At 40.9% G+C, this 288,358-nt stretch overlaps 10 protein-coding genes and 1 pseudogene across 18 annotated transcripts; 5 read left to right on the forward strand and 6 right to left on the reverse strand.

Annotated features, from left to right (window-relative positions):
* The first annotated feature begins 15,831 nt into the window (after positions 1-15,831).
* Positions 15,832-20,780, forward strand: LOC117522505 (annotated as a pseudogene).
* Positions 20,781-25,721: 4,941 nt separating this feature from the next.
* On the reverse strand, positions 25,722-39,959 carry LOC117522539 (UMP-CMP kinase-like). Its single transcript, XM_034183987.1, is given in 5 exon segments — positions 25,722-26,379; positions 39,180-39,276; positions 39,626-39,702; positions 39,811-39,923; positions 39,926-39,959. Coding segments are annotated over 5 exon segments (363 nt in total). The 3' UTR covers positions 25,722-26,337.
* Positions 39,960-45,034: 5,075 nt separating this feature from the next.
* Positions 45,035-57,483, forward strand: LOC117522499 (B-cell lymphoma 6 protein homolog). Of its 4 annotated transcripts, none has more exons than XM_034183925.1 (9): positions 45,035-45,128; positions 51,323-51,494; positions 51,720-51,941; positions 52,029-52,844; positions 52,931-53,058; positions 53,153-53,311; positions 55,706-55,836; positions 55,928-56,065; positions 56,270-57,483. In XM_034183925.1, exons 2-9 carry the CDS (start codon positions 51,334-51,336, stop codon positions 56,399-56,401), a joined length of 1,887 nt encoding a protein of 628 aa, XP_034039816.1. In that variant the 5' UTR covers positions 45,035-45,128; positions 51,323-51,333; the 3' UTR covers positions 56,402-57,483. The 4 variants fall into 4 exon arrangements, with proteins under 4 accessions (XP_034039816.1, XP_034039818.1, XP_034039819.1 ...); XM_034183927.1 differs by having other exon boundaries at positions 52,937-53,058; XM_034183928.1 differs by having other exon boundaries at positions 52,940-53,058.
* Positions 57,484-61,696: 4,213 nt separating this feature from the next.
* Positions 61,697-97,586, reverse strand: cmpk (cytidylate kinase). The gene is made up of 6 exons (XM_034183983.1): positions 97,338-97,586; positions 86,597-86,743; positions 75,859-76,011; positions 75,673-75,749; positions 75,222-75,318; positions 61,697-62,384 (listed from the first exon to the last, which is right to left on the reverse strand). The coding sequence occupies exons 1-6, from the start codon at positions 97,467-97,469 to the stop codon at positions 62,343-62,345; spliced, it is 648 nt and encodes a 215-aa protein (XP_034039874.1). The 5' UTR covers positions 97,470-97,586; the 3' UTR covers positions 61,697-62,342.
* Positions 94,866-108,031, forward strand: fam78ba (family with sequence similarity 78 member Ba). 2 transcript variants are annotated; one of them, XM_034183974.1, is made up of 4 exons: positions 94,866-94,877; positions 98,018-98,759; positions 99,164-99,443; positions 107,503-108,031. In XM_034183974.1, the coding sequence occupies exons 2-4, from the start codon at positions 98,428-98,430 to the stop codon at positions 107,743-107,745; spliced, it is 855 nt and encodes a 284-aa protein (XP_034039865.1). In that variant the 5' UTR covers positions 94,866-94,877; positions 98,018-98,427; the 3' UTR covers positions 107,746-108,031. The 2 variants fall into 2 exon arrangements, with proteins under 2 accessions (XP_034039865.1, XP_034039866.1); XM_034183975.1 differs by lacking the exon at positions 94,866-94,877 and having other exon boundaries at positions 98,011-98,759.
* Positions 108,032-115,844: 7,813 nt separating this feature from the next.
* On the reverse strand, positions 115,845-165,468 carry LOC117522524 (UDP-N-acetylglucosamine transporter-like). 5 transcript variants are annotated; one of them, XM_034183968.1, is made up of 10 exons: positions 165,219-165,468; positions 155,179-155,281; positions 154,980-155,081; positions 140,065-140,305; positions 139,839-139,993; positions 136,669-136,791; positions 131,802-131,976; positions 126,724-126,842; positions 126,483-126,616; positions 115,845-117,157 (listed from the first exon to the last, which is right to left on the reverse strand). In XM_034183968.1, the coding sequence occupies exons 3-10, from the start codon at positions 154,986-154,988 to the stop codon at positions 117,070-117,072; spliced, it is 1,044 nt and encodes a 347-aa protein (XP_034039859.1). In that variant the 5' UTR covers positions 154,989-155,081; positions 155,179-155,281; positions 165,219-165,468; the 3' UTR covers positions 115,845-117,069. The 5 variants fall into 5 exon arrangements, with proteins under 5 accessions (XP_034039859.1, XP_034039858.1, XP_034039860.1 ...); XM_034183967.1 differs by lacking the exon at positions 155,179-155,281; XM_034183969.1 differs by lacking the exons at positions 154,980-155,081; positions 155,179-155,281 and having other exon boundaries at positions 165,219-165,467.
* Positions 165,469-168,551: 3,083 nt separating this feature from the next.
* imp3 (IMP U3 small nucleolar ribonucleoprotein 3) lies at positions 168,552-185,542 on the forward strand. Its single transcript, XM_034183854.1, has 7 exons — positions 168,552-168,730; positions 174,297-174,404; positions 174,593-174,667; positions 174,768-174,847; positions 181,164-181,215; positions 181,339-181,411; positions 184,921-185,542. The coding sequence occupies exons 1-7, from the start codon at positions 168,594-168,596 to the stop codon at positions 184,945-184,947; spliced, it is 552 nt and encodes a 183-aa protein (XP_034039745.1). The 5' UTR covers positions 168,552-168,593; the 3' UTR covers positions 184,948-185,542.
* Positions 185,543-190,196: 4,654 nt separating this feature from the next.
* On the reverse strand, positions 190,197-208,490 carry sec22ba (SEC22 homolog B, vesicle trafficking protein a). The gene is made up of 5 exons (XM_034182887.1): positions 208,360-208,490; positions 203,205-203,314; positions 202,198-202,358; positions 201,952-202,098; positions 190,197-191,188 (listed from the first exon to the last, which is right to left on the reverse strand). Exons 1-5 carry the CDS (start codon positions 208,432-208,434, stop codon positions 191,034-191,036), a joined length of 648 nt encoding a protein of 215 aa, XP_034038778.1. The 5' UTR covers positions 208,435-208,490; the 3' UTR covers positions 190,197-191,033.
* A 148-nt stretch (positions 208,491-208,638) lies between these two features.
* Positions 208,639-222,318, forward strand: LOC117521561 (uncharacterized protein C1orf21 homolog). Its single transcript, XM_034182889.1, has 6 exons — positions 208,639-208,825; positions 212,767-212,905; positions 215,251-215,330; positions 219,269-219,339; positions 219,459-219,522; positions 221,533-222,318. Exons 2-6 carry the CDS (start codon positions 212,815-212,817, stop codon positions 221,569-221,571), a joined length of 345 nt encoding a protein of 114 aa, XP_034038780.1. The 5' UTR covers positions 208,639-208,825; positions 212,767-212,814; the 3' UTR covers positions 221,572-222,318.
* A 13,043-nt stretch (positions 222,319-235,361) lies between these two features.
* tsen15 (TSEN15 tRNA splicing endonuclease subunit) lies at positions 235,362-241,098 on the reverse strand. The gene is made up of 4 exons (XM_034183851.1): positions 240,969-241,098; positions 240,813-240,894; positions 235,888-236,023; positions 235,362-235,810 (listed from the first exon to the last, which is right to left on the reverse strand). Exons 1-4 carry the CDS (start codon positions 241,035-241,037, stop codon positions 235,639-235,641), a joined length of 459 nt encoding a protein of 152 aa, XP_034039742.1. The 5' UTR covers positions 241,038-241,098; the 3' UTR covers positions 235,362-235,638.
* A 7,178-nt stretch (positions 241,099-248,276) lies between these two features.
* Positions 248,277-268,435, reverse strand: zgc:153115 (uncharacterized protein LOC768186 homolog). The gene is made up of 2 exons (XM_034183056.1): positions 267,041-268,435; positions 248,277-249,738 (listed from the first exon to the last, which is right to left on the reverse strand). Exons 1-2 carry the CDS (start codon positions 267,528-267,530, stop codon positions 249,494-249,496), a joined length of 735 nt encoding a protein of 244 aa, XP_034038947.1. The 5' UTR covers positions 267,531-268,435; the 3' UTR covers positions 248,277-249,493.
* Positions 268,436-288,358: the final 19,923 nt, after the last annotated feature.

Genomic DNA, 288,358 nt, shown 5'->3' on the forward strand with positions numbered 1-288,358 from the left:
AGCCTATGTTGGCTTTCTGCTCTGATACGGCCTCCTTCAAATCATTATTTGCTTCCCTAATCTTGACAGATCAGATGAATAACCTCGTGCACAGTAAGTTTTGCTGTCATAACCACAGTCTCTGGAATGGCAGCTGTGGTAACTTTATAATCTTATGACCCCACCATCCCTTCTTTTGATATGAGTTAGGAGTCAATTTTTTTTTTTCAATTATTTTGTGTTGTGCCGGTGCGTGCAGGTGCAGATCTCATGTCTCATTTATGTGCATCATATATGATCACTCCTGTGCCATTCTCCTATTTCACTGTTCCAAGATTCCCTCCCTGAGCCTTCAAAGAACAGCAGGTGCCTGTCTCGGGGCAAATGTGGTGAGGACACAGACAGTTCTTGTGACAGTGTCAAGGTCCCCCTTGAACTCTGTCACCGCTGTCCCATAAAAAATACACCCAGACATGGCATGTACAGTTTCACAGTTTCAAGATTCCTAAACCACCATTTTCCTTGATTTGGCCCACATTTGATCTAAAAACAATCTCAATAGATACCGGTCTGAACAACCTCAATGTACAATAAATAAATCACTAAATAAAAATAATAAAATTGCAGTACCTGTACACACATCTAAAATTTCATTTTTGTATATTTTGCATCACTTTTTATCACCAGTTATCAAATTTCAGGTTTTAAAAAAAAGACATTTAAGATATTTTTAGTGCTATCACATGTCAAAACTGGTCATATTTCACCTGAATAGTATGTAGCTAAGGGTTAATGGTTTAGCAGACTAAAACCTACGTCAGAAGAAAGCATAAGTGAGGAAAATGAAACCGGAACATTGTGTTGTTTTGATTATTTTGACAGATATCCTGTGCACATTTGTTTCACAGCAGCACTAACTTCTTGCTTTTGCCCTGCAGCGAATGTTTGGGTTTAAGATGCTGCAGTGACACCACAAAGGAAAAAGAGCCAACTGATCAAATCTATACATCCTCTCTGCAAATAAACATCTAATTGAGCCCATCATGTTTCATGCTGTCAACACTTTAACACTACAAGATTTCTGTCTTTCCAAGTGCATCAGAAAACGCATCTTCAGAAGGCCTTGATGAAGAATAACAACAACACAAAAGACACTCAGGGAACTAAAGATAACCACCGGGGAAAGACATTTAGAGTGAAATCATGAACTACGAATAGATCTCTTTGTTGCCATAGTCACCTGAACAACTGTAATTTAGATCTGTGGAGCTGCAGTGCATACTTAGATTTTCTACAAGATACTTCATTTGTATTTCTGAACGAGAACCGCAATGAACAGTGATAATTTAATAACACAATAATCGTGCGAGAAAGTAAAATAATTTTTACCGTAATTAACCTATAAATTAATGTCACTTCAACGTGTTGCTTAGATGTCATTAGATAGTAAAAATAAGACCCTTCAGCTGCTCCCTTGTTTGCACTCGGGGTCGCCACAGCAAATCCGAGGTGTATCTGCATGTTGAATTGGCACAAGTTTTACACTGGATGCCCTTCCTGACGCAACTCCACATTACAAGGAGAAATGTGGCAGGGGTTTCTTTGAATCAGGTACCTTCCATACTGAAACTAAGCGCACTAACCACTTGGTCACCACCCCTGCCTTAGAAGTCATTAGATGCACATTGGAATTTTTAATAAATATGTCAATATTTGATTTTTTTCAACTGCTTCCACACATCAACAGAAACTCAAAGCAGAAATATCCAAACATTTTTATTCAAACTAAAATAAAGTGTAGGAATGAATCAATTATCAAGTTGCAAACTTCACAAAAAATGAATAAATAACTTTTTTAACTGCCTGCAAGAATAATGTCTGGTAGATGACAAACACAAAGACATATACAGATGATCACTCAATAATAAGAATAAATGTAAAACTCTGATTGAAGGCATTCAGATTTTATTTACTTAGAACTTGCAGGACACCTCAAAGAAATGATGTGATTTTTGAATTTAAAAAGTATTTTTAGTGTAAAGTAGTCACTCATTTCACTTACATATATTTAGAAATATTAAATGTGCATTTAAACATGACTACAACTTTTACACAGCAATGTAACTTAAAATATCATAAGTACTTGAAAATTGTGCATTCATGTATAAGATCATAACTAATGCAAACAAAGGAGTGTACAAAATATTGCATCTGGGGCTGGAGTTAAAGAGTATATAACAATGTTTTAAATAGTCTATTGATTATTTTCTGATTAGTCGATTTTCCTTTGGCTAATTTTCCAGTAAATCATAACCATAAATTCTACCAATAACTTTTAACTTTGTATTCAAATACAGAAAAAATATTTCTCTTACAATTTTTTATTTATTTATTGTTAAGGCCAACATAAAAATGCTATAAAGTGCCAAAAATTAGATATTCATGGAAAAAATATGGAAGAAAACCTTGCACACAGCTTTGTTGCTTCCTGACACACGAAAAAACCCCAAAATAGAATCCTAACATAAAAGATTCACAAGTGTTTCATATGGTTTCCTTCCATGTTCAGTACAGTGTCTGTGTGGTGCAGCAGTGAAAACTAACACCGCTAAAAAGTAACTCTATACACCTCAACACAAGATGCCGAAAATATCTTCTGGCATGAGTTTTCAGAAGTGTGATCTATGAGTTTTTATTAGAACAAAACGAACAGTAAAGATGTAAAATGGATTCACGCCTACACAACACAACAACAAACAAACATGCTTTTAAATGACTTGTTTCAAGAGAAAAGTGATTTTAAAGCAAAAAAGCTCTGATGAGTAATATTTTAGAATTTGCAGAGGTGAACAAGTATAAGACTAGTGAGTGATGTGTAAGCAGTAAGATGGTATGTGATGTTCAGCAGCTGATTCAGTCAGAAATGATTCATTCAGCCAGTGGTCAGTGTGCAAACTCTGGATAATATCACTGTGACCAAGACACCCCTCTTCATTCAGGTACTACCTGTTATTGTTACAGTTAGTTCCTAATCTCTACTCTGACAGTTTGGGATTTTTTTTTTTTTGATTCAGTGATGATGAGACAACAAATGATACTTCTTTTGTTTGTTATGTGCGAGTGTACCTTGGAAAACTGAGAACTTTACTTGCATTAGCTAAAAAAGCTATGTTTTTATTAATTAATTATTTTTATTTTCTTGTTAATTTAAAAAAACAGGGATTCAGAAATTTGTGGATTTCTGAATTAACAAGAAAACTCAAGTTCCTGTAAGAAGCTCACAGCTGTGTGGTGTCGCCAGCTTGAATGCATTTCAGATGCATCATTTTCTGTCTGATAAGTAAGCCATCCATACGCATTCAACTGATCCTGGACAAACTCTGCAGTGACCAATATATATCAGAATGTTCTTTTTGTTATAACAACCACAAAATCCTGAGGTGCCTTGTCCTACGGGTGTAGCAGTGCATCGTGAATCATGATAATCGCATCGTCAAACCTGTATTGAATCCTGTTTTTTAAATAAGTATTGTGACACCATAAAAAGCCAACTACTCCACAGAAGAAATAATGATGTCTTGCCCAAGAATCATAAAGTATCTATAAAATATACAAATAAGAAATGGATAAGAGCCCCTTCACACATAACATGACTGAAGCCGACTTAGTGCAGCAGCTAAGAGAATATTTAGAGCAAAATCATGCAAATGGTGATACAAGCACCAAAATTGGCACAAATACTCCTTAGATATTCCTCTTTTGAACAAACCAACTGGCCACTTGAATTTTCAATAGGCGGCCAGGTAGGGGTCAATTAAAGAATTACACAGGGGTCAAAATTATAAATGCTCAAATCATTTTGAAAACTACAACACATTATTTGTCTGATCATAAAGATTCCAAAAAGGTATAGTTTGGACTATACCTCATTATCCTTCATTTGTTTGGTTTGGCATTTTTTGTTTTGAAAATTTAGCAGGTGAACACTGGGTGTGTTTAAAACAATATTGTGGGTGCTCTTAATTCACAATGTGAAGTAAAACAGAGCATGCCATGTAAAAGAAACAGTTTTATTTTTGCTTAATAAACTGTACTATGTGGTCAAGACTATTTATATTTAGTTTCTTTTGTCTGTATTAGCATATTTGATATTGGAGTAATCCAGAAGTAATTGAAAGTAATCAAATTACATTACTTTAATATTATGGTACTTGGATTACATTACTGATTACATTTTTCAACAGGTAACTAGTAACTGTATTGGAATACATTTTTAAAGTAACCCTCCCAACCCTGTATATATATATATATATATATATATATATATATATATATATATATATATATATATATATATATATATATATATATATAAAAACAAAAGTCACATTAAAGCCAAATATCTGTGATGAATAAATCTGAACAAATAGTTTTGGTCTTTGGTGGGTTGTACTGTGACCCATCTCATATGTTACATATTAAGTAACATTTACCCACTTTCAGTTAACTCTATGAGAAATATTTTAGGTTGTTTTAAAAATCAATCATGTTGGTTATTTTAGTAAAAACATTTTTTAATCACACTGATGCTGTTATGGAATGACTTCTGTGAAGAATTAAAGATGCTTTTAAGAAATATGTCAAACAATTATGTGTCAACTTTTAGTCACTGATCAGGTCCATTTTATGCATTATCTATCATTTTGTTAGACTTTTTTCTACGTGACTTTACGCGTAAGGATTAAACAACGAGAAGCCGTGCATTATACGGTTTGAATGCACGACGCGGAGTCTCACGTCGTGGTGTTACTCGTTGCTATGGTGATGACCAGAGCGGAGTGATTATAACAGTGACTTAACTTGCCGAACTACGTGTGGGTATACACGAAAATAATGCACGCCAGTTAGACATGGAATTCTCACAGACCATGCCATAATCTGTATTATTTTGCACAGTTTTGTTTATGTTAAGGGTCTTCTAAATCTACTCAATCTTTTCAATCCTTTTGGCTGGTTTGATTTTTCTCTGAGGACTACAATGGAATAGGTTTTATGCTTTCTTGTGTTATTCCCTGCAATTTTTGTTTTAGATGATGTTTTATGTATGTGTTTTTTTTTTGTTTTTTTTTTTTTATTGTCAAATAAAATACAGTACAATACAGCCACTTACCCCTTGTTTCTGAATCCAAAGGGTACTTTGGCAGGTCAGAACGTTCCTTCTGTGTTGCAATCTGTGACTGTGAAAACTGAGTATGATGTAATTCATTGGCATATGATTGGCATTCTCTCTTGATTTCAAGAGAGAACAGTTGTTGAGTGTGCGCTGGTGTTCATTGTGACTCATTTGACAACTATTCCTTGCACTGGTAACAGTGTAGCAAAAATTTAGATGAGTGGATGAGTGAGTGAATTAGTCCATATCAGCCAGCTTAGACAATACCTAAAAATATACTCAACAAAAATATAAACGCAACACTTTTGGTTTTGCTCCCATTTTGTATGAGATTAACTCAACGATCTAAAACTTTTTCCACATACACAATATCACCATTTCCCTCAAATACTGTGCACAAACCAGTCTAAATCTGTGATATTGAGCACTTCTCCTTTGCTGAGATAATCCATCCCACCTCACAGGTGTGCCATATCAAGATGCTGATTAGACACCATGATTAGTGCACAGGTGTGCCTTAGACTGCCCACAATAAAAGGCCACTCTGAAAGGTGCAGTTTTGTTTTATTGGGGGGGATACCAGTCAGTATCTGGTGTGACCACCATTTGCCTCATGCAGTGCAACACATCTCCTTCGCATCATCCGTGAAGAGAACACCTCTCCAACGTACCAAACGGCAGCAAATGTGAGCATTTGCCCACTCAAATCGGTTACAACGACGAACTGGAGTCAGGTCGAGACCCCGATGAGGACGACGAGCATGCAGATGAACTTCCCTGAGACAGTTTCAGACAGTTTGTGCAGAAATTCTTTGGTTATGCAAACCGATTGTTCCAGTAGCTGTCCGAGTGGATGGTCTAAGATGATCTTGGAGGTGAACATGCTGGATGTGGAGGTCCTGGGCTGGTGTAGTTACACGTGGTCTGCGGTTGTGAGGCTGGTTGGATGTACTGCCAAATTCTCTGAAACGCCTTTGGAGACGGCTTATGGTAGAGAAATGAACATTCAATACACGAGCAACAGTTCTGGTTGACATTCCTGCTGTCAGCATGCCAATTGCACGCTCCCTCAAATCTTGCGACATCTGTGGCATTGTGCTGTGTGCGAGATACGTCTCGTTTTGGAGAGACACCCCGTGCTCCTCCCTGGACATTCATCCAGGAGCACTTCAGAGAAAAATTCGCAGTTTGTGTTTGATTACAGTGCGTTATCATCGGCTAACCTTAGCCCACTTTTCTTACTGTGAGGGACTGGAAATACGGATGTATACATATAAAACAATTTAGACACCTGGCTCGCTGCACTTCACTGCACTGGCTACCGGTTGCTTTGAGAATAGATTTTAAAATTTTAATATTTGTTTTTAAAGCTCTTAATGGTTTAGACCCACAGGATCTAACTGAACTCCTGTGTGCTTACACCCCTGTAAGAGCTCTGACATCTGCAAATCAATTATTACTGGTTACCCCAAAAATGAGGTTGAAAACTAAAGGTGACAAAGCCTTTATGGCAGCAGCCCCTAGGCTCTGGTACAGCTTGCTCTGGCAGATTCACTGTCTGGGAAGACACACCTCTTCTCCCTGGCTTTTAATCAATTTTAAGTGGACTGTAAATTTAATTAATTTATTTTATTATTTTATTCATTTTATAGTATTGAGTTATGTGGCTTAGTTTTATTGTAATTGCTGCATTTTTATTATTGTTTTAAATGTGTTTCATAAATAAAGTGTGAGATGAGTTTAGTTAAGTGTCATGTTGCCTTTACCATGAGTGAGAAGGATTGTACATTTGATGTCTTCCACCACTGCATCTGTTTGTGGGTGTGTAAAAACAAAAGCATGCGTGCGTACATGCAATTTCAACCATAGACAAACTGGGGGGAGCTGACATTTGCTGTTTTCAATCCTTATGTGTTCTGGGTCAAGGATGAACGCTGCCAAAACAGAACGTTGATAGGAGTAATATTTTTAGAGAAACTATGGATATTGCCTAATAAAACTGAACAATGGACGTTGATATTTACATTCTGGACTCACACGCCAATCCAGCAGGGATGGTAAATCATCTATATATTAAAAGTGTGCGTGCGTGCATGCGTTTTTTTTAGTAAGTTCGATGGAAGTACATGTAGGGGTGGTAGCCAAGTGGTTAGTGCACTTGGTTTCAGTGCGGAAGGTTCCCAGTTCAAACCCCACCCTCACCATATTTCTCCATGTAATGTGGAGTTGCGTAAAACTTGTGCCAATTCAACATGCAGATTCACCTCGGATTTGCTGTGGTGACCCCGAGTGGAAACAAGGGAGCAGCCGAAGGGACTAATGTAAGTGCATAATATAATTGTAAATACGGTAAAAATACATGTATGCACAAGAAAGCGAACACTTATTTCAATTGTGGTACATTTAAAAATCAAATGACAAAATAGAAGTAAAAATAAAATAATAATAATGATAATAGTGTGTATAAGATGACAAGAACCTAAACAATTGAAACAATTGAACAACTGAATTGAAATAAGACAATAATTATTGTTGTTTATCTGTGGTGCCAAATAAATAAATTAATTCATTCATTATGTAATTTTATTTATTTATTACATAATTAACAGGAAATAAAAGGGTTGAGTTCTTCAAAAACTGTTGAGGTCTAAGGTCTAAGGTTCTAAAAACATTCTGGACTCACACACCATTCCAGCTCATTATAGAAACTTTGCATAATTTATTGGCCGTGGCTATGGGTATGGACCCGTATCTACAGAGACCATTCTAAAGATACGGAGGGTATTCCCCGGTGTACGTATGCTTAGCCACTTTGTTAAAGTATTAACTTCTGACACAAAAACACCTAAAGTCAACATGACAACAAACGTTTACATCTAATTTAGTGCCATAAAACAAATGAGATTATTGAATATTATCGCACCCATGATACGCATGCGCAAGCGGTCAGGGTTAGGGGAAATCGCTTGGCCATAATTCTCCTCGGTCCGTACCTTTCGCAGTCCCGCAAAAGATACGGATGTACGTATCCTTAACCACTTCGTAATTTATTCCCACCCTTGAAAAATGTCTGCTACCTATTTTATAAACACTACCCAATGTAAAGCCCATGGATCCCCACATGTAAAGTGCTAGTTTGTTATTGTTTTTGTTTCATGTATGGACTACAATGGAAATGGAATGGTCTTTTTCACTTTATTATAATCCACGTATTATTTTATGCATATATTTTGGTATATGCATTGAACTGTACTAAATAAATGTAATCAATCAATACCCAAAACTTTAAAAGACTGGCTCTAATACTTCTTGATATAAATGGTAGTCCGGGGTCATTGCTCAGGTATTTATATCGAAAAATGCATAACTTAATGTCCTCCAAAATATATTCCAGTTAAAGGACACGTGAACTTTGTCAACGTTTTTATATGACGTAAACAAAAAAGTGAACAAAATAGGCGGATTCATCCTTTAAACAGTCGGCTTTACAAATATAATTAAACGCACACAAAGTACAATTAGGCAGCAACTTGAAAACGCCAAGACGCATGTGTTGATAAAACGCTAACCATAAATTAAAATCGTGAAGTTTCAAATCCGGACCACGACACCAGCTCTCACCTTGTTCAGAGAACCACCAACTCGTCAGCACAGCAGACCTTGTGTTTGGAAGCGTCCACTCCGCAGGGACATTTCCACTCTCCAAAGTCAAACATCTATCAATGAAAACATCAGACAACATCTTGAATAAAGTCAAACGTGTATATTTTACATTCAGTCCGTACTGCATAGCGACGTGTCGCGGTGTTAACACACACAGGACTGAAGAAGGGCGGCCGCTGTTGGTTTCGTCCCCTCTTGGGGGGAAATGGTTCAGTCCACTGTTAAAATTCCGAGAATTACGCTGCTGTGTTTCTTAGAAGCGGATTCTCTGAAGTGGCGATGCGCAGTTTCGTGGAAACTTGTACAAGGTGACTTTTTTTTCCTTCCTATTTCTCAGTACCGAGTTAGAGGTCTCTGCAGTAGTAACGCGGCTGCTTCTGGAACGCAGTTTTTGTTTTGTTTTTTCGTTAAAGAAATCAGTGTTTTTGTGTCTCGTGCATCAGAGTTCACACTTTTCTTTTCTACTCGTTAAAGTTGATTTTGGCAGCTTGGCGGTTGTTTTTTGTTTTGTTTTTTTTTTGTCTTGTTTTGTTGGTGTTTTTTGTGTTCACTTTGACAGCCGGGGTTCGCACCGTTGAGTTGTGTTTAGTTGTGTGTAATGTCCGGGCTGGTTTGGCGGCGACCTGCGGTTTGTTGTTCGCGCAGAAGCGGCGCAGGACCGGTCGGTCGGTCCGGCGTTAAATCATTTTTCACTAAAACCACCTCATGATGTTTGGAACAAAACTGTGAGAAACGTGACGCTATTTAGCGACTTTTTGGACTGTTCGGTCACCGAAAAGCCGAAATTACGCAGCAAAAAAAAAAAAATGGCCTCTACTTTAAATCAAACACTATTCGGTCTGATATTTAACTCTTGTAATTAACTGCGGCTGTTTTTTTAACGGACCGCTGAGCGTTAAGGGGTTAATGATTTCTACTTCTATCATGGAACAGGAAACATAATCTGAACAGGACGGAATGTACTCGACCAAACACGTTTACAACGTGAACGCTCAATAAAGTCTGAACTGTTTACAAACTCGCGGTTAGTTATTAAAATAAATATAGCTGCGTCTCATTAACACGCACAGTTAATTTCAGTGCGTCATCCTGCTATTAAAGATACACCGTCTTTATTATGAGTATCAAAAAAAAAATCGTATTTTATATTCTTGTTTACAGCTTCATTTATTAGCAATTCAAAAAAGACGTCTGCAGCTTTTAAAACATTAATAGGTTTTAGCGGTTATTTTGCGGTCAAACTGATCAGCAGTTGTTTGAGGCAATTATATGCTCGTGTTTTGTACTTGTAAACAAGTTACAATGTGAACTAATGGGTGTATTTATACTGGTGTTATTAAAAGCAGTTTTCTGCTATTTCCTCTGCAACGGCGACCCCTGTTGATGAAATACTGTAATGACAGCAGGAGGTCCAAAGGTAAATTTGGATCATGAAGCATGTGGTTTTTGTTAGGTAAGAAAATAAGCCAAAAAGTGATGATATCATGAAGTATCAGAACATTTATTGGACAGAATTTTGATAGTGAAAACACGCGCACAATAACTGACTGTATATCTAGATTTCACTTATTTCTTTAAACAGTTAATTTTCTGGGGCAGATTTCCCCCCCCCCCCACATCCTGCATTGTTAAGCAGAAGAATTAGAAGTAGAATGTGGGCTTAGTGGTTAGCCACTGTTGCCTCACAGCGAGGAGGTCATGGGAGTGATTCCCACCTGTGGAGTTTGCATGTTCTCCCCATGTTTCTGTGTAGGCTCTCAGTTGTCCAGGTGGTTTCCATAGTAGAGAAGCTTGAATCTTCGACTGGACTGGGTTGCTTGACGTGAGGACGTTTCGCTTCAAATCACAGAAGCTTCCTCAGCTAAAATTCTTGCTCTGGTAGTCTGACTTCTGTCTTGACTCTTGTAGAGAAGAATAAACAGAAGCCAACAAAGGCTGGAGTTTTAAACCTAACCAGACCCCTCCTACCGAGAGGCCCGACTGCTATAGGCTAGTGACTAACAATAGCTCTAATTAGCACCTATTGTGCTCTAGTTAGCACTCTCCTAATGATGGGATAGAAGCCTCCCCTGATGGCTCCCTGATGACTCTCCTGATGACGTGAATGACTCATTATCATGAACAAAAGACAAACTGCTTTGACCTGAGTACCCCATTGTAAATAGGGGACAAAGCGTGTCTGAGACCCGCCCCCTGGTTAAGGCTGGGTTTCAACTGTTTTACAAAGAATGCTTCCTTGACCCCTCTCTCAAACCATTTCTTCTCTCTGGCTAAGATTTTAACTTCCTTGTCCTCAAACGTGTGGTTAGTGTCTTTCAGGTGGAGATGAACTGCAGACTGAGGTCTACTGGCACCCTCTCTGCAGTGCTGGTATAGCCTCTTGTTTAAAGGTTGCTTAGTCTCACCTATGTAGTGTTCATTACAGTTGTCCTGACATCTGATATAATACACTACATTGCTGTGTTTGTAACTAGGGATCCTGTCCTTAGGGTGAACTAATTTATGTCTCAAGGTGTTAACCGGTCTAAAGTAAACTGGGATTTTGTGCTGTCTGACGATCCTCTGTAGTTTTTCCCCCTACTCCTGCTAAATAAGGGAGAGACACTCCTCTTCTTGTCTCCGTCTCCTGTCTGTCTGGTCTCTTTGTTTTCTGGGACTTCTGCACTTTGTCCAGGGACCATCATGGGTACCCACATACTGTGAGGGCTTTCCGTACAAGTTGTTGTTCTTTAGCCCTTCCCTCTGCAGTTGTGGGCACCTGTAGGGCTCTGTGTTGAAGAGTCCTGATCACCCCGAGCTTGTGTTCAAGGGGGTGGTTTGAGCCAAAGAGCAGATATTGGTCAGGGTGAGTGGGTTTTCTGTAAACCCCTGTCTGGAGCTGCCTGTTCTCTCCAATCGTAACATCACAGTCCAAGAAGGCTAAATGGTTTTCTGGCATCCTCATGTGTGAACTTGATATTGGAATCCACTGAATTGATGTGTTCTGTAAAGTTCTCGACCTCCTGTTGCTTGATTTTACCCCATGTGTCATTGACATATCTGAACCAGTGACTGGGAGAGATGCCCGTGAACGACGTCAAGGTTGTCTTCTCCACCCGCTCCATGTACAGATTGGCCACAATGGGGGATACCGGAGACCCCATCTACAACCATGGATCTGCCTGTAGTAATTCCCCCTAAACAGGAAATACGTGGTGTTAAGACAGATCTCCAAGAGTTGGCAGATGTGGTCTGGTGTGAGTTTGGTCCTTTCAGGTAGAGACATATCCTCCAGCAGTCTCTGCCTCACAGCTGAGATGGCCTCAGCGGTGGGGATGCAGGTGAACAACGAAGTCACATCAAATGACACCATAGTTTCATCTGCCTCCTGGAGGCAGATGAAACTATGGTGTTACGATTGGAGAGAACAGGCAGCTCCAGACAGAGGTTTACAGAAAACCCACTGACACTGACCAATATCTGCTCTTTGGCTCAAACCACCCCCTTGAACACAAGCTCGGGGTGATCAGGACTCCAACACAGAGCCCTACAGGTGCCCACAACTGCAGAGGGAAAAGGGCTAAAGAACAACTTGTACGGAAAGCCCTCACAGTATGTGGGTACCCACGATGGTCCCTGGACAAAGTGCAGACGTCCCAGAAAACAAAGAGACCAGATAGACGGAGACAAGAAGAAGAGTGTCTCTCCCTTATTTAGCAGGAGTAGGGGAAAAACTACAGAGGATTGTCAGACAGCACAAATCCCAGTTTACTTTAAACCGGTTAACACCTTGAGACAGAAATTAGTTCACCCTAAGGACAGGTTCCCTAGTTACAAACAGAGCAATGTAGTGTATTATATCAGATGTCAGGAAAACTGTAATGAACACTACATAGGTGAGACTAAGCAACCTTTTAACAAGAGGCTATACCAGCACCGCAGAGAGGTCACCAGTGGACCTCAGTCTGCAGTTAATCTCCACCTGAAAGACACTCACCACACGTTTGAGGACAAGGAAGTCAAAATCTTAGCCAGAGAGAAGAAATGGTTTGAGAGAGGTGTCAAGGAAGTATTCTTTGTAAAACAGTTGAACCCAGCCTAACCAGGGGTGGGTCTCAGACACACTTTGTCCCCTGTTTACAATGGGGTACTCGGGTCAAAGCAGTTTGTCTTTTGTTTGTGGTAATGAGTCATTCACGTCGTCAGGAGAGTCGTCAAGGGAGCCATCAGGGGAGGCTTCCATCCCATCATTAGGAGAGTGCTAACTAGAGCACAATAGGTGCTAATTAGAGCTATTGTTTAGTCACTAGCCTATAGCCGTCGGCCTCTTGGTAGGAGGGGTCTGGTTAGGTTAAAAAAAACTCTAGCTTTTGTTTGCTTCTGGTTTATTCTTCTCTACAAGAGTCAAGACAGAAGTCAGACTACCAGAGCAAGAATTTTAGCTGAGGAAGCTTCTGTGATTTGAAGCAAACGTCTGCACGTCAAGCAACCCAGTCCAGTCGAAGATTCAAGCTTCTCTACTATGTTCTCCCCACGTTTGCGTGGATTCCCTCAGGGTGCTCTGGCTTCCTCCCACATCCAAAGACATGCAGGTTAGGTGATTTGGAAACTTTAAATTGTCCGTAGGTGTGCGTACGGGGTGAATTTGTTTGTCTATATGTGGCTAATCCCGTATCTCATGTTTGCACATTTATTTACTGTAGAATATTGGTAACTGTATGCACATATTGTTAATTTTTTTTGTGCTGTTTGTAACACTTGCTTTGACACTTTAAACGTGTTCCCATATCAATAATCTTTCAAAATTCCATTGAAATGAGACAGATGGGGAGAGAGCCAGAGAGAGCTGTCTTTTCTCTATAAAATCTATGCTTTTTTCCCAGACCTGCCATTTTTCGTCAATCAAGATTTGATTGTTTTAATTTTTTTTCACAGGAGCGCCCCAAAAATTGCATACAAGTACATGTGCCATTTTGAAGGAGTGCATTTCCAAATGCCACAAGAAACCACCACCAAAAAAAAAAGTACTGAATTCTTTGACCAAAACCTAGCCTTGCATCCTTTTGTAGCTGAACTTTCAGCTCTTCTTTTTAAGAAAATCCTGCTGTATACCACTTCATCATGAAGCTGTATAACTGGGGATACAAAATGTCCTCATAAAATCAACAATAATGATAATATTAAAACAAACAAAGCTCTGGTATCAAGATAGTATCTGCACATATCCAAATTCAGGTATCAGGATTGGAGCGGAAGTGAAAAAATGTGGATCGGTGCATCTCTAGCTGTGATAGGCTCCAGCCCCCCGCGACCCAATCTTGGATAAGCAGTTGAAGATGTGAGTGTGAGAGAGAGAGAGTAGAATTTGGTGCAGACGTTGTATATGGGAGATGGGAATGGTGTGCAGTTTTTTTGATGGACGAAGGAAACCACCGTAAGAGGGAAAACGTCCAAACTCCACACAAAAACAAACCGCATGTCTGGGTTTATTATTTATTTTATTTTAATCATTTTATGTCATGACCTATGATTGTCATTCTACAGCAGCCTTGCAGCACAGTGCACACCTGATCCCGTGACATCTCAGAAGTTAAGTAGAATAGGTCCTGATTAGTACTTGCCTAGGAGACTGCTCCGGAGCTTGTTTTCTCCACATAGAACTGGAATAGACACTGCCCCAGGTAAAAATCTGCATGTCAGTGCATTCTGGGAAAAAGGTCAACATGCCCCTGTTATGTGATTGCAGCACTCTGCAATTTTATCTGGTGTGTGTTTAAGGTGATTTACTGGTGTTAATGGTTCCCAGATAGCATGGTTTCCTGCAGAATGTGCATCTTATACAAGCAAACTGGGAAAAAAAACTGGCTATTTACTCGTGGATGTCAAGTGTCTGCTTCTCCGTTTATGTCCAGACTCCTCATAATCACACTCCCCAAGACCCACATATCTGCCCCTCTGCCTGCTCTATGAATGCTATGAACTCTTTCTTGTTTTTGTTGTGTGCATGTAGTCCTTTCCGAGATAACATTTCTTGCAGTTGTTTCCTGGTTAACTTTGATAGCGGTACATCGGAAGCTATGTTGGATTCTGTGTGTCAACGAGTTGCACAGATGAGGCACAAATTTTTACCCATAGGCGGCCAGCACACGTAACTCAGGCAGCCTCCATTGTCAGGACGGGCATGTCGTATAAAACATACCCCAAAGTGGATCTGCTGTTGTGATCAGGGCCAGCAAAAAAAAAAAAAAGTCAGGTGTTACACTAAATGTGAGGATTTGTTGCTGTCTTTTGCGTTTGAAAACAGTTTGTCAACCAAAAAATGCTTCCTTCCAAATAATTTTTAAAAATAAAGAAAATCAACAATAAAATCAGTAGTTGGAGCGTTAATTTTTAATTCATTCGATATATGTAACACTATTTTTCCCACTTTTTTAAGCCACAGTTGCACCATTCTCACCTTATTTATAAGTGCGATTGTTATTTAACCTCAGATGATTAAATTATTGAATCTTTCTGTCCTGACTCAGACTGTGACAGGATGACCATGAGTACAGATGGCTGTATTAATTTCACACGCCATGCAGGTGATGTTCTGCCTCAACTTCAACCGCCTACGCAGCAGAACATCCTGACAGATGTCACCGTTCAGGTGGTACGGACAACATTTCCATGCTCACAAGACCATTCTGGTGGCCTGCAGGTATGATGATGATGCTTGACAGGACATCTGCAGGGCTAGCACATACTGTTGTTTGTGTGGTGGTGTTGTTTAATTCTCATAAGTGTTATGAATGGATGGTTGTACTGGTGCCCTGCCATACCCCCTCTTACATATGAAAGTTATCTTAGACTGTCTTTGGATGACGTGATTATTGTCCCTAATAAATAATTTGAAACACTTCCTCTATTTTTACTCTTCTTTTTAGTGGCTTCTTTTATTCTGATTCATGAACCAGAGAATCTGAACCTCTGTACCATCAAATTAGATGACAAAGTGGACCCAGTGGGTTTCTCCATCCTCCTGGATTTATGTAACCTCCTGTCTGAACCTTGATGACCGTGTGATACTGGCCACACTGAACACGGCGTTTTTTCCTTCAGATGGAGCACATTGTCAACACCTGCCATCGGTTCATCAAATTAAGGTAAATAAAGATGAGAAAAGGCAGTATTATCTAAGTAAATCTAGATGGTTTCTGAGTAGGAGTTTTTCTGCTACTTCATGTTTTTACAGGAATCAGAGTCCACAGATTGAAGTTGTGCATAACAACACGTCGTATCTGGATGAGGAATTGCCTGCTGATGGAAAGGAAGCAGTCTTGATGCACAACTGTAGGTTGAGTGCACCTCCTCTGCAGGAATGCAGAGAGTACATCCCCAGTTTATTCAGCGATATCACACCTCCGGCTCCTGTCAGATCTACAGGAACTCAACATCTCTGAGAAGCTGGATAGTTCCCATAAATCCAGCTTGAGTGGAGAGGCTTTACCTCAGAAACCATGTTCACAGGTTCCCAGCACCTGCTTGGCTCACAGTGAGTCTGCCACCATCACCTCCCACCCAATGGCATCTCATCTCAGGCTCCCCACCATCACCGGAAGTACCAGAAAGCCACAGCTCCCTTCAAAGAACAGAGGAAGATGGCGTTTCAACACCCACAAACAAGCTGCATAAGGTTGTCCTCAGGACTTGGTAAAGGTGTTATTTGTAGTCCTCAAAGCCCCTTTAGATCTGACTGCCAACCCAAACTCTCCCACTGAGTCAAGCAGCAGCAAAAATGCCAACCTGATACTGACACAGCCTTCTGAGTGCTCCAAAGATGCCAGGGCTCGCAACTGGAAGAAGTACAAATTCATCGTTATGAACCAAACTAATGACAAACTAGAGGAGGAGGATCAGGGAGGCCCATGCTGAAGCTAGAGTGTCACCTCCTGTGAGCCCGTGCAGGACAGGTGAAGCAGGCAATGTGGACCAAGAGGGAGAGGGAGCAAGGTGAACAGAGAGAGGAAGTTCTCACATCTGTGACTGTGGACTGTAACGGCAATGGTATCAGGTGAAAACAAATCAGAGATTTATGGTGAAACTGTCTTAGATTTTAATTAAAGATGATTGTAATACGGTGTTCTTTGCTTTACATAGCCATAGCAGCAGCTCCTCGTGTGGCTGTGATAGTCCTCAGTGCCTGGAGGTGGGTCACCTTTCTCCTGACTCTTACTGCAGAGATGATACAACCAACCTCCACTCGCACTGTTCCACCTCCGGCTGTGGTGGGTTTCCTCCATGCACATTGCATTTCCAGAAAATGTTCTTATCAGGAAAATGCACAGTCTCTCAATTTACACAGATTTTACTGTTCCTTTAGAAAACACCTACTTCTGCAGTGGCTCCAAATTCCAGAGGAAGACTTGCAGAAATCTCACGTGGACCATGTTCACAGTGATAAGCCCTATAAGTGTGACTGCTGTCAGGCTGCTTTCCGCTACAAGGGAAACTTGGCGAGCCACAAGACTGTTCATACAGGTGAAAATTTATATCTTATCAGGGGTGTAACAAAAGAGTCAGTGCACAGTGTAACGTGATACATGAAACACATCTCTGGGTTTGATACACTTGTAGTATTTTGGGTTTAGGAATAGAGCTGTGTCTTTTGAATTCCATAAAAACAGTCTGCTGTGGTAGTTGACAATATAGTGTTTATGATCATCTACTTTACTGTATGATCAAAAAAAAAAAGCTGAGACCTTCAATTCCAGAGTCAAACAAGGATGTCATCACCCCAATACGTATTGCTTTCTTCACTTCGGCCATCATGTACACCATTAAACTGGCAATCACTCGAAGTGAAGGGCAGATACTCACCTGTTTAAGCTCAGTTGTCTTATAGTACAGCATCAAATGTGACTCCCCTCTATTATCCCTTAGCAAAGAAGTCCTTCAGTCCATTGTCTACACATTTAGAGAAAATTGGCATCTCCATTATCCTGAACAAAACTAAGATACATCACCCGTTACAAAGCCAGGTACTCAAATTGTACAGATTTGGCTATTGGAGGTTATTTCTCCACTACTGCTGCTGACATTAATGGTGAAATACATTGTCTTAAATGTGTGACTGCTGCTTTAGGATGCCTAAGATTACAAGTTTTTCAGAATGGACCTTTATATAGTTTGGAACCCTGGATCATGTACAGTTGACACCTTAGTAAGTCCTACCTAGCTTTTGAGGCTCGTTGATGTCTGGGCAAATCCCCAGAGACTGTAGCATGAAGCAAATGAGAATGGGACACCAGTCCATCACAGGTTATTTCCCAGATTAAGGCCAGTACCTACAGTGCATTCGGAAAGTACTCACAGCACTTCACTTTTCCCACATTTTGTTACATTACAGCCTTATTCCAAAATGGAGTAAATGTTTTTTTTCCTCAAAATTCTACTCATTACACCAGAGATGTTCAATGGGATTCAGGTCTGGTCTCTGGCTGGGCCACTCAAGGACATTCACAGAGTTCTCCTGAAGCCACTCCTTTGATATCTTGGCTGTGTGCTTTGGGTCATTGTCCTGCTGAAAGATGAACCGTCACCCCAGTCTGAGCTCAAGAGCGCTCTGGAGCAGGTTTTCATCCAGTATGTCTCTGTACATTCCTGCATTCATCTTTGCCTCAATCCTGACTAGTCTCCCAGTTCCTGCTGCTGAAAAACATCCCCACAGCATGATGCCGCCACCATGCTTCACTGTAGGGATGGTGCCTGGTTTCCTTTAAACATGACGCCTGGCATTCACACCAAAGAGTTCAGTCTTTGTCTCATCAGACCAGAGAATTTTGTTTCTCATGGTCTGAGAGTCCTTCAGGTGTCTTTTGGCAAACTCCAGGCGGACTGCTATGTGCCTTTTACAAAGGAGTGGCTTCTGTCTGGCCACTCTACCATACAGGCCTGATTGGTGGATTGTTGCAGAGATGGTTGTTCTCCTCTCTCCACAGAGGAATACTGGAGCTCTGACAGAGTGGCCATCAGGTTCTTAGTCATCTCCCTGACTAAGGCTCTTCTCCCCCAGTCATTCAGTTTAGACAGGCAGCCAGCTGTAGAAAGATTGGTGGATACCATCTTCTTCCATTTATGGATGATGGAGGCCACTGTGCTCATTGGGACCTTCAAAGCAGCAGAAATGTTTCTGTACCCTTTCCCAGATTTATGCCTCAAGGCAATCCTGTCTTGGAGGTCTACAGATAATTACTTAGACTTCATGCTTGGTTTGTGCTCTGACATGCACTGTCAACTGTGGGACCTTATATGTAGACAGGTGTGTGCCTTTCCCAAATCATGTCCAATCAACTGAATTTACTCCAGATGACTCAAATTAGGCTGTAGAAACGTATCAGGAGATCAGTGGAAACAGGATGCACCTGAGCTCAATTTTGAGCTTCAAGGCTGCAAATACTTATGTACATATGATTTCTTAGGGTTTTTTATTTTTAATAAATTTGTTAAAATTGGGAAAAAAAAAACTTTGCTCAGTAAAGCGCTGTGAATACTTTCTGGATGCACTGTATTTACAATTGGGTGTGGACTGGGACAGCGCAGAAGTACTGTCTGTCCAAGGACACAGGTAGCACAGTTGAGAATCAAATCCAGGTCTCCATATTGGTAGCCCAATCCCAGGTGGTTAAAGTTGTCAGTGATCATCCATGCGAGTAGCCTTTCACTGATAGGATACCTTCTTCAAATGGATAGCCAGCACCACTTACGTGTTGCCATAAATGGCTTCATTTACAATCACCTCAAGGAAAGAAAACTTTCGAAAGGGAGACGAACGACATGCCATGTTGTTACATTTTGTCATACGTAGTAGTTTAAGTAGTTCGTCTCTTTGACTTCTCAGATGTGGCTGCTTCATTTTTACCGCTTCTCTGTTTCCAGGGGCAAAACCATACCACTGTACCATCTGTGGTGCTCAGTTCAACCGACCAGCCAACCTCAAGACTCACATCCGCATCCACTCAGGAGAGAAGCCGTACAAGTGTGAGGCTTGTGGTTCCAGATTTGTGCAGGTGATGAAGCTGAACTGTACAAAGCTGTGTAATCTATACGCTGACTGGCCAAAGATGGGTTGGCATATATTATCTTTTCAATTCTTCTAGGTGGCCCATCTGCGTGCACACATGTTAATACACACGGGGGAAAAGCCGTACCCTTGTGAGGTCTGTGGAACACACTTTCGCCACCTGCAGGACACTTAAGAGTCACATGCGCATCCACACCGGAGAGAAGCCTTATCATGTAAGCACAGTTGTCCCTTTGCGCTCCTGATTTAGTCTGTTGGCTGAATGAGGGTAATCCCTTTATCACTGTGGTCCAAGGGCCTATCAATAGTTATAAGTAACTAAGTTTTAATCCTAGAGAGCTGTAAACCGCGGCTTAGCGGCAAGGCAGTGTGAGCCATCTGTTAACAGTGGCTCTAAATAAATATTTTTCTTTTTCCAGTGTGAAAAATGTGACCTCCACTCAGACACAAGAGTCAGCTACGTCTCCATCTCCGACAGAAACACGGCACAGTCACCAACACCAAGGCTCAGTATCACAGGACTTGCAAAAACCTCATCCACCAGCTTTTTAAACTCAGACTGAGCTACAGCCCTTTTATGATTTTCTTTTTAAACACCTGTCTCTGTTCTCAAAACATTTTGAAATGTAGAAATCAAAACATGAATCTCTTACACCTCTGTTCTCTAAGCATTTGCAGATGATGCACATTACTTTATGTAAGATCTGTGGTATGTCAAATTGAAAAGGTTTGTGTTTTTGTTGTAAAATGTGTATCAACAGAATGTATATTCTGAATGTGAATTGAGGCAGGTATTTCTCTTGGGTTTCAATTACATTAACAGAATGCCTGCACTGAAGGAAATTCTCATTCTGATTGAGAATTAACTTTCTACTTTGCGTGATGGATACTAATATGAATTGGCCAGTATTGTGGGTGATTATGTAATAATTTTAACACTTTGTTATTGTAAATAAGATTTTTAGCTCACCATGTGCTTGTAGAGACTTAACATATTTACCCTAAATGTCTTACATCTGGTATTCTTAACCAATGTAAATGACAGGCTTTTGGGGTGGGGGGAATCTATGTGAAATGTTGTGGTACATGTTGTATATATTTTCAGTTGTTTTTGTAAAGAACGTCCATGTACAGCTATGCTCAGACTCAAATATTTTTAAATTGTTGAGGTGCTGGGATGACACCCAGCACTTGCTGGATTTATTTTCTTTTTCTTTGCTGTGTTCTGTTATGGTTTGGTGCCGCAGATGACTCAAGGGGTTGTCAAGATGGATTGTATTGTATCGATCTGTATGTATTACTAACACACCTACAAAAGCAGCGTATTCACAGTGCCTTACACTATTCCATTGGCTTTCTTCTTATACTGCGTATGTGTGACAGTACTTAACAATCTACGCAAGAGATACTTTCACCGTGTTGTATATTGCTACATTGTCGTGTGTACGCGTGTCAGGTACTAATGTTGAAGCTGATTATCTGTTCAGCTTTTAAAATATGAATTGATCAGGCATCAAGCTAAATGCAAGAAAATGCTCAGGCATATTAGTAACATGCAATTGTCTTTGTAATTGCAGAGTGTGTGTGTATAGTATATGTAAGAAATATATACATGTAAATTTTCATCTTTGAGAAGGTTTGAGACACATTCTTGATGTCTGATATGAGGTCTCTTTTTTAATGCATGGGTACTACTGCAATGACTGTCCCAAATGAATGGGAGACTAAGTTAAGGAGTATCACTTGCATCATGACGGAGCGTCAGCTTTGATATTTTGGCCACGTGTCGCATTTCTGTGGGTGTGATCCAGCACACAGGTACCTTAGTGCTGAGGACCGCTGTGGCTGGATATGACCAAGGGGATGCCCGTTTCATCTACGTAGCTCCAACAGATGGTCATACTTACAGACCTAACATGAGGTTTAAGCAATGGCCTTGTTCAACCTAGCATCATTTTAATTGCATTTATAGTATGCACAAGAAGCTGCAGTTGAATTAACAAATGCAGATACAGGATTTTCATAAAAACATCAAATCTAGGCTCGAGTCTTCTGGCAACCTGAAACTTCATGCCTTCTTTTGAACAAACTCCTTCTTTCCCACCACAAAGCTACAAATTCATGGTGAAGCCTCGATGCGAGACAAAAGTTGCACTATATGATGTGGTTCCTTCAACGACAGCTGGAGAAACCTCTAGCACCTTCAGAGTAGTCATGAGTGTCTAGCTGGCTTCCCTCTCCTCCTTGCACAACTGGCTTTTGAAAAGTGTTCAGCCCATGCGTCGACCATACTTTGTATTTAATGACTGATGTTCATGTTCAGACATGTTCAGTGGCTTGCAAATGATCATGCATCAATTTTCTGACCTGTCTAAAGAAAATTGGCTGTAAAAGTGATCCTTATATTCAATTTGACCAGTTACCAGTTAAAATAAAATATGCCTGTAATATCTAAATGTATTTTTGTTGGCCCCTTTAAATTGAAAGCTGAAAGTCTGCACTGCAAGCATGTAGCTCAGCTGACTCAGATCAATTGTGCTGGAGTAAAGAAGCAAAGTTACACACACACACCAAATAAATCATCACTTTCCAAACATTTATGGGGTTGACGTTCAGACTGGTTTTCATCCTCATGAAGGCTGATTCATTCTCCATCGCTGGGTAGGCAAAGATTGGTTTTGTTTTATTGCTCTGAATTTAAATGGAAATAAAAGAACAATGAAATTCGACTAAATTGACAGATTTGTCCAGGACTTATTAAAGGCTGCCCCCTGCTTGCAATTTTCATTAAGAGAGCCCCCTAGATAAACCAAAAGTTTAGGTGGGGAACACGCATAAGTACTGTATTCTAGTAAAATACAGTGCATATTCAGAAAGTATTCATAGCGTTATGGTCTTATGCCAAAACGGATGAAATTCATTTTTTCCTCAAAATTTTACACACAATACCCCATAATGATAATGTGGAGAAAAAGTTTATTTTGAGATTTTTGCAATTTTATTTAAAAAAAAAAAAATCACGTACATTAGTATTCACAGCATTTGCAGTGTTTCCACTGATCATCCCTGAGATGTTTCTACAGCTTAATTGGAGTCCTCCTGGGGTAAATTCAGCTGATTAGACATGATTTGTAAAGGCACAGACCTGTCTACATATAAGGTCCCACAGTTGACAGTGCATGTCAGAGCACAAAGTAAGCATGATTTAATTTAACCATGTTAGTCCTACTGAGATCAAAATCTCTTTTGGAAGGGAGACCTGGACAATTATAAAGTTTCCGATTCACCTAACCTACATGTTTTTGAATGTGGGAGGAAACCGGAGTACTCAGAGGAAACCTACACAAACAAGGGGAGAACATACAAACTCGACACAGAAAGGCCACATGTGGGAATCAATCCCATGACTTATTTGCTGTGAGGCAGCAGTGTATCCACTAACCCACCATGCTGCCAAAGATGTCAAAGTAATTGTCTTTAGCCTTCTGAGACAGGATTGTCTTGAAGCACAAATCTGTGAAAGAAAACAGAAACATTTCTGCTGCTTTGAAGGTCCCAATGAGCACAGTGTCCTCCATCATCCATAAATAGAATAAGTTTGGATTCACCAGGACTCTTCCTAGAGCTGGCCATCCATCTAAACTGAGTGATCTGGGGAGAAGGGCCTTAGTGTCTTTTTGGCACCTGAAGGACTCTCAGACCATGAGAAACAAAATTCTCTTGTCTGATGAGACAAAGATTGAACTCTTTGATGTGAATGCCAGGTGTCATGTTTGGAAGAAACCAGGCACCATCCCTACAGTGAAGCATGGTGGTGGCAGCATCATGCTGTGGGGATGTTTTTCCAGTGGCAGGAACTGGGAGACGGATTGAGGGAAAGATGAATGCAGCAATGTACAGAGACATCCTGGATGAAAACCTGCTCCAGAGCGCTCTTGACCTCAGACTGGGGTGACGGTTCATCTTTCAGCAGGACAATGACCCTAAGCACACAGGCAAGATATCAAAGGACTGGCTTCAGGACAACTCTGTGAATGTCCTTGAGTGGCCCAGCCAGAGCCCAGACCTGAACATCTCTGGAGAGATCTGAAAATGTCTGTGCACCGATGCTCCCCATCCAACTTGTTGGAGCTTGAAAGGTGCTGCAAAGAGGAATGGACAAAACTGCCAAAAGATAAGTGCACCAAGCCTGTGTCATCATATTCAACAAAGGCTGTAACTGCTGCTAAAGGTGCATCAAAGTATTGAGAAAAAGGTGTGAATACTTACGTACATGTGATTTCTTAGTTTTTAAATAAAAAAAATTAATTTACTCCATTAAGTGAAGTGCTGTGAACGCTTTCCAAATGCACTGTAAATTCAAGAATGATGAATGTGTACTTCTCTTTAAAACAACAAAAAAAAACTACACATGCAGACCATTTTGCAAAGGCACCCCAGGTGCACACGTTTGTCAAATGATTTTAACTTGAAATCAGGAAAGTCGTCTTAACATCATTCTTGGTGTCCATCATAATCAGTCACTGAAAGTGTACTGTGAGGACCAGATCTGTACAACCTGCTCAATCCAATCTGCACATGCACACAATTATTGTATAAGCATGAAAGATTTGACAGCAGTTTACAGTGAGTCTGATGTCAAGAAATATTAAGACCACTTAGTACTAGTTATTGCTGATCCAAAACCATCTGTCTGCGCACACACAGAGCAAATCTGGTACTGACAGGTACAGCTAACTAGTGCTCATCCCTATGTTCTACACATTAATGTGGTAGATAATGGGGCAATGGCAAAGGCTCCTATGTCCCCTGCTCTATAATGCACATAATGTGTACCTGGAAAAGGTAAAAGTCCTCTACCGTGGGAGAAAAAAACAAGACCAAAACCACACCTCCTGCCCCTTACTCCTGTACCCCAGAGGTATGGGAACCGTGCATACAGAAGTTACATGATGAGTTGGGTCCCCTTTCGCGTCATTTAGTGACATGCAGGGTAACCCTAATCCTAACCCAGTCAACTGTTCCGTTCTGTCGAGCAGCACCATGGCTTCGTGCTTAACACTGTTGCCTCACAGCAAGAAGGTCATGGGATCACTTCCCACATGGTGCCTTTCTGTGTGGAGTTTGTGTATGAGGGCGAATGGAAACTGTTGGTGGGTGATTCGTAGACTACGGGCACTTTTATGTCCCTTGATCATATTTTATGAAAAAAAGGGGAAATTTCACACTTTTATAGTTATCTTTACAATGAAAGTGTTTTAAGAAATTTGTCCTAGTAGTCTATGATGACTTTTTCACCTTTTTTCAGCATCATTCTATGCAAATATTGCTGTTTGTGCTTGTCCCACACCCAGACTTATGATCTTCACATGACAAAAATGAATAGTAAACGTTTTTTCTACGTTTAAAATATCTCTGAATAAAATATCAGTAAAATAATCAAAACATAATTGGGGTATTCAATGTCATACAACTGTGTGATTTTTTAAACAAAATGTAGTTGTCCCACACTATTGCCGTAATTTCCACCACAACAATAATGCCCTTTAAAAAGTTTGTATGAAAGGTTGCGTGGGTAGTTTCTATGGAGATAACATAACATCAGAGCACATGTATTAGCGCCAAATCACAACAACAGTTGCCCCAAGGCGCTTTATATTGTAAGCAATGGTGTGGTGGAAATTACATTACAAGGCCATAGTGCCCGTAGTTAAAGAATCACCCTGGTGTCTGTGTGAATGTGTTTGTATGTGGCTCTGTGATAGACGGGGATCTGGTCCTGGGTGTACCTGCCTCATACCCTACACTCCTGGGATAGGTGCACCCCTGTGGCCTTTAATTGGAGTACGCAGGTATAGAAATGGATGGAAAACTTGAAATGTGTCCTGACCAGAATGTAACAGGAAGATTAATGTGTGTTAACAGGACAACTGGAGATCCTGGACTCTGGGAACATAGGTTCATTCCCCCACTGCTGCTCATTGTTATTAGTTGTGAAACCTTACTGTCCACACAGTGCAAACCAAAGGTGGACTGGAAGGAGGTGTGAGGTACAAACACAAACACGTGAGACATTTTCTGCATTTTATTTGCCAGTGTCTGCTGGCTGTTCTGTCAAAGTCTGACATGGAACCCAAGTGAAGGAAAAGCTCAGCCACATGACCACTTCGTCTCACAACATATTCTGTAAATACTTGTGATATATAACTTTGTGGTATTCCTGCATGACTGCTATGATTTACTGACAGTACTAAACACCTACATTTGTATTTACTGGTCTTATACTGACAGCACTGATGAGCTGTGAGCCGTTCTACTGAGCATTCATAAAACATCATAGGACACACACTCTCAAACAAATAATGCATTTACAAAACATGGAAAAGTAAAACACCATATGAACAGACATCAATTTATTACAATGTAAACGCTGGTGATAAAAAGGAAGCTAAAAGAGAATGCTGTCAGCAGCCAGGGAAAGTCATCCTTCCTTATCCAGGATAGCCTTCACGTCAGCAAATACCTAAAAGAAAACAAAAAGAACATTTTTCAACATATATTCAGGTACTGGTACTGAATATTCATCAATATTCAGTACCAAAGTGTGTCCAAACCTTTGACTGGTACTGTGTACACAATCAATGGACATAAGGGTCTTCACAAGATTAAGCTTTTAATAAATTCCATAACTATTCTATATCATTTTATAAAATGCATTGATAGAGCAAGTCCCTTCAGGTACTCCTTTGTTTTCACTCTGGGTCGCCACAGCAGATCTAGCGAGTTATATGCACGTTGATTTGGCACAAGTTTTACGCTGGACGCCCTTTCTGATGCCACTACACGTTACACGGAGAAAATGGGCAGGGGTGGGGTTTGAACCTGGAACCTTCCTCACTGAAACCAAGCGCACAAACCACTTGGGCTTCACCCCTGCATAAAATGTACTGATGAGTAGTACAAAATGCCAATACAGTATTAAATATAATGATTGCATGTGATGGTCTAGTGGTTAAGGCATTGGCCTTGAGACCAGAAGATCCTCTGTTCAAATCCCAGCCTGACTCGAAAATCACTAAGGGCCCTTGGGCAAGGTCTTTAACCCCCTACTGCTCCAAGTGTGTAGTGAGCGCCTTGTATGGCAGCACCCTGAATGTGAAGCATTATTTGTAAAGCACTTTGAGCATCTGATGCAGATGGAAAAGCACAGCATAGATGCAGTCCATTTACCATTTATCGATTAAAAAAAATGGTTTTTGGGCCCATTGCAGTATCAAAATTAGAGGTGGACACACTTCAACAAACCTAACAGCTAATTACCGAAGCTAACATTTGTGTTAGTGAATTAGCATTTCAGCTAACTTAACCCTAATAAGCACACCTGGAGTCCGTGTGGACCACGGAGGGGTAAACGCTATAAAAAAAAAAAAAAATGCATTTTTAATTGGTCTCCAGCCAAATCCTTTAAAGTATTCCTCACACTACATGTCCACTTTGTGAATCCATTATGTTTTTGGAAAACTATCAAGGAATATTTTTGAAAAATTAAGGTTTCCTTTTGGGGTCCACACAGACGGACCCCTGGATTATTTGATACTTGACCATAAGTAAATGTGTTTTGAGATGTGTATGAGTGTGTATCATGTTCCATGTAAGTATTTCTTCTTTGCAACATTCAAACATTGTTATTCCTTACCTATATTTACAGGTTAGCATGGAAAAAAATTGCGAGAGAAAATAAAATGGCAAGATACACAGCTATAGAAGCCCTAAAATTAATCCTAGAGTCCTCACGTGATGACGATGATGATGGGCATAATGAAAATGACTCTGTTTGGTACTGAATCAGTTTCTGAAGAGAAGACTCACCTCTCAGAGGCTGCATCTTGTGACCAAGAGAAACTGACAAGAAAATACACTTCATGTGTGCAAAACTCACTCAACACCAAGCATCATGTGTGATGAGTGCATGTAAATAGAGTGAGAGAGAGGAGTGAATAATTCTTTTCTTGTACATGTGTACATGTGTGCTATAAGGACATTTTTATTAGCATGATCCAGAAGTAATTGCATTATTACATGAGCTTGTATTGATGAAAGTAAGGTTCACTGTTTTGTAATCAGGTTGCATGTGTGCTGTGAGGGCATTTAATTGACTTTTTTTTTTTAGATGCAACTGCCATATAATTGATCTTCTATGGGTTAAGGTTTAGATTAGATCATGATTAGCAGAAAATGTTGACACGAGCCTTAATTTGTCTGATGTTGGATTTAATTATTGTTTCTTAAAGCATATTCTCCAAGAGTTATACTTAATTTCAAAGTCCGTGAATGTAGTAAGAAAGTCTTCAACATAAAAGTAAATAAAAGTTAGTTCAGTCATATTTTAATGCAATATTCCTGTATTTTCTCTTAGGCATCCGCATGGACCCCAGGTTGCCTGGAACATCGGTGCGGATGAGGGTTAAAAACCATTAAACTAATTAGCTTCCACTAAATTAGTTCCACCAACCTGAAGTCAGCTATATTTTATGTTTTAAATGAAACAGTCAAAAATGTTGTAAACCTTAATTATGTTGTTCCCATTGGAGCTTATACACCAATTTAAGACGTGAAACGGACAAATCACAGAAGTGGAGATGAGGAGCAGGAGGTCAAACCAGCGTATATGAAATATTAAAATCATTTTCTTGCATATTTTTTATTTCTCAAAATATCTTCTTTCATATAGTCTATTAATAAACTATGTTGATGGAAAATTTTATTTTCATTTCTCAATTATTATTAACGCACATTTTGATAATCTGATTTTGGCATACCAAACCCATTCTGGAATCTTCCATGTTTATGCTACAACATTGTTTATTTTTTAAATGGTTTAGAGTCAAAAACAAAGACAAAGCTAAATTCATATTACAAAACCTAGTGATCAACACTTTAGGACATTTATTGGTTTAGCGTTAATCACAGTTAACTTTTCAGTTAGCATATTAGCGGTTATCAAAGCTAAATTTAGTTTAACTTTTGGGTTTTGTAAATTATAGTTTGTTTAAAATATGTTTCTACTATTTGCATTCCATGGTTGTAAGCAATAATTTAATGTACGTTTATAGAATGTGAATAAACAGTGAGCACACAATTGTCTATATCTAAAATATCAACCATTATATGACACCTAAATAGATACTTGTTACGGACTGGTGGATTGTACGTCATGTGACATTCATTAATTGCCCCACTGTATGAGCAGCATCATGTATTGTACATTTAGTTCCATTTACTGTTTTTTATTTGTACTCTAATTTTGCTCTCTTGAATGCCCCATTAGCTTTTTATTATAATGCGTCCATGATATGAGGAAGCTAACTGCAGTAGCCGCAGTGTTCATGAGGGCATCTTTATCAGCCATACAAGCACTTTTTCCCACTGGCTGATGAAAACAGATTGTGTTTCCACACAGGTGCAAAGCTAACCTTAGCGGTGTGTTGGTGAGTAACCTGTGGGGCAGAGTTAACTGATGGGTGGAAACACAAACGGCTCTGTGCTCCAGTGTAGTCCGCTTCCTGCACAGCACCTCTTTAATTTAATAATAAAAACCCCTTTAATTTGAAGTAAATATCAAATGGCACAGATCTATTTCAGTGTCATACAGGTGTGTTCAAAATAAGTGTGTTTTAAAAAAATTGAGTAAAGCTCAAAATCCTTAAAATACCTTTAATTTCATACACACACACACAATTGAATTGAGAACACCGCACATTCAATTGCAAAAGAAAACGGTGAAAAATTTGTAAAATTTGTTATTGCTTCGCAGAAAGTGAATAAAGCTTTACTCTTTTTTTTTAAACACTGCTATTCTTCTTAACAGAGGTGCAATGGAAAAGTATTCTCATTAATTGAAAGAATGAATGCACAGACACCTCTGAAATGATCTTCCAGCTTTCAAGACGTGCAAATATTCTTACCATTGCACTCAAAAACCTGTTGGCCATTATATTTAACAAAATATTAGCACTTGCTCCTTTTTATGTTGGGATGTCATGTCTGCCACATGTCCCAACTGCTGTTCTTGAAGTTATTTTCAGAATTTGCCACATTTTGAACATAGAAGTCCATGTTTTTTTGTCTTTTATATGAACTTACATCTTTGTACACACACACACTTTCTTTCTTCCTTTTATTTATGGTTTGGCTTTGAGGATTTGAGCCTCAACTACAAAACTGGAATCTGCATCTGGAGCGACTGCTCTCGTTTGCGTGTCTGTACGACTTCTGAATGGGTGCGTGTGGTGGTTTATATGGTACATTGACCGCATTTATAGCGGTTTAGTCATTACTGTGGAGCCCTTGAAGCATCTGGTTTCAGAGACACTGATTCAGTCCAATTAAAAATAGAATTCCACTTCAGATGAAGTGGAATAGAGCTCTTTTTTCAGACAACAATCATCTCTACTGACCATAACTTTACAAAAACAAAGACTACAATAAAAATCCACCTTACTTTGACAGAAGCATATTAAACCTGTTTGCAGACCTGCCAACATAAAAACTTTCACATAAGATGTATACATATACACTAGCGTGTTGCCCATAGGGATCCACGGATTCTATAGATTGAGTAGTGTTCATAAATGAGGGTGGTTTCAGGGTGGTAAATTGTGCAAATTTTCTATAATGATTGTAGCTGAAAGTGTAGGAAATTAAAATGAGAAAGTTTTGTGAACAACTGTATTTATTATTTGGCACATTTAGTTAATGTCATGTTTTACAACTGGCAAGGTTGAGATATTCCTTTTTTCAGCGCTTGTGTGGTTACCAGGGACTGATTAATGGTAAAATCAACATCCATTGTTCAATGTTGTTACCCAGTATCCCTAATTTCTCCAAAAATATTAGTCCTATCAAATTTCCAATTACACGGTATTCATCCTTGATCCAAAATACATAAGCATACCAAACGTAAATGTCAGCTCTCCCCAGTTTCCTGCGCCACTTGGCTTTATACAGATGATTTATCGCCCCCTGCGGGGATGGCGTGAGTCCAGAATTTAATTATCAACATCCATTGTTCATTGTTGTTACCTAATATCCCGACAAAAATATTAGTTCTATCAACTTTACGTTTTCACTGCATTCATCCTTGACCCAAAAATACATGAGCATACCAAACAGCAAATGTCTACACAAAGACCCCTTTCTCTCTGTAATGGCATGCTGACTTCAGGATTGTCCACCGGAGCTGTTGCCCGTAAATTGAATGTTCATTTCTCTACCACAAGCTGTCTATTTGGCAGTACATCAACAGGCCTCACAAGCACAGACCGCGTGTAACCACACCAGCCCAGGACCTCCACATACAGCATGTTCACCTCCAAGATCATCTGAGACCAGCCAGACGGACAGCTGCTGTAACAATTGGTTTGCAGACCCAAAGAATTTCTGCACAAACCATCTCAGGGAAGCTCATCTGCATGCTCATTGTCCTCATCGGGGTCTCGACCTGACTGCAATTCATCATCGTAACTAACTTGAGTGGGCAATGGTCACATTCAATGGCGTCTGGCTATTGAACAACTCTGTGAAGGAGATGTGTTGAACTGCAAGAGGCAAATGGTGGTCACAGTAGATACTTACTGGTTTTCAGACCCCCCCCCACCCCAAGTCCCTCCAATAAAGCAAGGCTGCACATTTCAGAATGGCCTTTGATTGTGGCCAGCCTAAGGCACACCTGTGCAATAATCATGCTGTCTAATCAGCACTTGGTATGCCACACCTGTGAGGTGGGATGGATCATCTCAGCAAAGGAGAAGTGCTCACTAACACAAATTTAGACAGATTTGTGAACAATATTTGAGAGAATACGTCTTTTGTGTATGGGTGATTCTTAGACTACGGGCACTTATGTCCTTTGATCATATTGTATGAAAAACAGAAAAAAGGTGAAATTTCACACTTTTCTAGTTATCTTTACAATGAAGTGTGTTAAGAAATTTGTTCTAGTAGTCTATGATTAATTTTTTCACCTGTTTTCAGCATCAGTATATGCAAATATTGCAGTTTGTGCTTGTCCCACACCCCAGACTTTTGATCTTCAATGATAAAAATGAATGGTAAAGAAACGTTTTCTAATCTTTTAAAATATCTCTGAATAAAATATCAGTAAAATAATCAAAACATAATTGGGGTATTCAATGTCAGAACTGTTGTGATTTTTTTTTAAAACAAAATGTAGTTGTCCCACACTATTGCGTAATTTCCACCACAACACTGTAATGTCCCTTTAAACAGTTTGTATGAAAGATTGTTTGGGTAGTTTCTATGGAGATAAACAGTGACATCAGAGCACAATATAATAGCGCCAATCACAACAAACAGTTGCCCCAAGGTGCTTTATATTGTAAGGCAATGGTGTGTGGAAATTACATTTACAAGGCCAATAGTGCCCGTGTTTAAAGAATCACCCGTATATAGAAAAAGTTTTAGATCTTTGAGTTCAGCTCATGAAAAACGGGGAGCAAAAAACAAAAGTGTTGTTTATATTTTTGTTCGTGTAGAGAGCGACAGAACTAACAAGTGCTCAGTTAACAGAGGCATTGATGATTAGAGCTCAGTTTATTTTCCCATTCTGCTGTGTACCACATGTCAGAACACCTCTTCAATTCTTTTCTCATAGATGTAACTGGCTATAGTCATTTTCACACAAAGACATAACTGTCTGTTGTGTGTCTACTGTGTGAACCATAAGCTCAGCAAACACTTCAAGCTTCAAACAGTGTTCATTCAGCTCAATTGTTTCAGGTTCTTATTGTAATAATTTACTTTTCAGTGTCAAATGGCATGTTTAAGAACAAATAATGAAAACATAAGTTTTGTTTTAGTTGCTCAGTGGTTCCTGGAAATTCTGACTGCCGCGTAAGATTTTCAAGTTAGGAGCCAGCTGACCCCTCACCAAAAGTCTATAAATCAAATAACCCATGGACTGTATTTTAAAAAGGTATATTTAATTTCTATTCCAGTGGGGGAAATGCTAAGTAAATCAAACTGGGTCTTTTCATCTCTCAAGCTGTAACGCAAAAGAAAATAATGCCATGACACATCTCTTCTAAACACAAAACAAGAAAAGGACAAAGCTACTTAATACTGATCACATTTGTTTTTCTGTCTTATCTTTGAGCTCCAGGGGACAATAAGTCATGCTTTTACTTGCCTGTCTGGGTCCCACAACTTCTATTTGTAAGCAGCTTGCGAGGTCAAAACAAGAAAATTGCATTATCATGTACAAGCCACATGATGGCAGTGTCTACATGATAAACAGGCTGCTTCTGTGTGTTGATCTGAATGAGGCACTGCACGAGCTGCACTCCAGACCAGATGGTGGTGGTACTAGCACCATTAAGCTGGAAGCCAACCACTACAATAAACCAAGAACATGATGACAATGATTTGAATGAGGAGGAAGTGCTGAAGGCTGACATGAACAAAATTATGCTCAAGCTAAGAGATGACACTCTTGAATAAAGAGAGGGAATAACCTTCATATGACTGGGCACATCCAGTTGTTTAGTTTGTTTTTTTGTTTTTTTTTTTGACAGAACTTCAGCCAAGAGAACAGCTCAAAAAAAAAAAAGAAAAAAAAAGCATGCTAATTAGTTACAGATGCACTGAGGATTCCTTCTTTCAAATGTGCAAAATAATGTGTATTGTTCATTTGGCATGTTTGGCATGCTGTTCCAACACAGAGGCTGCACAGAATTTACAAAAAACAACAACATGTCTACATGTGTTTTGTGGACTTGGAGAAGGTGTATGATCAGGACCAGGAGATACTGGGGAGGTGATGCGGGAGTATGGAGTGAGGGGGTCCCTTCTGAGGGCCATTCAATCTCTGTATTCACAAAGCAAGAGCTGTGTTCGGGTGCTCGGCAGTAAGTCAGACTCATTTTAGGTGGAAGTTGGTCCTTGTCACCAATCCTGTTGTGATATTCATGGACAGGATATTGAGACGTAGTCGGAGGCAAGAGAGTTTTCAGTTTGGTGGGCTCAGGGTCTCGTTGCTGCTTTTTGCAGATGATGTGGTCCTGTTGGCTTCATCGGCCTGTGACCTCCAACACTCACTGGATCGGTCACAGTCAAGTGTGGAGTGGCTGGAAAGAGGATCAGCACATCTAAATCTGGAGCCATGGCTCTCAGCAGGAAACTGATGGATTGCCTACTCCGGTAGGGAATGAGGTCTTGCCCCAAGTGAAGAAGTTAAAGTTCCTCTGGGTCTTGTTCACAAGTGAGGGGACAATGCAGCATGCGATTGGCTGGAGAATCGGTACAGCAGGGGCAGTACTGCATTCACTCTACTGTACTGTTGTGACCCCTGCCCACTGTTCATGTAGTGTGGAGCTGTATCAGCAAAGGTAGCTGGTGTAAAATTTGTTCCAAATCAACATGGCGATCCACCTCAGATTGCTTTGGTGATCCCAAGTGGAAAACAAGGGAGAAGCTGAAGGGGCTTACTTTAAACATTAAGAGAGTGATCCTTTAGCCACCTGCATTAGTCAAGCTAGCAAACCTATCATTCTGACCACTCGGTCTGTAAGGTGAAATCGAGAAGAAGAAAACAAAATGCAGTATTTACATGTGCCGAACCCTGGGCTAAGTTGTTGTTGTTGTTGGCCTTGCAGCTGCTTCTGTTTTGTTCAGGATCACCACAGTGGATCCAGCACAGATCACAGATCATTCTGGATTTGATACCAGATGCTCTTCCTGAAGCAACTCCCAGCAGAAACACACAGCCTCTGGTCATCCAAGTAATTAACCAGGACTCACTCTGCTTGGTGTCTGAGATCTGACAGGAGATCAGGCCTACACAGAGAAGACTGGCTGCACCAAAACGTGCCCAATGTAATGTTTAGAAATAAAATAAAATGATTTAATAATCACATCATATTTGATTAAAGCATGTCACACATGGGTTTTTCCATAAAGGTAGACTGGCAAGGGGCCTTCTTATTTTCGGTGTGCATCCTCTTTCTACCAAAATGCAAATTTAATGACAAAAGTCAAATTAAAAAGGGCTTATTATAAATTCTGTACATGTCAAATATTTTAGATTTGTACCAAGTGAATTTCTGAGTGTTTATTTAAGCCACACTAGATTAAATTGACAGTGTTCATATATTGCTCAATTTGGCATTCAAATTTGAAAATTATAAAAGACATTTAATGTCATCAACCTTCATGTATTTTTTTTTTTTTTTTTAAACAGTATCAGTTCTGAGCCAGAAGGCATGACACTTGATTTACCAGCTGATTTACTCTCCTATCATCTATGGTCATGAACTTTGGGTAATGCCTGAAAGAACAAGGTCATCGATACAAGCTGCAAAACGGAGATTCCTCTGTCGGGTATCTGGGCTTCCACTCCAGAACAGCATGAAAAATTCCAATTTCCAAAAGAGACTCAGAGTAGAGCCGCTACTTTTTTTGCATGGAAAGGAGACAGCTGAGGTACCCCCTGGTCGTCTCCCTATGGAATATCTTCCAGTCATGTCCAACTAGACATGCTGGAGGGATTATATCTCCCAGATAGCTTGGAAATGCCTTGGGATGAGCTCCTTTATCTACTGCTACCACAGCCTGAACCCGGATAAGCGGCAGGAAATGGATCAATCAGTTCAGACATGGTTTAGACACCAGTGCAGTTTTAAAAAGCCCAGTATCAGACACACACACACAAAATGATACCAGACATCTGAGCAATATTATGGAAGCATTCCAGCCAAGTGTAGCTTTGACTGCTGTTCCAGGAGCCATTTTTATGCAGATGATTTGATCTCCATGAGTATGCTCTTAGAGGGGCCGTGCCTTTTGATTCCTGCCTTGGCTATCACATTATTTAGTCATACAAAAAAAGTCTGAGTTCCAACTAAAAGTGTAGTAAATAGCCAAGTTTATCTCTGCATTTTAGTTGTGCTCACCTTTACCACATTATTACAGTGGCACTGCTGCACAATCTGACCACTGACCAACAATCCTCTTCTTTCTGTTTTTTAATATCATTGGCACACTTAAAAAAGTTTTTGACATGCAAGTTCTCAAAACCTGTCGATAAAGTCTGTTTTTTGGAGCAATGTTAACAACATTAGCTTAGCTCAGTTAACCTGCCAACACTAGACGGGGAAACACAGCATGCTTTCCCAGTGAAGCTCTTTACAGTCTCTAACTGTGCAGCCACCACTGCTTCAATGTCAAAAACTGTTCGCTTTTTTACATTTAAGGAAAACATGTAATTAGTAGATTTACACATTACGTTTGTGGCAAAGCTCTGCGTCTTCTTGGTTATTTTTGTCCAATTTGATTGCTTCAGGAAAGGTTCAAAGTCCAATTTTGTAACACACAGTTGTGTAAAATACACAATGAATACATAAAATAGTTGGCAGGTCTGTTTTGTGTTTGGAATACTGCGGCACTCCTTGCCTCCTGTCAAATGCTGGCATCCGGAATACCAAGTGTACAAAGAAGACAAAATGGGTTGTGACAGTTCCTTAACACACACACACTACAATAAATTGAGTTTTCTGACAACTTCTGTAGTTTTTTCAGTTGTTTTTTTAACGTGCTGTTGCATCAAATAGATGTCATTGCCATGAGACTACCACTTATAAAATAACATGCAGGAATCTATAAATTATTAACGAATCAAAAAATAATAATTCCCCTTGCAAAACAAAAGCTTTGGCATTATTTTCTTGGCAGTTTCTATCTCCTAAAAGACTGGTGCACATTGATTATACCATCACAGGTAAGATGCAGAAACAATGAGGAAAATGTCATGAAAACAAGTTTTTTTGTTGTTTTTTTTACAATGCGTTTGGGTTAGGTTTAGTTATTTTAGATTATTATCACTGTGAGCAAATGGGATGAGTTCATCAGTGAAATCACCTGCTGGAGTCAGTGGCTGCAAAGAAAACCTGCACCCTCTTGGCCCTTTCTAGAATGTCTTTGGGCACCACTGATGTAGATGTTGACATGCACATCATTGAGTGCATGTAAGCTGTCGCAAGGCCTCTCTACTCCACACAGAGGCCAAACAGAGAAATTGAGCATTTTTTTTTTATTTCATTTCATTTTTGTCTTGGTGGATCATGGGATTTATTTTCATCGCATGCAGAATGTCAAAGAATCGACTGATGCCTGTGATGAAGGCTGACGTGAATGAATGAGGCGATGAGAGTTTTCAGCTTTTAAAATAGCTTAATTTTCTCACTGTGGCACAAAGCGCTGCCGTTCTCGGGTTCAGGCTGAGAAACGCGCCAAGAGCAGACAAACCACTGAGGGACTTCTTTAAAAACACTACGTTTCTTCAGCTACTAAAAGAAACTACAGTATTTTCAGATGTCGTTTATGTGGATAAGTTTTCGTCAGGCTGTGAATGATCAACCTGACTGAAATGAACAGGTAAGATTAAGACTTTATATTTACTCGGTGTGTAAATGGTTTTAGTATTGTAACAGTCTGAACTCTTCGCATGAGGACTGCAGCTTTCAGTTGTTGAGCCAATCAATGTACAGCATCAGACGTATTTCGACTGATGAATAAGTTATAAAAAACACATGCCAACAATCATAACTTACCTACAGTTTATGGCCCGCATATGTGGGATGTACGAGTCATATGCTGGCATGCGTCAAAAAAATATTGTGCATGCACAATATTTTTTGACATACTCGCCGTGCCATATACCAGCATGCTTCAATGTACATTTAACTTACACAAAACCTACCTATATCTTAGACGTATGCCAGCGTATTCGGTGTATTTTTCACAAGTTGGCATACACAGGCTAAATCATCAAAGTGTGACAGGGCTATCATGCTTTAAAACCAGTCAGCCTGGACAGGGAGTGGATTTTATAATCGCCCAGTGAGCAGTCTGCATTCTTACAAACTACAGTGCAGCACTTAAGTCCTCACAAGATGAGGACAGTTATTTTGATTGCCACCTTTACTCTCTCGCATTGTCTCAATCACACAGCTGACAGAAACGGGGAACACGCAACATCCAGAAAAAATCCACTAAATAGTCTCAGGAGCCGTAATGCTTGGCGTAATAAACCAGGAGAGAAACATTGCCAACCAAACAAAAACACAGTAGAAAAACCAAGAGCGGAAGGCTTCCTAAACACACCTACACCATCTTGGTACATGCTTAATCTGTAATAGAAACCCAGCTATTTATGTCATAATATGACACCCTTTAATCATGCAAAAAATTCTACCAATATCATGGATATACAATGGCCATTTTGTTGTATGGCAAAGCCCTACAAATCCCAAATAACCATCATGTGTACCTGACCCTTTTAAACAGTTGCTATCCATTCGTACCCTGCCCCACAGGTCTATCAGCAATTTAAACACACCCTTAGGTGCAAACAGCATTGCGTGTGGTAACCAAGAAAAACTGTGGCAACTCCCAGATGGTTGTCAACAGTGACCCTGATTAAACTATGCTCATACTAGCAATGTTTGTACATCCAATCCACCTTTTGTCAGGTTCACCATGTTCAGGTACTAGATTTTTTTAGGAATTTTGTAGAGATTTGCAAAACTATACATTTCTGAAAAGTGCATACAACAGCCAATCAGAAAATGGGATGGTGTCATTTTCCCAGAAGCCATCATGGCAGCCATTGTGGATTTGTAAACATGACATCTCATCTCTGCTTTCAGATGACGTAGGATCTTGACCCACAGTTGCTACATATACATTTTCACGGCAAAGGAATCTAAGGGCACAAATTACAAAAATGTATATGTGGGCAAATCATAGCTATGGGCATCCATCTTGGATTTTCAAGTGTTAATGACTACAATCATCTTTCTTTCAGTATCTCAGGCTTCGATGTTAACTAGGATTCTAATTCTAGAACCAGGAATTAAACAGCACAGATGCTGTATAAGTTCAATATGTCATTTTCTACTACCATAGTAAGGGCAGTTCCCTAATTGTTTCCTCTTTCGCTAATGTGTATTTTCTCTTTGCTTCACATCTGCAGGTACTACAACAACAACAACCAAGATATGACATCTCACCACTGGATTCATTGTCCCTGGATATTTGTATTATTCACTAGAAACAAGACTGTAGGTTTAAAATTCCCATTTTAAACAGTCATTTCTACAAATCCAAGATGGTTGCCACAATGGCTTCCTATTTTCTGATTGGCCATTCCATGCACTTTCCAAAAATGTGTAGTTTTACTAATTACCACAAAATTCCAATTCAATTATGTAAAAACCTATTTAGTTGGCACCTGTGCCCTTTACTCACCTCATCCACAGTACGAGAGGCATCTATAGTACGCACTTTGCCCTCTTTCTCATACTGTTCAATAATTGGCCGTGTAGACCGTAGGTAAGTTTGGATTCTACAAAAAAAATAAATAAATAAGGCCTGGTTATTGGGGTCAGACAACACCAAGGACTCAGAGGAGGAACAAATGGTCAAAAACATACAGGCTTGCAACAGTCAACTAAATGGGGTCAAGGAAACCTGCACTGATCACATACACTGGTTATACTCAGACAAAAATCAAATCCATCCTAAGTTCATATTTATGTACACATAAAAACAAAAGAAAACAATTCAGCTCAACAGTGAGATGCTCTAACTCATAGAAATGAATTACAATTTGGTTGATTTGATAAAAAATAAGTGGAGGATTACATTTTTCAAATGGTGAAGTCAGATATTTTGCTTATGTTGAAAGACGGTACCTTTTCTGCAAGCTTTCTTTATTGTCATCGGTGCGTCCACTGTCCTTTCCTCTTTCTAAACATCTTTCGATGCAAACCTGTGGATTTGGGGGGGGGGGCAGATCATTTTTTGTCACTGACAAAGGGATTGTGAAAGCACACCTGTATACAATAAATAAGGTTTTGCTTCCTCATTCAAAACTTGCCTCATTTTCACAATCAAAGAAAAGCACAAATTTGACATCTGCTTTCCCATCCATGACTCTGTTCCACCCCTGAAGGTTGTCTTCATTGCGGGGGAAACCATCTATGAGGAACGGAACATCTTCTCATCTAGCTTCATGGTCTCTTCCATGGCCTTAAAGAATGAAAAAAAATAAAAAAATACAGTGGAACATTAAGAAATGTATTTGAAAGAAAAGCATGACTGAGAATTTATCATATTTGCCCATTTCCTTATCCACTGAGTTACCTGCTCTACTGTTGTGTACAAGTCAAGACTGGGTGCATGCACCAGTGTGCTGCATCCACAATACCACAAACCCGCCTCTAGTCCTGGATGGCAACCACCCAAACAAACAACTGGTCCATCCCCACATCTCTAAAATAATCTATCTGCTGCAGCCAGGTGAAGCATGGGCATCCTGTTGGCCTTCTCCAGCCACTGGGTCCTCAACACTCAAGCACCTCCAGGCTGGATCATGCACAGAAAAATGCACCACATAGCCAAAATATTGCAGCTCCACATCATCACAATGCAAGTGATACTTTGCACTTTGTCAAACGAGTGGTTATTTCGGGAGACTGTCATTCCAGCAGGGCTCAAAAGATCATCCGAACAGATCTAGGAGCAAGATAGAGTTGTCATTTTAGGATACAGGTTAGGGTCCAAGTCAGCATTTTCCCCACAATTTGTTTCAGGCCGGTGGTACTCACCAAAAAGAATGTAAATCACTAAAAGCATAGAGCAGAAAATGCATGGCACTAAGAAACACAAAAGCAAGCAAAAAAAAAAAAAAAAAAAAAAAAAAACTTCACTCATTTAAATAAACTATTGTGAAAATATTTTATTGTATAACAAACTGTAAAACTAAGAACTTGGCCAAAACAGCACATTATGAACACAGAGAGCATTATACTTGCTGCACTTAAACTGACGTAAATGTTATCATTTAATAAAAACTGTTATTTCAACATTGTTACAGACCAAAAAAAAATTTAATACAACAGTATGCTAGAATTGAGAACAAATTGAAATTTACAATAACTATTATTTGGTATTCTTCAACCACTCTGCTTCACAGCCAGATTGACTGCGTTTGCCTTTATTTGAAGGCCTGCACTCATGTTTCCTTCTCCTCACTCCCCTGTCCTCTTCTTTCTCATCTGCCACTTTCACCTCCACTGTTGCCTCCTTTTTTCCCCCCCCCTCACCTGTGTTTCTTGACTCTGGAGTTTTTGAGAAAAATGAATGTCCCACACATTACATCTTTTTCACTTTTTAGGCATCACCATGCTTACATTAGCCAACGAGTGTTCAGGTCCATGAAAGAAAGCGATTTCAATTTTCAAGGGCTCACATGGCATCAAAGACACAGAGGTGGACTCACGTTTATGAGCAATGTGACAGTGCTGTTCAGAGTTCTGCAGATGCACCTAAAATTAATGGCTATTCAGTGTTGATATTCTTTATTTCACCTGCGTTATTCTTATAATTTGGTGCCATAAAAAAAAAAAATAAATAAAAGTCTGGCATGTCAGGGGTGATTGTTAGCCTGGCAGCCCACCAGACTGTTGTCATGTCATTCCCTCCAGGTTGAGGATGAAGTTTTTGTAATCCAATGTAGGCACACGGATGAAAAATCTCTTTCCATTCCAGTAAAGTTGCTCCCATTTTGTATGAGATTAACTCAACGATCTAAAACTTTTTCCACATACACAATATCACCATTTCCCTCAAATACTGTGCACAAACCAGTCTAAATCTGTGATATTGAGCACTTCTCCTTTGCTGAGATAATCCATCCCACCTCACAGGTGTGCCATATCAAGATGCTGATTAGACACCATGATTAGTGCACAGGTGTGCCTTAGACTGCCCACAATAAAAGGCCACTCTGAAAGGTGCAGTTTTTGTTTTATTGGGGGGGATACCAGTCAGTATCTGGTGTGACCACCATTTGCCTCATGCAGTGCAACACATCTCCTTCGCATCATCCGTGAAGAGAACACCTCTCCAACGTACCAAACGGCAGCAAATGTGAGCATTTGCCCACTCAAATCGGTTACAACGACGAACTGGAGTCAGGTCGAGACCCCGATGAGGACGACGAGCATGCAGATGAACTTCCCTGAGACAGTTTCAGACAGTTTGTGCAGAAATTCTTTGGTTATGCAAACCGATTGTTCCAGTAGCTGTCCGAGTGGATGGTCTAAGATGATCTTGGAGGTGAACATGCTGGATGTGGAGGTCCTGGGCTGGTGTAGTTACACGTGGTCTGCGGTTGTGAGGCTGGTTGGATGTACTGCCAAATTCTCTGAAACGCCTTTGGAGACGGCTTATGGTAGAGAAATGAACATTCAATACACGAGCAACAGTTCTGGTTGACATTCCTGCTGTCAGCATGCCAATTGCACGCTCCCTCAAATCTTGCGACATCTGTGGCATTGTGCTGTGTGCGAGATACGTCTCGTTTTGGAGAGACACCCCGTGCTCCTCCCTGGACATTCATCCAGGAGCACTTCAGAGAAAAATTCGCAGTTTGTGTTTGATTACAGTGCGTTATCATCGGCTAACCTTAGCCCACTTTTCTTACTGTGAGGGACTGGAAATACGGATGTATACATATAAAACAATTTAGACACCTGGCTCGCTGCACTTCACTGCACTGGCTACCGGTTGCTTTGAGAATAGATTTTAAAATTTTAATATTTGTTTTTAAAGCTCTTAATGGTTTAGACCCACAGGATCTAACTGAACTCCTGTGTGCTTACACCCCTGTAAGAGCTCTGACATCTGCAAATCAATTATTACTGGTTACCCCAAAAATGAGGTTGAAAACTAAAGGTGACAAAGCCTTTATGGCAGCAGCCCCTAGGCTCTGGTACAGCTTGCTCTGGCAGATTCACTGTCTGGGAAGACACACCTCTTCTCCCTGGCTTTTAATCAATTTTAAGTGGACTGTAAATTTAATTAATTTATTTTATTATTTTATTCATTTTATAGTATTGAGTTATGTGGCTTAGTTTTTTGTAATTGCTGCATTTTTATTATTGTTTTAAATGTGTTTCATAAATAAAGTGTGAGATGAGTTTAGTTAAGTGTCATGTTGCCTTTACCATGAGTGAGAAGGATTGTACATTTGATGTCTTCCACCACTGCATCTGTTTGTGGGTGTGTAAAAACAAAAGCATGCGTGCGTACATGCAATTTCAACCATAGACAAACTGGGGGGAGCTGACATTTGCTGTTTTCAATCCTTATGTGTTCTGGGTCAAGGATGAACGCTGCCAAAACAGAACGTTGATAGGAGTAATATTTTTAGAAAACTATGGATATTGCCTAATAAAACTGAACAATGGACGTTGATATTTACATTCTGGACTCACACGCCAATCCAGCAGGGATGGTAAATCATCTATATATTAAAAGTGTGCGTGCGTGCATGCGTTTTTTTTTGTAAGTTCGATGGAAGTACATGTAGGGGTGGTAGCCAAGTGGTTAGTGCACTTGGTTTCAGTGCGGAAGGTTCCCAGTTCAAACCCCACCCTCACCATATTTCTCCATGTAATGTGGAGTTGCGTAAAACTTGTGCCAATTCAACATGCAGATTCACCTCGGATTTGCTGTGGTGACCCGAGTGGAAACAAGGGAGCAGCCGAAGGGACTAATGTAAGTGCATAATATAATTGTAAATACGGTAAAAACATGTATGCACAAGAAAGCGAACACTTATTTCAATTGTGGTACATTTAAAAATCAAATGACAAAATAAGTAAAAATAAAATAATAATAATAATAGTGTGTATAAGATGACAAGAACCTAAACAATTGAAACAATTGAACAACTGAATTGAAATAAGACAATAATTATTGTTGTTTATCTGTGGTGCCAAATAATAAATTAATTCATTCATTATGTAATTATTTATTTATTACATAATTAACAGGAAATAAAAGGGTTGAGTTCTTCAAAAACTGTTGAGGTCTAAGGTCTAAGGTTCTAAAAACATTCTGGACTCACACACCATTCCAGCTCATTATAGAAACTTTGCATAATTTATTGGCCGTGGCTATGGGTATGGACCCGTATCTACAGAGACCATTCTAAAGATACGGAGGGTATTCCCCGGTGTACGTATGCTTAGCCACTTTGTTAAAGTATTAACTTCTGACACAAAAACACCTAAAGTCAACATGACAACAAACGTTTACATCTAATTAGTGCCATAAAACAAATGAGATTATTGAATATTATCGCACCCATGATACGCATGCGCAAGCGGTCAGGGTTAGGGGAAATCGCTTGGCCATAATTCTCCTCGGTCCGTACCTTTCGCAGTCCCGCAAAAGATACGGATGTACGTATCCTTAACCACTTCGTAATTTATTCCCACCCTTGAAAAATGTCTGCTACCTATTTTATAAACACTACCCAATGTAAAGCCCATGGATCCCCACATGTAAAGTGCTAGTTTGTTATTGTTTTTGTTTCATGTATGGACTACAATGGAAATGGAATGGTCTTTTTCACTTTATTATAATCCACGTATTATTTTATGCATATATTTGGTATATGCATTGAACTGTACTAAATAAATGTAATCAATCAATACCCAAAACTTTAAAAGACTGGCTCTAATACTTCTTGATATAAATGGTAGTCCGGGGTCATTGCTCAGGTATTTATATCGAAAAATGCATAACTTAATGTCCTCCAAAATATATTCCAGTTAAAGGACACGTGAACTTTGTCAACGTTTTTATATGACGTAAACAAAAAGTGAACAAAATAGGCGGATTCATCCTTTAAACAGTCGGCTTTACAAATATAATTAAACGCACACAAAGTACAATTAGGCAGCAACTTGAAAACGCCAAGACGCATGTGTTGATAAAACGCTAACCATAAATTAAAATCGTGAAGTTTCAAATCCGGACCACGACACCAGCTCTCACCTTGTTCAGAGAACCACCAACTCGTCAGCACAGCAGACCTTGTGTTTGGAAGCGTCCACTCCGCAGGGACATTTCCACTCTCCAAAGTCAAACATCTATCAATGAAAACATCAGACAACATCTTGAATAAAGTCAAACGTGTATATTTTACATTCAGTCCGTACTGCATAGCGACGTGTCGCGGTGTTAACACACAGGACTGAAGAAGGGCGGCCTGTTGGTTTCGTCCCCTCTTGGGGGAAATGGTTCAGTCCACTGTTAAAATTCCGAGAATTACGCTGCTGTGTTTCTTAGAAGCGGATTCTCTGAAGTGGCGATGCGCAGTTTCGTGGAAACTTGTACAAGGTGACTTTTTTTTCCTTCCTATTTCTCAGTACCGAGTTAGAGGTCTCTGCAGTAGTAACGCGGCTGCTTCTGGAACGCAGTTTTTGTTTTGTTTTTTCGTTAAAGAAATCAGTGTTTTTGTGTCTCGTGCATCAGAGTTCACACTTTTCTTTTCTACTCGTTAAAGTTGATTTTGGCAGCTTGGCGGTTGTTTTTTGTTTTGTTTTTTTTTTTGTCTTGTTTTGTTGGTGTTTTTTGTGTTCACTTTGACAGCCGGGGTTCGCACCGTTGAGTTGTTTTAGTTGTGTAATGTCCGGGCTGGTTTGGCGGCGACCTGCGGTTTGTTGTTCGCGCAGAAGCGGCGCAGGACCGGTCGGTCGGTCCGGCGTTAAATCATTTTTCACTAAAACCACCTCATGATGTTTGGAACAAAACTGTGAGAAACGTGACGCTATTTAGCGACTTTTTGGACTGTTCGGTCACCGAAAAGCCGAAATTACGCAGCAAAAAAAAAAAATGGCCTCTACTTTAAATCAAACACTATTCGGTCTGATATTTAACTCTTGTAATTAACTGCGGCTGTTTTTTTAACGGACCGCTGAGCGTTAAGGGGTTAATGATTTCTACTTCTATCATGGAACAGGAAACATAATCTGAACAGGACGGAATGTACTCGACCAAACACGTTTACAACGTGAACGCTCAATAAAGTCTGAACTGTTTACAAACTCGCGGTTAGTTATTAAAATAAATATAGCTGCGTCTCATTAACACGCACAGTTAATTTCAGTGCGTCATCCTGCTATTAAAGATACACCGTCTTTATTATGAGTATCAAAAAAAAATCGTATTTTATATTCTTGTTTACAGCTTCATTTATTAGCAATTCAAAAAAGACGTCTGCAGCTTTTAAAACATTAATAGGTTTTAGCGGTTATTTTGCGGTCAAACTGATCAGCAGTTGTTTGAGGCAATTATATGCTCGTGTTTTTGTACTTGTAAACAAGTTACAATGTGAACTAATGGGTGTATTTATACTGGTGTTATTAAAAGCAGTTTTCTGCTATTTCCTCTGCAACGGCGACCCCTGTTGATGAAATACTGTAATGACAGCAGGAGGTCCAAAGGTAAATTTGGATCATGAAGCATGTGGTTTTTGTTAGGTAAGAAAATAAGCCAAAAAGTGATGATATCATGAAGTATCAGAACATTTATTGGACAGAATTTTGATAGTGAAAACACGCGCACAATAACTGACTGTATATCTAGATTTCACTTATTTCTTTTAAACAGTTAATTTTCTGGGGCAGATTTCCCCCCCCCCCCACATCCTGCATTGTTAAGCAGAAGAATTAGAAGTAGAATGTGGGCTTAGTGGTTAGCACTGTTGCCTCACAGCGAGGAGGTCATGGGAGTGATTCCCACCTGTGGAGTTTGCATGTTCTCCCCATGTTTCTGTGTAGGCTCTCAGTTGTCCAGGTGGTTTCCATAGTAGAGAAGCTTGAATCTTCGACTGGACTGGGTTGCTTGACGTGAGGACGTTTCGCTTCAAATCACAGAAGCTTCCTCAGCTAAAATTCTTGCTCTGGTAGTCTGACTTCTGTCTTGACTCTTGTAGAGAAGAATAAACAGAAGCCAACAAAGGCTGGAGTTTTAAACCTAACCAGACCCCTCCTACCGAGAGGCCGACTGCTATAGGCTAGTGACTAAACAATAGCTCTAATTAGCACCTATTGTGCTCTAGTTAGCACTCTCCTAATGATGGGATAGAAGCCTCCCCTGATGGCTCCCTTGATGACTCTCCTGATGACGTGAATGACTCATTATCATGAACAAAAGACAAACTGCTTTGACCTGAGTACCCCATTGTAAATAGGGGACAAAGCGTGTCTGAGACCCGCCCCCTGGTTAAGGCTGGGTTTCAACTGTTTTACAAAGAATGCTTCCTTGACCCCTCTCTCAAACCATTTCTTCTCTCTGGCTAAGATTTTAACTTCCTTGTCCTCAAACGTGTGGTTAGTGTCTTTCAGGTGGAGATGAACTGCAGACTGAGGTCTACTGGCACCCTCTCTGCAGTGCTGGTATAGCCTCTTGTTTAAAGGTTGCTTAGTCTCACCTATGTAGTGTTCATTACAGTTGTCCTGACATCTGATATAATACACTACATTGCTGTGTTTGTAACTAGGGATCCTGTCCTTAGGGTGAACTAATTTATGTCTCAAGGTGTTAACCGGTCTAAAGTAAACTGGGATTTTGTGCTGTCTGACGATCCTCTGTAGTTTTTCCCCTACTCCTGCTAAATAAGGGAGAGACACTCCTCTTCTTGTCTCCGTCTCCTGTCTGTCTGGTCTCTTTGTTTTCTGGGACTTCTGCACTTTGTCCAGGGACCATCATGGGTACCCACATACTGTGAGGGCTTTCCGTACAAGTTGTTGTTCTTTAGCCCTTCCCTCTGCAGTTGTGGGCACCTGTAGGGCTCTGTGTTGAAGAGTCCTGATCACCCCGAGCTTGTGTTCAAGGGGTGGTTTGAGCCAAAGAGCAGATATTGGTCAGGGTGAGTGGGTTTTCTGTAAACCCCTGTCTGGAGCTGCCTGTTCTCTCCAATCGTAACATCACAGTCCAAGAAGGCTAAATGGTTTTCTGGCATCCTCATGTGTGAACTTGATATTGGAATCCACTGAATTGATGTGTTCTGTAAAGTTCTCTCCTCCTTTGCTTGATTTTACCCCATGTGTCATTGACATATCTGAACCAGTGACTGGGAGAGATGCCCGTGAACGACGTCAAGGTTGTCTTCTCCACCCGCTCCATGTACAGATTGGCCACAATGGGGGATACCGGAGACCCCATCTACAACCATGGATCTGCCTGTAGTAATTCCCCCTAAACAGGAAATACGTGGTGTTAAGACAGATCTCCAAGAGTTGGCAGATGTGGTCTGGTGTGAGTTTGGTCCTTTCAGGTAGAGACATATCCTCCAGCAGTCTCTGCCTCACAGCTGAGATGGCCTCAGCGGTGGGGATGCAGGTGCAACGAAGTCACATCAAATGACACCATAGTTTCATCTGCCTCCTGGAGGCAGATGAAACTATGGTGTTACGATTGGAGAGAACAGGCAGCTCCAGACAGAGGTTTACAGAAAACCCACTGACACTGACCAATATCTGCTCTTTGGCTCAAACCACCCCCTTGAACACAAGCTCGGGTGATCAGGACTCCAACACAGAGCCCTACAGGTGCCCACAACTGCAGAGGGAAAAGGGCTAAAGAACAACTTGTACGGAAAGCCCTCACAGTATGTGGGTACCCACGATGGTCCCTGGACAAAGTGCAGACGTCCCAGAAAACAAAGAGACCAGATAGACGGAGACAAGAAGAAGAGTGTCTCTCCCTTATTTAGCAGGAGTAGGGGAAAAACTACAGAGGATTGTCAGACAGCACAAAATCCCAGTTTACTTTAAACCGGTTAACACCTTGAGACAGAAATTAGTTCACCCTAAGGACAGGTTCCCTAGTTACAAACAGAGCAATGTAGTGTATTATATCAGATGTCAGGAAAACTGTAATGAACACTACATAGGTGAGACTAAGCAACCTTTTAACAAGAGGCTATACCAGCACCGCAGAGAGGTCACCAGTGGACCTCAGTCTGCAGTTAATCTCCACCTGAAAGACACTCACCACACGTTTGAGGACAAGGAAGTCAAAATCTTAGCCAGAGAGAAGAAATGGTTTGAGAGAGGTGTCAAGGAAGTATTCTTTGTAAAACAGTTGAAACCCAGCCTTAACCAGGGGGTGGGTCTCAGACACACTTTGTCCCCTGTTTACAATGGGGTACTCGGGTCAAAGCAGTTTGTCTTTTGTTTGTGGTAATGAGTCATTCACGTCGTCAGGAGAGTCGTCAAGGGAGCCATCAGGGGAGGCTTCCATCCCATCATTAGGAGAGTGCTAACTAGAGCACAATAGGTGCTAATTAGAGCTATTGTTTAGTCACTAGCCTATAGCCGTCGGCCTCTTGGTAGGAGGGGTCTGGTTAGGTTAAAAAAAACTCTAGCTTTTGTTGCTTCTGGTTTATTCTTCTCTACAAGAGTCAAGACAGAAGTCAGACTACCAGAGCAAGAATTTTAGCTGAGGAAGCTTCTGTGATTTGAAGCAAAACGTCTGCACGTCAAGCAACCCAGTCCAGTCGAAGATTCAAGCTTCTCTACTATGTTCTCCCCACGTTTGCGTGGATTCCCTCAGGGTGCTCTGGCTTCCTCCCACATCCAAAGACATGCAGGTTAGGTGATTTGGAAACTTTAAATTGTCCGTAGGTGTGCGTACGGGGTGAATTTGTTTGTCTATATGTGGCTAATCCCGTATCTCATGTTTGCACATTTATTTACTGTAGAATATTGGTAACTGTATGCACATATTGTTAATTTTTTTTGTGCTGTTTGTAACACTTGCTTTGACACTTTAAACGTGTTTCCCATATCAATAATCTTTCAAAATTCCATTGAAATGAGACAGATGGGGAGAGAGCCAGAGAGAGCTGTCTTTTCTCTATAAAATCTATGCTTTTTTCCCAGACCTGCCATTTTTCGTCAATCAAGATTTGATTGTTTTAATTTTTTTTCACAGGAGCGCCCCAAAAATTGCATACAAGTACATGTGCCATTTTGAAGGAGTGCATTTCCAAATGCCACAAGAAACCACCACCAAAAAAAAAGTACTGAATTCTTTGACCAAACCTAGCCTTGCATCCTTTTGTAGCTGAACTTTCAGCTCTTCTTTTTAAGAAAATCCTGCTGTATACCACTTCATCATGAAGCTGTATAACTGGGGATACAAAATGTCCTCATAAAATCAACAATAATGATAATATTAAAACAAACAAAGCTCTGGTATCAAGATAGTATCTGCACATATCCAAATTCAGGTATCAGGATTGGAGCGGAAGTGAAAAAATGTGGATCGGTGCATCTCTAGCTGTGATAGGCTCCAGCCCCCCGCACCCAATCTTGGATAAGCAGTTGAAGATGTGAGTGTGAGAGAGAGAGAGTAGAATTTGGTGCAGACGTTGTATATGGGAGATGGGAATGGTGTGCAGTTTTTTTGATGGACGAAGGAAACCACCGTAAGAGGGAAAACGTCCAAACTCCACACAAAAACAAACCGCATGTCTGGGTTTATTATTTATTTTATTTTAATCATTTTATGTCATGACCTATGATTGTCATTCTACAGCAGCCTTGCAGCACAGTGCACACCTGATCCCGTGACATCTCAGAAGTTAAGTAGAATAGGTCCTGATTAGTACTTGCCTAGGAGACTGCTCCGGAGCTTGTTTTCTCCACATAGAACTGGAATAGACACTGCCCCAGGTAAAAATCTGCATGTCAGTGCATTCTGGGAAAAAGGTCAACATGCCCCTGTTATGTGATTGCAGCACTCTGCAATTTTATCTGGTGTGTGTTTAAGGTGATTTACTGGTGTTAATGGTTCCCAGATAGCATGGTTTCCTGCAGAATGTGCATCTTATACAAGCAAACTGGAAAAAAAAAACTGGCTGTTTACTCGTGGATGTCAAGTGTCTGCTTCTCCGTTTATGTCCAGACTCCTCATAATCACACTCCCCAAGACCCACATATCTGCCCCTCTGCCTGCTCTATGAATGCTATGAACTCTTTCTTGTTTTTGTTGTGTGCATGTAGTCCTTTCCGAGATAACATTTCTTGCAGTTGTTTCCTGGTTAACTTTGATAGCGGTACATCGGAAGCTATGTTGGATTCTGTGTGTCAACGAGTTGCACAGATGAGGCACAAATTTTTACCCATTAGGCGGCAGCACACGTAACTCAGGCAGCCTCCATTGTCAGGACGGGCATGTCGTATAAAACATACCCCAAAGTGGATCTGCTGTTGTGATCAGGGCCAGCAAAAAAAAAAAAAAAGTCAGGTGTTACACTAAATGTGAGGATTTGTTGCTGTCTTTTGCGTTTGAAAACAGTTTGTCAACCAAAAAATGCTTCCTTCCAAATAATTTTTAAAAATAAAGAAAATCAACAATAAAATCAGTAGTTGGAGCGTTAATTTTTAATTCATTCGATATATGTAACACTATTTTTCCCACTTTTTTAAGCCACAGTTGCACCATTCTCACCTTATTTATAAGTGCGATTGTTTATTTAACCTCAGATGATTAAATTATTGAATCTTTCTGTCCTGACTCAGACTGTGACAGGATGACCATGAGTACAGATGGCTGTATTAATTTCACACGCCATGCAGGTGATGTTCTGCTCAACTTCAACCGCCTCCGCAGCAGAAACATCCTGACAGATGTCACCGTTCAGGTGGACGGACAACATTTCCATGCTCACAAGACCATTCTGGTGGCCTGCAGGTATGATGATGATGCTTGACAGGACATCTGCAGGGCTAGCACATACTGTTGTTTGTGTGGTGGTGTTGTTTTAATTCTCATAAGTGTTATGAATGGATGGTTGTACTGGTGCCCTGCCATACCCACTCTTACATATGAAAAGTTATCTTAGACTGTCTTTGGATGACGTGATTATTGTCCCTAATAAATAATTTGAAACATTCCTCTATTTTTACTCTCTTTTAGTGGCTTCTTTTATTCTGTATTCATGAACCCAGAGAATCTGAACCTCTGTACCATCAAATTAGATGACAAAGTGGACCCAGTGGGTTTCTCCATCCTCCTGGATTTTATGTACACCTCCTGTCTGAACCTTGATGACCGTGTGATACTGGCCACAATGAACACGGCGTTTTTCCTTCAGATGGAGCACATTGTCAACACCTGCCATCGGTTCATCAAATTAAGGTAAAAAAATGAGAAAAGGCAGTATTATCTAAGTAAATCTAGATGGTTTCTGAGTAGGAGTTTTTCTGCTACTTAATGTTTTTACAGGAATCAGAGTCCACAGATTGAAGTTGTGCAGAACAACACGTCGTATCTGTATGAGGAAATGCCTGCTGATGGAAAGGAAGCAGTCTTGATGCACAACTGTAGGTTGAGTGCACCTCCTCTGCAGGAATGCAGAGAGTACATCCCCAGTTTATTCAGCGATATCAACACCTCCGGCTCCTGTCAGATCTACAGGAACTTCAACATCTCTGAGAAGCTGGATAGTTCCCATAAATCCAGCTTGAGTGGAGAGGCTTTACCTCAGAAACCATGTTCACAGGTTCCCAGCACCTGCTTGGCTCACAGTGAGTCTGCCACCATCACCTCCCACCCAATGGCATCTCATCTCAGGCTCCCCACCATCAACGGAGTACCAGAAAGCCACAGCTCCCTTCAAAGAACAGAGGAAGATGGCGTTCAACACCCACAAACAAGCTGCATAAGGTTGTCCTCAGGACTTGGTAAAGGTGTTATTTGTAGTCCTCAAAGCCCCTTTAGATCTGACTGCCAACCCAACTCTCCCACTGAGTCAAGCAGCAGCAAAAATGCCAACCTGATACTGACACAGCCTTCTGAGTGCTCCAAAGATGCCAGGGCTCGCAACTGGAAGAAGTACAAATTCATCGTTATGAACCAAACTAATGACAAACTAGAGGAGGAGGATCAGGGAGGCCATGCTGAAGCTAGAGTGTCACCTCCTGTGAGCCCGTGCAGGACAGGTGAAGCAGGCAATGTGGACCAAGAGGGAGAGGGAGCAAGTGAACAGAGAGAGGAAGTTCTCACATCTGTGACTGTGGACTGTAACGGCAATGGTATCAGGTGAAAACAAATCAGAGATTTATGGTGAAACTGTCTTAGATTTTAATTAAAGATGATTGTAATACGGTGTTCTTTGCTTTACATAGCCATAGCAGCAGCTCCTCGTGTGGCTGTGATAGTCCTCAGTGCCTGGAGGTGGGTCACCTTTCTCCTGACTCTTACTGCAGAGATGATACAACCAACCTCCACTCGCACTGTTCCACCTCCGGCTGTGGTGGGTTTCCTCCATGCACATTGCATTTCCAGAAAATGTTCTTATCAGGAAAATGCACAGTCTCTCAATTTACACAGATTTTACTGTTCTTTAGAAAACACCTACTTCTGCAGTGGCTCCAAATTCCCAGAGGAAGACTTGCAGAAATCTCACGTGGACCATGTTCACAGTGATAAGCCCTATAAGTGTGACTGCTGTCAGGCTGCTTTCCGCTACAAGGGAAACTTGGCGAGCCACAAGACTGTTCATACAGGTGAAAATTTATATCTTATCAGGGGTGTAACAAAAGAGTCAGTGCACAGTGTAACGTGATACATGAAACACATCTCTGGGTTTGATACACTTGTAGTATTTTGGGTTTAGGAATAGAGCTGTGTCTTTTGAATTCCATAAAAAACAGTCTGCTGTGGTAGTTGACAATATAGTGTTTATGATCATCTACTTTACTGTATGATCAAAAAAAAAAAGCTGAGACCTTCAATTCCAGAGTCAAACAAGGATGTCATCACCCCAATACGTATTGCTTTCTTCACTTCGGCCATCATGTACACCATTAAACTGGCAATCACTCGAAGTGAAGGGCAGATACTCACCTGTTTAAGCTCAGTTGTCTTATAGTACAGCATCAAATGTGACTCCCCTCTATTATCCCTTAGCAAAGAAGTCCTTCAGTCCATTGTCTACACATTTAGAGAAAATTGGCATCTCCATTATCCTGAACAAAACTAAGATACATCACCCGTTACAAAGCCAGGTACTCAAATTTGTACAGATTTGGCTATTTGGAGGTTATTTCTCCACTACTGCTGCTGACATTAATGGTGAAATACATTGTCTTAAATGTGTGACTGCTGCTTTAGGATGCCTAAGATTACAAGTTTTTCAGAATGGACCTTTATATAGTTTGGAACCCTGGATCATGTACAGTTGACACCTTAGTAAGTCCTACCTAGCTTTTGAGGCTCGTTGATGTCTGGGCAAATCCCCAGAGACTGTAGCATGAAGCAAATGAGAATGGGACACCAGTCCATCACAGGTTATTTCCCAGATTAAGGCCAGTACCTACAGTGCATTCGGAAAGTACTCACAGCACTTCACTTTTCCCACATTTTGTTACATTACAGCCTTATTCCAAAATGGAGTAAATGTTTTTTTTCCTCAAAATTCTACTCATTACACCAGAGATGTTCAATGGGATTCAGGTCTGGTCTCTGGCTGGGCCACTCAAGGACATTCACAGAGTTCTCCTGAAGCCACTCCTTTGATATCTTGGCTGTGTGCTTTGGGTCATTGTCCTGCTGAAAGATGAACCGTCACCCCAGTCTGAGCTCAAGAGCGCTCTGGAGCAGGTTTTCATCCAGTATGTCTCTGTACATTCCTGCATTCATCTTTGCCTCAATCCTGACTAGTCTCCCAGTTCCTGCTGCTGAAAAACATCCCCACAGCATGATGCCGCCACCATGCTTCACTGTAGGGATGGTGCCTGGTTTCCTTTAAACATGACGCCTGGCATTCACACCAAAGAGTTCAGTCTTTGTCTCATCAGACCAGAGAATTTTGTTTCTCATGGTCTGAGAGTCCTTCAGGTGTCTTTTGGCAAACTCCAGGCGGACTGCTATGTGCCTTTTACAAAGGAGTGGCTTCTGTCTGGCCACTCTACCATACAGGCCTGATTGGTGGATTGTTGCAGAGATGGTTGTTCTCCTCTCTCCACAGAGGAATACTGGAGCTCTGACAGAGTGGCCATCAGGTTCTTAGTCATCTCCCTGACTAAGGCTCTTCTCCCCAGTCATTCAGTTTAGACAGGCAGCCAGCTGTAGAAAGATTGGTGGATACCATCTTCTTCCATTTATGGATGATGGAGGCCACTGTGCTCATTGGGACCTTCAAAGCAGCAGAAATGTTTCTGTACCCTTTCCCAGATTTATGCCTCAAGGCAATCCTGTCTTGGAGGTCTACAGATAATTACTTAGACTTCATGCTTGGTTTGTGCTCTGACATGCACTGTCAACTGTGGGACCTTATATGTAGACAGGTGTGTGCCTTTCCAAATCATGTCCAATCAACTGAATTTACTCCAGATGACTCAAATTAGGCTGTAGAAACGTATCAAGGATGATCAGTGGAAACAGGATGCACCTGAGCTCAATTTTGAGCTTCAAGGCTGCAAATACTTATGTACATATGATTTCTTAGGGTTTTTTATTTTAATAAATTTGTTAAAATTGGGAAAAAAAACTTTGCTCAGTAAAGCGCTGTGAATACTTTCTGGATGCACTGTATTTACAATTGGGTGGACTGGGACAGCGCAGAAGTACTGTCTGTCCAAGGACACAGGTAGCACAGTTGAGAATCAAATCCAGGTCTCCATATTGGTAGCCCAATCCCAGGTGGTTAAAGTGTCAGTGATCATCCATGCGAGTAGCCTTTCACTGATAGGATACCTTCTTCAAATGGATAGCCAGCACCACTTACGTGTTGCCATAAAATGGCTCATTTACAATCACCTCAAGGAAAGAAAACTTTCGAAAGGGAGACGAACGACATGCCATGTTGTTACATTTTGTCATACGTAGTAGTTTAAGTAGTTCGTCTCTTTGACTTCTCAGATGTGGCTGCTTCATTTTTACCGCTTCTCTGTTTCCAGGGGCAAAACCATACCACTGTACCATCTGTGGTGCTCAGTTCAACCGACCAGCCAACCTCAAGACTCACATCCGCATCCACTCAGGAGAGAAGCCGTACAAGTGTGAGGCTTGTGGTTCCAGATTTGTGCAGGTGAGAAGCTGAACTGTACAAAGCTGTGTAAATCTATACGCTGACTGGCCAAAGATGGGTTGGCATATTATTATCTTTTCAATTCTTCTAGGTGGCCCATCTGCGTGCACACATGTTAATACACACGGGGGAAAAGCCGTACCCTTGTGAGGTCTGTGGAACACACTTTCGCCACCTGCAGACACTTAAGAGTCACATGCGCATCCACACCGGAGAGAAGCCTTATCATGTAAGCACAGTTGTCCCTTTGCGCTCCTGATTTAGTCTGTTGGCTGAATGAGGGTAATCCCTTTATCACTGTGGTCCAAGGGCCTATCAATAGTTATAAGTAACTAAGTTTTAATCCTAGAGAGCTGTAAACCGCGGCTTAGCGGCAAGGCAGTGTGAGCCATCTGTTAACAGTGGCTCTAAATAAATATTTTTCTTTTTCCAGTGTGAAAAATGTGACCTCCACTTCAGACACAAGAGTCAGCTACGTCTCCATCTCCGACAGAAACACGGCACAGTCACCAACACCAAGGCTCAGTATCACAGGACTTGCAAAAACCTCATCACCAGCTTTTAAACTCAGACTGAGCTACAGCCCTTTTATGATTTTCTTTTTAAACACCTGTCTCTGTTCTCAAAACATTTTGAAATGTAGAAATCAAAACATGAATCTCTTACACCTCTGTTCTCTAAGCATTTGCAGATGATGCACATTACTTTATGTAAGATCTGTGGTATGTCAAATTGAAAAGGTTTGTGTTTTTGTTGTAAAATGTGTATCAACAGAATGTATATTCTGAATGTGAATTGAGGCAGGTATTTCTCTTGGGTTTCAATTACATTAACAGAATGCCTGCACTGAAGGAAATTCTCATTCTGATTGAGAATTAACTTTCTACTTTGCGTGATGGATACTAATATGAATCTGGCCAGTATTGTGGGTGATTATGTAATAATTTTTAACACTTTGTTATTGTAAATAAGATTTTTAGCTCACCATGTGCTTGTAGAGACTTAAACATATTTACCTAAATGTCTTACATCTGGTATTCTTAACCAAATGTAAATGACAGGCTTTTGGGGTGGGGGGAATCTATGTGAAATGTTGTGGTACATGTTGTATATATTTTCAGTTGTTTTTGTAAAGAACGTCCATGTACAGCTATGCTCAGACTCAAATATTTTTAAATTGTTGAGGTGCTGGGATGACACCCAGCACTTGCTGGATTTATTTTCTTTTTCTTTGCTGTGTTCTGTTATGGTTTGGTGCCGCAGATGACTCAAGGGGTTGTCAAAGATGGATTGTATTGTATCGATCTGTATGTATTACTAACACACCTACAAAAGCAGCGTATTCACAGTGCCTTACACTATTCCATTGGCTTTCTTCTTATACTGCGTATGTGTGACAGTACTTAACAATCTACGCAAGAGATACTTTCACCGTGTTGTATATTGCTACATTGTCGTGTGTACGCGTGTCAGGTACTAATGTTGAAGCTGATTATCTGTTCAGCTTTTAAAATATGAATTGATCAGGCATCAAGCTAAATGCAAGAAAATGCTCAGGCATATTAGTAACATGCAAATTGTCTTGTAATTGCAGAGTGTGTGTGTATAGTATATGTAAGAAATATACATGTAAATTTTCATCTTTGAGAAGGTTTGAGACACATTCTTGATGTCTGATAGGTCTCTTTTTTAATGCATGGGTACTACTGCAATGACTGTCCCAAATGAATGGGAGACTAAGTTAAGGAGTATCACTTGCATCATGACGGAGCGTCAGCTTTGATATTTTGGCCACGTGTCGCATTTCTGTGGGTGTGATCCAGCACACAGGTACCTTAGTGCTGAGGACCGCTGTGGCTGGATATGACCAAGGGGATGCCCGTTTCATCTACGTAGCTCCAACAGATGGTCATACTTACAGACCTAACATGAGGTTTAAGCAATGGCCTTGTTCAACCTAGCATCATTTTAATTGCATTTATAGTATGCACAAGAAGCTGCAGTTGAATTAACAAATGCAGATACAGGATTTTCATAAAAACATCAAATCTAGGCTCGAGTCTTCTGGCAACCTGAAACTTCATGCCTTCTTTTGAACAAACTCCTTCTTTCCCACCACAAAGCTACAAATTCATGGTGAAGCCTCGATGCGAGACAAAAGTTGCACTATATGATGTGGTTCCTTCAACGACAGCTGGAGAAACCTCTAGCACCTTCAGAGTAGTCATGAGTGTCTAGCTGGCTTCCCTCTCCTCCTTGCACAACTGGCTTTTGAAAAGTGTTCAGCCCATGCGTCGACCATACTTTGTATTTAATGACTGATGTTCATGTTCAGACATGTTCAGTGACTTGCAAATGATCATGCATCAATTTTCTGACCTGTCTAAAGAAAATTGGCTGTAAAAGTGATCCTTATATTCAATTTGACCAGTTACCAGTTAAAATAAAATATGCCTGTAATATCTAAATGTATTTTTGTTGGCCCCTTTAAATTGAAAGCTGAAAGTCTGCACTGCAAGCATGTAGCTCAGCTGACTCAGATCAATTGTGCTGGAGTAAAGAAGCAAAGTTACACACACACACCAAATAAATCATCACTTTCCAAACATTTATGGGGTTGACGTTCAGACTGGTTTTCATCCTCATGAAGGCTGATTCATTCTCCATCGCTGGGTAGGCAAAGATTGTTTTGTTTTATTGCTCTGAATTTAAATGGAAATAAAAGAACAATGAAATTCGACTAAATTGACAGATTTGTCCAGGACTTATTAAAGGCTGCCCCCTGCTTGCAATTTTCATTAAGAGAGCCCCCTAGATAAACCAAAAGTTTAGGTGGGGAACACGCATAAGTACTGTATTCTAGTAAAATACAGTGCATATTCAGAAAGTATTCATAGCGTTATGGTCTTATGCCAAAACGGATGAAATTCATTTTTTCCTCAAAATTTTACACACAATACCCCATAATGATATGTGGAGAAAAAGTTTATTTTGAGATTTTTGCAATTTTATTTAAAAAAAAAAAAATCACGTACATTAGTATTCACAGCATTTGCAGTGTTTCCACTGATCATCCCTGAGATGTTTCTACAGCTTAATTGGAGTCCTCCTGGGGTAAATTCAGCTGATTAGACATGATTGTAAAGGCACAGACCTGTCTACATATAAGGTCCCACAGTTGACAGTGCATGTCAGAGCACAAAAGTAAGCATGATTTAATTTAACCATGTTAGTCCTACTGAGATCAAAATCTCTTTTGGAAGGGAGACCTGGACAATTATAAAGTTTCCGATTCACCTAACCTACATGTTTTTGAATGTGGGAGGAAACCGGAGTACTCAGAGGAAACCTACACAAACAAGGGGAGAACATACAAACTCGACACAGAAAGGCCACATGTGGGAATCAATCCCATGACTTATTTGCTGTGAGGCAGCAGTGTATCCACTAACCCACCATGCTGCCAAAGATGTCAAAGTAATTGTCTTTAGCCTTCTGAGACAGGATTGTCTTGAAGCACAAATCTGTGAAAGAAAACAGAAACATTTCTGCTGCTTTGAAGGTCCCAATGAGCACAGTGTCCCTCCATCATCCATAATAGAATAAGTTTGGATTCACCAGGACTCTTCCTAGAGCTGGCCATCCATCTAAACTGAGTGATCTGGGGAGAAGGGCCTTAGTGTCTTTTTGGCACCTGAAGGACTCTCAGACCATGAGAAACAAAATTCTCTTGTCTGATGAGACAAAGATTGAACTCTTTGATGTGAATGCCAGGTGTCATGTTTGGAAGAAACCAGGCACCATCCCTACAGTGAAGCATGGTGGTGGCAGCATCATGCTGTGGGGATGTTTTTCCAGTGGCAGGAACTGGGAGACGGATTGAGGGAAAGATGAATGCAGCAATGTACAGAGACATCCTGGATGAAAACCTGCTCCAGAGCGCTCTTGACCTCAGACTGGGGTGACGGTTCATCTTTCAGCAGGACAATGACCCTAAGCACACAGGCAAGATATCAAAGGACTGGCTTCAGGACAACTCTGTGAATGTCCTTGAGTGGCCCAGCCAGAGCCCAGACCTGAACATCTCTGGAGAGATCTGAAAATGTCTGTGCACCGATGCTCCCCATCCAACTTGTTGGAGCTTGAAAGGTGCTGCAAAGAGGAATGGACAAAACTGCCAAAAGATAAGTGCACCAAGCCTGTGTCATCATATTCAACAAAGGCTGTAACTGCTGCTAAAGGTGCATCAAAGTATTGAGAAAAAGGTGTGAATACTTACGTACATGTGATTTCTTAGTTTTTAAATAAAAAAAATTAATTTACTCCATTAAGTGAAGTGCTGTGAACGCTTTCCAAATGCACTGTAAATTCAAGAATGATGAATGTGTACTTCTCTTTAAAACAACAAAAAAAACTACACATGCAGACCATTTGCAAAGGCACCCCAGGTGCACACGTTTGTCAAATGATTTTAACTTGAAATCAGGAAAGTCGTCTTAACATCATTCTTGGTGTCCATCATAATCAGTCACTGAAAGTGTACTGTGAGGACCAGATCTGTACAACCTGCTCAATCCAATCTGCACATGCACACAATTATTGTATAAGCATGAAAGATTTGACAGCAGTTTACAGTGAGTCTGATGTCAAGAAATATTAAGACCACTTAGTACTAGTTATTGCTGATCCAAAACCATCTGTCTGCGCACACACAGAGCAAATCTGGTACTGACAGGTACAGCTAACTAGTGCTCATCCCTATGTTCTACACATTAATGTGGTAGATAATGGGGCAATGGCAAAGGCTCCTATGTCCCCCTGCTCTATAATGCACATAATGTGTACCTGGAAAAGGTAAAAGTCCTCTACCGTGGGAGAAAAAAACAAGACCAAAACCACACCTCCTGCCCCTTACTCCTGTACCCCAGAGGTATGGGAACCGTGCATACAGAAGTTACATGATGAGTTGGGTCCCCTTTCGCGTCATTTAGTGACATGCAGGGTAACCCTAATCCTAACCCAGTCAACTGTTCCGTTCTGTCGAGCAGCACCATGGCTTCGTGCTTAACACTGTTGCCTCACAGCAAGAAGGTCATGGGATCACTTCCCACATGGTGCCTTTCTGTGTGGAGTTTGTGTATGAGGGCGAATGGAAACTGTTGGTGGGTGATTCGTAGACTACGGGCACTTTTATGTCCCTTGATCATATTTTATGAAAAAAAGGGGAAATTTCACACTTTTATAGTTATCTTTACAATGAAAGTGTTTTAAGAAATTTGTCCTAGTAGTCTATGATGACTTTTTCACCTTTTTTCAGCATCATTATATGCAAATATTGCTGTTTTGTGCTTGTCCCACACCCAGACTTATGATCTTCAATGACAAAAATGAATAGTAAACGTTTTTTCTAACGTTTTAAAATATCTCTGAATAAAATATCAGTAAAATAATCAAAACATAATTGGGGTATTCAATGTCATACAACTGTTGTGATTTTTTTAAACAAAATGTAGTTGTCCCACACTATTGCCGTAATTTCCACCACAACAATAATGTCCCTTTAAAAAGTTTGTATGAAAGGTTGCGTGGGTAGTTTCTATGGAGATAAACAGTAACATCAGAGCACATGTATATAGCGCCAAATCACAACAAACAGTTGCCCCAAGGCGCTTTATATTGTAAGGCAATGGTGTGGTGGAAATTACATTTACAAGGCCAATAGTGCCCGTAGTTAAAGAATCACCCTGGTGTCTGTGTGAATGTGTTTGTATGTGGCTCTGTGATAGACTGGGATCTGGTCCTGGGTGTACCCTGCCTCATACCCTACAACTCCTGGGATAGGTGCCACCCCTGTGGCCTTTAATTGGAGTAAGCAGGTATAGAAAATGGATGGAAAACTTGAAATGTGTCCTGACCAGAATGTAACAGGAAGATTAATGTGTGTTAACAGGACAACTGGAGATCCTGGACTCTGGGAACATAGGTTCATTCCCCCACTGCTGCTCATTGTTATTAGTTGTGAAACCTTACTGTCCACACAGTGCAAACCAAAGGTGGACTGGAAGGAGGTGTGAGGTACAAACACAAACACGTGAGACATTTTCTGCATTTTATTTGCCAGTGTCTGCTGGCTGTTCTGTCAAAGTCTGACATGGAACCCAAGTGAAGGAAAAGCTCAGCCACATGACCACTTCGTCTCACAACATATTCTGTAAATACTTGTGATATATAACTTTGTGGTATTCCTGCATGACTGCTATGATTTACTGACAGTACTAAACACCTACATTTGTATTTACTGGTCTTATACTGACAGCACTGATGAGCTGTGAGCCGTTCTACTGAGCATTCATAAAACATCATAGGACACACACTCTCAAACAAATAATGCATTTACAAAACATGGAAAAGTAAAACACCATATGAACAGACATCAATTTATTACAATGTAAACGCTGGTGATAAAAAGGAAGCTAAAAGAGAATGCTGTCAGCAGCCAGGGAAAGTCATCCTTCCTTATCCAGGATAGCCTTCACGTCAGCAAATACCTAAAAGAAAACAAAAAGAACATTTTTCAACATATATTCAGGTACTGGTACTGAATATTCATCAATATTCAGTACCAAAGTGTGTCCAAACCTTTGACTGGTACTGTGTACACAATCAATGGACATAAGGGTCTTCACAAGATTAAGCTTTTAATAAATTCCATAACTATTCTATATCATTTTATAAAATGCATTGATAGAGCAAGTCCCTTCAGGTACTCCTTTGTTTTCACTCTGGGTCGCCACAGCAGATCTAGCGAGTTATATGCACGTTGATTTGGCACAAGTTTTACGCTGGACGCCCTTTCTGATGCCACTACACGTTACACGGAGAAAATGGGCAGGGGTGGGGTTTGAACCTGGAACCTTCCTCACTGAAACCAAGCGCACAAACCACTTGGGCTTCACCCCTGCATAAAATGTACTGATGAGTAGTACAAAATGCACAATACATGTATTAAATATAATGATTGCATGTGATGGTCTAGTGGTTAAGGCATTGGGCTTGAGACCAGAAGATCCTCTGTTCAAATCCCAGCCTGACTCGAAAATCACTAAGGGCCCTTGGGCAAGGTCTTTAACCCCCTACTGCTCCAAGTGTGTAGTGAGCGCCTTGTATGGCAGCACCCTGAATGTGAAGCATTATTTGTAAAGCACTTTGAGCATCTGATGCAGATGGAAAAGCACAGCATAGATGCAGTCCATTTACCATTTATCGATTAAAAAAAATGGTTTTTGGGCCCATTGCAGTATCAAAATTAGAGGTGGACACACTTCAACAAACCTAACAGCTAATTACCGAAGCTAACATTTGTGTTAGTGAATTAGCATTTCAGCTAACTTAACCCTAATAAGCACACCTGGAGTCCGTGTGGACCACGGAGGGGTAAACGCTATAAAAAAAAAAAAAAAAATGCATTTTTAATTGGTCTCCAGCCAAATCCTTTAAAGTATTCCTCACACTACATGTCCACTTTGTGAATCCATTATGTTTTTGGAAAACTATCAAGGAATATTTTTGAAAAATTAAGGTTTCCTTTTGGGGTCCACACAGACGGACCCCTGGATTATTTGATACTTGACCATAAGTAAATGTGTTTTGAAGATGTGTATCATGTTCCATGTAAGTATTTCTTCTTTGCAACATTCAAACATTGTTATTCCTTACCTATATTTACAGGTTAGCATGGAAAAAAATTGCGAGAGAAAATAAAATGGCAAGATACACAGCTATAGAAGCCCTAAAATTAATCCTAGAGTCCTCACGTGATGACGATGATGATGGGCATAATGAAAATGACTCTGTTTGGTACTGAATCAGTTTCTGAAGAGAAGACTCACCTCTCAGAGGCTGCATCTTGTGACCAAGAGAAACTGACAAGAAAATACACTTCATGTGTGCAAAACTCACTCAACACCAAGCATCATGTGTGATGAGTGCATGTAAATAGAGTGAGAGAGAGGAAGTGAATAATTCTTTTCTTGTACATGTGGTACATGTGTGCTATAAGGACATTTTTATTAGCATGATCCAGAAGTAATTGCATTATTACATGAGCTTGTATTGATGAAAGTAAGGTTCACTGTTTTGTAATCAGGTTGCATGTGTGCTGTGAGGGCATTTTAATTGACTTTTTTTTTTTAGATGCAACTGCCATATAATTGATCTTCTATGGGTTAAGGTTTAGATTAAGATCATGATTAGCAGAAAATGTTGACACGAGCCTTAATTTTTCTGATGTTGGATTTAATTATTGTTTCTTAAAGCATATTCTCCAAGAGTTATACTTAATTTCAAAGTCCGTGAATGTATGTAAGAAAGTCTTCAACATAAAAGTAAATAAAAGTTAGTTCAGTCATATTTTAATGCAATATTCCTGTATTTTTCTCTTAGGCATCCGCATGGACCCCAGGTTGCCTGGAACATCGGTGCTGATGAGGGTTAAAAACCATTAAACTAATTAGCTTCCACTAAATTTAGTTCCACCAACCTGAAGTCAGCTATATTTTATGTTTTAAATGAAACAGTCAAAAATGTTTGTAAACCTTAATTATGTTTGTTCCCATTGGAGCTTATACACCAATTTAAGACGTGAAACTGACAAATCACAGAAGTGGAGATGAGGAGCAGGAGGTCAAACCAGCGTATATGAATTATTAAAATCATTTTCTTTGCATATTTTTTATTTCTCAAAATATCTTCTTTCATATAGTCTATTAATAAACTATGTTTGATGGAAAATTTTATTTTCATTTTCTCAATTAGTTATTAACGCACATTTTGATAATCTGATTTTGGCATACCAAACCCATTCTGGAATCTTCCATGTTTATGCTACAACATTGTTTTATTTTTTAAATGGTTTTAGAGTCAAAAAACAAAGACAAAGCTAAATTCATATTACAAAACCTAGTGATCAACACTTTAGACATTTATTGGTTTAGCGTTAATCACAGTTAACTTTTCAGTTAGCATATTAGCGGTTATCAAAGCTAAATTTAGTTTAACTTTTGGGTTTTGTAAATTATAGTTTGTTTAAAATATGTTTCTACTATTTGCATTCCATGGTTGTAAGCAATAATTTAATGTACGTTTATAGAATGTGAATAAACAGTGAGCACACAATTTGTCTATATCTAAAATATCAACCATTATATGACACCTAAATAGATACTTGTTACTGGACTGGTGGATTGTACGTCATGTGACATTCATTAATTGCCCCACTGTATGAGCAGCATCATGTATTGTACATTTTAGTTCCATTTACTGTTTTTTATTTGTACTCTAAATTTTGCTCTCTTGAATGCCCCATTAGCTTTTTATATAATGCGTCCATGATATGAGGAAGCTAACTGCAGTAGCCGCAGTGTTCATGAGGGCATCTTTATCAGCCATACAAGCACTTTTTCCCCACTGGCTGATGAAAACAGATGTGTGTTTCCACACAGGTGCAAAGCTAACCTTAGCGGTGTGTTGGTGAGTAACCTGTGGGGCAGAGTTAACTGATGGGTGGAAACACAAACGGCTCTGTGCTCCAGTGTAGTCCGCTTCCTGCACAGCACCTCTTTAATTTAATAATAAAAACCCCTTTAATTTGAAGTAAAATATCAAATGGCACAGATCTATTTCAGTGTCATACAGGTGTGTTCAAAATAAGTGTGTTTTAAAAAAATTGAGTAAAGCTCAAAATCCTTAAAATACCTTTAAATTTCATACACACACACACAATTGAATTGAGAACACCGCACATTCAATTGCAAAAGAAAACGGTGAAAAATTTGTAAAATTTGTTATTGCTTCGCAGAAAGTGAATAAAGCTTTACTCTTTTTTTTTTAAACACTGCTATTCTTCTTAACAGAGGTGCAATGGAAAGTATTCTCATTAATTGAAAGAATGAATGCACAGACACCTCTGAAAATGATCTTCCAGCTTTCAAGACGTGCAAATATTCTTACCATTGCACTCAAAAACCTGTTGGCCATTATATTTAACAAAATATTAGCACTTGCTCCTTTTTTATGTTGGGATGTCATGTCTGCCACATGTCCCAACTGCTGTTCTTGAAGTTATTTTCAGAATTTGCCACATTTTGAACATAGAAGTCCATGTTTTTTTTGTCTTTTATATGAACTTACATCTTTGTACACACACACACTTTCTTTTCTTCCTTTTATTTATGGTTTGGCTTTGAGGATTTGAGCCTCAACTACAAAACTGGAATCTGCATCTGAGCGACTGCTCTCGTTTGCGTGTCTGTACGACTTCTGAATGGGTGCGTGTGGTGGTTTATATGGTACATTGACCGCATTTATAGCGGTTTAGTCATTACTGTGGAGCCCTTGAAGCATCTGGTTTCAGAGACACTGATTCAGTCCAATTAAAAATAGAATTCCACTTCAGATGAAGTGGAATAGAGCTCTTTTTTTCAGACAACAATCATCTCTACTGACCATAACTTTACAAAAACAAAGACTACAATAAAAATCCACCTTACTTTGACAGAAGCATATTAAACCTGTTTGCAGACCTGCCAACATAAAAACTTTCACATAAGATGTATACATATACACTAGCGTGTTGCCCATAGGGATCCACGGATTCTATAGATTGAGTAGTGTTCATAAAATGAGGGTGGTTTTCAAGGGTGGTAAATTGTGCAAATTTTCTATAATGATTGTAGCTGAAAGTGTAGGAAATTAAAATGAGAAAGTTTTGTGAACAACTGTATTTATTATTTGGCACATTTAGTTAATGTCATGTTTTACAACTGGCAAGGTTGAGATATTTCCTTTTTTCAGCGCTTGTGTGGTTACCAGGGACTGATTAATGGTAAAATCAACATCCATTGTTCAATGTTGTTACCCAGTATCCCTAATTTCTCCAAAAATATTAGTCCTATCAAATTTCCAATTACACGGTATTCATCCTTGATCCAAAATACATAAGCATACCAAACGGTAAATGTCAGCTCTCCCCAGTTTCTGCGCCACTTGGCTTTTATACAGATGATTTATCGCCCCCTGCTGGGATGGCGTGAGTCCAGAATTTAATTATCAACATCCATTGTTCATTGTTGTTACCTAATATCCCGACAAAAATATTAGTTCTATCAACTTTACGTTTTCACTGCATTCATCCTTGACCCAAAATACATGAGCATACCAAACAGCAAATGTCTACACAAAAGACCCCTTTCTCTCTGTAATTGGCATGCTGACTTCAGGATTGTCCACCGGAGCTGTTGCCCGTAAATTGAATGTTCATTTCTCTACCACAAGCTGTCTATTTGGCAGTACATCAACAGGCCTCACAAGCACAGACCGCGTGTAACCACACCAGCCCAGGACCTCCACATACAGCATGTTCACCTCCAAGATCATCTGAGACCAGCCAGACGGACAGCTGCTGTAACAATTGGTTTGCAGACCCAAAGAATTTCTGCACAAACCATCTCAGGGAAGCTCATCTGCATGCTCATTGTCCTCATCGGGGTCTCGACCTGACTGCAATTCATCATCGTAACTAACTTGAGTGGGCAAATGGTCACATTCAATGGCGTCTGGCTATTGAACAACTCTGTGAAGGAGATGTGTTGAACTGCAAGAGGCAAATGGTGGTCACAGTAGATACTTACTGGTTTTCAGACCCCCCCCACCCCAAGTCCCTCCAATAAAGCAAGGCTGCACATTTCAGAATGGCCTTTGATTGTGGCCAGCCTAAGGCACACCTGTGCAATAATCATGCTGTCTAATCAGCACTTTGGTATGCCACACCTGTGAGGTGGGATGGATCATCTCAGCAAAGGAGAAGTGCTCACTAACACAAATTTAGACAGATTTGTGAACAATATTTGAGAGAAATACGTCTTTTGTGTATGGGTGATTCTTAGACTACGGGCACTTATGTCCTTTGATCATATTGTATGAAGAACAGAAAAAAAGGTGAAATTTCACACTTTTATAGTTATCTTTACAATGAAAGTGTGTTAAGAAATTTGTTCTAGTAGTCTATGATTAATTTTTCACCTGTTTTCAGCATCATTATATGCAAATATTGCAGTTTTGTGCTTGTCCCACACCCAGACTTTTGATCTTCAATGATAAAAATGAATGGTAAAGAAACGTTTTCTAATGTTTTAAAATATCTCTGAATAAAATATCAGTAAAATAATCAAAACATAATTGGGGTATTCAATGTCAGAACTGTTGTGATTTTTTTTAAAACAAAATGTAGTTGTCCCACACTATTGCCGTAATTTCCACCACAACACTGTAATGTCCCTTTAAACAGTTTGTATGAAAGATTGTTTGGGTAGTTTCTATGGAGATAAACAGTGACATCAGAGCACATGTATATAGCGCCAAATCACAACAAACAGTTGCCCCAAGGTGCTTTATATTGTAAGGCAATGGTGTGGTGGAAATTACATTTACAAGGCCAATAGTGCCCGTGGTTAAAGAATCACCCGTATATAGAAAAAGTTTTAGATCTTTGAGTTCAGCTCATGAAAAACGGGAGCAAAAACAAAAGTGTTGTTTATATTTTTGTTCAGTGTAGAGAGCGACAGAACTAACAAGTGCTCAGATTAACAGAGGCATTGATGATTAGAGCTCAGTTTATTTTCCCATTCTGCTGTGTACCACATGTCAGAACACCTCTTCAATTCTTTTCTCATAGATGTAACTGGCTATAGTCATTTTCACACAAAGACATAACTGTCTGTTGTGTGTCTACTGTGTGAACCATAAGCTCAGCAAACACTTCAAGCTTCAAACAGTGTTCATTCAGCTCAATTGTTTCAGGTTCTTTATTGTAATAATTTACTTTTCAGTGTCAAATGGCATGTTTAAGAACAAATAATGAAAACATAAGTTTTTGTTTTAGTTGCTCAGTGGTTCCTGGAAATTCTGACTGCCGCGTAAGATTTTCAAGTTAGGAGCCAGCTGACCCCTCACCAAAAGTCTATAAATCAAATAACCCATGGACTGTATTTTAAAAAGGTATATTTAATTTCTATTCCAGTGGGGGAAATGCTAAGTAAATCAAACTGGGTCTTTTCATCTCTCAAGCTGTAACGCAAAAGAAAATAATGCCATGACACATCTCTTCTAAACACAAAACAAGAAAAGGACAAAGCTACTTAATACTGATCACATTTGTTTTTCTGTCTTATCTTTGAGCTCCAGGGGACAATAAGTCATGCTTTTTACTTGCCTGTCTGGTCCCACAACTTCTATTTGTAAGCAGCTTGCGAGTCAAAACAAGAAAATTGCATTATCATGTACAGCCACATGATGGCAGTGTCTACATGATAAACAGGCTGCTTCTGTGTGTTGATCTGAATGAGGCACTGCACGAGCTGCACTCCAGACCAGATGGTGGTGGTACTGCACCATTAAGCTGGAAGCCAACCACTACAATAAACCAAGAACATGATGACAATGATTTGAATGAGGAGGAAGTGCTGAAGGCTGACATGAACAAATTATGCTCAAGCTAAGAGATGACACTCTTGAATAAAGAGAGGGAATAACCTTCATATGACTGGGCACTCCAGTTGTTTAGTTTGTTTTTTTGTTTTTTTTTTTGACAGAACTTCAGCCAAGAGAACAGCTCAAAAAAAAAGAAAGAAAAAAAAAGCATGCTAATTTAGTTACAGATGCACTGAGGATTCCTTCTTTCAAATGTGCAAAATAATGTGTATTGTTCATTTGGCATGTTTGGCATGCTGTTCCAACACAGAGGCTGCACAGAATTTACAAAAACAACAACATGTCTACATGTGTTTTGTGGACTTGGAGAAGGTGTATGATCAGGACCAGGAGATACTGTGGGAGGTGATGCGGGAGTATGGAGTGAGGGGGTCCCTTCTGAGGGCCATTCAATCTCTGTATTCACAAAGCAAGAGCTGTGTTCGGGTTCTCGGCAGTAAGTCAGACTCATTTTAGGTGGAAGTTGGTCCTTGTCACCAATCCTGTTTGTGATATTCATGGACAGGATATTGAGACGTAGTCGGAGGCAAGAGAGTTTTCAGTTTGGTGGGCTCAGGGTCTCGTTGCTGCTTTTTGCAGATGATGTGGTCCTGTTGGCTTCATCGGCCTGTGACCTCCAACACTCACTGGATCGGTTCACAGTCAAGTGTGGAGTGGCTGGAAAGAGGATCAGCACATCTAAATCTGGAGCCATGGCTCTCAGCAGGAAACTGATGGATTGCCTACTCCGGGTAGGGAATGAGGTCTTGCCCCAAGTGAAGAAGTTCAAGTTCCTCTGGGTCTTGTTCACAAGTGAGGGGACAATGCAGCATGCGATTGGCTGGAGAATCGGTACAGCAGGGGCAGTACTGCATTCACTCTACTGTACTGTTGTGACCCCTGCCCACTGTTCATGTAGTGTGGAGCTGTATCAGCAAAGGTAGCTGGTGTAAAATTTGTTCCAAATCAACATGGCGATCCACCTCAGATTTGCTTTGGTGATCCCAAGTGGAAAACAAGGGAGAAGCTGAAGGGGCTTACTTTAAACATTAAGAGAGTGATCCTTTAGCCACCTGCATTAGTCAAGCTAGCAAACCTATCATTCTGACCACTCGGTCTGTAAGGTGAAATCGAGAAGAAGAAAACAAAATGCAGTATTTTACATGTGCCGAACCCTGGGCTAAGTTGTTGTTGTTGTTGGCCTTGCAGCTGCTTCTGTTTTGTTCAGGATCACCACAGTGGATCCAGCACAGATCACAGATCATTCTGGATTTGATACCAGATGCTCTTCCTGAAGCAACTCCCAGCAGAAACACACAGCCTCTGGTCATCCAAGTATTAACCAGGACTCACTCTGCTTGGTGTCTGAGATCTGACAGGATCAGGCCTACACAGAGAAGACTGGCTGCACCAAAACGTGCCCAATGTAATGTTTAGAAATAAAATAAAATGATTTAATAATCACATCATATTTGATTAAAGCATGTCACACATGGGTTTTTCCATAAAGGTAGACTGGCAAGGGGCCTTCTTATTTTCGGTGTGCATCCTCTTTTACCAAAATGCAAATTTAATGACAAAAGTCAAATTAAAAAGGGCTTATTATAAATTCTGTACATGTCAAATATTTTAGATTTGTACCAAGTGAATTTCTGAGTGTTTATTTAAGCCACACTAGATTAAATTGACAGTGTTCATATATTGCTCAATTTGGCATTCAAATTTGAAAATTATAAAAGACATTTAATGTCATCAACCTTCATGTATTTTTTATTTTTTTTTTTAAACAGTATCAGTTCTGAGCCAGAAGGCATGACACTTGATTTACCAGCTGATTTACTCTCCTATCATCTATGGTCATGAACTTTGGGTAATGCCTGAAAGAACAAGGTCATCGATACAAGCTGCAAAACGGAGATTCCTCTGTCGGGTATCTGGGCTTCCACTCCAGAACAGCATGAAAAATTCCAATTTCCAAAAGAGACTCAGAGTAGAGCCGCTACTTTTTTTGCATGGAAAGGAGACAGCTGAGGTACCCCCTGGTCGTCTCCCTATGGAATATCTTCCAGTCATGTCCAACTAGACATGCTGGAGGGATTATATCTCCCAGATAGCTTGGAAATGCCTTGGGATGAGCTCCTTTATCTACTGCTACCACAGCCTGAACCCGGATAAGCGGCAGGAAATGGATCAATCAGTTCAGACATGGTTTAGACACCAGTGCAGTTTAAAAAGCCCAGTATCAGACACACACACACAAAATGATACCAGACATCTGAGCAATATTATGGAAGCATTCCAGCCAAGTGTAGCTTTGACTGCTGTTCCAGGAGCCATTTTTATGCAGATGATTTGATCTCCATGAGTATGCTCTTAGAGGGGCCGTGCCTTTTGATTCCTGCCTTGGCTATCACATTATTTAGTCATACAAAAAAGTCTGAGTTCCAACTAAAAGTGTAGTAAATAGCCAAGTTTATCTCTGCATTTTAGTTGTGCTCACCTTTACCACATTATTACAGTGGCACTGCTGCACAATCTGACCACTGACCAACAATCCTCTTCTTTCTGTTTTTTAATATCATTTGGCACACTTAAAAAAGTTTTTGACATGCAAGTTCTCAAAACCTGTCGATAAAGTCTGTTTTTTGGAGCAATGTTAACAACATTAGCTTAGCTCAGTTAACCTGCCAACACTAGACGGGGAAACACAGCATGCTTTCCCAGTGAAGCTCTTTACAGTCTCTAACTGTGCAGCCACCACTGCTTCAATGTCAAAAACTGTTCGCTTTTTTACATTTAAGGAAAACATGTAATTAGTAGATTTACACATTACGTTTGTGGCAAAGCTCTGCTTCTTCTGGTTATTTTTGTCCAATTTGATTGCTTCAGGAAAGGTTCAAAGTCCAATTTTGTAACACACAGTTGTGTAAAATACACAATGAATACATAAAATAGTTGGCAGGTCTGTTTGTGTTTGGAATACTGCGGCACTCCTTGCCTCCTGTCAAATGCTGGCATCCGGAATACCAAGTGTACAAAGAAGACAAAATGGGTTGTGACAGTTCCTTAACACACACACACTACAATAAATTGAGTTTTCTGACAACTTCTGTAGTTTTTTCAGTTGTTTTTTAACGTGCTGTTGCATCAAATAGATGTCATTGCCATGAGACTACCACTTATAAAATAACATGCAGGAATCTATAAATTATTAACGAATCAAAAAATAATAATTCCCCTTGCAAAACAAAAGCTTTGGCATTATTTTCTTGGCAGTTTCTATCTCCTAAAAGACTGGTGCACATTGATTATACCATCACAGGTAAGATGCAGAAACAATGAGGAAAATGTCATGAAAACAAGTTTTTTTGTTGTTTTTTTTACAATGCGTTTGGGTTAGGTTTAGTTATTTTAGATTATTATCACTGTGAGCAAATGGGATGAGTTCATCAGTGAAATCACCTGCTGGAGTCAGTGGCTGCAAAGAAAACCTGCACCCTCTTGGCCCTTTCTAGAATGTCTTTGGGCACCACTGATGTAGATGTTGACATGCACATCATTGAGTGCATGTAAGCTGTCGCAAGGCCTCTCTACTCCACACAGAGGCCAAACAGAGAAATTGAGCATTTTTTTTTTATTTCATTTCATTTTTGTCTTGGTGGATCATGGGATTTATTTTCATCGCATGCAGAATGTCAAAGAATCGACTGATGCCTGTGATGAAGGCTGACGTGAATGAATGAGGCGATGAGAGTTTTTCAGCTTTTAAAATAGCTTAATTTTCTCACTGTGGCACAAAGCGCTGCCGTTCTCGGGTTCAGGCTGAGAAACGCGCCAAGAGCAGACAAACCACTGAGGGACTTCTTTAAAAACACTACGTTTCTTCAGCTACTAAAAGAAACTACAGTATTTTCAGATGTCGTTTATGTGGATAAGTTTTCGTCAGGCTGTGATGATCAACCTGACTGAAATGAACAGGTAAGATTAAGACTTTATATTTACTCGGTGTGTAAATGGTTTTAGTATTTGTAACAGTCTGAACTCTTCGCATGAGGACTGCAGCTTTCAGTTGTTGAGCCAATCAATGTACAGCATCAGACGTATTTCGACTGATGAATAAGTTATAAAAAACACATGCCAACAATCATAACTTACCTACAGTTTATGGCCCGCATATGTGGGATGTACGAGTCATATGCTGGCATGCGTCAAAAAAATATTGTGCATGCACAATAGTTTTTGACATACTCGCCGTGCCATATACCAGCATGCTTCAATGTACATTTAACTTACACAAAACCTACCTATATCTTAGACGTATGCCAGCGTATTCGGTGTATTTTTCACAAGTTGGCATACACAGGCTAAATCATCAAAGTGTGACAGGGCTATCATGCTTTAAAACCAGTCAGCCTGGACAGGGAGTGGATTTTATAATCGCCCAGTGAGCAGTCTGCATTCTTACAAACTACAGTGCAGCACTTAAGTCCTCACAAGATGAGGACAGTTATTTTGATTGCCACCTTTACTCTCTCGCATTGTCTCAATCACACAGCTGACAGAAACGGGGAACACGCAACATCCAGAAAAAAATCCACTAAATAGTCTCAGGAGCCGTAATGCTTGGCGTAATAAACCAGGAGAGAAACATTGCCAACCAAACAAAAACACAGTAGAAAAACCAAGAGCGGAAGGCTTCCTAAACACACCTACACCATCTTGGTACTGCTTTAATCTGTAATAGAAACCCAGCTATTTATGTCATAATATGACACCCTTTAATCATGCAAAAAATTCTAACCAATATCATGGATATACAATGGCCATTTTGTTGTATGGCAAAGCCCTACAAATCCCAAATAACCATCATGTGTACCTGACCCTTTTTAAACAGTTGCTATCCATTCGTACCCTGCCCCACAGGTCTATCAGCAATTTAAACACACCCTTAGGTGCAAACAGCATTGCGTGTGGTAACCAAGAAAAACTGTGGCAACTCCCAGATGGTTGTCAACAGTGACCCTGATTAAACTATGCTCATACTAGCAATGTTTGTACATCCAATCCACCTTTTTGTCAGGTTCACCATGTTCAGGTACTAGATTTTTTTTAGGAATTTTGTAGAGATTTGCAAAACTATACATTTCTGAAAAGTGCATACAACAGCCAATCAGAAAATGGATGGTGTCATTTTCCCAGAAGCCATCATGGCAGCCATTGTGGATTTGTAAACATGACATCTCATCTCTGCTTTCAGATGACGTAGGATCTTGACCCACAGTTGCTACATATACATTTTCACGGCAAAGGAATCTAAGGGCACAAATTACAAAAATGTATATGTGGGCAAATCATAGCTATGGGCATCCATCTTGGATTTTCAAGTGTTAATGACTACAATCATCTTTCTTTCAGTATCTCAGGCTTCGATGTTAACTAGGATTCTAATTCTAGAACCAGGAATTAAACAGCACAGATGCTGTATAAGTTCAATATGTCATCATTTTCTACTACCATAGTAAGGGCAGTTCCCTAATTGTTTCCTCTTTCGCTAATGTGTATTTTCTCTTTGCTTCACATCTGCAGGTACTACAACAACAACAACCAAGATATGACATCTCACCACTGGATTCATTGTCCCTGGATATTTGTATTATTCACTAGAAACAAGACTGTAGGTTTAAAATTCCCATTTTAAACAGTCATTTCTACAAATCCAAGATGGTTGCCACAATGGCTTCCTATTTTCTGATTGGCCATTCCATGCACTTTCCAAAAATGTGTAGTTTTACTAATTACCACAAAATTCCAATTCAATTATGTAAAAACCTATTTAGTTGGCACCTGTGCCCTTTACTCACCTCATCCACAGTACGAGAGGCATCTATAGTACGCACTTTGCCCTCTTTCTCATACTGTTCAATAATTGGCCGTGTAGACCGTAGGTAAGTTTGGATTCTACAAAAAAAAATAAATAAATAAGGCCTGGTTATTGGGGTCAGACAACACCAAGGACTCAGAGGAGGAACAAATTAGGTCAAAAACATACAGGCTTGCAACAGTCAACTAAATGGGGTCAAGGAAACCTGCACTGATCACATACACTGGTTATACTCAGACAAAAATCAAATCCATCCTAAGTTCATATTTATGTACACATAAAAACAAAAGAAAACAATTCAGCTCAACAGTGAGATGGCTCTAACTCATAGAAATGAATTACAATTTGGTTGATTTGATAAAAAATAAAGTGGAGGATTACATTTTTCAAATGGTGAAGTCAGATATTTTGCTTATGTTGAAAGACGGTACCTTTTCTGCAAGCTTTCTTTATTGTCATCGGTGCGTCCACTGTCCTTTCCTCTTTCTAAACATCTTTCGATGCAAACCTGTGGATTTGGGGGGGGGGGGGCAGATCAGTTTTGTCACTGACAAAGGGATTGTGAAAGCACACCTGTATACAATAAATAAGGTTTTGCTTCCTCATTCAAAACTTGCCTCATTTTCACAATCAAAGAAAAGCACAAATTTGACATCTGCTTTCCCATCCATGACTCTGTTCCACCCCTGAAGGTTGTCTTCATTGCGGGGGAAACCATCTATGAGGAAACGGAACATCTTCTCATCTAGCTTCATGGTCTCTTCCATGGCCTTAAAGAATGAAAAAAAAATAAAATAAATACAGTGGAACATTAAAGAAATGTATTTGAAAGAAAAGCATGACTGAGAATTTATCATATTTGCCCATTTCCTTATCCACTGAGTTACCTGCTCTACTGTTGTGTACAAGTCAAGACTGGGTGCATGCACCAGTGTGCTGCATCCACAATACCACAAACCCGCCTCTAGTCCTGGATGGCAACCACCCAAACAAACAACTGGTCCATCCCCACATCTCTAAAATAATCATCTATCTGCTGCAGCCAGGTGAAGCATGGGCATCCTGTTGGCCTTCTCCAGCCACTGGGGTCCTCAACACTCAAGCACCTCCATGCTGGATCATGCACAGAAAAATGCACCACATAGCCAAAATATTGCAGCTCCACATCATCACAATGCAAGTGATACTTTGCACTTTGTCAAACGAGTGGTTATTTCGGGAGACTGTCATTCCAGCAGGGCTCAAAAGATCATCCGAACAGATCTAGGAGCAAAGATAGAGTTGTCATTTTAGGATACAGGTTAGGGTCCAAGTCAGCATTTTCCCCACAATTTGTTTCAGGCCGGTGGTACTCACCAAAAAGAATGTAAATCACTAAAAGCATAGAGCAGAAAATGCATGGCACTAAGAAACACAAAAGCAGCAAGCAAAAAAAAAAAAAAAAAAAAAAAAAAAAAACTTCACTCATTTAAATAAACTATTGTGAAAATATTTTATTGTATAACAAACTGTAAAACTAAGAACTTGGCCAAAACAGCACATTATGAACACAGAGAGCATTATACTTTGCTGCACTTAAACTGACGTAAATGTTATATCATTTAATAAAAACTGTTATTTCAACATTGTTACAGACCAAAAATAAAATTTAATACAACAGTATGCTAGAATTGAGAACAAATTGAAATTTACAATAACTATTATATTTGGTATTCTTCAACCACTCTGCTTCACAGCCAGATTGACTGCGTTTGCCTTTATTTTGAAGGCCTGCACTCATGTTTCCTTCTCCTCACTCCCCTGTCCATCTTCTTTCTCATCTGCCACTTTCACCTCCACTGTTGCCTCCTTTTTTCCCCCTCACCTGTGTTTCTTGACTCTGGAGTTTTTGAGAAAAATGAATGTCCCACACATTACATCTTTTTCACTTTTTAGGCATCACCATGCTTACATTAGCCAACGAGTGTTCAGGTCCATGAAACGCAAGCGATTTCAATTTTCAAGGGCTCACATGGCATCAAAGACACAGAGGTGGACTCACGTTTATGAGCAATGTGACAGTGCTGTTCAGAGTTCTGCAGATGCACCTAAAATTAATGGCTATTCAGTGTTGATATTCTTTATTTCACCTGCGTTATTCTTATAATTTGGTGCCATAAAAAAAAAAAATAAATAAAAGTCTGGCATGTCAGGGGTGATTGTTAGCCTGGCAGCCCACCAGACTGTTGTCATGTCATTCCCTCCAGGTTGAGGATGAAGGTTTTTGTAATCCAAATGTAGGCACATGGATGAAAAATCTCTTTCCATTCCAGTAAAGCAGGTCCAAATGAGGTTTACACTAAAATTTTGTTAAACATATACAAAAGCACATTTCACAGAGTTCAAGTAAAAAAAAAAAAAAAAAAAAAAAAAAAAAAAAAAAAATCTATACAGTAGCAAGACATTAAAAAAAAAATTTTTTTATAATTTTTTCAATAAGAGGAACCCCATGTGATCCATCTGAACCAATCACTGCTCAGCTTTCACATCCTAGCAGTGTGTAAACAACATGGCGTCCTTGGCTGCGAGTGCCGGCTCGCTGGCTAGAGAAACGGAAATTAAATGCTTTTTCCACCTTAAACCCATAAATAATGAGAAATCCACCCCAATGACAGCACCAAGGTGGATTAAGGTTGTCGACTGCTGTAAAAAAGTTAGACAGACAAAGCCAAGAAACTGCCAAGGACATAGAAGCTCAAGACATGCTTGATAGAGGGAAGTCCTTTCATGATGCTGCAGAACACCCTAACTTCAGGCTTCATCCGACGTGTTATTGTTGATTCACTGACTTAAATTTGACCACCAAGGTACATTAAGAGAATATTTTGTAATATGTTTGGGCAAATTTCCCACATTGTTGACAGAGTACTCAAAACGCCCCATTTACCTGTTTCAAGTGTTTTTCCTTTACATATACATGGATGCTTGTGGTCACTGTACACAGCAGACAACATACATACATAAATGTACATTTAGTATGCTTTTAATTGAATACATTTATACCCAGTAATTAAATGTGATCCTCCTCACTCCTCAGGCTGAAAAGTGTGTAGCATTGAAGATTGCCAAAGATCAAGATGCTGCTCCATTGAATGAACCACCAGCCAAAAACCGCACTTGTTAAGAAGTGGCAGCACCAGCCTGGTTCAGAAGTCAATTATTTTGCCAGCATCCTGTATCGTATGCAGTAAACTGGTATTACTGTATGTACCTTAGTTGTTTGTGTTTAATGGAAAGATATGGGGATTTTTTTTTTAACGTGGTTCTGGTTATGAAGCAGGACTGTACATGCCTTGATTTTCAAGTGTGCAGAGTGCATGAACATGCACGTTTGTATATATAACTGTGGTTATAGAATTGCTGGAAAAAAGCAGTACGAACAAAATAAAATGCAGGACTGATTGTTCTTAATTTGGTGAAACATGGCAGTATTTAATCTATGCTTGCAGTTTTTACGTTCCACGATTTGGCCATGGACAGTATACGTGTATTGATACGGTTGTATTTGTTACAGTTCATGAATTGCATGTATTTCCTAAGTTTGTCTTGATAAGAGTTTGGCATACCCAGTGCCTAAACTGAGCCTGTTACCTTATTAACATCAAATATGTTTGAAGCTTACGTGTAAAATCAAAACACTCTGCAAGCTTTTATTTCTAACTTCTGCAAGTCGTGCCAGGAAAACTTTTCAACTGCAACAAATTTGCTTGATGTCATGTTTGTATGCTAGTACATGAATGATCATAAAAGGCACAATTATTTTGCAGCCGCCAGTTTCTCGACATTATGACATCTCTTTGTATTTTTCCAAGGATTCTGACATTGAAAGCTGTCCCTTTTTAGTTTGCAGGTTTTCCTAAATTCCAAGCAAATTGTTGTTCTTCTACAGCATAAGAGAACATGTTTAAAGTCTTTTTGGGGTGATTTAGTTGTGTTGGTGAGCTCCATCTAATCATTAATGTTCTCATCGGAGTAAGGAGTAATAAGTAATAAGGAGTAATGGAAGCTGGCAGGGCAGCAACGGATGGACAACATGCATGGAGACATCTTATTTTAAATTGTGTGTTCTACACCTGCCCTATAGACAAGAAAAGCATGGAGAGCTTGATGATTATTATTATTGCTTTGAGTGCTTGCTGTAACAGAAGAAAAGGAAAAACAGGAATTTAGAAATGAATGAATTGCAATAAAATTTATGACGTAATATAGTTTCTGAGGAGGTATTCTATCAACATGTATAAAGTTCTAATTCTAAGGGTTTTTTTTTTTTTTTTTAAATGAACAGTCATAAGTGTTAAGCTACAGTCTACACAGAGTCTAACATGTCTAAAAACGTGCAAGGGGAAAAAAAAACAAAAAAAAACTTACTAGACAAGATCCAGATTATCAACAATAATTTACAATGGATCAACAATATTCTTGTGCTTGTTTTTGAGTCGAACACATACTTGTAATTGTTATGGCCAGGGCATGTGAGGCTGTGGTAAATCCCAACGACAATGCAGGAAGCCAGTCTATCTCTGCAGATACTCAAGTTGGAGAGATAAGATAAGATAAACTTTACTGATCTCACAGAGAAATTCACATGTTACATCAGCTCTTAAGAGAACACACAGGGTGGGTGCAAGTAGAGAAAATGTTCATCAAACTGTGTGCAAGATAAGCAATACTAATAATAGTTGTAACAGTACAAGACATAAGAAATGAGGTAGACATAATATACACACACACACACGCACACACGTATACATACACGCACGCACGCACACACGGTAACCGAAAGGCAGGCTGATAATACACATCAATGTATATGAAATGGCACGTCTAATATGACACCACATGTGCAGCCATTTTCGTTGATTTCTCACCGGAAATTTTCCAACTTCCATTCCAGATTTCTCCCATTTGTGCAGCTAAAATGTGTTGAACTTTTCAAATTTGATATGTTCGTATTTTAATATACAAACTGTTATTTTCAACTAGACCGAATCAACTGGAATGGGAATTTGCTTCTGGGAGTATTCTCGCATTGAATCAATTGCCTAATGTTATTTTGCAGTTAGTTGTGAGTTTTCAGTTGGCTGATAAGTCCGGTTCTTGAAACATTTTGGTTTCAGTGACGGTTCTTGAACTGAAGTTTTGGTTGCAGTGAGACATAGTCGGCCTGGGTTGTACTTCTTCCTCCTTTCTTCTTCACTGCTTCTGTTCCAGCTCCTCCCATCGTTTGACTTTGAACGTCTCTACCCCTTGTTTGTTGTGGTTCTCCAAAGTGGCCTGTCTCTCGCGACATCCTCCAAGTTTTTAGGATCCATGTTGTATTTCTTCATGTTGGCTTTCAGAATGTCTTTACAGCACTTCTGTCTGCCTCTGCTCTGTTTGCCTTCTTTGAGTTGGGAGTAAGACACTTGCTTCGGTAGATGATGGTCACTCATCCTGACAACATGGCCACACCATCTGAGTTGGTTCTTGATGATGCAAGTTTCTATGCTGGTCGAGTTGGTTTCTTGCAGGACACTGACATGGGTTTTTTGATCTTCCCAAATGGTTTTGAGGATTCTGCAGACAACGTTGGTGGAATTTTCGAGTGTCTTGAGATGGTGATGGTATGGAGTCCATGTCTCCGACGCATACAAAAGGGTTGAAACTATGAATGCCTTGTCGACCATTGACTTGGTGTCAGTTCTGATGTCCAATCTTGGAAGATTCTCACTGCCAGCACATTTCAGGTGATGTTGAATTTCGGCATTGAGATAGATGCCAGCAGAAAGATGACTTAGCAGAAGTGGTCCACATTTTCAAGAGTTATTTCATCAAGTTGGAACAAGGGCAGATTGCAAGCTCCTTCATTTGGAGGTGGCTGGTGATATGGCTTTGGTTTTATTGATGTTCAGTCCCAGCATCGTGTATGCACAGTGGAAGAAGGTCAAGATTTGCTGGACATGGTTTTTGTCAAAGGCTGCGATGCTGCTGCCATCTGCATATTGGAACTCAATGAGGCTGCGTGTTGATATTTTGCGCTTACTTTTCAGACAGGCTCGATTGAACAGCACGGTAAAGAGTGAGCACGATGACACAGCCTTGCTTCACTGGTGAAGTCACAGTGGATATGCTGTAGTAACCCAGGATGAAGTGTTAAAATCATCAGCATTACCACTGCATTTTTCAGAACAAGCTGCAGAAACAGCTCCGTTAACAGAAGCACAGGAAAAGACAAAGTGATAAATGTACACAGACAGTCAGCATGTGTTTTCAACCTTACACGTGTTTGCACAACAGTGGAAAAATTGGGAATGATAACATCAATTAGCAAACCTATCACTCATAAGGATTTGATACTGCACCTGCTTGATGCTGTTCTGTCGCCCAGACAGATGACTGTCTGCAAATGTGCAACCCACACAACAGGGACTGATATAGTTTCACTGAGCAAGAGAAAAGTTGACATGGAAGCACAACGTGCCACAAGATTACCCATACAGTGTGATGACATTTATGCAACTGATGTCGGAACTACACAAATCGACATTTTTCTCTGTCTCTGGTACATTATTTTGCATGTCTCTTAAAATGTTGATCTGTTGAGAGACATGCAAAATAATGCACAAGAGACTGAGAAAGTTCTATGCCAAAACAAACATCTAAAGGTATGTAAAGGTGACCTCAAGATAAACCAATACTACCTCTTTTCAGATTTGCAGCAACTTTGAGTCATGGCTATTCCCATGACTCAACAGGTAGGAATATCTGTAATATCCAGATACTTCACAATATATGGGATCCAAAATTATACAAAGAATTTTTGTGCTTCTTGTCTGATATGTTCAAAACTCAGACCAAATGGAGGGGCCTTCCCAATAGCTGAATATCCATTCCAGACAATATGCAGGGATTTTTTCAAACTAAGCAAATGTGAGAGTAAAAAATATTGCTTGGTTTTCAAAATGGGTTGAAATTATACTAACAGTGGCTAATGATGCTTTAACGGTAGCTAAAGCACTAGCAACTGTGCTAGCATCAAGATTTGGGTTCCCTGCACACATTTATTACCTCTGCCAAGGAGGTTATGTTTTCGATCACGTCCGTTTGTCCGTTTGGTTGGTTGGTTGGTTTTTAGCAGGATTACTCAAAAAATCCTCAACAGATTTCAATGAAATTTTTACCAGGGGTGTATCTTGGCCTAACTTAGAAGTCATGAAATTTTGGTAATGATCCCGAACACGATCCGGATCCAGTAATTTTTTTTAAGGATTCTTTATCATTGCAGGATAGGGCCAATTTCAACATTTTTGCATCTAACTCCATGAAGACAGGTCACAAAGGCTGAACAAAAATTAAGTTACGACAACAATAATTTAGCATTTGTTTCTCCTCATTGAATAAACTTGTTATTAGAAAACAAAAAAACTTGTGTAGTTCATGCAGTTTCTCTTTATAAATACATCTGCTGAAGATCTAAGGGTTTAACCCTCTGGGGCCGATGCCGTCGTATACAGTGGCTGAGACCAAGCTTTACTAAATTATAAATAACTTTTTAATGATATGAAATAGAAACACACTTTTTTTTGCTGAAAAGTTAACTCCGCAGGCGTTCAAGCCACGTCCACCATCTTTGTACTCCTCATAGAAGCTGTGTGATGACGTAATCAATTTGAGTGTCCAATCAGAATTGGTTCACGTCACATGGTTTTCCAAAATTCAATTGTAGTCAGATTCACCTCACGTGACGCACCAACGATTGTTTTTAGGAGTGATGTGTTACTAGTTTAATATAGTATGCTGTGTGTTTTGAATAAATGTGTGTGGAAAGTTATGTTCTGCTTTACTTTTCCTTTCTTACACTTAAACACAACTATAGCATATATATTTTGAAAGTACAGGTTATTCTGAAGAAAAAGACATAAAACTTGATTGTGGGATGCAGGGAGATCTGTTAACAGCAATAATAAAACATTTATGCCAGGTGAGTGAACTGTCCAAAAAATGCCCTCAGACTCCAGAGGGTTAACCACTGAATCTGAAACATGAAGGTAGATGCGTGAAACGACGTGGAATAAGTCTCTTTGCCAAAGGGTATTCCATGTGACGTCAGTGACCCTATGGCCTTGGCGGAGGTTTGCGCTCTCTGAGTGCTTCTAGTTGTGATAATAGTCCACATTTCAGAAACCAAGTGATGAAAGAACGCTCACAGTTGTTCAGTATGCAAAAGAGATTTCACTGCAGTTGCCATTCGCAGTCAGCAGGACTAGTGGAAAAAACTAAGAGACAACAGTGGACTACATGTAAAAAATTATGAAATCAAAGCTGTTACATCCAAAGAATCTCCTCCAACAGAGCCTGCCTGCCTGCCTAGGGAACAGGCCTGTGAAGCCCGGTGATTGGGTGTTCATCAAGGTGCTGAAAAGGAAGACCTGGTCCTTTCCGCGCTGGGAGGGGCCCTATCCAGTACTACTGTCAACACCCACTGCTGTCCGCATCGCTGAGACAAACGCAGATTCATCTTACACACTGCAAAAAGGCAGGCACGGACATCAAGGACACAGACTGATAAGTAAAAAGGAACCACGCCATGACAGAAGGATGTAGGCCATAGCACCCCTTCAGACAACAGATTGGGGCTGAGAGGATCATTGTGTGCCCTGATAGCAATAACCTTGATAATTGTGTTATGGGTTTTTGGAAAACAAACATTAATACCTCATAATGTAACCACACCCACCCTCTTGCTCACTGCCACGGAGAAAGATCCACCAACTGACCAGACAGGACGGTGGAATAGTTTAACTTGCATTGAAGTCCCCAAGCAGCATGATCTTGTCATCCTTTGAGATGGCAGACAGGACACTATGGAGTTGGGCAAAGAATCTCATCTTCATCACAGTGTTGGCATGTATGCACTGATGATGATAGCATGTTGGTTTTTGACTAGTTGAATTCTAAGCATCATAAGGTGCCCACTGATTCCACATGAAAGCTCTGACAGCTTAGGTAATTGGGCATTTTAGAAGTCAAAAAAGACTCCATGTATCCTTGATTGCTCTGCCTGAAGTCCTTTCCAGAAGAATGTGTACTGGCCCGGTTCTTCTCCAAGGTGGCCTTTTGCAACTCTCCGGGTTTCGCTGAAAGCAACAATGTTGAAGCCGAATTTGCCAAGTTCTCGGGCAACAATGGCGGTACACCATTCTGGTCTCTCTATATTTGGAATATCCATCAGAATTTGGATGTTCCAGCTCCAAACTTGATTTAATGTCTTGTTGGTTTTCTTGTACGCAATGACAGTGATCCTTCTGGACGTGGATTTCCAGACAGAGTCGGTGAAACAGACTATGTTTGGGGTGCTTTTTCTAACCCTCTCCCATTTCAGAGTGAGCAGAGTGGATGTTGAAAAGGACTGCTCAGTCACGGCTACCGCTGCCAAACAGCTTTTCAGTACAAAAGCTGAATGACTGAATCGAATAACCACCACTTCCATGCCGATTCTTGACTAAGAACTTCCAACTAGCATGAGCCTGCTCCCATCAACCTTCCTCGATCACCAGAAGACTTGCTTTGGGTATCTGGTGTAAACAAAAATGCCTGTGCATGTTTATTTTTTTAAGCATGTACTTGATGCTGCACTAGTCAGGAAGCACATGGTCTTCATAAGCCCCTAACTAAGTCCAATGGCAGGGAAAACAGACGATTGGAGTTAAGAGACTTGTTACAACCTTCGTCAACCTTTATAGCCGTTGAGCTATCCGAAGTAGCTTCATTCACCATTGATTTGAGGTTTCGATCATTTTTCGTCTGGGCCCTCATCTTCAACCTTACTGCCATGGGTGCCCCTACCTGAAGCCGCAGCTTCAGACAGCATCACTCTTGGAGTCCTTGGGCCATGCATGCCTCCCCACCACAGCAAGATGATGATCCATCGGAGAGGCCGCCAGGCTTGTAGTACTACAACGTAAATGCTGCAAGTCTCACAATAATATAAGACAGGAAGCACCGGGATCCTTAAGACTTGGACCTTGGTTTTACTACAAAGAGCATTGCCAAACACCTCTGTCCAGTGACCTCATGACACCATAAGCTCTTCCCAGACAGCTCTCGATCTCAAAGGTCAAGGACCCTGAGACAGGAATGTCACTGTCGAGATAATTGAATTTCTCTCAAGTTCAACACTTTCACCACAAACAGATACATCTGACTGAGTCCAGGACATCATTAAAAGTCTGGATCTTAAGTCTTAATACAGAACAATTGCAAACCTAGACACTCAGATTTCTCACTCAGCTTCTTAAGTGCTTAACAAAGATCAAAGCATCACTCACAAAGTCAACATCAGTACAGCCTTTCTTGCACACAAAAACACTGACGTCACTGGTGGTTTCCACAAGATATCTCAAAAAGTAACTAATTGATTTCAACAAACATTTCCTCTGGGTCAGGGTACAACTTGCTTAAAATTTAACAATAATTTAAACAGAATTACTTTGAAATTCTAGGTTGATTAACCAATGAAGTCCCTCTGGGAAGCTGCAACGCCAGGACCTCACCAATTAATTATACATACATGAATATATGAGAACAAGAACGAAAGATATTTTGGTTGAATTATTTGGTGAATTAATAGCTGAATTCCTTGTATCACAACTTCCTGAAGGGATTGCCTTTTACTTTTTAAGATCCCACCATATGATCTAAAGATCTATACATATCCTGCTCACAGACACACTTGAGCATTGGTTGAGGCATGCATTCTGTCAGTGCCATTTCAGTTTATTTTATGAATGTTTAGTCTACTGATGATGCAATCAAGTGTCAAAAATAGTCAAAATATGAATCACAAGTTAAGAAATTAAAACTCGGCCATATCTTAAAAAGAGTTAACTATGCATAGTCAAAAGTCAAAAATACTTAAAATGTACACTAAGATGAGCATAAGTAAACCCACATAAGAAAGTGTAGAAAGTTTCCCACATTCTTTCAGCTAAAACTAAGCCAGACCTGTACAGCAGCATCTACCAATAGACCAGGGTTCAATTTCCATTCATGCTACCTGTCTGTGTGGTTGGACAACACAATCTGCTGTAAATGAATATCAGACTTGACTGGGGAAGTAACCCAAGTTGAACTGGTGTCCCGTCCAGAGGGAGTAGCGGATGCTCACCGTCTTCACACTATGGAATATTGAGATAAGCACCAACAGGCCTCTTACTTCTACTTCTTTTAGCCAGAAGTAACACTGATGATGACACTGAACATGACCTCAAGGTAAAATGACCCAAGTTTGACTGATATCCAGACAAATCTGATTTCCAGCCTGTGGTTGGTACACACCATGCGAAGTAAGCTGACGGTGATCTCTACGGGGACAATTTTGCCCTCCTTGATGTAGCTGGCAATGAGCTGTCCGTACTCTGACCCCTCTCTGGCTCGTTCTGCTCTCAGTAAATCCCCAGCTGACAAATGGGTGTAGCTGTAACTCTGCAAGACAGAAATGATAATGTGACTTTAAAAAAAATAAATAAATAAAAAAGGTTGTAACTCAAATGAAACAAACTCCGTTGTGTGGAATCTCAAAAATCCATCTGATCACCGTGGAAGGAGTAGGAGACCACACCTTGTATGCTGAATGGAGGTCATCTCTGGGTGATTCTTAGACTACGGGCACTTATTATGTCCTTTGATCATATTGTATGAAAAACAGAAAAAAGGGGAAATTTCACACTTTTATAGTTATCTTTACAATGAAAGTGTGTTAAGAAATTTGTTCTAGTAGTCTGATGACTTTTTCATCTTTTTTCAGCATCATTATATGCAAATATTGCCGTTTTGTGCTTGTCCCACACCCAGACTTTTGATCTTCAATGATAAAAATGAATGGTAAAGAGACGTTTTCTAATGTTTTAAAATATCTCTGAATAAAATATCAGTAAAATAATCAAAACATAACTGGGGTATTCAATGTCATACAACTGTTGTGATTTTTTTAAACAAAATGTAGTTGTCCCACACTATTGCCATAATTTCCACCACAACACTGTAATGTCCCTTTAAACAGTTTGTATGAAAGATTGTTTGGGTAGTTTCTATGTAGATAAAACAGTGACATCAGAGCACATGTATATAGCGCCAAATCACAACAAACAGTTGCCCCAAGGCGCTTTATATTGTAAGGCAATGGTGTGGTGGAAATTACATTTACAAGGCCAATAGTGCCCGTAGTTAAAGAATCACCCCTCTATGTATAGTGGAGCCTGACTGATATGAATTTTTGGGGGGCCAATACCAATGCTAGGGAGTAAAAAAAAAAAAAAATGAAATTTATGATACGGATGTATACACAAGAAATGGCAATGAGTCATAACTTTTGTGATGAAAACTTAATGGCAAAGAAATGCAATGGAGACTTGATGTTTTACAGTTTAAACATCATTATAAAACACTTCTGAATATAATCAACAGACAACCAATGTACTTCATGTCGTCCTCACTCGGATTAGCAGTCACCATGTCGCATCGCCCAGCATATGCATAAAACAGACTTCTCATCTATTTTGGCCCCACCTAAAACAAATCTATAAAATGGGATTTTTATATACCATAATTACTCATCGGAGGGCCCAGGGCCAAGCATCGGGCCTCCTTCTTTAATGAAGAAAGTTGGTTAAACGTGCATCTGAATTTAAATTAAATTACTGTACAAGAAATACATTTGATGAATGAGAAAAGGACAAAAATGGACAAAATCAGGTGAGTTATTTGTGATGAAATTTGACCTTTTACTGAAACTGACATTCCGATGTACATGATACTGGCCATGCTCATGCATCAGTTTTGCATTGAGAGTCCTCGGCCCTCTGATGGGAGAATGTATAGAATATATATGCACCACTATATATGCACCAGCCATGACCTTAACGTTGGTGCCCATATGCAAAACCCCATCTAAGATATATCTAAGAATACAACCTAATCCATAAATAATTAGACAAAAAACAATTTATCGGCAAGATAATTAGGCCGATATCGGACCTGATCTTCCCCTTCCGACAATCTTAAGGACGCACCGACAACTGTGATGATGCTAAATATAATCTTATCAGATATTCCTGCCACGTGTGGTGTGTTAAGAGCACTCTGATCTGCTCGGAAGGATGTGAGGAGCTACATGTGACATGCAGCCAATCAGAAAGTGAGGTGTTTGACCTGGGAATGTTCGTGTGTGAAATCTGTTTGTGTGTGTTTTTACCGTGTGGCTGACACCACACACTGTACAACTAAATCTGTCAGTTCTATGATTTTTTTTTTTTTATCTCCACGTTTGTGATCTCTCAGGTTTTGGAAACCTACAGATAATTTAAAAACCTGCGGTCGACAACACTGTAATATAACCGGTCGCCAGTAGATGGCAGTGTTCTATGCATTTTGACGCCAGTTATATCACAAGGCCTGAATCACAATTTAACAGACTTTTTGGCTTTGCATTGCAAATGTTTTTTTTTATACACACACATGAAAAAAAATGACATTTTACAAAAGCACATTTATTTGTAAACACCAACACACGTTACATTGATTCACTTGTGTTAGTTTTTAAACAGAATGAATTAGTCAACCAATCAGTATGAGCGGAAGCTAAGTTTACCCATAATCCCTTTGGGCACCTGTGTGTTAACGTTCAAATCTTTAGAATGAGTGCATTATTTTAAAATTAACAGATGTGTGTTATATATCCACTTTGTACATTTTAAGAGTTTACATTAATGTAGTTATTCTATCCAGAGTAAGTTGATTTATAAATCAAAACCATAAGTCAAACCTGCTTCCCATTTCAAGACGTCTGCCTCATCGCTGAACCACTGTATGGGGTTAATAATAAGGTCAATAAGGGGGTTCCAAAAATGAATGGATGAAAGTACTGACTTTGTTCATGGAAGACCATACATGTGTAACTGGACTGAGCCAAGTTGATTTCACAATGTCACGTTACCCATAGCAAACACATGGCAGCTACAAGGCTGTGTATAAACAAAGCAAATGTGATAAATATATAGCCCAACCAATATATCAGTTGCCCGATAATATCGGGCAACTGCATAACTGCCTGCATAACTATCTGCATTACTTTTGCCGATGCATACAAAAACTTTTATTTTACTGAATAACCAATGTAGAAAAACACTTTGGCTTTTGGAAATGGAGTCACTGCATGGCATTTTGTATGATTTTTTTGGGGCAAATTACACTCAAACAAAGGAGAATGCAAAGAAAAGGTGACGATGGGATAGGAAAGTGGACATGTGTTGCAGTTTGTTTATGACCCGGTGTCACCGACCGAACAGTCCCCCTTAAAAATCCCTGCCTTCACTGCGCATGCATCATCAGCCATGGTTCACCCATAATCATGTCTTTTTTTCAAAAATGTACGTGTCAAAAATGTACGCGTGAAGGTAGAACTTGCCGACCAGTTAGTCGCTACATGTAGCACTGAAAAATAAATAAATAAATAAATAAATAAATAAATATAAAATCGGCATATCAGCCATTATAAATGGCTGAAATGGATATTTGCAAAAATGCTGAATACTGGCAGCCGATAATCGGCTGCAAAGCCTTCTGGGTGATCCTCAATTATACCCCCGACACACGAGGCTGAATGAGGCTGAAGGAAAGTTCGGCCCACATTCCAGAAGTGTGGAGGTGCATTCGTAGATGTCAGACAGCGTTCTGAGAGCAGCCTAAACAGTCGGGCAGATTCCTGTGACGCCCAAATGTTTTTCACAGGTCATAAACAAACCGCAACACATCCACTTTCCACTGCATCGTCACATTTTCTTCACTTTTTCCACTTTGTTTGCCATGTAATTTGCCCAAAAACTCTTAAGAGGGTTGTCCCCGGATGTAGGATTATTGCGTCATATATGTTGTATTTTAACACTTTACCACCCACCCACAAACGAGACTATGCTGCTCAATTATGGCTTGTTTGACACTTCACCTGGGTTGGGTTGATTCTTGCTAAGTGTGACGGGGCTCTTAGGTTATGCAGAACTACTTGCCATAAATTGTGTCTACTTGCCTGTATAAAAATACTGGCTCCAGAAAATTATCTTCAGTGGCTAGAAACAACTTTATTATCAAACACCAGGTGAGTGTCTGTGATGTTTGTATTCTACTATAAAAATAGATATTATAATAATAACAACAACGACCACAAGCCATGTCTTATGTCACCGACCAAACGGTCCCCCCTTAAAAATCGGTCCGCCCTGCGTCATTAGCCACAGTTGACGGATTATCACCTTGTTTCTGCTTCAAACTGCACTCCAGTCATCTATCTCAGCAACAGATATCTGAAGCTTTTGTACAACAATCATTTCCACATAAACTTAGCATTATTTCATAATAAAAAACCGAGGTAGGGATCAGAGCGTAGCAGCTACACGAGCTGCTAGCTGATGCATTTACTGCGCGTCGGTCATTTCTTAGCGTCACAGATTATTGCCTCATTTCTGCTTAAAACGGCCTAGTTTCTGCTTAAAACTGACTTCAGAATGATTTAAGAGGTTTTACCTTTGTCATCTGATGGTTAATAATCCCATTAATCCATTTGATCGCTTTGGGTGAACAGACTGTCTCAAGCAAGCGGCTGAGCTCTGAAATGGTGCACGTGCAGTGGAGGGAGGGCAGACCAAATTTAGGGGGGAGCTGTTCCATCTGCGACACTAGCAATGGCTGTTTTGTTTTCCTCTTTTGGCAAACAAATACAACAATGTGCTCAAACTGTAGACTCCCATTGTGACTCACTTTTGTTGGTCTGTTGCATTTGTCCGAGTTCTTTGCCTAGTCTTTTGAATGTACCAAAAAGTGCAACATTTAAAACGTACTGAATCATGTGTTCTACAACACTGAAAATGTCCAGGAATGTTTTTAGCATGACTGTGAATGTTCAGAATATCGAAATGGTTGCTTCTCAAAACAAGTGATATTCCATCATTTTAATTTTGTGTGTCTTTTCTTGTATACCTGGATGAACAAAGCTGACACGAACATCTTCTGATTTGAGCGGTACTCTGACCTTGAAACCATGATTCATGATGGTGTTGGTCAATGTGTTTTCAGAGGTCCAAGCAGCCGTCGAGGACCAGGAAGTTGTAGAGCACTTCATGCTTCCTGCTGCTGACCAACTTTATGCAGATTTCATTTTCCAACAGGACTTGGCACCTGCACACAGTGCCAACGCTACCAGCACCTGGTTTAAGGACCATGGTATCCCTGTTCTTAACTGGCCAGCAAACTGACCTGATCTTAACCCCATAGAAAAGCTATGGGGTATTGTGAAGAGGAAGATATGACACGCCAGACCCAACAATGCAGGAGAGCTAAAGGCCACTATCAGAGAAACCTGGGCTCTCATACCACCTGAGCAGTGCCACAGACTGATCGACTCCATTCCACGCCGCACTGCTGCAGTAATTCAGGCAAAAAGAGCCCCAACTACATATTGAGTGCTGTACATGCTCATACTTTTTATGTTCATACATTTCAGTTGGCCAGCATTTCTAAAAATCCTTTTTTCGTATTGGTCTTAATATTCTAATTTTCTGAGATACTGAATTTGGGATTTTCATTAGTTGTCAGTTATAATCATCAAAATTAAAAGAAATAAACATCTGAAATATATCAGTCTGTGTGTAATGAATGAATATACATATACAAGTTTCACTTTTTGAATGGAAATACTGAAATAAATAAACTTTTTCATGATATTCTAATTATATGACCAGCACCTGTATGTGTGTGTGGCATACACACACACAACACAGTTCCTGCTTGGGACAGTGATGGGTCCATATGTGTGTACAAAAGCTGAAAAACCATTTGCACCTGCATGGGGTGACCATGGTTAAAGATTATCACTTGAAAAATATCTGCATACCATATGCTCAAAGATTGAGTAGGCAAGTGCACTACAAACTTTCACTGGCCCTCACATAACCCTGTGTCCACAGAAAAGTCAACATGGAGCAAATGTCAACAGGATCTCTGCCACAGGCTGTGTTTGCATTGTGCAGCTAATAACATAACTGCTTCAGTATAAGTATGTATTGTTGTGGTGACAGTAGTTAAGAGTCTTAAGAGTTGAATTCCATCACAGCAAAAAGTATTAAGTGATAAGTTTTATTTTCATTGTCATCCTTTGGTTAATCTTCAAAGTGGACAAATGTTTATTTACAGTGGAAAGCATGAAAAATGTATCACTAAGTGTTGTGATGCAACAGTCTGATCATCACTGGGAAGCTGAACATTCAGTGTTTCAACGTTTCCCCATAATGCCCCTGGCGGCCGACTGCGCTTCCCAGAATGCACCGCGGCGCCAGCAGAGTTCCACTGTCTCACAGCGCATGTAAACAACGGCAAAGCGAGGTTGTTAATTTAGCAAGTTCACGGGCGATTATGATGATTAGAGGAGGTGTAGCACCTGTGATGGACTTCTGTTGTCGTATTGTCCATACTTCACGAGATGCGTTTACACTGTGAGTGCTAAGCTCCTGACACCAGAACTTTGCTGAAACCGACCTCTCGCGTGAGCCGTGGACCGCCAGAGGGCGCGAGATTCAATACTGCGAAACACCGAATTGAAGAAAAATATCTAACAAAACCTAACAATATTTGTTAAGTTACAAAGATATTGTTTTTGAAATGTGAATACACTAGAGGTTTGGAGTGTCTGGTTTTATACTGTTTGTTTGTTTTAATTTGTGGTGTTTTGATGTAAGTAAGCTTTATTTATATAGCACTTTTCACAGACCAAGGTCACAAAGTGCTTCACATGATATAAACAGACAATAAAAACAACACATACAAATATAGAACAATAAAATAAATTGACACTAAAATGCCAGTTTAAAAAAATGTGTCTTTAGTTGCTGTCTAAAAACATCCACAGAATCCAGTGAGCGAAGAGAACAGGGAAGCTCATTCCAGAGGCGAGGTGCCACAGCTTTAAAAGATCTGTCCCCTCGAGTTTTAAAACAAGTTCGGGGAACCATCAGCAGGTTCTGATTGGAAGACCTCAAACTCCTGCTGGAAACATAAGTCTGGATCAGGCCCTTAATGTATTCCGGTGCCTGCCCATGTAGAGCTCTAAAGGTCAGCACGAGGATTTTGTAATTTATCCTGTAAAAAACAGGGAGCCAATGTAAAGACTTGAGGACAGGAGTAATATGCATTCTCCTGTGGGCGTGGGTAAGAAGTCGTGCAGCAGAATTTTGCACTACCTGCAGGCGGGTCAGCTCTTTCTTACTGAGGCATGTAAAGAGACTGTTACAATAATCAAGTTGTGACGAAACAAATGCATGCACAATCATCTCTAGCTCATTAAAAGCCACCATTTTGCGTAATTTGGAAATGTTTCGAATTTGAAAAAAAAAAACAGTTCTTAACGAGCTGCCTGGTGTGATGTTCCAAAGACATCCCTCCATCCAAAATGACACCCAGGTTACGCAGGCTGCCTTTAACAGAGCTGCTCAGATTACCAAGGTGATTCTTAATGACAGACATAGCACTATCTGGAGCTACAATCAATGTCTCAGTCTTATTAGAATTCAACTGCAGGCTGTTTTCAGTAAGCCATTCTGTAATTTTAGTGAGGCAACTAATGAGAGAACAAATTTTCTGTGCTTCAGTTGTCTTAAAAGAACAGTACAGCTGCAAGTCATCGGCATGCAAATGGTAGGGCACATCGCAGAACTGCTGGATCAGCTTACCAAGAGGAAGGATATACAGCAGGAACAAAATCGGACCCAGGACTGAGCCCTGCGGGACACCCCACAAAAGATCAGCAGATTCAGACATCACATTGTTCACAGAAACACTAAAAGTTCTACCAACCAAGTAAGAGTTAAACCACTCTAATACAGGACCTGACATGCCAACCATATCCCGCAATCTATTAATCAAAATGCCATGGTCAACGGTATCGAATGCAGATGACAGATCCAATAAAACCAGCACAGAACATTTACCACTATCAGCGGCCATCATAATGTCACTAGCCACCTTCAACAGGGCAGTTTCAGTGGAATGAAACTCACGGTACCCGGACTGAAATGTGTCATACATGTTGTTAGTCTGCAAAAATGATTTAAGTTGGACACAGACCACCTTTTCCAAGACTTTAGCCAAAAAGGGGGTCTTTGATATTGGCCTAAAGTTCTTCAGTTCCATAGAGTCCAATCCTGCTTTCTTTAGCCGTGGTTCCACAACAGCATGTTTAAAAGAACAAGGAAACACACCAGTCGACAAAGACATATTGAAAATTTTAACAATACAAGGCCCAATAGAGTCAAAAACATTCCTAACAATCTAAAAGGAACTACATCCAAAATACCAGAGGTTGGTTTCATTATGTTGATGACAGATAGAATGTCCTCAATTGTAACAAGCTTAAAAGAGGTCCAGCATTGAGTGGGAGGTCCCAAATACTGGGAATCACAACAAGAGGGCAATGAGAGCGGCAAACTATCTTTTATGACTCTGACTTTGTCAATGAAGAAATTAAGGAACTCATCAGTACTTGTTTTAGGAAGAACAGGAGTTACAGCAGCAGCAGGTGACACAATAGAGGTGATTGTGTCAAAGAGCACTTTGGGATTTCTCTTATTTGAGGCAATCAGCCGATAAAAATAGCTTTCCCTGGCCTCCTCTAACATCTTATTTAAGGAGGATATGATAGGATGTGAATTTGTAAATGTGAACCACTAAAATGTACGGCCTATAAGTAATACAAGTGAGCCCCATTAACTCGTACGAATTATGGTCCACAAAATCAGACTGCAAGTTATCTGAAACCGCGAGTTAATGAAGTTGACCAAAAAAAAAAAAAAAAAAAAAAAAACTTAGCTTATCTTCCCACCTTGTAATAGTTTTAACCATTTGAAGCATGATTCCTTCCTGGATGGTGATGATTTCTTCATCTGGAGTGGGTTCCGGATCTTTTTCTTCCTCCTCTGGCTGCTGTGGGTCAGTAATGAGGGCTTCGTCAGTGCGGACAATTCCGGACTAATCAAAGTTTTTGCACACACGTGAGACAGGCACATGTATAAATTCCGGCCCAATCTGATTCGGCAGTAAGGATCTAAAGAGTCACATCCAAAAACTTTGAATCGTCAGGAACTGTCCGCCCTCATCACTGACATCCAGCAGTCGGAGGAGGAAGAAGAATTCATTATCCAGAATCATCCGCACTGATGATCCCTGCCAAAAACAGTCAAATCAAAGTTGACTTTTATACGTAATCTAACTTTACAAGGTTCACAACTTGACCATGAGTAAAGCTAAATCATGACTTACACGTGCATGAGTTTATGGGGCTCACCTGTATATTAAACCTCCCAGTGTGAATACATTACAATACAGCTAAATGTAAATAATTTTGCGTGACAGGTGCATTGATGTGCAACTACAGTGTACCATTCTTCTGATGTGAAACCAGTGAATGAGTAGATTGAGTGCTTAGTCTTCTAGTCTCAGAGCAATAATTCTAGACTGTTATCAGGTTTCTGACAATGTCTTTGGCTCCAGTAATAAGTATAATAATTCTACTAGTGTCTTCAGTCATTTGTACTTTACTTCAAGTAAATGGTAAATGGACTGCATTTATGTAGCACTTTTCCATCTGCATCAGACACTCAAAGCGTTTTACACATCAATGCCTCACATTCACCCTAATGTCAGGCTGCTGCCACGTAAAGCACCCACTACACACCAGGAGCAACTAGGGGATTAAGGGCTTTGCCCAAGGGCCCTTAGTGATTTTCCAGTCAGGCTGGGATTTGAACAGAGGATCCTCTGGTCTCAAGCCCAACACTTTAACCACTAGACCACCACCTCCCCAAGTGCAATGAGAAAATAAATAAAGACTGATACTTCATTTTGTAGTAGCGTAGTGTTTTATAATACTTTTACCCTTTAATGATTAACAGATTATGTATTTGTCGCTGACCAACTTTCGCAATTTCAGGTACAAACTTTTCCTCATTTTGCCCTTTCTGAAAGCTAGCTGGAACACTGATTTTTACACACACACACACACACACACACACACAATTTTGCCTGTCCAGAATGTACCCCTCCTCTCAATGACCACTGGGATAGAATTAAATAGAATTTTTTGTTTGTTTTTTCAGATATGGGATCAGACTGCCCAACAAGTGAAAAGCTCAAGAGGATTGTAGAAATCTTAAAAAAAAAAAAAAAAAAAAAAACCTCTCTCGACATAAGAAGCACCTGTGTGTCTTGAAGCACAGTGACTTCTGTCATCTTGACCTAAGACCAGAACAAACAGGTGAAACCACCTCAAATGGGTGATCTAAATTTTAGACCTTTGGACTAGTTTTAGAAGAGACTACCTTGCCTCACTTTTTTCCCCATTGCACCACCACTTTTAACGTTTTGACTAAAGTTTGAGTACTTTAAGCCTCAAGTCTCAGTCTGTCTCCCTTCGTACTGCTTCATAAAACTGGACCCTAGTGATTTAGGCCAACAAATTACTAAAAAAATAAAATAAAAATAAGATGCATAATGTGACCCCTTTTAAAGTATATGGCTAAACATTTTTCTTTGCAAACAAAAGATCAAATATGTGGACTAGAAAGAAAGAGAAGACAGATTGTTCACTGTGATAGACGAAGCTCTTTCAAACTAACTTTGACTTTAATGTCAGCAGACTGGAAATACATCTGAAACTGCTTTTAATCTCTTTTTCGGCGATGTGGATTGGAAACGTGTATTCCACGTATATATTTCTAACTTTAACTCAAAATGACGATTATATTCCTATAAGAAGTCGAATACTAGCCTCAACAAAGGCAGCTTACGTGGCTAAGTAGCTAGCTAGGTTGATGTTTGGGGACAAGCGGAAGTTCGCGTATTCTACCGATAACCTCACAAAAACCGCGTGGTTTAATAAGCGTCCCTGCCCTGACACACGATAAAAAAAAAGTGTTTCTGCGTTTTCCTGTCCGTCACAGCGGCCACTTTTCATTGTCTTTTCTCCAAACATCTCTCCTACCTCGATGATTTTAGTGCACTGGGTCCCTTTGCCGGCGCCAGGCCCGCCCAGCACGAACACAACCTGCGGCTTCATCACCGAACACAGGCTGGACAACTTCTGAAAACTCTTCCCGAACAACCGGAACAGCATACACCACGAAAACCACCCGACACCGCCGACCGAAGGGGTGAATCACAGCCAGCCGGTCACCGACGAGCGGAGAGATGACTGAATGCGTGTCAGACCAACTTCCGCTATGGCCCTCAACCACCAATAGGATTCCGTGATGCACACCCGTGGTCACGCCCACTCGCTCTCTTTCCCCACGCCCCTCCTCGCTCTCCTCCCGCCTCCGGCGCAGAGGTCGGGTGACGCCCCTCCCCTGCTCCTCCAGCATCAGCACCTCCTGACGGAGCGACGAGCCCCGCGGCTGAAAAGATGCTCTCCGCTCCGTGAAGCTGAGGAGGACGCGAGGAGGAGTCCGAGCGCGGCCGGTGAGCGGCCGGTGAGCGGCGCTCTGCCGCCTCCTGCACCGAATGGAGCGGCGCTGCCTGCGATGAGAAGATGAAAACAGTCCGCCGCCGCCGCGCCTCCTTTGTAAGCCGGAGCTCCTTTTGATGTAGGTCACAGTGATGGAGAGCCGCTTTTTTCTCCTTTGAGGACGACGCGCACATGTAAGGCAAACAAAAGGCATCCAGCAGCCCTCTGACGCACCTGCTGTCCGCGCTCCTCCTGACATGACGGCGCGGCGCCGGCAGCGCAGCAGCAGCAGCACGATCAGCCGGACGCGTGGAGCCGATCAGGACCAGAGGAGGAGCCTCCGGACGCGCTGCGGGCGCGGAGGCAGCAGCTCAGGGGAGGCCGGATTGCAGTTTCTGGGGACGAGCTCCAAGGGCAGTGCGGCAGTCAGCAGGCAGACCGGGGGGGAGGAGGCTGCGGAGGTCTCTGGTCCTTCCCCCAGAGTCCCCACTGCGCTGGTGTCATCCCTAAAACATGATGGTGCGTCGTTTTGCGTTTCAACTGCGCAGCTTCCCATCTTTGCACTCCCGATGAGCATTTTAAGAGAGTAATCTGCTCTTCAGGCAAGGGTGGAACCCGCCGGGGACTGATGTGCAAACTGGCCAGGTACCATTTGCTCCCTTCTCTGGTTTTGCTCATTTTGCTGCTCCCCTGCACTATGGGCTGTATTCAGAGCATCGCGTGCAAGCCCCGCATCAGGCGGGAGAACATCGTGGTATACGAGGTGTCAGCCTCTATCGATCAGTGCCCTACTATCATCGAGGAGAACTCACCCATTGTGCTCCGCTACAAGACGCCTTACTTCAGAGCCTCCGCCGGTGTTGTGATGCCACCAGTGCCCCGTAACGAAACCTGGGTGGTGGGTTGGATCCAGGCTTGTACCCAGATGGAGTTCTACAACACTTACGGTGACATTGGCATGTAAGCGTGTGGCAGACTTTTGGTTTTGTGTTTATGTGCGCAATCATGTATCCACCTTCTGCCCCATGTTGTAGTACTCGAATCCTTCTCAACCCCTCTAAAATCCCAAAGGCCTGGTCTTAACTTTGGGATTTTGGCAGAGGTGGGAGTAAGTCACCATCAAGTCATGAATCAGTAAGTCCCAAGTCAAGTCTCAAGTCACGATGACCACCATGTGTTGACAACTGACTTGAGACTTGACTTGGGACTTGCTGATTCATGACTCGATGGTTACTCCCACCTATGGATTTTGGAGGGATCAAGACCAAGTCTGGACTCAAGTACTATAACACTACCTCTGCCTGATGCTTCTATTTTTCTCTCCCTATACACCCTCTCTCTCTGTCCTTGGTCCACTGTTCCAGGTCCAGTTGGGAACTACCAGAGCTCCGTGAAGGCTGTGTCAAGGCCATCAGTGACTCGGATGGTGTCAGCTATCCCTGGTACGGCAACACCACTGAGACAGTCACACTGACCGGTCCTACATCCAAACCATCTCGCCTAACGGTCAGCATGAATGACAATTTCTACCCCAGCGTGACCTGGGCAGTGCCCATCAGCAATAGCAACACACCCATGCTGACCCACATCACCAGAGACCAGAGCTTCATCACCTGGTTGGTGGCCATGAACTCTGTCACCAAGGTAGAACAACCACAGACCCCAACGCCTCGTTCAACATCTGTCAAGTTAGTCACGATAATAGGGCCGATTAAAACACAATATTATTATTATAATTAATGTTTATTATATCTAAAGAACATGGATACTGAGATGTTTTCCCAACATAGACTGAAAAACATCTAAGTATCTTATCCCATGATGGGTCACTGGGAGCCCATCCCAGCATTCGTTAGGTGTGTGACTGTTTGGAGTCCTGCATGTTCCTTTTCATGCAAAGAGGCATCTCAAACATATTCACAATAAGGGCCATTAGTGCAGCAGATAACTGAAACAATCCTTCAAATGGTGATACAAGCATCAAATCTGGCACAAATACACCTTAGAAATTACTGAAAAAACCGATTGGCAACTTGAATAGGCTGACAGGTAGGGGTCAATTGAAGAATTACACAGGGGTCAAATATTAAAAATGCTCCAATCAAATTGAAAACTACACCACATTATTTGTCTAATCATAAAGATTCCAAAAAGGTATAGTTTGGGCAATCAGTGACTGAGTTATGGGCTGAAAACTGCAAGAATGGCGACAAAGGTCAATTTCAGTTTGTACATTTTTCAGTTCAATTTATTTTCATTTATATAGCGCCAAATCACAACAGAGTTGCCTCAAGGCGCTTTCACAGGGGTCAAAAGTTAAAGTTGTGATACACATATATAAATTAGAATTAAGTTGAAATTTAAAAAGCTGGTAATCAAGTGTATAGTGAATATATTCCTCTGTCAGTGTTTCACACCTTGTGTGACTTTTCACTAACTCTGATGTGGGGAGGCCGACAGACTTGCATGCACAACGCAGCTTCTCACTTGAACTTGGACTTTATTTCCAAACTTCAGCAACACAGACACTCCACAGCTTCAGTCTGATAACTAGCTGTAACTTTTCGAGGCAAGTAAACACTCGTACAACTGACTGCTGCAGGCTGGACATGCTCATGCATCGCTGATGCCGAAAAACACCTGCCGCTCCGGTCCCGCTCATAACACACACATCAAAAGAAAAGCCGACCCCATACACACACACACACTGCTTTATTGTCAACTCTCTTTATCGTTACACTCCTAGAGACATGCATTGAACGTACTCCCTCCCTCCTCTTGCTACTGCCTCCGTACGTTTTCACAAAAATGTTGTGACCGGCGCTTTATTGGTTGAGCTAAAATAATTAATAAATAGAACAGTTTTGACTGTATTGAATGCTTGGTCTCCAAAGTAAAGATCAAACAAAGTTGACGTCCATTGGTTTCTATGACATGTGACATATGTTACCCTGTAACGTGATAACTAAGCATGATACGAGGTCTGTTAGAAAAGTATCCGACCTTATTATTTTTTTCAAAAACCATATGGATTTGAATCACGTGTGATTACATCAGACATGCTTGAACCCTCGTGGGCATGCGAGAGTTTTTCACGCCTGTTGGTTACGTCATTCGCCTGTGGGCAGTCTTTGAGTGAGGAGTGGCCCACCCTCTCGTCGTTTTTTTCATTGTTTAGGAATGGCTCAGAGACTGCTGCTTTGTTTGATCAAAATTTTTTCAAAAACTGTAAGGCACAACTGAGTGGACACCATTCAATAAATTCAGCTGGTTTTCGGTGAAAATTTTAACGGCTGATGAGAGATTTTGGTCTGTAAGTGTCGCTTTAAGGACGGCGATCTGCGCTCCGAGGCGGCGTCGTCTCGCTGTTTCAAGCTGAAAACTTCCACATTTCAGGCTCTGTTCACCCAGGTCGTCGTCAGAGAACAGAGAAGTTTCAGAAGAGGTTGGCATGAGGAGTTTATGCGGACATTCCACTGTTAAAGGAGATTTTGTAATGAAAGAACGTGCGGGCAGATTCGCATGTCGGGCTGGACCCGACCGCGGGGGGTCGCGACAGGAAAAACACCTCCATTGGAACATGCCCAGCTGTTAAACAAATTCTCAGATACTCACTTGTTGAAAGCCATCAAAAGCCGCCTGAATTTTACAAATGGTTTTCAACACGGAGGTGTTTTTCCTGTCGTGGTGCAGACGGATTTGCGTCGTCGTCACAGAACCGACTCGGCGAATTTGCCCGCACGTTCTTTCATTACAAAATCTCTGTTGTGTGGGCCGCTGAAGATGAGGTACTGCTGGCCCACCACCACCAGATGGCGCCCTGCTTGAAGTGCGGGCTTCAAGCACGAGAGGGCGTCGGAGCAACCGGGAGTGACAGCTGTCACTCATCATCAGCACCAGCTGTCACTCATCCACGACTCATCACCACCACCATAAAGGCCGGACTGCAACTCCACCTCCCCGCCGAGAAATCAGCTACCATAGAGGTAATTTCTCTGTGGAATCTAAACTGAGTCATAGTCTGATCTCTTTTGCAGCCGTTTTCCTGTGGTGTTTCCTTGTCTGCTGGATTGGCGTTTGGTGTGAATAGCGACGGCTTCGCCTCACACCCCAACCAGATAAGTGGTTAAACAGGAGCTGCACGAGTGTGTTACTGGAGGTGGAGGTTCTCCCTCCCTAAGGAACACAGACTGAGGCATTACTGAGTGTGCGTACTCACACTCATCTGTACTGTTTCTGTTCTCTGCCAGCAGTACCTGGTCTGACAGCTGAAGATGGTGGCCACCTGGGGACCCAGGACTTGGCGGCTCCGGTGTTCTTCAGATCCGTTGGCGGTGGAAGCCGTGTGGGATCCGGCTCGTTTCTGGACGGACGTCTCCTATCCTCGAGCCTGCCCACACGCCACTCAACGTATAATTGACTGTATTTCCAAACCGGTTATTGTCTGTATTCCGTTGTGCACGTCATAACATTAAATTGTTACTGTTTTGGCTTATCCATTGCCCATTCATTTACGCCCCCTGTTGTGGGTCCGTGTTCCTACACTTTCACAACAATCTCCTTTAACAGTGGAATGTCCGCATAAACTCCTCATGCCGACTTCTTCTGAAACTTCTCTGTTGTCTGACAAGGACCTGGGTGAACAGAGCCTGAAATGTGGAAGTTTTCAGCTTGAAACAGCCAGACGGACGCCACCTCCGACCGCGCCGCGCCGATCCGCTTTGTGAGCTGTCCTTAAAGCGAAAGAAACTCCACAATCTCTCATCAGCCGTTAAACTTTTCACCGAGAACCAGCTGAATTTCTCGAATAGTGTCCAATCGGATATCCCTCACAGGTCCTGAAAAAATTTTGATAAAGCAACGCGCGCCGTCTCCAGCAGCGTCTCAGACAAAGGATTTCAGCCGAGAGGGCTGGACCAGTGCTCACTTAAAGCCTGCCCACAGGTGAATGACGTCACCGAAACGCGTGAAAAAACTCACGCATGCGCACGAGGGTTCAAGCATGTCTGGTGTAATCGCACGTGATTCAAATCCATATAGTTTTTTTTTTTTAATAAAACTGCCGGTTAGTTTTCTAATAGACCTCGTACATGTCCAAACTATTCCTTTTTAAAACCCTATTAACTCAACCAATAACTTGCATCACTTTTTACCAAAATTGGAGCAACTTTAACTTTTGACCCCTGTACATACTGAAACTGGCCTTTGTCACCATTCTTGCTGTTTATTCCCATAACTCCATAGAATTCAGTCACAGATTGTCCAAAACTATACCTTTTTAGAATATTTATGACTGGGCAAATGTGGTATAGTTTTCAATATGACTGGAGCATCTTTTAATTTTGACCCCTGTGTAATTCTTAAATTGACCCATACCTGACCGCAGATTGAAAATTCAAGTGAATGTGCATCTGAGTGCGGGGATTCAACAGAGATTCTCCATAGTAAAAGCACCACAACTAATGACAGTTTGAGACGGGTGTATAAGTGACAGGCTGGTGACTGCACAGGTTAAGAGCTAAAGGAGTAAATTGCTTGAAGAGTGAAGGCATTTTTGTTTGACATTTCCTTAAAGGAAAATAAATCATTATCGGTTTGAGTGTTTTCGTGTTTGGCAGCTTAGATAACCACATCTTTCACCTGCATCCAGGCCAGCCCCGTAGATCCCACATTAAGGGTGTTGTGATGGAAAAGGTTTGTTTTAGAATTCAGTTTTTCACTTAAAACCTCAGCAGAATTCACCTTTTCTTATTTGTATTAATCACACAAGTCCCCCCAGCTTCACCACAACAGTTCGAAAGTGGATCTGCATGTTGATATGGCACAAGTTTTACACCAGATGCCCTTCCTGACACAACTCCACATTATATACAGAATGGGCAGAGGTGGTCTTGAACCCAAACCAACCCTTTCATACTAGAAACAAGTGCACTTAACCACTTAGTAACACCACAGCTGCTTTATTTTTCATTCATGCATTTGGGTTATTTATGCCTCAGTACTTCCTGAAGGAAAGATATGTTCAATTCACATGCCATGTTTTTTTTTCCCATTAAACTGATGCAGTGCATCATTTTTTTTTTTCAAAATTCAGAAAACCTCTTTGTTTATTCTGTTAACAGAACTGTTTATTTAGTTCTTCTGCTGTCTGATGGTTAGATCCATTATATGGTCATATGTCATATCTGCCTTCTTGCAGTCAGTGAATGCACAGGAAGTCACATTGACACAAAGCAGTGTCCAAGCATCGTCCCACAGAAGCCACACTGACAAGCTCACTCACTTGTCAGATGTAATTGCAGATCTTTTTATAAATGGCAACACACGTGGGTCTGTGGGATATGAGTTGAACCGCTATACCAGTATAAACGGGTTATGGATTTGAGGTATGTGCTTCAGGCTACTTAACTTTATCTGCATTGTCCTTGTGTATTCAGCTCAAAATGGGGACAAATCTTGGCTTGGGGAATTAACCTGAAATGGACTGGCATTCAATTTAGGGGGAGTGATGGATTATCATCTACTTCACGCTATTCTATCCGGGGATAAGCACTGGTCCAGTGGATCTCAGGGCCTGTGAGGAACTTACTTATTTGTAAGCACAGACTTTGGCCAAGGCCAATCATCTTCTAAAGATTTGATTAGCCTGATTAATCAGTCCACTATTAATCACCAAATTTGTTGCCTTCAGAGATCTATTATGTCCTTCCAGATAAAGATCATCATAAAATCCTGTGTTTAATGACACTACTCTAGAGTTTATTTAATTTGCACCTGCTCCGAGTTAAAGATACGTTTTTGACTGTTAAAAGTTTATCAATTTAATAGTGCAAAAACTTTGACTTTCAAAGTGTTGTGTTATGTTGTCAGAAATGAAAGCTTATTTTAAACACTGCAGAGTGTAATTTAACACAGTTTGAATATCAACTGTTTGGGCATTAGTTATAGGAAAAAGCACAGACAATAGACCTGTTCATAATGTCAAATGTTACAAAATCTTTGGGCCACATGTTGTTCTTGTTCCACTAATAAAATAAAAAGGTCTGCACCAATTTTTATTGTAATCTGACATGTTTAGGGCTCCCCACAAAGCAACAACTTTCCCCAAACAACAGTGTAGTAATCCAGTAATTCCAGTAATGTTTTCCTCTGGGTGACCAATCAACCACCACTTTTTGCAATTAAAGGGGAGGTGATGGTCTAGTGGTTAAGGTGTTGGGCTTGAGTCCAGAAGCTCATGGGTTCAAATCCCCGCCTGACTGGAAAATCACTAAGGGCCCTTGGGCAAGGCCTTAATCCCCTATTGCTCCCGGTGTGTAGTGAGCGCCTTGTATGGCAGCACCCTGACATCGGGGTGAATGTGAGGCATAATTGTAAAGCGCTTTGAGCGTCTGATACAGATGGAAAAGTGCTATATAAATGCAGTCCATTTTGCAATTAGAAGCCATCACATGTACCTGGAAAAATAATGGCATCAGAGTCTTCTCCCGTTAGGGTGATGCTGCCTTGCCAGCGGAGGGAGAGGAAAATGTGTCACTCTGTGGAACCTCTAATCTTGAGTTCAAATTTGGTCTGCACCTAGAAACGCCAAGTGGAACAAAACAACATGTGGCTCGAAGTCTCCTCTTTTTTCACTATATAACATGAACAGCCCTAATCCACATCCTTCTGTTTAAGAGGCATTATCACCGTTAAATAAGTAAGTATCGGTATCATTTTGTTAGACTTTTTCTATGTGATTTTACACGTAAAGGATTAAACAACGAGAAGCCGTGCATTATATGGTTTGAATGCACTTTGTGGAGTAACACCACGACGCGAAGCGGAGTGGTGTTACTCCGCGTCATGCTTTCAAACCATATAATGCACGGCTTCTCGTTGTTGTTTAACTTTTAACTTGATAAAAATGTGTAAGTATTTGGGACTATTTTATGCCAGTCTCAAGATATTTTCATCCTTGGCAATCGTTCTCTTCTTCTTTCCCGTCTTCAATCTTGTCCAGTTCATCCGATGTTAAATCTTTACGCCGTTGCTTTTGCTGTTCTTCTCATCTGCTCTCCTCCTCTTCCCATTCCTCAAATGTTTTATTTTGGCCAAAAATATTAAAATTAACTTGGAAATCCATGTTTTATCATGTTTCTGTCATTCACCTGTCAAAACACAGCTCATCTGCACCAACTGATTTGCGCGTTGCTATGGTGACGACCAGAGCAGAGTGATATTACAGTGACTTAACTCGTCGAACTACATGTGCGTATACACGAAAATAATGCATGTTAGACATGGAATTCTCACTGACCATGGTATAAAACAATGAAAAACACGCAGCATGTGCCTCAATTACTCTAAAATTACACATGCAGAGAGTGAAATTATACTTGGATGCAGCCATATCAACCCTGATGTGATCAGGCCTGAGAAATAAGTCCAAGACATCAACATCCATCTGCTATGGTCAGGGGAAGCGTGGGCAAGGGGACGCCCACACTTCCCCTGACCATAGCAGATGGATGATTACTTTCGAGAGGTAGGTATAGATCGATTGTCTGTCTGGGTGGTTGTCATCCAGGAGACAAAGCAGTTCTGTGGTGTGGCACCAGACTTCACTTGAGTTCAAATGAACTCTGAAATATTTTGACTCTTAGAATTTAATATGCTAGTATTTGTTCAGCAGTGGCAATCCTGTCTCTGGGCCCTTTGCCTTTGAGATTGGGAGATTCCTTGAAGGTTTTACGGAGTCTTCTTGAAGTCACTGGACAGAGGTATTTGGCAATGTGGATATCTTATTAGGAGAACACATGGCCCAGTCTTTGAGGTCCTGGTGCTTTCTGTCTTGCTGCATGGTTATGAGAGTTGGATGTTATGTGACTAAAGGCACTGTTTCCCAAACCCGGTCCTCAGGTCCCAACGTGCTGCACATTTTCCAATTGTCCATGCACTAATCAGAGTAGATCAGCTCAGTCAGGTATGGTCCATTGCTGAGTCTGCTGTAATTGAGCTGAACACTGAAATTGATCTGCTTTGATTACTTCCAGGACAAATGGAAAACGTGGAGTACATTGGGTCACGAGGACGAGGATTGGGAAACCCTAACTTAAGGCAAGAACTGGATGTCTTTGGTGCTAGGTTTGGAGGATGCTTGGGCTCTGTTGAAATGACTATGTGCCAAATGAGCAGTTATTTATGGAGATAAGATGGGGAGTATTACTGGTATTGTGAGGGAAGTCAGCTGTGACATCTTGAACATGTGGCTCATTTCTCTGGTAATGACCCAACGAGCAGGTGCCTCAGGTCTGAGGACCCCTGTGGCTGAAGAAGGGTTAGGGGATGCAAACCTTTCACCTGGCTGGAGCAGATAGGTGGTCAGTTTCGATAGGTGGGGATGGACCAGTTGTCTGCCTGGGTTATTGCCTGGTGGTAAATGCAGTCGTGCTCACCACTGCATGTTCCCAGACCTGACTTGATATGTTACGGTAATTTGTAGCTTAATCCATTAGGAATGGAAGTAAAATATTGCCAAATAAAATAATCTTGATAAGAATTTGACAAACATCAGTCATTTTAACTCTGCTTCTTTTCCTAACCTTAAATCTGCTGAATTTTGTTCTGTTCTGTAAATTCAGCCTAAACAGGTAGTGATTTATTGTAATGGACACTTTAATCACCTGCAGTCTCTGAATGTTGTGCTTCCATCCTTGTCTAGGAGCGTATCGTGTTGCAGACGGTGCGGTGGCGGATGCGGGTGGATATCACTGTTGACCCTGATATGCCTTTGGGCTCACGAGCCTCTCTGGTAGGTCGCCCGTACCAGGAGCAACCACACATCCTCAACTACCAGGAGCCAATTCCTCCTAACGCACTGGGGAGGCCCAATGCCAATGACGCCCAAGTGTTAATGTGGAGGCCGCGGAGAGGAGCGCCGCTCGTGGTCATACCGCCAAAATAATAGGCACATTCAAAAAGTGCCTGTGTAGTGTCTACTCTTTTTTTCTGCAGAAAGAGAGAAATGTAATGTGACGTGAAGGTATTGAAGCAAAGAAGCCTGTCGGAGAAACGAACCGATGTTACCCTTCGATCAACATGGCACTGGCTCATTGTCGTAGAAAGATTTACTCTTAGCGGACCCGGATAACAAGCCGGAGTGAATGTTCCATCTCGGCTCTGACACCACACGGTGCCAAGATGAAAGTCTGCAAAGAACTGGTTTGTCCCAGATAAAGTTTTGGACTGCTTTATAGAGTTCTGCTTGCCTTTAGCAAAGAGCGAACACTGTTTTTAGCGTACCACAGAGGTATTAGCCCACAAAGAGAACCGCATTCCCGCATCCTTATGTAGATCTCATTGCATGAGAGAGTGAGAGAGACAAAAACTGTCCTTGAGAAGTGTAATAACAGCATTTTGGAATTTGGGGTTTATAGATATATGTATAAATACATATATCTATATATAGATATATCTATATAAATATATTTATATAACTGCTGAGTGGATCCTTGTCATTTGATTGGTGCTTTGTATGTCACCTGACATGGATTATTCATCCCATTTGTGTTGCATTGCATTTAGAGTGCAATTTGGTTCCATTTAGAGTGCAATTTGGTTCCATACATTTGGTACCATTGCACTCTGCACACACATGCTCTCACACACACACACACACAACAAATCCACTGCACTGTAAGCTGTCTATTGTGATTTTTTTCGCTGCACTGAGGAATACACAGTCTTTTTTTTGGTAGTACACACGCGGACAAACACCGCACCGCTTATGTGAGTGCTCACTGCCTGCACGCTCACACAAGCATGACGGCCCTTAGCTTTAACCCTATTCAGGACTTTAGTGAGCACAATATGGAGAAAGCAATTGCCATGGGCTCCGATGGACCCCAAAGTCCTGAATAGGGTCAAAACAAACATGGCGGAGTTTGTTTTGCTGACGGACGACGATTTGATGCACGGCATGGCGAACTTCATCGTCAGAATTAATTTTGGACTCCTTTTTAAAGTTCGTGTTGGATTGTTGATGTCAAAGCAGCAGTGACGTACCAAAGCTGGATTAATTTCTGGCGTGATTTTTTTATTTTTTTTTCGCTGCACTGAGGAGGTACCAAAATGTATGTCCCTTTTCTGTTGTTTGTAAATGAATATAATATAAAATGACAAGGATCTATTTTAGCCGCTATATAAAACAAATAATAAATGTTTTTACATTCTTTCAATGGAACGAATATTTAATTCGCTGAAAGATGGAACAAACCAGAGTTGAATGGTTTGTTCCACCTTTCACCGAATTAAATATTCGTACCACTGTACTCATTCATTATTTGTATACTATCTATCTATATATATATATATATATCTTTAGATATCTATAGATATATAGATCTATAGATAGATAAAGATCTATATATAATGACATGTTGATTGAGAATCAAGTCACATCGGCCAAAAAAAAAAGAAAGAAAAACCTACAGGGAGGTGAAACCTCATCAATGCCAACGGAAGCCTTCATCACACACAGAACCAGAGTTACAGGATGTTCTCAGAATATTTCAAAGAGATTAAAAGATCCTTTGTAGGTTAAACTCATTCATCAGTCAGATTGTATTGCGAGCAGCCACATGAGATAAGGTCTTGGAAGTAAAGTTATTTGCTCTGGTCTTCACTTCAGTACACTGAATATATATACACCACCACATTTTGTGCTGAGACGCCAGCAGACAGGTGTCAAACTGCCAGAGAGGACAAGGAGCTGGCACCAGACAGCAAAAATGTTGGAAGCTTTCAATAAGCGTAAATCACTTGGAAGAGAGCCATACAACAACTTTAAAACAGGGTGATTGTAATCAGGGGAATGTAATATGTTATATTTGGAATGCAGCCGAGTCGAGACGGAGTGTTTGCTGTGAAGTTTTCTCGTAATACTGACTTAAATTTACTCAATGAATCTTCAGGCAATCAGGAAATCCAAATGTGTTCTTACAACTTTCCTTGTTGTGGAATTGCGCCATTGAATAAGTGATTTTTTTTTTTTAATTGCTGGTTGTATATGGGTTCATTTCTTCTCTTATCAATAAGGAGGTTGGATCATAAATATTTGGACATTGGCCTTTTTTAATCTCCACAAAGGAGGTAATGTTTACAGTTCTGTTTGTCTGCTATTTATCAGGACAATGTGAAAACTACAATATGATTTTCATGAAACTTGGTGAAAAGGTGGGGAATTGGCCAAAGAAGAAACCTCTATATTTTGGATGCATTCTAAGGGTGCAGATCTAGGAATGCCCCCCCCACACACACTTTCTTTAAAATTGCTGTTTCTTTCACAAAATCCCTGGATGTGGATAGTTTTTCCCTTATGTTGGCTGTTTAGGGCAGCATATGGAAGTTTAATGCAAATAATGACAATGAGCTCAGATGGGCAGTTTTATGATGTAAAGTAGCCATTTCTAAACTTAAGAACACCACGCCTCACTTTGAAATCAGAAAATCATTTGGTGGCTCGCTCAATAATCACAATTTTGAAAGAGACATGCAACAAGGAGGAAGTATTTCAATATATACAATATGTTAAACTAGATCAGATAAATGAAGAGTAACATACTTTCAGACCCATGGCTTTGTTTTATTACTTCCGATTACAATCTTAAAATAGTAATAAAATTGTTTTTTAACGTAATTTTAAATTTTATTATAAAATTTGACAATAAAACACATTATTATTATTACTATTATGACCTCTCATCATCCATCTGTGGTACCTTCATGGCAACTCATCTTTAGGGAACTAAGTAATAACATCCGCCTGAGTTCTAACTGCATAAATAATGAAGGAATTCTAGCATTTTTTAAAGTTTGGACCCCTACTTTAAAGGGACCAAAAGTAACTGGACAGTTGGCCGCTGAGATGTTTTATGTGCATTGGCGTTATTATTTGGTAGATTGCACTTGTATTGTAAACGAAAATCAGCAATGACATTTTAGCCCTGTCCTCCCTGTCTTGGTATGATCCATTGTGCAGGTATTTCTGGCTGTGGCAGATGGATGGCTGCTTTTGGGTGGTGGGGATGGACTGAATGTCTGTCAAAAGGGTTACCATCCAGGATCCAAGGTGGCACCATAGTGTGGAGAGCCTGACCCAGTTTTATTCCCTGATTATTTTGCTGATAAATGAAAGATCTGGCCTTGAGTTCACATGTTATTCATCTCTTGCAGTTTAGTTAAACCAGAATATGGCGCATACGTCTGACTACAACAGAGCGGCACGGTGGTGTAGTGGTTAGAACTGTTGCCTCACAGCAAAAAGGTCCTGGGATTGCTTCCTGCCTGGTCCTTTCTGTGTGGAGTTTGCATGTTCTAACCATGTTTGTGTGGGTTCCCTGCAGGTGCTCCGTCTTCCTCCCACATCCAAAGACATGCAGGTTAGGTGAACTGGAAACTTTAAATTGACCTTAGGTGTGAATGTGTCTGTGTATAGGTGCCCTTGTGATAGGCTCCAGGCCCTCAGTGACCCTTGACTGGAGTAAGCTGGTAAATATAGATACATGATGTCAGATGATGACATGTAGGGTGCTGATTTGTGCACCAGGTGCAGTTTTGCGAATGAGAACTTCAGTCAACAAAGGTGATAACTGTGAGGTTAAAATAAGTACTCTGCTTTATATTATCTCACTCAGATTGCGTCCGTTGAATTTCTAATGGTGCACTCTCAAAAGCCACTTCATTAAATAACATTTACACAGCTAAAACGCTTGATGAGACCAAATTTACTTCACAGTCACATACGAAGGTTCTCTGCGCTCTGGTCACATCATCGGTATGTTGTGGTCTCCGCTATCGTAGTTATTTTTTCATCTTATTTTGGGGTTTTTCAGTTTTTCGCTGCTCTCTCTGATATTAACAATAACGTGAGGAATTAGACACTTTTCTTCGGCTTTTTGGAAAACTGGAAGTCTGTTGGCTGTATCAAAGCAACAGTAACGCAAACACTATCTTGTAACACAATGTGTGCATTTTGCACAAGAGGAAGAAACAACACTGACATTGTTTTTCCCTGTTGCTTTTGACATAGAAGGTGCAAACAGATTTTGACAGGATTGTGTGCTGCTCATTTATTACGGTCACACATTTCCTCAGAGCTCAGAGATCACAGTGGAACTACACCCACATTACAAACTGCCAGGCATGTGGGGAAAATGTTACAACCCCAAATCAGAAAACGTCGGGATGATATGGAAAATCTCCGCCAACACTAGTTTCCAATTCCAAAAAATTTTTACTTTGGAAAAAAATTTTCAAGGTCAAAGTCCTGTTGGAAGCTTTTCATAAGATAGATGTGATCAAATGTCAGGAGTATGCATTTAGTTTATGTGCTTGAATCCAAGCTTTTTTTTTTTCTTTTTTTTTGTGGTGTTGTCAGGTTGTTTTTAACTTTCGGTTTCTGAATTCTTTTTCAGATCATTTTCACATAACATTGGTTATCTCTGCTCTGCACACTTTCTCATTGTTTTTGGCACTTGGTTTCTGACTGATAACTGGAAGATAAACAGTCATAAAATTGGAACCTCCATCGAATTTTGGTGTTGTAGATAAATCCATAATCCATAAAAGAAAAATGAGAGTGATTGAGGCATTTTTCATTGAGATATAATGCAAAATGTACACTGAATGCACTGAAAAAAATTTGGAGTGATATTGATAAAACCTAGGGAAAAAAAAAAAACTTGAAAAAACCTAGGAAAGTTTTTTCTCAGAAATTCCAAGTAAATTTTACAAGGAGAATTCTTAAGTACATTTTACTTGCATATACTAGTTTTTCTAAGAGAATATCTCAAGTAACATTTACTAGCAATTATCAACTGAATATTTTCATTGAATTTTACTCTGTCTTTATTCATAAAAAGTAAAACTTTTCAGCTGTTCCCTTGTTTTCATAGCAGATCCATTTTGGATCTGCATGTTGATTTGGCACAAATTCTGCACTGGATGCCCTTCCTGACAGACCTCCACATTACATGGAGAAATGCAGCAGGGGTGGGGTTTGAACCGGGAACCTTTTGCACTGAAACCAAATTTTTTTCAGTGTGGGCTTTCCAATATTAAATTCAAATGTGTACAAAATCCACAATCCGGATCAGATCAAACTTTGTCAGGTGATAGTGAGTTCCAGTCTGCACCTCACTTTCAAATATGAGAGTGATTGGGGCACATTTGATTAAGATATAATGTAAAAATACATTAAATAGGGTTTTCAATGTTAAATTTAAATGGTCACAAAATCTGTAATCTGGATGAGATCCAGATCATACTTTGTCAGTCGATAAAGGATACCTCTCAAATATGAAATTATTATTATTATTATTTATCTTTTTTGACAGGTTAGGAATTTTGGAAATTCATTCAATGTTAAATATAGGGATTTTTCCAATCTTCCAAGATTTTTCCTGACTTTGACCTTTGACATATGACAATGAAAATTGAATAAATATGAATAAAATTAAATAAAATCAGTTCTTGCCTATCAGAATATGAATCTTCAGTAAAAATTTCATATATTTCTGTGAAGGTTCTCAGTTGTCCAGGTGATTTACATACTGTAGTAGAGAAGCTTGAATCTTCGAATGGACTGGGTTGCTTGCTCCTCATTCTTCTCTACGAGAGTCTAGACAGAAGTCAGACTACCAGAGCAAGAAATTTAGCTGAGGAATCTTCTGCAATTACAAGCGAAACATCCTCGCGTCAAGCAACCCAGTCCAGTCGAAGATTCAAGCTTCTCTACTATAACAGTATATGAAAAACTGTGGGCTCCAGGCTGTTCACAAACAAACAGTGTCGAAAACATAAACTCCTCCAACTTCATTGGTGGAGGTGTTAAAAAACACCAATAATCCTTTACATTTATTTTGACTTCTATTTCACTGCAGACAGTATGAACCAGGTATTTCATGTTTTGTGTGGTAAACTTCATTTCATTTGTAATATAGAGTCCCATTCAAAATGTTGCACAAACTTTCCCATTCATTTTAATGGGAAAAGTATCTTCAAACATTTGACTGGTAGCGTACATACATTCCTGCATTTAAGGCCTGCAACAAAATCCATAAAAAGTGAGATGGTGCAACGTATTCTAAATAGAAGGATCAAATCATCACTTTCTTTCTTTCTTGAAACAAGTCAGGGGACGGATACATGAACATTTCCAAGTCCCTGAATATGTCTTGGATTTCATTTACATCAGTCATTAACAAATAAACAACATGGTACTGTATGGTAAATCTGTTCGGAAGGAGTTATCTGTGATTGTGGTTGGAGAAACTGCACAGTGCAACAGCATCACAGTTACACAGTTTCATGATGATATACAGCTTCATCTTTCTTTTAAAGAACATGCAACAGACAAATGTTGCACCAGACCCACTTTCTCCACTCACATCCACACAGCGCTGTCATGGTTGTCTTGGAGGCTTCCTTCACTAGTCTCCTTACAGCATAGTCACTCAGTTATTGAGAACAGTACCATGCTGTCTGTATTTCTTAATACTAAGTCCCTTCAGCTGCTCCCTTGTTTTCACTCTGGGTCACCACAGCAAATCCAAGGTGGATCTGCATATTGATTTTGGCACAAGTTTTATGCCGGTTGCCATTCTTGACGCAACCCCATGTCAGGAAGGGCACGGAGAAATGTGCCAAGGGTAGGATATGAACCCAGAACCTTCTGCACTGAAACCAAGTACACTAACCACTTGGCCACCACCCTTGCACCTGTTTGCATTTCTTAATGATTGATGTAAATGAAGTCCATGACAAGTTCATTGACTTGGAAATGTTCATGTGTCCATCCCCTGATATGGCTCAAGAAAACTGGCTAGAAAAATTTGAATAAATTGCCCTCGTTCCACGTTTTTGGAATTTGGTGCAGGCCTGAAATGCAGGAACGGATGTATATTAACAAATGAAATGACATTAGCCTTACAAAGCATGAAATATCTTGGGTTCATGTGCTCTGCAATAAAAAAAGTAAACGTAAATGTACAGATCACTGTGTTTTGCTTTGTTTGTTTCTTGTTTTGGATGTTCTACATCGTTCCAACATTTGATTCTGATTTGGGGTTGTACATGGCTTCTAAATAGACAAGTTCACTCACCATGAAAGGCATCAGATGGCTGTTGCATGCCCTGTGCTTAAGGTATTTTATTTCACTACATGACTTCATCATGACGTTACTTGTACCACTTGATCACAAAAAGTGCACTGATCAATGTAAGCTTTGGATAAAATTTTTTTGCTACATTGGCAGCATAGATAATGTGCTAAACATGTTTTTGGAGGATATTTTCTTTTGACATTGACGTGCCGTTTGACTGATCTCTACCAAAAGTTAATCATCTGGAGACAGTATCTCAAGTAATATTCCCAGCAAGTTTGGTGAAATCTGTCCAGCTGTTTTGTTTTTTTTTAGTTATTTTATTCACACACAAACACACACAAATGATTACAATACCCTCTTTGTTGCATTCAGGGTGATAAAATATCTGAACTTATTTCCATGAAAGCAGCCATTTTCCTACATATTATTATGGGGCAAAAAATTTGACCTTGATCTTTGACTGATCCTAACCAAAATCAAATCACTTTTTCCCTTCTATAGACTTAATGTACCTGCCAAGTTTTGTCAAAATCAGATTTGACATTCTTAAAGTAGCTTGATAAAATTCATATGTACAAGCATAAGAGACCAAGGCGATCACAACTTCAGGACAGAATAACACACACGGTCAAAGATCAACAGAGAAATGTCCGATTATTTTTGTTTTCTTAATTCCTACACAGTAATTACTCAGACAGTCTGCACTTTGAGCTCATATTCATTAGTTGTTAACACTAAAATGAAAATGTGGCTTGTGTCCAAATATATATGGCCCTAACTGTGTAGTGTTCAGCAAGTTTCTGCAGATGAAGGCATTGCTGTATGTGTGTGTGTGTGTGTGTGTGTGTGTGTGTGTGTGTGTGTGTCAGACAGGGTCCTTTTCTGGTCGCTGCCTTCACACACACCGGTCACATGACTCATCCTCCATCTGCGCCTCTCTCCAGGTTAACGCTTCACCTTCCGTCTGCCTGCTGTTTCTCCCGTCTGCACACTTCATCACAAACACTGTCTGCATCTCAAAATGCTCATTTTCTCCACAACTATGCAAAAATTGACTGTGACTCTGCGAGCAAAAACCAGAAGGCAAAGCGGCAAAATGACACCAGTTATTTTTTTTTTTTTGTTGATGTTGGTTTATTTTTTGTTTTTGTTTTTTTATTTCTGTCTTTTTCATATTTCAGTGATCTGACTGAAACCTGTCGTGTGGGGGTCAGTGATGAATGCAAATGGCTCTTAATATCATTTGGAATTTGCAGCAAGGAGAAAATAAGGTTTTATTAATTCACCCAGCCCATTCTGATATCTGTTGCTATGGTGACCAGGTTTGGTTGCATTTCAAATTGAAGTGGGGGAAGAAAAAAAAAAAATACAAGACAACAATGTTCAAAACATTCATGCGTGTGCTGAGCGATGTTTATGTGAGCATGCACACAATTACAGCTCCAATTTATCTGTTGATTTGTGAAAATGAAGGCAGTTTTTATTTAATGCCTTAATTTATTTATTGCTTCTTAGAAAAAGAAGAAGAAGAAAACATCTTTTGTATTCAGGTAACAGTGGAATAAGCAGTTTTGCTGTTAACACTCACACTGTGAGCAGCAAGGTGACAGCATCCATACCTCTTTTTCATTTTTTAAGGGGTATTCAGCATCTCTGAACAGCAGTAACCCCTCCTCTTTGCAGCACCGTGACATGGACGCTCGATCACAGATAAAGCAGACATTCTCAGCATCATTACCCTATTGTGTTGTAAATGCACCTATTTCCCCTTATTCCTGGGTACAGAATTCCACCTTTGTAATATTAAAACAGAGAATACCCATTATGTCAGTAATGCATTGATTCATCGACAGTCTCCCCCTGCTCCCTTTTATGCTTTAAATACATTCCTATTGTTTTTTACTGCAATGTGTCTCCTCACTTCTAACCTCTGTTTTGTGTGCAGAGGAGTGACATTTTCACAGATGTGCAAAAAGCACACGTTTATGCAATTCTCCTGAGTTCATCACTTCTGCGTTTTCTTGCAGTCTTGGCTTCTTGGTGACAAATCCTTCTCGCATATGCTCCCGCTGCTCTGTCCTTTTTATCCCTTCAGGTAGCCCCATTAACTCAAGGCCTCTCATCTATACTTTGCTGCTTGTGTCAGATTTGCCCTTGAAGCTGTAAAGAAACGTGGCAGCAATGACCAGCACCGCCCCGAGGAAAAACAGACTGAGGACGACAGGAAATATAAAAGCATGTTATTATTATTATTTTTTAAAAAGTGACACATACATTTCTCCTGAATAATTACACTGGTCAATAACATGTTTTTTTTTTTTGGTTTGTTTTTTCTTTCTTGCATGGACTTGGAGAACTGATTTGGGGTCATTTTGGGGTGCTGAATCTGAGCTCAGATTTCCTCTATCACATCACATTTTTTTTGCAACCTGCATGTTCCCTGTTGATGGATTATGCAAAGTTGCTCATTCAATCATAAGTTTGACACCACTAATCATGCACAAAAGCAGCTTTAAAAGCAGGGGAAACCGGGGCACAGTGGATCAGAAATGTTTTGTGGCAGCATAAACACATTATGCATAGGTTTAGGTCATATTGTGGATTTAATACAGCAAGTTATTGTTTATAAGGCTGTGTTATTTATTTCTCCCCAAGTGTAATTTACAGGTGTTTAAATTGATTTAAAATTTTTTGATTCACTGTGCCCTGGACACTAATTCATGGGGCACAGTGAATTAGTGTCCGGAGCACAGTGAATCAACTTAGAATGTAATGAAAAAACACGATTATAAAGATTTCTTCAAAATTATTAAATATATGCTGATGCATATACAAACTATAATCCAGCAAACTTGCTATGTAATGTGTGAGTGTCTTATATAGTGATATAAGTCCTTTAGAAACTCTTATAAATACCACTGTCACAATTTCTGTTCAAATGTGAAAACAGTTGTTTATATTGATGTTAAATTATAGAAATAATTCATGGAAAAATAAATGTATAAGCTTCAACAAGTAATATTTGTCATCCACTTGATACTGGGGCTTAGTAAATCACTTTCTAGACTGATTCACTGTGCCCCAATTCACTGTGCCCTGGGTGCATGTGACACACGAGTCATGTTATCAAATAGCTGATAGTCTGGAGAAGATATAACACATGCTCATCAGTTGGACGGGGTAGTCTTCTAACTAATAACAATTTTTTGGGCCACCTTTCTTCTGTTGTGAGAAATAAATACAAAGACACTGACATCCACAAAATTTACTTTTGATAGGAAAAAACTGACTTCAGTTGCCACTTAGTGTTGTGAAAGTGTAGTGACCCACAACAGGGGGCACAAATGAACGGTCAATAGATGAGCCAAAAAAGTAACAATTTAATGTTGTGAAGGTGCACAACGAATACACAGACAATCTCAGAATCTGAGAACAGTCAATCCACAAAGGTGACGTGTGGGCAGGCTCGAGGATAGAAGACGTCTGTCCTGAGAAGAGCCGGAACCACACGATTTCCGCCGCCACCGAACCTGGTGAATACTGGAGCCGCCAAGTCCCGAATTCCCAGGTGATCACCGTCCCCGACTGTCGGATCTGGTACTGCTGGCGAAGAGTAAAGACAGTCAAGTGTGGGTGTTTGTACACCCCGTAACAACAACGGTGGGAATGCCACCTCCACCTTTAACACACACTCGTGCAGCGTCTGTTTAACCACTTATCTGACGGGACGTAGGACGAAACAGTCACGACCCACGCCGGTCCTCTGGTTGACGGCTGCAACACAACAGCACTTGGAATCACTTAATGCTGGCAGAGAAAGTTACCTCCATAGAAGTACGATATCTCGGCGATGAGGTGGAGATGACGTCTGGTTTTATGGAGTGAGATGATGAAGAATGAGTGACAGCTGTCAGGAAATAATGAGTGACAGCTGTCACTCCCGGCTGTGTCCGTGGCGGCAGCGCCCTCTCGTGCCTGAAGCCCGCACTTCAGGCAGGGCACCCTCTGGTGGTGGGCCAGCAGTACCTCCTCTTCTGGCGGCCCACACAACAGGACCCCCCCCTCAACGGGCGCCTCCTGGCGCCCGACCAGGCTTATCGGGGTGTCGACGGTAGAAATCGGCCTTGAGGGCCGGATCCAGGATGAAGCTCCTCTTCACCCAGGAGCGTTCTTCGGGTCCATACCCCTCCCAGTCCACCAGATATTGGAACCCCTGGCCCATTCGACGGACATCCAGGAGCCGGCGCACTGTCCAAACCGGCTCCCCGTCAATGATCCGAGCAGGAGGCGGCGCCGGACCGGGAGCACAGAGGGGTGAGGTGTGGTACGGTTTGATTCTGGAGATGTGGAACACCGGGTGGATCCGCAGTGAAGCTGGGAGCTGGAGCTTCACTGCGGCAGGGCTAAGGACCTTGAGAATGCGAAATGGTCCGATGAACCTGTCCATCAGTTTCGGTGACTGTACCTGCAGTGGGATGTCCTTCGTTGACAACCACACCTCCTGCCTGGGCTGGTATGCAGGGGCCGGGGACCGCCGGCGGTCTGCATGGGTCTTGGCCCTCGTCCGGGCCTTCAACAAGGCAGAACGGGCGGATGCGCCACACCCGACAGCACTTCCGAAGGTGGGCCCGGACCGAGGGCACACCACGGGAAATAATGGGGGCTGGTACCCCAAACACACCTCAAATGGAGACAGGCCGGTAGCAGAAGACACCTGGCTGTTATGCGCATACTCGATCCAGGCCAGGTGGTTGCTCCAGGCCGTCGGGTGCGCGGATGTCACACAGCGGAGGGTCTGTTCCAGCTCCTGGTTGGCCCGCTCTGCCTGTCCGTTCGTCTGTGGATGGTACCCGGACGAGAGGCTCATGGTGGCCCCAAGTTCCCTGCAGAAACTCCTCCAGACGTGAGAGGAAAACTGGGGACCATGATCCGAGACTACGTCAGTGGGGATCCCATGCAGTACGGACGATGTGGTGGACCAGGAGGTCCGCTGTCTCCTGGGCCGTAGGGAGCTCGCGAAGGGCCAGGAAGTGGGCCACCTTGGAGAATCAGTCCACTATCGTGAGGATGGTGGTGTTGCCTGGGACGGGGGAGACCCATGACAAAATCCAGGGCCGATGTGGGACCAGGGGCGATTGAGGCACAGGAAGGCGGTTGGAGTAGACCTTGGGACTTCCTGTGGTCAGCCTTGCCCCTGGCACAGGTGGTGCAGGCCTGGATGTACTCCCGGACGTCGGCCTCCATAGACGCCCACCAGAAGCGCTGCCGGACAACTGCCACGGTCCTTCGCACCCCCGGATGACAGGCGAGCTTGGAACCGTGACAGAAGTCCAGGACCACAGCCCTGGCCTCTGGTGGACGTATAGTTTGTTTCTTGGTCCAGTTCCCAGGTCCGGGCCTTCGTGCCAGGGCCTCCCGGACGATCTTCTCCACGTCCCAGGTGAGGGTGGCCACGATAGTGGACTCAGGCAGGATGGGCTCCGTTGGATCCGACAGTGCAGTTTTGACCTCCTCGTCGTGTACCCGGGACAAGGCATCCGACCTCTGGTTCTTGGTCCCGGAAGTCAAAACGCCCGAAGAACAGTGACCAGCGGGCTTGCCTGGGGTTTAGCCGCTTGGCGGTCCTGATATACTCAGGTTCTGATGGTCAGTGAAAACCGTGAACTGGCACAGACGCTCCCTCCAACAGGTGTCTCCACTCCTCAAGAGCCTCTTTCACCGCAAGGAATTCTCGATTGCCGACGTCATAGTTCCGTTCAGCCGGGGTCAACCTGCGAGAAAAGTAGGCACACGGGTGAAGGACCTTATCGGTCTCATCCGCTCTGGGATTAGCACGGCTCCTATCCCTGAGTCAGAGGTGTCCACTTCAACCACGAACTGGCGGCTAGGGTCGGGCTGCACCAAAACTGGCGCAGTAGAGAACCGTCGTTTCAACTCCTTGAACGCGGCTTCGCACCGATCCGACCAGGTGAAGGGGACTTTTGGAGAGGTCAGGGCTGTCAGGGGGCTAACTACCTGACTGTAGCCCTTAATGAACCTCCTATAGAAATTAGCGAAGCCGAGGAACTGTTGCAGCTTCCTACGGCTTGTTGGTTGGGGCCAATCTCTCACCGCCGCAACCTTGGCCGGATCAGGGGCGACGGAGTTAGAGGAGATGATAAACCCCAGGAAGGACAAAGACGTGCGGTGAACTCGCACTTCTCGCCCTTCACAAACAGTCGGTTCTCTAACAACCGCTGCAGGACCTGACGTACATGCTGGACATGGGTCTCAGGATCCGGAGAAAAGATGAGAATATCGTCCAGATATACGAAGACGAATCGGTGCAGGAAGTCCCGCAAGATGTCGTTTACCAAGGCTTGGAACGTCGCGGGGGCGTTGGTGAGGCCGAACGGCATGACCAGGTACTCAAAGTGACCTAACGGGGTGTTAAATGCCGTCTTCCATTCGTCTCCCTTCCGGATCCGAACCAGGTGATACGCATTTCTAAGATCCAGCTTAGTAAAGATTTTGGCTCCATGCAGGGGGGTGAACACGGAATCCAACAATGGCAACGGGTATCGGTTTGCAAACCGTAATCTCATTCAGCCCCCTGTAATCAATGCATGGACGGAGTCCGCCATCTTTCTTGCCCACAAAAAGAAACCTGCACCCATCGGAGAGGTGGAGTTCCGGATCAGCCCGGCCTCTAATGAGTCCCGGATGTAGGTCTCCATGATTCGCGCTCAGGTCGTGAGAAGGTTGTACAGCTGCTGGACGGGAACTCAACGCCTGGAACCAAATCAATGGCACAATCGTACGGACGGTGCGGGGGAAGGGTGAGTGCCAGATCCTTGCTGAAGACGTCAGCAAGATCGTGGTACTCAACCGGCACTGCCGTCAGATTGGGAGGGACTTTGGACCTCCTCCTTAGCATGTAAAACCGGGAGGAACCGAGGATCCTAAAGGACACCCGATGGCAGGTTTCGCTCCACTGAAACCACTACCCCAGACGGCCAATCAATCCGGGGGATTGGTGTTTCAACATCCATGGGAAGCCCAAAATCACGCGGGAGGTAGAAGGAGTTACAAAAAACTCAATCTCCTCCCGATGGTTTCCAGACACCACCAGAGTTACTGGTTGTGTCTTGTGTGTGATTAAAGGGAGGAGGGTGCCATCTAGTGCCCGCACCTGCAATGGCGAAGGAAGCGCCACCAGAGGGAGCCCTACCTCCCTTGCCCATCTGCTGTCTAGCAAATTCCCTTCTGACCCCGTGTCCACCAGTGCTGGGGCTTGAAGGGTTAAATCCCCGCTCAGGATTGTAACTGGGAGTCGTGTGGCAATCTGTGTGTGTCCCGCGTGAATGTTATGACCCCCCCTTAGCCCAGTCTCTAAGGCCGGTTGTTGTCGTTGTGGCCGTTTGGGGCAGTTTTTCTGTATGTGCGCCTTTGAGCTGCAGAGAAAACACTCCCCGCGGACCAGCCTCCTCATTCTGTCATCAGTTCTCGGTTTGGCCCTGTGCGTTTCCCTAGCAACGTCAGCAGGGGGAGCTGTTGCCCCACGGAGCGCTGCGGCTGTGGAGCGTGGGGAGGGCGGCCCCTTTTCGAACCCGGAAGGGAGAGGGACGGCGCATACCCAGCCACGTCCTTCGCCTCGCTCCCGACGGCGTTCCTCCAACCAATTGTCTAACCGTATAACGAGATCGATAAGCCCATCTAAATCCCGCGGTTCTTCCTTAGCTACCAGATGCTCCTTCAGGACCGATGACAGTCCGTTTATGAAGGCGGCGCGGAGCGCAACGTTATTCCAGCCGGACCTCGCAGCCGTGATGCGGAAGTCGACTGCATATTCAGCTGCGCACCGACGCCCGTCGCATTGACAGCAGCATTGTTGAAGCGGTCTCTCCTCTGTTAGGGTGATCAAACACTGTTCTGAACTCCCCCACAAACCCAGTGTATGCTGATAACAACCGTGAGTTCTGTTCGCAGAGCGCCGTAGTCCAGGCGCGTGCCTTACCCGAAGCAAGTTAATAACATAAGCCACCTTGCTGGCTTCAGATGCGTACATCACGGGTCGTTGTGCAAAGACGAGCGAACACTGCATCAGAAAGTCCGCGCACGTCTCCACACAACCCCCGTACGGCTCTGGGGGACTTATGTATGCTTCAGGGGATGGTGGGGGGGTTCGTTGAACGACCAGTGGAATGTTAATATCCGGCACCGGGTCGGCAGGAGGAGGAGCCGCAGCAGTGCTCTGATCGCGCGCTTCCACCTGTGCGGTGAGAGCCTCCATCCTGCAATTAAGGATGACGTTTTGCTCGGACATCAAATCCAGCCGAGCGGTAAAGGCGGTGAGGATTTGCTGCAACTCACCGAGCATGCCTCCTGCAGACGCCTGTGCACCCTGCTCTTCCATTGGCTGTCCAACAGATGGGTGACGCCCCTCGGGATCCATGACGCTGGCCGAGATATCCTGTTGTGAAAGTGTAGTGACACGGACCCACAACAGGGGGCGCAAATGAACGGTCAATAGATGAGCCAAAAAAGTAACAATTTAATGTTGTGAAGGTGCACAACGAATATACAGACAATCTCAGAATCTGATAACAGTCAATCCACAAAGGTGACGTGTGGGCAGGCTCGAGGATAGAAGACGTCTGTCCTGAGAAGAGCCGGAACCACACAATTTCCGCCGCCACCGAACCTGGTGAATACTGGAGCCGCCAAGTCCCGAATTCCCAGGTGATCACTGTCCAAGACTGTCGGATCTGGTACTGCTGGCGAAGAGCAAAGACAGTCAAGTGTGGGTGTGTGTACACCCCGTAACAACAACGGTGGGAATGCCACCTCCACCTTTAACACACACTCGTGCAGCGTCTGTTTAACCACTTATCTGACGGGACGTAGGACGAAACAGTTGCGACCCACGCCGGTCCTCTGGTTGACGGCTGCAACACAATAGCACTTGGAATCACTTAATGCTGGCAGAGAAAGTTACCTCCATAGAAGTACGATATCTCGGCGATGAGGTGGAGATGACGTCTGGGTTTTATGGAGTGAGATGATGAAGAATGAGTGACAGCTGTCAGGAAATAATGAGTGACAGCTGTCACTCCCGGCTGTGTCCGTGGCGGCAGCGCCCTCTCGTGCCTGAAGCCCGCACTTCAGGCAGGGCGCCCTCTGGTGGTGGGCCAGCAGTACCTCCTCTTCTGGCGGCCCACACAACACTTAGTTTTTTGCTTAATGTAAATGTAAATGTAAATTTAATGTAAATTTACGTATCCAAAACAAAACACTAATTTATAAGGGGGATGTCTTCATGCATAAATATATAGCATAACTGCTGCAAATATATGTGTACGAGGTCTGTTAGAAAAGTAACGGACCTTTTTATTTTTTGCAAAAACTATATGGATTTGAATCATGTGTGATTGCATCAGCCAAGCTTGAACCCTCATGCGCATGCGTGAGTTTTTTCACACCTGTCGGTTGCGTCATTCGCCTGTGAGCACGCCTTGTGGGAGGAGTGGTCCAGCCCCCTCGTCGGATTTTCATTGTCAGGAAATTGGCTGATCGACTGCTGCTTTGCTTCATCAAAACTTTTTCAGAAAGTGTGAGAGACAGCCAAGTGGAAACCATTTGGAAAATTCAGATGGCTTTCAGTGAAGATCTAATGGGGATCACACAGATTAAGGACAATTACAACTGGATTAAAGACGGCCCACAGCGGCAGATGGCGCGCTGCGCACCAAGCGGCGATCGACAGGCTCAAAAAACCAGATCATTTCCAAAGTGAACACTTTGTTGATCCGGGACGTCGTCTGACTACCAGAGAAATGACAAGACAGCTGGACATAGCACTTTTTCGGCACATTCCACTGTTACAGGAGTTTTTATAATGGAAAGAGGAGAGGAGAAATTCACCACGGAGCCGCTCATGGCACAGGACGAAAGCACCTCCGTGTTGGTCTCACAGGACAAGCCCTAACAGCTCTTGCACCATTCGGAAGATTCAGACGGCTTTCGGTGGCTTTTCAGTCGTGTGACTATCCGAGAAATTGTGGACGAGCTGGACATGCCACAACATGTCCTGTGAGGCTTCATCACGGCGTTGCTTTTTGTTGTGTGCCCTGCGCCTCCGTCCTGACGCGTGAAGTCCTCCGCACGTCTTTTCATGACAAAAAACTCCTGTAACAGTGGAATGTGCCGTTCATTTCCAAAGTAAACGCTTTGTTGATCTGGGACGTCGTCTGACTACCACAGAAATGGCAGAAGAGTTTGACATCAGCACTTTTTCGGCATGAAAAGACGTGTGGAGGAATTCGTGCGTCGGGACGGAGGCGCAGGGCACACAACAAAAAGCAACGCCGTGATGAAGCCTCACAGGACATGTTGTGGCATGTCCAGGTCGTCCACAATTTCTCGGATAGTCACACGACTGAAAAGCCACTGAAAGCCGTCTGAATCTTCCGAATGGTGCAAGAGGTGGGCATGTTAGGGCTTGTCCTGTGAGACCAACACGGAGGTGCTTTCATCCCGCACCATGAGCGGCTCCGTGGCGAATTTCTCCACGCCTCTTTCCATTACAAAAACTCCACTGTAACAGTGGAATGTGCCAAAAAAGTGCTATGTCCAGCTGTCCTGCCAATTCTCTGGTAGTCAGACGACGTCCCGGATCAACAAAGCGTTCACTTTGGAAATGATCTGGTCTTTTGAGCCTGTTGATCGCCGCTCGGTGCGCGGCGCGCCATCCGCCGCTGTGGGCCGTCTTTAATCCAGTTGTAATTGTCCTTAATCTCTGTGATCCCCATTAGATCTTCACCGAAAGCCATCTGAATTTTCCATATGGTTTCCACTTGGCTGTCTCTCACACTTTCTGAAAAAATTTTGATGAAGCAAAGCGGCAGTTGATCAGCCAATTTCCTGACAATGAAAATCCGACGAGGGGGCTGGACCACTCCTCCCACAAGGCGTGCTCACAGGCGAATGACGCAACCGACAGGCGTGAAAAAACTCACGCATGCGCACGAAGGTTCAAGCTTGGCTGATGCAATCACACGATTCAAATCCATATAGTTTTTGCAAAAAATAAAAAGGTCCGTTACTTTTCTAACAGACCTCGTGTGTATATATATATATATATATATATATATATATATATGTGTGTGTGTGTGTGTGTGTGTGTGTGTGTGTGTGTGTGTGTGTGTAGTTTTGCAGATATAGCTACTGATTCACTGTGCCCCGTGATTCACTGTGCACCGGTTTCCACTATAGTTTTTTTAACGAGGTTCGCGAAATGTGAACAAGAGCTGTAATATCGTTTATGGCTCTGAATGGATGTGCAAGACTGCAGCTTTTATTTCAATGCTTGATACAAGAAATATGTTTTCATATCTCAAAAAATGTGATGTGATTGGCAAAAACTAACACCAGATTCGTATTCAGCGCCCCCAAATGACCCAAAATCTGTTGGAAAAACTCCATGCAAGAACAATTGTGCTGACCAGTGTTATTTGCAAACCTGTGAAGTGAGCGTGCAGTGTGTGCATAAATGTACCTCGTGGGTTCAAAGTCCTCCAACAGAAAATATGAGATGAGGGTCGACATGATGATAGACAAAGAGGTGGCAAATCCTTTGAGGATGTTGTCTGCATATTTAATGACTATTGCTATGACCAAACCGCCTCCAGCCTGCACACAGACAACACACAGTGTCTGAAGGCAATCTGCACGAACACAGGCCACGATAACACGTTCATTAAAAAAAATGTCAAGTGATGGAGAGAAGTGTGTCAAACCTGCAAGACAACAACAATCCAGGTGATACTGCTGTAGCCCTGAAACATTCCAGAAGTCATCACCTTCTGGCCGTCATATACTATCATACCTATAAGGCCAAAAATAAAGCCAAAGCCACCTGGAAGAGAGAGACACACAAACAGATGTGCATGGGTCATTTTCATTTGGGTTATAAACACACACACACATATATATATTCATTCATTCCTTTTCTATACTCGCTTACCCCAATTAAGGGTTGTGGGACCCTATCAGTCATCAGACCCTAGCAGTCATTGGGCGAGACGCGGGGTACACCCTGGACAGGACGCCATGCTGGCTTTCAACAAAAGGAGTATTTTGTAGTGCAGCAGCGCACTAACCACTAGAGGTCACTGTGAGTCAGGCTAAAGCCTCAATTTCAACACTAAAGCTCTGAAGGTTTTCTTCTTGTGCTTGAGGTGATGGTCTAGTGGTTAAGCGTTAAGCTTCAGATCAGAGGATCCTCAGTTCAAAACCCAACCAGACCAGAAAATCACTAAGGGCCATTGGGCAAGGTCCTTAATCTCCAAGTTGCTCCTGGTGTGTAGTGAGTGCCTTGCATGGTAACACCCTGACATCAGTGTGTGATTGTATACGGGTGAATGTGAGGCATAATTTTGCAAAGCGCTTTGAGCGTTTGATGCAGATGGAAAAGGGCTATATAAATGCAGTCCATTTACCATTTTCCCTAATATCAATTTTTTACCACACCACAACTTTAAGCAAATTGAGTATATATGTGCCTTGTCCATTTCCTGCAATAGACTTGCAAGGGTTTACCCCACCTCTCACCCAATGACCGCTGGGATAGGTGTAACGGAGGCCAGCAGGTATCGCTGTGCATATGTGTCGTTAGTAAACCTCACTCCCATCAGCTCAAAAGGATTCTCTGTTCACAAGGCCAGAGCCCAGGGTTTTAGCCTTCTGGTTAGAGAGTTCGACTCCCATGCTGGAGATCGTGAGTTTGCGTCCCGAGGGAAGCAAATGGGAAGAATTATTTGGTTAGTACCAGATCCTGCTGTCCACTGTAAAGGATTTTTACATTATAAAAAGGAACAAAAAATCTTTCTGAATGTTTATGTTATTTTCACCCAAGCCAATTATTTAATGCAAAAAAAAAAAAAAAAAAAAAAATTGTAAGATTTATTTTTCTGGGTCTGAATGAGGTACTGAGTGAATCACATGCTGGACACCAATTGCCATAAAACAAGAAGAAGAAGATCTGAACCATGACATACTGGGTCTTAAGCCTGATTTATGTTTCTACAACTCCATAACTCTGTGGACATGCAATGATGTCAACGTGAGCGCGACCCTTTTGAAGTTCTCTGTTGCGTTGGTGGGTGTCCTAATGCAATTTGCCGCCGGAATAGTAGGGGACGCAACGTGAACAACAACGCAGGGACTTTCTTTCCGCCTGCACAGCCACTGTTCCTGGTCTTTTTCCTTTTTCTGGACTACGTAATTTATCCCTCAACAACCTCCACTTCTTTATACAATCATCAACCTGCAAATGTTACATGCAATTTCCCTCCACAAATTGTGGGTCATTTCAGCATTTTTGTAGTTTTTTTATTCTGTGTTGTAAATTTGGCTATATGTGTGGACTTTCCTGCCAGACGTTGCTCTGTTTGGTCCATGATTGCAAAAACATTTAAATCTGATGGGAGAGGAAGGAGTGAAACCGGAAAAGGGACCAATCACACACAGTGCTGTCTCCATCAATGACGTGTAGTTTTAATTTTTGAGAGGTGCACGTCAGGCTACAGACAGGGGCTCTGAGAGAATAAACAGTAATGCAGAGGGTGCTGCATTGCTAGAGAGATGCTGAGATACAGAAGCACAAATCAGGCTTCAGAGAATGAGCAAAATTAATAAATTATGCTCTCAAACTTAAAGACCAGGCTCTTGAATAAAGAGAGAGAATAATCTTCAGACAACAACAAGGGTGGACAGGCTAAGGTAAGGGCAACTGTAATGTTTTAAAAATTTAGAACTAAATTAAGTCGTAATTTTATGAGAAAAAAACTCATAATATTACGAGAATAAAGTCATAATATTACGAGAATAAAGTCATAATATTACAAGAATAAAGTCATAATATTACGAGAATAAAGTCATAATATTATGAGAATAAAGTCATAATTTTATGAGAATTTTCTTTTTTATTGTTGTTTATGCTCCAATGGCACCAGAACAGTTTCCTTGTATGTGAGAACTTAATAGGCAATAAATTTGATTCTGATTCTGATTTTCTAATGTAAACCACATTATATTTTTGTGGTGTACAGAACTTAAAGAAACCCACAATCAAATTCCAATTAATTAATTTTGCACTCATCCTGTGTCATGCTTTGTCCACAACACATACACACAAACACACACAGAAACATGTAGAAGTCTGTGGGATGATCACGGAGGACGTGATCTGTTCTCTGTGCATTGTGTGGACGGTTTTCTATGCGTTGCACTTGCAGAACGCAATTATCCACCACTTTGCTTAAATACAGTCAGTGGAACAATGATTAAATGTCTGAAATTGCAGATTTTGTGTGCATGTGTGTGTTATTAATTGCCAGCGCATGAACACCATAACAGTCTATGATGAACACATTCAGTTATGTAGCAGAGATTGTGCATAATGGAGCAAAATTTATTTCATTTTGCACTTTTGGTCACGAGCACATATAAAATCCTCATTTACATACTGCTGTCTATTTTACATTACCACCTGCTGTCATTTGCACATTTATTCTTAGTAAATCACCCACAAAATGTTCTCAACCCAACGTGCAAAAGTTTGGGAAGTCCAAGCAATTCAGCACTCGTTATTTGGGATCTTAGTAAATCAGGCCCTAAGTCGTAGGATTTAAAACAATGTAGAACTGTGCCAGAAAGCCCAGCCCAGTTCTCTTGTCAAAAACTATGCCACAGTTGACGCTGTTTAATCAGTATGAAGGTCAGGCAGCACAACTGCACCATAACAACAGATTAAAAAAAATCCACTGATATATCACAGATTGCTGTTGTTGGGTTTTTTTTTTGGGGGGGGGGGGGGGGTGCAGACTGTTTCAAATGTGAAATATATTTAAGAGTCTTCATGAAAGTGGTTTGGTTCAGAAATACCAGTTGAAACTGTTCTGAGGCTGCGAGAGACAGAGGACTGACTGAGGCACCTTTGAATTAAATGACATGGAAATATCATTTGCAGGTATGACATCAAAATGATCTATATTATGTAGATATGTACTGGTGGACATTGCATCAAAGCAATTACCCTGTATTTGACACTTTGGAGAATTTCATTACTATACTGAATAATTATACAAGTGTTTTGTGAAGAAGTACTTCTGACTGTCATTTATTTGCTCAGGATTGAGAAGTATTTATTAACCTATGTTAAATAACTGCATGAATATCACCCAATCAGTCAAGGTAGGAGAGAAAAGAAAAGAGGACAAACTAAATAAAAGCACATGAGCAAGCACACAGGCGACAGTGGTAAGAAAAACTCCCTCTAGCGTTTTTGAGGAAGAAACCTCAAGCAGACCAGACTCACCAGCAGGGGTGACCCACTGCTAACAGTTACAAGGTTTTAACAAAAGATGAAGAAAGAAAAAACACAGAGCCATTTAAGATACAAATGGTCCATCTTGGCGCAGATTCTGTAGCTTCAGCTCTTGAATACTTCCGATAGCAGACATCATATGCCAGTGACAGATTAATCTGGTCCTCTGGAAGCAGCGCCGGTGTTATTGTGATACATTCAAAATCAACTACTCTTTGGAATCAACTGTGATTTCATAAAAATGTGCAAATGATAAACAGATAACATCTAATATCGCAAATTATAGTTCAAAGGCATTTATTATAATATTACACATTTACTCCTATTTCATTATTGTGAACAGGGCTGTACTAAAATTATGCATTGTGATACATACTGACTCATGCAACTACTGTATAATGACAGCCCTACTAAAAACATATTATATGTTTAGCTTTTAGTTCTAAACTCACAGTACAAGAAACCCTTAATTTATCTCTAGATATTTGGATGGACAGATGGATGAACGTGCAAATAGGCAGACAGGCAAAATAAATAGAGACAGACAGACAGATAGGTTAACGTGACAGGCAGACAGACAGATAGATGGATAGTAGGGCTGGGTATTAATTCAAATTTTAAGAATTGATTCGATTCAGATTCTTAAGATTCAGAATCGATTATTTTGATTCAATCCGATATCGATTTGGCTTATTGTTATTAAAACCGTTTTTTGAGCTGTTACCTGATTGTCTAGTTAGGCAACATATTAATACTACTTCACAAAATTTGACCCTGAAAATGCAGGCAATAGTGTTTCAGAGAGTTATAAATTAAAACATTTTCAGGGGGAAAATGGCCCCGGTCTCCCCTACTAAACTGTCACCTGCAGCGCTCGCTGCACAGCATGCTGTAGGAGAAGAACACAGCTGTAGGAAAAGTTCTGCGACAGTCCTTCATGCACTGTCCCACAGAAATGACACATTATGACGAACGAAAAATAAAACAATCCACTGTGTGAATTACACGGCGGACAACTCTTTTCTTGCCTGCAGCAACAGAGTTGTGGTCATCATGACTGACATTTTTAAATGGCTTTGACTGAGCTTGATGAATAAATTGTGGACAGGCTGCTTCGAAATCAGATCCAGCGTGTCCACAATCAATGTAGAGAAATGATCATTTTTCCATTACACACCGTCAGAAACAGCTTAATGGCCCAACTGCAGCGTAATTTTTTCAGGCACGCTGTTATAGCGCTGGTGAAAAGTGCATACATATATGTATATATATATTTTTAAAAAATCTATCTTTGGATGTATGAATCGATCTGTAGGAATTAAAATGAGAATCAATTTAAAATCGGCAGATCGATCTTTTCAACCCAGCTCTAATGACAGTGAAGTGGGAGGTGCTACCGTGAAAATAACTTGGGTATCTGTCAAATTTGGCGGGATATGGGTAAATGTCTTACATAATGTGGTTCAAGACCACCTCACAACAACTCACCCAGCTGAATGTTACGGAGCCACACACTTTGTTTAGTCCCTTTGAGGATCTTCTCAAAGTAAACTCCAGCAAAGCCGCTCGACACACAAGCCATCAGCACAGCCATCAGCCCCATAAACTGGGATCCTGCAGACAGAACCTTCTCCTGAGATGCACTTCCAGAATCTGTGGGCCACTGTGTAGGTGAAAGAACTGATGACCAGATGCAAGAGACATACTCCAAATGTTGAATTCTGCATATGTAACATCTCCCAAAGTGACAAGCGAATTATTTCTTCAGCCAGGCTCCCTTTGCCAATATCTGGCTCCGAACTCTGTAGTTTTTGGTGCAAAACAAAAACTTCTATACCCAGTGGTGGCCTAAAAATGGGTGCCGTCTGTGGTAAATGTAGTATTGTAGAACACTGAGCAATCGGAAAGTTTTAAACATGTTTAAAATATTTGTGATATTGGGACACATTGTGATCCACAAACAATGAATGGAATTTATGCAGATCAGCTCACAGGGGTCGTGGCCAAGTGGTTAGTGCGCTTCGTTTAAGAGCAGAAGGTCCCTGGTTAGAACAATTTTATGTAATTTTATGTAAATAAGCCCTTGGAGCAGAGATTCCCCACAACGTCACATCAGACAACATGAACACAGAAAATAAATTATACTACTGATGACGGGAAATTATGTGGAGACACGCAGGGACAGTTTATTCGGTACGCTGTTAAACGGATTAATCATGAAACTACAAAAATGTTTGTGGGAGCTACAGAGTGTGTGTGTGTGTGTGTGTGTGTGTGTGTGTGTGTGTGTGTGTGTGTGTGTGTGTGTGTGAGGCCGACACGCAAAACAGCACGCTGACGTTAAAAAGGTGAGGCGCGCCTCTGCTGACAGTGTGGCATTCACAATTTACACACGTTTATTGACAAATACGGAACACAGGAAGCCTGTTAAGAAGCTCTTCAGCTCTCAATATCAAGCAAAAAAGAAAAAAAAAAGACATTAATAATAACTAAAAACATATCTGAATGTCCACAAGCCCAAATGTGGCTGCGCTGGTTTATTTTCGGATAAATTACACAAATACACTATTTACACAGCAAGCAGCTACTTAATTGCCCCTTGCAGGATTAATAAAGTTGTTTGTTTGATTAAGCAGCTGCCATCGCGCACTGTGCCAAAAACCAGCCTGATGCGCATTTGCACAGCGCATATGTTGTGAACATGTGTGCAGTCAATAGCTCAGATTATATGGAAACCAGCTCTCACTGCAAATGGTGCTTTAATATTGGAATGGGATGTACCTGATGACTTTCGGATGATTGCGTTCCACACAGCTGGCATGGCTCGGCTCAAGGCTGACTGGCACACTCCTGACTGATCGGCCAGCTCACACTGAAATCCCCCTGTTTCCATGAAACCCAGTGTGGACAGCATCTGTGTGGACACAGACACCCACCTGGCTCCTCACCGTATTGCATTCTGAGCCGGCTGCAGTTCTGCGTGCAACTCCAGTATCAGTGGCCTTGATAATCAAAATCAGTTTATGAGCCAATCATTGTCATTTGCAAGTAAATCCTCGCGTTCCCTGAACACACGCTCACGTCAGATTGCACCATTTGCAAGGTCCTCTGACGCTAACACAGCAACTGCTAGTGCCATTTTACGCATCACTTTGTGCATGGTTTTATATCCATCCATATAATTCCAAACACGTGGGTGTGTTAACTGTTCATCAGTGTGTCTCTGATGTGCACATCACTCTGATGACTTCTTGTTTTCACACTATTAACGGTTCCCAGCATCGCCTTTCCATGTCTGCAGTGGAACAATAGCTGTAGAAACGTGTGTACGCCAGTCAGGATTTTTGCGTGACTCATCGCACATTTCCACGGTCATTTCACCGTTGATACATCTGAACGTTGGCTTGGAGACAGGCATACGCCACATTTTTTGGTGCGTAAGCACGCTTTGTACATGAACCCCCAGGAAGTGTTTGAGCTGTCACTTGAGAAAGCATCAAAAGACATGAGTGTAAATTTTGAGAAAAAGAATTTGTATTTGCAGTTTTTGCCTCCCATTGGTGAAGAAATTGGGTGTCTTCTCTTGACAACAGCAATGCACAGCTGCTTGCACTTCTGCATCATTAGTGTAACAGTGTCCCTTCAGGTGTTCTTTCAGCTTCAAAAAAAGAAAAATGCCACAGGGAGTGGTAAGAGCTTGTAAAATTTGAGCAGTGAAAATGCATCCTGTGTTTGTTGACGTGTGTGTGGAAATTCCTCAGCATGATGAACGTGCTTCAAGCGTGCGCACAGCTTTTGCAAAGTGTCCACATATTGGTCAGCTTTGACAGTGTTGCCATGTTCCAATAATAATACTACTACTACTAATAATAATAAGGCCATTTGACACATGACTACAACTAATACCCCATCACACATACTCCGATTGAGGCCGAATGGCATCAGAATGACACAATACGGTCTGAAGACCAACGGACAGCAGTCTGTGAGCATCTACATTTTTGCTCCCATTTGCCCCGGCTGTCCTGAGTGTGTTGCACATGTTCAAAACAATCTTGGTGCCATCAAGATGGGAGGCAAATCTGACGGTGGTCTATATGCAGTTTTTGCGTCATCTGATCGCAGTCTACATATTCTGATGGCATCAAAACAGCATCTGAAACGATCTGATCGCGGTTGATTGAGCTCTGAGATGGATCGGTCACAGCAAAGCCTGCCAGCATGTTGTGCCATGGATGTCCACCTCCACTGGACCTCGGCCAGGGAGGGCAAATTAAATGTTGATATGTAATGACATGTATGTGGCACACATTCATCTTGTACAGTGGGTGTGAACAGCACATAATCAAACCAAAAGTACCATGTGCCACTGCGCCTCTCCGTGGTCTCATGCGCAATAATGCGTCATATAGTGCACGTCAGACACAGAGCTGAATGGATCTCACCATTGTAATATACATATTATTACTTGATCACCATCTAAACTCTGTAGGAGGTGTGTGTTGTGCTCCTGAAGTGAGCAAAAAAGAAAAGGTTAGCTGGAAAGGCTGCGTCTGACGCATGGTGTGACTGCTTGTCCCTCTGCCATCAAACTTTCAGCAAAGGTGTCCAGTGGCACGCACGCACGCTTAGTGGCTCATGCAGCCATTATGAACACACACACACACACGCACAGACACACAGCTGAGTGATCATTTCAACCCTGCCTGTGCATGTGAGGAACACAGCGCTCCCACCCACTCCAGTCCTGTGTTTGCCATCCAGACGTTTGGACATCGTGCAGTCTTTAGCGTCTTTTATGGCCATCTGACAGCAGTCTGTGTCATCTACCTGTTGTCTACATACGTTTTGGATGCCATCGTGCAGGTGTGGACGAGGTAGTCTGGCTGCATTCTGACACGGCTGACCATGCCTCTTTCCCTCCCGACTGGGTCCAATTATGGCAATATTTGTCATTTCAACCTGGTTCCTGCACATTCTTGCTATGTGTGATGGGGGCTTAAGACTAAATTAAATAGGTGACAAAATTAATACTAGAGTGGAGTTTTCACATTTTCCCACATCCAAAGACGTGCAGGTTAGGTGGACTGGGGAAATTTTAAATTGTACATAGATGTGCATGCGGTTGTGAATGTGTTTGTGTATATGTGGCCCTGTGACAGACTGGGGTCCTGTTCAGCTCGTACCCTGCCTCACACCCTATGACTGCTGGGATAGGCTCCAGCCCCCCATGACCCTTAATTGGAGTAAGCGGGTATAGAATATGGATGGATGGATATTTTCTGTTTTGGAGTGAGCATTGACTGATTTTACTGGAGCAGGGTGAATGCTGACCAGAGCAGACAATTATCAAAAGGTGTTCTTTCAGTTTTCTGCTGTAACCGTGCATGGGGGGGCGGGGGACAGCTTCATGAATGCACAGCTTCGTGAGCAATGAGCAGAGGGGTGCAATCACTCTGACAAATGCATAGATATCATACACGTGTATTATATCTATATGGTAAAAGTAGGTGATTATGGACATGTGGTTACAACTGTTCTGTCCGCAGAAGTCTCCTGATTCTACTGTGCAACAAAAATCAATAGCATAAATTCCATGAAAAGAATGACACACTCTTCAACAGAAGACAGTTTTGAGATACTAACATAGATTTTTAGCTCTGTGGGAAAATGCGGTAATAACTGTAGGTTTAAGGAAAATGGATTGCATTTATATAGCGATTTTCCATCTATATCAGAAGCGCAAAGCATTTACAACAATGCCTTGCATTCACCCAGACACACAGTGATGTCAGGGTGCTGCCATGCAAGGCGCTCACTATACAACTTGGAGCAACTTGAGGATTAAGGACCTTGCCCAAGGGTCCGTAGTGATTGCCCAAAAAGACTAGGGTTTGAACCAAGGATCCTCTGGTCTGAAGCCCACCCCTTACCAAAAAATAGTACTGATAAGTATATAAAAAGTAAACTGGACGTATACTTGAAACATACTTGCATGTACTACTTTTTGGTAAGGGACTGCTTAACCACTAAACCATCAACTCCATACAGTCTATGCCACAGACTATATGGAGTATTATTATGTGGCACAAGCGCACTGGCACTCATGTCACAGGATTCATCCGTGTAGTCAGCAATAATCGGAGGAAACACAAACTCTGTCTCCTTTATTAAAATAAATTTGCCCTGATTTCCTCACTTTTGTTATCGGGAGGCAAACTGGTCCCCAATATCTGCATTGGGAGCCTGGCTTTACATTCATCCCACTTCTCAGAAACCTAACACAATGTTTCATAGAACACAGTAGTTGTGTGCTTACAAAGTGCACAGGGGCTTTGATTGACATGCTGATTACCTGCACCACAGTCACTCCAGCCATGAGTAAGAGCAGCGACACCCACTGATTCCAATTCAGACTTCTCCCCAACATGCAGACAGTGAACAGTGCTGTGGTGAGGATCTTCAGCTGATATGTCACCTGTATGGAGCAAAGCACACAAACCACTGAAACCAGAAATATACATTATCTATCTCTATCTACCTACCTACAAGCTCAATTCCAATGAAGTTGGGACGTTGTTTAAAATGTAAATAAAAACAGAATACAATGATTTGCAAATCCTCTTCAACCTATATTCAATTGAACACACCACAAAGACAAGATATTTAATGTTCAAACTGATAAACTTTATTGTTTTTGTGCAAACATTTGCTCATTTTGAAATGGATGCCTGCAACACATTTCAAAAAAAGATGGGTCCGTGGTATGTTTACCACTGTGTTACATCACCTTTCCTTCTAACAACACTCAATAAACATTTGGGAACTGAGGACACTAATTGTTGAAGCTTTGTAGGTGGAATTCTTTTCCATTCTTGCTTGATGTATGACTTCATTTGTTCAACAGTCTCAGTTGTTATATTTTGCGCTTCATAATGTGCCACACATTTTCAATGGGCGATAGGTCTGGACTGCAGGCAGGCCAGTCTAGTACCCGCACTCTTTTACTACGAAGCCACAATGTTGTAACACGTGCAGAATGTGGCTTGGCATTGTCATGCTGAAATAAGCAGGGACGTCCCTGAAAAAGATGTTGCTTGGATGGCAGCATGTGTTGCTCCAAAACCTGGATGTACCTTTCAGCATTAATGGTGCCACAGATGTGTAAGTTGTCCATGCCATGTGCACTAACACACCCCCATACCATCACAGATGCTGGCTTTTGAACTTTGCGCTGGGAACACCTGGATGATCTTTTTCCTCTTTTGTCCGGAGGACACGATGTCCATGAGTTCCAAAAACAATTTGAAATGTGGACTCATCAGACCACAGCACACTTTTCCACTTTGCGTCTGTCCATTTCAAATGAGCTCAGGCCCAGAGAAGGCGGAGGCATTTCTGGATGTTGTTGATGTATGGCTTTCACTTTGGATGGTAGAGTTTTAACTTGCACTTGTAGATGTAGCGACGAACTGTGTTAACTGACAATGGTTTTCTGAAGTGTTCCTGAGCCCACACGGTAAGATCCTTTACACAATGATGTCAGTTTTTGATGCATTGCTACCTGAGGGATTGAAGGTCACGGGCATTCAATGTTGGTTTTCAGCCTTGCCACTTTCGTGTAGAAAATTCTCCAGATTCTCTGAATCTTCTGATTATATTATGGACTGTAGATGATGGAATCCCTAAATTCCTTGCAGTTGATCATTGAGAAACATTGGTGTTAAACTGTTGGACTATTTTTCATGCAGTTTTCACAAATTGGTTATCCTCGCCCCATCTTTGCTTGTAAACAACTGAGCCTTTTGGGGATGCTCCTTTTATACCCAGTCATGACACTCACAATTAGTGTCCTCAGTTCTGAAACGCTTATTGAGTGTTGTTAGAAGGAAAGGTGATGTAACACAGTAGTAAACATACCACTGTCCCAGCTTTTTGAAACGTGTTGCAGGCATCCATGTCAATGTCCCAACTTCACTGGAATTGGGGTTGTACAACCCCAATTCCAATTGTGAACAATTCCAACCCAAATTGTGCAAATATATGCTCATTTTGAAATGGATTCACGTTTCAAAAAAGTTGGGACAGGACAACAAAAGACTTGAAAAGTTGATGAATGCTCAAAGAAGACCTAATTGGAATTTGATATTTCACACTTTTTAATTTGTTTATGCCATTTCCAATACAAAAACTACAACAAATAAAAAAATTCTAAAATCATGGTCCTTAAACTCAAACTGAAAGCAAATCTCTACAATTGAATATGAATTTATCTAATATGCTGTATAAGGCTGACCGTGTGTGTGTGTGTGTGTGTGTGTGTGTGCGTGTGTGCGTGCATGCGTGCGTGTGTGTGTGTGTGTGTGTGCTTGCTAAGCAGAGCCACAGTAATTAAGTAATTCACACCAAACTCACTATGGTGACTGGGGGCACCAAGGGGGAGGTCACTGGGGCCCTAAGGCTGAAAGCGTATGTACACACACACACACACACACACACACACACACACACATACACACACACACACACACACACACACACACACACACACGGTCAGCCTTATATATTAGCTCACGACCCACTCACTGGAGCCCTTATTTTCACAGTTCAAGTCAGGTAGCAAGCATCACACTTAACTTACTATGTAGTAGCGGGTGGCTAGGGTGCACTTTAATTACAATCCGAACGGGACAGCACACACCGCGTGCGACTTAAAGTGCACATTTTTTTCAATTAAAATGTACCTGCTGTGTGTGGCATGCCAGAGCATTGCAGTGATATGACATGCTATCACCTTTTTATCAACATTCATTTGAGTCTCATGAATGTCAAAAACTGCTCTGTGAAAATTAATGGTGACAACATACGAGTACAGACAATGAAATGCAACTTACTACACCTTAACTAAAGTGACATGAAATATCCAATGACATGGCTAAAATTCTTCTCTATTACCCGTGCGTAGAACGGGTAACTCAACTAGTTAAAAATGTAAAAGCCGAGAAGATGGGTTTCATAAGTAATGGGCCACTTTGGTTTAAAACCTGTAAATAATCATTTTTATTGCCAGTTTTCTTCAGACGAGTCAGGGGATGGATACATGAACACTTCTATTTCCAACATTTCCACTGAATATGTCTTGGATTTTATTTACATCAGCGATCAAGAAATACAAACAGTATGACACTCTATGGTAAATCTGCCTGAAGTAGACAGTTCTCAAAAACTGACTGTGCAAGAAGAAGAGTGAGGAAAGACACCAAGACAACCCAGAAGAAGTCATAGGCTTCTGAGGCTGTGACTGGAGAAATTGTGCACAGTGCATGTTTTGCATTTTGTATCACCAGTTCTACAGATTCATGATGAAGTGGTGTATAGGAGGCTTTTCTTAAAAAGAAGACCTGAAACTTCAGCTACAATTTGCCAAAGAAGGTACATCTGAGATGCAAGCCTAGAATTGATGTTCTGGTGAAAGAAAACCCTCCTCATGCAGACAACACGTCTACCAGCACATTTAAATGTCACCTGATAAGTGGCTGCGTCCAGGTTGGATAAGGCAACATAAAGCAGGTTGTTCTGCAGCGTGTAGATCCCTGCAGGTACGGCTAACTTCATAGTGTCAAAACGGTTGTCCACAATCTCCTCCTTCAGCAGATAGATTGTTGCCCAAACACTGAAATCTGGTAAGAACAGTGTATCATGAAATGCATCAGTACATTGCGCTGTCTTGCTCAGTAGTAGTGTTACTCACTGCTGTCTCTGAAGACCAGCAGGGTGCAAATGAGAATCTTCAACACCTCAGCTGAGACCACAGCAGACGAGGCCAGGTAACGAGGACCCTCTTCCTTGATGGTACGGGAGTAACGCATTGTGAGGACCAGTGAGGTAGTTTGCAACACCAGAACCCCCAGAGACACATACTTCATCTTGAGGCTGTATGACGAAGACATCGGAGAGGAATTTGCCTGATAGTCAACTCTCCCAGGAGGAGCCTTCAGGACAGACAGAAGGAAAAAACAGACACATGGTCCAGTCAAAAATGAACAGAAATGTCCCTTTTCAAGCTTCTACTAACATATCAGGTGTATTTTTGTCCCCCCCCCACTAGTTTTTACTTTTATTTCATTGTAAAGTTTTGGTTTCATTCTCAAGATACAGTTGTGTTGATTTCCTAATGTGTATCAGCAAAACTGAAAACAAGATAAACTAATTAAAAAAAACTTTTAGAACACTGGTTTGTAACATATTTTTACGCTGGTTTTCTTCATCGGGGTAGACAACACCAAAACAAGGCTGGCAAAATAGAATTAACAGAAGTATTAAGAACAAGCTCACACAGTGACATGTTGCTTGTAGCTTGCAGCACTGTTAGCGATATGGCAAAAACTAGTAGGAACTAGTAAGTTCTGAAGTTCCACTAATCCGCTAACTAGTGACACTGACTTTTTCAGTAGCAGATTAGCTAACTTTGAAAATCTTTATAAAACCAATTAACTTCTGCAAAATTTAGTTCAGCTAACTTTAGGTCTGCCAACCTTTTTTTTTTTTTTAAATAAAGTTTAACAGTCAAAAATGCATGTAAACCCTAAAATCACACACTCTTGTTCCTGTTGGAGCTCATGGATCATTTACACTAACATTACATGATGCAATTTATTGATAAATATTGCAATGTGAGAAAACAGTATTTACCTCTAACATTTATTTTTGTCCAACAGTTACTTTTTTGTAAATACTCGTATATAAAATTGTCCATTGCTCTTATTGGTGTTCTTTCCTGCTATAGCGTTAGCTGCGTGTCCTGCAGTGCTAACTCATTAGCCTCTGCCAGCATTCTAATCATTTACTATTCATAACAAAACAGTAACCAGTAACATGGGTGAGGGTTTAATAAAAAAAAAAACAAAAAAAACATGGGTGTACAGATATTCATCAAATTTTTGGGAATATGACTTGAGTTGGTGTCTTCAGATGCTTTTGGAACATAATATTGGTCAGAGTTCAAGCACAACAAAGCCCAAAAACCCATTTAACACAGTATCTTCACAACAAATGTGTCATCTTTTTTTTTTTTACTTTTGACCCCTGTATAAACTAAAACTGAGCTTTGTTACCATTTTTGCTGTTTTTACCCCATAACTCCAGAACATTCAGGCATAGATAGTCAAAACTATACCTTTTTGGGATCGTTATGATCAGACAAATAATGTGGTATCATTTTCAACATGACTGGAGCAGAACATTTTGACCTCTGTGTAATTCTTTACTGACCCCTGCCTGGCTACAGCTGCCACCCTGGGATGGCTGTACTTCAATTTTGTGTAGGCCATGGTACCCTGAGGCTGGATTGTAAGTGGTGTTTCGTCACCTTAAGTGGTACTGAAATCCTGCTTGGCCCATGAACTACATCACGCCCCCAGTGTATAAATAAATTGAATATGGCACCACTGTCTCATTTGAAACCTGCGTGACATCGCGGGATTTGATCACTTATTAGGGGGACCTCCGCTGCCGTTGTGCAATATATACACAGCATAAAGCCCTGCATAAAGCCCACCGAATAATGAAGGATGAATAATGACCCATGTAGCAAGGTTTTTTGTTTTTTGTTTTTGGTACGTGTCCAGTTATTCAACAATTGTGGGAGAATAGTGGCTCTGAGAGGCAGAATATTTGGCAAATGAGGCTCATCTCTGAGCGTGGCGCTAATTTCAAGAAGTTCAAAATTTAGCAACAACAGCGTGGGATAGTTTGTGTACGAGGTACTACAAGGACAAATGAGGATTTTAGAGGCACGCTTGTGATGAGGATGAGGCTGTTAAAAGCCCATTATCTAAGCACCTAGTGGCTACGAGAACTGAACTGGCTATTTTGGACAGGCTCAGCCCTCTTGCGCACTACAATCCCACCTGCTTTGTGCGCCAGACGCTGTATATAAAATAATTATTTTGTAGCGGACTAATCATTTTCTGTCAGAGCTTGGATGTTGAAAACACCTCTAATCGCTTCTGGAATCATACAGGACATTTGCAGCTTTTTCCTCTCTCTGTCTCGTGCACTGAGGAGGAGAACATATTTGGAACAGCTTAAAAGGTAATTATTTGTAATGTTTATATTGTAATAGCTTGGTAACAGTTGCATGTTCTTTATAAGCTGCTGTAAAAGTATGTTTATGATAGATTTAACAACTTGTTTTAATGTATCAGATGAGCTCCGCTGTGTGTGCGCAATGACACGACTTCCACTCAAGAAGAGCATTTACGCAAAACCCCAGCTCGTAAAAGAGTGATTGTGCAGACAATAACAGACAAACACACAGTTAAAAATTGGATCACGGTGTCAAAATGACTGTGTGTTTAAAGCCTTGGAAGAAATAACCCAGCGAAGCCACGGAAGAAATAAATCCAGTGAGAAGGCGTGCAGAGGCGACTGTCCAGGAACCCGCATTTCGGTTCGAACTGGTCTGGTGCATTTAATGACTCTGGAACACAGGTGAACTGCAGCCTGACGCAGGGATGTGCACACTGGCCAGACTGTACTGGAGCGTCTTTTTTTGGACTGCATTTAAAAATGTGACAACATCTTGTATGGATGCTATGAATTCAAAACCCACACTTTAAAGGGACCAAGTGTGGGAGGGCTGGAGGTTTGGACCAAATCCATACTTAAATGTGCACCAACGTCACGTTACATGGTGCTACATGGATCATATGCAGCTTGACATGGATCATATGCGGCGACACGAGCCACTCGAGGCTGGACGGGGCTCAAATGACAGGTCGGTCCTGGCTCACTAGAGGCTGATACCTGGCACATGTGAGGTACAGAGAGGCACATAGAGGCGCCTTAGTAGTGGATACGTGACGGTGTAAAATGTGGACCATTCTTTGAATAATCACTGACACACCCATGCGTGGTTCATTATTCATGGCTTATTATTCAGTGCAACCAAGGCTTAACTTCACACGGATAAATGGTATACTGTTTTGTTTTCGGCTGCAATCACCGAAGCAGTCGCGAAAAGTGTTTTTTTTTTTTTTTGGTCCCCATAAACAAACCGCAACACATGTCCACTTTCCCATGGCATCGTCACTTTTTCTTTGCATTTTCACTTTGTTTGCGTGTAACTTTCTCAAAAACCCATTGAAAATGCAATGGGTTTTTTCCCCCAGAAGTAGAGAAATTATGTCATATTTTACCCCTTTAGTGCCCGCCCTCAAACGAGCCTGCAGTGCCCTATTGACTCTGACAAACCAGATATGCACCTTATGGAAGCCAACATGCTGAACACACGGTCTCTTTGTGTTAAAATAGCCCCATGGGAATTAAACATACACTGTATATTTACTGGACAAACCCTCTGTCACCCATAGATCTTCTGAAGAGTGGTTTTGAAACTGAAATGAAGCACCAGCATTTGACTCCCAGCTGACCAATAAATGGGTAGAGGTGGAGTGTGGGGAAGACCAGTGTGACCAGGGCAAAAACCTGAATTCCCCTACCCCCACCCACTCCAACATGGAGTTGCAAAACAAGCTAAAGCAAACAGGCTACCCTTGGTGTTTTATTTTGGTGACCAAACGTCCTCTTTTCCTAGGACATGTCCTGTTTTCACATCCTGTCCTGGCCACCCTGGGATTTTTTTAGAATGTGATGACAATGTCCTTCATTGTTTTTCATTGGGCCAATAAATTGAATGGCATTCAGGGAGCTACTAATCATCAGTGTCGCCAACTGAACGGTCCCCTCAAAAAATCGGTTTGCCCTGCCTTCACTGCGCATGCTTCATTTATGAGCGTCGGCCGTGGTGCACCGATTATCACGTTGTTTCTGCTTCAAACTGCACTCCAGTCATCATCTATCTCAGCAACAGATATCTGAAGCGTTTGTACAACAATCATTTCCACATGAATTCAGCATTATTTCATCATAAAAGATGGAGGACCGATCACAGCGCCACAGCTGACGTGCTACTGTTGCTGCGACTACGTCATTTCAGAGCGTCAGCCGTGGTTCACCAATTAGCGCCTCGTTTCTGCTTAAAACGGCCTCGTTTCTGCTTAAAACTGACTTTATAATTATTTAAGAGGTTTTACTTTGTCATCTGATGGTTAATAATCACTTTATTCCCTTTGATGGCTTTGGGTGTGGAGAGTCAGACTCAGATGTGCTGCTGTGATCCGAAATGACCGGACCAATTTTTAGGGGGCACAATTCGGTCGGTGTCACTGGAACTATAGGTGAAATGGAACCAGAATATCTGGTAACTGGCGGAATCAGGTCTCACCATTAAAATAATCAAGTTATTTAGCCACTATATAAGGCTATAGGTCAGCATTAGATGCCCCAAACTCTTGACAGAACAGCGACGGAATGGCAGAACGGGAGCTTGTGTGGTGCCATCTAGTGTTAGTGAGGGTAAATTTTCCAATATGGAGATCTGCTATTCTGACGATTAGTGCTAACTGGGATGGAAAAGAGATAAGTTTGTGCTTTGAACATGACAGGGGGACATTATCTTGAGAGTAGGGGGCATAGTAAGGTGCTGTTCTGTCAATCATACAACCCCTGGCAAAAATTATGGAATCACCGGCCTCGGAGGATGTTCATTCAGTTGTTTAATTTTGTAGAAAAAAAGCAGATCACAGACATGACACAAAACTAAATTCATTTCAAATGGCAACTTTCTGGCTTTAAGAAACACTATAAAAAATCAGGAAAAAAAAAACTGTGGCACTCAGTAACGGTTACTTTTTTAGACCAAGCAGAGGGAAAAAAATATGGAATCACTTAATTCTGAGGAAAAAATTATGGAATCATGAAAAACAAAAGAACGCTACAACACATCACTAGTATCTTGTTGCACCACCTCTGGCTTTTATAACAGCTTGCAGTCTCTGAGGCATGGACTTAATGAGTGACAAACAGTACTCTTCATCAATCTGGCTCCAACTTTCTCTGATTGCTGTTGCCAGATCAGCTTTGCAGGTTGGAGCCTTGTCATGGACCATTTTCTTCAACTTCCACCAAAGATTTTCAATTGGATTAAGATCCGGACTATTTGCAGGCCATGACATTGACCCTATGTGTCTTTTTGCAAGCAATGTTTTCACAGTTTTTGCTCTATGGCAAGATGCATTATCATCTTGAAAAATGATTTCATCATCCCCAAACATCCTTTCAATTGATGGGATAAGAAAAGTGTCCAAAATATCAACGTAAAATTGTGCATTTATTGATGATGTAATGACAGCCATCTCCCCAGTGCCTTTACCTGACATGCAGCCCCATATCATCAATGACTGTGGGAATTTACATGTTCTCTTCAGGCAGTCATCTTTATAAATCTCATTGGAACAGCACCAAACAAAAGTTCCAGCATCATCACCTTGCCCAATGCAGATTCGAGACTCATCACTGAATATGACTTTCATCCAGTCATCCACAGTCCACGATTGCTTTTCCTTAGCCCATTGTAACCTTGTTTTTTTCTGTTTAGGTGTTAATGATGGCTTTCGTTTAGCTTTTCTGTATGTAAATCCCATTTCCTTTAGGCGGTTTCTTACAGTTCGGTCACAGACGTTGACTCCAGTTTCCTCCCATTCGTTCCTCATTGTTTTGTTGTGCATTTTCAATTTTTGAGACATATTGCTTTAAGTTTTCTGTCTTGACGCTTTGATGTCTTCCTTGGTCTACCAGTATGTTTGCCTTTAACAACCTTCCCATGTTGTTTGTATTTGGTCCAGAGTTTAGACACAGCTGACTGTGAACAACCAACATCTTTTGCAACATTGCGTAATGATTTACCCTCTTTTAAGAGTTTGATAATCCTCTCCTTTGTTTCAATTGACATCTCTCGCGTTGGAGCCATGATTCATGTCAGTCCACTTGGTGCAACAGCTCTCCAAGGTGTGATCACTCCTTTTTAGATGCAGACTAACAAGCAGATCTGATTTGATGCAGGTGTTAGTTTTGGGGATGAAAATTTACAGGGTGATTCCATAATTTATTCCTCAGAATTGAGTGAGTCCATATTTTTTTCCCTCTGCTTGGTCTAAAAAAGTAACCATTACTGACTGCCACAATTTTTTTCTTGATTTCTTATAGTGTTTCTTAAAGCCAGAAAGTTGCCATTTGAAATGACTTTAGTTTTTTTCTACAAAATTAAACAACTGAATGAACATCCTCCGAGGCCGGTGATTCCATAATTTTTGCCAGGGGTTGTATTATCATTCCGGTTCCGCTTATTAGTATCTGCTGCCAACCGAAAGGTAATACTGGAGCAGAGACTTCGAAGATGACCCATTAGTACAATTAACTGCACCACAAGCCATATTATCTCAGATATTTGTAATAAAATGCTCAAAAATGACAAACACGGGACAGTCCATAGTAGCTAGCAGTGCCTATACTCGTGGGGTTTTGGACACGGCTCATTGGCACATAGTAGCACTCAGAGTGACCACACCTCTAACAATTCATAATTATTCATAACTTTATGACTTAGCATCGCTTCAAAAAATGAGCTATTTAAAAAAAATCACTACGTGTTGCTCGTGAGGATCCACAAGCTATAGATTGGGTACTGTTAGATACAACCTCAATTCCAATTAAGTTGGGACATTGTGTAAAATGTAAATAAAAACAGAATACAATGATTTGCAAATCCGCTTCCACCTATATTCAATTGAATGCACCACAAAGACAAGATCTGTAATGTTCAAACTGATAAAACTTTTTGAAATGGATGAATGCAACACGTTTCAAAAAAGCTGGGACAGTGGTATGTTTGGGAACTGTGGACACCATTTGTTGAAACGTTGTAGGTGGAATTCTTTCCCATTCTTGCTTGATGTACGACATCAGTTGCTCAACAGTCCGGGGTCTCCATTGTCGTATTTTGTGCTTCATAATGCGCCACATATTTTCAATGGGCGACAGGTCTGGACTGCAGGCAGGCCAGTCTAGTATCCACACTCTTTTACTACGAAGCCACGCTGTTGTAACACGTGCAGAATGTGGCTTGGCATTGTCTTGCTGAAATAAGCAGGGACGTCCCTAAAAAAGACGTTTCTTGGATGGCAGCATGTCTTGTTCCAAAACCTGGATGTACCTTTCAGCATTGATGGTGTCACAGATGTGTAAGTTGCCCATGCCATGGGCACTGACACACCCTCATACCATCACAGATGCTGGCTTTTGAACTTTGCACTGGTAACAATCTGGATGGTCTTTTTCATCTTTTGTCCGGAGGACACGACGTCCATGATTTCCAAAAACAATTTGAAATGTGGACTCATCAGACCACAGTACACTTTTCCACTTTGCATCTGTCCATTTCAAATGAGCTCGGGCCCAGAGAAGGCGGCAGCGTTTCTGGATGTTGTTGATGTATGGCTTTTGCTTTGCATGGTAGAGTTTTAACTTGCACTTGTAGATGTAGCGACGAACTGTGTTAACTGACAATGGTTTTCTGAAGTGTTCCTGAGCCCATGCGGTAAGATCCTTTACACAATGATGTCGGTTTTTAATGTGGTGCCACCTGAGGGATTGAAGGTCACAGGCATTCAGTGTTGGTTTTCGGCCTTGCTGCTTATGTGTAGAAAGTTCTCCAGATTCTCTGAATCTTCTGACTATATTATGGACTGTAGATGATGGAATCCCTAAATTTATTGCAATTGAACGTTGAGAAACATTGTTCTTAAACTGTTGGACTATTTTTTCACGCAGTTGTTCACAAAGTGGTGATCCTTGCCCCATCTTTGCTTGTGAATGGCTAAGCCTTTTGGGGATGCCCCTTTATACCCAATCATGACACTCACCTGTTTCCAATTAACCTGTTCACCCGTGAAATGTTCCAAACAGGTGTTCTTTGAGCATTCATCAACTTTCCATCCATCCATTTCAAAATGAGCAAATATCTGCACAAAAACAAAAAAGTCAGTTTGAACATTAAATATCTTGTCTTTGTGGTGTAATTGAATATAGGTTGAAGAGGATTTGCAAATCATTGTATTCTGTTTTTATTTACATTTCACATAACATCCCAACTTCATTGGAATTGGGGTTGTATATATTAGTGTGTTTATCTGTTATTTTGTTTTTGTTTGTTTTTTTTTTTTGCTGTTTGTTTTGGTATTAAGTAATTATTTTACTTAAATGATTATATTCTCAGTCTGATATACTTTTTAGTCTGTTATTTGTTTGAATGTGCATGTCGAACTGGGTTGAACCGGTTTCACCACTCAGGACAAAGATATTCAGGTTACAATATAAATCATATGCCTCGTTATCGCGTGGGTTATGTGCAGGGGTGCTGGACCTCCCTGAATGCCCACAGGGACCAATAAGGCAAGGATTTTGAAAATAAGGTCCACCTTTGTTATGCCCATGTTGTGCTTTATAAAAACGTTTTCCATTGTTCGTGGTTCTGCGTGAGAGAGGTTCTTCATGATCCAGCCCTGCTTTTCCACTGTGACTTTGAATAATTTAAAAGTGTGAAATAGTTTGACTTTGTTATGTTGCAGCCAAAGCTACCAACGTTCCGTTTTAGCAGCATTCACCCTTGACCAGTGGTGGGCACAGTTCCGCTAATCGCTAATTATCGAAGATAATGCTTTCATTATCGGATTAGCTTTTCAGATAACTTTGAAAACCATCATCAGCCCAATTATCTTGCGATAAATTTTGGTCCGATAATTTTTAAATCGCTAACATTTTTGCAGGTGAAGTAAATAAAGCTTTAACAGATAAAAACCTTTCTTAAATCTGATAAAGATTTTAGTGCTTAAACAGCTCTGTTCTTTGTAAACAGAGGAAAGCTGATTTGGAGAGAAACCCCTCTATTCTCTGCAGTCAGAGGCGAACTGATCACGAGATCATTGCTCCTGACACCACACTAATTCACCGGCAACGTCACCCAAATCATCCAGAGGCAAACAGTTTTAACTTATGGTTAAAATTCTAACCAAACTAATTTTGGAGACATGTTATTTAAGTTAACGTCACTTCTGAAGTTTTATAACGTGAAAATATCAGCTATATGTTTTAGTTTTAAAGTACTACAGTAATTTTGAAGGTTTTAGTGTGGACATGCTCTGCTGCCCAGTGCATTATAGGTACAGTCACAACAGGAGAAATGCATTTGAGACGCTCTGATCAGGCTCCACACGGACAACAGCATTAAAGTCTTTGTATATTGTGCCTAAAAACTGTTATGAATATATTCTCTGGGTTTATAGACATTGTTACTTGTTATTGTGTTTGTTTTAAATGTCAGAAGAAGCTCAGGTTGCTTTTCCAATATTTTCCTGTTTGCCCTACGGTCTCTACTGCCATCTACTGGCCAGTAGTGTTCATGGCAGTATTTGCCCTAATTTGAGATATCCCATAAATTATCATTCTTAAAAATAAATAAATAAATTATAATTCTAAAAATAAGGATGAGGTTGGGCTTAAGCAGTTAGCTTGCACGTCCTCACTGTGCTAAATTCTGTGACAACAAATGCAAGTTGATGTTGAAAGCCATGACAGGGAATGTTTTCTGTCCAGTTTTTCCTGTTCGGTGATTTCACAGTTCCCCAACCCAGAGGTAAAAAGACACTGAGCCGTGTCATGGTCATATACAGTGCATCCGGATGTATTCACAGTGCTTCACTTTTTCCATATTTCCTACATTGTGAAAGCTTTTCATCCATCTGTCTGTTTGTCTGTCTGTCTGTGCTCAGCATAAGTCCAGTTCTATCACTGCCAGACCTGAAATTCACAGGGAACATTCTTGGGACACAGACTTTGGACAAGTTCAAAGATGGCTAACCTTGATGTATTTTAAGAGGTAGTTAAAGAGTTCAAAAAGTCACATTATGTTTCAGTTTTATCCGTTTTGTTTTTGAGTGCTGCGGTTGACAGCCAATCAGAGTAGAGCTACACCATGACGTCAGTCGTTGATCTCTTCAAAACCGCTTTGTTTTGTGTGCTTATATATGTTTCTCATATATTATGTAAAAGCTAGTGAGAAATAAACACTGTTTCTGCAACCTAGAAACACCTCTGAACATATATACAAGACATTTCGCAGAGGTTAGCATGACGTCACTCCCTGGTGTAGCTACTTGCTAACAGCTTCATTTCTGGTATATTATGTAAAAGCTAGTGAGAAATAAACTCTTCTAAAACTGAAAATGCTGTTTTTGTAACTTGATAACACCTCTGGAGTCATTTAGAAGACATTTTGCAAACGTTAGGTTGTACACTAATTTTCGCTAACTCAAACCTAACTTTCTATGGAGTTAAATTTATCTCATTAATAACTGCAAATGCACAGAGAGGGGGATCTACAAATATCCCTTGATTTGCACAATATGAACAAATAATGATTTAATATGAACATGTACAAATTGTACCTAAGACAATAGGATCCTAATAATTAATTAAACTGCAAATTATAAAGAACACAATGCTCATATGGCCGAGAGTGTTTTACATTGCATTATATTTTTATATTACAGCCTTGTTCCAAAATGGACGAAATTCATTTTTTCCTCAAAATTCTATATACGGGCATCTTTTCCGGATGCCCCCTGGACGCCTCGCTGGAGAGGTGTTCCGGGCACGTCCCATTGGGAGGAGGCCCCGGGGAAGACCCAGGATATGCTGGAGGGACTACATCTCTCGGCTGGCTTGGGAACGCCTTTGGGTTCCCCAGGAGGAGCTGGGGGAGGTGTGTGTGGATCGGGAGGTCTGGGCGGCTTTGCTTAAGCTGCTGCCCCCGCGACCCGACTCCGGATAAAGCGGAAGAACATGGATGGATGGATGGGATTCTACATACAATATCATAAGGACAATGAGAAAAAGGTATTTGTGAGATTTCTTTGCAAATTTATTAAAAATCAGAAAACTAAGAAATTGCATGTGCATAAGTTTTCACAGCCTTTGCCATGAAGTTCAAAGTCGAGCTCAGGTGCATCCTGTTTCCAGTGATCATCCTTGAGAAGTTTCTACAGCTTAATTGGAGTCCACCTGGAGTAAATTCAGTTGATTGGATATGATTTGGAAAGACACACCCCTGTCTACATATAAGGTCCCACAGTTGACAGTGCAGGTCAGAGCACAAACCAAGCATGAAGTCAAAGGAATTGTCTGTAGACCTCCAAGACAGGATTGTCTCGAGGCACAAATCTGGGTAAGGGTACAGAAACATTTCTGCTGCTTTGAAATTCCCAATGAGCACAGTGGCCTCCATCATCTGTAAATGGAAGAGGTTCAGGTTCACCAAGACTCCTCCTGGAGCTGGCTGCTCGTCTAAACTGAACGATCGGGGGAGAAGGGCCTTAGTCAGGGAGGTGACAAAGAATCCGATGGTCACTCTGTCAGATCTCCAGCATTCCTCTGTGGAGAGAGGAGAACCTTCCAAAAAGACAACCATCTCTGCAACAATCCACCAATCAGGCCTGTATGGTAGAGTGACCAGATGGAAGCCACTCCTTAGTAAAAGGCTCAGACCACAAGAAACAAAATTCTCTGGTCTGAAATATTTGAACTCTTTGGTGTGAATGCCAGGTATCATGTTTGGAGAAAGTCAGGCACCATCCCTACAATGAAGCATGGTGGTGGCAGCATCATGCTGTGGGGATGTTTTCAGTGGCAGGAATGGGCGACTAGTCAGGATTGAGGGAAAGATGAATGCAGCAATGTCCTTGAGTGGCCCAGCCAGAGCCCAGACCTGAATCCGGTTGAACATCTCTGGAGAGGTCGGAAAACGGCTGTGCACCGACGCTCCCCATCCAACCTGATGGAGCTTGAGAGGTTCTGCAAAGTGGAATGGGCAAAACTGCCCAAAGATAGGTGCCCCAAGCTTGTGGCATTGTATTCAAGAAGCATTGAGGTTGTAATTGCTGCCAAGGGTGCATCAACAAAGTATTGAGCAAAGGGTGTGAATACTTATGTACATGCGATTTCTTAGTTTGTTTTGTTCATAAATCTGCCAAAAATTTCAAAGAGCTTTTTTTCATGTTGTCATTATTGGGTATTGTGAGCAGAATTTTGAGGGGGGGGAAATGTATTTACTCCATTTCGGAATAAGGCTGCAACATAAAAAATGTGGAAAAACTGAAGCATTATGAATACGTTCAGGATGCACTGTAAGTACAAACGGATGGGGGAAGCACTATATGTCCTGCTTGCTTGTACCAGTTGGTAGAGAGGAAAAAAACAGGGATGGACTGAGCATTAAGAGTAATGAAAACTCAGATTGCAAAAATTTGGTTGTTAGCTTGAGTCTTTAGCCGTGTAAGTTTTTTCCAAGTGTTCACTGTGATCAAAGAATGTTGACAATTTGAACGTTCTAATGTCATATCAAGACCTTCCAGGTTATAAATGTCACCACACCTGTGTGGCTGACATATATAATACACCCAAGAAATGCATCAAAGTTAAATTGCTAGTGCTAAAGCATTTCATATATAAAGTGTTTTTAACTTACACCAGTATGGTATAAAGCACAGTATTATTTAAACTCTATAAAACTGTTATTTCTGTCTAGGCTATGACTGTCACTGGCATCCAATTTTTTATATCGATATATCACAGTATTTGCTGTGTATTCGCTATAATCAAGTAATGTACTTCGGGGACATTCTGAATGTTACTCTTTATGTTCATTTTCATTCATTCATTCATCTTCAACTGCTTATCCAGGGAGCACGAAAAAAAAAAAAACATGAGACTGGGCTGATTTTTTAGGTCCAGGAATGCAATCAAACCACTTCCAAATTTCTGACTCCAGAATTTAATTAATTCTAAATGTCAGCAATAATTAAGGAATTTCTATATATACATAGTCTAATAGACATGTAACATTGATACACTCCTGATGAAAAAGGGCCGAGAACGATGTGTTCTCAGATTGTCTACCAAAGAACTTTAAAAAAAAAAAAACAGCATTAGGACGAGTCTCCCATCACCCTGCTGGGAGAACATTTTCAGTGACTTTTCGGAGTGACGCCGAGTCGAGGGAGGACTGATGAGTTGGTGGGATCAATCGAACCACGACAATGTGCAGAGCCACATGGAGCAGCCGGAGTTCAGGCCTCATTCCTGGGCAGAGTGAGACAGGCAGCTGGGGTGATGGAGCAAACCCACTCAATCCGAAATTCCTCACTTTTGGATATATACAAACACTTAGTTTGACCAACGGAGCTTAGTTGTCTGAGGTGAGAATAATTACAAAATAAAACATGACGTTACTGCACTGCTGAAGGTTTAATGCTCGGTTAATATTAGCTTAGCCTTTTAGCTGCAGAATCACAGTCGCGCTGAGTGAACGTTTTAATTTGTAAATGGTTCAGTCTATTTTTATTTTTACCAAATAAAGCTACAGCTTTTCTTTTTTGTTGTTGTTGTTACTTCTGAGACCACAAAAAACCCAACTTTAAATAACTTTGATTTTTTTCGGGGGTTTTCCCCAGTAGTGTTTGTTATATTTAAAAAAAAAATTTTTGGCCCACAATCAGCAATATTTGCTGTGCAGACAACCTAAATACAGATGCACTTCCAGTGATGAGCTGAACAGCAAAACCTGAAGTCCAGCTGGAAGAAAACATCTCTGCTCCTCAAACTGGGAGAAAAGTGTCTTCAAAAAGTGTACCGGAGGTCAGAGCTGCAGAGGAGTCTTTCATCTGGTGAAATGTCCAGAGAGTCCAGCAAACCAACACTTGCCTCTACGCTTCTAAATAAAATGAAGGCTCTTTAAACAGCAACTATTTCATTATTTTTAAAATCTGTTTCATTTTATATTTTAACATTAAATGAATGGATCATTAAACATGTCCATGAAGTCAAAGTTCAGTCAAAAGACATTTGCACACATAGAAGCCCTACCCCTATTGTGCATAATTTTAAAACATTCACAATTACTAGTAAATTCATATTTTAGAAATTACTCTGTCCTGATCACAATATTAAAGGCAATCACATATTCTGAGGTAATTACAAGTTGAAATGACTCAATTAAAAAAATGATTTCATCATGTGGTTTATGTCACATTAATAAATCCTGATTTGCACTGCAGACACTGCAATCACTGTTAAATCATCTCCTGTTGCATTTATAATGTGTTTTTATTAATTTACAGTGTCTCTTTTTCTGGTTGAAATGCAAATATTAATAATCTACCAAACTTAAAAATGTACACATTCATTTCCATGCTATTTTATTTGTCTAAAAATAAATGTCCAAGGGAAACGTGAAGGGCTGTGAATACTTTCCAGATGCACCGTTAGTCAGTGGTCACAACAGCTGTCGCCTCTTCCACTTTTGGTTTGTGTAAAAGCAAGGGGTCAACATTGTTCAATCATTCACAAAGCTGAAAGAGTAAATGGAACGATTCAAAGAAAAACCACACAGCGCGCTCCCTCAGGTTGTTCTGTCTGACTGATCGTTTCTTCCCTCAGGCAGACTCACAGGTTGACCTGTTTATTATATTTTAATTTTGTGTACTTTTGTGTACTGTTGTTTATATATTGAAACCTTCGCTTATGTAAATTTTTCTGGGTAACACGCTGTGCAACTGTTACTGACTATATCGTTACATACTCACTTCCACAAAGACAGACGTTATATATTAACTGGTAGTATGAATCATTTATGAGTAATAAAATAAGTCTTACCAACTGCATGAGTTCAGTACACAGAACGCTTGAAGGACACGTCTGTCATTTGTCTACTTTAGTAATCCAGGTTATCCTCATGCCATTGTCTCACCGTTGCCTCTGCTCCAAAAAAAACAAAAAACAAAAACACTTATAGTAACACCACCAATGGCATCAGAAAGTCGTGCTTTTCTCCTCTGTCAAACCAGCGACACACCTTATGGAAGCCAGTGTGTTGAACTCACTATCCCTCTGTTTTCCAGTATCACCATGTGAGTTAAACCGTGGGCTTGTATTGGTCATTGTGCATAATTCTGTCACTGCACACACACACACACACACACACACAAACAAACACCAGCTGATGTTGGAAGTCATGACAGGGAACGGCGTCCGTCTAGTTTTTTCCAGTTTTGTAGTTTCACACTTGCCTAACCCGGAGGTTAAAAACGCACTGACCTGTGTCATAAAAGTGTAAGCAAATCCATCCATCTTCTAAACCCGCTTATTCCAGTTTATGGTCATGGTGGTGGTGGTGGTGGTGGGGGGGGGGGGGGGAGGTTGTATAAGCAAATATTCTACATGAACAAAGATGTGATGTATGCAAGCGGGACAGGACAGGTAGTCATGATAAAACGACACGTGGCATGCACCTGGCACACTGGACACCTTATGTGGTGCACAACCGCACAGTGTTCGCCTGTTCATTTATTTGCATAATATCCTCGAAAGTCACAGGCAATAAAAACAGGTTGAGTTCCTGTTCACACATCTAAAACTTTCTGGCAGACACACACAGTGCCAAAGAAATACACACGCTCTGATTTAATTAAAACATAAAACTATGGATTCTGTATAAGTGCAGTGCATCTGCAAAGTATTCACAGAATATCACTTTTTCCACATTTTGTTATGTGGAAAAATTTGTTTTGTGACATGTTGGTAATGTAGCTGCATTTCCGCTGGCTTAAAAGCAGGTGAAAAAACGTTCAGATTGATATCACCCAGTTTTCATTCAAAAATCAACATTGAAATTACAACTTGTGCTCACTGGGATGAGATGGTGATTGTATGATTTGTAACAACTACAGGAGTACCACACTACAACGAGCAGTGTGATACATGGATATGACAGTACATGTGCTCTGATTGGCTGATTTCTGGTCTGTTATTTTCTCATATATGACTGTTACCATGACAGCTGGTCCGGATCAGGTATCAGATTTGCATCTTTGCTTACAATTTTCACAGCACAAAATAAAACAAAACAAAAAGCGAACAAAGAAATTATGAGCGGCGAAGAGGACCATTCTCCAAGCGAATTTTATTACACTGACGAGTTTGAATTGGAGGCATTAACAGCAAACAAGCTTGAAATGGACATGCAAAATGAAGATGAAACAAGATGAAAACACAGCTCCGAACAGCCATATAATAAATGAATTATTAACCTCGCCTGCTCGGTCTGTACGGGAATACCAGACTGAGGTCTTGACAGTATGGACCCAGCACAGATGGTGGTGAGTTGACAGCTCTGCCCCTCTCTTCACCCAAGTGTCCAGAACATGGGGCCTCAGATCACTTGATACGGTCACAAAATCGATGATCGATCTTCGGTCTAGGGTGCTCTGGTACTATGTATACTTATGAGCATCCTTATGTTCTAACATGGTGTTTGTTATGGACAGTCCGTGACTAGCACAGAAGTCCAATAACAAACAACCGCTCAGGTTTAGATCGGGGAAGCCGTTCCTCCCAATCACGCCTCTCCAGATGTCTCTGTCACTGCCCACATGTGAGTTGAAATCCCCCAGCAGAACAATGGAGTCCCTGGCTGGAGTCCCATGCAGGACTCCAAGAAGGCTGCTGTTCGGTGCATACGCACAAACAACAGTCAGAGCTCATACAGATACGAGGAGCATGATGCAGGGCGTGATACATCAACAGTCATGTAATCAGATATTTATCACATATTACAACAAAATAAAGAACAATAATCATACACATGAATCATGTAGAATGAATAACACAGGTAAATCATTACTGAATTTTCATGTGATGTCTCACAATGTCAGTATGAGACTCAAATTGTAGAATTCTCCCTGCTAGGGAGGCTAAAACCAGTGGTGGTTCGACACTGAATTACTCCACGACCACGGGGGACACTCCCTCCGAGCGACACCCCCCCCCCCCCCCCCCACCACCACCACCTAAAAAAACAGGCAAAATTTTTATTATTTTATTATTAATGTTTTAGAAGTGCCCCTGAAACTGCAATTGAAATTGACATCAAAAGACCGCAGGCTAAAATATAACAAAGCATCCGTAAATTGCAAGTTTGATTCAACACACCCTTACATGCTAAACGTCTGTCATTAGATGCTTTATTCTGTCTTTCAGGGAGGAACAATTAGCTCTTTTTTGTTAGGGTGCATATTTGTCTCAACATTTAGCTAAATATTTAGCTTGATGTTTGTACATATTAGGCTAAATGTGTAAATATTTAACATTAACTGATCTGCAAAAGTTTTAGGTTTGACAGAAACTTGACAATATAGTATTTGCCTTTTTTTCTCCATAATTTTTGGTCTTCATCTGTGAATCAAAAGAAAAACTAAACTGAAATGTTACTAGCATTCCCATGCCAATGAAATCAAATGTGACTGTTTTTCTCCACTAAATAAACCAGTTAATTATATAAAATAAGCAAGACTGCCTGGAGCTGCCTGCAGGGGGTGCCAATTTGCCAATTCTACACACACTGACAAGAAAACCATATTGTGGTGGAGATGTTTTTTTTGTTTTTAAGTGTTCATCCTCACGGTGCCGCCCCCCCCATAAATGCCGCCCCGGGCGATGGCCCGCATTGCTCGCATCAAAAACTGCCACTGGCTAAAACTCTCTCACCTTGATCAGACATCTTGGTTGAATGAAATGATCTGGATCCTGAATCCGGATTCTGCACTTGTCACCATGGTAGCACAAAACAGGGGTGTGTTTCTCGGTGGGGCCGAGAAATGTGGGCTCCTGATTGGATAAAAAGTGGGTCGATACAAAGCCTGGCATTTTCCCTGTATTTTTTTTATATCGCCCTGTTTGTAGATTTGTATCGACCTGATTTTATTGCCACAGTTGACAGGAAAAGTGTATGATTTATCAACCCTATTTTTTCTTGTATCTCATGAGTTCTGATTTACGAGTATAGGGCAGATTTTTGTGGTAATATATATATATATATATATATATATATATATATATATATATATATATATGGGTGATTCTTTAACTACGGGCACTATTGGCCTTGTAAATGTAATTTCCACCACACCATTGCCTTACAATATAAAGCGCCTTGGGGCAACTGTTTGTTGTGATTTGGCGCTATATACATGTGCTCTGATGTCACTGTTTATCTCCATAGAAACTGCCCAAACAATCTTTCATACAAACTGTTTAGGGACATTACAGTGTTATGGTGGAAATTACGGCAATAGTGTGGGACAACTACATTTTGTTTAAAAAAAAATCACAACAGTTGTATGACACTGAATACCCCAATTATGTTTTGATTATTTTACTGATATTTTATTCAGAGATATTTTAAAATATTAGAAAAAATGTTTCTTTACCATTCATTTTTATCATTGAAGATCAAAAGTCTGGGTGTGGGACAAGCACAAAACGGCAATATTTGCATATAATGATGCTGACAAAAGGTGAAAAAGTCATCATAGACTACTACAACAAATTTCTTAACACACTTTCATTGTAAAGATAACTATAAAAGTGTGAAATTTCCCCTTTTTTTCTGTTTTTCATACAATATGATCAAAGGACATAAGAAGTGCCCGTAGTCTAAGAATCACCCTTATATATATATATATATATATGAGGAGTTCAGGCGCAAAACCTCTTAAATGCCACGCCCTCGGAAAATGAGATAACCATTGCAAGTAAAAGCTTACCGAGGCTCGTATCCGATAACAAAATCAATTCTGCTGCAACCCCCCACAAATCCTATGGTAAATGCAAGTCAAGATGCGGTTTGTATGCAGAAACTCGTAAGCGCCATCCCAGTTTGTGTGCAAAACCACAACGTGAACAACTCACTGGCATATATCTCGGTCATGTGACGCAAAGATTGGAGTGCCCACGAGAGCTTCTCTGATGCTGCGTTTACACATAACGATGGCACGTCACGAATGCCACGAAGTATACATTCTTGGCTGCTGATCACGAATGTGATGATTTGAGGCAAAGGCGTCAGGTGTCCTCAGGAACTGCTGCAACCTGTTACCACGCATTATGATTAATGGAACGTGTTGCTGGAGAATTATCAGAAACCATTATGCATGGTCAAGAATAATGTTCCACGCTGTTGCGCACTATTCCGCATAATAGCACATCGTTAAGTTCTGTCACATTGTGAATTAGGCGATCTGTCTCCACACACACACTCACTCATATTCATCCATCAGCTGATGAACAATTCAGATTGCTCCAGTTTACTCCTTTAAATCCACAGCAGAAGATCTTTGTGATTGCATGCTTAGTTGGGCTCTGTGCTGTGGAGTGGCGCAGAGAGGAGGAGGAGACGGAGAGAGCCAGATGTGTGGCTCCACGCGACTCTCGTCTCGCTCGTTTTTCCAAATATCAGGCAGCAGCAGGTGGAACACCTGCAGGAGCGCGCTGATGAGCATTGGAACGAAACTTTTAGCGGACTTGGCGTCTCTGTCCTTCTTCAGCATACTGCAGCAATGAAACTGAATGCCGTGCAGCAGGGTTTAATTGTGCACATGTCAGAGAAGAACACTGTCACACTCCATCAAGGATCACCACTAATCAAGACGGATCAACACGCTCAGTTGCGACCTCCACGACATGAGCTGAAATGAGGGTGGTGCGTGACATTCGTGGAAGATTTTTTGACGGCCAAACACATGCTCCACGGAAATCACGAATATCACGCACCAACATGCACTATTAAGAAACTATTAAGACTGACTATTAAGAAACATATTCTGATGAGTTAAGTCACATTAAGAATGTCAGGAATGTGCCAAGAATGACGCAACTATGACATTCGTAATGCGTACTGCCTATGTTTAATTGCAGCATTAGCATACATTAAAGTGATGGACTTACTGAGTTTTGCAAACAAACTGAAGGTGGAGATACCAGGTTTTGCAGCCAAATATATTAAAGATTGCAAATTAACACATTTCTGAATAAAGGTTGATTTTTGAGATTCTACTATTTTGTTCAGTGCACCATTTCATAACAAGAAAGAATGATTCATGGAGATGTATAACTTCCCTCAGGTAAATATCCTTATTTAAAATAAGAGTGGTCTAGAGATACAGGGTTTTGCACCTGAACTCTTCATATATACTCAACAAAAATATAAACGCAACACTTTTGGTTTTGCTCCCATTTTGTATGAGATTAACTCAACGATCTAAAACTTTTTCCACATACACAATATCACCATTTCCCTCAAATACTGTGCACAAACCAGTCTAAATCTGTGATAGTGAGCACTTCTCCTTTGCTGAGATAATCCATCCCACCTCACAGGTGTGCCATATCAAGATGCTGATTAGACACCATGATTAGTGCACAGGTGTGCCTTAGACTGCCCACAATAAAAGGCCACTCTGAAAGGTGCAGTTTTGTTTTATTGGGGGGGGATACCAGTCAGTATCTGGTGTGACCACCATTTGCATCATGCAGTGCAACACATCTCCTTCGCATAGAGTTGATCAGGTTGTCAATTGTGGCCTGTGGAATGTTGGTCCACTCCTCTTCAATGCCTGTGCGAAGTTGCTGGATATTGGCAGGAACTGGTACACGCTGTCGTATACGCCGGTCCAGAGCATCCCAAACATGCTCAATGGGTGACATGTCCAGTGAGTATGCCGGCCATGCAAGAACTGGGACATTTTCAGCTTCCAAGAATTGTGTACAGATCCTTGCAACATGGGGCCGTGCATTATCCTGCTGCAACATGAGGTGATGTTCTTGGATTGGCACAACAATGGGCCTCAGGATCTCGTCACGGTATCTCTGTGCATTCAAAATGCCATCAATAAAATGCACCTGTGTTCTTCGTCCATAACAGACGCCTGCCCATACCATAACCCCACCGCCACCATGGACCACTCGATCCACAACATTGACATCAGAAAACCGCTCACCCACACGACGCCACACACATGCTGTCTGCCATCTGCCCTGGACAGTGTGAACCGGGATTCATCCGTGAAGAGAACACCTCTCCAACGTGCCAAACGCCAGTGAATGTGAGCATTTGCCCACTCAAGTCGGTTACGACGACGAACTGGAGTCAGGTCGAGACCCCGATGAGGACGACGAGCATGCAGATGAGCTTCCCTGAGACGGTTTCTGACAGTTTGTGCAGAAATTCTTTGGTTATGCAAACCGATTGTTTCAGCAGCTGTCCGAGTGGCTGGTCTCAGATGATCTTGGAGGTGAACATGCTGGATGTGGAGGTCCTGGGCTGGTGTGGTTACACGTGGTCTGCGGTTGTGAGGCTGGTTGGATGTACTGCCAAATTCTCTGAAACGCCTTTGGAGACGGCTTATGGTAGAGAAATGAACATTCAATACACTAGCAACAACTCTGGTTGACATTCCTGCTGTCAGCATGCACGCTCCCTCAAATCTTGCGACATCTGTGGCATTGTGCTGTGTGATAAAACTGCACCTTTCAGAGTGGCCTTTTATTGTGGGCAGTCTAAGGCACACCTGTGCAGTAATCATGGTGTCTAATCAGCATCTTGGTATGGCACACCTGTGAGGTGGGATGGATTATCTCAGCAAAGGAGAAGTGCTCACTATCACAGATTTAGACTGGTTTGTGAACAATATTTGAGGGAAATGGTGATATTGGGTATGTGGAAAAAGTTTTAGATCTTTGAGTTCATCTCATACAAAATGGGAGCAAAACCAAAAGTGTTGCGTTTATATTTGTGTTGAGTATATCCTTTAAAGACATCACTGTTAAAATATAAGTTTTAAAATAAATGCAATAATGCAGGATGTTTTGAAAGTTAACGAGTAATCATGTTAAATAATTGTGATTTCAATTTTGGTCGAAACAGTCATGATTATGATGTTTGCCAAAGTTGAGCAGCTTTAGTAATGTGCTGATAACTGTGTCCATTCCAGGCTTCTCTGGTTTCTGGTACTGGCATGTACCAGTGATGAGGGACAACTGTAAAGGTGAACAACTGTACAACCTTCTCCACAAGATCGCTGAGTCTGGCCTATCCACACTGATTCAGCCACATCTACATGACCTAAAAAAGGCCTTAAACCAAAACCTCAGTCAGTGTGTTAGATTAGATTAGACAGGACTTTACTGATCCCTTGGGAAGACTCCCTCAGGGACATTGTGGTTCCAGCAGCATTGTATAGCAGCACACAGAAGCACACAGCGTAGCAAAAGTTAAAGTAAAAAAGAAAAAGTTTGCAATATAAATAAAAAAATACCAATATAATATACTACCATACCATAATATAATATCAATATATAATATATAATACCAATATCATAAAATTCTCCAAAAATAGTTGTTGCAAATGATGAAAAGCCCCCAAATTGTCATCAAACCAATACCCAGCAACCAGACAGTCAGTGAACACATCATAAGCAAACTGACAGGAAACCACAAAACCTGTGAACGTGCACAGCAGTCTGGGAGGGCTGCTTACCTGCCAAGCTGCACATTTCTACCTCAGATACCTCAGTTTGACTCAACCTGTCCTCAGCAGCCAAGAGCAAAGGCCAGACAGTCTCTAAACTTAACAGACTACCTGACAGATCAAACATGTTGTAGTACTGTCTTCATTTGTGCACATCTCCAGCCAAGGAAGAAGATCAACATGAATAAATGGATAGAAACCAGCTCAACTTTCACTGTCTTCACAACTAGTTTCTGAGGTTTAAGGTATTTAATAAACCCATATTATGTTTCTCCTTACAAAACGGGGCCAAATGCCACAGCACAAAGAGAGAAGGATCACTGGCTCCTGCTTTGTCAAAGCAGGTGGAACGTGATAAACCAGAAAAGTGAGCATGAGGCCTCCAGCCTGGTCCAACTGTGGGATATTTGGGGCAGTTCTCCACCTGACTGCAACACGGGGATGTAAAGGAGTTCCTTGTGTGCTGTGAAAGATGCTGTGCTGACACTTTGGGTCTGTGCCAGGAAGACAAACGAGCTCGGCGCTGAGTCAAAGAGCAGGCGGTGCACGGAGTGACTCCAGTGGCTCCAACGCACACCGCCTGCAGCCGTCATCAGCGGGAACCTTTGTTTTACTGGGAGGTGACCTGAGCAAATATTGAACTACTTGTAAATATCACCAGGATGTGGAGCTGAGAACAGGACCGTGACTGACTGACTGAGGGATTATTTAAGAGACTAAATGAGTGATTGTCAAAGTGAGTGAGTTAGTCAGTCAGTGATTGACTGAGTGTGAGTCAGTTAGTTAATGAATGAATCAGTGACTGAGCAAGTGAGTGAGCGAGTCAGTCAGTCAGTCAGTCAGTGATTGACTGTGAGTCAGTGAGTTAGAGTGAATCAATGACTGAGCAAGTGAGTCAGTCAGACAGTCAGTCATTCAGTCAGTGACTGACTGAATGTGAGTCAGTGAGTTAATGAGTGAATCAGTGACTGAGCAAGTGAATGAATGAGTGAGTGAGTCAGTCAGTCAGTCTGTGACTGATTGTGAGTCAGTGAATTAATGGGTTAATGAGTGAATCAGTGACTGAGCAAGTGCATGAATGAGTGAGTCAGTCAGTCAGTCAGTGATTGACTGAGTGTGAGTCAGCAACTAAATGAGTGAAACAGTGACTGAGCAAGCGAGTGAGTGAGTGAGTCAGTCAGTCAGTCATTCAGTCAGTGATTGACTGAATGTGAGTCAGTGAGTTAATGAGTGAATCAGTGACTGAGCAAGTGAATGAATGAGTGAGTGAGTGAGTCAGTCAGTCTGTGACTGAGTGTGAGTCAGTGAATTAATGGGTTAATGAGTGAATCAGTGACTGGGCAAGTGAGTGAGTGAGTGAGTCAGTCAGTCAGTGATGGGCTGAGTGTGGTACAGCGAGTTAATGACTGAATCAGTGACTGAGCAAGTGAGTGATTGAGTGAGTGAGTGAGTGAGTGAGTGCGTCAGTCAGTCAGTGATTGACTGAGTGTGATTCAGTGAGTTAATGAGTGAATCAGTGACTGAGCAAGTGAATGAGTGAGTGAGCCAGTCAGTCAGTCAGTGATTGACTGAGTGTGAGTCAGTGAGTTAATGAGTGAATCAGTGACTGAGCAAGTGAGTCAGTCAGTCAGTCAGTGACTGAGTGAGTGTGAGTTAGCGAGTTAATGAATGAATCAGTGACTGAGACAGTGAGTGAGTGAGTGAGTGAGTGAGTGAGTGAGTGAGTGAGTGAGTGAGTGAGTGAGTGAGTGAGTACATCAGTGATTGACTAATCAGTCCTAATGAATGAGTGGCTGAGTGAATGTGGGAGTGACTGAGTACAAGAGTGAATGAGTGAAACAATCAGTGACTGAGTTTGTGACTAAGTGATTGACCTAAACAAGTGAGTGAGCGAGTCAGTTAGTCAGTCAGTCAGTGAGAAAATGGGGGGGGGGGGGGGAGCACCACACCACAATATAAATGTAGAAGTAAATATGAATTTGAGTGTCATGGTGTTTTTTGACTATGTATGACTTCCTTCATGTGACATCATTATAACGTCACTCATACCAATCAATCACAAATATTTTGCTGCTCAGCATTACTGTTACTTATTATTGCTTTAAAATGTTCAGTGATTGACATCTTGACAGTTATTATTTAATCAGAGAGACATTAAATTATACATTAACATTTTTGTGATCTTAAAACTGTATAAACCATTCCTGTCGTTTTCAGTGGCACTACAATGATACTAACATTTATTAGAGCACTGTACATTAAAACAACCAAATGAAATACAAATAAATAAGAAATTATTAATGTTTTTTACGTTGTTGCTATGTAAAAGAGAAAAGAGATTAATTTGTATTGTATATTTTTCTTTTTATAAAGGTGCCCCAAGACAAAGCTTCCTTGCCCCCTTTAGAAATCATAGCTACGCCCTTGCTTTGACTAAACTGCTAACTTGATATTTAACGTAATAAATAAATAAATAAATAAATAAAGTCTTTAAGAACAAAATGTGATAATGTTTTGGTGTTTTTCTTACCGTAATTTTGATATCTGCTGCTCTTTAATTAAGCTGGTTTACCCGTGGAGAGCTCCGCTGATGACGTGGTTACTGATCTGAAGTCAGTCGGTTGGTTCCGTTTTCTTCCTGAAACTCGTTTAGTTAAGTGTGTTCTCAAATCAATCTCAAGTCAAACTGCGGCTCAGAAAAAGAAAGTCGGCCACACGCTGCTTCACTGTGAAGGGAGAAGGCGAAAGAAATTACAAAAAGTTGGAGCACAAACTCACCAGTCCGACAGAATGAATCACGGACACGTTTGGCACAGATTTGGTGACACCTGCTGGACAAAAGCGGTTACGCACACATTTTTGAAGCGTACCGAAGGCATTTTTTTTTTTTTTCGGTTCGATTCATTTTCTGTACCCCAATGAAGTGGGGACGGAGTGGGGGGCTATGGTCAATTTCACAAATTTTGACAGAATTTAAGTTTTACAGAATGAGTGAGATAAACAAAAACGTACCCAGAAGTTCTGAGGGTCCCAGGAGCTGTGAGCTTCCAACCAGCAATCTGGTGTCCCAGCAAGCTGACATCAAGGAGGAACCCTGAACAGTGGGCAGGCATTTAAATTTATACCCTAAGCTACTACAACGTCTGGCTGCTAATCTCGTGCGTTGTCCTTCATCTGGGTGGTCTTGATCCCTCTTTTTCGTGGCATGGTCCTGCCCACACACGCGCTGTGAAGTCTTCTGATAAGGTTTTCAGGCAACAACTACTAACTGAAAAACTGTCAGCAAGTTACATCACAAGAATGTTTGCACATTTCAAAAACAGCATTCAAACATATAACCCAAGAGTATTTGAATATATAGATATCATGTAATTAACCTTAACTATTGTTTACATGTTTAATAAGCATTGATAAATATTGATCACTATGAACATTTGAGTAATATATTCTTCAGCAACAAGCTCTAGTAATATATAAATGATGACTTCTAAACATTAAAACACACTCATGTGACAATATATTTTTAGCTCAATAAAAGATAAATAATATTATGATGATAGTGAATGGGGAAAAAGCACAAAAGGTTAATGCATAGTTTAAGCACTTTTAGGATATATTCCTTCAGAAGTGATCCCAGGACCTTCTCACTGTGACGCTACAGTGGTAACCACTAAGTCCTCTTGGTGCTTGTCTCCGGTTTCGATGATGTGAAGCAGACCAGAGTCCATAACTCCACCTGGATGGGATGCCAGTCCATCACAGGTGACATCCCAACTAAAGCCAGTATCCATTTTACAGCTGGGTGGACTGAGACAAACACAGATGATTTGCCTTGTCCATGGATACAAACAGGTACTCTGTAAACCCAAACAAGTTAGCAGAACTCAAAAATACTGAGGTAATCAGTTGACACTGTTATATGGCTGGGGGGGCCTGGCTGCCGGTTTGTTTGTCTGTTTGTTTTCCTCCCAGGTGGCGTGCATTTGGGACTGAGTGGCTGTGTTGCTGAGGCTGTCAGGACCTCACCCTGATCACCTGCGACTCGTCAGGACTCACAGCTGAGGTGCATCTGGATGGATTGGAGCATGTTGGCATTTAAGACTGGAGTGCACAGTGTGTATTTGCCAGAGACTCGACCTTGTGACCAGACGGGTGAGATCGTCGTCTCGGGAGCCATCTCATCAGCAGCGGATGCTGAGAAACGTCCAGGTTTGATGCACAGTCTGTGAAAGAGGAGGGGGTGAGGTCTCACGCTCGTCAGCACACTTCCTGAGGTACGTTAGATTTTGTGACTAACAGTTATACAGTCAGTAAATGTGGTGTCCCTCACACCTTATTGTATTGAGCTGTATGTTAGTCATGTATCAGCTTCCACTGCGGTGGAGTTTTGTGAACTGGATGTTCCATGCCTGCAGGTTGGAAGCTGATCAGCAATCAAGCCAGGAAGTGTTTGCTGTTTGTACACCTTTAAGTGTTCTGTGTGTAGAGTGTGGACTCACATAATGGTTCCTTCTTTCACAGACTCGGTTGTTGCGGCCACCTGGGGGGTGTCGGCGGGGTCCTTGGGTCCGAAACAGCTTCTGGCTCCGGACCGTTAGCGCTGCTGGGAGCGCACCACGCCAGGCCGCACCTTTCTGTTCTTACATTTTCACTGTTATGTATTAAATTCAGTTAGCCTTTGTACCGTGCTCTGCTTATTTCATACTGGGTCCTTCAAACGCTGGTCGGTTCTCCGAGCTGCGTCCGACACATAACAGACACAATATTTTTGAGTTCATAAACTTAAAGTCAATTCTTCCCAGAACTTAAAAGTTTTGATTATATGCTACTTGTACCTCATGATTGTAATTAAATTAAAGTGTTCAATAAGAAAAAGTAAATCCCTTCAGCTTCTCCCTTGCTTTTCACTCAGGGTCACCACAGCAGATCCGAGGTGGATCTGTATTTTGAGTGGACACAAGTTTTACACCGGATGCCCTCCCTGACACAACTCCACATCACATAGAGAAATGTGAAATTATTGAATTAAATGAGAAATTTGAACCAGGAACCTTCTGTACCAAAACCATGCACACTAACCACTTGGCCACTTCAACTGTAATATTTTCATATATAATTACTTAATTCTTTTAAGTTGTGCTTAAGTTATACTTTGAAGTTTTGCTTACTGAATATATAATTAGTTGAAATATGAAAGAAATGCAAAACCCTTCCCATCTTTATTTGATTAACGTTATTTCTAAACATTTCAATCATTTATTTATCTCTACTCCGCAAACACTCAGCCTTTCATAGATACTTTTGTACCAAATCATGATAACAATAATCAACATCCCACAACAGTACTCCAGATGGACTGAAGAAGATTGCTGACTTAATATTTGTTACATGTTCACCTGTGGTCAGTGGGTGACAGGTCTGAGTAGTTTCGAGGTGCATTGTTTCACCCCAAGACACTTCTCAACAAGAATCCCACCCAACATATCTTTGGTTAATGTACCTCTTTACCAAATGAGCTGGAAGAATTTAATATAATGAATATAACACTGAAAATGCTTAAATATAAACTAACCTTAAATGGCAATGAAGCTGCATGTACAGTCAATGTGCATGCACCTTATCATGTGTTTGATTATCTTATGATTGTTGCTAAAATGTGTAGGGAGAGGTCTAAATTGCAAATGAATAATATGAGAAATCGGGGAGCAAGTTAAAACACTTGTTTTATGAATAAAAACCGCTAAATAAAATAAAGAGCTCTATCACAAATTATTGTGGCGGATTATTTGGTAAAGCGCCAGTAGTTGGCGCTGTAGCCGTGGTTGAGCTCATATTCGCATCACGTTTCTTTGTAGAAGAAGAAGTGGTAGCACATGTGCTTCCTGTGTTGACAGTAGTGATAAAAATGGTCCGAAAATTAAAATATCACGAACAGAAGCTGCTGAAGAAGGTAGACTTCATTAACTGGGAGGTAGACAACAACCTACACGAGGTCAAAGTGCTGCGAAAGTATCGCATCGAGAGAAGGGAGGACTACACTAAGTGAGTTTGCTTTAGCTTTAGCCAAGCTAACCGGTGTAACTTTCACGATAATGTTGCTCAAATCTCTAAAACCACTTCTTGTTTTAAGTCTGTTGCTTGCATAAAGTTGGAGAATTTCAATTTTGGGTTTGTGAGAATGTTTAACGTGAAACACCAACAATTAGATATAAAATCCTTCACTCAGTTTCTAAAGGACAGTACAATACTACAGCAAATCTATAATACATAACAAAAAACGATAGTACAGTCATACACACAGCTTGGCTAAAAATAATTTATGCACATTTCATGTCTTAACTCATTCAGAATGATTCATTGACTTCCATATAAACTTTAAGTTGGCAGCATGGTGGATTAGTGGTTAGCACTGTTGCCTCACAGCAAGAAGGTCATGGGATCGATTCCCATCTGTGGCCTTATTGTGTGGAGTTTGCATGTTCTCCCCGTGCTTGTGTGGGTTCCTTCCTGGTGCTCCGGCTTCCTCCCACATCCAAAGACATGCAGGTTAGGTGGATTGGAAACTTTAAATTGTCTGTAGGTGTGCGTGCAGGTTTGAATGTGTTTGTCTATATGTGGCCCTGTGACAGACTGACATCCTGTCCAGAATGTACCCCGCCTCATGCTCTGTGACTGCTGGTATAGGCTCCCCTCATTGCCCCATCCCCGTAGAGACGGTGCCTGCTCCCAGACCACCAATAACCAGCAAAAATCTATTTAAGCATAAAAATTCAAAAAGAAAAAATAATATAGCACCTTCAACTGCACCACAGACTAAAACAGTTAAATGTGGTCTAGTAAACATTAGGTCTCTCTCTTCTAAGTCCCTGTTAGTAAATGATATAATAATTGATCAACATATTGATTTATTCTGCCTTACAGAAACCTGGTTACAGCAGGATGAATATGTTAGTTTAAATGAGTCAACACCCCCGAGTCACACTAACTGCCAGAATGCTCGTAGCACGGGCCGAGGCGGAGGATTAGCAGCAATCTTCCATTCCAGCTTATTAATTAATCAGAAACCCAGACAGAGCTTTAATTCATTTGAAAGCTTGACTCTTAGTCTTGTCCATCCAAATTGGAAGTCCCAAAAACCAGTTTTATTTGTTATTATCTATCGTCCACCTGGTCGTTACTGTGAGTTTCTCTGTGAATTTTCAGACCTTTTGTCTGACTTAGTGCTTAGCTCAGATAAGATAATTATAGTGGGTGATTTTAACATCCACACAGATGCTGAGAATGACAGCCTCAACACTGCATTTAATCTATTATTTGACTCTATTGGCTTTGCTCAAAAAGTAAATGAGTCCACCCACCACTTTAATCATATCTTAGATCTTGTTCTGACTTATGGTATGGAAATAGAAGACTTAACAGTATTCCCTGAAAACTCCCTTCTGTCTGATCATTTCTTAATAACATTTACATTTACTCTGATGGACTACCCAGCAGTGGGGAATAAGTTTCATTACACTAGAAGTCTTTCAGAAAGCGCTGTAACTAGGTTTAAGGATATGATTCCTTCTTTATGTTCTCTAATGCCATATACCAACACAGTGCAGAGTAGCTACCTAAACTCTGTAAGTGAGATAGAGTATCTCGTCAATAGTTTTACATCCTCATTGAAGACAACTTTGGATGCTGTAGCTCCTCTAAAAAAGAGAGCTTTAAATCAGAAGTGCCTGACTCCGTGGTATAACTCACAAACTCGTAGCTTAAAGCAGATAACCCGTAAGTTGGAGAGGAAATGGCGTCTCACTAACTTAGAAGATCTTCACTTAGCCTGGAAAAAGAGTCTGTTGCTCTATAAAAAAGCCCTCCGTAAAGCTAGGACATCTTTCTACTCATCACTAATTGAAGAAAATAAGAACAACCCCAGGTTTCTTTTCAGCACTGTAGCCAGGCTGACAAAGAGTCAGAGCTCTATTGAGCTGAGTATTCCATTAACTTTAACTAGTAATGACTTCATGACTTTCTTTGCTAACAAAATTTTAACTATTAGAGAAAAAATTACTCATAACCATCCCAAAGATGTATCGTTATCTTTGGCTGCTTTCAGTGATGCCGGTATTTGGTTAGACTCTTTCTCTCCGATTGTTCTGTCTGAGTTATTTTCATTAGTTACTTCATCCAAACCATCAACATGTTTATTAGACCCCATTCCTACCAGGCTGCTCAAGGAAGCCCTACCATTATTTAATGCTTCGATCTTAAATATGATCAATCTATCTTTGTTAGTTGGCTATGTACCACAGGCTTTTAAGGTGGCAGTAATTAAACCATTACTTAAAAAGCCATCACTTGACCCAGCTATCTTAGCTAATTATAGGCCAATCTCCAACCTTCCTTTTCTCTCAAAAATTCTTGAAAGGGTAGTTGTAAAACAGCTAACTGATCATCTGCAGAGGAATGGTCTATTTGAAGAGTTTCAGTCAGGTTTTAGAATTCATCATAGTACAGAAACAGCATTAGTGAAGGTTACAAATGATCTTCTTATGGCCTCGGACAGTGGACTCATCTCTGTGCTTGTTCTGTTAGACCTCAGTGCTGCTTTTGATACTGTTGACCATAAAATTTTATTACAGAGATTAGAGCATGTCATAGGTATTAAAGGCACTGCGCTGCGGTGGTTTGAATCATATTTGTCTAATAGATTACAATTTGTTCATGTAAATGGGGAATCTTCTTCATAGACTAAAGTTAATTATGGAGTTCCACAAGGTTCTGTGCTAGGACCAATTTTATTCACTTTATACATGCTTCCCTTAGGCAGTATTATTAGACGGTATTGCTTAAATTTTCATTGTTACGCAGATGATACCCAGCTTTATCTATCCTTGAAGCCAGAGGACACACACCAATTAGCTAAACTGCAGGATTGTTTTACAGACATAAAGACATGGATGACCTCTAATTTCCTGCTTTTAAACTCAGATAAAACTGAAGTTATTGTACTTGGCCCCACAAATCTTAGAAACATGGTGTCTAACCAGATCCTTACTCTGGATGGCATTACCCTGACCTCTAGTAATACTGTGAGAAATCTTGGAGTCATTTTTGATCAGGATATGTCATTCAAAGCGCATATTAAACAAATATGTAGGACTGCTTTTTTGCATTTACGTAATATCTCTAAAATCAGAAAGGTCTTGTCTCAGAGTGATGCTGAAAAACTAATTCATGCATTTATTTCCTCTAGGCTGGACTATTGTAATTCATTATTATCAGGTTGTCCTAAAAGTTCCCTAAAAAGCCTTCAGTTAATTCAAAATGCTGCAGCTAGAGTACTGACGGGGACTAGAAGGAGAGAGCATATCTCACCCATATTGGCCTCTCTTCATTGGCTTCCTGTTAATTCTAGAATAGAATTTAAAATTCTTCTTCTTACTTGTAAGGTTTTGAATAATCAGGTCCCATCTTATCTTAGGGACCTCGTAGTACCATATCACCCCAATAGAGCGCTTCGCTCTCAGACTGCAGGCTTACTTGTAGTTCCTAGGGTTTGTAAGAGTAGAATGGGAGGCAGAGCCTTCAGCTTTCAGGCTCCTCTCCTGTGGAACCAGCTCCCAATTCAGATCAGGGAGACAGACACCCTCTCTACTTTTAAGATTAGGCTTAAAACTTTCCTTTTTGCTAAAGCTTATAGTTAGGGCTGGATCAGGTGACCCTGAACCATCCCTTAGTTATGCTGCTATAGACTTAGACTGCTGGGGGGTTCCCATGATGCACTGTTTCTTTCTCTTTTTGCTCTGTATGCACCACTCTGCATTTAATCATTAGTGATTGATCTCTGCTCCCCTCCACAGCATGTCTTTTTCCTGGTTCTCTCCCTCAGCCCCAACCAGTCCCAGCAGAAGACTGCCCCTCCCTGAGCCTGGTTCTGCTGGAGGTTTCTTCCTGTTAAAAGGGAGTTTTTCCTTCCCACTGTAGCCAAGTGCTTGCTCACAGGGGGTCGTTTTGACCGTTGGGGTTTTACATAATTATTGTGTGGCCTTGCCTTGCGGTGTGAAGCGCCTTGGGGCAACTGTTTGTTGTGATTTAGCGCTATATAAAAAAATTGATTGATTGATTGAAGTTGAGTGTGTGAGTGATAAGCTTTAAGTTTTTAATTTGCAGTGTCACATTTTTCAGTGGGTTAAAGGTCAACATACTCCAGGACCATAAAGACTTGGACTGTCTTTCTCCTGTAGAGATATTGGCGTCACCAGACACCTCTGTCCAATGATCCCATGACTCCATGAAATCTTCTCAGGTTTCTCACAATTTCAAAAGCCAAGAACCCAGAGACACGAATATCATTCATTAAATACATACAGACTTGAATTCATTTAAATATCAAGATATGTGGTTATCTATTAAAATGCAATGAGATAAGCATCAAATGATTTCACTCTGTGCTATAATCATTGTTTAAAGTCAATTTATTAAGGGTGTAGTTTGCTGGGTGGCACCAAAGTACACCAATAGTGCACTTCAGGTCAACTGTGACACCCTGTAGCCCTAGCAGCCACCATTATTTACATCCCCAAAAAAGTATTTTCCTAATTCAATCAATGGGGTGGCCTTGTGATAGAGTGGTTACCTGTCCGGGGTATACCCCGCCTATCGCTCAGTGACCGTTGGGATAGGCTCCAGCCTCCTGTGATTCTTAACTGGAATAAGTGTGTTCAGAAAATGGGTGGACATGTAGTACCCACGACAGACAAATAGAAAGTAAGTTGAAAGCACTTTACACACAAGGCCCTTGGGAAAACGGCAGTTTAAAAAGGTATTATGCATGGCACGTATAACTTGATCCTTAACTACCTTTTGAAGAAAATCTAAGTTTGCTGCTGTCACATCCTCTGTGATCCTCAGAAAAAACTGGCTCAAAAAAGTTTATTAGCTTCCATGCAAATGTAGCTCCGGGCTTGTAGACAACAGCATCATAGTGTTGCTGTCATCATGTGACATCATTAATGTCGGAATATCTCACATCACTAATGTCATGGATATAATGTTTGTGTGTTTTTGGTAGCTTTAAAGACAGTATTATCCATTTTGCTGTGATTTACATCTGTATGATGGTCACATGTGGTAAAATTAAAAACTGTATTTCCAAACCTGTCTCTTTGCAGGGCTGATATGATTTTAATCACTGTAAAAAAAAAAACAACAAAAAAAAAATCAGAAATTATTTTTTTTTTAGAAATCAGTGCTTAAAACATTACTGAAATATGAAATCAATACCATTAATTAATGGTACTTGTACATGTTGTATGTGCACCTTTATGTTTTAACATGTCAATAAAGATTCTAACTAATATTATTTATATAGTCTCATTTAAAAAAGTGAAATAAATAAAAATGAAAAAAGTCCATTTAAATCAAAAGTTGATTTAAATCGAAAAATCAGAAATCATGACATTTTAGGAAAAAGTTAAGAACAACTTCTCAATAGTTGAAATATTGCTGTGATCAGAAATTCACCATAAGGTCGTTTTTTTTTTTTTTTTGTTTTTTGTTTTTTTTTGTGAATCAGCTGGTGGTTAACGTCTTGTTTCCTTTCATGGATGTCGTGTGTCAGGTACAACAAGCTGAGCCGCAACATACGAGACCTGGCACAGAAAATCAGAGACCTGGATGAGAAGGATGGCTTCAGAGGTCAGAGTACACATCGGCTTCTGGAAAAACTGTAAGTCCATCTAACATTCAGACATCGGGGTGAGCGGCTTAAGCGGACAGTATTGTGAGCAGTGAGATAATCACATCTTACTGCTTTATGCTTTTGGACAGTTTTATGTGGTGGCACCACTTTATCTGTATAAAAGCACAACTTGTTAACCTTCACTGATGTCATGATAATTTGTTTTTTCATGTTAGATACAGCATCGGCCTGATCCCCACCAAACAGAATTTGTCCCTCACAGAGAAAGTCACAGCTTCTTCATTCTGCAGGTAAATCGGCTCACATCCTGATTAACGTTATGTTGTGAGTCATGCATCTGACTGTGCAGCACCTTATGTTCCTGCTTCCACTCATCTATCACTCCTGCAGGCGGAGGCTGCCCAGTATCATGCTGAGCCTGCGGATGGCTCAAAACCTGAAGACAGCTATCACTTTCATTGAACAGGGACGTATCCTTCATGACTGTTTATACCACAGCTGTGACAAAATACACTCAGATTACACTATTATGTCTGTCTCAATACGTCAGTGATTTGAAACACATGCTTTGAAATGTTTCAGCTGGTTTGTCCCCTCTGGTGTTAATTTTAAATGTCTTAATAGACACAAGTCATTGAACTAGGATCATTTTGCTTTTGAATTTGATATTCACAGGATAAAGTTGGCACAGCTTATGTTGAAACAATCAGTCATAAATAATAAATGCTGTCAACTTATTTATTTCCAAATTCAAGGGCATATATTGAGGCAGCACGGTGCGTTAGTCTTTAGCAGTGCGGGTGTCACGGTACACAGAAGTCGCAGTTCGGTTCACACCTCAGTTTAGACATCACTGTTTGGTATGAGTTCAGTTTTTGCAAATTCGTCAAATCTTTATGCAGTATGTTTAATCTGTGAGCAGCAGAGAGCTGCTGTCAGACGCTTTAGTACCGTGAGACAAAGTGTAAATGTAAACTTTTTTTTATTATTATTATTAAACCTTTATGAATTGGATTACGTCTGTCGCGTCATAATGAATTTACTGTGCAGCGCATTGTGTTTTTGTTTATATATCGTGACGTGTAGAGCCAGACTGCCTTCAGTATTTTGTCCATTTTATTTTACATTTGTTTATTGCACAAATGATGACATCTCATAAAACTCTGCTCTGCAGATTTGAAATCACTGCACACAGTGTCACTAATTGGTGGCTAATTCATATAAAACATCAACTTTTGTCAGAAGTTGTGGCATTGTTGGTCTAAAGTTGCATGTGGTCTGATTTTATATGGGGACAGTGATTCAAAATAAATGCACATTGGTATACGTTTGCATTTGAGTTCATATTTTTGAAGAAAAGGGAAAAATAACTAATTCCATTTATGCTTCCCAAGGTTCTGGATGGAATAATGCGGCAGCTTGCTTCAAGTACCTGGCTCGCTGTTTCTACTTTTCCGCTGTTTTCACAGGGAGCAGGCTGAGGGGTCTGACCCTGCCTTCCTGCACAGAGCATGAAACTAGACGGATACAGTCTGTAGACATGAGCAGAGCAGCTCGCTGAAATCTAAATGATTTATGGAAACAAATACACGTGTGTGTGTGTGTGTGTGTGTGTGTGTGTGTGTGTGTGTGTGTGTGTGTGTGTGTGTGTGTGTGTGTGTGTGTGTGTGTGTGTGTGTGTGTGTGTCTATAATCATACTGTGCAGAGTCGTACCATGACTTGGTTCTTTGTGTCCAGTTTTCAAATTCTCCCTGTGTTTGGGTTTCCTCCGATAGCTCTGTTTTCCTCCAACTTCCAAAGATGTGGAAGTTAGATGAAGTGAAAGGAGTGAGTGTGCTTGTCTTTGTGTGTCAGCATTACAGTACCACCAGATTGGTGGCCTGTCCAGGGTGTACAGTGATGCCTCGCTTTCACCCATTCTCACACACGCACACTGATGTCAGGGTGCTACCATGCAAGGCGCTCACTACACCCTGGGAGCAACTTGAGGATTGAGGACCTTTCCCACGGGCCCTGAATGATTTTCTCGGCCTGACGGCGTTTTGAACCGAGAATCCTCTGGTCTCAGGTCCATACTTGAATGGGCTTGAACTCCCATGTGACCCTTAATTAGAATAAGCGGGTACAACAAATGAATGAAATAATGAGGATCAACTGATTAAAATCTAGTGGGCTTTAATTCAGCTGATAAACCCATTTTATTTTTATGTAATAATGCCACAGACCTGCATACCACCTAGTCAGTGCTGCCACCTGCTGTATGTTTAGTGGATGACTGATGGGTGATACTTTTCCTTCTCTATCTCATTGTGTTTTCTTGAAAAATACATGTACCTTCAAATGAGCTTGTCAGTTTCTTTCATTTCTAAAAAAGGCAGTATTGTTTTGCCAGCTTGAATGAATGAATGAGTTTTATTTCTGTACAAAAACAAAAGAAAAACTTTTCAGTACAAAACAAAAACCTGATTTCTCAGCCTAAGTCACCAAAGGGGTGTAGGTAGAAGCCAAAGCTTATGTACACCTACCCCTTTTACCTTAGGAAATTATACTCAAAACAACAAATACAAAAAGAGCAAAGCACAGACATTTGAAGTTAATGAACTTAAATTTCTCGTCATAACAAAATAAATAATAGCGCACAATCCAAAAATAATGGTGCATACTCGGTAAACTTATTTGTCCATACTGTAACGAGAAATTATATTGTTTTTATGAAGTCTGTTAAAGCTGACTAGAGTACAGCATAATACAGGGTACACCATAACTTTAACCAGCACATCTGGGTTCAAGCAAACCCCAGGACTCCATAATAATTTTTCTTATTGGGGTGCACTTGGACCCCAAATTGATATATTGTTGTTATCTGGTCAGACTCCACAGCAAAATTTTGCACCAAGTGTCAATTTTTCATTACTGCTAAACTGTCAGAACAGTTTTTAATTCAAGTTATTTGCATCAGAGCAACTGCAGGGGGGGGAGTAAAGTAAGTATTGAAGAGTCATGTTAAAAAAAGAGAAATATTATTATATTATCAGTCTTTCTTTTTTTTTTTTCTTTTTTTTTTTTTCCTCAGTAATATTGCAGGTACTTCCAAGGATGGCATAAATAAAAACATGTTAATAGTATTTAAAAAAAAAACCAAGACATTCTGGTGGGGTCTTCATGGACCCCAGGTGTACAGATAAGTAAATTTCATGATGTGAACTGATGAGGATTAAACACGGTTCTAAAAATTCCAGACAGTAGGTTCAAATTAAATTTCTTAAAATGGAATGTTTCACTGCAGTATCTGTTTATGAATGAATAGAAAATGTTAATGCCTTAAATTTCCTTAATCTCACGCTGAGCCTCAGAAACCAATGTGTTTTTCTGTTTGTGGAGCTCATAAGCCATTCCACACAGGAACACGTGGATCCATCTCAGTTCATCTGCTAAACTGAACCAGACCATTTTTCTATAGTTGCTGTAGTCCCTTGTTACTTTAATGTCACAATACACCAAAGAGGGGCTCCTCCTTCCCCCTCCCATATTTTTCACACACAAGCAGCGTGCATACTTATGTACAAGTTCTGACGGGGGCTGTAGAAAGGATGTGCATTTAGAAAAATCCCTGTAGCCCACCAACTTCTTTACCTCTCGAACACATTCTGAGAATACAGAGTACGGGCCAGTACCTAAGGTTTTACAAGCTCTATCAAGCGGGAGGTTGCTAGTACCCTTAAAGTTTTATACATTAACAATAAAACTTTAAAACCTGGCTCATGAACAGGACGTCAATGAAGTGAGGTTAAAATTAGGGTATATGGTGAAATATCCTCATCGTTAGAACTGGAGTAGCCACAGCATTGTGAACCATTTGGAAGACCTATGATATTAGTGCACGGCAATCCAGAAAAAAAACATTCCATTAATGAATTCTAGATTTCACAAAGGTGTGAACCAGTGGCTCTGGATTGGCAATCTCAGCTATATTATGCAAACAGAAGTAAACATTAATTGGTAGTCTCTTTAAAATGCGGACAAAAAGAAAGTGAGGCATGGAAGATCACCCTGAAGGTTTTTGCTTAATTAGTATAAGTAACACACATCCAATGATAATGTTGACTGATCATACAGATGTCTCATGGGACAGATGTCTGTGTCCTCATTATCTGTTATTTTGAGTTATAAGATTCATTCATTCATTTTCTGCTGCTTATCTGGGTCTGAGTCCTGGAGGCGCAGACCAAGCAGCTCATTCCATACTTCCCTATACATGACCAAGTCCTGTAAGTTTTCCCGGGGGATCCTGAGGCTTTCCCAAGCCATCTGGGTAAATATAATCCCTCCAGCATGTCCTGGTCTTCCCCGGGGTCTCCTCCCAGTTGGATGTGCCTGGTAGACCTCCCTAGGGAGACGACCAGGGAGCATCTTCACCAGATGCCTGAACCACCTCAACTGGCTTTTGATGCAAAGAAGCAGCGGCTCTACTCTGAGTCCCTCCCGGATAATCGAGCTTCTCACCCAGTCCACGAGTGTAAGCCCAGATCCCCGACAGAGGAATCTCAATTCTGCTGCTTGTATCTGCGATCTTATTCTTTCAGTCATTAGCTAAAGTTCATGGCCATAGATGAGGATGGGACTGTAAATTGACTGGTAAATTGAAAGCCTCACCTTCTGGCTCTCCTCCTCCATCACAACAGTCTTGTACCATGTCCATAAAACATCAGCTGCAGTCTGTACTTAAAATCAGGGATGAAAAATCTACGATTTTCAGAGGATTTCTGTTTTTTTTTTTCTGTCCTGTTGCCTGGGTCAATTTGAGATCAGTGTTGTTCAGTAGGAAGCGTTCAGTACTGAATTTAGTGCTTTTACATCAGGCATTTTGTTGGGCAGCTATGGGGCCCTTGGGATAATAATGTTAAATCATTGGCTTTGGCGCATTCTTGTTCACTTGAGTGTCTGATTTTGTGATAAAGGTGGGTTAATGGTCTGCAAACAATCGTTAATTTGTTCTTAATATGTAAGACAACCTGTGCTACTTGTGCAAAAGCTCCTTTCACACCAACGCAAATGTAGAGTTGCATATTGTGGCGTTAAGCAGGTCTACGCCGAGTTTGTGCTCCCTACGCAGCAGTAGACTGAGAGCTACTAGAGGAGGATGCAAGAAATTAAACGTTTAAGTGTCCAGTGTCCACTTCTCACGGCAAGTTGTGCACGGCCCCCAGAAGCAGCTTCAGTTTGCTTCAGTTTTCACCTCTTCCAGTCTGTCAGGATTGTGGCACGTTAAGAGTCTATTAAGTCCTGCTCACGGACAGTCGCCAGCAGAAGGACATGTCCACGTCTAAGTTAACCTTCCATCTCCACTTCTCATGCATGCAGCATGCACATGGTTGCGCTCACAAACGGACTGTCTCGTGCATAATTAACTGACTCAAACATTGTTCAGAAGGAAATGCAGTAACACTGGTTTTCCTGCTTTTACTCGGGGACATGTGTCACGGGTCTGTGGATCAAAGCTGTTCTCACAGAATGTCCGCTGCTGCTGCTGGCTTAAAAACCTTTTCATACCTTCATGCTCAGAAAGCTGTGATTTCCACTGCTTTGTTTCTCTGCGTTCTCTCTCTCTCTCTCTCTCTCATGGTCAAACAACAAGCATGATGTTTAAGTATGTGAATTTAAATGGCAATATTTTCCCTTTTACTTTTTTTTTTTTTTTGCAGCAGCGTCTCACTGTACGTCGAAAAACGTGAGTGCCGTTTGCTTTTCATGAACCATTTTGAGAAGGGATCGCACTTCCACAGAGGCAGAAAATAGCAATGGCTACATACTTGGCAGTAGTGCAACTGTAAAAACCTCACGATACAGTCCACTGTTTTGCAAGTACAGTGATGTGCTCTGCACAGCCGGAAGGAGTGAACTGAAAAAGTTGAATTGGTTTTAAATAGCGGCAGGGGCTACACGCAGCAGTATGCATACATTAAAAGCAAACATATGTAACTGCAAGCAAATCTACAAATGCAACAACATGTGATTATGCAGGAAAAATGCAGCGTATGCACGCATTTTGGGCGTACTCTAAATGCAGCACAACTGTACGTTTGCACCGATGTGAAAGGGGCTTAAGAGTTAGGTGAATGTTGATTGTGCGGTGCTGATGATAGAGGCCACTGTGCTCATTCATGGACCTTCAAAGTAGCAAAAATGTTTCTGTAAATGAAAAATTGAAGCGCTGTGAATACTTTCCAGATGCAGGGTATCGTCCTTACCACCCTTGTTAGTGCAATATTTCAACAACCAGTTGACCAGTTTCCTTCCTTTCTCTAGTGGCTAACTTTCTTTAGCCACTAGACCATTGGTGATGGTCTAGTGGCTAAAGTGTTGGGTTTGAGTCCAGAAGATCATGGGTTCATATCCCCACCTGACTGGAAAATCACTTGGGCAAGGCCTTTAATCCCCTATTGCTCCCGGTGTGTAGTGAGCGCCTTGTATGGCAACACCCTGACATCGGGGTGAATGTGAGGCATAATTGTAAAGCGCTTTGAGTGGCTGATTCAGATGGAAAAGCGCTATATAAATGCAGTCCATTTACCATTCCTTCCTATTTAGCATAAGCATGTACTTGGGTGATCCGCCGACACTTTGTATTACTGATTTGTGGGGGCTGGGGGAATATGTCATCTCCTGATGACTCTTGTTTGAGGAGTCAGGTTTTATCCTCTGAATATTGCTGTTTGTCTTGGAGTAGGTAATGAAATAATTTCTCAGTCCAAGATGTTGCTGTGTTGTCTTTAAGTCGATCTCAGATGTGCGTGTGGGACCAGAAATCGTAACTGACCCAGCTTTTCTCGTCACAAAGTTTGTGTCCACAATAATGTAGCAAAGACCTTTCATCGATACATACATACATTTTCAATGAATGAGCAGAAGTACACTTGTAAAAAATCACTGATAATAATATGGATTATTGTTTTATTCTAGAAACATGGAAGATTTTGTAACTTGGGTGGATTCATCAAAGATCAAACAGCATGTCATGAATTATAATGATGAGGTAAGGTTAAAAAAGTTTTTTAATTGTGCTTTCTATGTCAAAGATTACGGTGTGAAAATACAGAAATGCGTGCATAAACAGCTCACAGGGAATTACTTTTATATGTGTCTGCATTGATTGTAGTAGAGAAGCTTGAATCTTCGACTGGACTGGGTTGCTTGACACGAGGACGTTTCGCTTCTAATTGCAGAAGCTTCTGCAGCTAAAATTCTTGCTCTGGTAATCTGACTTCTTTCTTGACTCTTGCAGAAAAGAATTACAGAGCTAACAAAAGCTGGAGTATTAAACCTAACCAGACCCCTCCTACTGAGAGGCAGACTGCTATTGGCCAGCAGGGGTCAAAATAGTATGTGCATGTGCTAGTGTTCAAGGGGTGCACGTAATTTTATACTGCACTAGCACTGGTGCGAGTAACTTTATCCAAGTTTTATCAACTATAAGCACCAATAGAATGAACCAATAAAGGAATCAATAAGGAAAAAAACAATTTCCAGTATGTTGTCTTCGTCTTCCCTACGTTTTATGACTCTCACACACGGACCGAGTTGCTGTGCTCTATTTGTTGTGGAAAGCTGACAAACGTCGCCAGCGGCGCCGTCCCTGGGTTCACAACATCCTCATGAGACGTTCCCAATTTGGGGAGTTTCATTATTTGCTGCAGCAGCTGCAGCAAATAAACTGCAGCTGCAGAAGCTCCAGTTTGAGGACCTCCTGTCCTGTTCGCACACGCACATGTAAACTACGGAGCCCTGGAAGTGTCATTGCAAAATGTTTTGCATGTGGAGAGAATGTGCACTCGTTTTATTATATTGTGCGCACATTTTATTAGAAATGGATGTGGTCAGGGTATATCATCATGGTCTGGGCGCACAAGGACATATAGAGAACTCTGGCTATCCAGCATGGCATCATCTGGAGTTTAAGTACATTAAAAAGGATGCTGATGGCGAAGCGTCTCCCCATCGTGAGGATGACAGTTTAGGTCATATCATTTTGAATGAAAGGAAAACGTGCGCACGTTTTATTATAATTCGAGGGATCAATTAAAGAAAAACGTGCGCACAAATTATCACGGCCATTAAAATGTGCGCATGAATTATCACAGCCATTAAAACATGCGCACATTTTATTAATTTGAGAGCACATTTTATTAATTCGTGGGCTCAATTAAAGGATAACGTGCGCACAAATTATCATGGTCAGAAAAAATATCACTTTAAGTGACTTCTCCCGGGTTCTGTACGTTCGCGCGCACGTGAAAAAAAAAAAAAACTGTCTGCCGCTGCTGCTCTCCCCTCCCCTCAAACTCTCCCCAGAGAGGAAGAGTCTGACACATCAGAGGAGGAGTTTTATGGTTGATATAAGACTGACTTTTGGTTGTGCAAGTAACTTTTTTTTTTTTTTTTTTGGTGCAAGTCATTTTTTTGTTACTAGCACCAGTGCAAGTAGGTTATAAAATGTATTTTGACCCCCGGCCAGTGACTAACAATTGCTCTAATTGGCACCTGTTGTGCTCTAGTTAGCACCCTAATGACAGGACAGCTGTCCCTCCTAACGATGGGACTGACGTCTCTCCTGATGATGTGAATGACTCATTACCATGAACAAAAGACTGAAACTGCTTTGACCTGAGTACCCCATTATAAACAGGGGACAAAGCGTGTCTCAGACCCCCTCCCTGGTTAAGGCTGGGTTTCAACTGTTTCACATACAAAGCTTCTTTCACTCCCCTCTCAAACCATTTCTTTTCTCTGGCTAAGATTTTAACTTCCTTGTCCTCAAATGTGCGGTTAGTGTCTTTAAGGTGCAGACTGAGGTCCACCGGTGCCCTCTCTGCGGTGCTGGTATAGCCTTTTGTGCAATGGCTGCTTAGTCTCACCTGACTACCAGAGCAAGAATTTTAGCTGAGGAACCTTCTGCGATTACAAGCGAAACGTCCTCGTGTCAAGCAACCCAGTCCAGTCGAAGATTCAAGCTCCTCTACTATGGAATCCACCTGGACAACTGAGAGCCTTCATAGAAACAAAGTCTGCATTGATTGTGCAGCACTGGCTCAGTTGGCACCAAGATCTCAAACATGCAAAATTAGATGTGAACTCGGCCCCTGAAATTGCTTTTAGCCTTGATGAAGCATGGTGCATGTGTAAAGCTCACATATCTGAACGTTCAACACCCACGATATTGCACATTGAAGTGGATATGTGCTCAGTGGATAACACACAGTTTTGCGCATTGGAAAGACACAATCCTGAGCATATGCTGTTTTTTTGGGTTTGTTTTTTTTTTTGTTTTTTTGGGGGGGCTGTGGTGTTTACACATTTTTTACACATGCAGGTCTTTAATAAATAATGCCCCTAGTAAGGTAAATTTGCAGACATTTAGTTCTTTCTTTTGTTTTTGTCTGTTCAGTGGTGAGTCTGTGAAGCAGTTTTCTCAAGTTTTTTGTGCCTTGTATAGTAATATTAATTGGCCAGCTGAATGAACCTGTAGAATCATGTTTGGAAAAAAAATGCGCATGGTTTTCCTCTACATAGATTCTCCAGTGCAACATATAGTCTGAAAAATATGTATACAGGTGCACATTTATCATAAAAACTTTGAGAGGGATGATAAATGCAGGTCGGGTATGGATTCACATTAGCAGTACCACAATGATCAGGGATAGTGACGCCACAGAGGAAGTTGGCTGCTGAAACACTCAAACTGAATAAACACAAGACAAATCATGACTGACTGCAGTTGATCAGTGCGTCAGTATTTTTGATGAAAATATGAGGTTGAATTACTTCATATTATCACCTCCTTCACTGCTATAGACATACACAATGCTCCATCCTCCAACACAGTTGCGTGAATAAAAACAATACGAATCCATAAAAATCCTGTGTTGCAGATCCTTTGTGGGGGGAGATAATTAAAAACTGGCTCGTCTGTCAGCTTGTGTCAGCTCAGCTGCATTGATAGCAGCCTGCTGAGCCACTCTTGTTCCTCCAGTTAATTTCTTATCTGAACAGATCGTTTACATCATCTGTCCTTGCTCTATTTTTCCATGTAACATTTCTCCGATGTCTGGGTTCAAATTGATGAGATTTCATCTCTCCACATTGGAAAAACTGAGAGACTTGCGGCTGGAGGACACCTGCTGTTCTGTACATGCTGTATTAAACACATGATATCACAGGTCAATAAAGTGTTCCATGACACACGAAAATGGCAGCATGCATTCAAGCAGACTTTATCAATTAACTAAAAACATTTCACACTGAGGAAAGTAGACAGTTTTTATTTATTTATTTATTTATTTTTTTAGAAATAATATAAATCTTTACTGACCTCCAACATGCGTGTCATATTCCTTTAAAATGTTGAAGTTCCTTGTGGACCTTCTTGTACTCTTGCTGCAGTGAACATATGCTGTAGCTGCATGTTTGAGCAGGTCCATTAAACCTGGACGTGTCCCACAGTGTCAAAGCACTGATTGATGTCTGTCAACACATTTTCTCTTGCAGAGGGATGACTTTGATCTGGTGTCATAGACCTGCTGTCCAGGGTCTCAGCCAGGAGAGAGGACCAGGACACAAACTCTAGTCCTTCAGCTGGGACATCAGTGCAGTGACTCAACAAACATCGAGTTGTCTGAAGTACAAACGGAATGAAACTCTTAAAAACTGACAAAACGTGCTCGTCAAACACAATACTCCAGCAGTATGTACAGTAATGAGTACAATGCATCTATTACTGCTATATCCAAAAATGGTCATGTGACCGCTGTTTGTTAGCAGGATTACTTGGTTGTTGAGTTATTTGTATGTTTTTTTTGTTTATTTTTCTGGGGAGGGGGCTGTAAAGTAAAGTTTTGGTATTGATCCACAGAGTTAATGGTCACATTTTTTTAGTATGAGATCCAGCAGTGCTCCGAGTGCTGTCTGTATGTTAAATAGCAAAGTTAAAGTATTTATCAAAGCTAAACACTGCTTTGTACTGTCAAAATACACACCTGGGATCCGCTGTTCATCAAATGTCATTAAAATGAACTGCTGGTGTAACAGCAGTAACACATAAGAATATGTCTTATTTCATTTAGGTGCGCTCTGCTTGAAAATAAAGGACATGGAAGCAGTTAAAAATGAAATACAGTGCCCTCCAAAAAGTATCGGAACACTTGGTATTTCACACATTTTTGCCATTTCAAATACAAAAATAAAAATTTCTAAAGTATAAATTAATTAAAAATATAAAACCCAAGATGATGGGTTGCATAAGTAATTGAATGCTTTGATATAATACCTGTAAATAATCAGTTTTATTGCAAGTCTTCTTGAGACAAGTCAGGGGATGGATACATGAACATTTCAAAATCACTGAATTTACATCAATTATGAAGAAATACAAACAGTAAGGCACTCCATGGTAAATGGCAAATTGTAGCTGAACTTTCAGGTCTTCATTTTAAGAAAATCCTCCTCTATAGGACATATTCACAGCGCTTCACTCTTTCTATATTTTATGTTACAGCCATTTTCCGATCTCTCCAGAGATGTTCAATTGGATTCAGGTCTTGTCTCTGGTTGGGCCACTCAAGGACATTCACAGAGTTGTCCTGAAGCCTTTGATATCTTGGCTGAGTGCTTTGGGCTATTGTCCTGCTGAAATTTGAACTATCGTCCCAGTCTGAGGTCAAAAGCGCTCTGGAGCAGGTTTTCATCCAGGATGTCTCTGTACATTGCTACATTCATCTTTCCCTCAATCCTGACTAGTCTCCACGTTCCTGCCACTGAAAAACATCCCTACAGCATGATGCTGCCACCACCATGCTTCACTGTAGGGATGGTGCCTGGTTTCCTCCAAACATGACGCCTGGCATTCACACCAGAGTCCAATCTTTGTCTCATTATACCAGAGAATTTTGTTTCTCATGGTCTGAGAGTCCTTCAGGTGCATTTTGGCAAACTCCAGGTGGGCTGCCATGTGCCTTTTAAGGAGTGGCTTCTGTCTGGCCACCCTACCATATAGGCCTGATTCATGGTTTGCTGCAGAGCTGGTTGTCCTTCTGGAAAATTCTCTCTCCACAGAGGAAAGCTGGAGCTCTGACAGAGTGACCATCGGGTTTCTGGTCACCTCCATGACTAAGGCCCTTCTCTCCAGATCGCTCAGTTTAGACAGGTGGCCAGCTCTAGGAAGAGTCCTGGTGGATGACAGAGGCCACTGTGCTCATTGGGACCTTCAAAGCAGCAGAAATGTTTCTCTTCCCTTCCCCAGATTTGTGCCTCAAACAATCCTGTCTCAGATGTCTACAGACAGTTCCTTTGACTTCATGCCTGGTTTGTACTCTTGACGTGCACTGTCAACTGTACTACCTTAGGTGTGTGCCTTTCCAAATCACGTCCAATCAGCTGACTTTACCCCAGGTGGACTCAAATTAAGTTGTGGAAACATTGAAGGCAAAGGCTGCAAATATACTCAACAAAAATATAAACGCAACACTTTTGGTTTTGCTCCCATTTTGTATGAGATGAACTCAAAGATCTAAAACTTTTTCCACATATACAATATCACCATTTCTCTCAAATATTGTTCACAAACCAGTCTAAATCTGTGATAGTGAGCACTTCTCCTTTGCTGAGATAATCCATCCCACCTCACAGGTGTGCCATACCAAGATGCTGATTAGACACCATGATTAGTGCACAGGTGTGCCTTAGACTGCCCACAATAAAAGGCCACTCTGAAAGGTGCAGTTTTATCACACAGCACAATGCCACAGATGTCGCAAGATTTGAGGGAGCGTGCAATTGGCATGCTGATAGCAGGAATGTCAACCAGAACTGTTGCTCGTGTATTGAATGTTCATTTCTCTACCATAAGCCGTCTCCAAAGGCGTTTCAGAGAATTTGGCAGTACATCCAACCAGCCTCACAACCGCAGACCACGTGTAACCACACCAGCCCAGGACCTCCACATCCAGCATGTTCACCTCCAAGATCATCTGAGACCAGCCACTCGGACAGCTGCTGGAACAATCGGTTTGCATAACCAAAGAATTTCTGCACAAACTGTCATAAACTGTCTCAGGGAAGCTCATCTGCATGCTCGTCGTCCTCATCGGGGTCTCGACCTGACTCCAGTTCGTCGTCGTAACCGATTTGAGTGGGCAAATGCTCACATTCGCTGCCGTTTGGCATGTTGGAGAGGTGTTCTCTTCACGGATGATGCGAAGGAGATGTGTTGCACTGCATGAGGCAAATGGTGGTCACACCAGATACTGACTGGTATCCCCCCCCCAATAAAACAAAACTGCACCTTTCAGAGTGGCCTTTTATTGTGGGCAGTCTAAGGCACACCTGTGCACTAATCATGGTGTCTAATCAGCATCTTGATATGGCACACCTGTGAGGTGGGATGGATTATCTCAACAAAGGAGAAGTGCTCACTATCACAGATTTAGACTGGTTTGTGCACAGTATTTGAGGGAAATGGTGATATTGTGTATGTGGAAAAAGTTTTAGATCGTTGAGTTCATCTCATACAAAATGGGAGCAAAACCAAAAGTGTTGCGTTTATATTTTTGTTGAGTATACTTATGTACCCATGATTTCATAGTTTTTTAGTTTTAATAAATTTGCAGAAATCTAAAAAAAAAAAACAACTTTTCACATAGTCATTATGAGGAATTGTGTGTAGAACTTTGAGGGAAAAAATTGTTTCATCCATTTTGGAATAAGGCTGTAACATAAAATGTGGAAAAAGTGAAGCGCTGTGAATAGTTTCTGGATGCACTGCATTTGTGATTGGCCAATATTCTCATGCAGTCATAATACGAATGTAACAAAGCAACTTCAAACTGCATTGTAATGATCACTGTGGATAATACTTTCCAAGTTTTTATTGAGGAGACTATATTCAGAGAAAAATGGCAACCAGGAACAATTTGTTAGTAGTGATTTTATTGAGTTTGGAAAAGATGGGGAAGTTGGAGTGAAAAGGGCATGAAGGCTGCAGTGCTGGAGAAGGAACCTGACCTAAGTCTTCAAGGGATGTGTCCTTGCTGCATATGAAACCCCTGGAAATTTATAGTGGTCAGTGTTCATTGTACACAGACACAATTTTTGGCTCTGTGACCTTCAAAATTAGGTGAAGGCCATTCATGATCGAACTTGACCTTGACATTCAATAGAAATATCCTTGCTCCCAATTTGGTAAAACGTTTTATTACTTTGAAAAGTTAATGGGGAGTAAAGTATTGCATATTTTTGGCCCTATGATCTACAAAATTAGGTCATCAATCACAATTGAGGTTGGCCTAGACCTTGAAGGGATGCATGTTTGCTGAAACCCATCTGAAATCCTTTGAAGGTTATTGAGAGTACAGTCTTCATCGCTCTCACACACAGTTTTAGCTCTATGACTTTCAAATATTTGGTCAAGGTCACTCATCAGTCAACTTGACCTAGATGGATGCAGCCCTGATGCAAATTTGGTAAAGTTGTCTCCAATCTATGAAAAGGTATTGGTAGTAGTTTTGAAAGGACAGACAGCATTCCTCTGTCCCTTGACTGGGGCCACAATCAGGACCTACTCTGCTTAGCTTCTTAGAGCTGACAGGATCAGGTGTACACAAAGCAGAATGGTAGCACACATACATTCATGTAAGCCACATTTATTTAATGTGCTCTGCAACTTATATGGAACTCTGCACATTTTTGCTATCAATACTCCAATCAGACATTCATGTTCCCTTTTTTCAGGCTTCTGTTTTGTAATTTGTTTCCACATGGTCTTTGTTGCTGTCCATATTGTCTCTGCTGTTTTTGTAGTCATTTGTCACATCTTGTTGTTTGTGTGTTCTACTCACAATTTATGAAGGAAAATGAAGGCAGACAATTGCTGCGGCAACATTATGACCCAATTGTGACTCATAGCAGAGCAATATACTGGTGCATCTCAAGATATCAAAGGAGTGGCTTCAGGACAACTCTGTGAATGTCCTTGAGTGGCCCAACCAGAGCCCAGACCTGAATTTGATGGAACATCTCTAGAGAGATCTGAAAATGGCTTTGCACTGACACTCCCCATCTAACTGGATGGAGTTTGATAGGTGCTGCAAAGAGGAATGGACAAAACTCCCCAAAGATAGGTGCACCAAGCTTGTGGCATCATATTCAAGAAAATGTGAGGCTGTAATTCCTGCCAAAGGTGCATCAACAAAGTATTGAGCAAAGGGTGTAAATACTTATATGTACACGTGATTTCCATTTTTTATAAATATGCAAAAAAAAAACTTTTTTCATGTTGTCATTATTGGGTGTTGTGATTAGAATTTTGAGGGAAAAAATTACTCCATTTTGGGATAAGGATGTGTTTTAAAAAGTGAAGTGCTATGAATACTTTCCAAATGCACTGAAAAAGGAATCAGTGGCTACTCCACTGTACGCTGTGTCTGGTTCCTAGGGCAGGCTAACAAGTGTAAGAATCCTCATTTTTGTGAAATGGAGGATCATACATGCTGCTTATCACATTAGAAGGCAAAGGAGCATGAATCTTCTTCACCAAAGAAATTAAAATGTCAAAGGGGGAAAAATGTAAATGGAGATGACATAATTCAATCTGCAATGTCATCTAAAGATGACACCAATTCACACTGGAGCTTTAAAAAGAACACATTACAGCTTGAGTGTACAGTGGATTTGGAATTCCTGGGACAGTTGCCCACTTTACTCTAAAGTAACACCTCAGATGTACTATTTCAAAACAAGATTGATCACAAATAAAACAGTCAGAGGTTCAAAGGCTTGAGTTCAGTTTTAATATAGTCATATTAAAACTACCAAGAGAGCTTTAAACCTATCACAGAGGAGCACACCTGATAACAATAACCATGCAGGTCCACAGGCACTTACCTTAGTCTACCACTGCCCATAACCATGTGACCCAAAACATCATCATTACAAAAAAAGGTTACTATGCAAAACCCAATAATAACATTATCACAAAAAAAAATAATTTTCTTCTAAACACAAATTTGTTTCCTGGCTCTCAGCCATCATTACACATTTCTCAAAATTGTGTAAACTTTGAACACTAAATATTTTATCACAGTATTGAGTCCACAACAACACTGCATACAGACAGACGATTTACCCTCAAAACTCTCATGAGTGTGTAAACAGCCATTTCTCAACCCCTTCTCTTCCAGAACCAGCAGTAAGTCCTACATAGGCCCTGAGTCCGTCGCTGTTTACATGCGGATTCAGTGAAGCAGACTCCTGCTGGACAGGACACCTGTCCAGCGCAGGCTACTTCCCCGGCCAAGACGGTACCCATTTACAGCTGGTTGGACTGGGAAGACGCAGCTTAACATCTTGTCCAAGAACACAGACAGATGGTGTGATCGGGACTCAAACCCAGGTCTACAAAAGTATTTGAACTTACCCACTGAGCTGCCTGCTCTGGACTCTAGCAGTGAAACAGATTAAATCAAAATCACCGTGAAGCATTTGCTTCCCTCCACCAGAGATCAGCATGTATGCGCTGTGCAGCCCACGCAGAAAGAAGGAACACGGAAACATGAAGGCACGCTGGTACCCAACAGAACACACCAGCTGCAGAACAATCTATCCATGTTTTAGAGCCACCAGAAGCGCAGGTAGACGATGAGCGTGATGACGAACACGGCCACAGCAGCCACCTTAGCATATATGGAGCGGATGTTGAGGTATTTGGCGTCACTGCGGTACTTCTTCGACAGGCCGGACAGGTCACTGGCTTTTGTGTCCAGAGCTGAAAGGCGTGTGAACATAAACAGGACAGGACATCATTTCTTCTTAACAGTGTAACAATGCCACATACTTTTTTTTCAATATTTATTTCATTCATTTAAAGAAAACAGAAAAGCAGAAATTTATATATTACAAGACATTGAATGAAAAGGAGCAGAGGGAAGAACAAGTCTTATATTTTCTGCCCCTTTTTACAATACAATCTTTCAATTTTAAGCATCATTATTTAACATTATTTAACAGATTACATTTCGACTTTGTCACATACCACTGACTTATTTCATAATTTTAGCCATTATTTAAAAGATTACATTTTTAACAGGTTACATTTTAGACTTAAAACATTTTAGACATTATTAACAGATTACATTTTAGACTTTGTCACAACCCACTGACTTATTTCATAGTTTCATACTTACTTAATACATCTAGTTTAATACGTTTTTAAAATACTTTAAGCGACCCTGATTCTTTGATTTCTTTGCTGAGGTTGTTCCATAATTTTACACCATTCACTGCAATACTACTTTGGTTCTGAATCTTGGTTTTTTAAAGACTTCTATTCCTTTCAAATTATAACTGCTTACTCTTTTTTCAAACATATTTTGAATGTTTATTGGTAAGGTATTTTTATTAGCTTGGTGCATTGTTTGTAATATTGTCAAATCAACTAAATCATGAAATTTAAGTACCCTATAGTTAATGAATAATGGATTAGATGGATCTCTAAAACGACTATTGCTAATCATTTTTAAAGCTCTTTTCTGCAGAATAAATAATGGTTGTGTATAAGTTATACAAGTTGATCTCCAGATTTCTACACAATAAGTTAAATATGGGACAATCACTGAATTGTATAATGTTAATAAACCATAACTATTTAACGAAAATTTTACTTTATGCAAAACAGCAATGGCTTTCGCTATTTTTCCTTTTGTGTAATTTATGTGTGACTTCCATGTAAGATCTTCATCAATCATGACTCCTAGAAATTTCGTTTCTTTTACCCTTTGTATGTCCATTCCATCTATTTTTAATGACACATCATTTTTTTCCACTCTGTCATTAAACAATATGAAATTTGTCTTATTAACATTTAGTGACAATCTGTTTATATCAAACGAATGTTTAACTTTTTCCAACTCTGTATTTATCACTTGTACTACTTCCTGTATATCTGATCCAGAGTAAAATAATGTTGTATCATCAGCAAATAATATGCTGCCAAGTACTTTAGATACATTCACAAAGTCATTGATATACAAAATAAACGTAGCAAGACAAAACAAAATTCAGTGCAATGCAAAAAACACAAACAGGTTTTTGTTTCTACACTTTGCAGAAACCTCGGAATGTACCCAGTAAGGGAACAAATGAATGAATGAATAAAATCCCATAAACCTGCCAGCCACATGCCACATGGTTAGTAGATGCTCAGTAATTCCTTAATTTCAATATGTCCTGTGTCACTAATGCAGTTATTTTTAAAAGAATGCACCAAAAAGCTCCCAAACGCATCCTTACAAGCAATGCTAGATCTCACAGGCCCCCATCATAATAACTTATGTTTTCCCTCTGAAATATTAATCTAAAATCATACTGATCCACCTTTGTATTAAAGCACAGACCTCCATATGATCAGTCCACCATATACTGCCACTGGCAGCAAGAAGCACAACCAAGCTACCGTATTTTCTGGAATATACACTGCACCTGTTAAAAATGTCTCTTGAAAAGGAAAAATCCAGTTGCATTGGAGTATAAGTTGCACCTTCTTGGGATTTACATGCAGTGTTGTAGTGTACTTTGTATTATTGATTGGCGGACGGACAGACAGACAAGCAGATTTACTTTATTCGTCCCCAAAGGGATATTTCAGCAGTTACAGCAGAAATTACACACTAATGTGGACCCAATGTTTATATACTCAACAAAAATATAAACGCAACACTTTTGGTTTTGCTCCCATTTTGTATGAGATGAACTCAAAGATCTAAAACTTTTTCCACATACACAATATCACCATTTCCCTCAAATATTGTTCACAAACCAGTCTAAATCTGTGATAGTGAGCACTTCTCCTTTGCTGAGATAATCCATCCCACCTCACAGGTGTGCCATATCAAGATGCTGATTAGATACCATGATTAGTGCACAGGTGTGCCTTAGACTGCCCACAATAAAAGGCCACTCTGAAAGGTGCAGTTTTGTTTTATTGGGAGGGGATACCAGTCAGTATCTGGTGTGACCACCATTTGCCTCATGCAGTGCAACACATCTCCTTCGCATCATCCGTGAAGAGAACACCTCTCCAACGTGCCAAACGCCAGCGAATGTGAGCATTTGCCCACTCAAGTCAGTTACGACGACGAACTGGAGTCAGGTCGAGACCCCGATGAGGACGATGAGCATGCAGATGAGCTTCCCTGAGACAGTTTCTGACAGTTTGTGCAGAAATTCTTTGGTTATGCAAACCGATTGTTTCAGCAGCTGTCCGAGTGGCTGGTCTCAGACGATCTTGGAGGTGAACATGCTGGATGTGGAGGTCCTGGGCTGGTGTGGTTACACGTGGTCTGTGGTTGTGAGGCTGGTTGGATGTACTGCCAAATTCTCTGAAACGCCTTTGGAGACGGCTTATGGTAGAGAAATGAACATTCAATACACGAGCAACAGCTCTGGTTGACATTCCTGCTGTCAGCATGCCAATTGCACGCTCCCTCAAATCTTGCAACATCTGTGGCATTGTGCTGTGTGATAAAACTGCACCTTTCAGAGTGGCCTTTTATTGTGGGCAGTCTAAGGCACACCTGTGCACTAATCATGGTGTCTAATCAGCATCTTGATATGGCACACCTGTGAGGTGGGATAGATTATCTCAGCAAAGGAGAAGTGCTCACTATCACAGATTTAGACTGGTTTGTGAACAATATTTGAGGGAAATGGTGATATTGTGTATGTGGAAAACGTTTTAGATCTTTGAGTTCATATCATACAAAATGGAAGCAAAACCAAAAATGTTGCGTTTATATTTTTGTTGAGTGTATATAAGTGATGTTTAGAATGACTATTCTACAGAATTCATTGAAGTGCAATTATGTTTAGTTATGCAGCACCAAATCACAACCAAAGTCACCCCAAAGTACAATATATTATCAAGGTTCAAACCTTACCCACCTACAGTGAGGAAAATAAGTATTTGAACACCCTGCGATTTTGCAAGTTCTCCCACTTATTAGAAATCATGGAGGGGACTGAAATTTTCATCTTAGGTACATGTCCACTGTGAGAGACATAATCTAAAAAAAAAAAAAAAAAAAAATCTGGAAATCACAATGTATGATTTTTTAATAATTTATTTGTATGTTACTGCTGCAAATAAGTATTTGAACCCCTACCAACCAGAAAGAATTCTGGCTCACACAGACCTGTTAATTTTTCTTTAAGAAGCCCTCTTATCTGTGGGCAGATAAGAGGGCTCTTGATGTGCACTTGACAAGAAAGAATGCTGAAATTGCCAGGCATGCACGCATTATGAGAAAACAAAACAAGATACAAGCAACGTGGACGAGAAATTGCAAAGTAATGATCCGTTTGAATGATACACCTGAAGAAGCAAAAGTTGTGATGATAAGAGAACTCAAAGACTTAGAACAATATAAATAAAACTGAAATGATCACAGCTGTTAATGACGAGTTTACATTTTTTTGGTGGAAATGTGTGAAGACTGGAGATTATGGATAAACAATTGTGGACAAATGTTTGGCCTTATGGCTTTAACAGACAATGAAAACGACAAATGACAAGTATGGATATGGATTATACTTTACCATTTAGAAATATTGAAGATGAAGCTCTTTTGGTAGTTGGTAGTATGACCAACAAAAATCAGATCAAACATGGAAACAGATGATAAAATATATGACATAGATACTAATATTGATGAAAGTATATGTGATTTGACTACAATTGGTTGTGAGTATTATATGGAAAAACAGTTAAATAGTGAAAAAATCACTGTAGATACTCTGTCACATACATATAAACATCCGAAGCTTGTACTGTAAAATGTCAAAAATAAAAGATTATTTAAACCAGTTTAAAAATAGATTTAGCATTGTTGCAATCACAGAATCTTGGCTTAAAAATGACCTTATGGCTGATGTTCAAATGGAGGGATATGAGTTATATTTTGTAAATAGAAGAGGAAAAAAAAGGCGGAGGCATTGCTTTGTACATAAAAACAGATCTGACATGCAAAATTGTAGAAGAAATGACAATTATAGATGATGTTAAAGAAATTTTAACAGTGGAAATTGCACAGGAAACATCTAAAAATATTCTTATCAGTTGTGTATACAGAGCACCAGATTCTTGTGTTGTGAAATTTACAGATAAAATAATAGAATTATTCCATCAAATCAAAAATAAAACACTCTTTATGTGTGGAGACTTTAATGTTAATGTGGAAAGTTCCACTTGCCAAAGAGTAAGTGATTTTGTGAATTCAATGAGCAGCTTGGGCTTATTCCCTTTGATAACAAAACCAACCAGAATTACATCACAAAGTGCAACTGTAATTGATAATATATTCACAAATAGAACAGATGAAATTATTAAGAATGGGATATTGATGACAGATCTCAGTGATCATTTACCAGTTTTTTCAATATTTAAATATAAAAAGAGGCATAAAAAAACTGATATAAACTTTAAAAGAGATAAGTCATTAAAAGCCTTAGAGGCATTAAATTATGATCTTAATCAAAATTGGGAAGAAGTTTATGTCGGTGATGTTAATGTAGCATATAGTTCATTTATGAAAATACTGATGAAATCATATAATAAAAATTGTAAATTAATAAAAACTAGTAAGAAAAGAGTAGATAAACCATGGCTGACCAAGGGAATAAAACATGCTTGTGTAAAGAAAAACTATTTATACAGGTGCTTTTTAAAAATGCAAACAAAGGAAACAGAATACAGATACAAAAAATATAAAAATAAACTATTGACAATAATTAGGAAACAAAAAAAAGATTATTATAGTGAACAATTGAATAAGAGTAAAGATAATATGAGGGCAACATGGGGAATTATAAAAAGGGTGAAGGAAAGTGATGGAGTGAAATCAACTTTTCCGAACTACCTTGTCAAGGAAAATAAAGAGATATATGACATAAAAGAAGTTGTAAATGAGTTTAATGATTATTTTTCGAAGGTGGGATCAAATCTGGTGGGAAATAAACCAATAGTAGAAGATAAATTAAATACTATTGTAAATACGGTCAATAGTATTTTCCTTAACAATGTGGAAAAAGATGAAATAAGGAATATTGTAAAAAACTGTGTAAGCAAAAGATCAACTGACTATGACGATTTAGACATGATGAAACTGTTATTGAACCATTCACTTACATTTGTAATCTGTCTCTGTCAACAGGAATTTTTCCAGAAGAAATGAAAATTGCCACGGTACTCCCATTATATAAAAATGGAGACAAACATAATGTTTCAAATTACAGGCCAGTGTCATTTCTTCCACAGTTTTCTAAAATTATGGAAAATGTTTTTGTGACAAGGTTGGTTAAATTCATTGAGAAACATCATATTTTAAAGAATGCTCAGTATGGATTTAGAACAAAACATTCGACAGCTATGGCAATTATGGAATTAACAGAGAAAATATCAACAGCAATAGATAATAAGGATTATTTTGTAAGTGTTTTTATTGATTTGAAAAAAGCTTTTGATGTTACTGATCATTCAAGATTGCTTCATAAGTTACAACAATATGAAATAAGAGGGATTGCACATCAATGGGTAAAAAGCTACTTAGAAAATAGAAAACAGTTTGTTCAGATAAATAACACTAAATCAGAATTGTGTAATATTATGTGTGGAGTACCACAAGGATCGGTACTTGGACCTAAACTGTTCATTTTGTATATTAATGATTTTGTGAATGTGTCAAAGGTACTTGGTAGCATTTTATTTGCTGACGATACAACATTATTTTACTCTGGATCAGATATACAGGAAGTAGTACAGGTGATAAATACAGAGTTGGAAAAAGTTACATATTGGTTTGATACAAACAGATTGTCACTTAATCTTAATAAAACAAACTTCATATTGTTTAATGACAGAGTAAAAAAAATGAGGTGTCAATAAAAATAGATGGAATGGACATTCAAAGGGTAAAAGAAACGAAATTTCTAGGAGTTATGATTGATGAGGATTTTGCATGGAAGTCACATATAAACTACATAAATGGAAAGATAGCGAAAGCCATTGCTGTTTTGCATAAAGTTAAATATTCATTAAATAATTATGGATTATTAATATTGTACAATTCATTGATTGTTCCATATTTGACTTATTGTGTAGAAATCTTGGGATCAACATGTATAACTTATACACAACCTTTATTTATTTTGCAGAAAAGAGCTGTAAACGTGATTAGCAACAGTTGATTTAGAGATCCATCTAATCCATTGTTCGTTAAGTATAGGGTACTTAAATTTCATGATTTAGTTGATTTGAAATTATTACAAACAATGTACAAAGCGAATAACAATACCTTACCAATAAACATTCAAAATATGTTTGAAAAAAGAGTAAGTAGTTATAATTTGAAGGGCATAGAAGTCTTTAAGAAACCAAGATTTAGAACCAAGATAAAGGAACGGAGTATTGCAGTCAATGGTGTAAAATTATGGAACAACCTCTGCAAAGAAATCAAAGAATCAAGGTCGCTTAAATTATTAAAAAAATGTATTAAACTTGATGTATTTCAAAAGTATGAAACTATGAAATAGGTCAGTGGACTGTGACAAAGCTAAAATGTAAGCTGTTAATAATGTTTAGAATGTTTGAAGTTTAAAATGTAATCTGTTAGGGGTGTAATCTTATAAATAATGGTTAAAATTAGGAAATAAGTTGGTGGCATGTGACAAAATCATAGAAATGTAATTATTCGTGTGTCGATTGATGATGCTTTGTGAGATTATATTGTAAAAAAGGGGGCAGAGTATATAAGACTTGTTCTTCTAAACTGCTCCTTTTCATTCAGTGGTTTGTGGTGTTTTGTTGATTCTGCTTTTCTGTTTTTTATTTTCTTTTAAATGAATGAAATATTCTGCACTGCATACCTGTATTAATTGCACCCGTTTAAACTTGTTACCTGTATAAAAGACACCTGTTCACACACTCAATCAATCACACTCCAACCTGTCCACCATAGCCAAGACCAAAGAGCTAAGGACACCAGAGAAAAAACTGTAGACCTGCACAAGGCTGGGATGGACTACAGGACAACAGGCAAGCAGCTTGGTAGAAGACAACAACTGTTATGATTATTTATTAGAAAGTGAAAGAAACACAAGATGACTGTCAATCTCCCTCGGTCTGGGATTCCATGCAAGATCTCATTTTGTGGGGTAAGGATGATTCTAAGAAAGCTCAGAACTACACAGGAGGACCAGGTCAATGACCTGAAGAGAGCTAGGACCACAGTCACAAAGATTACATTAATAACACATGATGCTGTCATGGTTTAAAATCCTGCAGGGCAGCAAGGTCCCCCTGCTCAAGCCAGCACATGTCCAGGCCCAGTGACCATCTGGATGATCCAGAGGAGGCATGGGAGAAGGTCATTGGTCAGATGAGACCAGAATAGAGCTTTTTGGAATAAACTCCAATTACCATGTTTAGAGGATGAGAAAAACCCCAAGAAAACCATCCCAACCGTGAAACACGGGGGTGGAAACATCATACTCTGGGGGTGCTCTTCTGCAAAGGGGCCAGGGCGACTGCACCGTATTGAAGGGAGGATGGATGGGGTCATGTATTGCGAGATTTTAGAAAACAACCTCCTTCCCTCAGTAAGAGCATTGAATATGGGTCATGGCTGGGTCTTCCAGCATGACAATGACCCCAAACACACAGCCAGGGCAATTAAGGAGGGGCTCTGTAAGAAGCATTTCAAGGTCCTGGAGTGGCCTGGCCAGTCTCCAGACCTGAACTCAATAGAAAATCTTTGGAGGGAGCTTAAACTCCAAACCTGAAAGATTTGGAGAAGATCTGTATGGAGGAGTGGACCAAAATCCCTGCTGCAGTGTGTGCAAGCCTGGCAAAAAACTACAGGAAACATTTGACCTCTATAATTGCAAACAAAGGCTACTGTACCAAATATTAACAATGATTTTCACAGGTGTTCAAATACTTATTTGCAGCAGTAACATACAAATAAATTATTAAAAAATCATACATTGTGATTTCTGGATTTTTTTTTAGATTATGTCTCTCACAGTGGACATGCACCTAAGATGAAAATTTTAGACCCCTCCATGATTTCTAAGTGGGAGAACTTGCAAAATCGCATGGTGTTCAAATACTTATTTTCCTCACTGTATGAGTAAGCACACTGGCAACAATGGTTAGGCTCCATCAAGTTTTAAGTTTTTTTTTTTCCCCCCAACAGGAATAAACCTCAAGCAGACCAGACTCAGTGAGGGGACCATCTGCTTTGGTCATGCTAATGAAATAAAACTACACAACACAATCACCATTTATTGCACAGTCTTTGACCGTGGGTGACCGCCAAAAAGGTCAAACTCATTTAAAATGGCTAATTCGAGGAACTGGTTAAATATATGACTACAACTATGGTTAGTATGAAACACTGATGCAAAGTTATAACTTTGGCTTGGACAAATGACCTGACACTGTGGGTGACCTTGAAAGTTCAAGCTCAAGATCATAACTGTTTAAAATACTTAAAACATCTGTAACAATTATCTGCTTATTTGTTCCTTCCAAGGTTCTTTGCCCTTCAAGGATTTGTTTTGGTCAAGGTGACCAGAATCACAGGTGAAAAATGTGCTTTTCAGCCCGATGTCCATCAAACTTGGAACACACACAACACATACATACTCGTATGCAGGTCGGTCCAAGCATTAGGTTGAAAACACAGTGCAATCACCATGTGCGCATTGCAGTTGTGTTGTGTGTTGATTTTTATTTAGTAATGTCTGGTTTCCACATACCATATGTGCAATATATGTGATACACCCTCTGGTGTGCAATGCAATGCATTTCATTATGGAAGCCACAGCAGTTATGAGAGACTACTTTTGTCTTTTTTCATCATCCAGTTGTGTAGAATATGCACATGGAACTACAGAAGCAAGAGATGACAAATTTGTCTCTTACAGCAGCACAATACAGTAGATATTCACAATGTGTTAATGCCACTAAAGTACTTTTTCACTTCTTCAACTACACTATTTAATCACACTACGTGGTCAAAGTATACACTATGTCACCAGTTGATGGCAGCAAGCCTGGAAATTGGCAAATGTGGTCAACAGTGCTCTAGTAGCCGATCCAGCAGTCCAACAGCCTGGTTTTGAACTGCCCCTATGCCTGTGGTCCCTTTTGAACCATTTTAGGACAGGACAAGGCCACTGTGGTGTACTACGAAAAAGGTGGAGTCCGACAAACAATGATCTGTGCCAATGTGGAGATTTACAGACAATGGGGCACATCACAAACAGCTGTCCCATTACAAAATATGACAGTGGACTGCAGGGACTGCATTAAGCTGATGAAGATGCCATCAACTGGCTGATGACTTACAAAGGAGTGTAAATTGCACACGCTACACTATTTGATTGTTAACAGTCCTGCAATGAAATTGAAGGAGCTAGTAAAAGAAAACAGTGAGTTTAACACATTATGAATACGACTGATGTTTGGTAACTATAAGAGGCAAATTTGTCATCTCTTTGTTTTGCCTCTTGTGTTCCATGCTCACATTCCACACAACTTGATGACGAAAAACAGGCAAAATGATCCTTTCAGGGTTGCTGTGGTCTCTGTAAAGAAATTAATTTCTTTGCTTTAAACACTAACTGGAATATTGCATAATACTAGAAACACTGTCAATACTGTATGCAGAACAGCTTTACTTTAAATATCTGATTGGTTAATTGTGTGAGATTTCAGACTTTATACAACCCCAATTCCAATGAAGTTGGGACGTTGTGTGAAATGTAAATAAAAACAGAATACAATGATTTGCAAATCCTCTTCAACCTATATTCAATTGAATACACCACAAAGACCCTGTTTATTTCAGCAAGACAATGCCAAGCCACATTCTGCACGTGTTACAACAGAGTGGCTTTGTAGTAAAAGAGTGTGGGTACTAGACTGGCCTGCCTGCAGTCCAGACCTGTCGCCCATTGAAAATGTGTGGCGACAACGGAGACCCCTGACTGCTGAACAACTGAAGTCGTACATCAAGCAAGAATGGGAAAAAATTCCACCTACAAAGCTTCAACAATTAGTGTCCAGTTCCCAAACACTTATTGAGTGTTGTTAGAAGGAAAGGTGATTTCACAGTGGTAAACATGCCACTGTCCCAGCTTTTTTGTGCAAATATTTGCACAAAAACAATACATTTTGATCAGTTTGAACATTAAATATCTTGTCTTTGAGGTGTATTCACTTGAATATAGGTTGAATAGGATTTGCAAATCATTGTATTCTGTTTTTCTTTACATTTTACACAACGTCCCAAATTCATTGGAATTGGGGTTGTATTTGAAATGGCATAAACAAATTAGCCACAGTATGTGCAGTTTTTAAATTACATGTCACTCAAAATTAGCTCATTTATCAATTTCTCTCACATCCAAAGCCTGGGTCTTCTGCTTTACAAAAAAAAAAAAAAAAAAAAAAAATACTATTGTACCTACCAGAAAGTGCTTCTCCTCGCTGCAAAACTTCCTCAATATTTGCCACCATAATCCTCTGGACATCCTGGAGCTCGTGATTAATACTTCCCAAATTCCTCCGGGCTCTGTTGTTGATGTATAACTTCTTTGTTTTCTGGATGTAAGTGTCTGGAACAACACAAACAGGATGAAATTTACTCTGGTTGTTCTTTCACCAAAACATTACAAAGGTGCTCAGGGTCTGATGAGCACAACAGAGGGTCTCACCAAACTCGATGAAAGAATATGGCCGTGATGCCGTGGCGGTTGTCTTTCCGTACTGATCATAGAACTCACTGTGAAGCTCTTCCAGGTATGCAAAAGCAGTCTTTTTTGGAAAAGAAGCCTCACAAAGGGTCAGGTAGCAAATCCCCTCTGCTATTACATAGCTGGAAAGAGTAGGAAAAAAATATCAGTTTTCACGCTGACTTTACTGCAACTTAAAGTGCATATCACTAGTAAATAAAATGTCAAATGAGCTGACTATTCTAAATAAATAAAGAATTATTAAAATACTGATGTATTGCATTCTATTTGTGGTGCCATGGGCCCTGAGAAATTAAGTCATAAACATGGGAAATTTAGCCTGATTTCACCTGCTGCTGATAAACATGAAGCTGTGAGGAATGTGGACTTTGTTGACATCATGTAGGGTAACGCCCCTAGAGGACCTATACTGAAATAAATGGGAAAAAACTGAATTTTCTACAGTGTCTTTTTCTGGACTTCAAATGTGAATACGTCAAAATTGTTAAAATGTGTGTTTTAGCATGTTGTAGTCACATCACTAGTAATGTTTATTAGGTGGACAGATTTTCATTTGTTGTTGTTTTGAGTGCCACTGGGACAGACTGCAGAAGTGTAGCACAGTACAGTGTGAGAATGGTCTTCAAAACATGGATCTAACCGTGAATTCTATTCTTTCCATTCGTGGACACAGGTGGAGTCACTTTCAGACAGGTAATAGTCAGTGACCGACGTTACATCATGATTATGGATCAAAATGGCTGTCAATCTGCTGCGTATTTTTCAGACACACCCTGGCTTATTTTACTTTTATCAGCTTTATCAGGATGCACACAAATTAAAGAGTTGGAAATCATGAGTTATAATCTGGTATTTAATGTTTTAAAAGTGTTGACTGGAGTGATATGCCCTTTAAACAGCACAGAGTCCAACTCACATACTGTCAACATTTGAGTGAACACCAGCAGGGGGCGCGTGTGAGGACTTACTGAAAGTTCACTTCCCCGGCTTCTAGGGTGCAGCGGTCTGGACTCTGGACGTTCAGCTTGCGGCACAGCTGCTTGGCTTGGTTCTGGTACTTTGGTAGGTCTCTGTTTGACTGTGCAAAGATAATGACTTATCAACAGATGCTGTTCTGCTATTGTGCTAGTTGCCGAGTTAAAACAGGAGGGCACTCAGAATGCACACCTCAGCCAGTGGAGGCAGACAGAAAGGTTTATAGGCAGGGACAGTAAGTGGTTACTGCTTTTAGCCACAAGGGGGCAGTAATAGGCTCACCCACAATGGTTATTTATATTTTTTTAATTTGTGGGCTGGGATGTGGCTGTCTGTCGCTAAAGCAGTTAGCTAAGGGCTAATCAAATCAAATCAAATCAATTTTATTTATATAGCGCCAAATCACAACTTATATTGTAAGGCAAGGCCATACAATAATTACGGAAAAACCCCAACGGTCAAAACGACCCCCTGTGAGCAAGCACTTGGCAACAGTGGGAAGGAAAAACCCCCTTTTAACAGGAAGAAACCTCCAGCAGAACCAGGCTCAGGGAGGGGCAGTCTTCTGCTGGGACTGGTTGGGGCTGAGGGAGAGAACCAGGAAAAAGACATGCTGTGGAGGGGAGCAGAGATCAATCACTAATGATTAAATGCAGAGTGGTGCATACAGAGCAAAAAGAGAAAGAAACACTCAGTGCATCATGGGAACCCCCCAGCAGTCTAAGTCTATAGCAGCATAACTAAGGGATGGTTCAGGGTCACCTGATCCAGCCCTAACTATAAGCTTTAGCAAAAAGGAAAGTTTTAAGCCTAATCTTAAAAGTAGAGAGGGTGTCTGTCTCCCTCATCCGAATTGGGAGCTGGTTCCAGAGGAGAGGAGCCTGAAAGCTGAAGGCTCTGCCTCCCATTCTACTCTTACAAACCCTAGGAACTACAAGTAAGCCTGCAGTCTGAGAGCGAAGTGCTCTATTGGGGTGATATGGTACTATGAGGTCCCTAAGATAAGATGGGACTTGATTATTCAAAACCTTATAAGTAAGAAAAAGAATTTTAAATTCTATTCTAGAATTAACAGGAAGCCAATGAAGAGAGGCCAATATGGGTGAGATATGCTCTCTCCTTCTAGTCCCTGTTATGCAGGGACTAGAAGGAGAGCATAACTAGACTGTTATGCCTAATGCAGTGGGTTAACACAACCTCGAAAACGTACTGTCCATTTGCATATTTCTGTCCAACACATAGGTTTAGAATGCATGTTACATTACTGACAGTCACAATGGTGAAATTAAATAATCTGCCATGTCCAAGTCACACCGAGTTGTGTTCCTTCTTGTAGGATAATTAATTTTGCGATATTAAAACATTTGGAAAGGAAGTCCATCATCAAATAAACAAACAAAGCGCAATTGGAATTTTACTGATATGTGCAATAAAACGGGACCAGAGACTGTATATAAACTGGTCAAACACTCCGTGATGCCAACCACACGTTTACTGGAAACCAGGTTTGAAGGTAAAATGGGGCGGTTCTATGTGTGGTCATCTCGGCGCTGCCTGACTCAGCCTAACTCCGGCCATCCCAAAAACAGGTAAAGAGGTGGATTGTGGGTAAGACCAGGAATCCATGTGTGGTACTTTTAATGTGACTGACTGTAATAACTCACACATCAACATTTACACGATGTAATAACTCACACATCAACATTTACACGACATCCAGGTTCAGCTACGGGCCGTCAAAGGACATTATTAGGACTCCACTACTCCTGACCAGGTCTACACGCATCAACGCTTTGTATTTGTGCAATGTGGTTGGCTGAGTACATATTTGCTTTCATGAGCACATCCAACTGGTGTACCTAATAAAGTGGCTGATTAAAATGGCCAGTGTGGTCTTCTAAAATGTCTGTCACACTGAAGGGAAAGACAACCTGTCTGTCTGTCTGTATGTGAGACCACAGGGAAAGACAACCTGTCTCTCTGTCTGTCTTTCACACCGAGGGGAAAGACAACCTGTCTGTCACACCAGAGTGAAACTCAAGTTATTAGATTTTGGCATCCTGTAGTCTGAGTCTCAATAAAGTGGCTGCACCCTTCTACGGTGGTCGGCTGCATGCATCGTACGTGGTGCGACTAAGCCGTCCCATATTGTAAGCTCCTTGAAATGCAGCCAAAGGATGCAGCCTTCTTTCCCCTGTAAACAAAGGATACAACAAGTGTAGCCTTTGTGGTCTAAACAGTCCCATGAGTCATTGCATGATTTTTCCCCCAAAGACAAAAAATATGATTAGACAGAACTTTACTGATCCCTTGGGAAGACTCCCTCAAGGAAACTGAGGTTCCAGCAGCATTGTATAGCAGCACACAGGATAAGAAGCACACAGAGCAGTAAAAAAGTGAAAAAAGAAAAACAGTTTGCAAATACAAATAAACAAAATAAATACCAGACATACTGATCAATACTGGTTTACTGGCTACTACTGTTCCTCTCATTGTCATTCCTGACCTCTTTCTTCCTGTTACTCCTCCTCCCCCGAATGAATGTTGTTGGTATTTTTGGTAAATTGTTGGTAAAACAAACAAATGAAAAAGACACTTTCAGGCTACATATGCACAACTGCAAATAAACAGCCTACTGTTTGTAAGGAAAATATAAGTAAATACTGAATAATAATTACTAAAATATGGGTTAAGCCCAATACGTTAGCTTTTTGCATGCAGCTGTCAAGGGTGCCAGGCAACAGGGAGTCGGGGTAGGACAAGCTTATGATACAATGCAAAACGCTCCGTGGACTCAATCATCTCATTCCAGAACAGTTTGTTTGGCCACTGCTGTCTCTGAAGGCCAGATCTTTGTGGGACACAGCCTTAAGCCACCTTGATATTTGCACAAATATGATCCCTGCACTGGCACATAATCTTGCGTGCCAATGATTAAACTCATCCTTAAATGGTTGTAAACATGCGTAAATTGTACGAGGCTGCATGCCAGTGCACAAAGAAAATTTTGAAATGTTCAAAATTTCTGGCACATATAAATTTCATGCCACTTGCGTGGCCTAGTCCTGAACATTGTGCAACCTATTCGCAAACACTGTGTGTCACTGTGTGCAGGGCCTCGCACCATTTACACACAGTTTGCGAGGAGTTTATTCATTGGCATACAAAATTGTGTGACAGTGCGGGGATCAAATTTGTGCAAGTGCCAAGGTGGCTTTAGAAGGGTGCAGCCCCTGAATAGACCATTGTTACATTCTCAATGCAAATGCTCAATAGTGCGTAAATCCTGCCTGACTGTGTGAGCTCCCACCTCCGCTGTTAAGTGCCTATTCGTCCAAAACACGCATAAGGAGCGGCTCTCACAGCTTATTCCACAAGGCACTGTGCTACTACAATCATCCATGAGCCCCCCCCAAGAAACTGCTAAAACAAGATGAAACGGCTTATTCCAGCTTGCCTTCTAACAGGCTGGTTTATAAAGTGCAGACCTGGCAACCCGCCTGAAAACGAAAGTAAAGAATTGCACTCTTAGCCAGAAGTTCCGCTGCTACAGTGCATCTTTTACGGTTTCTAAACGCTTGAAGACTATTGAACGGATGTTTTCTCTTCATGACGACTGGAGCAGTACACTTTAATGTTTTTGAGGAAATAATGGAACATTGCTTTTTTTAGTGTTCAATCTGCCAGCTTTCCTGCCCAAACACAGCTATCATTTGTGTGAAGCACATTTGAATCCATACATTAAATGTAGTTTCACACGTTATTTTTACTGTTGTAATACTGAATGATTTTGACGAATAAAACTGTGACAAAAAAAAATGTACATACAGTGTGTACAGGATTACAGCTGACGATGCCAATGTTATCTACGAAACATTGTCTTATTGTTCTGACTGTCACATCTGGGACACATTTAAGGGACTTTGTCCACCTTTCTTTGGGCAAGTTACATTATTTGTCACAGTGTTATCCATAGATAAAATAATCAGTTTTAGTGCCAGTCTTCTTCAAACAAGTCAGGGGACAGATACGTGTAAATTTCCAAGTCACTGAATATGTCATGAATGTAATTTGCATCAGTCTTTAAGAAATACAAGCAGTATAGTATACCACATATTTTGTAAATGTTTAGGGGTAATAAATATTTCTAAATATAAAAATGCTGATTTTGCAACAAGATAATACATCTGAAGTGATTTACAAGTAGGGTGACCAGATGTCCCACATTGTGTCCCAAATTGAGATGGTTTCCGGTGTTGTTATTGACAGTCAGGCTTCAGTTTTGAAATGTGTTGTTTAAAACACACATTTTAAAAACACGCATTTCAACACTGAAGCCTGACAGTCAATAACAACGCCAGAAACCATCTCAATTTGTGGCACAAAGTGGGACATCTGGTCACCCTATTTACAAGACATCAAGCACAGAGGAAAAACTCAGTGACAGTGTTCTTTATAATGTATCATTAAACACGGTGCACAGTAACGCCAAATAACCATGAGTTGGCCACACCCCGGGAACACCCGTCAAGCAACAAATGCCAACTGCCCTCATCTACAATTATAGGCAACATATTGGTCATCGTCAAGTCCCAAGGTTCTTGAAATGGAGTAATATTTCCACCTGGTGTACATTTACCATTACTGCGGCTACAATAGAATTTCACCAAGAGCGCTAGTTAGTAGCTAATCTGACCAGAGCATAACAATGCTCTTTCTCCATCACCCTTCATAGAGGGGGCGTGGCCAGCAGCAGCTTGTTTCCACTTAAAGCAACAAGCACTTAAACAGCAACTTTTAACACCTCTTTATATTAAACTGCTTTACAGTCATTGTCTTTGTAGTAGTCTTGGCTATGAACTCTTTAATGACAACTAAATCCACTGCATTAAAGACAGCTCTAGAAATAGCGGAACCACTTTGTAAACATCTTTCAATGTGCTTCAGCCCTTTCTGCTTCATTTGCGAATATGACAAACTCTATTATTTAAGAGAACTGCGCCTGTGAACACACCTGGTGAACGCCGAATGAAGTCATACTTAAACAAATGTAACTTATGATTTAGGGGGCCGTTACTTTTGGGAAGAAACCCGTCTTTTTTAAATTAACAGTTTTTTGAATGGAGTCTGGTGCGCTTCCGTTCATACCTCCTCGTGCTCCTCTATGGACGCAGCTAGCGGCATTCTGTCCGACACACGGACGATCATTGTCAGTAAAATCATTCTGAACAAGGTCTCAAACACTTTTATTGCCCCTAAAATGTTCAAAAAGTGGGCTAATCTGACCACGATGTAGAAGCAACCAGAGGCGAGCGGAAGTTCATGGTGGGTCACAAAATTCCACCCGAGTGGAAACAACGACTCCTCCGTCACGAGAGGAGTTCTCACCCGGACACAGTGAACGTGTTGTGTGTTTTTGGCTGGATCCTGTCTTGGTTTTGAGAAGTGTTCCGTGTTTACGGGATTTGCAGATGATAATCGTCATATGAGCGCATCGAAGCGGAACTGGAGCGGATCGGGCTGTGTGCGCAGACAGACGGACTGCGGTCTGTCCGGGTCCGTCCGGACCGCGGCGGCTCTCTGAACCATGGACAACAAAAACCCAAACCCAGAGGTAACCATGCTGCGTTCGTGTTTCTGTTCTAGGTATCGTTTGTTTGGAATCAGTTTGTTTGACACTCTGTGTTGGTTCGCCGATGGCCGTAGAATGATCACTTTTGACATTTTCTTCATTATTTGTGCGCGACGATGACCGACCAAAAAAGACCGGATGTTGCAGCTTCTTATTCCGATCATTAGTTTCACTGTGAATATCTTGATGATGTGGCAGCTTCGTAATTTGTCTATTTTGCGCAAAAAAAAAAAGCACAGAAGAGAGCTTTTTCTATTTTTTATTGTGGAGTATGCGAGCAGTCGGGATCAACACGTCATTTCTTCGGACATTCTGCTTATTTTGGCGCAGATGTGGCGGTGCACTGTGCGCCACCCCCCGCTCGCTGCGTCTTTTGGTACAGCGGCAGAAAAAAGGCCTCATTGTTACGGCGCAGCTGGAACCGCTCCGTGCGCGATCCGTGCTTTTTTCCACGCACTCAACAGCGGCTTTTTTTTTTTTTTTTTTAATCGGCCCTAAAACAAGAGCTTGTGGTCACGCCACAGGGCGGGCCGCCTCCTGTCCAATAATTTATCTTCTAAATTAGTGGCTACACCGAAATGTTCTGCTGAATAAAGACTACACTGTAAAATAAAAAAAGTTGAGAAAACTTTCAAAAGAATCATAAACGCAAGCAGCTGCAGATGAATGTTCACTTCACTACTACCCACATGTGCTATGTGTGAAATAATATAATAGGGTGATTCTTTAACTATGGGCACTATTGGCCTTGTAAATGTAATTTCCACCACACCATTGCCTTACAATATAAAGGGCAACTGTTTGTTGTGATTTGGCGCTATATACATGTGCTCTGATGTCACTGTTTATCTCCATAGAAACTACCCAAACAATCTTTCATACAAACTGTTTAGGGACATTACAGTGTTGTGGTGGAAATTACAGCAGTAGTGTGGGACAACTACATTTTGTTTAAAAAAATCACAACAGTTGTATGACATTGAATACCCCAATTATGTTTTGATTATTTTACTGATATTTTATTCAGAGATATTTTAAAACATTAGAAAAAAATGTTTCTTTATCATTCATTTTTATCATTGAAGATCAAAAGTCTGGGTGTGGGACAAGCACAAAACAGCAATATTTGCATATAATGATGCTGAAAAAAGGTGAAAAAGTCATCATAGACTACTAGAACAAATTTCTTAACACACTTTCATTGTAAAGATAACTATAAAAGTGTGAAATTTCCCCTTTTTTCTGTTTTTCATACAATATGATCAAAGGACATAATAAATGCCCGTAGTCTAAGAATCACCCAATACTCATATAATATACCTTCCTGGGCTGAATGGACAGTCATTTTCAAAATCAGAAAACTTTTTTTTTTTTTTACAACTTTAGTCATGTTAAAGTTGTGTTATATTATTTTTACTTTGATTTTACTGAATAAGTCTTCAAGTGCAAGAAGAAAAATAAAAATAAACATAAAATTTAAAAAAATGAAAAGGGTATGCACAGAGCTCAAAAGAAAAAAAAAAATATAAGTATGTAGTAGCAAAAAAACGAGATTACCGTGGCTATTCGCACAGCGGCTGTGTCCATAACTCTCATTTCACTATTCGCACGGCAAGACTCTGGTGGCAAAACTTGGAACTACTAGTATAAACAAACATACTACATTCAAGATGTCATAACTCCTTTAATATTTTTCGATTTTGATTACTTTTTTATTCGGCCGTGTCCATAGCTCTCATTTCAGTATTCGCACGGCAAGACGCTGGTGGCAAAAGGCCAACCCTATTTGAATGACGGCCATGTCCATAACTCTCATTTAATGTAGTATGTTTGTTTATACAAGTAGTTCCAAGTTTTACCACAGTCTTACTGTCAGATAATTCAAAAACAATTCTGATGATGTAGTCTGTGATGCCGTGTGCTGACTTGGTGCACAGGCTGCGTCTGTTTTCCTCACTCCAGTGAAAAATCGCGTCAGAAATGTGTCCAGATTTTCATCCTAACTTCAAGGTCTTCATCCTAACAGCTCTTCGTGCCTCCAGAAGGTTCACTGCATAGTGGATTTGTTTTTGTGTGTGTGTGTGTGTGTGTTAGGCCCCATTAAAAAAAAAAAACAGTTTATCATCCCCGCCCACATGCCGAAATTGACCTGCATCCATCTATCCATCCATCCATCCATCCATCCATCCATCCATCGATTGATTGATTGATTGGCAAATTTCATTGACACTTTACAGCTTGTGCAAGAACCAGCACATCCGCTAAGTGGCGAGTGTGTTTTGGCCAAAGACGGTCATTGACAACCACACAGTTGCGCAGTGTCACTCACGCACAGTATGCATGTTTGTCACACTACTAACGTGCAGTACAGTGACTGTATTCAACGTGGACACAAGATTTATTTTAAAAATGTCTGATATTTTCAGTTCCTCACTTGGTGTGCCGGTGCTGTGTCGTTTTTCAGGTTTGAAATGATGTTGTATACGTGTTTCTAAGAGGAAAAAAAAAAATCCACCTGCCCTCACTTGTTTCTGATGTCAAGGATGATAAACTATTTTTTTATGCAACCTTAGAAGAATTAGCATCATCAGTTAGCTCATTCAAATCATCGTCCGTCAGCAAAACAAACTCTGCCATTTTTAACTAAACGCCATCCCCAGTGTGTGCATGCTCAGTTGTTGCAGCGTGCAATGGTACACAATGGATGGAACCAAATTTGCACGATAAGTGCAACACAACACAAGTGCGAGGAATAATCCATTACACATGACATACAAGCACCAATCAAATGACAAGGATCTACTCAGCTGTTATATAAAAACAAATATTTTACTCATTTCAAGTGTGGCATGTGACCTGGCTATTTGGTTCCAGTGGCATTCAAAGCTCTAACAGCAGATGGGTAGAAACTGTTTTTCAGTCTACTTGTACTTGCTTTAATGGCCCTGTACCGTCTGCCTGATGGCAGTAGCGCAAACAGAGAGTGGCCAGGGGGCAGAGGTGGGACGAAGTCACCAGCAAGTCACTCTCAAGTCATGAATCGCAAGTCAAGTCTCAAGTAATAATGACCACCAACTGTTTGCAAGCTGACTTGAGACTTGACTCTTGCCAATTCATGACTTGAAAATGACTTGACAGTGACTTTGTCCCACCTCTGCCAGGGTGAGATGATTCCTGTAGGATGGTGTTGGCTCTCCGGAGAAAGCCATGAAGGATTGGTGAGAAATGGTGCAACTGTTTGGTAAAGCAGTCTGGAGCAGACAGTTCTTAAAAACAAGACAAGTGAGGGAAGCCACCAAGACACTTATGATAACTATGAAGGAGCAAGCTTCTGTGGCTGGGACTGGAGAAACACTGCATACTGTCACTGTAGTGTGGGTTGTTCAATGGGATAATGAGTTGGGCTACTTATAATGTAGACTTGGTTCCTGTCTGTCATCACATTAACCAATGATTCTACACACATTTGTTAATGGTTAATTGTAAGTAAATGCTTATTATTGTATTAATATCGGTTGGTTGTGTATTACGAGTAACTGTGTTTAGTAATAATTTATTAATAGTGTTCATTGTCTTATAAATTATTACACATATTGATATAAATTATGAAATAAATAAAGCATGAACACCGGTTTATCATTCATCATAATTTATATACTGATGCCATTAATAAATGATAACTAAACACAATTCACTTATAAATCACTGTTCATCAATGATTATTACTGCATTAACTAACAAAACGTCAGCAAATGAGTGCTAAGCACACTTATTAACTCTTAATTACTTGTTAATGATTATTACTGTGTTACCTGAAGCCAGTCAATGGATCCTCACGGGAAAGTGTTATCGAACAGGAAATTCATTAGTGTGCAGTTTTGTGGCTGTCTGGGTTATTTTGCATCTGTGCACGGTGTCGGCAGGTGTTCCTGTGATGCTCGGGAGTGAGGAGGAGAGCAGCTGAGGAGGACATGGGTTGCACCTCTGCCAAGCAGGTGTCTGCTGTAGCCAACAGTGAGGACGGCCAGAGCAAAGCTTACAGCAACGGAGACGTGCACTGTGGTCAGACCACACACACACACACACAGACACAGACATGCATGCACTTTTACTGACCATGCTTTTTACAGTATTGGATCAGCTTGTTCTTTGTATCCTCCACTCACTTTATGTGCAACAGCAGAAGTAATAACTAAACTTTGCTAAGAGCAGGCGTTAAACTGCTGTCGTGTCCGATTTAAAAGTAGGTCGGCCTCGTCTTCCCTTCTCCACCGGGAACTGAAAATAAAAACACTTTTCGTGACTGCTTCTGTGATTGCAGCCAAAAACAAAACAGTACACCATTTTTCCTTGTGAAGTTATGTTGTGTATATATCGCACAACGGGACCGGCTGTCCCCATAAGTGGTCAAATCCCACAATATCACGCAGGGTTCAAACGAGACTGCAGTGTCCTATTCTTTTAACTTCATGCTTGGTTTGTGCTCTGATCTGTACTGTCACCTGTGGGTTCTTATATGTAGACAGGTGTGTGCCTTTCCAAATCATGTCCAATCAACTGGATTTACACTAGGTGGACTCCAATTAAGCTGTAGAAACACCTCATGGATGATCAGTGGAAACAGGATGCACATGAGCTCAATTTTGAGCTTCACGGCAAAAGCTGTGAATATTTATGTAAATGGGATTTCTTTGTTCTTTATTTTTTAATAAAATTTGCAAAAATCTCAAAATATTTTTTTACAGTGTCATTATGAGGTATTGTGTGTAGAAGTTTGAGGGAAAAAAATGAATTTCATCTGTTTTGGAATAGACCTTAACATGACAAAATGTGGAAAAAGTGAAGCACTGTGAATACTTTCCAGATGCACTGTAATGGGTGGGAATTTGAAATGAGTCGGTGGTCACAGACACAGCAAATCATGTCACCCCTCCCCTGGTAAAGATTTGGAAAAATTGGTGCCATTTCATGGCTTCTGGTGCATTTTGAGTCTCATTTTGTTGCCTTTGTTCACATTATTTTAGTAGTACTTGAACTACATCCAATAATAATAACCATGTAACTGTGTTTCAGTTCAACACTCCCTCCTCTCTCTCTCTTTCACAAACTCACTCAGTCACATACACTATTAACGTAATCTGTTTGATGAGACGAATATAAGTTGTCCATGCTGGCATGAGTGTGTTATTATTACTCTGTTAGGCTAATGTAGTTGAACCATGGAAATATTTTAAAACTCACCGTTTGATGAAGTTGTCTAGCCATGTTAACAGGTGTTGCCCAGTTAACAGCACAGCTTAAAGCACAAATGTTTGCTAACACAGTAGCTTACCTAGCGTTACCTTGATAGCTAACATTATTGTAGTGTAGTTTGTCGGCTACTTGTTTTGAATTCGGTCTGTGAGAGTCACTTCAAAGAAAGCTTCATGTCACAACAGCTAAATATTAAATATCAACATTACCTTGATATTTGTTATCAATTGATAAGTAGGTATTGTAGCTTAATTTGTCTGTAAAACTTCAATTCACAATTCAAAGCACACACTTTGAGGATTCAGAAGTGCTTTCCACAACACCCTTTGCTTAGAATTTTGTGATGTTTTGTGATGTTTGCAAAAGTCCACAAAGAAACAAGTAGCTGTAATAAGGGAAACAATCATTTTTCAGGAACTTAAGGCCAGAGAGGAGCAATGATGGCAGTCAGAGACACACAGAGAGTGAGGCTGCTGTGTGCGCACACACTGAACAAAATCAGAGAATTATTATTACTATTTTTTTTTTTTTTTTAGATGTTAGCTATAATAGTCGGCGGCTTTATGTGGTGTACTTGGTGACTCCGTCAGCCGCCGCCATTACAGAACACACTGGCTGTAAGACTGAAGGAGAAAAGAAGAGGAATCAGTGGTTTCTCCTGACAGCATGATGTAATATCCAACCTCACCAATAGATGGCACCAAACCTCACACACTGCAGCTTTAAGGAGTATACACTATAATATGATGCTGTTAAATATTACGTTCTTAAAGCAGTGTGCACGTAGGCTCATTTCATGCCTGCAGTTTTTGTGTAAGCCTTAATTTTGGTTCTGGTTCATGACATAATTGACGATCCTATATATTGGAGAGTAATGTCAAATTTTACAGTGCTGTGAGAGAGGCTGTGCATGTGTGAGACATTAGAGGGGAGTCGGGGGCGGCTCATGTGTTTGCCCCTTGCCAGCCATTGTTGAGAAAGGATTTAGTCTGCAGCATGACAACTCATGCATATAATTACATTGCCAAATTCTGTGAGAACCATTAACGCGGGGGATTTTGCGGGTCCGAGTGGCTGAGAGTGCGTGCTCCTCTGCACTGTTGCTGTGGAGTATTAATCGGCGATGTGCTGCTCTGTCTCCCACTCTGTCACAGATGAGTACAAGATGAAAGCGGTGGAGACCGTCAAGTACATCAGCGGAGAAGGAGGAGGTGTGGACAAGCAAGACAACACAGTGAGTGACTTTTTTTTTTTCATGTATTAAATGTTATGTGCATGTTGTACTGTGTATACACACACCCACACACACAGAATAATCAAAATGGGCCATGAGATAAATTTTGCCTGTGACAGTTTGCCCTTGTAATCTGCTGTATGTTAATCAGACTGCAACCATCGATGCTTGATAAATGAAGCCAATGCAGAATAGCCAAATCGTGCAGTTTCTTGAATGGCCACTGGAGGCTGGTTCTCAAAGCGAGTCACTGCCCATAGACCTTTATGTTAAAATATCCAACTTTACAGCAGAAATAAAAGGGTGATTCTTAGACTACGGGCACTTATTATGTCCTTTGATCATATTGTATGAAAAAAAGAAAAAGGGGAAATTTCACACTTTTATAGTTATCTTTACAATGAAAGTGTGTTAAGAAATTTGTTCTAGTAGTCTATGATGACTTTTTCACCTTTTTTCAGCATCATTATATGCAAATATTGCCGTTTTGTGCTTGTCCCACACCCAGACTTTTGATCTTCAATGATAAAAATGAATGGTAAAGAAACGTTTTTTCTAATGTTTTTAAATATCTCTGAATAAAATATCAGTAAAATAATCAAAACATAATTGGAGTATTCAATGTCATACAACTGTTGTGATTTTTTTAAACAAAATGTAGTTGTCCCACACTATTGCCGTAATTTCCACCACAACACTGTAATGTCCCTTTAAACAGTTTGTATGAAAGATTGTTTGGGTAGTTTCTATGGAGATAAACAGTGACATCAGAGCACATGTATATAGCGCCAAATCACAACAAACAGTTGCCCCAAGGCACTTTATATTGTAAGGCAATGGTGTGGTGGAAATTACATTTACAAGGCCAATAGTGCCCGTAGTTAAAGAATCACCCAAAAATGTTTACAGCCTGTTACAAAAAATGGCTTTCATTTTTATAGCTAATTTACATATTCATGACAGCTGTATCAGGGTCAGTTTTTATATAACTCACCAGTTAATGCTATTTTAAGTCATAAAGTTTAGACTAATTAGGGGCGTGGTGGGCGAGTGGGCCCTCTTCTTCACCTTGGCAGTGTCTAACGTCTGAAACACGCTGCCCGTGTCACCTGTGGCAGTCACACTTTTGTGTGTGTGTGTGTGAATTTACATTGGGCTGTGTTTCAGATGCATTTGTGTTGAGTTGCTGTTCAAAGTTACCAGATTATTTGTCTTTGATAACGCCTGTTATTATATGGGTACGATGCTACGCGCACTCTGATTGGCTGATTTCCGGTCTGATGTTTTCCCTTGTCAGACCATTACCATGACGATCGGTCTGGATCGCATGTGAGATTTGCAACTTTGTTTACAATTTTCATGGTGCGAAATAAAACAAAACAAAAAGCGAACAAAAAAAATGGAGGAATTAACAGCAAACGAGCTCGAAGTGGACATGCAAAGACCAACAAGATGAAAACACATCTCTGAACAGTCAAGAACAAATTGAAAAACTTTGTTACAAATCAGAAAACTAAAAACACAATTAGAAAAACCAAGTCGGACATGAACATACGCCATAAATATCTAAACAGCATCGGAAAAAACACACAGATTGAAAGCTTACCAGCTAACGACCGGGCCATTTTTTTGCAAGTTCTTTATGGAGGTGAAGAAAGCGAATGGGTCGGACTATGAGCCCAACACCGGTGATACCAGAAGTTTGCATGTTTATTTATTTATATATATATATATATATATATATATATATATATAAATACACTTACATATATAAACATGAAATTATAATGATAAAAGGAAAAGAAACACAATATGAACATACTGTGCAGGGGAGAGGTAGAAGCCAAAGAGGCTTATCAAAGACCCACTCCCAAATCTTTTTATAATATAAACTTTATATAATATATAAACTTTATATAATAGCCATATAATAAATGAATTATTAACCTCGCTTGCTTGGTTAATAATCCTTTATTATTCCACACTGCATCTTTTGTGGCCTTTTTTATTTTGTTTTTGATGGTATTTTTACGGGGCACAGGATATAGTAGGTGTATCCTTCACAGCCCGAAAAATCCCAAGAATCATTGCATGATTCTGACCACCCGCCTCCCAACACCAAATGGTTACTACATTTAAAGAAAAAAAAAGCCAAGGATAGTTTAAGGCTCTATATGTACAATTGTAAATCTCTAATGTCTATAAGTAAAATATCAGTAAGTATTGAAAAATGTATACAAAACTATGGGTTCTACCTGCTGTGCTATCTTGCCACATGCACCAGTGCTCTGTGGGCTAGACCATCTCATTTCAAAACAGCTGGTTCATCCTCTGCTGTCTCAGAAGGCCAGATCTTTGTAGAACACAACCTTCGAATGATGTGGCCAAATAACTGAGACACAGCCATAGACTCACCATCATCTTTTCCTTTAGACTAGTTTTATAATCCAGATCTTGTGTGTTGTGGAGCTCCATTTAAGTTTAGTTGTAAAAGTAAAGAACAGAAAGTGAGTTCTTGTCACCAAATAACAGTCGTGACTTTTTCAGTCACTGAAATGCTTTTTAAAAAGTTCTTTTTCTCATTTTCATGTCGGCAACTTCTTTCTCAGTCATAGAAAGTCCAGTAAAAGGTGTTAATCATTTCATGTTGCCAGTACAATGTTGCAATGACTGTCTATAGATCATTTTATTGTTTGTTTTAGTTACATGCTGCTCGCGGCAAGCATGAAAAGTAGGCATCAGGTCTGTACTCTAGAGGTGTGCATCAGCCTCGACGTAACACATTCACCTGGGAAGCTGCCCCACGAGGGCAGATTGTAATCTACCATGGCTGCCTAAGTAAAAATCAACACATCACACAGTGTGTGTGTTTCAGGCCTCATTCAGCCTAATCTGTGCCAACACATAAATGGATACAGAGGTGGACCATAGACAAGAATGGCATAACCTAGGCGGGATGAATGCAGCCTGAATAAGCCACTTATCATAGTTAGAAAACAAGTTAAAACTAACAGGCTAACTTGTTTTATTAAGGCATATTGTTTGGTGGTTTTCATAATGAGTGGCATGAGAGTTGATGTTAAAAATTAAGACTGACATATTGCATCAGTAACCATGGCATCACCCGTAGAGCTAACGTCATAAAGCTTATTCATCTCTGCTAATTAGGGCTAACATAATAATAATAACAATAATAATAGTAAAGTAAGTCCCTTCGGCTGCTCCCTTGTTTGCACTTGGGGTCGCCACAGCAAATCCAAGGTGGATCTGCATGTTGAATTGGCACAAGTTTTACGCCGGATGCCCTTCCTGACGCAACTCCACATTACATGGAGAAATGTGGCAGGGGTGGGACTTGAACTCGGAATCTTCTGAACTGAAACCAAGCGCATTAACCACTTGGCCACCACCCCCTAATAACAATAATAATACTGAAATTTTCCTCATTGGAAATACTGGAGCACCAACTTCTTAGATGGTCCCTTCATACAATTATCCACACAACAAACTATATTATCTAAGATATTTGCAATAAAATGCTCAGACAGAACAGTTGAGCCCACAGCAGCTAGCAGCTACTGATAACAGGTAGCCATCTTGAGCTGGGGCACTAGTTGTTTCTCAAAGAAACGACACCCCTAATTATTGATAACTTTAATCGCTTAAAATGGCTTAAATGGTTAATTATATAAACTCCGTACCCCCCACGGAGTATGGATGTAAAATAACCGCTTTGACTAATGCGGGCACATTTACATTTTATGTTTATTAATGGGCATAATGACAAATAAACCCATACAAGTACAATTATGATGAATGTGGAAAGTAGCTCCAGAGACCAAACCTATTCTTTGTACCGGTCTGTAAACCTGTTTGTTTGTACTGTAAAGGTGGACGTCTAGATTTAATTGTATGTTATTATTACTGCTGTCCTCCAGGAGAACTGTGCTGTACTTGATAAAGGTCAACACATGGATGAAACGGGGTCAAATGGAAATGGCAAGATCCTGTAAGTGCTAAAACTGAGCCTGTGTTTTATGTGTGCACACTCCTAAATCTTCATTGTGCAGCACCGATGGCATTTAAGGTCAAACCTACTCTTTTTTTTTCTTTTTTTCTTTTTAATAGGAGCATCCACTCGTCTGAGAGCCAGCAGGAATTCTTCAGGATGCTGGATGAGAAAATTGAAAAGGTAAGGAAGCACTGTCTTTTTTTTCTTTTTCTTTTCTTTTCAGAGTTTTGCTCAAAAAGGAAAAAAAAAAAAAACTGCTGCAAAATAACATTGGAGGTTAATCCTATCAGTGCAGCAAATCTGCAGCAACTGAGGACACAGCAGAGGACATAGTGATGCTATAAAACCTCCGTCATATCCAGCAGATGTGAACAGTGCCTGAACGTGTCACACTGTTCGTATGACACTTTTTTTGCAACTGCAAAACTTCAGAAAGAATCTCTGTATCCTGTGTTCTTTTGTAATTTTTTTAATATGTGCTTCCTGCCTTTGGTACGTGAGTTATGGTATAACAGCAGGATATAATCTGCATTTAGTTTTGGATTAGTACATGCAGACAGCAGTCCTAAAGGTGAGAGACAAAATAAAAAAACACACACAATGGGTGCTGCACTTGCATAGAATTATGTTTCTTGTGGCTCATGGTTTGATCTTGCATGTGTGCTGAACATTTGTTCAGAGTACTGAGGTGAGAAAAAGCTCTCACTCTTTGATCCTGATGGACTGAGTGTGAAATTTACTGTTCCCATATGTTATATCAACCAAACAAGCTGTGTTTATGCTGCGTTTACACATAACGACGACAAGTCACATATGCCACGAAGTATACATTGTTGGCCGCTGATCACAAATATGATAATTTGAGTCAGAGGCATCAGGTGTCCTCAGGAATTGCTGCAACCTGTTACCACGCATTACAATTAATGGAACGTGTTGCTGGTGAATTATCAGGCACCATTACACACCGTCAAGAATAATGTTCTGCGTTGTTGCGTGCTATCACGCGTAACAGCGTGTCGTTAAGTTCTGTCACTTTGTGAATGAGGCGAATCGTCTCCACACACACCCATATTCATTCATCAGCTGCTGAACAATTCAGATTGCTTCAGGTTGCTCCTCAAAATTCACACCAGAAGAACTTTGTGATTGCATGCTTAGTTGGGCTCTGTGCCATGGAGTGGCGCAGAGAGGACGAGGAGACAGAGAGCCAGATGTGTGGCTCCACACGCCTCTTGTCTCACGTCTTTTCCCAAACATCAGGCACAGCAGCAGGTAGAACACCTGCAGGAGCGCGCTGAGGAGCACTGGAACAAAACTTTTAGTCGACTTGGCGTTGCTGTCCTTCAGCATACTGCAGCAGTGAAACTGAATGCGGTGCAGCAGGGTTTAATTGTGTGCGTGTCAGAGAAGAACGCTGTCACATTCTGTTAAGGATCAAGACGGATCAACACGCTCAGTTGCGATCCTCCATGACATGAGGCGAAATGAGGGTGGTGCGTGACATTCATGGAAGATTTTTTGACAGTCATAAACATACTCCACAAAAATCACGAATATCACACACCAGCCTATTAAGAAACCTATTCAGATGTGTTAAGTCACATTAAGAATGTCAGAAATGTACTTTTGTGTCCTGCTGTCTGCCATCTTACTGTATGGTTGTGAGGGTTGGATGCTAACCACTGATCTAAAGCAACGACTGGATGTCTTTAGTACTAGGTCTCTTCAGAGGATCCTTGGGTACAGCTGGAATGACTTTGTGTCAAACAGTTACTTAGGGAGACTCTGAGGAGTATCTCCTACTTTGTGAGGTATCAACAATTATGACATTTTGCACGTGTTGTGTTTTTCTGCATATGATCCAGCACACAGGTGCCTCAGTGTTGAGGACCCAGAAGCTGGAGAAAGCCAAGCCAGATGGTTTCTACTGTAGATAGATGATTACTTTTGAGAGGTGGAGATGTCTGTCTGGGTGGTTGCTATTCAGGGCCCATGGTGGTTCTGTAGTGTAGTGGATGTGGTGATGTACCAGTGAATGTTCCCAGACCTGACATGACCTATGTATGTAAGGCTTTGAAGTTACTGTCAGTTTCTTTCTTTTCCCCAAGTCTGTGTCTGGTGGGCTTCTTGTTCCAAGTCCAAAACAATTAATTGAAAACAGCAAAACTACATTTTTTGTTCTGTTTACAGGGCCGTGACTACTGCTCAGAGGAGGACGACATGACATAACACTGTGGGCAAGTCACTACCACAAGCTGTCATTCCAGGGTGACCGATGAACCGTGCTATGTGACACCATGCCAGACTGGGTGGATGGTCTTCATTTGACTGTTTACTGCACTACATACCTGCGAAGAATGGATGACTTGAGTTGCTCGTTCTGCCCACAGCTCAGTTCCTGCTTGTCAGATCACCTCCCCAGTAAAACTCCCACCAAAATCCAAAAACATTGAATGGTTTACGAGCTTCTGTGGTCCCCTAAAAGCTTCACTTTATGAATCGCACATGAATATTTTGTTGGGAATCCATTTGGATAAACCCTGAACGATCAGCAGATACAGGAGTGCTCCTGTGGACACAGAATCTGCGAAGTTCTGATGATCCCATCCCTGACCTAAGGAGTTGGAGACTTCCTGCATTCCAGTGAACAGTATGAACTTCTTTTTTTTACGGACCGTTGGCCAGTACCGTGTTCGTCCGTCCATGTCTGTTTATGGTTTATCACGTTGAATACGGCTCAGGGTTGAAGTGTTGTAATCACTGTATCATGCCGTCCATGTTGTAAAGACACCTGCTGCACCATTAAAGCGTCTCCCGTGCACTGGCACAGCAGCAAGTTCCCAATGCCCCACGCTTCACTGTTCTGTTCGTTAGATTCACCCGACGTATCGGACTCCACAAAGCCACACAAGTCTGTCATCTTAATGTGTGTAGGTTTTTATTGCTACAAAAATAAAGTGTTTTATGTACCACAACTACGCAGTTCACATTGTGTTGCTTTAAAGACAAAAGGTGCAAATGCACATCATGCAAAATACGCTGCCTTGAAAAAGTATTCAACCCCTTGAGATATTACACATTTTCATTTGTTTATGCCATTTCAAATAGAAGGTAATTCAGGCTTCTGGATATTAAAATTTTTTAAGTTATCCTTCAATTCTAACTAAATCTCAACAATTTGATATAAATTAAATAAAAATATCAAAGCCGAGATAGTGGGTTGCATACGTAATGTCCCTTTGGTATAACACATATAAATCAGTTTTATTGCCAGTTTTCTTCAGATAAGTCAGGGGATGGATACATGAACATTTCCAAGTCACTGAATATGCTTTGTGACTTGGAATGTTCATGTATCCATCCCCTGACTTGTCTGAAGAAAACTGGCAATAAAACTGATTATTTACACGCGTTATACCAAAGGGACATTATGTATGCATCCCACCATCTCGGCTTTGATATTTTGATTGAATTTATATCAAGTTAGAAATTTGCTTTTAGTTTGAGGATAATTTTAAACATTTTCATTTTGAGAAGCCTGAATTACATACTGTATCTGAAATGGCATAAACAAATTAAAATGTGTAAAATCCCTAGGGGTCGAATACTTTTTCAAGGCATGTATAGGATGTTTAAGTATATCAAAGAGTAGTAAATGCGCCACATCATGTAATGGAGTTGTACTTACATTAGCACTAAACTGAATATTTAAAAGAACCCCTTTGTGCAAAATTGTTGACTAAATTATTGAACATCCCCCAACTGTGCAGGCATTCTGCTGCAAACCTCATTTACATGACTTTTGTGACACGTCATATACTCTTGTATTTGGATTCTTGCTTGGTGTACAACACACCATGTGGCCTACAAGAAAGCAAGTGACAAGCTGCAGCTTTTTATCCTTTTAAAGCAATAGACATAGAAACACATTGTTTCTTAGCGATGTGATGGGGTTTTTTTTGAAGGGGGGTTGTTTTTATGTTATGATGCATTACCTTAATGTCTTAGGACAGATGTTTTTCTCTGGTCAGAACTAAACACGTGTGACGTTAACTTACTAACATTTTAAAACGTTTTTTTTTTAAACAATATAGTTAGCCAAACCTTAGCCAAGCTGTCCTCCTTGCTGTATGAAGATTATACTAGTCCCTCTCTTTATTCATGAGTGTGGTCTTTCAGGTTGAGAGCATGATTTATTGACTTCACTCAGTCTTTAACAACCAACACATCTTTCTCATCCAGATCTTGTTTTATGGCAGGTGGCATCAGCTTTATGCATTAATGCCACCTTCTGCTCTAGAGGGTTATCACAGTACATCTTTCAGATCAGTGTACAGAAGCAGTTTCTGTGTAGCGTCCCCTTTTGTGACCACAGATGATGCAGTGTTCTTCATGTGTTGCACAGCCAGTGAAAGAAAGTTTAAAAAAAAAAAAGTATTTTGTAATTAGGGCTGTGACACATCTAAGCATTTTCAAGACAAACCACAAACCAAGAGAACAGTGGTTAAATTCACCACTCTTTATAGAATATATTATTTGTTACAAACATTTGGAGGTAACCCCTCCCCCCAATTTTGTAGAAAGGCCAGCAACACATTAGACCACTGCTTCAAAACAAAACACACACAAAGATGTCATTTAGATCTGCAACAATAAATTGATTAAATAATCACCAACTATTTTGATAACCGATTAATCATTTTGATTTCAGCTTCTGATATGTGAATACAGTATTTTCTGGTTTCTTTAAAAGGCCCAAGTATGCTCCACTTATGTACATAGATCTGACTGTGGAATCGTCTCTGCCCACATACTACTACAGCCTTTACTTTGGCACGAATATATGAACATGTCCACCTCTTGAAAGTTTCTAACACCACCAAGTACACTGCAACAGTCGAAGTCATAATAGTTCTACTACAAAAGAAATGTGTAGGCAGTGGATTGTGCGCACGTGTGTGAGAGAGAGTGAGCGAGAGAGGAGACATGAATGTATTCCGCCATTATTGATGGTGTTTTGCATCCTTTTGCCTCAGGCTGTGTCTTACGTGAACATGGCCAACACTGCCCCTGTGAGTACCAGTGCTCTGTTTCATCCATATCAGTTTGTTGTCTTACGCAGTTGAGCTCAACTGCATTGGACCATGCTCAATAATAGTATGTTTGTAAAAATTGAGTAAAGCTCAAAAATCCTTTCAATTGTGTTTATTTCCATACACACATGCATTGGAACACTGCACAGTCTATTCCAAATCAAAACATTAAAATTTTTTTATCAAATTTGTTATTACTTTGCAGAGAGTGAAGAAAAGAGAATATTTTTTCTGTTCAAAAAAAAAAAAAAAAAAGTAGTGTCTGCATTTTTCTTTACAAACATTTACTATATACGAGGTCTGTCCGAAAAGTAACGGACCTTATTTTTTTCAAAAACTATATGGATTTGAATCATGTGCGCTTGCATCAGCCAAGCTTGAACCTTCGTGCGAATGCGTGAGTTTTTTCACGCCTGTCGGTTGTGTCATTCGCCTGTGGACAGGCTTTGAGTGAGCACTGGTCCAGCCCCCTCGTCGGATTTTCATTGTCAGGGAAATGGCTGAGCGACTGCTGCTTTGCTCCGTGAAAATTTTTTCAGAAACTGTGACAGACAGCCAGGTGGAAACCATTCGGAAAATTCAGATGGCTTTTGGTGAAGATTCTATCGGCGTCACACAGATTAAGGACCATTACAACCGGATTAAAGACAGCCCACAAAGGCAGAGGGCGCGCCACGCTCCGAGTGGCCATCGACAGGCTGAAACGACCAGATCACTTCCAAAGTGAAGGCTGTGTTGATCTGGCATGTCGTGTGACTACCAGAGAAATTGCTGAAGAGTTGGACATCAGCACTTTTGCGGCACATTCCACTGTTACAGGAGATTTTGTAATGAAAGACGTGCGGAGGAATTTGTGCGTCGGGATGGAGCCGCTCATGGCGCACAACAAACACCTCCGTGTTGGAAACCATTCGGAAGATTCAGACGGCTTTCGGTGGCTTTTCAGTCGAGTGAGTGTCCGAGAAATTGTGTTACAGCTGGGCATGTCAGAACTTGTCCTGTGAGACTTCCAACATGGAAGAAGTTTGTTGTGCACCATGAGCGGCTCTGTCCCAACGCGCGAATTCCTCTGCACGTTTCATTACAAAATCTCCTGTAACAGTGGAATGTGCCGCAAAAGTGCTGATGTCCAACTCTTCAGCAATTTCTCTGGTAGTCACACGACGTCCCGGATCAACACAGCGTTCACTTTGGAAGTGATCTGGTCGTTTCAGCCTGTCGATGGCCGCTCGGAGTGCGGCGCGCCCTCTACCGGTGTGGCCCGTCTTTAATCCGGTTGTAATGGTCCTTAATCTGTGTGACGCTGATAGAATCTTCACCGAAAGCCATCTGAATTTTCTGAATGGTTTCCACCTGGCTGTCTGTCACAGTTTCTAAAAAAATTTTCATGGAGCAAAGTGGCAGTCGCTCAGCCATTTCCCTGACGATGAAAATCCGACAAGGGGGCTGGACCAGTGCTCACTCAAAGCTTGCCCACAGGCGAATGACGCAACCGACAGACGTGAAAAAACTCACGCATGCGCATGAAGGTTCAAGCTTGGCTGATGCAAGCGCACGATTCAAATCCATATAGTTTTTGAAAAAAATACACTCAACAAAAATATAAACGCAACACTTTTGGTTTTGCTCCCATTTTGTATGAGATGAACTCAAAGATCTAAAACTTTTTCCACATACACAATATCACCATTTCCCTCAAATATTGTTCACAAACCAGTCTAAAACTATGATAGTGAACTCTTCTCCTTTGCTGAGATAATCCATCCCACCTCACAGGTGTGCCATATCAAGATGCTGATTAGACACCATGATTAGTGCACAGGTGTGCCTTAGACTGTCCACAATAAAAGGCCACTCTGAAAGGTGCAGTTTTGTTTTATTGGGGGGAAACCAGTCAGTATCTGGTGTGACCACATTTGCCTCATGCAGTGCAACACATCTCCTTCGCATAGAGTTGATCAGGTTGTCAATTGTGGCCTGTGGAATGTTGGTCCACTCCTCTTCAATGGCTGTGCGAAGTTGCTGGATATTGGCAGGAACTGGTACACGCTGTCGTATACGCCGGTCCAGAGCATCCCAAACATGCTCAATGGGTGACATGTCCGGTAAGTATGCCGGCCATGCAAGAACTGGGACATTTTCAGCTTCCAAGAATTGTGTACAGATCCTTGCAACATGGGGCCGTGCATTATCCTGCTGCAACATGAGGTGATGTTCTTGGATGTATGGCACAACAATGGGCCTCAGGATCTTGTCACGGTATCTCTGTGCATTCAAATGCCATCAATAAAATGCACCTGTGTTCTTCGTGCATAACAGATGCCTGCCCATACCATAACCCCACCGCCACCATGGGCCACTCGATCCACAACATTGACATCAGAAAACCACTCACCCACACGACTCCACACACGCTGTCTGCCATCTGCCCTGAACAGTGTGAACCGGGATTCATCCCTGAAGAGAACACCTCTCCAATGTGCCAAACGCCAGCGAATGTGAGCATTTGCCCACTGAAGTCGGTTACGATGACGAACTGGAGTCAGGTCGAGACCCCGATGAGGATGATGAGCATGCAGATGAGCTTCCCTGAGACGGTTTCTGACAGTTTGTGCAGAAATTCTTTGGTTATGCAAACCGATTGTTTCAGCAGCTGTCCGAGTGGCTGGTCTCAGACGATCTTGGAGGTGAACATGCTGGATGTGGAGGTCCTGGGCTGGTGTGGTTACACTTGGTCTGCGGTTGTGAGGCTGGTTGGATGTACTGCCAAATTCTCTGAACGCCTTGGAGATGGCTTATGGTAGAGAAATGAACATTCAATACACAAGCAACAGCTCTGGTTGACATTCCTGCTGTCAGCATGCCAATTGCACGCTCCCTCAAATCTTGCGACATCTGTGGCATTGTGCTGTGTGATAAAACTGCACCTTTCAGAGTGGCCTTTTTATTTGTGGACAGTCTAAGGCACACCTGTGCACTAATCATGGTGTCTAATCAGCATCTTGGTATGGCACACCTGTGAGGTGGGATGGATTATCTCAGCAAAGGAGAAGTGCTCACTATCACAGATTTAGACTGGTTTGTGAACAATATTTGAGGAAATGGTGATATTGTGTATGTGGAAAAAGTTTTAGATCTTTGAGTTCATCTCATACAAAATGGGAGCAAAACCAAAAGTGTTGCGTTTATATTTTTGTTGAGTGTAAAAAGGTCCGTTACTTTTTGGACAGACCTTGTAAGAGTGATTCTTAGACTACGGGCACTTATTATGTCCTTTGATCATATTGTATGAAAAACAGCAAAAAAGGGTAAATTTCACACTTTTAGTTATCTTTACAATGAAAGTGTGTTAAGAAATTTGTTCTAGTAGTCTATGATGACTTTTTCACCTTTTTTCAGCATCATATGCAAATATTGCCATTTTGTGCTTGTCCCACACCCAGACTTTTGATCTTCAGTGATAAAAATGAATGGTAAAGAAACGTTTTTTCTAATGTTTTAAAATATCTCTGAATAAAATATCAGTAAAATAATCAAAACATAATTGGGGTATTCAATGTCATAAACTGTTGTGATTTTTTTTAAACAAAATGTAGTTGTCCCACACTATTGCCGTAATTTCCACCACAACACTGTAATGTCGCTTGAAACAGTTTGTATGAAAGATTGTTTGGGTAGTTTCTATGGAGCTAAACAGTGACATCAGAGCACATGTATATAGCGCCAAATCACAACAAACAGTTGCCCCAAGTCTTTGCCGTTCTGGCTGTTCTTTGAGCTAATTGAATGGTGGTTTTCCATTTTCTTCCAGATCTTTTTGGTTTTGTTGCCATTTTAAAGCATTTGAAATCATTTTAGCTGACCAGCTTATCATTTCTGCACTTTTTAATCAAAGTGTGCTTTTCTTGAGAACAATGTCTGGAATGACATTTTACTCAGATTTTCAGAGTAATACAACCAGCATCTACATTTGCTGTCTTCACCCTTAAATAAGGGCCACCTGAAAGGATGCAATAAAAGAAAAGTAGACACTGTTATTTTTTTGAACAGCCTGATACCCTTTTTCTTGACTTTCTGTGTAGTAACAAATCTGATAAATTTTTCAGCATATTTTGATTTGGAATACAATGCGCAGTGTTCACAATGCTTTTGCATGTATGGAAATAAAAGCTATTATAAGGATTCTGAGCTTTGTTCACTTTAAAAACACCCAATTATTTTGAACACAACTGCATATGTGGCATGCAGACAGAAGGCTCTAATATATACTCATCAAAAATATAAATGCAACGCTTTTGGTTTTGCTCCCATTTTGTATGAGATTAACTCAAAGATCTAAAACTTTTTCCACATACACAATATCACCATTTCCCTCAAATATTGTTCACAAACCAGTCTAAATCTGTGATAGTGAGCACTTCTCCTTTGCTGAGATAATCCATCCCACCTCACAGGTGTGCCATATCAAGATGCTGATTAGACACCATTATTAGTGCACAGGTGTGCCTTAGACTGTCCACAATAAAAGGCCACTCTGAAAGGTGCAGTTTTGTTTCATGGGGGGGGGATACCAGTCAGTATCTGGTGTGACCACCATTTGCCTCATGCAGTGCAACACATCTCCTTTGCATCATCCGTGAAGAGAACACCTCTCCAACGTGCCAAACGCCAGCGAATGTGAGCATTTGCCCACTCAAGTCGGTTACGGCGGCGAACTGGAGTCAGGTCGAGACCCCGATGAGGACGACGAGCATGCAGATGAGCTTCCCTGAGACGGTTTCTGACAGTTTGTGCAGAAATTCTTTGGTTATGCAAACCGATTGTTTCAGCAGCTGTCCGAGTGGCTGGTCTCAGACGATCTTGGAGGTGAACATGCTGGATGTGGAGGTCCTGGGCTGGTGTGGTTACACGTGGTCTGCGGTTGTGAGTCTGGTTGGATGTACTGCCAAATTCTGTGAAACGCCTTTGGAGATGGCTTATGGTAGAGAAATGAACATTCAATACACAAGCAACAGCTCTGGTTGACATTCCTGCTGTCAGCATGCCAATTGCACGCTCCCTCAAATCTTGCGACATCTGTGGCATTGTGCTGTGTGATAAAACTGCACCTTTTAGAGTGGCCTTTTATTGTGGGCAGTCTAAGGCACACCTGTGCACTAATCATGGTGTCTAATCAGCATCTTGATATGGCACACCTGTGAGGTGGGATGGATTATCTCAGCAAAGGAGAAGTGCTCACTATCACAGATTTAGACTAGTTTGTGAACAATATTTGAGGGAAATGGTGATATTGTGTATGTGGAAAAAGTTTTAGATCTTTGAGTTCATCTCATACAAAATGGGAGCAAAACCAAAAGTGTTGCGTTTATATTTTTGTTGAGTATATGTATTTAATGCTGAGCATAAATGAGCTGTTCCTCCTTTCTACTAATAAAATTAATATATTCAGGTTGTGGATAAAACATTTGATGAAATTATCTTGGACTTTGGAATACTGATTTACATTTCACATTTTTCTGACATTTGATGGACCAAACAACTAATCGATTAAATTGAGTAAATAACTGATAGATTAATCAATACTAAAAATTATCATTAGCTGCACCTTTAATGTATTAACATCTGGTCAACTCATGATTAAATTTGCCTTTCTGAAAGCAGATCTTTGCACTTTATTTTAGCGGTCAGTGAATATTTCACTTACATTTTACTTTGTTCACAAGTCATCGCGCATACAGTGACAACACCTCAAAGCATCAAAGATATAATCAAAATATTCAGATTTTTCTTTCCTGTACCATTATTATTGATGTTACTGCAGTGCCCTCTAGAGGCCGGCCACCAGCTTCACCATTTGAGTCACACAAAAAAGTAAGTGCCTTCGGCTCCTCCCTTGTTTCACTCGAGGTGATCACAGCAGATCCAAGGTGCACGTTGATTTGGCACAAGTTTTACACCGTGTTCCCTTCTTGATGGAACTCCACATTACATGGAGGATGGGCAACGGTGGCCTTGACCCGGGAACTTTCCGCACTGTAAACAAGCACACTTAACCGCTTGGCCACCACCCTTATTAGAGTCATACAGAGAGGTTCAGATTTTAAAGGAAAATCTCACTTTTTAACAACTATAATCATATTTAATTATTCCCACAAATGAAGACTGAGTGATCACCTGACCCCTGAAAATTGCATCATATGAGAAAAATATGTTTTGAAAAACTTAGTTCAGGAAGAAAGGAATCAGTTCAGGGGAGAGCAGTCATGATTCCACCAAAAATCCAATGCACCAGGGTTTGTGTGAGTACTGGGGAACATATTTCAATGACTAACCAAGAATAAACAAAATCTCTTACTCACTATTCAATACAGTACAATCTCTGCCTAAAAAACTGTAGTCTATTTTACTCTGACTTTAAAGTTCACCTCCTAGTTGTCATTTCAACAGACAGACACTGAACATTGGACTATAAATTACTGTTCAACTGCAACATGTTCTGCATGCATGTTCTGACAATTGTGTTGTGCTTTTGTTTTGCTTGTATTGCCATAGCAGATGGCCACCCCAGTGAGTCTGGTCTGTTTGAGGTTTCTTCAGGGGAAAAAAAAATAAACCACTGCAGGAGTTTTTCCATACCATTCTGGGCTATTGCCAAGATATTTTAATGCTTGACCAATGTGGTTAAATTATTATTTTCTCTCTTGAGCCACACAGTGCATCTATAAATGACACCAACAGAATTATCAGCCATCTTCACAAACCAAATGTTTCATCCAAGATATCAGACGAGATACAATAATTGCACCTGGTATGAACTTAAATTGAACATGAAAAAAATTTTAAACCACTGTGGATAAAAGCAGCCAAATTCTTTCAGCCACATGACATTTCTAATAGTACAGCCACTGCCGTTCAAGTGCTTACGCATGGGATGGGAAAGGTCTAGACCTTGTTCATGTGTAGCACTTTGAAATGGCTTGTGTTGTGATTTATGTGTATAAACAAGCCAATACTCGGCTGAGATCCCCTGTCTATTATGCTGATACAGCATGGTGACAAATTATACAAATAAGCACAGACGGACACATGGAGTCCATTACAATGGCCCCCCTATTTCATGGCAGGGGACAGTAAAAAAAAATGAGTGGAAAAGGGCCAAATAAAGGAAAGAGTAGTTTTCCATTAAATTTTATGTGCAACCTTGACTTTAATGTCCAAGGTCAAATACAGCTGGATCAAGGTAGCTGGGAAGAATGATTTGCAGCAGGTGTTTAATGCAAATTTAGGCTTTAGAAGAGAAATTTGGTGCTGGAAAGGTAAAACATACAAAGTAGTTCCTTTTTTTTTTTTTTTTTACCCATTTGCATGTTTGACCTTGACCCTGAGGTTCAAGGTTACATGCATTGTGCTAAAGGGAGTCAGAATGTGTTTTGCTCAAGGTGTTCATTACAAACGTAAGCTCTAGAATTGATATTTGGAGAGATAAAGTGGTATTTTGGGGTTAGACGGCGGGCGTCTTTGACAGCCGTTATCTTAGATGACCTTGGAAATCTGGGTCAAGGTCATATGTGCAGACGTCACATTTGTGTCCATTTACAATATGATACAGGTAAGTAATGTCTCAGAAAGCGACAACAGGGAAATCTAGGGCTCTCACATGACATGCATGGATGGAAGGACAGACAAAAGCACGCATAGACACACGGAGTCCAATGGCCCCCCTTATTTCATGGTGGGGGACAATTCATTTTAACTGAACTGAATTAATATTTCACTGGAAAAGCTTTGAATTTTTATCTGAATCTGCACAAAATCGGTTTGTTTCAACATCACTGATGGGTTTCATCAAGATCGGGCTAGTTTTTGAAAAGGCACAAATACGGGTCATTGAACACGAGGCTACTCAGCCCCCATCAAAAAAGTCACAGCAACATCAATTGAAACTCATACACTTTGGAGTAGCAGTTGAGATTTTAATATCATTATGAGTCCAATTCTTTGTCCACTCCTGATCAAATTTCTGAGTGGAAAGATGGATCTCTCCACAGATTTTCAGTGTCCATGCAGCTGTTTTACTTATTGATTGATACAGAATTTAATGACTTGGCATCACGTTTGTCAGAAAAAAAAACATGGCAGCACTGATAAAAAGGAATTAACAACATCTGAGGCACACGATTCTGATGGACTGAAAAAATTGGAGCCAGTGTCACACACTGAACGGTCCCCCTTAAAAAAAAATTGGTCCACCCTGCCTTCACTGCACATGCATCTTTTTGGACCACAGCAGCACATCTGAGACAAGACTCTCTTACACCCAAAGCATTCAAATAGATTAATGTGATTATTAACCATCAGATGACAAAGTAAAACCTCTTAAATCATTCTGAAGTCAGTTTTAAGCAGAAAACAAGGTGATAATTGGCAAGTTGTTACTGGTGCTCTTAAATGACATAGGCACCGCAGCAGCTGCTGTGGCGCTCTGATCGGTCCGCCGTCTTTTATGATGAAATAATGCTGAATTTATGTGGAAATAATTGTTGTACAAAGGCTTCAGATATCTGTCGCTGAGACAGATGATGACTGGAGTGCAGTTTGAAGCAGAAATGAGGTGATAATTGGCAAAACCCTGGTGACGTTCTGAAATAATGCTTCTGAGCTCCAAAATGACGCACGCGCAGTGAAGGCAGGGTGGACCGATTTCTAGGGGGTACCGTTCGGTCTGCGACACCAGTTCTTGATTCCCATCCCTATGTCACAGATGATTTGATAATCTGTGGCATCTTCATAAGGTGAATGTCTAGCAAAGGTGAGGACAATACCCCTCTGAGCCGAGGACAAAAAATGATCCGGAACCTTCATTCAGCCACCATTCTTCCTCATCGATTGTTCTACCTCACTTTGTGGAGATGAAGTAAAAATGTTTTTGAGAACTCTTACTAAAAGACAACATAAGCAACAAAGGGTTTATACAGTAGTGTTCGGAATAATAGTAGTGCTATGTAACTAAAAAGATTAATCCAGGTTTTGAGTATATTTCTTATTGTTACATGGGAAACAAGGCACCAGTAGATTAAGTAGATTCTCACAAATCCAACAAGACCAAGCATTCATGATATGCACACTCTTAAGGCTATGAAATTGGGCTATTAGTAAAAAAAGTAGGAAAGGGGGTGTTCACAATAATAGTAGTGTGGCATTCAGTCAGTGAGTTCGTCAATTTTGTGGAACAAACAGGTGTGAATCAGGTGTCCCTATTTAAGGATGAAGCCAGCACCTGTTGAACATGCTTTTCTCTTTGAAAGCCTGAGGAAAATGGGACGTTCAAGACATTGTTCAGAAGAACAGCGTAGTTTGATTAAAAAGTTGATTGGAGAGGGGAAAACTTATACGCAGGTGCAAAAAATTATAGGCTGTTCATCTACAATGATCTCCAATGCTTTAAAATGGATTAAAAAAAAACCAGAGACGCGTGGAAGAAAATGGAAAACAACCATCAAAATGGACAGAAGAATAACCAGAATGGCAAAGGCTCACCCATTGATCAGCTCCAGGATGATCAAAGACAGTCTGGAGTTACCTGTAAGTGCTGTGACAGTTAGAAGATGCCTGTGTGAAGCTAATTTATTTGCAAGAATCCCCTGCAAAGTCCCTCTGTTAAATAAAAAACATGTGTAGAAGAGGTTACAATTTGCCAAAGAACACATCAACTGGCAAAAAGAGAAATGGAGGAATATTTTGTGGACTGATGAGTGTAAAACTGTTCTTTTTGGGTCCAAGGGCCGCAGACAGTTTGTGAGACGACCCCCAAACTCTGAATTCAAGCCACAGTTCACAGTGAAGACAGTGAAGCATGGTGGTGCAAGCATCATGATATGGGCATGTTTCTCCTACTATGGTGTTGGGCCTATATATCGCATACCAGGTATCATGGATCAGTTTGGATATGTCAAAGTACTTGAAGAGGTCATGCTGCCTTATGCTGAAGAGGACATGCCCTTGAAATGGGTGTTTCAATAAGACAATGACCCCAAGCACACTAGTAAACAAGCAAAATCTTGGTTCCAAACCAACAAAATTAATGCCTCGTAGATGTGAAGAAATCATGAAAAACTGTGGTTATACAACTAAATACTAGTTTAGTGATTCACAGGATTGCTAAAAAAAAAAAAGCAGTTTGAACATAACAGTTCTGAGTTTGTAGCGTCAACAGCAGATGCTACTATTATTGTGAACACCCCCTTTTCTACTTTTTTTTTACCAATAGCCAAATTTCATAGCCTTAAGAGTGTGCATATCATGAATGCTTGGTCTTGTTGGATTTGTGAGAATCTACTGAATCTACTGGTACCTTGTTTCCCATGTAACAATAAAAAATATACTCAAAACCTGGATTCATCTTTTGAGTCACATAGCACTACTATTATTCTGAACACTACTGTAGCAGGTAATGTTTGTTTATCCATCTACTAGAGCTGCAACTATTAAATTAATCAACAGCTATTTTGATTATTGATTATAATCCTTTTGAGTCATTTTTTTCAACAAAATATTCCATTTCTTTGGCTTGAGCATCTTGAATTTGAATTTTTTTTTGGTTTATATTACTAGGCACTTTACTCCTATATGGCAGTAAACTGGAGATCTTTGGGCTGTGGACATTTGAAGGAATCATCTTAAGACTGGTTAACACTAATTAAAAATTTTCACCATACTTTTTTTGTTGTGTAATTGAGAAAATAATCAATGGACTAAATGATTGCGAAAATAATCTACTCTCCACCAATTACTCCTAAATTCTAGAGTTTCAGAACTGTAGGAGTACGCAAATGCATGTGGTAGAACCTGTGTGTCTGCTCTCAGCTTCTTTGAAACCAAACACAACATCCTGCATCTGCATCTCATTCAGAATCTAATCGACTCTTCTTTCATCTAAAACCCAAATCTCCATCACACATTCAGAACTTCTCAAGACCTTCGACTGTTGGGCAGATACAAGCGGTGATCACATGACCATTGCTGAGGTAATAAACTAATCCTGATCCATTCTTAGGGAGACAAAATAAAAGTCTGAACTTCACAGTCACAGACTCCGGCTCATATGCATCTGTTACCAGAATTCTGGGTTTTTCTCTGAGGTACAGCTTTCTTTCGTCAAACGTCTATCCCTCGTTTTGCACCGATTTTTCACTGACGCGTCCTCTCAGTGCTGCTGACGCCTCTTGCGATGCTGCCGACGGCCCACATCCTGGAAGGGGCCTGCGGGAGGGTCAGGTGTCACCAAGCCATCAGTCATTCTCTGGTAGACCAAGGTGGAGTCGGATGCCGCGGCGCACAGCAGCACGGGCGGCCCTCTGTCCAACACGCATCGCACACTGCACAACACAGAGGAGCACCGCAGCCGTGAGGCTGAGGAATGGTGGAAACACGTAGTGATCAACAATCACTTCACCTTCTGTGGCTCACAGCGCGGTGGGCAGGCAGGGGAAGAACTGTCTGGACGGGCGCACCTTCCTTCTCCTTCCCCTCCAGCAGCACTGCCTGCAACTCAGGAGTCTTGACACAGGACACGTCTTTCCACTGTCGCACTGCAGATGACAGGAGTCAGTGTGCGTGGATGAGGGGGTGTGGCCAGGGTGCTGCACCAACCCCAGTTCATGTTGTGGTCACTCACCTGTTAAAACTTCATGAGCAATCAAACTTCTGAGTGCTTCATTTTCAACAAATATAAACAGTAATCGTTTAGGAAGGAACGATGAGTGAATGGGCAAAGCATCCTAGGAGTTAATCAGGTTCTGAGCCTGACCAGCACAGCCAAGCCAAGCCGCAAACGTGTGCAAGGACTTCATGAATTCTTTGTGGCACTATCACATACACAAAGTTTTGCGTGCGATTGAGTAAATGGGTGATTCTTAGACTACGGGCACTTATGTCCTTTGATCATACTGTATGAAAAACAGAAAAAAGGGGAAATTTCACACTTTTATAGTTATCTTTACAATGAAAGTGTGTTAAGAAATTTGTTCTAGTAGTCTATGATGACTTTTTCACCTTTTTTCAGCATCATTATATGCAAATATTGCCGTTTGTGCTTGTCCACACCCAGACTTTTGATCTTCAATGATAAAAATGAATGGTAAAGAAATGTTTTTTTCTAATGTTTTAAAATATTTCTGAATAAAATATCAGTAAAATAATCAAAACATAATTGGGGTATTCAATGTCATGCAACTGTTGTGATTTTTTTAAACAAAATGTACTTGTCCCACACTACTGCCTTAATTTCCACCATAACACTGTAATGTCCCTTTAAACAGTTTGTATGAAAGATTGTTTGGGTAGTTTCTATGTAGATAAAACAGTGACATCAGAGCACATGTATATAGTGCCAAATCACAACAAACAGTTGCCCCAAGGCGCTTTATATTGTAAGGCAATGATGTGGTGGAAATTACATTTACAATTACAAGGCCAATAGTGCCCGTAGTTAAAGAATCACCCAAATGTTCAGTTGATAGCAGGTGTTCATGTGACATAGACAGCAGTAAGTATGTAAAGAAAGATTTTGTGTGTGTTAATGGCTGTAAGTGCAACATGAAATTAAATCAGCCACTTAAATTACTGGACGAAGCTGTAAGGCACCACTTTATCTAGACGTAATATATGTAAACAACTCAGTACTCAGATAGTAGTACGGTATATTTGAAGGATTTAGCCAATGCTGTCTATATTGTATTTACCAATACTTGTCTAATCTATGTAAAATCAATTACCAGTTATATGTCCCCTGACAGTTCCATGTATCCACCACACTCATTGTAAAAGTGAACATCCTAAAATCCAGATGTGACCTTTTAAATAATTTATTGCCGTGACCCCCATCTGTCATCTTCCCATCGTGGTACATTCACCTGCAGTACGTGCTTTGTTAAGCACGACGTCTGCCACAACACTGCTGGTAATTTAAAAAAGAAAAAATAATGTCCCATTTTAGACATTTATTTAAATGTCTGAAATCTGAGATTTATTTTTATGTTTGTTTCTTGTAACAGCCCACACATGAACATGTTCTACCACTGTGCATCCTTTGCCCTAACCGTCATATCCCACACAGATTCTGACATGCGTGTCTGTGTGAGGTCCACCTGTGACACATGGAGACATTTATTCTTAAAGAAACAAGCATGAAGTGCCCAACGTGACAATAAATTATTCATTTTTTTTCTTTTTTAAAGTTCTGCCTGGCCTCTGTGGAAGAACATGTCAAGTGCAATCACTTAACACCAAGTTTTTAAACTTGCAGAGATGCTATCAGCATCCGCTAAATTTCTTTTTGACCTTGATAAACCGTATCGCGTGTGCAAACCTAATTTATTTGCGTTTCCTCCCACAATTTTGCACACTGAGGTGGACAAACCCCAAATTGCATATTCATATTATTACTGTATTAGGTTTTTAGCTATGTGTAAGAAAATGGAAAATGAACACAGAATACAAGTTGACTGATTTTAGTAGGTCACTTTTTGGTCTTATAACTGGTTTCCAGAAGCTGCGCTTTTCTTTCAGTAAATCTGACTGACTTACTACACTGAATTTCATGTATCAACGTATCATTCACGCAGCAGAGAAGGTGATCAACTGCAATCTGCCATCCCTACAGGACCTGTACACCTCCAGGGCCCTGAGGTGAGCAAGAAAGATAGTGGCCGATTCCTCTCACCCAGGACCCAAGCTTTTTGTTACCCTCCCCTCTGGCAGATGGCTGAGGTCCATCAGAAGTAAAACCTTAAGACACAAACACAACTTCTTTCCATCCGCAGCTAGACTTATAAATAATGCCAGAGACCCCATTTACTCTGCCTCCCCCTCACTCTCACAAAGTAAAGACTGATCATCCCTGTACTCTTCATCTGCATGCCTGCACAGCCCCATTTTCCATTATATCTATTTGACAGTAAACAGTTTCGCTCATTTGTCTGCACTCCTTCACTTCTTTCAGAAGTTTTTTTGTCTGTTCTTTTTGTTGTTGCTTATGCACCTATTACGTCTTACAGAAATATTTTTCTTTTATTGCTGTTTATGCACCAATGACACCAGATCAAATTCCTTGTATGTGAGAACTTACTTGGCAATAAATTTGATTCTGATTATGTAACTGGAAAACTAGAAAAATGTCTAATTAGGATGGGTTAAAGGCAAAGACACAATTTCCCTAAGGGGAAACAAACTGTTATTATAGTTATAAAATTACATATCACATCAAGACCCCCCCCCCACCTTTACACCAATGTAATTGTGGTAGGAATGAATTCACACGTTATTTGTGTCTGTGCGACATATTGTAGCGTCAAGATATTCTACACTCTACAAAAAGATAAACGCAACACTATTGGTTTTGCTCCCATTTTGTATGAGATGAACTGAAAGATCTAAAACTTTTTCCACATACACAATATCACCATTTCCCTCAAATATTGTTCACAAACCAGTCTAAATCTGTGATAGTGAGCACTTCTCCTTTGCTGAGATAATCCATCCCACCTCACAGGGTGCCATACCAAGATGCTGATTAGACACCATGATTAGTGCACAGGTGTGCCTTAGACTGTCCACAATAAAAGGCCACTCTGAAAGGTGCAGTTTTGTTTTATTGGGGGGGATACCAGTCAGTATCTGGTGTGACCACCATTTGCCTCATGCAGTGCAACACATCTCCTTCGCATAGAGTTGATCAGGTTGTCAATTGTGGCCTGTGGAATGATGGTCCACTCTTCTTCAATGGCTGTGCGAAGTTGCTGGATATTGGCAGGAACTGGTACACACTGTTGTATACGCCGGTTCAGAGCATCCCAAACATGCTCAATGGGTGACATGTCCGTTGAGTATGCCGGCCATGCAAGAACTGGGACATTTTCAGCTCCCAAGAATTGTGTACAGATCTCGTCACTGTATCTGTGCATTCAAAATGCCATCAATAAAATTCACCTGTGTTCTTCGTCCATAACAGACGCCTGCCCATACCATAACCCCACCGCCACCATGAGCCACTCGATCCACAACACTGACATCAGAAACCGCTCACCCACACGACGCCACACACGCTGTCTGCCATCTGCCCTGAACAATGTGAACCGAGATTCATCCGTGAAGAGAACACCTCTCCAATGTGCCAAACGGCAGCGAATGTAAGCATTTTCCCACTCAAGTCTGTTACGGCGACGAACTGGAGACAGGTTGAGACCCCGATGAGGACAACGAGCATGCAGATGAGCTTCCCTGAGACGGTTTCTGACAGTTTGTGCAGAAATTCTTTGGTTATGCAAACCGATTGTTTCAGCAGCTGTCCGAGTGGCTGGTCTCAGACGATCTTGGAGGTGAACATGCTGGATGTGGAGGTCCTGGGCTGGTGTGGTTACACGTGGTCTGCGGTTGTGAGGCTGGTTGGATGTACTGCCAAATTCTCTGAAACGCCTTTGGAGACAGTTTATGGTAGAGAAATGAACATTCAATACATGAGCAACAGCTCTGGTTGACATTCCTGCTGTCAGCATGCCAATTGGCACGCTCCCTCAAATCTTGCGACATCTGTGGCATTGTGCTGTGTGATAAAACTGCACCTTTCAGAGTGGCCTTTTATTGTGGGCAGTCTAAGGCACACCTGTGCACTAATCATGGTGTCTAATCAGCATCTTGATATGGCACACCTGTGAGGTGGGATGGATTATCTCAGCAAAGGAGAAGTGCTCACTATCACAGATTTAGACTGGTTTGTGAACAATATTTGAGGGAAATGGTGATATTGTGTATGTGGAAAAAGTTTTAGATATTTGAGTTCATCTCATACAAAATGGGAGCAAAACCAAAAGTGTTGCATTTATATTTTTGTTAAGTGTAGAATGAGATGGCTGTAATCTTGCACTCCGCCACTTATTATCTTCAGAGGGAAATTGAGCATGTGACGATATGTAAAATTTTTAAATTATATATCTAACAATGTTTGTGCCAAATCTGGTGCTTTTAACATAATAAAACTACACATATCTGCTCTGTTACGTAACACAAACAAAAACTTTCTGTTTTCTTGCATGCTGAAGCCATTCCACCACAATTACACTTACAAATAAGGCATTTGCAAAATTTGGTGCTTTCACCATAAAACACAATAATTTCACACAGCCAAGCTTGTGTTTCTGTATCAACGTTTTTTTTCTTTTTTTTGCTTGTTAGCTTTTTGCTTCATTGGTGATTTTGAAGTGTTCATTTTCAAACATACACACATACAAACAAACAAACAAACAATCAAACAAACAACAAAAAAAAACAACTAGAAGTGTTACGGAATGGATGATGCGAGGAGCAGCAGTGTCTCAGACTGACCCTGAGTCAGATCCATGTAGACCAGGAAGGCGGCATGAAGCTGACCGTCGTCCTCAGCCCCGAGACTCCTCATGGCTTCATACTGACACAAAACAAAACCCTGCTTTGGGTACACAAACTTCACACACAGCTTCACCATAGCGATTCAGAACTCACCACAGGATGCTCTAACATCCAGTTTGTTTCTTTATCGCACCGAGATGTTCTGGCAGCACACTCCGACATTTTAATGAACACCGGCTAACTCCCGCACGAGATCACACGAGATGCTAATGTTTTCACTTACCGCCGTGCAACACACTAAATCGTCCGGGTGGAACATATTTTACATATTTGTTATGTTACAGCCTTATTCCAAAGTATTATTAATATTAATATTAATCATTATAATTACTATTTATATTGGACTTTGCCATAAACCAAAGTATAAACAAACACACCAAAATGTACTGCTCACTATGGTAAATATTTCGTTGTTGGACCAGGACCATACAGGAATTGTGTTCTTATAAAGCTTCCAGAAGTGTGCAAAGCCGTGGTCTGGACACAAAATATTGTTCAAACTATTAAATAGTACCTGTGGGCATGAATTCAGTAAAGGCTGCAGCAATGTGATACTTGATCCCAGTGACCTTGACCTTCACCCAAATGAATGACCGCTGCCTGACCTTACCAAGGAAATTGTGGAATCCAGAAGTGTGTGCCTCATTTGGTGCAAATAGAGATGATAATCAGAGTGCTTGATCTTGACCTTTGCCCCAATGAAGTCTTTAAGGGTAGTTTTGGGATCAACCTTCACTGACATATTGAGTCTGGCAGAAATGAGCAATTTGTCCCTGGAGGAGTAGGTCAACAAACAGGCAGGCGTGACCTTAATCCCAATTAATTCAATTCAATTTTATTTATATAGCGCCAAATCACAACAAACAGTTGCCCCAAGGCGCTTTATATTGTAAGGCAAGGCCATACAATAATTACGGAAAAACCCCAACGGTCAAAACGACCCCCTGTGAGCAAGCACTTGGCGGCAGTGGGAAGGAAAAACTCTCTTTTAACAGGAAGAAACCTCCAGCAGAACCAGGCTCAGGGAGGGGCAGTCTTCTGCTGGGACTGGTTGGGGCTGAGGGAGAGAACCAGGAAAAAGACATGCTGTGGAGGGGAGCAGAGATCAATCACTAATGATTAATACAGAGTGGTGCATACAGAGCAAAAGAGAAAGAAACACTCAGTGCATCATGGGAACCCCCCAGCAGTCTAAGTCTATAGCAGCATAACTAAGGGATGGTTCAGGGTCACCTGATCCAGCCCTAACTATAAACTTTAGCAAAAAGGAAAGTTTTAAGCCTAATCTTAAAAGTAGAGGGTGTCTGTCTCCCTGATCTGAATTGGGAGCTGGTTCCACAGGAGAGGAGCCTATATGGGTGAGATATGCTCTCTCCTTCTAGTCCCTGTCAGTACTCTAGCTGCAGCATTTTGAATTAACTGAAGGCTTTTCAGGGAACTTTTAGGACAACCTGATAATAATGAATTACAATAGTCCAGCCTAGAGGAAATAAATGCATGAATTAGTTTTTCAGCATCACTCTGAGACAAGACCTTTCTAATTTAGAGATATTGAGCAAATGCAAAAAAGGCAGTCCTACATATTTGCTTAATATGCGCATTGAATGACATATCCTGATCAAAAATGACTCCAAGATTTCTCACAGTATTACTAGAGGTCAGGGTAATGCCATCCAGAGTAATGATGACCTTTGTCAAATTTGACCCCACCTGGGCATTCCAGAATGAAGAACCATATGAAAAAATTCAGTAAGGTATGTCTTCTATATACATTCCAGTTCTAAGGTAGAACTCTACTAGTGTAAACTAAGGTATATCTAATATCTAAAAAGAAGAGTAGAATAGAATAGTGTAGAGCCACTTAGGTGCCTGGTCTTGAGACCAGGGATGGTAGGTTATATGTGTACCAAGCTTGTTGCTTAGTTAAAAACTAAAAACTTTAATTCTGGCCTTGGCCCCGATGATGGACCTTTGGTCAATTTGATTTTGTATGGGCAATTCTAGAACCCACTTACATATTTGAGTGACGTTTGGTGGACATCAGAGTGACAATCGATGTTTTGACTATTGATCTGTGACTTTGACCTTTGCCAAAACCAACTGTTTAAGGTCAGTTCTGGGATTGACACTCATCCACATAGCACGTTTGGTGGAAATCAGCCAAAGGACCTATTAAGAGTAGGGGAACAATCAAACGTTGCTCAAATTATAGTATGATTTTCAAGGTTTTTCAGAAAAAATAAACCATAACCCTGATCCTCATTTAAGATCAAGTCCTTTAAAGGTTGCTCGGTCGTGGAGACATCAGCCTTGCTCAATTTCAGTTCCAATTTAATTAGCTTATAATGCGCCAAATCACAGCAAAAGCTGCCTCAAGGCGCCTTACATGGAACAATTCAACATAAAATTTAAATAATTAATAAAAAATGAATAATATAATTAAATAATTAAAAACAGAAGTAAAAGAATAAAACAGATAAAAAAAAAAAACTATTCATAAGAGAATAAAAATGGATTGCTCCAATCCAGGAAGTCTGCATCACCCTTACAAAGTTGGTGATCACCAGTTTCTGCACAGAACTATAAATGTAAAAGCATGTAGATGATGCCAGAACATAGGAATGTCCACATCTAAACTCGCGCTTGCTCTGTGAGCCACACCCACGGGGCCGCATACTAATTTTCAAATTTTAACTTCAGTATAGGACTATTTACTTAGAATGTAGGTTTAACTCATCTACTGCTTCAGTTTGTTTTTACCATCAACTGTAACTTAAACTTTAAATTCCTCACTGTTCCTACATGAGCACAGGCATTTTTTTTTAACCCTTTTCGTGCACTGTAGTGTAATATGTGTGTGTCTGTCTAAATACCTGCAACATCGTTTAAGCTTCAGTCTTTGCATAAAGCAGCACCTGATGTTACGGCTGCAAAAGTCTACGCATTTTTACTCCTTTAATTTAAAAGGAGTAAAAATGAAATTTCTTATAATTGGCCAAACTTGGCTTGAGATTTCTTACTGGATTGAAGTAATTCCATTCTGGGTGGAATTAACAACAGATCTGTTTCAGAATAACTCATTTTTAAATTACAGCACAATTCTCATCTAATAAACCATGTTTGATATTTTTTCATTTTGTCTATGTTCTTGTAATCACTGGACACACGCACACACACAGAGCACAACTTAAGACCTTTTATTTAAAAAAAAAAAAAAAGGAAAAAAGCACTAATATTTTCATGTCAAGCAAATAATGGAACCATTTTATATTAGTACTGTTCCATATCACAAAATGAGTCATGAAAAGAATAATTAAACCACACAAGTGATATGTTTTCATAATAAATTAATCAGCATAAAAGAAATAAAAATGCTTGTACTTCGTGTTGGATGGGAAAACTGAATTTCCAACGCTCAAAATTTACGACACCTGAGAATATAAATATCGAAACCGCTTGTTGCAGCAAACATTTTCGTTCCACAGCTCCTCCCGTTTAACTCCACTTACACGAGAGGATTAAAATTTAACATCAATGTAAAAATTAGGCATCAATTGGAAGTTTCTGTACAATGTGCACATCTGATTTAGTGTGGTGACTTTTGGACCCCCCCAGGGAAGCAAAGAAGGAAAACTAATATTGAATAAAGTTCATCATTAAACCACACTGACCTGATTCAGCGGCTGACATAAATGGGCAGTCAAGTGACAATTTACAAGTACAGGCAGGCCCACAAGTATTTGGACAGTGACAATTACTGTATTTTTGCCCCATGTGCACCACCAGAATGGAGCTGAAATGAGATGTGGTCGTAGTGCAGACTTTCAGACTTTTGTAGGAATTAAGGCCATTTTTTTTAATCCATAGGCCCTCCAAGTTCAAGCTCCAAAAGTAAATGGACAAACTAGACATAAGGCATATTTTAAGACAAATCATCACTTTACAGCTTGTTTTGTTGAGATAAGTCAGCAAGTGGGCATGAACAGTTAGTCACTAAATGTTTCTTTGACTTCATTTACATCAGTCATTAAGAAATCCAAACAGTGTGGTAAATCTGTCTGGAGGAGGTAGTTCTCAAAAACTGAGTGACCATGCGATGGGAAGACCAGTGAGGGAAGTCAACTCTGGTCGTGAATGCAGAAACTGTGCATTGTGCAACTTTTATCTATTAGATCAACGGGCAAAGCTTCATTGCGGAGTGGCGCAGCCAAACTGGGCTCAAGTATCCAGTGTAGCTAAAATTTCATGTTTTAGGGAATTTATTCTTTGCTCCTCCACTCGATCATGAAGCTGTGTCATGCACTACAGCCACAGACACCTGCATCCTATTTAAAGTTGTTTTGGTGGCTTCCCTCACTAGTCTCTTTCTTGTGTAGTCCCTCAGTTTTTGACAAGTGTCGACTCCAAATGTATTTAACAGTACATCATTTGTATTTCTTACTGACAGATGCCAAGTCAAAGACATGCTCTGTGACTTGGAAATGTTCACGTATCCTTCCCCCCAATTGCCGAAAGAAAACTGGCTGTAAAAGTGATTTGTTTTAAATGTGGATAAAATGACTAATTCCTGAAAGGTTAATGCCATATTTCCATTAAACCCCTTGAATAACAAAAATATACATCTGGACTACAGCTACACAAAAGTCCAAATATTATGGACCGCCATTTTGCTTTGCATTTCAACATTGCATTTTCTTGTTTTTCTTTCAGCTGTGATGCTGCTTTCAATACGGTGACCGAGGCAGGGATAGAAAATTCCGGCTGCTGTACAGGTACTGACTTAATAGAGAGACAATAGCAAAGCAACAACTGATGAACAGTTCTCTGAGCTCCAAGGCTCATGGTTATATCTGAATTTTTTTGAAAGACAGGTTGGATGATTTTGTACAGACACTGCATAAAAAAACAAAACCTGGAGGGAAAAAAAAAACAAAAAAAACTCAGGTATGTTCTTATTGTGGTATTACAGCTTCAAGTCTGTGTGTGAGGACAACATTGATGGAAGGAAATATTTCCATTTGAAAATACAGTAAGTGTTCCTTTGTGATACAGTCCATGTGGTTATGGCTGCTGCCTGCAGCAACCAAAAAAACTCAACAGATCAAATAGCTGGAAGAGAATTTAAAAAAACAAAAAAAAAAAAAAAAACAGAAACAAAAAACTCTCAAAGCATTTCAATCACTCAGATTACCACAGATTCTGTTAAAAATTTAACAGACAGTGAAACAATAAAAAGGACTGCTTTGTGTTTCACATATAAATGAGGAAGACATCTGCAGATGGTTTCTGTGGAGGGAAATAATGTCACCAATGAAGCCTGCTGCGTCCAAATTAAAACAAATTTCACAACCCGAGACGGGCGGGTGCTGAAGAAACCCCCCCCCCCCCCCCCCCCCCAAAAAATTATGCTGTCTAAATCACACGAACAAAAGGCAGTTGGTTATTAACGCTTCAGCAAAGTTCCACAGTGCTCGCTGGTAGAAGCAAAGTAACAGTGCAAGCCGTTCCACTATAACACCAAATACACCTGGAAGAAAAAAGTGCCCTATTGCATACGAGTATTTGTAACAAGCCCATCAAAGGCCCTAGATATATATATATATATATATTATATATATATATATATACACACACACACACACATTTCTATACGTATATGATCAAACTGTAAACATGATGCAAAGTAGTTGTGACAGTTTTAAGGCTTTCAGCTTTTCCTGAAGTGTTCATTGAGAAAAAAGGAACATGTCCGTGAGTTAAACCAACAGTTTCAAAAAAAAAAAAAAAAAAAATCTCATCAGATCTGGACATCGTGTGTACTTTGGTCTTTTGTATCCGAAGTACTTGAGGTTTGCCTGATTTGTTAAACATGTTATTTTGGAGGGATTGTGTTAATACAGCAGTTTAGTGGTACTTTTGGAAATGAGGCATCGTGTTCTTGTTTTTCCCTTTTTGATAAAAAATGCAGTAATATAACTCGAGTTAAATGGCACCGACTAGATTGTTGTCAGTAGTGGTGACATTTTCTCCTGTTTAGTGGTGACAATAAACAGTTTACCGAGTGGTTTTAGCTTGCCCCGTGCCATATCAGTAACTGACTGGTTAGCCCATGAAGGTGTTCGCATTCTAAATCAGTATTATGTGGATTAATATAGTTTTTGTTCTGAGTGGAAAGATAAAGTCCCCCCCAAAAAACAAAAATCAGCCCAGGTTGTAAAATCTGGCAGTTCCTCTTTAATACTTTTGTTTGTACTGGCATTCCTGAACAGGCGCACACTGACCATGTTTATTTTATGTCAGTAATATATTTTTTAAAATTTCCTATTTATTCATTTATTTTTCCATTTCCCTGCAATTTTCAGCCTTATCAAGACACTACATGCATATTACACGTGAGACCAAGCTGCTGGTGAAACTTAAACCGTGTTAACACCTGGTCAATGTGAAACTAATCCAGCACTATATGGCCCCGCCCCGCTTTTACTCTGGACAGCAGTCAAAGTCGAGCTCAAATTGTTTGATCATTTGTCTCAAATATTCTGACACAATTGTGTACACACACCTTCCAGTTCTATCACCAATAAAAAAAAGATTAAATAAACGCATGTCAACAGTCACAAGCAATGCCATCCTATCAAGCATATACCGTTACCCTAATATAAGGGCTAGCACTGTGTTAACTCTGTAGCTAGTAGCATTACAAACTGTCTACTGAAAATTTAAAGCTTATATACATTTAAATTTATATTAGACATAATAAAACTGTACTATGTTTCAGCTTTTCATTGATAATCGATTGAGACATCAGGATGGTGTGCAAACAGCTCTTGTATCAAGGCGATTCAGTTTGTTTGTTTTTTTTTTAGTTGAGTTCTACGGTTATATTGGTCATACAAGAAACTGTTGACGAAATTTCCTTTAAGATTACAGTTATTAATGTAAGAAAAATAACTAAGGAATGCGTCACCTTTAAAACAAACAAACAAAAAACCTCAGAATATGCAATCAAGAAAGCTTTTTTAAAAAAAAAAACAACAAAACTGCTAGTCACTGCTTTGCTACCTAACGTCACAACATTGTGCTACTCAAAGAAGTTAAATGGTTTCATTGGAGCAAAAAACATTACAAACCACAAAATAAAATTAATAATAATAATAAAAAAAAATTAAAAGAGAAGTGAGAAAACAGAACAGTGGAGATTTGGCTGTTGAATGTGTAGATAGTTTTTACAGAACATGTGAAAATCCCTGCAACATGTGAACATGTTTTCAGAAGTGGTGTGAGAAAAAGGTTACATATAGGGTTGGGTTTATTTGGTCGATTCCACTCTGCTTACCGATTCCAGCGCTTAACAAATATATGAAATAAAAAAAAAAAAAAAAAAAAAAAAAAAACTGTGACGTGTTAAACACAAAAGCTGCTTTTATTTTCAGCAGGGTTAATAGTAGGGCATGCTAGCTTTACAGTTTCCTGAGTAATACACTACTAGCCATGTGTAGAAATACTTAACCATTCAGATATTTTGCGTCAAGTTCAATATCGGGGAGCTCCGACACAAATCTGTGTCGATACCCAAACACAAACAGTACTTAAATAAGTGGTTTCCAAAATTGAGCTGGTTAGCATACAAGCTAACTGCTGCAGTTTGTTGTAAGTCAAATGTGAATAATACAAATGTATTTCCTTTAATTGATTTCAACAACTGTTAATTATTCAGCCAACAGGCTAGCTAATCCATTCAGGACAGCAGCTAGCAAAGCCAGATAGCTTGGCTACCAAGTATGAAGCAGGCTAAAAAATTAGCTTGTTAATGGTATAGAAAAGTATTATTGGGTAATGATGGGTGCTGCATTGTTGTGACTTCATTGAAACATTTAACATCAGTGTTAGGATGTTAAACTGACAACCAGCCAATGACAAATTTTTACCCTCGACTTGGAGGATAAAATTTACTTTTCCAAACCAGAGTACGGCAGCATTCTAAGGCTTCATTGAAGTTTCCCTTAAATGTTTCTGTCCCATCGTTTTTTGGTTCAAAGGTAAAATTAAAAACATAAATGTGCTGCATTATGCAATTTTACACTTCACCTTATCATTTCAGCACAGAAGCACGGGACATCGTAGCTACAGCGGTCCTGCATTATAAATGGCATGTGGCGTTCTGGAGACCGGCATCATTAGACATGCTGTAAAACTGCACTTGTGCTTTGCTTTCAAGCTTAAGCAGACATTTATTTAAAAAAAAAAAAAATAAAAAACGCAGTAGGTCCAAACTTTGCTTTAATGAATCGATAAGCAGAACTGAAAGGCAGGTTTCTCAATGAGTCCCTGGTTCGAACTGGTTCTCAATTTGAATAGGTTTTTAGTAACCAATCTTAGTTGTGTTTGCAAGTGGAACAGTGGTCACATGACTCATCTGTGTGGATGGAGCGACGAGGCTACCTTCCCTCACATCCAATGTGGGATAGTCCATGTATTGTGCCCATTTTTGAGGACAACCCAGCAAGGCTAAACCCTAATCAGTGGATTTGATTGTAGCTGGTTAATTTTAAAAACCACTGTGGCATTCTGTGATCATGCTGACCAAAGTAAGCAGGAAGTCCCCGACCCAGCACATCCTAATGGTGTAGAGCCGGGCTGGAAGTGAAGGACATGCCCTTGTTGCGCCCCAACATGGAAGGTTGGAAGTCAGGATGGCGGCGGGCGTGCTTGATCAGATGGTCGCTACGCATGAAGCGCTTATCGCACAGCGGGCACAGGAAGCGTTTTTCCCCCGTGTGGGTGCGAGTATGCCGGGCAAGCTCATCAGAACGGGCAAACTTCTTCTCACAATCAGGCCAGGTGCAAGGGAAAGGTCTCTCACCTACAACATGAAGACAGAGAAGAGTTACCACGACAGGCAAACAATTATTAAACTAAAGTGTAAACATAGGGCCTTGCCTTGATTTCTGTTATTTTTTTTGTACGTGTACACATTGGGGGGGGGGGGGGGGGGGGGGGAGCTGCAGTCAAAGACAAATTAAACAAATGTAATGAACACAAAATAGTTAAAAAAAAAAATCATTCCATTTTACTGAAAGCAAAAATACAGCACCAGTTTAGCGTCGTCTTAACCAGCACGGGCTGCAAGTAACCAAAACATTTTCTGTGAGTGGACGCCCAGTGCCACAGGCGTGAGGTCCCCTGCAACAAATTGTGCAATTTGTTAAATTCTGAAGAGCACTATGGTCAGTTTTTCTTGGTTTAAAATACAGTGGTATTTGACTCTTATACTGGAACAAAATATGGCTCAAGTCTTGATTTCATTACAATTTATTTACTATCTTGTATGTACACTCAACAAAAATATAAACGCAACACTTTTGGTTTTGCTCCCATTTTTGTATGAGATGAACTCAAAGATCTAAAACTTTTTCCACATACACAATATCACCATTTCTCTCAAATATTGTTCACAAACCAGTCTAAATCTGTGATAGTGAGCACTTCTCCTTTGCTGAGATAATCCATCCACCTCACAAGTGTGCCATATCAAGATGCTGATTAGACACCATGATTAGTGCACAGGTGTGCCTTAGACTGTCCACAATAAAAGGCCACTCTGAAAGGTGCAGTTTTATCACACAGCACAATGCCACAGATGTCGCAAGATTTGAGGGAGCGTGCAGTTGGCATGCTGACAGCAGGAATGTCAACCAGAGCTGTGCTCGTGTATTGAATGTTCATGTCTCTACCATAAGCCGTCTCCAAAGTCGTTTCAGAGAATTTGGCAGTACATCCAGCCAGCTTCACAACCGCAGACACGTGTAAACCACACCAGCCCAGGACCTCCACATCCAGCATGTTCACCTCCAAGATCGTCTGAGACCAGCCACTCGGACAGCTGCTGGAACAATCGGTTTGCATAACCAAAGAATTTTTGCACAAACTGTCAGAAACCGTCTCAGGGAAGCTCATCTGCATGCTCGTCGTCCTCATCGGGGTCTCGACCTGACTCCAGTTCGTCGTCGTAACCGACTTGCGTGGGCAAACGCTCACATTCGCTGGCGTTTGGCACGTTGGAGAGGTGTTCTCTTCACGGATGATGCGAAGGAGATGTGTTGCACTGCATGAGGCAAATGGTGGTCACACCAGATACTGACTGGTATCCCCCCCACAATAAAACAAAACTGCACCTTTCAAAGTGGCCTTTTATTGTGGGCAGTCTAAGGCACACCTGTGCACTAATCATGGTGTCTAATCAGCATCCTGATATGGCACACCTGTGAGGTGGGATGGATTATCTCAGCAAAGGAGAAGTGCTCACTATCACAGATTTAGACTGGTTTGTGAACAATATTTGAGGGAAATGGTGATATCGTGTATGTGGAAAAAGTTTTAGATCTTTGAGTACATCTCATAAAAAATGGGAGCAAACCAAAAGTGTTGCGTTTATATTTTTGTGAGTATAATAAGTTCCCACAAATGGACTGACTGTCTGCATTAACTTACTTTAATTCTGTTTTCATTGCATTCATTCTACATTTATCAAATTCTAAGAGTGTCTAAGTGTGAAGCATGAGCTACAGCTTACTACATAAATACTCATTTTCCGCTGACAGTTAAAGCTTGACTTAATTTTAATCAGCCCACCACACCAATGAGACCCTTCAAAAATGTAATTAAAAAAAGACAAATCACCAGATCAATACTACATAATGCCAAATATTGCCACCAGACCAACTGAATTCCAAAAAAGTGCTGTGAACTGCTATCACCAGAATGCAGAACTTTCAAATGACACCAGATGTTAATACAAATAATTAAAATCATAACCAATTAAAATACCTGTCCAGTATTTAGCACAGTGCTTTAATTTTACCTCAAAATATATCTCATCATTTCTGAATGGTTAAAGAGTAAAAATTGAAGGAAACCAATTGTAATAAAATACTGAAATTAATTATATGAATGTACGTCCATGATTATAAATGAAGTCCTTCAAATTTTAAATGTTCCTTAATGTTTAATTTTCAGTTCAACTGTCTATGTACCAAAATAAGCATAAAAATGACCAAAGTCTGAATTTCAATTCATATTATGAGTAAGTTTTTTTTTAAAATATGTTCATTCTAAAGGGGTTTTACTGTGTTTAGATTCAACAGGTACACATACAGACACAGACACAGCGGGAGTAACCACAGCAACCCGACAGTCATGCTTTACTGCATGCCCATACATGGGCACATGTGAAACAGTCTTTAAACTCAATGAAACCATTGAAATAGGAACGCTGTTCTGACCAGTGTGTCAAAAGACATATAGGCCAGTGAAACAAAGCAAACAACCCCATGAATTTCTTTATTAATAGCCTAAAATGGGCAGAGCAGACTCGTTTGAGGATGGGCACTAAAGGGGTAAAATATGACGTAATTTCTCTATTTCCGGGGATAGAAACACAGCACTTTCTCTGAGTTTGGGCAAATTACACACAAAGTGAAAATGCAAAGAAAAAGTGACAATGCAGTGGAAAGTGGGCATGTGTTGCAGTTTGTTTATGACCCGGAGCTCAAACGTGTCGAGGTGATTGTGCAGGTGAGAGAACACACAGCTACTCTGGTTAGCTGTGTAGGCTAACACTTACCGACACGACCTCTCCCATTTGCCTCGTCTTCCCTTCTCCACCGGGAGCCGAAAAAAAAAAAAATGCACTTTGACTCAAATGACTGCTTCTGTGATGGCAGCTGAAAACAGTACACCATTTTCCCGTGTGAAGTTATGCCGTGTATATATTGTGCAATGGAAGCAGCTGTCCCCATAAGTGGTCAAATCCCGTGATTTCATGCAGGGTTCAAACAAGACTACGATGCCCTATTACGCGTTTTCTCCTACGGGACGGGCCGTAATTCTCCTAAATTCAGTGGGAGCAGGCTGCAGGAGCAAGACAAAGAAAACAGCCCCGCACAGGGTTCCACTATGGATCATTCCGATTTACTCAATTAGAATTCCAATTTGTTACACAATGTCACTGGTTTGGTGAAATTTGTCACCCATTCAGTTTTAGCAATTAAGAAAACGCTGGGTCCAATCTACTAGCATAATGAACTGAAATCCTTATTATATTAATTGTAAGATCCTTACCAGCAGAAATGATATTTATACAATTATGATATTTCTACAATTATGAAATAATTGTTGAAACAGATAATTAGAGCTCAAGCTGAGTACAACGAAGACCAAGGTGCCTCGAGCGTCGCAAATCCAAATGAGCACGGTGAGAGAGTTGTGACCAGAAATCCTTGTCCACAACTCAATTTCCGGTCTTTCTGGCATGTGTCATATCAAAATAAAGCCATAGAATCTATATATTTTTAAGTTAACAGTTTTATATGACAAAATAAACGGAACATGGAAACAAATTTTGACAGAAATCTGTATAATATGGAGGTTTTGCAGCTATGTAACAGTTTCCACCAACTGACACGTCAAGATTATGGGCCTGATCCTACAACCTGCACAGATCGTCATAGACCGTGTCACTGCTAGTTTCCAAATGACAGCAGAAAACACTTGTGCCACAGACTCAGTGGTTCCCAAATGCCTTCCTGATTAGCGGTCCGAGTCTGAAATCAAGTCAGAGTTGGAAGCTGGGCCTCTCTGAGTCTTGTCTTTCCTTTCAGATAGTTTCATAAATGGTGGCTTCTGTCACAAAAGGTAAACTCCACGAACAAAGCCATCCCCTACCAATACCATACAGATACAAAGCGCCTGAATAATAAGTCTAAATTTTCATATTACACAAAAACTGGGTATCATGACAGAAAAGAAGCTACATTCTATGATATTTAATACACCTGCTGTTGCAGATATGAGTTTACATACACCTTCATTCAAAGCTTTCAAAGTAGGGCTGTCACGATTAGTCTACATTATCGATAATGTCGACAATGAAAATTTGTCGACACGTATTTTCATTGTCAACAAATCGCCCAATTTTTACCATACAAAAACTATCATTTTGGTCCGGCGACGTTTTGTGGGAGCGCTAATTGCAAAAGGAACTTGGGGGGGGGGGTGTTTCCTCAAGGGAGAAGCAGATACAGTAGCCAAGTGATTTATACTTCTGCATCCCTTCGATGCCATCACTACGCAAAGACTCTGCTACAACGCACTCGGGTAAACAATGGCGGAGCAGCAACAGCAAGGAGCCGAAGCGGAGTTAACAGAGAAGTTTTGAGCAAGACCGAAACAATCCAAACCATGGGAGCATTTCACAGAAAACTGCAAAGTAGTGCTAGCATATCATGGCAGCACTACAGTCATGCAAGAGCACCTGAAACGCAAACATCCCGAGGCAGCCGAATCCACCCCAAACAACACAAGGTAATCTAGCATGTTTAGCTCCCCAACAGCTATCGTGTATTGATATATGTATTATTTAACTTTTCTAATGCGTATGATTGCTTCGTTAGTGCTTCAACATAGCGGGTTATGTTACGATGTTTGATTAGCTAGCTAGCAGTCATAAAATTATTCCCTAATTTAATTAATACCAGTATATCACCAAATTTCTGCTATTCATAAATTGTACGTTTTGTTTCTACAGCAAAAGTCGAAGACGTCTGGATGATTTTATGCTCAAGAAAGGACAATGCACTCCCCAAATGGCTGGAGTAATGACACAGAGCATCCTAAATATGTTCATCATGGGAATGAGGTCATATGTTTACTTTGAAGTAAGGAATTGCCACATTAAGGCATTTTACACAGTTTTTGTTAAATAACGCAGCAAGTGAATAAGGGAGCTGCAGTTTAAATTGTTGACAAGCACTTGTTAATATTTGTGTATAATAAAATACACACTTTTAAGTTAAATGTGTGTCTTGTTTATCTGAATTCATCATAAGTATTTTGATTAAGGTCCATTAAGTGAACTTAAAAGGTCAACTGTAATGTGCACAGCAGCTTGATGCATTTTTAGCAAGAAAAGAAAATAATCATTTGATTAGCTGATTAATCGAAAAAAATAATCGCCAACTAATCGACAATGAAAATAATCGTTAGTGACAGCCCTATTTCAAAGTCAGTTTTCATTTATCAAACAGTGTTATGTCAGTCAGAATGTCTTTTATTTCCACATAAAAGGTATTTATTTACAAGATAGATTTATTTTGGTTTTGATTCACCGTATCAGATATTCAGCGAGTCAACATGCGATGGACCTACTGACTGGTATAATTCTAGTTTAATTGGGGTTCGTTTGTTGTATTTAAGGGCCAGTTTAAGAACAGGAAACAAAATATGTCTCAGGAATTAAGGCAAAGGTTTGACAGAAATCAGGCTCTTCCTTCAGAGCCATCTCGAAAAGATTCAAATTACCATACTACATGCAACTGTACCGACTATTATACAAAAATACAAGAAGCGTGTGGCAATACAGTTTTTACATTATTGAGTAAGGATGCAAGATGAATAGAGCTGCAGCTATCAAATATTTTTGGAATCGAGTATTCTATCAATTATTCGAGTAATCGGATAAAAGTACTTTTTTGTTTTTAAACACTATCAATAGTGGCAGGGCTCTCCCTAAGCAACGGCACAATGTCGCTGTGCCGTCATGCAGATTTCTAAGTTTTGGGTGTTCCCGCTTTCTCTGTTTTCCCAGGTAATTATTTATTTTTTCACGTCGTTAAGAGTTTTGGAGCTTTCCCGAATTATAAGCCCAGGCAGTCTGTGAAATCTTCAGTCTGCAGACAGGACATGTTTTTTCCCCCGTCTTACTGCACATTTTATTTTACTTGCACATTTAATTTGCACTTTTTATTATTGTGATTTATTCAGTGTTTAGTGTATATTTATACATGCCGTACAGAGAAAGTGCAACTCAAACCAAAGTCAAATTCCTAGCCCAACAACTGGCCCGGCTATGAATTGGGCCAGATACTAGCCTCCATCTTGGAGTGAGATTTCCCACTCCTCAACGACCAATAGGAGAGCAGCGCTCGTGCAACACCAACGTGAGGCTGACGTCAGCGTCTCGGCCGCCAACCAATCACAGGCTAGGAGAGAGAGGCCAGTATCTGGCCCAATTCAGGGCCATTTTGCTCAGGATCACCACAGCAAATCCAGTGCAGATCCACAGGTCGACATAACAAGTGTTATGCCGAACGCTCATGCTGACGTAACTCCAGCAGATGTAAATGGACAATACTGCACGTGTGGCCTTGAACCAATCGGCCTCTGTTTTGGGAAGCAAAAAGGGCTGGGACGATACATTTGACAAGTATTACGATACTCGGTTGCCGATTCAGTACATATAAAATGTGATTTTCCACGTACTGTAATTTTATATGACAATATATTCTGATTTTTGTTTGTTTTTTTTGTAACATAAGCCCATGGAGAAAAGTTACATAATACACTTCTAGAGGCTTTATGTCATAAATCATATTTACAAAACCAATGTGTCACATTTTTGAGTTGGGTCCCCCACCCCAGGAGAACCATACTGCATCAAATAATTAAAATATTTTTTGAAGTACACTGCCTGTCTGCTAGCACAGTGGCTTAGTGGCTACCACTCCTGCCTCAGTGAGAATGTCCCGGGATCGCTTCCCACCTGGGGCGTCATGTGCAAAGCAAGTGCACGCACAAAAACCTGGTGTACATCCATCTTCATGTCCACGTGCAGATGTATCAAAACTGACTTGAGCGTGGAAATGTGCGGTGTGTCACGCAAAAGTCCTGGCTGGCGTGCGCACATTTCTACAGTTATTGTGCTCTCCAACATGTACAGGTGACGCAGAGAACCATTAATAGTGTGAAAACAAGAAGTCATCAGAGTGATGTGCACATCAGAGACACACTGATGAACAATGAACACACCCACGTGTTTGCAATTATATGGATGGATATAAAACCATGCACAAAGTGACGCGTAAAATGGCACTAGCAGTGGCTGCGTTAGCATTAGAGGACTTTGCAAATGGTGCAATCTGACGTGAGCGTGTATTCAGGGAACACGAGGATTTACTTCCAAATCAGAATCGCCTTTATTGTGATTGTAATTTGGATTACAATGAGATTTGAGTGCAACTCCAAGAAGGCGCTTTCCGTGGTGCGAGTACTTTTTAGCCAATATAAAAGATAGTGAAATTTAACGGTAAATTATTCAGAGCATATGTACAACTAATATAAACATAAGGTAAAAATAAAATAAAATAAAATGTGGCCCAAGTAAAATGTAAAATGAGAATTATATACAACTGTGGAATCATATTGCATGGGAATATTGCACACGGTTTATAGATATTGCACAAGAAACTTGAAAGGTGTGGATTACAGTGATTTGTTATCACTGTATACAGTGATCGCTGTGGGGAGAAAGCTGTCCCTGAGTCTGTTTGTCCTAGTTTTAATTGACCTATACCGTCAGTCGGAGGGTAGTAGGTCCAACAGGTGGTTGCTAGGGTGGGATGTGTCTTTGCTGATGCTGGCAGCTCTGCTGAGGTAGCGAGAGCTGGCAATGTCTTCCAGTTGGCTCATAAACCGATTCTGATTACCAAGGTCACGGTTACTGGAATTGCACACAGAACTGCAGCCAGCCCAGAGCACAATACGATGTGGACCCAGGCGGTTGTCTGCACACACACATGCTGACCACGCTGGGTGTCCTGGCATCATGGGCATTCCAGCATGAGCTGGCTGATCAGTCAGGAGTGTGCCAGTCAACCTTGCACCAAGCCACCAGCTGTGTGGAACGCAATCATCCAAATCTCATCCAGGTACATTCCAACATTACAGCACATTTTGCAGCGGGAGCCGGTGTCCCAAATTTAATTAGAGCTATTAACTGCAAACATTTTGCTATAAAGGTGCCATCACATGATGAGTTTGTTTCTGTTAATAGGAAGCATTTTCATTCCATCAATGTTCAAATCATATGTGATGTTAAAATGTGCATCAGGCGCCTGGTACAGCGCGTGATGGGGGACTGCTTGTGTTTAAATAGTTTTTTCATGTAATTGTTCTGAACAAAAACCAGCGCGGACACATTTGGGGATGTGCGCATTCAAATATGTTTTTATTTTACTGTTAATGTCTTTTTTGATTTTTTTTCTTGATGTTGAGCTGCAGAGCTTCTTAACAGGCTTCCTTTGTTCAGTATTTGTCAATAAATGCGTGTGTAAATTCTGAATGTCAGCGGAGACGTGCGCCTCACCTTTTTAATGTCAGTGTGTCCCACTGTTCTGCGTGTCGGCCTCACACACAGACACTCTGTCACTCCCACGAACATTTTTCCAGTTTCATGATTAATCCGTTTAACAGCGTACCGAACTGTCCCTGCATGTCTCCACATAACTTCCAGTCATCTGTAGTATAATTTCTATTCTGCGTTCATCTTGTCTGATGTGACGTCGTGGGGAATCCCTGCTCCAAGGGCCTATTTACATGAAATTGCATATTTAAATAGGGCGTGGCCAGGGAGGAGTTTGGTTCCACACTCAATTCCACGTTCAGTGGGATGTACAAACGGAACGTGCGTGGATTCATGGCTACACACACTTTCATACATCTGAATATGTACGCCAACGTTTAGTAGAAAGTCCACATTAGTCTTTGTACATGAGGTCCCTGGTCTTTTCTATGTGGAGTTTGCATGTTCTCCCAGTGTTTGCGTGGGTTCCCTCCGGGTGCTCCGATTTCCAAAGACATCAGGGTTCTAGCTAGGATAAAATTTTAGCGTAGTGGTAAATGTTGAAGGAGTGTAGCGACCGAAGGGGGGGATGGTGCGGAAGGGGGGCAGCTTTTGAAAAATTTAAGCTAAAAATTGGCCATTCTCGGGGTACCCAAAGGGGAAAAGCCAGGTACGACAACCCAAATCCCTTCATCATGTCCAGAAGGCTGGGGAAGTTTGTTGAGTGGGCAATCTCATTCTGGGTTAGACAGTACATGGCCCTCAGTGAGGCAGTCGGAGTCCGTGGACATTTTTAAGTCAAGACTTAAAACCTATTTTTATTCTCTTTCTTATAAGTAGTTTTTATTTCATGTTTTATACTTTTACTTCTGTTATTAATTAGGTATTTGAATTTTTTTATTTTTATTTATTTATTTTAATTTTTTTATGTTGAACTGTTCTGTGTGAGGCACCTTGAGATGGCTTTTGTTGTAATTTTGCGCTTTATAAGCTGATTAAATTGAAATTGAACAACATTTTATTGAGTCTTAAAGTAAATAAATATGAAATTGGTTACTGGATCCTTAAACTCTGGACATAATAAACGCTATATGGTGGATCCTTGATCTCTGGACATAAACAGAAATAAAATCTGTTAGTTTTTGTCAAAAGCATTTCCTTTCAGACATTATTATTGGCATGAATGTCTTACCATATCTGAGCTGAGCTCTTACAGCTCGCTGTGCTGCAGGTCAGGTTTATAAAGAATGCAGGACGTCTCATTTTGGGAGGAAAAAACGTTTTAGTCGATTGTAGTTTATTGTCTGTATTGCAACGTTTGTAAGAGGTGACATTTATTTAAAGCGGCGATTTGTTTTGAAGTTATTAATTCCGAGCGGACTCTGTCTTGGCAGAGAGCCGCGCAGCTTTTGGACCTGTGCCAACGGAACAGAGGACAATTCTCGTTTCTTGACGGCAACAAGACAAGAGTCTCAGTTAGTGACTTTAATACACACAAAACTGACTCATGATATTTTAATGGCTTTGAGAGAGGTTAAGAAGCGGACTTACTGCTTCTGAAGAGCAGCGAATCAAAGAGCCACGAGTCACTGAATCGAAGCATTGCTTTGATTCAATGATTCACGCTTCAAACTGGAGTCGCGCTGCAGAAACGGTTGATTACAGACCCGTTACACTGTATTGAAAATAAGCACAATGGTCCAAAATAAGCCTAATGGTCCAAAATTATAGTGTAATGGGCCGTAATGCAAGTTTGCGCTAGCTAGAACCCTGGACATGCAGGTTAGGTGAAATGGAAAATTAAATTGACCATATGTGTGAATGTGTTTGTGTATATGTGGCCCTGTGACAGTGTGGCATCCTGTCCAAGGTGTACCCCGTCTGACCCAATGAACAATAGTGGGTACAGCATACAAATGTCTGCCAACCCCAGGCTTGGCTGCATGAAAAGTGAAAAAAAAAAAAAAATGTATTACTCTGGGCAGCACATAATTTGTATGCTTCCATGTCTGCCGCAGCACCTCATGCAGGAAACTCCTTTAGCCATGTTGGATTCATGTTTTACATACTCTAAGTGAAAATTCGACACCGTGTTGCCCCTCTGGCACTGAGCACCCAGCCGACAGAGACGGTGCCATGACCACTCTGTTCTCAGCCTCGGCACATCACACGTTCGGCTTGTGAATAGTCAGTGCATCTCAACCTTTAAAAACTTACAAATAAATACTCGCCCAATCATTCATTTTTGCACCCTCTGGGTGCCAGTGCTGTGTTCAAAAGATCGATCCACGATCCGATATCGATTCATGCTCAAAAAATAAGATATCGATCCAAAAATATGTGGATCAATCTTTTCCAGGTGGCTATTAGGGACTATTTTCTTTGACGCGGAAGGAGCAAAATAAAAAGCGGGTGCTGGCTAAACGAAACCGAAACTTAAGAAAGCAAGATGGCAGAAGCTGCAGAGGCAAAATCACCGCCTGGAATGAAAGCTGATGTTTGGCAATACTTCGGATTCAAACGTTATGAGGACAAAGGCGAACTAGACAGAACAAAAGCAGTGTGCAAACTGTGCCAAATAGAGGTAAAATATAGTGGCAATACCACCAATCTCCGCAACCACTTATCCAGGCACCACGCCGACACAGCTAAACCTGTCGCTAACCAAACAGCACTGGAAAAGGCATTTGGTGTTAAATTTCCCTCGAATTCTAAGCGTGCCTTGAGCATAACTGAGGGTCTCGGAATATTTATTAGTAAAGACCTACGACCCTACAGTGTGGTAGAAAATGCTGGATTCAAACTACTGATCAAGAGACTAGAACCACGCTATGTCCTGCCCAGTCGCAAACATCTGAGCGAAACGGTAATTCCACAAATGTATGCGAAATCAAAAGATACCCTTGCACATTCGCTGAAATCTGCCGAGAGAGTGGCACTGACCTGCGACTGCTGGACCTCCAGAAATACCGTGTCTTATCTGACTATTACATGCCATCACATTGACGAGGAATGGAGGCTAGCTTCTAGTGTTCTACAGACCAGAGAAGTTGAAACGAGCCACACTGCAAGTAATCTCGCTGATCTGCTCACCAAAGCCATACAGGAGTGGGGAATCACTGACAAAAAAACCCCAATTGTTACGGATAATGCAGCCAACATCGTGAGAGCGGTGCAATTAATGGGCCATTTTCACATGGGCTGTTTTGCGCATCTCATCAACTTGGCATCCCAAGCAGGACTAAAAACTCCTGCTATCGCACGCTTACTGGGGCGGGTAAGGCGAATTGTGGCATTTTTTCACCGAAGCCCCACTGCGAGCCACACATTAAAAGAGAAGCAGCAGCTCCTTCAATTGCCACAACACAAGCTCATTGTGGACGTCACGACCAGGTGGAACAGCTCCCTGGATATGCTGGGACGTTTCCTCGAGCAGCAGCCAGCCATCTCTGCAGCGCTGCTGTCACCTGACGTCCGCAGGAGGGAAACCGATATATGCACTTTAACAGAGACAGACATCACCACCGCAGAGGACGTGGTGAAATGCCTAGGGCCAATGAAGACGGCCACGCTCGCCATCTCCGAGGAGGCATCTCCAACTATGTCCATGGTTGCACCACTGCAGTTTCAGCTTCTGAGTCAGATGACATGTACTACTGAAGACTCTTCTGTGATTAAGGAGCTCAAAACAGCAGTTCATAACAACTTGAACTCAAGGTATGTTCATTTAACATGGCTGCGTAGTAGTAGCATTGAAATGCATTAGTCTATAGTTTTTTAATATACTTGTCTGATTTTATTCACATTTTCATACTTAGAATAGAGCAGTGATTTTAGACTGTACAATTCATACTAGTGTGTTTGCATGACTGTTCCATCTGTATGCATTTACTGTAGGCCTACCCTGCTATATACAATGGATGCATGTTTAATCTATCTATCTATCTATCTATCTATCTATCTATCTATCTATCTATCTATCTATCTATCTATCTATTATCTATCTATTTGTTCCTCTATATAGATATGAAGCCCTGATGGAGACCTTGTGTGTAGCATCATCATTGGATCCACGTTTCAAGACCCTACCATTCCTGTCTGGTGAGGCACGTGATGCTGTCTTCTTGAAATTGACCTCTGAAGCTGCTCATCTGAACCCATCAACTGATGTAAGTTAAGTTTGCAGATTATATAGTGTTCACATTTGAATATATTTAGACTAGTTTTTTTAATTGGGCAGCAAAAGACTGAATTCAGGTTAATTTGTGTATTATTTTGTAATATTTTTCTGCATCAGGAAACTACACCAGAGCAAGAAGACACCTCCCATGGTTCAACTGATGTGGCTGTGCCTGCACCAACTCAACCAAAGAGGCAAAAAGACTCATCTGCTCTGATGGCTTTACTGGGGTCAGCCTACACACCACCAGAAACTCCACTACAAAGGAAAACTACTCCCACTGAAAGGGCTGAGGAAGAGGTCACCACCTACAGGAAAGTACCATCTATTCCTCTTTCTCAAAATCCACTGACATGGTGGCAGGTGCATGCAGGGGATTTTCCTCTTCTGGCAGGCCTAGCAAAGCAGTACCTTTGCATACCTGGGACCAGTGTCCCATCTGAGCGAGTCTTCTCAACCGCTGGAGACATTGTTAGTGCTCAAAGGAGCTGCCTCACTCCACAGCACGTAGACCAGCTCCTTTTTCTCCAGAAAAATTACACAATTCCTGAAGACTAGGACTCTTATCAGTCTCTTGGTGGCACCAACTGTCAAGGTTACACTCAGACTTATCAGTCAAGCATCATTTCTTACATAATTGCTGTGGCTGCTGAACTACTTTTTTTTTTTTCTTTGTGGTCAGAAACCCTGCCATGGGTATGTTATTCAACTAAAAGAGGTTCCACCAAATGTCATGGTTTTGATTTAAATTTCAAATAAAACTTGGATTTTTTTTCATTCCAAAATAATTACTTTAAATTCTTGACTCTTCTCTCTGTGTGTCCCTCTTACACATACACAGATACAATCACAAACACACATGGGGCTGTTTTGTCTATGAGACAGTTTTTATTTTAAAGTGACAATCCAGCAATAAGTAAATAGATCGAATCGGATCGAATCGTGGATCGAATCGGATCGTGACCTTATGAATCGGAATCGAATCGATCCTGGAAATTCGGATCGATTCCCAGCCCTACTGGGTGCCACTCCTTTCAGTAAGTATTCCTTCAGCACTCAATTTGATCTAAGGGGAAATTTCTCATGGCCATAATTTTTTGTGTGTCTGTTGGAAGTGGAGGTGAAGCCACGCAATACTCAGATTAGGTCTACACCAGTGGTGGCTTGTTCATAAGGGCGATGTGGGAGACACATTGCCAAATGGGAAAAGGAGGGATTTTTTTTTCCATCTGAGTCTACTCCCGTTACAGTAATCAGTGTTCCAGACCGTTTGATTTGACTCTGAGTGTCACTGTCCAGTCAGGTCCTGTCCATTTTGAGGCAATTTCAGTCAGCTTGAAAATTAAACCATCACATTTCTCATATTAATATTTTTCACAAAAAACGGAGCGAGCGTTCAACGCAATCTTTATAGATTCTGAGTATGCACAGCACATTATGCATTTACATCCTACACACAGCTGTGGAAAAACTTGGGCCGTGACATCCATCAGTACTGCATTCAAAACCCCTGAGTAGCTCGGCGCCTCGGACTCCAAGCTTTATAAATGGATTTACCAACGAGACAGGCAGGGAGTTTTTTTTTTCCCACTCTGCTGAACGTTTCTGCCAGTGAGTGCATTACCGTCACACACACCATTTGTGATTATTGTTATCATTTTTATTTTAGCAGGGGGGGTGGACAAGCGGTTAAGTGCACTTGTTTCCAGTGAGAAGGTTCCCAGTTCAAACCCCTGCCCATTCTCCATGTAATATAGCATCATGTCAGGAAGGGCATTTGCCATCCGGTGTAAAACTTGTGCAAAATCAACGTGCAGATCCACTTTGGATCTCCTGTGGCGACACCAAGTGAAAACAAGGGAGAAGCCGAAGGGACTTGTTTATTTTATTTTACACAATAAATTTTTTTTATTTATACAGCGCCAAATCAGAACAAAGCCACCTCAAAGCGCTTCACACAAGTAAGGTCTAAGCTTACCAACCCCCAGAGCAAGCACACAGGCGACAGTGGTAAGAAAAAAAACTCCCTCTGGTGATGAGGAAGATACCTCAAGCAGAACAGACTCAGAGGGGTGACCCACCGCTTAGGCCATTCTGACAGTTACAAGGTTTTTAGAAAGCTGAAGAAACAGGAAACCGAAAAAACAAACAAACAAACAAAAAAAAACAAAACAAAAAAACAGATTAGCATCAAAAACAAAGTGCATTACTGAGATAAGTATGCAGTCACTGGTGCCACAGGCAGGGCATCGTGAGATAAGTCCAGCACCCTGGGGTGCAGGCCAGCGCACATCATCAGTGGGCCACAGCACAAGCTGTCCTCATGGAAGAGTACAATCTGAAACCAGACTACACTGTGTTGCGCCCGCTTCAGCCAGGGTATTTTGTGGTTAGTCCAGTGCCCTGAGTTGCGCAGATGTCAGCCTTTTAAAAGTTGCAACTGATCGCACTTTGTTGCGTTTTGTTTAAATGACACTGACCTGGTCTGTGGAAAAAGTGTTTTTGAGAGCAATAACTAGGTTAGATGTCAGTAGCTTGGGATACTTTTTTGCACAGTTTAACCCTTTGGGGCCGACCAAGATTTACTAAATAATAAATAACTTTTTAATGATATGAGATAGAAACTTACTTTTTTTTTTTTGCTGAAAAGTTAACTCCGCGGACTTTAGCCAGCCATCGGCCATCTTTGTACTCCTCATAGAAGCTGTGTGATGACATGCGCAATATGAGTGTCCAATCGGAATTAGTTCACCATCACATGGTTTTCCAAAATCCAATTGTAGGGCAGATTTACCTCATGTGAAAAGCCAAAGATTGTTTTCAGGAGTGATATGTTACTAGTTGGCCCATCTGAATAGCCCCCTGGGTGCTCCAATGAGTGCATACTATTAGTACATACTCAGTGTGCCCTGCGCTATTACGCACAGCAATCAGTGAAAGCAGGAGCACACGGACAGCCTCTGATGACAATCTCACGTGCTCAAACAAACAGGATTGCTCCACTAGTTTGCATGTGAATGTTACTGGATAACTGTTGCTTTTTCTGCGTAAAGCACTGTTTATACCATATTAATGGACAACAAAACGCATAGACCATTTTGTATATATTGTTCAAAATGTGCATTTGTGTATATTGTTTCAACCTTTTTGTTGCAGTCTTTCACACAAGACCTCAAATTACCTTTATAAAGTGTCAAAACAGTCTGGTTTGCTGTGTGTTTTGAATAAATGTGTGTGGAAAAAATTTTTTCGCTTTATTTTTTCCTTGCCTATTTTTGATTGTAAACCTTTATTACACTTATAAAACACAACAAAAACATATATATTCTGAAAGCACAGGTTGTCCTGAAAAAAAAAAGACACAAAACTTGATTGTGGGATGCAGCGAGAGCTGTTAACAGCAATAATAAAACATTTATGCCAGGCGAGTGAACTGTCCAAAAAATGCCCTCTGACCCCAGAGGGTTAAACAACATCACCAGTTCAGAAGTATTTAAATTTATTAAACTGTGAAAAGAAAAATCAGACAATCAGCGCAGCCACAGTGCACAGATTAGTTTATGTGGTTAAAATTGCCTCGATAACATGGGTCAACACGATTTTTCTTGCATGGATTTTTTCAACAGATTTTAGGTAATTTGGGGGCACAGAATCCAAATCTGGTGTTAGTTTTTGCAAATCACATCACGTTTTTAAGATCTGAAAAGATATTTCTCATATCAAGCACTGAAGCAAAAACTGCAATGAATCTCAATGTGAGCAGCCAGAACCATGTCAAGCGCAAAGGATCATGGGACCCTGAAGCCGTCCACAGGCAGTGTCACAGATGGTTTATCAAAGAGTTATACTTTGTTATCAAATATTGTTTTGCAAAACAGGTCTCTCTTGTCAATGAGACACTGAGTCTCAAGAGATTTTCCTGTCTAAATAAAGGATTAAATAAATAAAAAATACACACACACATATATATATATATATATATATATACACACATACACTCTATAGATATACCGGAGGGAATTGACTGATTAATTACTTTATATCTTCACTCACTGTTTTTAGAGTGTACATGAAAAATATTGAAACAAAGCCGCCTGTTTCAACTTCACATATTTAAATCTGAAATAGTATTTCGTTTCAATAGCCTCTATACGTGGGCACTTGGGTGTAAAAGGCGGATAACTGGTGAGATTCTGACTGCCATTTTCACTTCCACGCCACACCGCCGTCGTGGGACACAGTGGGCGTTCCCACGCGAGCTTCTGTGAGCGTTTCCTGCTCCCTTTTTCTTTTTTCTGTTAACCACCTAATTTAAAACCCCCAAACAGCCACGTTTGGGGAAAGAACAAACAAACAAACAAATAAATAAGTCGTCGTGCACATTTCAACTGGTATCAGTGTGACGGGGGGCGTCTACTTCCAAGTGAACAAACCGGGAGGTGAGATGGTTCCGCTCACATTTTCTCAGAAAACTGCACACTTTTATAGATAAGTGCAAATGAGAACAGCGAGTATTATCCACCACTGCTGACGGTTTAAGGTTTCATCTTACGTTCATTTCATATGTAAATGCGGAGCAGAGGAAGACCGTCAGCGGGTTCAGCCCACTTCTTTTGTTAGTTTACTTCTTTGTCAGGAGTCACTGCTGGAAATGTTTCCCCTTATTTCACACCTTTGCTCCAATAGAAGTTAAAATACAGTGATAATCCCACAGCGTACGACACAACGCAACACTTAACCAGCGGTAAGTTAGCGAGAGAAGTTATAAAGTTTAGCTAGCTAGCGCCACGCGCTCCGGACCGAACCTACCTGTGTGTGTCCGGACGTGCGCCTTCAGGTGGGACGATTTCCCGTAAACTCGGTCGCATCCGTCGAAAGTACACTGGTGTCGCTTGACGGGAGACCGCGGCGGGGCCCCGGCGGCTCCTCTCAGCTGCTGGCCGGGCACGGGGGTGGCGGAGGGGGTCATGGTCGGGGTGGTGGAGTCGGACAACGTGGTGTAGCCGCTCTCTCCGCCACACGAGGAGTTGCTGCTCTCCGAGTAGGCCGACATGGGGCGGAACTTGCCGTGCAGGTCGGTGAGGATCCCGGCTACCACCATCACGTTGGCTCCCTCCAGCCTCAGGGTCTCCCGCACCTCTCTGTCCTCGCTCGACCCCTCGGGCTCCCCGGGGAGCGGGCCCGCAGTGGCCGGCTGGCTGGCGGGGACGACCGGGGTGGGTCTGTGGAGTACGGGGCCGCTGGATATCGACACCAGACACTCGGCGGCGAAGTAATCAGAGGAAGCAGTGGTCGACATTGTTGTTTCCCGAGCTTGGCTCGCCTTAGCTTAAACAAAAACACCCAAAAATATTCAGTAGGAGGGGGTTTGTGTCCGACCTCGATTTGCTCAAACTCGAACAACTGATAGTTTCCAACTGATTACCGCTATACAGCGTGCCAGCAGCTCGGGAACTGTTAAAGATGATACAGAAGGCACAAATAAGGGAAAAAAAGATGTGCTAAAAAGATGCCCGTGCCTCCAGGCCAACACGCGTGCCCCTCAGAGTCTGACGGTTCATTGTGTCTGAGTCTCCGCGAAGCCGGGCAAACCTACGCCCCCGGTCCGGCCTCATGATGCATTCAAATACATCCGTTAAAGACAGTTTTTACGGTGCTGCGTGCCCCAGCCTTTCAGCACAAGCACAGATTTATAATTACTACCGCCTTGCTTCCAACTAGTATACATTTAGATTAACGTCTTCCACCAAATCACACGTTTTAGTGTCGAAAATAAATGCAAATACCAGCAAGAGGATGCGTGCCCGTATACAGTTTTATACGACATACAAATATTAAATAAATAACATTTTACACTTTAGCATATCAAATATATATAATCACACTATTGTATGTCATGAGCTGAGAATATCAATAAATGGCGTGTTAATGGCGTTTTATAAATGAAATGCAGATTTCCGTTTTGAAGCGTGTTCTTGAAGCCAGCGTAATGTGGCATCACGTCGTGACGCAGAGTTCTCGGGTGTGGACCGCGCGACGGTTGCTTCGTGGAAAAGTAGGTGGCCGGTGTGAGTGATGGTGGTGAGGCTGCTGAGGCCTGCCGGGTAGTCTGGTCGTGGCTTAGGGGCCCACGCCACATTTCAGGCCTAACTGTGTGTATTTTCTGTACGAGACACAGACACTAGATGTCGCTCTTCTCATTTCTTGACTTTTCTCAACTGTCCTTGTTCTCAGACGTTTATCAGTCAGTTCTTATGAGTTTCGAAGTCACACATTGATTTCTGCCTTATTGAAAGAATGTAAGAGTGTGGGAGGCTGTCACCATGTACAGTCTGTCATTATAATTCATTGTATTTGTATTGGCAAAAAATTACATTTGTATTACGTGTCACTCCAATTGCTCTGTATAAACAGAGCTATTGTTCATAAGGACAATAGTATTAATTTAACATAGGCGGATAGACACCAGCCAGTTTTGACTATGAGGGCTGAAAGTTTTTGAATTTTCATGAGACAACTGCTGGAAGACAGCCCAGCTGATGAAATATGTTTCAGTAATTGTTTTGTGTGGAGTTGGAAAGTCGGCACAAAAAAATTAATTGGGCAGCGCAGTCTCATTTGAGGGTGGGCGTGAAAGTTTTAAAATATGACGCAGTAATCCTACCCTGGGGACAGACAACATCCGGGGACAGTCCTCGTATGTCCCCATCAGAAACATGGAACTTTCTGAGTTTTGGGGCAAATTACACAGCAAACAAAGTGAAAATGCAAAGAAAAAGTGACAATGCGATGGAAAGGGGACATGTGTTGCTGTTTTCTTATGACCCGTGTTGCAGACCGAACGGTCCCCCCTAAAAATCAGTCCCCCCTGCCTTCACTACGCATGCCTCATCAGCCACGGTTCACAGATTAACACCTCGTTTCTGCTTCTAACTGCACTGCAGTCATCATCTATCTCAGCGACAGATACCTGACGCTTTTGTACAACAATCATTTGCACATAAATTCAACGAGCTGCTAGCTGATGCGTTCACTGCACGTCGGACATTTCAACGCATCACAGAATTTAAGTTTCTACTTAAAATGGCTTTGTTTGTGCTTAAAACTGACTTTAGAATGATTTAAGAGGCTTTACCTTTATCATCTGATGGTTAATAATCCCATTAATCCATTTGATTGCTTTGGGTGAAGAGACTCCATCTCAGACATGCTGCTGTGGTCTGAAATGACATGCGCAGTGAAGCAAGGTGGACTGATTTTTAGGGGGGGAACCGTTCAGTCTGCGACACCAACGCTCAAACATGTTGAGGCGGTTGTGCAGGCAAGAGACCGCAGCTACTCTGGATAGGTGTGTAGGCTAACTTACCGACACAACCTCTCCCATTTACCTTGTCATCCCTTCTCCACTGGGAACCCCCCAAAAAATGCACTTTTCATAACTGCTTTGGTAATTGCAGCCGAAAACAAAACGGTACACCATTTTTCTGTGTGAAGTGATGCTGTGTTTGTGGAAGTGGTCAAATCCCGCAATATCATGCATGGGTTCAAATGAGACTGCGCTGCCCTATTCGCACTCAGTTACTGTCACGAAGGACAAGGTAAACCCATCTATGATGACAAGCTATGAGCCATATCCAGAGACACCCTGACACAGTTTTTCCATGATGCACCTTGACATATTTGTCTCGTAGATGTGCGTTGTAACATGTGCTGGACATTTTAAAAAGTACACCTTGAATACAACATGAGTTCATGACAGAGGCCACTGCTGTGCCCACAAGAGTGGGTTTCTATCGTATATAATATTGTTTGAACATTAAAATTTGTAGCATTTGCTTTGTTCATTTTGCAGGAACTCACACTGGGCCGTCTAAACTGCGCCAAAGTGTATTACAGCCGCAAAGTCCAGTTTGTTTGACTAGTATGAGCATTCAGGGCTGTATCTGGGGCACACCTGCTGCCATGGATCTGGCTTGACTTGCAGAGGTGTTTTACAGCATAGACCCATCTGGGACTGTGCCAAATGGGGAAAAGATAAAGTACTGATGAGTCCAGTTTTCTGTGGAGTATGTTCACTTGTTGCTGAATAAATGGATGTCTTATAGTAAGCTTCCAAACTGGCAGATTTAGTTAGGGTGAAGTAATTATTACCAGAAATTCTCAGTAGTTTTGCTACAATGTAATGTTAGTGTAGGCTCATGTGTCACAAAATAAATTGGGTAATTTTTTTGAAGCAAAAACTCATCTAATTCTGTTAGACTACAATAAAAAATGTGTTCTAATGCCCTGAAATCCAAGATGTTTTATATGATACAAAAATTACCTAAATTTTGACATTACAGTTGATATTAATCTGATTCCAACTTTTTTTCACTATCTACTCCTTGTAAAACTGCATCTAGAGATTCCCAGATGGATAACTTCCCTGCTGTGACTATTAATCATTTTATTTTGTGAAATTTCAGACAGATTGCCATCCTGAATTAGACATGGCGGGTCCAAAATCAATGTTTGCAGTCACTGGACGCAGTTTTTCCACATTAGGTTAAGGTTTAAACATTTGGTGTATATATCAATCAATCAATTCAATCAATTTTTTTATATAGCGCCAAATCACAACAAACAGTTGCCCCAAGGCGCTATATATTGTAAGGCAAGGCCATACAATAATTATGTAAAACCCCAACGGTCAAAACGACCCCCTGTGAGCAAGCACTTGGCTACAGTGGGAAGGAAAAACTCCCTTTTAACAGGAAGAAACCTCCAGCAGAACCAGGCTCAGGGAGGGGCAGTCTTCTGCTGGGACTGGTTGGGGCTGAGGGAGAGAACCAGGAAAAAGACATGCTGTGGAGAGGAGCAGAGATCGATCACTAATGATTAAATGCAGAGTGGTGCATACAGAGCAAAAAGAGAAAGAAACAGTGCATCATGGGAACCCCCCAGCAGTCTACGTCTATAGCAGCATAACTAAGGGATGGTATATGTATACAAAGATATTTTCTTTGTATTTGCAGGAAACAAGTACCCACAGCAACTATAATATTGCTTAGAGTCTATATATTTACAAACATGGCAGAGTCTTCATCTAAAAGAAGTCAAAAATTAGATTTTGGATTTTACTTTATTTATCATCTGAGCAGAAAACAAACAAAATTATCAAATGTTCAAGGAACATTTGGACAACATCTTGAAATTAGGCATGTAAATAATAACTTGAGCCTAAATTTGAATATGCCATTGGTTTCTTTGTGTCAGAAAACCTATATTTAGATCAGTGATTTTCAACCTTTTTTGAGTCGCGGCACCCTTTTTATATTTACAAATTCCTGCGGCACACCACCAACCAAAATAATATTATAATGCTATTACCTCTGGTTTTGCGCAAAACCCAATTATCGCAATAGAAAATCGATACAGAAAACACAGCATTTCGAAAATCCTCAAGCATTTTGCGTTCTGATCTCAAGTAGGGCTTTCACGATTAGCAATTTCTGGAGACGATTAATTGTCAGACAAATAATTGCGATTGACGAATATATTGTCTATTTTTTTTTTCTTTTTTCCCCCTTCTTTATATTCTACTATTGTGGTATAATTACACAACTTTGGAAGAACGTTTGGCTTCTGTGAGTGGAGAAACTGGGAATGGTGCAACATTTTTATTTTTATCTTCATTTTACATACAGTCCCAACTTTTTCTGATTTGTGGTTGTTTCTGTTGCATTTCTGAAATTGTTTCTCCTCATCAGTCACGTTTTGTGCTTAAACACTGCATTAAGCTCAAGATTGAACAAATAAATACCTTTGGAAAATAACAGCTGTTAAAGTTCAGAGTTCTCACCCGCTTTTTGTGATCTCTGCATCTGAACATTGTTTTTTTTTTTGTGGCTCAGTTCATTCATATATTCTAATTTTTTAAATATGTTTTTAAAGATATTTGGCCGTTTATTTCATCTCATGATCTCATAAATTCAGCATACGACGCGCACATGGTGTGAACAGGACGGTAACGGCAGAATCACACCTTTAGAGAAAGTTCAGAGAGAAGTAAAGGTAGCTTCACGTTTTCGTTAACATGTTCACTCGGGTTAAAATCCTCTCTCTGCTCCGCGCTCGCTGCGCACTGAACGTGTCGCGCCTGCATTCAGGAATCTCCCTCACCCACCCCCCCTCTCTCGCAGTCTGCAGCCTGTTAACACAGGCACAGACACACAGGCACAGACACACACACACCGACAGCTCCGCATTTTAGATGGCTTTTTAAGGAGACGGCACTGTTTTAATCGGCCGTCAGCCTCCTTGTTATTGTCCCGCTTTAAGACGAGAGCGAGGCTGCAGCACGTTTGACATCAGATTCTGAGTCGTTTTATGCTTTATGGATAAAATAAATAATTCACGGTAATCGCGAATATGAAAAATAATCGCGAATATGAAAAATACCCACGGCACCCCTGACGATCGATCACGGCACCCTAGGGTGCCGCGGCACCCCGGTTGAGAATCACTGATTTAGATACATTATTTGTAATTATATCTTGTGTATTACTAAAGGTATTGCATTATTGCTAAACCGAGGCCATTTTTAATACCATCTTAGATTTCGGAACCTTAAGCATAGACGTTATATACGTAGACGCTTCATGTCTTGCTGCAATGTAATCCAGCGTCGCCACCATATTGGATGGGTCTATTCACAGTAGGTTCGCACCAGAGTCAACCGAAGTCAATGGACAGTGAGCAAATATGCCGGTATTTTGTGCTGCTTACGGTTGCAATAACTGGCGCAGTATAGAAACCAGATCGCATGGGATTATCTTTCACAAGTAAGATTGAACAATAAGTTTGGCTATTTTACCATTTGTAATATTATGTCATCATAACAAACGGTACTTATGTGTAACGTTATTACGGCAGGAACTGGTACACTCTCATTTGCTGTGTTTTCATTCAGCTAGTATTGCAACTCTTAAGTGAATTTTCGTTAATGCGGCAGAAGGAAGAGTGCATTTGTGCACATTTCCATCCATTTACCTCTGCAGAAGAAGACAGTGCTTGGTCAGTGCACACAAAGACGTTAATAAGCGCGACAAATGAGAACCATCATTTCATGCTTCTGTCATTTGTGGTGTTTGTATTTCACAAAGTAAGGCTGCACCATATCACAAAATTAACTACACTGGACTTACAGAGTGGCAGCACATGCAAGAAGCTGTGCAAAACAGTTCTTTTTCAAGAGTTTTGCAAACCTAACAAGGTAGTTTAAGACCCTGGAATGACCTGGAATTATATTGCTTTCTTTTCCTGGCCTTGAAAAAATGTTCATCTTTGTAACAAAACCTGGTGAGCGAAGCAGAGGAAATTAAAGTGATGTCCTCTGTGTGTGTGTGTGTGTGTGTGTGTGTGTGTGTGTGTGTGTGTGTGTGTGTGTGTGTGTGTGTGTGTGTGTGTGTGTGTGTGTGTGTGTGAGAGAGAGAGAGCGAGAGAGATAAAATCAAATGAATGACGCAAACTTGCTTCTTTATAAATTATAAAATTAATTCATTTTACATTTATCTATATGCCATGTGTCTTTATTAAAGCACATAAGACAAAGTCTTTCAGCATGAAAGTATGTTTTTTAATGTGTGACAGCATCCTGTATTGTAACCGAATCTGTGCTGTTTCTAACAAACCACACCGTGGGAAAATCAGGTAAAAATTCAGGGAGTTACCAATTATTGTAGCTGGGGATGCACCTTCCGCAGTACAAATACATGCACTGGGGGCGCAATAGGGACCCATCCAAGATGGCAGCTGCGCTGATACGTCAGCTCCAATAGGCAGCGGCAGTCCATGACGCATCTAGTAAACACTTGCTGTGCTATAATGATAAAAACACTTGCAGATTTGATGCAGAAATATATTCAGCCATTGCAACGCCCATGACATCGTAGGGCTTGACCCTGGCTGAATAAAAACATTTGCCAAGTAATGAAGAAAAGAAATCTTGCACTCAACACATACACCCTTATTTTTAAAGGTTTAAGAAATAAGGTAGCTAAGGAATTGCTTTAATACATTTTTCATTAAATTAGCTGAGGAACTGGCAGCAAATTTCTAGTTAAGTTAGAAGACATACCAAGGGAGCTCTCATTGTCCTTTCATATTAAAGAGGTAAATCAAAATGAGATCTCTAAAGTTATAATGCAGTTAAGGCATTCCAAGGCCAACGATCATTTTAGGTTGGATGCCTTATTTATTAAAAAGTACAGTTTTCTTCTAGTGCACATGTGGTGAATTAATCTATCGGAGCTAATGAATTTCCTAAGCCCTGCAAAAAGGAAATTCTAACTCCATTCACAAGTCTGGCGCATCAGTCTAGGGGCCTCATGTCCAAACACTTGCTTGGATTTCCTACAGAAACATGGCGTACGCTAAAACCCAGAAACTGTTGTACGAATAAAAATATTCAGATGTATCATCCAAACATGCAGAAGTACCAAACTCCTCTCTGTCTACACCTCCATCAGCCTTATTTAAACAGTTAAAATGCAAACTTAGTTAAATAGTTTATACAACCCCAATTCCAATGAAGTTGGGATGTTGTGTAAAATGTAAATAAAAACAGAATACAATGATTTGCAAATCCTCTTCAACCGATATTCAGTTGAATACACCACAAAAACAAGATATTTAATGTTCAAACTGATAAACTTTATTGTTTTTGTGTAAATATTGCTCATTTTGAGATGATGTCTGCAACACATTTCAAAAAAGCTGGGACAGTGGTATGTTTACCACTGTGTTACATCACCTTGCCTTCTAACAACACTCAATAAGCATTTGGGAACTGAGGACACTAATTGTTGAAGCTTTGTAGTGGATTCCTGCTTGATATACAACTTCAGTTGTTCAACAGTCTGGGGTCTCTATTGTTGTATTTTGCGCTTAATGCACCACACATATTCAGTGGGTGACAGGTCTGGACTGCAGGCAGGCCAGTCTAATAAGCCACACTGTTGTAACACGTGCAGAATGTGGCTTGGCATTGTCTTGCTGAAATAAGCAGGGACGTCCCTGAAAAAGACATTGCTTGGAAGCAGCATGTGTTGCTCGAAAACCTGGATGTACCTTTCAGCATTGATGGTGCCATCACAGATGTGTAAGTTGCCCATGCCATGGGCACTGACACACCCTCATACCATCACAGATGCTGGATTTTGAACTTTGCACTGGTAACAATCTGGATGATCCTTATCCTCTTTTGTCCGGAGGACACGACGTCCATGATTTCCAAAAACAATTTGAATTGTGAACTCATCAGACCACAGCACACTTTTCCACTTTGCATCTGTCCATTTCAAATGAACTCGGGCCCAGAGAAGGTGGCGGCATTTCTGGATGTTGTTGATGTATGGCTTTCACTTTGCATGGTAGAGTTTTAACTTGCACTTGTAGATGTAGTGACGAACTGTGTTAACTGACAGTGGGTTTTTTTTAAGTGTTTCTGAGCCCACGCGGTAAGATCCTTTTTCACAATGATGTCGGTTTTTAATGCAGTGCCGCATGAGGGATCGGAGGTCACGGCCATTCAGTGTTGGTTTTCAGCCTTACTGCTTCCGTGTAGAAAGTTCTCCAGTTTCTCTGAATCTTCTGATTATATTATGGACTGTAGATGATGGAATCCCTAAATTACCTGCAATTGAACGTTGAGAAACATTGCTCTTGAACTGTTGGACTATTTTTTTTCATGCAGTTGTTCACAAAGTGGTGATCCTCGCCCCATCTTTGCTTGTGAATGAGCCTTTTGGGGATGCTCCTTTTATACCCAATCATGACACTCACCTGTTTCCAATTAGGTGTTCTTTGAGCATTCATCAACTTTCCCAGTCTTTTGTTGCCCCGTCCCAACTTTTTGAAATGTGTTGCAGGCCTCATTTCAAAATGAGAAAATATTTTCACAAAAACAAAAAAGTCTATCAGTTTGAACATTAAATATCTTGTCTTTGTGAGGATTTGCAAATCATTGTATTCTGTTTATATTTACATTTCACACAACGTCCCAACTTCATTGGAATTGGGGTTGTATGCAAACTTATTTAAGGCATGGTTCATGTACTGAGTTACATTTTACTGACATAGAAGCCAAAAAAATAAACTTTCTTATAACACAATAAAAATACTTTTTCTAGCTGAACAAAATACTTATCAATATATATTAGAAAGAATTAATACAAAATCTTTAGCCAAAAAAAGAGTTAAGTGAACTTAACCAAAGCTATATCTAACCTTGGTAGTAACTAAGTTTTACAGACCTATGAGACAGCGATCTCACCATAGGTTGCTTAAACTAAATTCATCAAAACATATGAACTAATTTTCATGAAATTCTACAATATTCTTAACATTTTAGTCCTGTCTCAGCTCAGACAGTGCCATATGGTAGAGGTGCAATGTATTTTCATTGCGAGAAGCCCTGCTTGCATCAACTTTGTTCTCAGCAAGGAGATCAACATTTGAAGACCTAATCCTGCTGAAGGTTCCATTTCCTTACCACTGCACAGTAACAGTATCATTGGTTGACCTGAGCAGTGTGCTTTTTCTGTAGTGAGCAGGAACATTCCTGGTGATAGATATGTGTTTCAGAAATAGATCTAAACTCTCATGACATACACCATGTTTTCAAAAATACCTCTACAGCACCACGGTGAAGCTCTTTGTAAAAAAATCGCAAAAAAATACAGGTGATGCAGAAATCTAAATACAATCTCATTAATTGACATATATTTGGCAATAGAATATGTTTTTCATTGAGCTAGAATGAAAATCTTTTGAGATTTTTTTTTTTTTTTTTTTTTTTTTACACAGGGCAGTATTTTTTATTTTTTTTTGTAATGAAAGACGTGTGGATGGATTCGCACGTCGGCGCGCAGCCGCTCATGGCTTGGCGCCACAGCAAAACATCTCCGTTGGAAGCCTTACAGGACAAGTTTAAACATGCCCAGCTGTTAAACAATTTCTCGGATACTCACTCGACTAAAAGCCATTGAGATCTGCCTAAATCTTAGGAATGGTTATCAACACGGAGGTGTTTTTCCTGTGGCGCCGCGCTGCGCCGGCTGGGTGCCGACGTGCGAATCCGTCCGCACGTCTTTCATTACAAAATCTCCTTTAACAGTGGAATGTCCGGATAAACTGCTGATCCCGACCTCTTCTGAGACTTCTGTTCTCTGACGACATCCTGGGTCAACAGAGGCTTCAATTTGGAAGTTTTCAGCTGGAAACGGGCAGACGATGGCAGCTCGGGGTGCGGCGCGCCCTGCGGCTCCGTGGGGAGTCCTTAAAGCGACAGTAACACTCCATAATCTCTCATCAGCCGTTAAAATTTTCACCGAAAACCTGCTGAATTTCTCGAATGGTGTCCACTCGGATGTGCCTCACAGTTTTTGAAAAAATTTTGATCAAGCAAAGCGGCAGTCTCTGAGCCATTCCTGAGCAATGAAAAAAAAGACGAGAGGGGTGGACCAGTGCTCACTCAAAGCCTGCCCACAGGCGAATGACGTAACCAACAGGCGTGGAAAAACTCACGCATGCGCACGAGGGTTCAAGGTTGGCTGATGTAATCTCACGTGATATCCATATAGTTTTTGAAAAAAATAAAAAGGACCGTTACTTTATTGACATACCTCGTATATCAGTACTTTTTTAATAACAACATATTTTCATGACTACAGAAAGATTATAGATTGAAAGCCAACTATTTTCTGCTAATAATGCCACAAAAATGAAACATATCTAAAAAATTGGTTTCCTGAGATTGTTTTCACGCCCATGTCAGTAAAATGTAACTCAATGCTTGAAGCTTTCTTAAATTGTTTGGTTGTGTCATGTTGCTGATACCATAAGTGTGGAGTACTTGTGTTTGATGACTAGCAGAATCAGGCACATGTGTATGAGATAATTTGGTAATTGCTCACCTGGAACAGAATTGTTGTTAGTTTACATTTGTTTACTTTTCAAGTAGGGATAGTGTTTAAATGAAGCCATATATGGTATCATTCTGAAGCTTATAAAATAGATCTCTGATTATTTAACAAAAGACAGGTATTTGGACATTTCACCTGATTGGGAGAGGTAGTTTAATATGGAAAATAGGTAAAAATGTGGAAAAATGAGACAATGACCTTGACCTTGGATCACACAAACGACCCCATAAATGAACTCCCCAAACCCCAAAACATACAAAATGATACCTCATTTGCTGAGATATGTCAAATATTGCTCATTTCATGAGCATTTTTCATTTCCCTACTCCTCCAGAATTTGACCCTGGGAGGGCAACATATGAATTTCGAAAAGTTTGAATAACTGAAATATACGGAAAAGGTCTGCCAGATGGACAATGAATCTTTGATATCTGGATGATGGTTGATAATGCCCCATAGCCAGTTTTTCAAACCACACGCTTCTAGATGGGCAGTGTTGCCTGAAAGTTGAGCATTTTTACTATACGTATATTTTAATGTAACAGGATTTCAGGCTGTTTTTTTTAAACTTAGATTTTATTGATTTTTAAAACAACAGAACAATTAGTACAGGACATTCTTCAAAATGGTACAAACAAGGCAAACACTTCAAATTATGCTTTCGCATTAACAGAAATTCCACTGGTTGCCATCGCAATTTGAATATTTCTAACTGAAGTCTTAATAAATAAGTTATCTTCTCCATATGGTAAAGTTCTCTCAGTTTTTGGACCCAAGTGTTGAAAGAGGGTGGTTCCACTTTCCTCCAAGACAAGGTGATACATTTCAATGCTGTTGTAAACAAAATGTGCAAGAGGTATGTTGCAGCTCGTCCCTGCACTCCAGGGGGAGTGACACCAAGTATTGCCACTGTTAAGACCCTTGGTATTGCAACACGGAGGATCTGGTTGATTGCCTTATATATCTCATCCCAAAAGCACTGTAATTTGGGACATGACCAAAAAATGTGTGGGTGATTGGGAACCTCTGTGCCGCAATTTCTCCAGCACAAACATGAAACATTAGGAGTCATTTTTGCGACAATATCTCGGGTCCTGAAATATCTGCAGAATATTTTCCATTTGAATTCTCTCCAAATATTTGAGTTTGTGGTTTTATGAGCAACTGAGCACACCATCTTCCAGTTTTCATCAGAGATGATTTGTCCCAACTCTGTCTCCCATCTTTGTTTTGCTTGAACAGGCTTGTTTTAAACCATAGAAATGAAAATTTTATACACTTTGTAATTATTTTCTTATCCCCTTTGTGCTTTTGAATTTGACTTAGAAAATGTTCAATAGGTGAAGGATCGATCACTTTTTCCCAGTCTTTGTGGGATAACAAAAAGGACCTTATTTGAAGGTATCGAGAAAAAAAATCATTCTTTTGAAGTTTTGACTGTTCTGTTAACTGTTCAAACGACAATAGCCCATCCTTATTTATTAGCTGATGGATATAAGTAAGACCATAATCTGCCCATTTCCTGAAGCCTGTATCTAAAGTAACTGGTGTGAAGGATTTAATATACCCAATATTAGACAACATGGGGTGTGCAGCCAGTACATTCTGAGTGCCGGTCCCAAGCCCGGATAAATGAGGAGGGTTGCGTCAGGAAGGGCATCCGGCGTAAAACAAGCCAACCCAACTATGCAGACTCAGAATTGAATTCCCATACCAGATCGGTTGCGGCCCGGGTTAACAACGTCCGCCACCGGTGCTATTGCCCAACAGGGTGCCGGTGGAAATTGGGCTACTGCTGGGCGAAGACGATGAAGAAGAGGAGGAAAACGTTGCCACGAACAGCGGGAGAAGAAGAAAACTAGAAGGGTGGAAATGAGAGTGGGGACATGAATGTTGGTAGTATGACTGGTAAAGGGAGAGAGCTGGCTGATATGATGGAGAGGAGAAAGGTAGACATATTGTGTGTGCAAGAGACCAAGTGGAAGGGAAGTAAGAGCAGGAGCATCGGCGGTGGGTACAAGTTGTTGTACCATGGTGAAGACAGGAAGAGAAATGGTGTTGGGGTCATTTAAAGGAAGAGTATGTTAAAAGTGTGTTGGAGGTTAAGCGAGTGTCTGACAGGGTGATGAGTGTGAAGTTGGAAATTGAAGGGGTGATGATGAATATCATCAGTGCATATGCCCCACAGGTAGGTTGTGAGATGAAGGAGAAAGAAGATTTCTGGAGTGTATTAGATGAGGTGGTGGAGAGTGTGCCCAAGCATGAAAGAGTAGTGATAGGAGCAGACTTCAATGGGCATGTTGGTGAAGGGAACAGAGGTGATGAGGAAGTAATGGGTAGATATGGTATCAAGGATAGGAATGGGGAAGGACAGATTGTAGTTGATTTTGCAAAAAGGATGGAAATGGCTGTGGTGAATACCTACTTTAAGAAAAGGGAGGAGCACAGGGTAACATATAAGAGTGGAGGAAGGTGCACACAGGTGGACTACATTCTTTATAGGAGATGCAAGCTAAAAGAAATCACAGACTGTAAGGTGGTAGCAGGAGAGAGTGTCACTAGACAGCATAGGATGGTTGTAGGTTGACTTTAGAGGTAAAGAAGAAGAAGAGAGTGAGAGCTCAACAAAGGATCAGATGGTGGAAGCTGAAGGAGGAAGACTGTTGTGTGAAATTTAGCGAGCAGGTGAGAGAAGCACTAGTTGGAGGGGAAGCAATTTTGGACAACTGGAAAAGTACTGCAGATGTGGTGAGGGAGACAGCTAGGGCAGTACTGGGTATGACATCTGGACAGTGGAAGGAAGACAAGGAGACTTGGTGGTGGAATGAAGAGGTCCAGGAAAGCATAAGGAGAAAGAGTGTTATGTGTCGACGCGGTTCCAATAACAAAATTCCAGAAAGCGGTTCCAATAACAAAACAATTTATTTTTCCACCCTCTGGTGCATAACAAAGTGTATGAACAAAAGATGCGTCAGTCTGGTGGAGTGAAGGCTGGCACGCTCTCCAGCGCCTAAAAGGATCGAAGCCCGGTGCTTCTGGACTCACTTTACCGCCAAACACCCCCCAGGTGGACACGACAAACCGACTCTCTGCGAAGGATAGAAAAGGTGAGGTAAGTCAGCAGCTACAATCACTATCCTTCAAAAGGCACACACTATCAGCAACACATTCAGGTCTGTATTTAAGCTTTATGTAAATGAGCAGCTTCTCACAACAGGTGGAGGATTACCACTCCGCACGCCACGGCAGTGAGAAGCGAGCTGCACAATTCTCATCACAATTCAAATATACTGCGTAACAAAATACCAAGTTACTATCAACAATTAGTCAAACAATTAATCACCTCAGATGTGTGCTGACAGCATGTGTCCCTCACCCTTCTTCCTTCACAGGCACGATGTGTCAAACCCAGGCGCGGTCCTCAGCGTCTCACAAACGAACATCACAAGGTCGAGTTCCCGGCAATTCTGCTTGAATCACACATGGCTTAAATGCAGAACGCCATCTCATTATCTGCTTCAGCTGAAAGTCTTTAAGGTTGCACGTGAGCACCATCCACATGTGCTGCACATAACGTTGATGAGGGTGAAGGACTCTTCAGCCAGCACCTTCTCCACAGACAAATCAGTTTTCATACCACCTGGAGAGCAAAGAAAAGAAAAGAACACCAAAATGTCCAACCACACCCCCCCAACACACAACAGTACCCCCCCTTTAACGGGAAGCCTCCCGGCGACCGAACAGACCAGGTCCGAGAACAGCACCTCCCTCCGGGGTCCTCGTCAGGAAGCAGACAGCATAACGCTCCCAAGGTCCACCACAGACAGCAGGACAGGGCACCGCAGCTGGAAGGCCGGCTGGCATCAACAAAAACCCCAAAACAGTCCCTAGTACAATCCAACATACAAAGAAAAACATAAAACCCACCCAAAACCTCCCCAGGGGACCGTCCCATCCAACCCCGGGAAGAAAAGAAAAACGCCCAAATGCAAAAACCCAACACAGCCCCACAAACACAATACAAACATAAATGCATAAAAGAAAAATAACAAACAACCCCCCCAGAACGACTTGCAGAGCCCAACACCCCCCAGAAGGCCTTTACCGCCGGTTCCAGGAGGAATAGCCAGAACCGGAATCCCACAAAGGTCCCCAGGTACACATGGAGCAAATGGCGCCCCCCAGAGGACCATACCATCAAACCCCAGGAGGCACCCTCCCCACAACCCCGGAACCCCAGACCCGGCCACACTCGGCTAGTCGGCCCCACAAACCAATTCCCCCCCAGAGGACCGTCCCATCAACCCTGGAGGTGGAACCCGGAAGGAAACAAAACAAAATCAAAGTCCAACCCCCGGAGGACTACCCTAAACAACCCCGGGGGCAAATAAAACAACCGTTAAACCCTGTTACCTTCCCCGGCACCCCGAAAGACCCCAGGTCCCTCCCAGAGCCCCTCGGCGGCTCAATTTTGGCGAACGGCACAAAACATCAAGCCGGGGAAGGGAACAGGAAAAACTAACCCAGCCCCAACCCCTAGGCGCAGCGGAAAACCGGAAATACGTCCGGTGCCCCAACTCGACCATACCCCAGCCTCTCGGGAGGGGTGGAACTACCGAAATGGCGAACGGCAACAGATCGGCCCACCCCTCCGACTGAGGTATGTTCCCGCTGCACCACACCCCGGCAACACCAATGATGAACGGTACAAAGGCCCACCGAGGCTGGAGTGGAACCGGGCCCTAACCAAACCAAGAAAAACGCCCCTAACAACCCCCCCCCCAGGTGCAGAGGTCTTCTGAGAACGCTCAGCGTGACCAACCTGCACCACCCCACAACCCACAAGACGAACGGTCTTGGGGCAAGTGAGGTTGGGGTTAGGGAAGTAGGGAAATAAAAAACAACAAAACAAAACGACCCCAGACCCAAACAGAAAATACCTAAATACACATAAAAAAACAACGATCAAGTGAGTCCAGACGGGCTTCTAACCGCCTATCCTTCACTCCACCAGACATGCCTCTGACTCCCCAAACAAATGATAACCCCTATTCAAAGAAACAAAACATTAGCCCATACAAGTTTTTTTTTTTTTGTGTATATTATTTCGCCTGTCCCAGAACACCTGGAGATACGTCACCAGAGAACATTGCATCAAAAACGAAGCACAGGCTTCAACGTCTCCCGCATAAGGCTCCGGATGACAAATAATCGGTTCGGACGCCGAATCTCTGGGTGACGGAGTTATCTGCACCGGTATCGATGGTGCCGCAGCTGGAGCAGCAGGAAGCGGAATGGCTTGCGCTGCAAGCTCCATAACACGGGCGTCTGTTTGTTCAATTAGGTTTGCGAGATGCTGTAATTGCTCCCATATTTTCTCCAAGTGTTCTTGAACTCTTTCGGCGAATGGAACCGCCTCTGCCGCTGGGTCCATCATGGAATGGCCGGGAACTACTGTTATGTGTCGACGCGGGTTGAGGAGCGGACCTGCGTCTGACGGAACCCAGCGCTAAAATAACCAGAAAGTGGTTCCAATAACAAAACAATTTATTTTTCCACCCTCTGGTGCATAACAAAGTGTATGAACAAAAGATTTGTCAGTCTGGTGGAGTGAAAGCTGGCACGCTCTCCAGCGCCTAAAAGGATCGAAGCCCGGCACTTCTGGACTCACTTTACCGCCAAACACCCCCCAGGTGGACACGACAAACCGACTCTCTGCGAAGGATAGAAAAGGTGAGGTAAGTCAGCAGCTACAATCAATAGCCTTCAAAAGGCACACACTATCAGCAACACATTCAGGTCTGTATTTAAGCTTTATGTAAATGAGCAGCTTCTCACAACAGGTGGAGGATTACCACTCCACACGCCACGGCAGTGAGAAGCGAGCTGCACAATTCTCATCACAATTCAAATATACTGCGTAACAAAATACCAAGTTACTATCAACAATTAGTCAAACAATTAATCACCTCAGATGTGTGCTGACAGCATGTGTCCCTCACCCTTCTTCCTTCACAGGCACGATGTGTCAAACCCAGGCGCGGTCCTCAGCGTCTCACAAACGAACATCACAAGGTCGAGTTCCCGGCAATTCTGCCTGAATCACACATGGCTTAAATGCAGAACGCCATCTCATTATCTGCTTCAGCTGAAAGTCTTTAAGGTTGCACGTGAGCACCATCCACAGGTGCTGCACATAACGTTGATGAGGGTGAAGGACTCTTCAGCCAGCACCTTCTCCACAGACAAATCAGTTTTCATACCACCTGGAGAGCAAAGAAAAGAAAAGAACACCAAAATGTCCAGCCACACCCCCCCAACACACAACAAAAGAGGTTGGTGAAAAAGTTTCGGGATAGTCGGAGAGATGAAGAAAGTAGACAGGAGTACAAGGAGATGCGGCGTAAGGCGAGAAGAGAAGTGGCAAAAGCAAAGGAAAAGGCATATTGCGAGCTGTACAAGAAGCTGAATAGTAAGGAAGGAGAAAAGGACTTGTACCGATTGGCCAGACAAAGGGACAGAGCTGGAAAGGATGTGCAGTAGGTTAGGGTGGTAAAAGATGCACATGGTAATGTGCTGACAAGTGAGGAGTGTGTACTGAGAAGGTGGAGGGAATATTTTGAAGAGTTGATGAATAAAGAAAATGAGCGAGAGAGAAAAGGCTGGATGATGTGGCGAGAGTAAATCAGGAAGTAAAAGAGATTAGCAAGGAAGAAGTGAGGGCTGCTATGAAGAGGATGAAGAGTGGAAAGGCAGTTGGTCCAGATGACATTCCAATGGAGGCATGGAAATGTCTAGGAGAGATGGCAGTAGAGTTTCTAACCAGATTGTTTAATAAAAGATTGGAAAGTGAGAGGATGCCTGAGGAGTGGAGACGAAGTGTGCTGGTTCCTATTTTCAAGAACAAGGGTGATGTGCAGAGCTGCAGTAACTACAGAGGCATAAAGCTGATCAGCCACAGCATGAAGTTATGGGAAAGAGTAGTAGAAGCTAGGCTTAGAAAACAGGTGAAGATCTGTGAGCAGCAATATGGTTTCATGCCGAGAAAGAGCACTACAGATGCAATGTTTGCTCTGAGAATACTGTTGGAAAAGTACAGAGAAGGACAGAAAGAGTTACATTGTGTGTTTGTGGACTTGGAAAAAGCTTATGATAGGGTGCCAAGAGAAGAGTTGTGGCATTGTATGAGGAAGTCTGGAGTGGCAGAGAAGTATGTTAGGGTAGTGCAGGACATGTACAAGAATAGTGTGACAGTGGTGAGATGCGCAGTCGGAATGACAGACTCATTCAAGGTGGAGGTGGGATTACACCAAGGATCAGCTCTGAGTCCTTTCTTGTTTGCAGTGGTGATGGACAGGTTGATAGATGAGATCAGACAGGAGTCCCCATGGACTATGATGTTTGCAGATGACATTGTGATCTGTAGTGAGAGTAGAGAGCAAGTTGAGTCTAGTCTGGAGAAGTGGAGATATGCTTTGGAGAGAAGGGGAATGAAAGTCAGTAGAAGCAAGACTGAGTACATGTGTGTGAACGAGAGGGAGCCCAGTGGAATAGTGCAGTTACAAGGAGTAGAAGTGATGAAAGTAGAGTTTAAATATTTGCGTTCAACTGTTCAAAGTAATGGAGAGTGTGGTAGAGAGGTGAAGAAGAGAGTGCAGGCAGGGTGGAGTGGGTGGAGAAAGGTGGCAGGAGTGATTTGTGACCGAAGAATATCAGCAAGAGTGAAGGGGAAAGTTTACAAAACAGTAGTGAGACCAGCTATGTTGTATGGTTTAGAGACATTGGCACTAACAAAAAGACAGGAGGCAGAGCTGGAGGTGGCAGAGCTGAAGATGTTGAGATTCTCTTTGGGAGTGACAAGAATGGACAAGATTAGGAATGAACATATCAGAGGGACAGCTCAGGTGGGACGGTTTGGAGACAAAGTCAGAGAGGCGAGATTGAGATGGTTTGGACATGTGCAGAGGAGGGACCCAGGGTATATAAGGAGAAGGATGCTGAGGATGGAGCCACCAGGCAGGAGGAGAAGAGGGAGACCAAAGAGGAGGTTCATGGATGTGCTGAGAGAGGACATGCAGGTGGTTGGTGTGACAGAGGAAGATACAGAGGACAGGGTGAGATGGAAATGATTGATCTGTTGTGGTGACCCCTAACGGGAACAGCCGAAAGACAAAGAAGAAGAAGAAGATAGAGACATTATTTGGAAGCTTAAAGGCAATTCTTATTTTCTTCCATATATCAAGAGTGGTTATGGTCCACCTTGATAAACCTTTAACAGGAGCATCAATGAACGGTAATGCCTGCAAAGGTTCAGAACACATTGTTTGTTTAATACCCACCCATCTTGTATGATCATCATTTTGAATCCATGAAATCAAGGGTTTTAATTGTGCTGCCCAAAAGTAATATTTGAGATTAGGAAGATTCACACCCCCTTCTTCTTTAAGTCTTTGTAGTGTTTTATATTTTATCCAGGGGCACTTACCTTGCCAAATAAATTTTGAAATTATTTTATCCATTTCTTCAAATGTTGTTTTGGGTATTCCAACAGGTAATATTTGAAACAAATAAAGAAATCTCGGAAGGACATTCATACGAATGGATTCTACACGACCTAGCAGAGAAAGGGGCAAGGCTGACCAACCATCTAAATCCCTTTTTATGGTAGTGATTATTCTTCCATAATTTGCATCAAATAATGCATCCAGTGAGGGGGGGAATAGAGATACCCAAATACTTTATGCCTTCTTTTGGCCAACGAAAGCCACTTTGCTGTTTTAGCTCCGGTGGGATATCACTGACAACATCTATAGCCTCTGTTTTATCAACATTAAGTTTATACTCAGAAAAATACCCATATACTGATATTTTTTCCAGTAAACATGGAATTGTAGTTGAAGGGTCTGTCAGATACAGGACATCATCAGCGTACAAGGATATTTTATGAATTTCATCACCAATTAATACTCCTTTGATGTTATCCTCACCTCTTATAAGTTGAGCAAGTGGCTCAATACTAATATTAAATGTCTCCCGGCAGTAAAACCTGTTTGGTCCGGGTGAATAATTTTAGGTATCAAGTCATTCAATCGTCGTGCCAGTATAGCTGTCAGAATACAAACATCTCCATTTAATATAGATAATGTCTATAAGAGCTACAGTCTGTCGGGTCTTTACCTTCTTTAAGTAGCACTATCAGTGTTGCTTCTGAAGCCATTGTTTTGATGCTTTGTGAATAATGGTACGAATTTAAGAGAAGTGGAGTGAGTTCTTCATGGAAACATATATAAAATTCATTTATAAATCCATCCGGACCAGGGCATTTGTTGTTTTTGAGGCGTGCAATTGTTTGCTTAATTTCATAATCTTGAATTGGTTGATCCAAATACGTGGCATCAGTCTCAGATAGTTCAGTTACATTAATACTTTGAAGGTAATCTGCTATTTTTGAATTATCAGAACAGGCATCAGAATCCTGATAGAGATTTCTAAAACTTTGCAAAAGCTTCAGCTATTTCATGTGGTTTAAATATACATTCATTCCCCAATTTCAATTTATGAACGATATTAGAAGATTGCCGTTTTCGTAATTTAATAGCCAAAAGCCTACTTGCCCGATTTCCATGCTCATAATACTGCTGTTTAGCAAATCGTAAATTTCCTTCTATCTTGTCAGATAACAACTCTTGGAGTTCCTTACTGGCCACATTAAAGTCAGCAGTAAGATTAGGTGCCATTGCTCGTTTATGCTTTTACTCTAGGTCTCTAATTTTATTCTCCAATTCTACCTTTTTAGCCATCTTTTGCCTCTTTTTTGCTGAAGCATAAGAAATTATGCACTCCCTTAAATAAGCTTTTGCACAATCCCACAGCACTATAGGTGAAATGTCAGGTGTGGTGTTTGTATCAACATAATTCTTGAGCTCTGTTTTGATAAGGGCAATGAAATCTTTGTCATTAAGGAGAGAGGCATTCAATCTCCATTGCTTAGAAATTGGCATCAAGCCTATATCCCACCGGAGCACAACTGGAGCGTGATCAGAAAGTGTAATGGGCATAAAAGTTATATCCTCAACTCTATGAATTTCAGCTTTGGGAGTAAAAAGGTAATCTATCCTTGAGTATGATGCATGTCGATTTGAATAAAATGTAAAATTTCTTT

Source organism: Thalassophryne amazonica, chromosome 12 (genome assembly GCF_902500255.1).
Source record: "Thalassophryne amazonica chromosome 12, fThaAma1.1, whole genome shotgun sequence".
NCBI classification, from domain to species: Eukaryota; Metazoa; Chordata; class Actinopteri; order Batrachoidiformes; family Batrachoididae; genus Thalassophryne; species Thalassophryne amazonica.

What these genes read in the sequence shown, in the direction of transcription:
- cmpk (XM_034183983.1), bottom strand. Translation starts at nt 97,469, where the DNA reads ATGCTGTTCCGGTTGTTCGGGAAGAGTTTTCAGAAGTTGTCCAGCCTG. An exon ending in CCGTCAGCTTACTTCGCATG is followed by an intron (nt 76,012 to 86,596) that starts GTGTGTACCAAC and finishes TCATTCTTTAAG; the next exon opens with GCCATGGAAGAGACCATGAA. An exon ending in AAAGAAAGCTTGCAGAAAAG is followed by an intron (nt 75,319 to 75,672) that starts GTACCGTCTTTC and finishes TTTTTTTTGTAG; the next exon opens with AATCCAAACTTACCTACGGT.
- tsen15 (XM_034183851.1), bottom strand. Translation starts at nt 241,037, where the DNA reads ATGTCGGAGTGTGCTGCCAGAACATCTCGGTGCGATAAAGAAACAAAC. An exon ending in GGATGTTAGAGCATCCTGTG is followed by an intron (nt 240,895 to 240,968) that starts GTGAGTTCTGAA and finishes GTTTTGTGTCAG; the next exon opens with TATGAAGCCATGAGGAGTCT. An exon ending in CGCGCTGTGAGCCACAGAAG is followed by an intron (nt 235,811 to 235,887) that starts GTGAAGTGATTG and finishes TGTGTTGTGCAG; the next exon opens with TGTGCGATGCGTGTTGGACA.
- LOC117522524 (XM_034183967.1), bottom strand. An exon ending in TGGACGCAGCCACTTATCAG is followed by an intron (nt 136,792 to 139,838) that starts GTGACATTTAAA and finishes TGCTCCATACAG; the next exon opens with GTGACATATCAGCTGAAGAT. An exon ending in GAGGACTTTGAACCCACGAG is followed by an intron (nt 117,158 to 126,482) that starts GTACATTTATGC and finishes TGTCGTCCTCAG; the next exon opens with TCTGTTTTTCCTCGGGGCGG.
- imp3 (XM_034183854.1), top strand. Translation starts at nt 168,594, where the DNA reads ATGGTCCGAAAATTAAAATATCACGAACAGAAGCTGCTGAAGAAGGTA. An exon ending in AGAAGGGAGGACTACACTAA is followed by an intron (nt 168,731 to 174,296) that starts GTGAGTTTGCTT and finishes GTCGTGTGTCAG; the next exon opens with GTACAACAAGCTGAGCCGCA. An exon ending in CACTTTCATTGAACAGGGAC is followed by an intron (nt 174,848 to 181,163) that starts GTATCCTTCATG and finishes AGTCGATCTCAG; the next exon opens with ATGTGCGTGTGGGACCAGAA.
- zgc:153115 (XM_034183056.1), bottom strand. Translation starts at nt 267,530, where the DNA reads ATGTCGACCACTGCTTCCTCTGATTACTTCGCCGCCGAGTGTCTGGTG. An exon ending in GCACGTCCGGACACACACAG is followed by an intron (nt 249,739 to 267,040) that starts GTAGGTTCGGTC and finishes TTCATGTTGTAG; the next exon opens with GTGAGAGACCTTTCCCTTGC.
- fam78ba (XM_034183974.1), top strand. Translation starts at nt 98,428, where the DNA reads ATGTGCAAACTGGCCAGGTACCATTTGCTCCCTTCTCTGGTTTTGCTC. An exon ending in ACTTACGGTGACATTGGCAT is followed by an intron (nt 98,760 to 99,163) that starts GTAAGCGTGTGG and finishes CCACTGTTCCAG; the next exon opens with GTCCAGTTGGGAACTACCAG. An exon ending in CCATGAACTCTGTCACCAAG is followed by an intron (nt 99,444 to 107,502) that starts GTAGAACAACCA and finishes ATCCTTGTCTAG; the next exon opens with GAGCGTATCGTGTTGCAGAC.
- LOC117522499 (XM_034183925.1), top strand. Translation starts at nt 51,334, where the DNA reads ATGACCATGAGTACAGATGGCTGTATTAATTTCACACGCCATGCAGGT. An exon ending in CTGTTCCACCTCCGGCTGTG is followed by an intron (nt 53,059 to 53,152) that starts GTGGGTTTCCTC and finishes ACTGTTCTTTAG; the next exon opens with AAAACACCTACTTCTGCAGT. An exon ending in CCACAAGACTGTTCATACAG is followed by an intron (nt 53,312 to 55,705) that starts GTGAAAATTTAT and finishes CTCTGTTTCCAG; the next exon opens with GGGCAAAACCATACCACTGT.
- sec22ba (XM_034182887.1), bottom strand. Translation starts at nt 208,434, where the DNA reads ATGATTTTACTGACAATGATCGTCCGTGTGTCGGACAGAATGCCGCTA. An exon ending in ATATTCTTTCATCGAGTTTG is followed by an intron (nt 202,099 to 202,197) that starts GTGAGACCCTCT and finishes GTGTTGTTCCAG; the next exon opens with ACACTTACATCCAGAAAACA. An exon ending in GCGAGGAGAAGCACTTTCTG is followed by an intron (nt 191,189 to 201,951) that starts GTAGGTACAATA and finishes CACGCCTTTCAG; the next exon opens with CTCTGGACACAAAAGCCAGT.
- LOC117521561 (XM_034182889.1), top strand. Translation starts at nt 212,815, where the DNA reads ATGGGTTGCACCTCTGCCAAGCAGGTGTCTGCTGTAGCCAACAGTGAG. An exon ending in TGGACAAGCAAGACAACACA is followed by an intron (nt 215,331 to 219,268) that starts GTGAGTGACTTT and finishes GCTGTCCTCCAG; the next exon opens with GAGAACTGTGCTGTACTTGA. An exon ending in AATGGAAATGGCAAGATCCT is followed by an intron (nt 219,340 to 219,458) that starts GTAAGTGCTAAA and finishes TCTTTTTAATAG; the next exon opens with GAGCATCCACTCGTCTGAGA.